This window comes from Thamnophis sirtalis, unplaced genomic scaffold, assembly GCF_051295495.1.
Source record: "Thamnophis sirtalis isolate CommonGarterSnake01/CBP01778 unplaced genomic scaffold, rThaSir2_p1.2 scaffold_5, whole genome shotgun sequence".
NCBI lineage: Eukaryota > Metazoa > Chordata > Lepidosauria > Squamata > Natricidae > Thamnophis > Thamnophis sirtalis.
In genome coordinates, this window is record NW_028261385.1 from 74,351,151 (window position 1) to 74,639,508 (window position 288,358).

The 288,358-nt window shown below is 38.8% G+C and overlaps 2 long non-coding RNA genes across 2 annotated transcripts; both read left to right on the top strand.

Annotated features, from left to right (window-relative positions):
* The first annotated feature begins 120,560 nt into the window (after positions 1-120,560).
* LOC106543301 (uncharacterized) lies at positions 120,561-229,288 on the top strand. Its single transcript, XR_015696577.1, has 4 exons — positions 120,561-120,720; positions 122,822-122,938; positions 209,660-209,736; positions 229,220-229,288. It is a non-coding gene; the product is annotated as an uncharacterized LOC106543301 (long non-coding RNA).
* A 10,170-nt stretch (positions 229,289-239,458) lies between these two features.
* On the top strand, positions 239,459-243,278 carry LOC148045430 (uncharacterized). Its single transcript, XR_015696578.1, has 3 exons — positions 239,459-239,625; positions 241,304-241,487; positions 242,648-243,278. It is a non-coding gene; the product is annotated as an uncharacterized LOC148045430 (long non-coding RNA).
* The last annotated feature ends 45,080 nt before the right edge of the window (positions 243,279-288,358 follow it).

Consider the following 288,358-nt stretch of genomic DNA (forward strand, 5'->3'; position numbering starts at 1 on the left):
GAGATGCATTTGTCTAAAATACACATACTGTATTTTGTAAGCAATTTTTAGAAATGCATTTTTTACATTATCTTCACTAATGCATGAATTTTTGTGAGCATTGTGTCCTAATCTGTTTTTACAAACATATTTTGACTAGAGGACTGCATTATAGAAGTAACTGAAGAATGGCTTTTGAATGATAATTGAGTCTCAGTACTGAAAAAAATGAAGTGAATTCACCAAGAAAACATATTTCCTCATTTCCTAATAATATCTAGAATTACCCCAAATCAACCTACTCTCATTAATGCATTATTTCAATGTGTAACACAAATATGCTAAATTCATACTCTTGAACAGACTCATAAGACCCCCCAATATTCCAGCAGATAAAAGTGCAGTTTTCCCATGGTTCTAATTTCATCACAAACAAATGATCTCCTCCAGATCATTTGGTGTTTAAGAAGAAAAATGGCAAAAAATAATAATAATAATTTTAAATGGAACTTGTCCTGGACCAAAAACTCAATTAAGAAGTATGAATTGAAAGCCTGTTGGTTTCTAAGGGATTTTAGACACAAATAATTAACTGAGCTAGGCAGATTGTCTAATCTGCAAATATCACTGAGACCCAAAATTGGTTTACCGTCACCTTAGCTGTCTAACCAAACCAATTGAGAGGTAATAATAAGCATGACATGGAACTGCTACAAGTTAAGATTTTGATTTTATTTAATTAGATTTTCTGGGAACCTCGAATTGAGCAGTAAATGATCATTAGGCCTAGAGGTGGGTTTCACATAATTTTACCACCGGTTCGTGGCACACCAAAATTGTGAGCACATGTGCACTTTCAGCGCATGCACTTTGCTTGCACACACAGCCTTCCACACATGAGTTTTGCTTGCATGCCCGGCCTTCCATGCATGAGCTTTGCTCACACGCATGGTTGCATGCATGCACTCAGCTTAGAAAATATGGGTAAATAGGATGGCATAGTGCCAGAACGGATGGGGTCACCACTACCAGTTTGCCTGAACTGGTCTGAACCAGCTGAATACCATCACTGATTAGATCCTTTGTGAGCATAACTCATAAACCAAGTGAAGATATTCTTCTGTGTTATTGTAATATTGCCATCTTTATTGTGGATAGGGTTTGTTTCCATTAGATTTTCCAGTATATTTGCCACCATATGGAAATATTCAGATCCTATGACATAACTGATTAGGAAACAATCAACTGTTTTGATTTGGGTTGTTCTTGGATTATCCAAGAAATTTAATGAAGCAATTTAAGATTTCATAGAGTGGCAGTTCTGATTTGTCGTATTTTAAAGAAAAATTCAGTTCCCCAAACCCCTGGACAACTTTACAAGAGAACCCACACCTAATATGAGCCTATTTCTTTGGATTCTTTTCTCCAACAGATGGGGTTTATCTGGAGTTTATCAGGTTGAATTTCCTTGGGGTTACTTACCATCTGTAACATTACTTTCACTGAACTTTCCCTACTTCAGGCTGAAATCAATTTCAATGGTCTCTTATGCCAGACAAATAAGATGAAGTTAAAGGTAAAGGAGTAAAGGTAAAAGGTAAGAGTAAAAGAGAGCCATGGTGGCACAGTGATTAGAATGCAGTATTGCAGGCGAATTCTGGTGACTGCTAGGAGTTTGATCCTCACTGCCTTAAGGTTGACTCAGGCTTCCAGTCAGTAAAATAAGGACCCAGATTGCTGGGACAATATGCTGACTGCTTGGTGAGGGTTGTATGACTGCACTATGAAGCGGTATATACGTATAAGTGCTATTGCTTTTTTATAACTGATTTCCAAATCGCTTTTAACCTATTGAAACAGTTTGCCTTCTCTGGTAATACAAGGTTGTAAAATCTCCCATTTTCTTTATTTGTAGGTGAATTTAGAATAATCTCAAACGTAGTCATTCTATGCTTCTAGCTGCTTGTGGCCTAAATGGTGCAACTGTGGTCAAGTGCAGAAATTGGTTATTTGAAACCATGAATGAACAGAATTTCCTAAAATTGTTTGTAATTGTTCTTCTATTTTAGGGAGGTCCATTTCCACATTTTTAAAATAATAAAGTCTTTCCTCAAACCTATAATATTTAATTTAAATTTTATCTTATCTAAAGAACATATAAAAGGATGAAAAATAATGTTTAACTGATACTTTGTTAAAATGTGAGAATGTGTACAATTCTACAAAATACTTTAAGAAAATTAATACAATCAGCACAATATCAGCAAAAATATTTTATAGTGTGCTTCACTAATTTCTAATCTTTGTACATCTAATTATTCTATTATTCCTTTCACACAGTTTATGACTAAAGATTCATTCTGATTTTAGTATGAGACAGCAATGGTCCCATTGTGCGTTTGTTCATGAGAGACCATGAGTTCAAGTCCTGCTTTAGCCATGAAAGCCAGCTGGTAACTTTGAGCCAGTCACTTTCTCTCAGCCCACCTCGTAGGGTTGTTGTGAAGAAAATAGAAAGAGAAAAGTGTGTTGGCTGAGTTTGCTTCCTTGAATTATTTATAAAAATAATAAAGGCATGTTGTGGCCTGGCAGGAGCCATTGGAGCTGCCACCAGACTCCGACAGCGAGGGGGCCCTATGAGTCGGCCCTGGAGGATGGGTTCCAGAGGGGCCCTGGACAGGGTTCCGACTCCGAGCAGGGCGCAGAGAGACTGGTTGGCCACCAAGTGGCGCCTGAGCCTTGGATCAGTGGGGAGGAGACAAGAGAGAGTGATCCAGAAACCAACTGTGAGTTGTTCCGGGATGCACGCCGTCGAAGGGCTACTCGGCATCAAGAACAACTACGTAATTACAGGAGGTAATTACACTCAGCTGATGGTCATTATGCTCCTCTCCCAGACTATAAAAGAGACTGCTTGTGCTACACCCTTCTTGCAGAAGTCAACGTTTGGGACTAAAGAGAAACAAACTTGGCAGGCTGGATTGCTGCCAGAGTTTGTTTGCATTGCTGCCAAGGTTTCTCGGACTTGCTGCCAAAGTCCTTATCAGTTTGTTTATTTGGCTTTCAGCCACCGAGAGTCTGGACTTGCTAATTAAAGGACATTCCATTTTATGCTTGTTTCGGCTTTTGTTACTGAACGAAGGAGGGGGTCAAAACAAGGCAGGATACCAATTTTAAAAAAAAATAACGTGAGAGCACATGGCTGAGGGGAGGGTGCCTGGCAGAAACCGGCTCTTGGGAAGTAACTTTGAATGGTCGCTAAGAGACTAGTGGCAAGTCCACGGCTATCTGTATGCCCTGTGCATTTTCTTCTTCTATGAAATATCCCAAATTGAGAAAAGATATTACTCATTCTCTCTTGCAACTGCCATACAAATCAGCTCTGGAACCCATTGTGCACTGGAGAATTCTTTCCATTATAATGTTTTTATGTAGGGAACATTGAGATCAAGCTGTTAACTATATCCCAAAGTTGTTTTTCATGGGACAATTCTTATAAGTCGGGTCATTATCTTATTTGCTTGGCATCATAAGAACAGAATATTCCTAGTTTCAGTAGGTAGTCAGATTATTTGAGATGTACAGGACAATCAATTATTTTCCAATGCTTCAGGGATGAGAGAAATTCCTTAACTAGGCATCTGACTTTTGTTCTAACCACAATTCATGCTTTACTCAGACAAAGAAGTACTGTTCAGCTTGTATGTAAAAACAATTATGAGAGCAGTTATCTTGAGATCAAAATGATTAGAACGGGCATTGACTGGAGAGCAAAGATTTCAACAGACCTTTTGATTAATTACCAATTTGCCTTCTCCAAAAGATCTGTAGAAAATTCTTGTTTGTTCCCAGAAATGAGATGCAAAATCTATAATGATAAAAATCAGCAGTGATGCCATTGTAACTCTTTTGGCTAGTTTTATTTATTACTAGCTAGCCTTGGTTAGGGTTTACCCAACTAGGATAATATGGTACAGCAGTTAAGATATTGGAGAAAGATTCGGAAGACCCAGATTTAAGTCTTCAATTGGCCATGAAAAAAATCCCTGAGTAATTCAGACCAATCATTATCATGTTGTCTTCATTCTTTTATTTCATCTTATTGTAAGTAGTCCTTGACTTACAACTGGGCCCAAAATTTCTATTAAGTGAAACATTTGTTAAGTGAGTTTATCCCCATTTTATGATCTTTCTTGCCACCGTTGTTAAGTGAATCACTGCAGGTAAGTTAGTAACATGGCTGTTGAGTGAATCTGGCTTCCCCATTGACTTTGCTTGTCAGAAGTTTGCAAAAGGTGATCACATGGCCCCAGGATTCTGCAAACGTCATAAATATGAATCAGTTGCCGAGCATCTGAATGATCATGGGGATGCCGCAACAGTCATAAATATGAAAAATGGTTATTAGTCACTTTTTTCAGGACTGTTGTAACTTCAAACTATCACTAAATGAATAGTTGTAAGTCAAGGACTACCTGTATTTCTTAACATACACCCCCAATCTTATTGGAAGCTAGAAGAAAAGATTGTCAGTCTTTCTTTGTAGGTCTTATATATTAAAATATGTATCTACTCATGTATTTTGTTAAAGCATATATTATATAAAATGCTTGTTTTCTCCCTCTATAGGTTTATGTCTTGTTTTCAGTAGTTCATATTCCACCATGAAAATATTTTGGTCTCCACTTTATCAGAGTTTGACTGATTTCCCTGTTATCGGTATTACAGCAAAGACTTAGAGCCTTGTGGAACCTCTCATCTTATTGAAAAAGTCCCCTGTTCTATTTTCATGGCATTACAAAGGATTGATTGATTTTGTTGTACCCGCTCTTCAAACAGAAAGAGGTTTTTCTGGGTTAATAAAAATAAAATAGCGCTCAGATTTATAATCCAGAAAGGCACAAAGATAATAAGAGAGCTGGAAATTTAATAAACAAAATAAACAAATAAATTTTAAAAAAATGGAAATCAAAAACAGTTCTTGATCAGGCTTCAAGGAGCCTCCAAAATAGCTATGATGCACCTTCCAGGAAGAGGTCTTGAACTTCTGAACCTTGTGGACCAATCGCAAGACAATAACTATACACAAAATGTTCTTCATATATTGCAGATCATCCATATGAGGTTAGAGCCAAGGTGGCGCAGTGGTTAAATGCAGCACTGCAGGCTACTGCTAGATCAGCAGGTCAGCGGTTCAAATCTCACAGGCTCAGGGTTGACTCAGCCTTCCATCCTTCCGAGGTGGGTAAAATGAGGACCCAGATTGTTGGGGGCAATATGCTGACTCTCTGTAAACCGCTTAGAGAGGCCTGAAAGGCCTATGAAGCGGTATATAAGTCTACTGCTATTGCTATTGCTATATAATGACTGCAGAGGAGCTGGTGGCAGACTCAGACAGTGAGGAGGTTGAGGGGGAACATGGGCCAGTCCTGGAGTCTGGGGAAGGCTCTGATGAGTGCTCTGCATCAGAGGCAGAGATGGGGCCAGGGCAATCTGACAGTTATCAGCTGCCTTTGGAGTTGGACATCAGTGGGGCAGAAGAACAGCTGGAGTCTGTTCCCAGTGTGCACATGCACAGAACTGCCAGGATAAGGGAACAGCTAAGGAATGGTTCACCAACCAAAGGGCGAACGACCATGCATGACTAAACCGCGGTGACAAAGCGCTCCAACGAATGAGCGCTGAATCGCGCCGACAACAGTGCGGCGACAGAAGCGCGCTGTAAAACTAAACCTAATCCTAAACCTAAACCTAACCCCTAACCCTAAACGTAACCCTAAACCTAATCCTAAACGTAACCCTAAACGTAACGTTAAACCTAACCCTAACCCTAACCCTAACCCTAATCCTAAAACTAACCCTAACCCTAACCCTAACCCTAACCCTAACCCTAACCCTAACCCTAACCCTAACCCTAACCCTAACCCTAAACCTAAACCTAATCCTAAACCTAACCCTTACCCTAACCCTTACCTTAAGTTAAATCAGCTTTCTGTCGACGCGCTGTTGTAAAGCGCCCTTCTGTCTCCGCACAGTTGTTGCCACGCTGTTGTTGCCGCGTTGATGACATCACAGTTTTAGCAACGCGGTTTAGTCGGGCGTGGTTTAGTCGTTCGCCCTTTTGTCGGGTCACGCTAAGGAACAAAGGTCAACTCAGGAGTAAAGCCACAGGAGGATGGTGAATGACCCTGCCATAGGGAATAAAGAGGAACGAAAGTGGAGTGGTGATGCAAGAGACAATTAGTTCAATTCATTAGGGTGAAGATCTGTTCCTGACTTCTTGCCAAGTATTTTCTTGTACAGCATTGCATTTGGAAGATATCAGCCTGGCAGCTCTCCAAGCCTGATAAAGGTCTATAGTTGTGAAATATCTTGAAAGACTGTTGGCCAGGACTTTCCTAGAAAGTAGTTCACTTTAAACTAAATAAAATGGGTTTTATGGGGATGAGCAATTGGCTTCATGATTTTGGGAAGCCTAAGTCAGAACAGTGACTGTGTCATAAGCATTGACCACAAATGGATATACATAGCTCAGCTCTAAGAGTCCTTGAAGTAGTATTTTACCATTCTGTTATTCTTCCCTGAGCCATATTGGAATACTGAAAATAAAACAAAATCCCCATTCATTTGAGATATCCAACCCAATATGTTTTGCATTTTCTAAATTTTGTCATGAGAAAGATGTTTTTGCTTGAAATATATCTATTTCATATTGAAAAGATGCTTGGATTCCCCCCCCCCTTCTGTTCATTTGTGTCTGATTTTTGGAGACGGTCTGGATTAGTCCCTGAAGTTGTCTGAGCAAGGTTTTTCAGAAGAAGTTTGCCATTGCTTCCTTTCTAGGGATGAGAGAAGGTGACTAACCCATCATTACCTGCTGGCTTCATCCCCAAATTGGGACTGGGACTTACAATATCCCAGTTTCTATCTTGATAGCTTAACTAGATTACAAATACCTTGCATCTTTTATTATTTTTGAAAGTTTAGGGTCAACTGTTTACAGCAAAGATTAGTAATCTGGTGCTACCCGTCCCATAAAGTTTAACCAAATAGCCAATATATCAGGAATTAAGAGAATTATATTGTTGAGTGGTGTGGTGGGCTAGAGGTGAAGATGCTTGCTTCCCACGTGGAAGTTTGAGAGTTCAATCCCAGCTAGCAGCAGATGTTTCTCTATCAGGGCACAAAGAGAAAATATCTGCTGCGAACTCTGCATAGGCATCAGAAAGGAAGAGCATCTGACCAATAAATGCTCAGTCCCTGAGTCCACCTCAATAAAAAGGATTATAGGGTCACAAAAAGAAGAAGAAAAAAGAGAATTATATTGCAAGCGAGCAATGAGCTATTGACTGTGAATCTAACTCAATCAAGGATTTAGTTGAGATATTCTAATGGGTAGATAAGTCCATGCTACTACATTAAGGTATTTATTGCATAGCTGTTTTGCCTAATCAATAAAAATTGAGTGGGAATTTTATGCTCACACTTAGGTTTCCAGTTACACTTTACTCTCAGATATTTAGGCCCTTTGTACTATCTCCCAAATGGATTACGTTATTTTTCAAACAATATTCCTTTAGTGAAACATGAAAGAGGTGTCATCGACTAAAGGTAGTAATGCACTACACACACACTTTTACTATTTTTCTACAATAGATTTTTCTTTCCAGTCTCTGAACTGCGCTTTGATTCTAACAACAAGGGAAATAGCCTACTTAATCAATAAGACATGGTAGGATAGGAGCTGCTTGCCCAAAACGTCTATCTTCTACTTAATAGTCTAATGTAATTTACACATTGAGCATGACTGGAATAAAGTTATTTTATTTTTAAATGCTACTTTTTGACAAAAAAATTAACAGGATGGTGAAAATGCTCAGATGATCCTTTGTGTTCTCCTACAGCATTTCTTAGGCTGTTTTAGCCAATCAGTTTATCATGCTTATTTTATCGTAGAGATTAAATGAATGTGTTACTACTATAAAAGCCGATTTCCTCTTAATAACATCCACTTAATCCCTTAGGAGTGACAATCATATCATTGCTAAAACCTCTAATGGGGTAACATTTAGCTTAATTAACATAGCAAGTGTCAAAACTTGGATGAAATAAAATGTATGTCAAAAATAATATTAAGAAGAGATAACTGAACTATTGCCATAACTGCAATTTAAGTAATTTACAGTTATTTGCAGAAATTGTCCACTGACAGTTATTTTCATGGCTTTTTCGTGCATCAGACACAAGTAAGCTTAGACCTACTGTCAAAATTAGCCATGTGACGTTCGTGAAAGATTCAAAACATGTGAGAAGACATTAAGAGGTAGATAGAGGTAGGGGCAGCTAGATAGCTCTGCTACTCTAACATCACTCAAGCCCTGCTCATTTTGTGTCTGGACTTCTTCAACATGCGCTATATGGGGCTACCTTTGAAGAGTATTTAGAAGCTGCAGCTGGCACAGAATGCAGCTATGTGCACAGTTCTCAGGGCCTCTACGGTGGCTGATGTAACACCTGTGTAGCCCGAGATGCACTCGTTGCCAATTTCTGGGTCCAATTCAAGGTGTTGGTTATTACCCTTTAAAACCCTTATGGCACAGGTCTAGGATACCTGAGGAACTGTCTCGCCCCAATTTCATTGTCCCACCCCACCCACACCAGTGGAAGGGGAATGTTGCAGACTCCTATCAGTCAAGGAATTTTGGCTGGTGGGATGCAGGAAAAAAGCCTTTTCTGCCATAGCTCCCACACTCTGGAACATTGTGTCCCTCGAGGTGAGATCTGCACCCACTCTCTTGGCCTTTCAGAAGGATGTTAAAACCTGGATCTACCGATTGGCTTGGGGCCCTGATAGGGGCGTTCCATATTGGAGGTAGTCAGTATGGATTATGAGAAAATGCTATCTCTACCCACTGTATGCTGTTTCCTTTCTTAGCCATCTTCATTCATTTTAATGTTAATATTTAATGTTTTAATGTTTTAAAACTTTATATTGCTGTCTTTATCTTGTTGTAAGCCCCCCAGAGTCGCTTGATGGCAAGACAGATGGCCTATAAATTTAATAAAGAAATAAAACATCACTGCAGGAAGATGGTTATTGACCCACACAAGGTATCCACACATCTTTGAATGTCTGTGGATATATACGTTGTAGTAGTTAACGTGTAGGATTATTATTGGGGGAGCCCATCAAAATTCTTTTGGACTTTCTCAGACCAATGTATTTCTGAGGATTATTGTGATTTGAGAAAAAAAATTGAAGAGTTGTATATTCAATTTTGAATTCCTGGACAAAGAGCATGATATAAATCTCCCCCCCCTCTCTCTCTCTCACACACACACAAACACACACACACACACACACATGACAAAGTGCCTCAAGCAATTTTAACGAAACTTGGTACACAGATGACTTACTCTCTGGAAAAAAAATACTCTGGGGTAAGACATCCCTAACACTCCTCGGGGTATGTGTTCTTTTACCACAGCCTGTTGTGCCTTAAAATGACTTCTTCCGTATAGCTGTAAAATGGATTCTACTGTACAGCGCAGTGGAGTTGCCATGGTAACAGCTTCACAGTACTCCGCAGGGGGGCTCCCTCTGGTAAGGGGGAAAATCCAACATTAGAAATTACGTTTGGTCCGGACATTTTCAACAAGGCTTTGATTATTGTTGAGGACAAATTTATGGCCATGATCAATAAAACATTACTGGGGCATGGGGAAAACATTTGTAACTAATTTAATTGTTGCCAAAATGAGGGCTTTTCCTGTCTAATACAGGAGTAGGATAAATAAATACCTGGGCAACACCGGGTTATCAGCTAGTTTCAAATAAATATGATGGACAATCCTATATTATCAGGATTGTAATTGTGTGGAGACTTTTTTTTAGAGCACAGTATACTTTCTTGATGTATATATTTGATTTCTCATGCATGAAGGGTAGCGTGGATGCCAATGAAAATGCAGTAGAGAGAGAAAAATAATACAGCCATGCTCTTCCATCAAACCAAAAAGACAAAAGGAACAATAAAAGGAAGAATTGTTTGATTAGGGGAATATATGTATGCTCAATACACTCCACTATAATCAGCATATAATTAAAATAGATGTGAGCAACCTGTACCTATAGATCCACCTGTACTGTTTCAAAGTCTTGGAATGCGGCCACAGAGCCCTTATAAAATTTATTAGCTGTAAAAAATTCATAGAACTAGTCCTTCGCTAGCACATTGCTTCATCTACGTCCTTGGAAATGTTTTATATTGTGCAAGCAGAGAAAAGGACATATAAAACAAAGAAAGAAATCAGTGTAAGGAAGAATATATTCACCGGATACATATCAGCTCTATTGAATCCAAAAGAGCATGATCCAGCCCACATTCTACTGCCAAACTGTGTGCAATTATACTGTAATTTTTGGTTGATTTGAGTCTACTGTGACCTTGACATTATATTGATTCAGCCAAGGGTTGCATTGTCTATGTTTATCTATTTGTTTGGCTCATGTTTAATGTGGGGGCACATTTGTTTGGCTCATTATTTAATGTGGGGGACGAATTAGAGGATACCTGATTTGTCTCACAAGTACTGTTATGAAACCAGACTTCCTATCTTTTACCTTTAAAAATGTTTTTTTTCCTAAGTGCAGAAATGCATTTCTTTCCATGGAATACCTTTTTGTTGGTGAGATACCAAAGTTCAAGTTTATCAACTTGGAAGCTGTTCTCTGAAGAACATATTAGCATTATGTCATTTGAAAACTTGTTGAGAATCCTTTCTATTCCACCAGCAAAAGTCAAAGTTTACTAAAATGCTGAAGAGCATTGGGCCTCACAAGAACCCAAAATACCTTACCTCGTTTGCACCTCGGTCCATGTTGACATTGATCTACTAAGGACCATGGGTTGGATACATTTGCTTAATCAACTAGTAGTGGACCTACATTGTTCAATTTTGTCAAGAAGGCGGCAATGGTCCACTTTATCAAATGTCCTCTTGATCACAGGTGTCAAACTCGCGGCGTTACATTGCTGTCACATGACATTGCAGCTTTCCCCCCTTCATGGAGCTGGGGTGGGCGTGGCCTGCACGTGACGCATCCGGTTCATGGCCACCAGTTTGACACCCCTGCTCTAGATATAGTACATCTGCAGTATTCCTTTACTAATCTACTCTTTTCAACAAGATTTGTCTGGCATGATCTATTTTAAGATCTAGTAATCATCTTGTTCTTTTCTAACCTGTTACTTGATAATCTTTCTCAGGATTTTCTCAGGTATTAAGGTCTAGCCACTGTTGTTAAAATTTACGCACAGCCTAACTTCAATGACTCTGGATGGTTGAGAGGTTGATTTATAGTTTCCTGACTCCTTCTCTTCCCCTTTTAAAAAAAAATAATAACGTTAGCTCTTCTTCAGTCCTCTGGCACTTCATCAGAACTCCAGGAGTTTTCAAAGATGAAGTCAGTGTTTCTGAGATATAATCCATATAATACTGGATACAGTTAACTTGATTTACAACATTTCATTTAGTGACTGTTCAATGTTACAATTGAAAAAAGTGACTCATTATCGTTTTTCACACTTATGATTGTTGCAGCATCCCCAGGGTCATGTAATCAAAATTCAGATGCTTGGCAACTGGTTCATATTTATGACGGTTGCCTAGGTGTCCTAGGGTCACATGATCAACCTTTGCGACCTTCTGACAATCAAAGTCAATGGGAAAGCCAGATTCAGTTAACAACCATGTTATTAACTTAACAACTGCAGTGATTCACTTAACAACTTTGGCAAGAAAAGTTGTAAAATGGGGCAACTTAATAAATGTCTCACTTGGCACATAGATTTTGGGCTCAATTGTGGTTGTAAATTGAGGACTACCTGTATTTGAATTTATTCAAAGAGGGATTGATGGATAAGTATGTATGTATGTATGTATGTATGTATGTATGTATGTATGTATGTATATAGGAATTTTGGAGTGCAAATTGCGTTAGGAGTTTTGATTTTACTACTTCACAAACCCTACCAAAACCTAGCCCTGGCCACATCCATTTTTTTGAATGCCACCCCTTGCATAGCAGAATGGTAGTGTTTGTTTGCCAGTCAAAACAATATTACCAACCCTTGCTGTAAACACAAGACAGTCCAGTGGAAATTTCAATCAATTAATATTGCTAGAACATTATTGACAAAGAGTTAATTGGCCTTTTTTTTTGTTGGCTACTGCTTTCCATGTAAAAAGGATCTGAAAGAAAGAAGGCATATTCTGCATTTCATCTTTAGGCATGAATTCTAATCTGTTAAATACTTAACTTAATGCCCATAAAAAGCATGTTCCAACAATTACATTTCTCTATAAAATATTTAGCTGGCTTGGATGTGTTTGCTTATGAATTATGCAGCGTAGTATCTGGCTTTCTCTTTTCCATTGCTTTTTGACCCACTGGCTTCTGGCACTTTCAACATGGCTATTCCTGGGGTAGCTATTCAATGAAGAGGCAAGGTCCCATTGTGTTTTTCAGTGTTCTGTGGTGTGAATCAGAGAAATTAATTCTTTAACTGGGACTGTGTCTTCAACAGGTGCTGCTTAAGTGGGCTCCAGTGTGCTGTAACACAATGTAATATAATTCAGCAAGCAGCCTGAAGCCACTGATTCTGGGAATCATTGTTTTACTAACAAGGTGTTTGATGCTTTCTGGCTTAGCATGCCTCCCACCTTTTACTTACATTAATTAAGTGGATGGGAAATGTGGATGAGAAGGGCACTCGGGGGACAGAAGAGGTACTGTAGTTAAGGGGTATCCTTTGGTGCATTCAAAAATCCTTTTTGAAAACAACAGTCCCCAAAGGTAAGGTTAAGATGTTTGGTTGGACATGGCCATTAATAGCAATAGCAATAGCACTTAGACTTATAACCACTTCATCGTGCTCTTATAGCCCTAAGTGATTTACAGAGTCAGCATATTGCCCCCAACAATCTGGGTCCACATTTTACCCACCTTGGAAGGATGGAAGGCTGAGTCAACCTTGAGCCGGTGAGATTTGAACTGTCGAACTGCAGCTAGCAGTCAGCTGAAGTAGCCTGCAGTTCTGCACTCTAACTACTGAACCACCTCTCCTCTGCTTACTACACCTCGGTTAATGTGTTGTTTGATATATACAGAGGTGTGATCATCGGCCCCCAAAATTCTGAGCAACGGCTATGTTGACTGGGAAATTCTGGAAGTTGGATTCTGAAAGCATCTGGGCTGGAAATGATGTCTGCTGAATTAATGATCAATGGGAGAATGGGAATTAGGGTAATCACTAGGAGAGATAAATATTTTAAAAAGCCTCATGAATGCCATTTTTTATGGGTGATTCCAACATAAATCTCTTTGTGTAGTAGGGAATGTTTGTATTCTAATAATATTGATAAAAACAACGATAAAAATCAAAATAAAGATAGCAACCTGTACCCAACTGCACAATTAACTCTCCCAATAAAATGGGCCGTGCTGATATTCCTTTTATTTTTTCCCCTCATGAGCAGATGTTGCCTGATAGGAGAAAAAAAAGCAGATGATTACAAAAGCAACCTTGTAAAAAACCTCACTAAAATGCTGTGTACAAGGTAAACAGATTATTCAATACAATGCAATGCAATGCAATACAATACAGTAGCAGAATTGGAAGGGACTTTGGAGGGCTGCTAGTCCAACCCCCTGCCTAGGCAGGAAACCCTATACCATTCCAGACAAATGGCTAGCCAACATCTTCTTAAAGACTTCCAGTGTTGGGGCATTCACAACTTCCACTGATTAGGAAGGAATATTAGGTAGGTTCAGAATCTTGGGTAATTTATACAAATAGTAAAGATTTTTTAAAATCTAATTCTAAAAATTGTTTTTAGAAGACAGAGGGGGCCAGAGTTGGAACTTTTAAAATATAGGTTTCAGGCTATTTTAGAGTGTTCACTATAGTTTTTAGAATTTTTCTATCTGAAAACATTGAGGAAAACATACCATTAATTTTCAGCCATTTAATCATAAAGAATGCTGAAAACCATTCAAGATAGAGAGCCATATTCCATTCTAAGCTTTATCTTACTTATCCCAGCTACAATACATCACCAGGATTTAGATTATGGGTAGGCAGCTATTATAGGTCCTAAAGGGGCCATAGCTGCCCACCTCTGGCTAATATCCTGAAAAGAGGGCTCTTTCACATCTGTAATGTATTGTATGATAATGTAGTCCGGTGTTTTTCAAACATGGCAGCTTTAAGGTGTATGACATCAATTCCCAGGATTCAATAGCCAGCATGGAATGTAGTCTCTTATGACCTTGGTTATCCTGAATATTTTTCAACATGAGCATGCACAGTATATAAAAGCAGGATTTGCAGGGATCAGAAGCTTGTGTTTATGCAGTGAGAGTGATTCTCCTCCTATTTCAGGACATGTGGATCAGGAGTGGAATCTGACTGGATTGGATGAACCGTTAGGGACTATTTGAATTACTTTACCAAACCAGTAAAAATCACCCGCTTGCCTGGTTGCCACTCACCTCTTCCGGCCACTCGACCTGCCTACCCATTCCAGATGTTTCTCCCTCCATTCACAGCAGAACTGCTGCAGCCTGTCCCTTTAAGGTAGTCCCTGGGAGGGAGGGGGCCAGCAGCTCCTCTGTGAATGGAGGGAGAAAAGTTTGGCTTCTCTCTGCCACAGCATTCACTGTGAGCCCTTCTCATGGTCATACATCTTTTCCTACCGGGTTCTGTGGGTGTGGCTTGGTGGAGGGGTCATGTGGCTCAGTGGGCATGGCCACAAGTAACATTGAGTTGATCACACCGTCTCAGTCACAAGAACCCCCACCAAGCCACACCCACAAAACTGGTAGGGAAAAAAATTGAATGTCACTCCTGATGTGGATCCAGCATCAAAGGAGACTTATACGAATTGCTTCTCAGGGATCACTGAATCATGGGTTCCTTTCAACTTGCAAGGACAGTATCTTTCCACCCTCTGCCTATTTCTTACTCATGATCAGAAATGGTCCTTTTCCCATTTTGCCTACGCATGTTCTTTTTTCCTTATACAAAAGGAGCTGTGAAGAAAGAATAAGGAAGAAGGCAGAGCACTAGCTGTTGGGTGAGTTTTTCTGCTCTCACCCCCCCCCCCTCACTAGCTAGGCAGATGGCCTCTTTATCCTCCCATTTCTTCCCTGTCACCAGTCCAGGCAGCAATAGAGAATGCTCTAGTTTGGAATGAGACGGTGGCTGCATGGATGTAGCCTCAGTCTGAGCAATGTATTCCTTTAAAATACATTTGATGTACTTTAAAAGCTCTTTTTTTGAGGCATTGTTCAGAGATTACTAGCTCTCCATCCGTTCTGCCATTCTTTCCAGAAGTGTTTATTCCCTTCAGCTATTTTTTGAAAGCCATATGAGGTTGGCTAGACAAGAAGCACAACTAGAATATCTTTATTCTACCCTCATCTCTCCTCTCCCCTGCCCTCCCTGCCCCTCCCCTCTCCCTTCCCTTCCCTTCTCCTCCCCACCCCTCTCCTCCAATCTAAAGAGGGTGCCTTCTGAAATATTTCCACACCCTTCTGCCTTCTGTGGGTTGAGATATCTTTTACACCTCAGCCCTCCCGTCAGCTGCTCTCCCTCCTGTCTCCCAAGGTCATTCCCACATACCATTACATCTTCTTTCAACACCTTTCCAGAGAGCTTTTTTTTAAAAACTGCAGCCACAAGCTCTCTTTTCAGTATTGAAATCATTTACAAATTAGTTTTTCCAAAGAATCAGAATGGCAATTAGAGCAGGTCAAAAAAGCAATTCTCACAGCTATTGTAAAACACTGTTAATATCTTCTATGCAGATTTAATGGGAAATTATAACAGTGGACTGAAAATGGTGATTATTGTTTGACTCGGGTTTCTTGGCCTTGCTTTTTGGATGAATTGATTATAGTGCAGCAAAATAGCAAATGCCTACCAAAATAGAGAGAAATAGATAGTTCCAGTGCTCCTCACCCCTACAGGTAATTGACAGGAGTCAAGGCTAGCCGACACAATTCACTTATGCTGAAAACAGTGGTTAAAACTGCTGATCTCGTGGAATAGGAGATTTCATCAAAGCATATATTTAATAGCTGTTTGGAAAGCTGCAAATTATCTTATCAATGTGTATGCTATATTTTTATTTTTTTACCCAACAAATAATGAAATCTATCTCAGGAAGAATTTGGCAGCAGATCACATCACTCAGTACAGCAGTCATTTGCCTGCAACAGGGCCCAAAAAAGAATCTTCTAAATACAGTATTGGATCTAGAGATTTCACAATCCAGGAAAGACTGAAAACCATCCATTTCAGCAGACCTATCTGGAGAACCCAGAAACCAGATCCATAAAACAATAAAATAGCAAAGTAATGATTTTGTCATACTGTCTCTTATATTATAAACCTATGGACAATGTGGTCAGGTTGGAAAAGAAGATATTAAAAGTCATTGTAGGAAGTAAAAGGTAAGTAAAAAAACAATTAGGTTATCTAGACTCTGTATATACAGTATGTAAGTACTTACCTACATATATATGCATATATGCCTTCAAGTCAGACTTGACTCCTGGTAACTGCCTGGACAAGTCCCTACAGTTTCCCCAGAAGTGCTTTTCAAAGAGGCAAATGGTATTTCTGGTTTTTCTTTGAAAACATTTGGCTTCTCTTCCAAGCAGCTTCTTCAGCTCTGGCTGGATGGTGGAAAATGGAATGGATTTATATTCCTTGCAGACAGCTGGTCATTTGGATTCTTTTAGAGATTTGTTGAGGCCACTTGGACATTTATCTGTGTTGTCAGGGTCATCTGAGTAGTGCAAATGGGTATGGAGCCTTCTTGTTGAAAGGACTGTTTTATAGACTGGAGATAGATGATGTCCTATCCCTCTCCCTCTGTTGAGAGAGAGCTGTTCAATTTTGACATAGATGGATCCTTTCACCCCTCTTTCAAACCAACAATTCTCTCTGGTCCAAAATTTAGACTTTGCTGTCTTCAAAACAGTGCCCTTTGTTATCTAAATGCAGATAGACCTCTGAATCTTGTCCTGATAGGTTTGCTCTTATGTTGTACCATGTGTTTATAAAGTGATTGTTTTGTTTCCCCAATGTACAGATCTGCACATGGCTCAGTGCATTGTACTACATATACCAAGTTGCTGGTATGGGTGTTTTATCCTTGATGTGGACAAGCTTCTTTCCTAAGTGTATTCTCGGGTTTGAAATGTGCACAGATGTTGTGTTGGCCTGATTCTCAAGATCCTTTTGAGCTTTACCAATATTCCTACAATGTAGGAATAACAGCGTTGCTTCATTTATTGTTCTCTTCATTGTCTGTTATGGAGGAACTCTTATTAAGGTCTCTCTCTCTTTTTTTTTTTTTGAGATTTGATCAGGTCCACTTGCACATTCTGCACATAACTGCACATTCTGAAGGCTTCCTTGATGTGTTTTAGTTCTTTTTCTTTTCCACCTTTGCTGGTAGGCAGGCCTTCAGCTCAGTGGTGTAGGGTTCTGATGATTCCCATTTTGTGCTCAGATGGGTGGTGAGAATCAAAACATAAATATTGATCTTTGTGTGTGGTTTTTTTTTTGTAAACTTCAATGTTCAGGCTTCTGTCTTTCTTAATGTGTACTGCACAGTTCAGGAAGGACTTTGATGTAGAAAGAAAAACCAGAAAGTCCAGTTGCGTCTTGAAAAAGCACCTTTGGAACAACCATGACCTGGATGACTGACAATCTTCATAGACATTCCCCTACAGTTTTCTTGACACAATTTTGGAAATAGTTTGCCATTGACTGATTCCTAGGGCTCCTAAATTGGCTTTATGCCTAAAGCAGGAACAATCTCTCAGTTTCTAGCCTGATGGCTTAACTACTACAGCAACCATATTCTCAGACAAAATATGAGTTCTTAAGAATGAATCACTGTTATGACTGCAGGCTTTTAGATAAGATAAAAAGTTTCATAAATATAAAAACAAAGGAAAATGTATCACAAATTAAAACCAAACATGAATATTATTATATTTATCATTTGGGAAATGGTATGTCTCAAAAAAATACAAACAAAGGGACAGACTGGATATGCCATACCCTGAAACATTTTTCTGCATGAAGCAATGAAAATGCATTTCTCTATGCTTTGTTGGACTTAGGCAGGTATACTTCATTAACTTATCTTTTAAGAAAGTTTTGTACTTCACATTTCAGGAACTCCTAACCATGTCAATATTTGCTGGCTTTTCAGAGACCCCCATCTGGAACCCAACCCTCTCAAAGTAACAGCTGAGTTTGTTATTAAACAGATTAACATCTGAAAACTTCAAGAATTGCTTTAACATTCTGGCAGATAGTAACACACAATAGTAAAGCAAGTCTATGGGACTTCAAATTGTCCTTTCAAAGGTGACAAAAGCCAAGACATCCTGGAAATTAGTGGGTGGGCAGTCACTGTGGGCAGATAGAAATAGTGGAAAATAGCATTCAGCATAAAAAAAGTGGAAAAAATACATGCTGCAGATTCCTGCATCCCTTGGCCGTTCATTCCAGTTTTTGTGCCCCGATTAAAATTGTCATATGCTGGATCTTAAAATTTAGCAGGCCTGCTATAAGTTACTAAAAAGGCCACAGCTGTGTAAACTTCTGTGATTCCCCTTCTTGCCCAGTTTTCAGTATTTGTCCTTTCTCCTCCAGCTGGACTTGTTGTCTGATTTTTTTTTTAATTTAGAAAAATTAAAATCCCCTGCAGTAGTTGCCATGGGCATTACAATATTATGTTTTCTTTATTAGTTGGCAAATGTGCAACTGGTACTGACAATAAAATGTGGAACTTAAATTGAGAGAAGACATTTTTCGTTCCAAACAGTTTGATGCTGTTTACAAAGGCCTAGTAAATCAGATGGGGCTTTAAAACCCAGGACATGGGATGGGAGCAGGCCAGAGTCAGTCAAAAGGAAAGGCTTAGAATAGCTGAAAAAAATTCTGGAATCAGTTCTCACAAGATTTGGTGATAGCCAATTGTTGCTATTGAAAATTCATACAAATAATGAGGCCGTTACTGGCTATCACTCATAAGTCCTTTTGCAAGATCAAAGGGAATATTCTGCTCTCCTGTAGATTTTTAAAATCCAGGTTTTCTGATTTTATGTCTATATGCGAACAGGTTTTGCTAAGCAATTGCTTTACGTTCTAACTTAGAAGAATATCTAGCTCAGATGTAAAAAGCTCTTTGTGCTCTCTGGGCTTGGTGGTTTTCTTGTAGATGTTTCATTATCAAACTAGGTAACATTATTAGTGATTCCAAACTTCACATTTCTTGGATCTATTTTGCTTTTCAGGTATTAAAATCACATTCTTCTGAGAATTATCCAGTTAGATGATCAAGAGGATTTCTCAAACTTTTAAAAATATTTATCAATATTTTTAATAACCATTTTTAATTCCAGAACTCCTGTCTGTCTGTCTGTCTGTCTGTCTGTCTGTCTGTCTGTCTGTCTGTCTGTCTGTCTGTCTGTCTGTCTGTCTATCTATCTATCTATCTATCTATCTATCTATCTATCTATCTTTATATCCTGCCTTTGTTTTGTTTTTTTAAAAAAATATAAAAATAGGATGGCTCTATGCCGTCCTATTTAGGCATGTTTTTGAGGCTGGGCACATGTGTGGAAGGGGAGGGCACACGCAGGGAAAACCAGTGGTAACAAAATATGAAATGCACTGCTGGTTGATAGTATGTCAACAACTGGGCCGCACAAACAAGCAAAGCTCCACAGGATACAGGTAGCATGCAAAACCATGCCGCCTCCAGTTTGTGGAAAAACCTTTCTCCATAGAACTGATCCCTGGTGTCCAAAAGATTGGGGGCCACTGCTCTAGACCAGGTAAAACTTTCTTCACCTCAACAGTTTCATTTAGATTATTTTTAACTTTTTAAAAACAATTTGGAACTGGAAATGCTTGCTGATCAGTCTCAAATTGCCAAATTCTGCTGTGTATCCTGAACACCATCATTAGGTTAGCAATGTCCCTGCCATAAGTTTCAGATGAATGAAAACCTGACTTGGTCATCTTATGAACCTTGTTCATTTCCATGGAAAATTTTGCCTGAAGCAAAATCGCCTTCTTCATAACGGTAGTGCTAACTTGAATATTGGGCAACGTATATGACAGTTACTTAAATAATTTTAGACAATCTGACAATCTGATATCACCATAGATTCATCTTGCAGGATCAGATTCATTTCAAATTGCAGAGGTTACCTCTCAGGGGCCTTGTCTCTACTTTGTGAGATTCAGACGAGGTTGGTTTTCCTATTATTTTACTTATGTTCCCATTTTGGATGCTTCTTAATGATTTCTTTTAATTTGGTTGCAACTGTTCTCAAGAGGAAATTCAGCTTAAATGCATATGTAACACATTGGTCTTATGAATGAAGGTGAATATATGTGTCTTTAGGATAAAGTTGCAGGATTGGTCTTCTTTATCAAAAGTGGCTGGTGAAAAATGATATAGAAGGAAGATAGAGAAGAAACTAGGACAAAAATCCTTCGGAAAAGTCATCCGTAAGAGATGAAATTGTGAGTGAAAACCTTGCAGAATCCTAGGATTCTCCTCAATTGTTGTGAGGACTTTAGTTCTCAGAATAGAACATAGAGATCTTTATTAAACAGTTTTATCACTCTGGCTTTGGTTTTATAATGAAACTGTATTATACTGGATACTAGTTCTTTCTTCTCCCATATGGTTGATGCAAATAGAACTGATAAATTTAGCTGGTCATTAATAAATCTAATCTTTGAGAATTACAGATCAGATGGATTCATTTTGCAACTCAAATGAAGGAGAAAGTCTTTTTTTTCTACAGTCTCTGTTCTTTCCACTCAAACACAGACTTCACTGAATTTAAAAAAAATATGTTAAGTATCAATAAAGAAAAGAGTATTATTCAATTTGGCCAGAAGATTCCTAAAAAGCTTTAGATCCCTTTGAGCCTTTAAACACAGAAAATACCTTAGACCAACATTCTCCACCTGGCAAAAGTCTTGGCCAACTTCCCCAGAAATGCTGGACTACAACTCCCATCACAAGTTTATGAGACCAGAAACCCTTGGCTTTGCAGACTTCTTCAAGTTTTGGAAGAACAACTGGTTTGGGAAGGGTGGGCTACCCTATTTGTAGCCGGTCCAGAAATAACAGATTAATCTGGGTCTGTGCAGTAAATGCTTAGGTGGTTCGTACAATTTTCCACATATTAATTATGAATAGGACAAAGCTAAATGTCTCCACCCATCACTAATGTATTTCAGAGATTGTATTTAATGTTCTGTTACGTTCCAGGACCACATCCTCCCAAATGAAACACAAGGGTATGTTCTCTGAAGGATAGATTTTTAGTTTTGTAGAGTTATTGCTTTTCAGTCACGGCCCTTAGAGTTTATGAGTACATAAAATCATCATACCTGGTAATTATAGCTTGAAAATAAAGCCCCTATGAGAGTTCAAAGCATTTGGCCTGTGCCTTTCATCTATGCTGTGACAATGCATTTTCAAATACATTTAGCAATTTAACTGCATCTCTTCATTATGCAGTCATACAGTTCATAACACAGCCATGGTTTAACAGAGATCTTATATTCCACCACTCTAAAAGGAGAACAAATTGTGCTGACCCACCTCTACAAATAGGACACCCCACAAAATTATTCTCTCAACTAACATAGGTTTTATTGACTGAGCTGGTTTAGTAAGTTTCGTTTTTCTATGTGAAGCTAGTCTATACATTTTGGATCCAGAATAGAATTGAAACATAACTTCTCATTGACAGGTTCCTATATTTCCTTTCAATATGGTCTGATATAACGAAGAGGCTTTTAGTTCTTCATCATGCAGGCCTAATGGAAAGCTATAAACCTGAAGGTATTTCATTGGGAAATACAGCATTGTCATGTTTCCATTTCCAGTATCTCCTAGTTTCGTGATGGTGAACCTATGGCATGCATTCCACAGGTGGCATGCAGCACCTTCTCTGTGGGCATTTGAGCCATCTCCCTAGTTCAGCTCCACCGTGCATGCGTGGTCTCCTCCTACCAGCCAACTGGTCATTGGGTTCCTGCTGCGCAAGCGTGGGAACTACATGTCAACTATACTTTCTTATGCTAGGTAGAAGTCAGGCTACGTTGGTTGAGATTGGACTAGAAGACCTCCAAGGTACCTTCTAAATTTATTATTCTGTTGAAGAAATTTATAAATTGTGTGCCTACTTTTGCAAGGGAGAGAAGAGTTATTATCTTTGAAATATATTTATCACTATTCAGTTATGAGGGATAATTCATGTATATCTCTGTTTTATTTTCTCTTTTTATGCACTTTGTGGTGTAATCTTGTTTGACTTTGTTTTGTTTTGTATTTTCCCCCTTTTTTGGCATTTGTATTTTGTACAAAATAAAAAATGTTTTGTTTTTTTTAAAAGGAGCTAATGTCTTACTGGAATAAGTTTTATTCATTCCTTTATTCAACTTCTCACTTGGATAGTTCCTCTGCCTTGGATACCTTCTTTGACATATTCTGTGTATATTTTCTATTTCTTTGTGGGTTTTTTGTTCCCTTTCTTTCCCTTTAACTCTTAAGGCTATAGGTGCATAACAAAGTGAAGCTACAGCCAAATCTTCACTTTTCATTTTTTTTGAAGAGGTCTCAGCTGAAGGGGAAAGAAGAGACTAAACAGGATTTCTGCATTTTAAAAAAATAATGATTAAATACCTTAGGTATTGAATATGGGGATCGTTAGACCAGAAGTATTAAATTCAAGGCCTGGGAGCCAAATCTGACCAACGGGGTGCTTAGATCTGGCCCTTGGGATCACCCTGAAAACAGCAAAGGACGAGTCCATGGTGCCTCTGCCAGCAAAAATGGAGCTCGGGAGGGCTGCGAGTGGACCTCTTGAGCTCCATTTTCCCTGGCAGAGAGTTGTAGGAGGCCATCACAGCCAAAACCAGAACTCATGAGGGCTGCAGGCAGCCCTCCTAAGCTCTATTTTCACTGGTAAAAGGTTGTAGGAGGCTGTCACAGCTGAAAATGGAGCTCGGGAGCCTGCTCAGGCCACCACAGGTGCCCCTGATACAAGTGACGTTGAGCTGGCCACACACCCCTGGCCCCCTGAGGTCAAACACAACCCTGATGCAGCCAATGAAATCGAGTTTGACACCCCTGCTTTAGACTATTTGTCTCAGAACTTCTACCCAGTGTTCCAGTTTTAACACCATCACTGGTCAGGATTAAGGATGGAAAAATAACAAGAAAAACAAAAATCCCAAAATGCATAAGTGCCTCATTAAAATTAGGTCATAAACATATGATTTTAAGCTCAATGAGTCAGCATCTCAGGCCTTTTTTTTTCATTAAAACAAAAGAACATTGATGCAATTTTTCTCCCTATAAGAACTAGAGAATAGGTCAGTGACAAAAGCATGAATCATATATACCTGAAACTCTCTTGTACGCACATATAAGTACCAGCAATAACCAAATAAACTGACTCTATGTCAACTAACTTTCTTCAGGGTACTTACAGTAAATTGCACTTTTAAATCTTCATGCTATCCTATCCCAAATTAGATTACTGTTCTATTTACAAAAGTGATACCCACAAACACACACACACACACACACACACACACACACACACACACACACACACACACACGTTGTATTTGTGCTGATAAATAAATAAAGAATGGAAGTAGTGATCTTCCTCCCATAATCTTTAATGGGTCACTGAGTTGAGAAAGAAGGGAAAAAAAATTACTGTACATCTAACAACCACCTTTGAAGAATGCTAATCTCATTCTAAGATATATAAGATCACACATATATTAGGATATTAGGATATTAACCTGTACAAGAAAAAAAACTCTCCTTCTCCTTTAGAATATGACTGCTGTATAGCTGCTATCAGATTATATACTTTAAAAAATGATCTATTCCAAAGATTTTGCTTCCCTCCTCTAAAAAAATGAAACATTCAGAACCTGTAATATTTCTGCTTCAGATTTTAGTCATGAGGGGCCATCAGTATACAGGCTAAATCTGCTTTAATTGGCTTCACTAAATGCCTTCTTTTGATTAAAATAATTTTATACAGTTTATAAATGCAAATATTAGGTACAATAATAGGCACAATTATGTTTTTTAGATACAATTACTAGGTACACTTATTTGCCCTGTTTAACTTTGAAAGATGTAACATTTTTTTCTTGAAACCAGGTTATTAATCTCAATTTCATAATATTCTAAAAACGGATTAAATTTCACAACTATGAAACCAGATTGTCAAGGGCCATTAGGGAGATGAATGGACTGGTTCATCCCTTTTTCAAATATTTTTAGGGTGACTGGATGTATGTGGAAATGACTGTCTTTGAATGTGTGTTTGTGTGTGTGTGTGTGAAAGTTTGTGAGTGTGATTTAACTTTACATGTAAAGGCAGAACTTGGAAAATAGATGGAGAAATTAGCGACAATTATATTTCCTTAACCATGTCTTTCTACATAATAATCAACAAAAGCAAAAAAACAAAACAAACACAGCCCACTTTAAAACATTAAATTTGAATGCAAATAAGATTTTAAAAGGCACACACACAAAAACAAAGCAAGGCAAACTAAAAGGCATGGAAAAACGGAAGAAAGCATAATACTTCAGCTAAAAATGGGGGGTGGGAAATGAAATTTTGCAAGTTTTTATTAGGGTATCTAACTTGGAAAAAGAGTGACTTCTACTGCCCAGGGATAATACCCATAGCGGGACAAAGGGAAATAATGCAAAGTGCCCTTGGGGCCCTAACAGGATAAATATTCTCTTTTATCTTTGAGAGTGTAGAATGTAATATAATCCACCTAGCTAATATGGTAAGAATCACAAAGTTTCTCCCATGGGAAAAACAAGTTAAATACTCTTGCTCTAAACCCAGAAATGTTTTTTTCTTTGTCAATAGATTATGTTTCATTCAAACTTGCTTTTCACTAGGAATAAAGAATAAATAAGTTTTTACTTGCATGGTAAATTTGGTTCAATCTCAAAACTACCACTCTTAGATTTATAAATAAAGAGCATGTAGGAATAGGTGTTCAATAATTTCACAACAGATTCAGCCATACGATCAACTGGGAAACTGACATCCTATATCAAGCCAAGTTTAAAAAATGCCAGAGAATTCCAAGAGGCCTGGCACTCAGACAAATTGGCCATCCATAAACACCTAAAGGTAAACCACTTCTACACACCACTTAAAAGAGACAATCAAAAAGTCCAAAAGGGAACAATAACAAAAAGAACCACAAACCCTTCTTCACCTCAACATCCATATTAGCAGAGGTTAACACCAAGATTAACACTAGCCAATAATCAAGTAACGACACCTCACCTGCATTGGAACTGCCAATGCAGAGAAATTAACAGTAAACAACAGCCTAACAAGGAAACATCAAGAAAATCCCATCAACACTGACAGGGCAAGCCACTAGTACATAAAAATAAGAGCAAACTCCCTCCCTTCTAGCAGTGATGATATTATCTGGTTTGGTAATGAAACGTCTTCAAGAAAACCACCAAGCTCAGAGAGTACCAAGGACCCCACAATTCAACTCAGATCTACAAATATTCTCTTCTCTTGGTACTATATTTTCCGCATTAGCTTCTTGAACTGCAAACTTTCATTACAGGGATTTCAATATATTCATTCCCATATGCCAGAAAACACAACACACTTAAATTTTGACCAAAAAGGTCAACCTTTAAACTGTATAATAAATTATAATCTGGAAACATTTAAGATCTAGTATGGAAATACCATTTAGATTAATAATGTGACTAATGGTAAAGAATGCAAATGGCAGAGATTGGTTGATGTTGCATATTTGTACTATATTTTGCTGCAAGTGTAGTATCAAGCACAAGAATTGTATAGTATAAGAGTCACAAGTGCCTTACACATTGGAGAAGCAACTAAAAAAACCTTCTGCTTTGATTGTTATTTCTTGGACAAATAGCTGAGTGAGGAGAAGCAGAGAGGAAAAAAGAAAGCAAATATACCTCACATTTTGGATGAAACTTATGTGAGTAGGTTTTAAAAGCTTGACTTGGAGATGTTCACCCCATTCCCTTGGGGTAGCAAAGGTCACAATGACCCCGAGGGTAGCATGACCAAACAAAACCTGGGAATTATGAGGTAAATCTGAGTCTCCTGATAGCTCTGTGCATTGTCGTTGTTTCACACCAGAATGAGAGTTCAGGACAAAATGTCACTTTCAGCTTTTGAATACATAGTAGAAATTGAAAGTAAGAGTCGTGGTGACATTTTAGCTAGGAGACCTTTTTCTTTCCCGCTTCCTGGCTATGGAAAAATAGAATGAACTGCAACAAAACCCTTTTCTCATTGTCATGAAGCAGGAAAGAAAGCCACAGAGCCAAAATGCCACTGTGAAGCTAGTTTTCTATTATAGTTGTATTGAATATTTTGTTATTTTTACACAGGTAAGATAAGGTTAGCCATTTCTGAAAAGACTCCCTGAGAAAAAAAGAAAGAAAAGACATGCAATAGTTCCATCCTTGATGTTATTTTTGAGCTATGAAGCTAAGATGATTAACTGGACAGCTCAATGACTTATTTATCTTGGATTAACAGGGTGGTCACTGGTTTTGTGTAAATCCAGACATGGGACAGAATTAGTTCAAGGTTAAGACTGCAATTAATATCCACCTGACATCCAGTAAAATAAGCTGAAGCACTCTGGAAAAAATATCTATCTGGTCAAGCTTTTGTTTGAATTTGAGAACTTTTTTGTAAGAATAATTTCTTTATTTCAATGGCAATGAAGCAGGGGTGAGCTTCAAAAATTTCAGCAATGGATTCTCTGCCTGGTTGCTGGGTAGTCGTGGCCATGGTGAGCGTGGCCTAGTTGGCCTTTTGCACCATGGCAGAGGGGGGGGGGCATTTTCTCCTTCCTGAGGTTCTGGAGGCTTTCCTTGAGCTTCTGGGAGGGTGAAAACTGCCTCCTATGGGCTGTGGAGGCCCCCCAGAGGCCAAAAATGCACCACTTCTGGCCTTCTGTAACTTCTAGGAGGCCTGTTTTTTCCCCCTCCCTGACCCTCCATATGGGCCCTGCACCTGCCTCCCATCCAAAAATGGGCTGCGTGGAGACTTCTGGGAAGGGCGGGGAGGGGTGGGCCTGGCCAGTCAGGGGTGGGATTTGGAGGTTCTCCAAACCCACCATAACGTTAGCTACGGGTTCTCCTGAACCCAGGAGAACCTGTAGCAGCCCACCCTGCAACCAAGCCATTCTAGCATTATTTTAAAATGTATAAACCCAGTGGCTTTTCAAAACCAACTAAGAACTCAGAGGCAAAATCTTCATTTGAAACTTCTTTGCCCACATTCTTCTCCCAACCACCTGTAAAATAGCAGTATATAACCATCTGTATTACTGCTACTTTTCTCTGAATAAAAGGTTCTAAACATATCATTTTTTTAAAAAAAGTGTGTTTTGGATTAGTGATATTTCAAGACATTATTACAGACAGGCAGGCAGGCAGATGGACAGACAGACACACACACTTTTAAAAATATTTGTAAACTGCCTGAACTTACAAGTCTCTGATAGATATATACCATCTGCAATTGATGAGTCTGTTTCTTTTTTTATATCCATGTGACGGATGCAATGCATATTTAAAAAGAGACCTTTAATCACACAGTTGCATCTTTTATTTTGATGCTATTCTTCCTCCACAGGGAGTTTGTAACCAAATATGCTTTCCACATCTTATTTTTAAAGATCTGACAATATTTTAATCATCTAGCATTTGTACATCTATTAAAAGTTGTATAGACAAACTTTGGACAGTTTCAAAGACATTACTCTATCGCTAATCTATATTGGTATCCAAATTACAGCAGTATGCTAAAATATTATTATTAAAGACAAAGATACTGGCAAATTTCACTTCATGCATGTACAAATGTAGGATTTTTTCTGTGTTGATAAATTGATGCAGATAAATACAAAGCAAAATACATTCTTAAATTGTTCTCTATCTTGGCAGATGCTAATACAAATATTTCACATTGACTATAAGTTCTTTCATCCACCACATCATATTTTTAAAAATGAGACTGATCAATTTATATTTTATTCATGGTTTATTCACAGAAAGGTGCAACATCATAACACAAACCTTTGACTTAGATTTGACTTCAGAACACCAGTGTAGGGCTTACCATACACATGTATCGTTCCTTTTTTATCCTAGTTACTTACAAATGCCTATGATATTTTTGAGGTTGTTATATAATCTAGACATTAATTCTTTGTGATCAATAAACACAAGAAAATGGGTTTGTATAAGCCTAAATAAATTATGATTATTTTCTTCTGCTTTCTCTTTAGAGGTAAGCAGTTTTTATGTCTGAGAGCTATGGGGAAAGTTAACTGTACTTCTAAAACATAAAGTTTAATTGGGGATAAATCTGCTCCAAGCACAACATTTTAAGAAAGACATTACATGACATCCTAGTATTCTTATCCCTAATAGAAGAGAGATTAATGAACTTTATGATAGTTTACGGGCATGATATTTTGAAATTTAAAAAGACCAGGAACACTGCCAAAGACAGGTTCTGTCTTTCAGAAATAGAGAAAAAGAAATCTCTGGAAAAAGAAAAAAAATGATTACTTATATTTTGTCTTAGAGCCAAAGAAGAGGACTCAGTTAATCTTCTGTTTCTAAATTTATTCTAATAGCAGGGAATTTATAGATCTGAGATTGGCAGGCTGTTACTCCCTAAAATTTCAAATTCTCCAGTTCCTACTCCAAGCTCCTAAGGGAAAAAGGCACAATTAGACCATGACAGAGAGGCAACATGAAAGTAGTTGGCAACATCTGTGGAAGATGTATTTCAGTAGCAGAATGTACTGGTTATTTTAAATCAATCCATTCTCTACTTTTCATGATCCAGCTTTTTGGATATGCAGTTAGTAAACTAACAAAGAATAGTAATCGTGTCTTCTTCTTTGCTTTCCCTTCTTGCTTTAGAATCTCTTTATGAATATTTTCAATTCACTTCCTGCCTACTGTTCCATTTAGGACAATTTTCTGTTCATGTCTTTCATTTCCATTAATCTCTTTTTCAGTATTTTTATGTGATTCAAAATCATGCCAACATTTTCATTTCTAACCAATATAGTTTCCATGACTTAAGTTATAAATCATGATCTAATCTTCTATGACCTAATCATAAATATTTGAATAATAAAAAATGCTTCAACAAACCTAGGCAAATCATTATATAGTATTTGTGTTTGATTCTATGTTATATATTGCTTTTTTTTTTAAAAAAATGAAAGCATCTGGCATGTGATCATCACCTTATCAAGCAACGAAGAAAATATTTATGAATTATTTAATGCCATTAGTGGCTAAATACTAAACATAATTGACAAATATTTGCTAATTGTTATTTGACCATCTGTGGAGCAGCTTGCCATGAAAATATTTGTTGGAGTATAAATGTTGATGTGAAAAATCAATCTGATACATGAGTTTTATACATGATTGCATCCATTTTATATTTTATTTTGAACCCCTGTGCTTATGTAATTCATTCCACCAAGTTCTTGAAAAACATTTTTCTAAAGCATTTGAGCATTCTAATCTAGTTCCAGCATTTTTTTTTGACATTTAATAATGCATATTTTTTAAAGTTGCTTTAACAAGATGTATGTCGTACTTTTGTTTTGTTATGCAAATATCTAGTTTCATGGAAAAGCTACCACGAGTGATGTACATATATAAGTAAAATAATGAAGAAGCATTTTAGGATTTTCAGCACACAGTTTTCTTGTCTGGATAGAAAAGGTAAAACTTCAGATTTTGAGATTGAATATCAAATGTTTGAAAGAAGTAGTATGGCTCCTCTGCCTATTCCAGTTTTATTGCATTACTCCTGGCTTGTGAGTGACAACATTCTGACAAGACAATGTGAAGAGCATATTCTAGACCAGTGGCTCTCAACCTTTTGATCACCGGGGACTGGTTCCTTGGAGAGAGGTTTTTCCGCAGACCAGAACTGATGTGGTTTCGTGTACTGCCTGTATCCTGTGGATGGGGTTTCGCTTGTTTGCGTGCCCCAGTTTCTGACATGCTGCAGTCTATGGACTGAGGGTTGGGAACCCCTGATCTAGAACTCAGTGACAGAACAGAGCAAATCTGGAATCTCATTGGTTCAAAAACTGATGGAAGTTAGGTCCTTAATTTTTTCCAGAGCTAATGCTTTATCTACTCATTTGTATTCAAACTTAGTTGAGTCTAATAGCAATTATACAGTTAATTTGCTGAGCATTACTGATCTCTTCGCTTGTTCATGGACTTGGTTGATATCAGAGCTTTCAAGGGTCAAGGCCCCAGAGATACTACTAAAATCCTTGCCTGTTACAGAACTGATAGCAAATTGGAAGAGGAACATGGTAGTTGTTCTACTCAACATCATAGATGAGTGGGTTTAAGTGGCACTGATAGTAATGCTACAGTGGGTCAAGTAACTAAGGTAGATCCTTGTCCCATTAATGGCTAGAGTAATTTAGATATTGCAAGACATTAGAAATTGTCCCATTCCATTGCTGTAAACATTGAAGATGTGTGTGCAATTACTAATAGAAAAAAAAAAAGGTCCAAAATGGCATAAAATGCAGAACTTCTCATGAATGGTGAAAATTATACCGAGTCTTCTTATATTAAACTATTTCTCTTTATAGTGTTCAACATTCCAGCCAAAGAGTGATGCAGGCTAGCAGACTGGAATTCGGGAGTCAAGGTATGTCTCCTTGGAATGACTAAGTTTCACCCCCTCCCACATTTTTTCACAATACAAGTTAAAACTAAACTGTGATTATTCAACATTGTCCACTGCTATCTGCAGATCCCAAACTGTTTTAACAGGATATTCTCTATATGCTTGAAAATCTAGTGTCCACTGAGGACACCTCAACTTTATTGTTACTCAGGTCAGAGTTAGACAATAGCTAAGTATAGAGAACACACATCAATCACCTCTGTTTTAAACTGCTCAACTGCTGAATGTACTGTGCTCTTCAGTGATCTGTGAAACAACAAATATCTCTTCACAAAAAAAGCAAATAAGTTCCTTGTTTTCTCCATTCCTATGTATATACAATCTTATATAAAAGAGACTGACAATCTCAGTCTCATTTCCCATCCTATACAAATGGTCCTCGAGTTACAACCACAACTGAGCACAAAATGTATGTCGCTAAGTGAGAAATTTGTTAAGTAAGTTTTGCTCCATTTTACAATTTTTCTTGCCACTGAATCACTGCAGTTGTTAAATTAGTAACATGGTTGTTAAGTGAATCTGGTTTCCTCATTGAGTTTGCTTGTCAAAAGATTGCAAAAGATGATCACCCGGGACATGGCAACCGTCATAAAGATCAGTCAGTTCTCAAGCATAAATCACGTGACCATGGGAATGCTGCAACGGTCATAAGTGTCAAAATGGTCATAAATAACTTTTTTCAGTGCTGTTGTAACTTTGAATGGTCACTAAGTGAACTGCTGTAAATTGAGGACTACTTATATTCTTTTCCTTCACTGCTCCGTTGTTCTCAATAAAATATAATAGACAAATCCAAATCCAAACCTTACAATAGTCATTTTTCTCCCCATGTACTGATCAACAAGAAGAGCAAATGTTGACCTTGTTTTGATATGATGCAACAGTCTTCTTGGGGACAAAGAAATATTGTGGCACCTTTTCTATTTCCATTCCAAATTTTGCACTACAGTGACATTAATCAACAGGGCTGTGCAAAGCATTTTCAAAAAGGTGCTTCACAAAGTGGGTTAGTGCAAGCTAAGCAGTGGTGGGATTCAAATAATTTAACAACCGGTTCTCTGCCCTAATGACTGGCTGGGTGGTCATATGACTGGGTGGGCATGGCCAACTTGATTGGTCTCACCCTTAGGAAATGTCTCCTTAGTCCAACTCACAATAAAATAGCACTGTTCCAATATTTAGAATAGAATAACGTAGCTGGAAGGGACCTTGGAGATCTTCTAGTCCAACCGCCTGTTCAGACAGGAAATCCTGTACCATTTTAGACAAATGGTTATCCAACCTCTTCTTTAAAACTTTAAAAGTTCCATTTACCACCTCTGAAGACAAGTTATTCCACTGATTAATTGTTCAGGAAACCTGAGGGGCTCCTACAAAAATGAGGAGGTCAATCTATTTTCCAAAGCACCAAAAGGCACAACAAGAAACAATGGATGGAAACTAACCAAAGAGAGAAGCAACCTAGGACTAAGAAGAAATTTCCCAAGGGTGAGAACAATCAACCAATGGAATAGCTTGCCTTCAGAAGCACAAGCAACACAGTTACAAGATAATTTGAAATCTTTACAGTCTAATACTGTAAGCTAATTATTAAATGCTGAAAAGGCAGGATCAAAATTTATAAACATAGAAACAGCATTGCAACCCTATTCCAAATTAATAAAACCAATTCTGCTAATTAGAAGTATATTTAAAAAAACATAAGAACTTGTGACAAGAAACTCCTGCTCTGTATCAACATTTTTAAAACTCCTTCCCTGGACTAATCCTGTCAAGAACAATGAGAGATTCAACCTGGAAAGAAGGATATTGTTTCTGACAGTGAGAACAATCAACCAATGGAACAGCTTGCCTTCGAAAATTGTGAGAGCTTCATCACTGGAGACTTTCACTAAGAGATTGGGTTGCCATTTGTCAGAAATGGTGTAGGGTCTCCTGCTTGGGTGGGGGTTGGACTAGATGATCTACAAGGTCCCTTCCAACTCTGTTAATCTGTATGACCTGTGAGTTTCTATTGTTTCTGTGCTGGCTGCATTCCTATTATCGCAAGTAAGTATTTGCCTGTTAAATGGCTGTCTGCCCGGTGCTATTAACTGAAGGGAGAGAGGAGGAGGAGGAGGAGGAGGAGGAGGAGGAGGAGGAGGAGGAGGAGGAGGAGGAGGAGGAGGAGGAGGAGGAGGAGGAGGAGGAGGAGAAGAAGAAGAAGAAGAAGAAGAAGAAGAAGAAGAAGAAGAAGAAGAAGAAGAAGAAGAAGAAGAAGAAGACCCTCTCTTGCATTTTATTTTCCCTGCCTGAGTTTGAAAGTGGCTAGAATTTTTCTGCTGAGGAAGTGGCTATGTGGTTATTTCTTCTTTTTCTTTTCCCTTCCTTTGGTTAATTACAAACAAGCAGGAACATCTGAGGTGTGTGTGAACTATACTGGAATTGGCAGGCAGGCAGGCAGGCTTGACTATTCAACTGGTTCGCAGAACCCCACAAAGAATTAACAAATGATTCTCTCGAACCTGGGGTGAACCGGTTGAATCCCACCACTGAAGCTGAGTATTCTTCCTAGAGGTACTGAGTTTGCCATATTATTTAGAAAGCTGCATCACTTGGGACAGAGAGATGAGCAGCATATAAATTTAATAAATACCGGTAAGTAAATAAAATGCATGCAAAGAAAATGGGAGAAGATTTTCCCAGCAGCCTACCATCTGGATGATGGAACTACCTCCAAGTTTCAAGGCAGGGGTGTCAAACTTGTGTCATGACAGTGTCATCACGTAACATATCGGGACTTTTTCTCCCTTCGCTAAACCGGGCAGGGGTGGGGCCAGCATGTGACACATCCAGCCCGTGGGTCGCGAGTTTGACACCCCTGTTTCAAGGAGATGTCCTTTGTTTATACCAAGTGATTTTTTTCAATGTTATGCAAGAGATAATTAACCTGCTTTACTAGTTTTATGAGGAAATTATACTCAGCTTTCTATGTATTTTGGCATCCAGCATGCTAATTTAGGAAATCTTTAACTTAATTTTCTATCATACAGGGTGTTTGTTGAAGTTCTATCAAAGCCTGTCTTTGGATTTTTAAATGTGTTTATTTTTACTTTAAACATTCTTCTAGGCAGTTTCTGGCTTGACAATTAGATACACCTCCCTTTGAAGGTCTCCAGGTAGTGACTTAAACTCCTGACACAGGAGACCCAGGTGTAAATCTTCTCAGAGGTCAGCTGAAATCATTTCCTCAGAGCAGTGCACTGGAGGCAGCTTCATTCATATTCCCTTGGAAAGAGATTTCGTTTCATTAAACTCTAGACTTGACTCTTTCTCAGAGAGGTCAGGGAAAATGCTACATGCAGCCCTTTCTCCTTCAGTAATGCCACCACTTGTTTGATTTATAGCAGCTGTTCCTTCATAAGCCACAAAAAGGCCCTGGAGAGGCTCTTGCTTCCTGTGAAAAGCAAATGAAGGCTGGATTCATGTGTTGTGAGTTGACTAGGTAAGAATACTCACGGAATTGAAGCAATTGGTCTTGGAAATCATGACACCATTAATATTTTACAGATGTAAACATTTTGTCAAATCATGGAAAGGCTGCATGGAATGGGTTTTTTTTGTCTATAAATTTAGAAGCAATTAAATACCTGATTTTGAGAAGATGGAAAGGTCACAGTAATGTTTAAGTATTTCTTGGAACAATCAACCATTTTTCACTTTCTCAAGTTATATTTGTAGGTAAACCAGTCTTATCTGATTGAATATCAACTGTTCAAAAATCAAAGGTAAAAAAGGATCAATAAACTAAAACAAGACAGACCTGCATTTACTGGTTAGAGCCTATAATGCTATTTTCCCAGCCCAGTAGGGTTGAGACATAAAAACAACCACACCAATATGTGTATTTAAGAATTTAGTCCATGGCAGAAAAAGAAAAACAAATCACATAACGTGAAACAACAATCAACAATATTCAGGAATACTGAAACATATAACCCAAAGAACATTAACATACATCATATAGTCATGCTAATATTCAAGACTATAATAAAACAAAGACCTACTCACCATGACTGTTTCACCAAGGAGAAGTGGCGAGAACAAGGAAGATGATCATGATAGAGATATATAGAGATATAACTGTTACCTAGGAAAAAGGGCTGGAATATTTTAGAGGTAGAGAGGGGTGTCTAACCAGTGGTGAGTTCCTACTGATTTGGCCTGGTTTGGCTGAACCGGTAGTTATATGGTGGCCTGGGTCTCTGGAACCGGCAGCGACCCAGGCCTGCCACACCCCTGAACTGGTTCCCTTGTCACTGCCATTGCCGTCATCATTTTGTTGTTTAGTTCTATGCATGTGCAGAAAAATTTTAATTGAACTGCGCATGCGCATGCAGCACGAGCATAAGCGAACCGGCAGGAAAGTCGGGCTGAACCCACCCCTGTGTAAAACCCATGGTGTCTCAGCAGCGTCACCTGATGTACCGTGAATTTTTTCCCCTTTGCTAAACTGGGCAAGTGTGTGGCCAAGCCCGTGATGCATCTGGACCACAAATTTGACACCCTAGTATAGAGCAATGAGATAACACTTGGAAGTGGGCTCAGGAAGATGGTTTCCTGATTTACCTGACTATTAGAAGGGGAAGGAGGTATAGTAGAATCAGATTTGCAAGATTCTGTTCTTATAGCTAATTTCAATAAGCTTTTTTAGCACTCCTGTGGGATTCATTTCCTGATCTGATCTACCTAGTCAGCAATGGTGAGATTCACTTACCTTTGCTACTGGTTTGCAAATGTGAGCTTGCATGCACAGAGGGTCGGCATTATGTTGGGGTGGGTGAGCGAAACCTCCAGCAGCTGCTGCTACCAGTTCGTGCGAACCAGTAAGAACCGGCTGGTCAGGCTGACACAGGACAGAACAAGTTATAACTGAAGCTTGACCTTTTAGCGACGAAGGTAAATGCTTGCTTTATGCCACGTAACAATACTAAACCATTACCTGATCAAATCATAGAGTTCTAGGTTACCACATACATAAGCAATACACTACACTACTTCATTTCTTTTTACAAATTTTCCAATGAATGTGCCAGTATTACGGAACTTAATTTTGAATTTGTACCAATAACATCTATGTTTTAGTTTTCTTGAAACATTTCCCTGAATGGTGGTTATAAGATGAAGCAGCTAGCTAGCAACTCCTTTTGTAGTTATATTTTTTTCCAATGTCACAAGTCTTAATTCCCTGCAGCCAAGGGTGGGATGCAGCCATTTGGGCAAACTGGATGCTAATTTTACATCTGGTTCACCGAACCAGTAGTTGCAAGGGCTGCCTGGCGATGCACATCTCACCCCAGCCCTCCCAGGAGTCTCCATGCAGCCCCTCAAGGTGTCACGAGGCCTCTGGAGCCAACAGGAGGCGTTTTTGCCTTCTTGGAGGCTTGAGGAAAGCCTCTGGAGTCTTGGGAGGTACAGGAGGCTGAGTAGGCCACACCCATCATGGCCACACCCACCCAGCAACTGGGCAGAGAACTGGTTGCTAAAATTTTTGAATCCCACCTCTGCCTGCAGCCCTTATTGTATTTTATCTATAAGTCATATCTTTTATGCATATAACTGACTAATTCTAAAACCATATCTTTGGTTATACATGGAGGAATTAAGTTTTATTCATCCTTGTTCATGAATAGCTGCTTCCTAAAAGCATTCCTTTACTAATCAGTATATGTGCTTCAGCTTGGAATCAAAGATTAGAACTATTTAAAAGTTAAAATAAAAAAAGCTTTGTGTAGCAAATATTTTTGCAAAAAACTTTGCTGTGCTGCCAGTTCCTTGGTTCCTCCATTGTGACCTGCTGTTTTGGTATAAAGGGGAAGCATCCTGACAAAAACAAAAAACATCTTTTAACTTTGTACCTTGTTAGCCTGTTTTCTCTTAACCTATGACAACTACAAGGATAGCTTTGAAAAGAGGATTTCTCTTTAAGCCCTGCTGATTTTTATCTCCTTCAGCTGAACCTCCTTAGAACCTCTTCTGTAGGTGTGGCCTGCTTTGTGGGAGTGGCTTGCCAACAATGTGATCGGGTGGGAGTGGCTTGGCAGTCATGTGACTGAGTGGTAGTGACTTGGCAGTCATGTGACTGGGTGGGCATGGCCAATTTGTAAAATGTGGTGAAACTCACTTAACAATGCTCTTGCTTAGCAACCAAAATGTTGGCTCAGAAACTCTCGCATTTGAAGCACACAAGTCTTAAAGCTGTCAAGTTACAAGATCCTTGAACCCCTAAGCCTTTAGAAAAAAAACCCAGGGGTGTTCAAACTTGACAGCTTTAAGACTTTAAGGTTTAGATAGGACTCTTAGAGGTAGGCAGGGCGATTGGTGAGCCAGTGAGTGGCAGGCGGGGCAAGCGTGGTTCGGACAGGTGGGGGGAGGGATCTGGAACTGGTTCTAAACGGCACGGTAGATTTGTGGAACCTCTTCTATAGAAGAGGTTAGAACTGGCAGGAACCCACCCCTGGATGCTACTCATTCTGAACATACTGGAACGCGTGTGATTTCAGGAGCCAAGGAGCAACCAGACCTTATCAAATCAAGTGATACTACTTCATAAGGCAAAAGTATCCAAAATTCCATCATCCAAAGGAGAAATACTTGATGTGTTAACATTCCAGGTTTTAGCAAAGAATAAATGATTGTTACAGTTTATATGATTTTGATAGTATTTCAATGATTGATATTATGAAGCCTGAAGTTTATTTTAAAGTGCCATGACCAGAATTGATTTTTTCATCAAAATGATGAAAAAAGTGTCATGCTATCATAAGAAAATCTCTGTCCCTTTTGAATGTTTGTATGATGTTACAACATACATCCCAAAGAAGAAGTGGAGTTTGCTTTGTAATGGCATATCACTCTGTTTGTTATTTATGCCCTCCCTCCTGAGGGACACCTCAAGTGCATATGCTACATCAGCTGGTATTTTCTATATTAGCATACATATTAGTTGTATGAAATGTGTTTGAATATTAGTAGCTCGGGTTGGTGGTTAGGCTGTTGGTTTGATCTCCGAGCTTCGTGATTTGGTTGCAAATGTTTTGTCACCATTTGACAGTGATGCAATTCAGCCGGTTCTATCCGGTTCAGGCAAACCGGTAGCAGTGGCGGTGGGAGGCTCTGCCCGCCCTCCCAGACATCATCACACCCCGGTTTTAATGCTCTGTGCATGCATGGAAGGTCCTGCGCATGAATGGAGGTGGTTCACAGTTGCGAACCGGTAGCGAAGGTAAGTTGATTTCCCTCCTGGCATTCGAAGAGACATTGTCAGTCTCTTTTTTATTCTCATAAAAAGGTATTTAAAGACCTGTGTCCTGGCCGCTGAGCACAGTTCAAAATGTACTGACAATGTCTCCTCGAATGGTGATGAAATTGCAACCAAATTGCCAAGCGTGGAGTTCAAGCCAACAGACTAAATATTAGTTGTATGTTATACTTTTCATTTTCACCATACAGTTTTGTTCTTAATGTCACTCACTTTATCTTTCTCACTCATTCATTCATTATCAGCTAAGCTATTATTCTGCATTTAAACTGAGTTGTTTCCTGTGACTTCTCTGAGGAAATGTTAACACGGCTTTATTCCTGAAAGTTATTAACTTAGCTCTATGTTATATTCACATTCTACTTCCAGAGATAAGACAGCTTGTTTATTTTGTTACTAAATTCTTCAACATCCTGGCGTCAATCTCTTTATTTATTTAGTAGATTTATGGGCCTCTCACCAAACGCCTCTGGGTAGCTTAACACCAAATCCCACAGTAAAAAGGCAAATATGCTGAGGAAGAAATTCAGTCCAAAGCCTCATACATAACTAATGGTTATTAGGGCCATATCTCATCCTAACCTAAGTGTACTGAAACGGTCAGGTCTTCCGTAGTTTCCTAAAAGCCAGCAAGGTTGGGGTTGTATTCAGAGATTGTGCAATACCATTCCCAAAGTGTAGCAACTGAAAGATCTTTTTGTTCTTTAGTTCAGCTGAGTTCTCAGATGTCTCCTCAAAAGTATGACCTCCTTGAATACATTCAGAATAACATTGAGAATGTCTTTGGGGTGGTTTTTATCTCCAATCGCATTTAAATAATAGAAGCATGAGCAAAGATCGTTTGCCAAGTGCTAAAGCTCATTGTGAGGATCCTGGAATTGAAGTTGAACTAAATGTAGAATTCTAGAAATCTAGAACTCTTCTTATACATTCTTTTTTTAATAGTTTATGTATGTATTAATAATTCTTCTACATTCTTGCAGCCTGCTCTGCAATTGGGTGAATGCTTAAAAGCTCACCCTCTTTCAGCAGGTTATGCTAACTAGAAAACAACGTTTGTGTTTCTAATTATTTTCTTCAGTGGGGAGAGAAGGGCAAAGCATTGTTTTTTTCAAACACATTTTATAGGCATTTAATGCAACTGCAATCAGGGGGTTGTTTTATTTTATTTTTTTAAAAATGAGCCATGAAACTTTGGAACCGATCAGGTTAAACATTTTAATAAATTAAAATAAGGTGTGAAAACTGCGTAAAACAGTACAAATGTCTTTTCTCCCTCTGTGCTATAGAAGTACTGAACGGCATTGAACAGTAAAAAGAGAAGGAAATTACAAAGGCAGAAATCTCTTTCAGTGACCTTCTCGCTATGATTCCAGCTGATGTTCTCTTTCAAGTTATTATAATTAAGAGAGTACACATTAAAAGGTTTTCATTTGTGAGATGGATGATGCGGTTTTACAACATGGCCAAATAATGTGCCCATTATGAATCTCGGATCCAGTGCCAACAAAAGTTTGCAACTTTTTCAGGTCCAGGAACTCAAACAGCAGAGCGAAGGACACTTAATGACAATTTGGAATAAAAGCAGTACTATCCTTTCTCGATTGAGGCTGTCTCATTTTAAAATCCTTAAATTGAGGGTTATACTAATCCTAGTTCTCTGTTCTGGAGGTCATTTTTCTGCCAGACAAAAGGCCTGTAGATTTGTCATAAGAAGAGGAGCTCAGCACTCACAGCAAAATACTGAAAGCAAATAGGCATCCAGAATATGGTTCTGCTTACGAAAAGATCATAAGGATTGATGCCATTCATTCAAGCCCTAGAATTTATCTGTTGATGTTTTTTTAAATGAGATTCCCCCTCACCCTGAAGTTTGGTTTCCTGAATTGGGATATTGATTTCAGTGAATTAGCACAGCCAGGAAACATAGGATAAAGACAGAAATGTTTGTATGTAGGGAGTCATGGAATAGAAATTAAATAAATAGTATGCCCCTGAACCCCCCAGAGTCTTAAAAAAGGCCTTAACTGTGAATAATGGGCAAAGGAATGGCATCACATTGTTGGAATAAATATTATAGTCTTATTATACTTCTTGCGTTTAATCATGTAACTATTTTTTATCTGGGTTCCTTGCAACATCTCTCTTTCTACAAAATTTAATTGTAGTTGCTTAATGCTACTTTAATAAAATTGTGACAATAGCAATTCAAGTTCTGAACCTCTGGAAAAGAAGGAATTTATACAGTACCATGGCCACTTTGTGAACTTGTTTATCTGGTAAAAAGACAAAAGCAAAGATCCTATAAAGCAGACATAAAACTTTCGTGCAACATCAGAAGAAAGAAACAGGAGCACTAAAATCTGAATCTAACAAGCTGCTTGGATGCAGGATGGAAAGTAAAACAGCAGCTGGTGTCAAGCTTATTGCTGTGAAGACATAATGCTCACCCACACTGGAAACTGAAAAAAAGGGTCCACTGGAACTTTAACGCGAAGACAAATTGTTCAGTAATTTTACAACATAAAGCCCTGTACAAGTCTATGGCCTCCAGCACTATTCCTGCAGTCTTTTTACAAGTACTGGGTACTGACTGTGAAGAGAGCCACACTGCTTGTTAAAATAAAAGGGTTATCCTAGTTTATTGGTTTGTGGTTCCTGAACATCTCTTACTTATATGATCTTTATAAAATTGGTTGTTACCAATAATCCTGACTGTATACATTTCAGTGAAGTAACTGGATGTCATATTTTTAAAAAAGCCCATCTCACTCACAAAAGGACTCTGCGTGGTGTACAATCAAGTATTAAAATATAAAAACAAGACACAAATGTTAAAAAAAAATTAAAAGAGGCAAAGGTACTTAAAACACTGGTAAAAATTAAATTGAAAGGCGAAGGGAGGGCTCCCCTGGTGCCAGCCCAGCTGGACCCATAGTTGTTTATTTATTTATTTATTTTATTTAGTTTGTCAAACATGTATGAGATAACAGGTATAAGTATAAACATGGACATAAACACAGGAAATGGGTACGAATAAATAGGGGCAGTAGGACAAGGACTGTAGGCACACTGGTGCGCTTATGCACGGCCCCTTACAGACCTCTTAGAAAAGGGGTGAGGACCACGCTAGACAGTTTAAGGTTAACGTTATGGGGGTTTGAGGATGTAACAACAGAGTTGGGTAGTGCATTCCAGGCATTGATCACTGTGCTGCTGAAGTCGTATTTTCTGCAATCGAGTTTGGAGCAGTTTACCTTGAGTTTGTATCTATTGTTTACCCGTGTATTATTGTGGTTGATGCTGAAGTAGTCATTGACAAATAGGACATTGTAGCAGACCATTTTGTGTACTACGATTAGGTCAGACATTAGTCGGAGTAATTCTAGGTTGTCCAAGTCCAAAATTTCAAGGTATCTATTGTGAGACAAGGAGTGGAGTACTGTTCTTGTGAAATACCACTGGGCTCGCTCAATTGTATTAATTGTTGCATAATAGTTGCATGCTCTTCAGGGCTTCCCACACAGGGGCAGTAGAGCCATGTTTTCACTTAGCCTAATGATCATTTGTTCAGTAATCTTTGGATCTTTTGACAGTAATGAACATATAGTAGTTCTGACTGTTTCCAAAGTTGTTGCAGTAGTCCCATAGACACATGATCAGCAGTTGGCAGCCAGTCTTCTCTCACCCATCTCTGCCCTTTTGGTTCCTTGCACTTCGCTCATACCTAACCCTACTATATCCTACCCTTGTTGTCTTCTTCTGTTGGGGAGAGGAGGGAGCTTGTTAGGCCTAGCCAGACCAAAGATTGTGGAATAGAGTCCATGATTCATGCAAGGCAGGAGAAGCATTAGGTCCTAGCCTAATGACCTCAACTGGGACTACCAGAAATTTTACCTTAGTATAATGTTTTGCCTAACAACTGCTTCACTTAGCAACATAAATTATGATTGCTGTTAGGGTCATTAAGCAAGGATTACCTGTAGCTGAAATCTCTCCAGTTTAATAAAGCAATAATTAAAACCACATCACACATCCTATACAAAAATCTCAATTGCACTCAAGCCAGTGAAGAATTTTGTGATTTGTTGCAGCAACCCTTTATAGCCAAATATTTAACTGTTGAATAATGCAAGACAGTCTTATTTAGTGATAAATAGACTGCTTCCCCCCTTTTTTTAAAGTACCTGAATTGAAACAAATTACTTCTCTATCATACCAAATTCAGAATTGCTGATAAAATGTAAGGGAAATTTTTTGTAAGCCAGATACTGGTGATATATTTAAGAATCAAATTCTTATTTATGCATCAAAAGCATCCTGTCTCAGACAGAAATAAATTTCCATTCAAAAATTTAAAAACCTGAAATAATTGCAGGGTTTTTCTTCTTAAAAAAAAATTAAAAACTTTTCCCCTTAACTCTTCCTGATTTGTGTGCAGCAATTTAATCTTTAAAGGAAAAGAATTTTGATGGACTAATACATTTATTTCTAACACAAGCTGAATGTATTATAGAGTTCCAAAAAAAGCATACGTTTCTGATTTTTGAATATTATTTTAACTTCTGAATATTACTAGAATTTCATGTGGATCCTGAGATATAACAGGCACCAATATGAACAAATACTTATACAGATTGATACAGGTTTCATTTATTTCACTAACAAAATTATCTGACATGCAGTTTATCTGTATAAAGTAGCAATTATCCCTATAATTACATCAATTTAATTAAAGTAATAATTAGGGCAAATTCTGTAAAATTTTATAAACAACTAGGCTGATTTGAGCAAGCTGTTCCCTATACAAATTAAATAAATTTTGGTTCCTTTCATCATATTCTTCATCACATAGATTCTAATAGTCAATTCAAAATAAATTTCCGAGGACTTCCATAAAAAAGAAATTGTTACTCATCAATCAGGAAATCCTTATAAAGCTATATTATTAAAGTTCTGAGACTTTCATGATCCAGAGTCAAAAACATAATCCTGAAACACTGGGCAAAACAATGGATCTTCTTAAGAATAGCCATCCGATCACTATTGCTTCATAGCAATAGCACTTAGACTTATATACCACTTTACAGTGGCTTACAGAGTCAGCATATTGCCCCCAACAATCTGGGTTTTACCAACCTCAGAAAGATGGAAGGCTGAATCAACCTTGAACTGTTCAGAATTGAACACCTGGCAGTCAGAAGCTAATTAGCCTGTAATACTGCATTCTAACCACTATGCCACCATGATTCTTCAGTCTTTTAAATTCTCCAGAAATTCATGAAGAACCCCAGGATCACATCAAGAGAGTTAAGGCCTCTGTTGTCTTGGCTTAAATGCCATGGGTAAAATGATATTCAAAGGAAAGTAACAAGAAGGAAGTCATCAGCCACTAAGGAAAATATTGATGTTCATCTCAAGTTTGCAAGAAACCACTTGGATGACCTTTCTAACTGGAAGAATATTCTATGGGGAGATGAGTCAAAAGTGGAAATTTTCAGTGTAATGTAAGCATCATTTTATCTGATGGAAATAAAACTCTACATACTTTAATAAAAAATAGATTTTTTTTGTCCCTGTCCTACTGTCCCCACTTATTCGTATCCATTTCCTGTATTCATAATCATGTTTATACTTATATATGTTATCTTATACATGCTTGACAAAATAAATACAATTAAAATTAAATTAAAATATCATAGCATTGTCAAACATGGAAATGGTGATATCATATTTTTGGTGGTGTTTGCTGCTCCAGAATCTAGATGACTTGCCAGTTCAATAAAGGAAACATGAATTGTGCTTTGCCAAAGAATTCTATAAGACGGTATCATGGCTCATGAATATCAAGAAAATCTAAAAAAACAAAGAACAATTTTAGTCTTCTTTAAGTCAGAGTCTGCTGTAAATCACATAAAAGTATTGTGGCAGAACTTGAAATGAACAGTTCGTGCAAGAGAACTCTCAAATGTTACTAGTGTAAAGTTCTGATATCATTTAGGAGCAAAGATCTGGGGAAAAAAATCCAGAAACTCTGGAAGAAGGTGAATCCTTTTTTTCACAGAACTCTACATGATGGATTGCATTCAATTTGTGCATCAGAATAACTTCTTCTCAAATTTGTATTGCGTAATTATGCAACAAATGTTAATATGTATCTATAGTGACACATATTATTATTACTTGGAGCTATTTTTGAAACTTTTTAGAGACACTGAGCCAGAATAGAACCAATAAGAATACTGTTAGCAGGATTGCAGGCTGGAACATGTTACAATAGCTGCCATAGTTACTGATGGTGCTATCTAAATAAGGCAAATAAATCAATGAAGACCCAGATCAAGACTATTTTAGAACTCTTATTTTTCTGTTTTGGCCTCTGAGATCTGATAGAGAGGACATTCTGGTGGAAGCACAACTGGGGAGAAGAGACAAAACTAACTATTCCATGCTATAGGTCTCCCTACTTTGTGAGACAGATTGATACTCTCCCTGATGGTATTATGTCATCTGGCAAGAACTTTCTGTTGATTAATATTTGTTATTGATATTAATTTTCCCCATCAGTGTCATTCAACTATGTTTACCTGCTATATCTCCCTGCTTCTCTGAGCTAGTCTACTGCTGGTAATGGTTTTTTTCTTTCTCTTTAGTTTTTGTTCTTCAGTTGATTTTAAGTCTACACTAATTTTTCAGACTCTTATTTATATAAATGCACAAGGCACTTGGGAAGTAAATGCAATATTTGTTCCTCTTTAGCAATGTGTAACTTATTCTATGATGCTTTTGAATTGTGGTGTTAGAGAAAACTCTTGAGAGTCCCTTGACTCTCAAGGAGATCAATTAAGTCAATCCTAAAAGATATCAACCCTGACTATTTTTTAGAAGACAGTCCAAAGACAACTTTAAGGTACTGAAGCCGAAGCTCAAATACTTTGGCTACGCACTGAGAAGAGAGGACTTGTTGGAAAAGACCCTGATGTTGAGAAAGATTAAAGGCAAAAGGAAAATGGGCAACAGAGGATGAGATGCTTAGAAAGTCTCTTTGATGTAATGAAGATTAATTTGGGAGATAGTAGAGAACAGGGGAACCTGTTTTACTAAGGTCCATGGGATTGTGAAGAGTCATAGAATGATTTAACAATTGAACAACAACTTTTTATAAGAAAAATATAGTGGTGAAGTTTGTTACTGCTGATTTCATGAAGCACAAGATGTCTGAGTGTCTCTCTATAAGAACACAGAAAGATCTGAGTCATCCATTGTTCTCTGTCCCTCTTGAGTAGAAGAGTTTTCATTATAAACCTTTGCAATTTTAAGCTTCACTCAATAGCTTTTATGGCTCACACCCCATTAGCATTATTTTAAAACAAGGAAGATTATAGACTGAGATTGTTTACAGACACCTGTATTGATATACACTAGTTAGCTTGGGGACATATCATCAGGGAGATATATATCCAAATGAATTGCCAATAGATCTTGTATTCTTAAGAATAAATCATAGCCCTTCCATTTGACAGTGAATCTGTCATCCTCAAGTGCCATCTTTTATGCTCCTGAGCCCTGTTAACTTTGCCTAATTAAAACAGCTGGAGATGTCTGTATACCGGTGAGCTGTCGTCTTTTGCTTGAGAGGAAATGACAGATTCTGAGAACACAAATATGATGCAGTGAAGTAAAATGAGATCAGATCTTATTGATAGATTTTTAACAACTAGAATCTGCTTATTGGTTTTAAAGAGTTACGGTCTTTCCATTCTGCTAAATTCAGTGAAGCATTCAGTTAGTTGAAGAATTTTACTCATGAGGCTTCTGACCAACCTGAGAAATGTTAATTTAAGGGCAAATTGCATACTATACCCTCGTTTCTAAAACTGAATTAGTCACTTTTGATTTAAACACAAAACAGCAAAGGATCTTAAATTTATATTAGACATCTATAGAATATAGCCCTACACCAATTTCCTGTTTCAAATTTCCCTTCCATTTCTAATAGCCTCGGAAGATGATATTTACAACAAAGAATCAAGGGACAGGAATTCCAACAGAGAACTGGTATTCTTTTGGGCAGCATGTTCTAGATCTAATCCATAGGTGAAGGTGTTTCAAAAAAGAAATGGATGGTTCTAGAACTCTTTCAGGGGTGGGTTCCTGAACCGGTTGGTACCAGTTTGATGTGCACACCCGTTGCTCGCGCATGTGCAGTTGACGGTCAATTGTTCTGTGCATGCACAGAAACATGCCAGCAATGGCAGAAGAGATCGGGAACTGGTTCAAGGACATGGCCAGCCTAGGTCACTGCCACTTCAGCAACCCAGGCCAAATCAAGACTACCGGTTTGGCCAAGCCAGGCCGAACTGGGAGCAATCCACATCTGAACCCTTTGTTAAGAAAATACGCATCTCTGATGTCACTCAATATAACTATTTATTTACATTAAATTTATACTCTGTCCATCTCAGTATCCAAAGGGAGTCTGGGTGGCTTAAAATGCAGTAGAAGCACAAATATAAAAGGAATTAAAATTAACAAGAGTTAATCCAATGACAACGGTTGTCTAGGGTGTTTACAGAATAAAAACTGTGCAATACAAGATGGAAAATGCAAGTAAAATAAGCAGATTAAACCATTGCTTACCACAAATTATTGCTTTGCTGTTGCTTTAATTCATATTCAAGCCACTGATTTTGTTACTTCAATTTATAAATCCACTATTTTATTCTTTAGAAATAGAGTAGGTTATATTATTACATTTTCATTATCTAACACTTAAATTTTTGCTTATCAACGGCTGTAAGAAACTGAAGTTGAATTGAATATTTAAATGTTTCAAAAGAAATACATTAAAACAGCAAGATGGGGTGAATATATATCTCCTTTCTCTTTTCTGCACCCATTTTTATTGATATTTTTCTTTAAGAAACCATATTTTTACAAACGTTATTGTAATGTTGCAATTTGTCCAAAAAACCGCCAGATAAAACTGCCAATTCCATTTAGTGTGGGCTCTCTTTTTCCCCGTTCTTGACCTGGGAACCGTTTGCTTGTTTTACAACCCACAATTAACACCCAATGAGTGATGAGTAATGTTTTTACAAAAGATGCATTGAAATGAATATGTCCATGGTTTCAATTATTTGAAATGTGTCTATGTTTGCAGACTTCTTGGTCCCCTTAAGGTAGCCTTGCTCAGCCTCCAGCCTATGACAGCAAGTCTTCATTGACAGAGACAAGACAGGGTGATGCTTTTAACATAATACTGCAGAGAAGGAGAGCTAAGCCATTGTTTTGTATAATAAAATATATCCTGCCATTCTCCTAATTTCATCAGTTTATACAAGTCAACACAGACATTAATGAAGAAAGGTTTCCAATTAGCCACAGTCTGAGACTCATCCAGCTTTTCAGTAACCTTCAACTGTCAGCAATAAAAAGGACAGTTCAGTATGATGTGGATCATTCATTCCAAATCGCCACAACTCATTTATGACAAACACAACTAGCGAACCACACAGAATTCACTGGATTGCTTGCATTAAGTGGGTACTTTGGCTTGAGAACTCCTCTGCTAATGATCTTTGTTTTTCTGCACTGAAAGCAGCCCTATGATGAAGCAGAGTGTGCTATTATATCATTCAATTGAATGGAAGCTAACTCTGATCAGACCTGCACAAAGAGCATGAAACAACACAGTAAATATTGCATGGTCCTATTCAGTGTTGCATTTCTAGGATGCTCAATTCCAGACAGTTTTCACTGGACTAGACTGGACTGTTTCTATTTCTGCAAATCCTGTTATTCTTCTGATTATTCCTGTATCATTTACTAGCTTTCCAGTTGTAGCTATTTATTCAGCAAGCTCAGCACTTGAACGCACTATGCATATACAAGAAAACCTATAAGTAACAAAAATTAGTAGCAGCGGTCACGGGATTCTCTCTCATTTTCTTCTACTTTCACATTTTTATTAAACAATATATTACTTACTATTTATAGAACAGAAGAAAGTTTAATTCTGCATGTGCCTAGAATACTCAGAAATAAATCTTGTTCATTGTAATGGGATTTCCTGCCAAATTACAGTTGACTTCCATCTTATGTGTTCTTACAAAAGTGTAATTAATTAGAACGGATTTGCATAAGGTGTATTGATTTCAATGGTATACCTAAATATTTGTACCAGTTTAAATCACTTTGCAATACAAATTCCTCTATTTCTGGCATGTATACCATACTTGTCATCAAGTGAGATTTATGCCATTACATTAGCCAGTACTATCAGGTAAAGTGGTGAAATTCAATTTTTTTTACTACCGGTTCTGTGGGCATGGCTTGGTAGGTGTGGTGTGGCTTGGTGGGGCATAGCTTGGTGAGCATGGCAGGGGAAGGATACTGCAAAATCTCCATTCCCACCCCTCTCTGAGGCCAGCCAGAGGTGGTATTTGCTGGTTCTCTTAACTACTCAAAATTTCCGCTACCAGTTCTCCAGAACCTGTCAGAACTTGCTGAATTTCACCCCTGATCTGGTACTGCTGTCAGAATCAGGGTTTTGCCTTTTCTTAGAAATACAGGTATGAGTTATCTGTGCTTTGTGCACTGTACAGCCATAGGATGACCACCTGTGCCGATTGTACATGTAGCTGCTACCTGGCTGACAGTGCAAGGTGATGGGCTTGTTGGCTTTAATGTCAGCATAAAGATATTGTATCTGCTAGATGTTTCCGATATGATAAGGTAGGCAAGATGTCATTCCAGTTGTGGTAAGGGCACTGAATAAGAGGCACTGACTGACATGCATTTGGGAAGATTAACACTTAATCTATCACCAAGAGATACTAGATTATGTCTTACGTTACACATACGTTTCATCAGAAAATCCTAAGAAACATCTTGGCACCACCTTGGAACTGATATCTTGATTCCATTTCTGCTCACATAAAATAAATATCAAGGATGAGAATGCTGGGAGAAGAGAGATACTGAAGGAAAACCTCTTGGGCTTGTCCAAATTGTAACTTTAAAACATTACATTACAGTTTCCTGCCCTGACTCACTACAGAGATACCAAATGTATTTGACACAAAGAAAGTCAGAAATATCAACATACATTTTTTTCTGCAACAAAGGTGATCAATATGTAAAAGAAAGTGGTGGTGGTGGGGAATCTCCTTGCCTAAATAATATGGAAATTTCTTAGGTACTTTTTCTAGTGTTAGTATCCATAATATTTTATTTCCATTTCATTCTATACAATCACATGTTTACTGTGCATAACCGGGGGATGTAACATTGAGTAATAAATACAGCCCTCACTTATATAGAAAATGCCCCCTACAATACAAACCCAATATACCACCTTGGCCCACCATATACCCTCTTTCAACCCCCTCCAACTTTCATTCTTCCTTCTTACATACCCCTCTACTACCTACTTCCCCTGGTACTTTTTCTAGTGTTGTTACTGCACTCTCTACCCTTACTTTTATTATGTCACATAGATGAACACATAACATTGATTTAAAAATACACAAATGTATTATTGTTCCATCTGGCTTTATTAGCTATGAAAGTAACAATGCTTTAAACTGCAATTCCTTTGAAAGTTAGTCTCACTAAATACATCTGATGTGTCTTTGTTTTTAATGAGGTTTTTTTAATTGATTGATTGATGATTGATAAAGTCACCCACCTCACAGCAGAGATTGTGGGTGGTGTATACAAAGATTAAAAGCAGATAAACCCATGATGTCCTGGTTGAACAGTAACCCCAAAGCCATCAACAGAGATCACCTAATTTCCTGGTCCAAATGTTGGAGAAATAGCCAGGTCTTTAGAGTCTTATAAAAGATTAACAGGCCAGCAGGATCTCAGGGATGGGGATATTGAACAATATAACTTTGTATTCATAGTATTACAAAAGATTATAAAGAGCCTTTACCAAAGGCAAAGAACTTTTTTGTGGGTATAACAGCATTTTTGTAATAAGCATTATATACATGCATAGACAAAGTAGAGGGTCCAAGCCAAACTAAGGGTACCAAGTCATGACAAATACACCCACATTAAAATGCAATATTGTAAAAGAGCACTTTTTACTCTTTTTTTCCTTAAAGCATTACATGTTGTAAAAAACACACATTGCAAATTTTGGAGATGGGATGCAATGACTGGTAAGTAGTATTTTAATATGTATATCTGACTTTTTATTTCTTTCTGCCCTACCTGATAGCATTAGAATGTTATCTAATATTATATTATTCAACACACATAGTTGAACCCATGGAGTAACAGATTAAGGGTCTTAAGTCCCCTCTCTCCAAAAGCTCTCTGACTCTTCACCCCTTTCCTCCTATTTTGGGAGAGCAGCTTGGGAGTTACATTAGAGCAGGGGTGTCAAACTCAAGGCCTGAGGGGGAGGAGGGAAATCACCCCACAGGGTGCTTAGTTCTGACCCATGAGGCCGCCCTGGAAACACCAAAGGACCGCCCCATGGTGCCTCTGTCAGGCATGTATTCCCTCCAAGATGTGTTTTCGCTGGCAGGGGGCTGCAGGAGGCTGTCACAACTGAAAATGGAGCCCAGGCGGGCCATGCAATACAAAATGTATTATTTTTATATATTGTAACTTCTTGTCCTCATGGTGTACAGTAAATGGATACATATATATTTATGTGTGACTGAAGGTTTCAACCTTCCCCTTCCCCTTTTAGAAAAGGTAGTTCAACCTCACAAGAGATAAACAAAAACAAATTTTATTTTTTTTAAAGAGATAAAATATATGAACTATTTACTTTTTAGAAATAACTACACAAAAATTTATGCAATATTCTAAGTAAGCCACTAAAGCTCAAAAATAGTAAGCTTGGACAGGATCTTAGAGAAGAGACTGCAGTTAGATTGTATTTCAAATCACAAGAAGCTGACTGAAAAACTTTTTAAAATTTCCTAAACAGAGCCTAAGCTAGGAATAAACTATTTTAAAAAAACCAAGATAGTATAAAATTTAAAAAAGAAACCAACATTATTAGTAACAGGGTGGATTGCTTGAAAGCATTTTCACCACTGGAGATAATTTAAAATACAGCTTTAAAATTATGTTGTTTTAAGAGTGAAAAAATATGGGACAATTCAACTGTATTTAAAATAATTTTGATAATTGGACATTTAAATTATTTCAGCTCCAAAAAGTGATAAAAATGTGATATTGACCTTTTCAGTGTTAGTGAGGTAAGCAGTAGAGCAGGACTGATTAAATTCAAAGAGGGAATTAAACTTCTGTAGACCTGGTCTGGACTGAAAGATCAAAATTATGTGGGCTTAAGGGAGTTGCTTTTTGTGAGCTTATTAATCAATGGTGGGTTTCAAAAAATGTTCGAACCTACTCTGTGGGTGTGGCCTCCTTTGTGGGAGTGGCTTGCCGGCCAGGTGACCTGGTGGGAGTGGCTTGCCAGCCATGTGTTTTCTTTCTTTCTTTCTCTCTCTCTCTCTCTCTCTCTCTCCTTCCTTTCGTCTCTCTGTCCCTTTTTCCTTTTTTTCTTTCATCTCTCTCACTTTTTCTTTCTTTTTTCTTTCTTTTTTCTTTCTTTTTTCTTTCTTTTTTCTTTCTTTTTTCTTTATTTCTTTCTTCCTTTCTTTCTCTTTCTCTTTCTGTGTGTCTGTGTGTGTGTGTGTGTGTGTGTGTGTGTCAGTGGTGGGTTTCAAAATTTTTTGGAACCTCTTCTGTAGGTGTGGCCTGCTTTCCGGGTCCACTGGTGGAACCTCTTCTAACCAGTTCGGTAGATTTGACGAACCAGTTCTACCGAACTGGTGCGAACTGGTAGGAACCCACCTCTGTTATTAATGATGTGAGAAGTAAACTTGCAAGGGATGTCAAATTCAAGGCCTCGGGGCCGGCTCCGGGCCCTGCAAACAGCAAAGGACTGGCCCACGGTGCCTCTGGCGGTGAAATTGAGTTTGGGTGGGCTGCAAGTTCCGTTTTCTCTGGCAGAAAGATGCAGGAGGCCATCAGGAGCCCATTTTGTCTGGCAGAGTGCTTGGGCCACCACAGGCCCCCCTGACACGAATGACAAGCTGGCTACACTCACCCTGGCTATGCCCACTCTACTACCCCCCAAAGTCAAACACAACCCTGATGCGGTCCTCAATGAAATCAAGTTTGACACCCCTGGTTTATACCATAAAAATGCATGTGGAGTTTTTAAGAACATTCCAGCAACAAGGGACCGGGAGGACTCGTTTTACCAGCATATAGATCTCGGTTCAAAGTCCAGTCAATGAATGGCAATTTAAGGATACACACATCTCTCTTTGCTGCATTTAGATTTTTTTTCAGCCTACTAATTGTACCTTTAGAGGAGGTTCAGTGCTGCAAGAGTAAAGATATATATGTACAATAGACTGGAGAGATGGAAAATCATTCAGTATTATTTGGCATAGGAGCCTAATAGGTCTATCCATGGTTATAAAAAGATCACTAAAATTCAATATTGTAGCAAATCTATCACTTCATTTCCTGATTTCTCACCTGCCAGTGAACATAATTTTTTTCTAACTTAAACTTTTGCAAGTTCTTTAAACTACCTTTTGGAAGTTTTGACATAGAATTATAACACCGAAAAGGGTGATTCAGGCCAAGCTTGTCATAGAGACTGGATGAATAATTGACAGCAAAAGAATGGAAAGCTTGGTGACAGAATTTAAGTTAAAGGGACCAATTGAGGTAGATAGAGGATTGAGAGACTGTGGAGTGTAACTAATTGTTGTATTCCTATTTCTCTTATAGAACAATTTAACTTTTAAGCATTTGTGCTATGGTCTAGCTCAGGGGTGTCAAACTCAAGGCCCATGGGTTGGATTCAGTCCGTGATATAGTTGGATCTGACCTGCAGGACCATCCTGGAAAATATATGGGGCCAGTCCACATCGCTTCGGTCCAGTCCACCTGCATCACTTCAGCCCGGTCTACCCACATCGCTTTGACCCGGTCTACCCAATCTGAAGAGGAAACATCAGAGGTGGGGGTCCTACCAGTTTGGACCTACTCACCTCCCCACACCCCCAAACCAGTTCTATCGGATGCTCCATACTGGTGCCATCTTCTTTTTTGTTTCTACACATGTGTAGAAGCAATATTTTCATTACTGCGCATGCGTATGTAGCATGAATCAAGCGCTTGTGTGCCTGAAGCACATCCCTGAGCAAACTAAAAGAATCTGGAACCCACCCCTGGGAAACATGCTAGCAGTTTGCGGAGTGGCGTCAAGCTGGCCATGCCCATGCACTTGGCCACCCACCCACACATGCTGAGGACAACCACCCTGATGTGGCCCTCATGAAATTGAGTTTAACACCCCTGGTCTAGCTATACTTTGTTATCATGCCACTGGGTTAGTTTGGCAACTTTACACAAATTTTAGATTTCTAGAAGCCTTAGCCTTGGAGAAAATTGCTAGATACATGTCAGTTTCCCTATGCTTGGAAACAATGGAAGAAAGGTTGGATGGCCTTGACATGGGCAGAATTTCCTCCAGATGTCCTTTCCTGATTTGACTGAAGCATGAGAAACTAGGGAGGCTGTTGAGTTGTTGTACATGAAAAAGAGAACACTCATATATACTTCTTGGCCTCATTGTAACCAAAATGCAACACTTCCTACCATGAAAACTTCATCAAGATTTTCTTCCTTGACAAAATTCAAAAGCAATTTGTTTTCATCAAAGTGAAGATTGGTTCAGAAAACCACAGAACAATTTTAAGAACAGCTCTACTTAAGATGTTGCATTTATATTCTGTTACAGAACTGAAAATGGTGCAGCTACTTAAGTACTTTGTACCAGAATTTCATGTTTTCTTTATTTCTATGAAACTAAGTTGGAAAAAAATGTCTTTTTTTAAAGGCAATAATTGCTTGTTTACTAGTAATATTTTTATTAGATTATTACATGAATTAAATATAAGAAAGAGATAAATTGATAGACAGATAATTGGGTGGCTTCATATTTTTTCAAGTTAGTGAAAAAGACTGCCTTGTGATTTGCTAATGAACCACATCTATGTGCTCAGAAGTAACTGAATTAACCTAGTGGTGGCTAAAAATCTATTTAACAATTTATGTTGTATTGGAAAGCAGCTAATCACAAAATGGCAAGTGGAGAGGTGAAGATGGGAAGCATAGGCAACATTAGAAATTGTATCTGTGATGAATACTTGGGAGACATTGCCCAGGAAAATTACAGTCATGATACTAGCAAAATCTATAGGAAGCAGTCTGTTTAGAAGACAGCAGTCACAGTGAAATAAGAAACAACTAGGCATGTCTTAAAAAGCAAGCATGTTTTTAATATATTAAATTCTATTGACAGTCATAAAAAAATAACACCCTGTAATTTATAGAACAAATTCTACTTCTAACCTGTATTGGTCACGTACAGAAACCTGCAAGGAAGTTCATTCACCTGAATCTGCAAAAGCACAATGTTGATAAACACTTGCTAAACATCAGACCTGACAGGTCTATGTAGCTTATTGGGCCAGAAGATATAGCCAGCAGTGATGTGCAGTCAGGGGAGGCAGGGCCTCACCATTGTCATCGTGAAAAGAAAAGAAAAATAAAAGGAAAAAGGCTGAGGTAGTTGCTGCCAGAATCACAGTGGATGAGTCTGCTTAGTGCTTAACTGTTTAAAAAAGCCTCTTAAAAAAGTGCCCTCTGCAGAAGGAGGCGAGAGAACCACGTGCCTCATTTAGTCTATCTTTATGATCACTTGAGCAGAGTTAAGCAAGGGTTAAAAGGTGAAAAATTCCTTATGTAGATGAGGCATGTGGTTCTCTCGCCTCCTCCTGTAGAGGGCACTTTTTTTTAGAGGCTTTTTTTAAACAGTTAAGCAGAATCATCCATTGGGGACTCTGGCAGCAACTAAACCAGCCTTACTTCAGCAGCTCTTGTCTTTTTCTTTTTACATTTTTTACATTTTCATCATGGCAGACAAGAGGTGAGTTGAAATGCTATGTGAAAGAGCTGGAAAAGGTTTGTAGGTTGGAAGGAGGGGGGAGGAATTCAAAATTATTGTAATTTGTAAGTAATTTTATTATTGTAAGTAATTTGTGTGTGTGTGTGTGTGTTTTACTGGTACTTTTTTATGTTGGACACAAAGGGGAGGCAGGAAGAGAAGAAATTTGCGAATTTACGATGAGTTAATTTGAGTAAAGCTTGCACCATCTCCTCTAAATGGTTGCAAAATGCGTCCCACTCTATGGCGGACGTGGCAGCAGGGCTTTAAAGTGGCGGCAGGCCCCCGGTCACAGGGTTTTAAAGTCCCGGTGCCGCATCTGCCATAGAGCGAGACGCATCCCGCTGTTTGGTGGACGTGGCAACAGGGCTTTAAAATGGTGGCAGGGGGCAGTGAGAAGACGGATTTTCAGGCTATTCCGGAAATTCCACTATTCCGAAGCACTTGGACGGTTCCTTTTTGGACCCAAGCTGTCCCGGAGAGACAGTGAAAGATAGGAGGAGATCCAGTGACCCCAGAGACATTCGCAAAGTCTCTGGGGGCTTGGAATTTAACCTCCTTTGCCAGTGACTTCCAGATTAGCCATAAGGCTAACTGAAACTGCAGATAGCTCCAAAGAATGGCGAAGTGTTTCCAGCTGGTAAGGTGATTTTATTACTCAGAGAAAGACAGTCCGCATAAAAATTCAAGCTAATCTAAATCAAAGAATAGAAGAATCTAGCGGCGATTTCGATCTCTTTATTGGTTTATGGACGGTGGTTACCCTATTTTTTAAATGTTTTAAATGCTATTTACACGGACAAAGGATAGATTACTCCAACATCTCCTCTGATCCTCTGCAAGTGGGCTGTAAACCAATTAACTATAATTTGGCTCCTTACAACTTGACACTTTTATTGCTTGGCTGGATTGGTCTAAGATCAGATAAGATTGTACAGTTCCCAGCTTGTTTTTACTTGCAAATACCTCAGAGTTTCCAAAGAAAAAATACTAACTGCGTACAAATATGGCGTCTATTCAAGCCTCTATTCAAATGATTTTTTTGGCACTACAAAAATTATCTGCCACACATGATAGAATTGAGAGGAAACTGGATTATCTGCTGTTTCTAGCAACAAAATATGAAGGAAAAATGAGAATGTTGAATGTTTGAATGTTCTTCAAATACAAACGAAGGATGTCAGAGATAAAGATTTTCAACTTGCTGATATTCGGGGCAACTGGTTTACCTCTGAGGGAGAAAAAGATGGAATGTCTGAAGGGGGGGCAGCCACACAGAAGATTTACTTCGAAAGACAGGGCGCAGGAGGAGTGAGAAGCATTAAAGAATTTATACTTTATGAAATACCATCTGCAAAACTTTTGATACCACCACTGAGAATTAAAGACAAGCTGATAAAGGAAATAAATGGAGGACGGCAGCATTATATGAGATGCACCATAAGCAAAAAGGTGCAAAGATTTTTTTGTATGGACTTTTTTTGTATGTACAGATGTTTGGAGAATTTGACCTACGAATGGCAACAGGATTAAGGAGGTTTTGTTACTGGAGAGACACAGGCTGATAGATGGAAGAATACAATTTAAAACTAGCTAAACCTAGTTAAATTCATTTGTAATAGATATAGTTGAATAATAATTGATAATGATAGTAATGTATATAATGTTGAGTTGCTATGATAAATAATAATTGGATATGAGAAGGGAAGGTTAGAAATATTCTTGGACTATATATAAAGGTTATTAATTACAATAATTATTACTATAAAAAAATAAAATAAAACTACAGTTAAATCTTAACTAATATGGGGAAAATGCTATGATATACGATATAATTACATAAAGAAAGGAGAATGATAATAAACTATATACATGGGGTATGGAATTTTTGGTATTAAATATTATGGATGTTTAGCTAAAACAGGATATGAGGATTTGATGTTAATGGAGGATTTTATAAACAAGTAAATGAAATGCTAGCATGTGGTTATGGATTAAATCTTTGGCATAGTTAAGGATGAAGGATGTTTAAACAACTGTAGTCAATTAAAAGTGGACGTATGATGATGTTAATATGGTAAACATTTGAGTTAAGATATTTGAATTAATATGAATTAATGGAAGAGATGCACAAAAACTTGTTGTAACCAGCTGATATACTTTTTTTATAACATATACTTGTGGTTTTTTTTTCTCTGTCTTGTTTTTTGTTCTTTTTTGTTTTATTCCCCCCCCCCCACTGTTATGGGCATGTGTTGTTTATGTAACAAAAAATAAAAAAAATTATTAATAAAAACAAAACAAAACAAAAAAAATGGTGGCAGGGCCCGGCGGCAGGGCTTTAAAGTCCTGGCTCTGCATCCGTCGTAGCGTCCCGCTCTATGGCAAACATGGCAGCAGGGATTTAAAGTGGCGGCAGAGCCCTGGCGGCAGGGCTTTAAAGTCCCAGTGCCGCGTCCGCCATAGACAGGGACGCATCCTGCTCTATGGCGGACACGGCAACAGGGCTTTAAAGTGGTGGCAGGGCCCTGGTGGCAGGGCTTTAAAGTCCTGGCGCCGCATCCGTCATAGCATCCCACTCTATGGTGGATGCAGTGCCAGGGCTTCAGTGGGGCTTTTGGAAAGCCGCGCTGGGGCTTTGATGCGGCTTTCTGAAGGCCCCGCTGAAGCCCCGGTGCTGGCGGACATAGGATGGCTTTTGCCCCCTTGCCTCACCGGCCATGAACCTCAGCGCAAGTCACTGATAGCCAGTGATAGAATTCAGCCAGTTTGCACCTTTCGGGAGAACTGGTTGTTAAATTTCTAAGCAGTTAGAAGAAATCTTATTTTGTTCCCCCCCCCCCACTTTACAGGGCTAATCCTGTAAGGAAGGCAGGAAGGAAACATTCTGGTGTTGTTTCTAGCCTAATCTTTATTGCCTGCTTACAGAAACTGCCTCTCTGTTTAACCCTTATTACATTATAACAGCTAAGGTGAAGTGTCCATCGACCTGAGTGACGTGGAGTTGGCCACACCCACATGATCACATGGGCACAGAGCCACGCCTACCCAGCTGGTCATTAGGGCAGAGAACTGGTTGTTAAATTATTTGAATCCCACCACTGTGTGGTGCCCTATAGCAGCTGGAGAAGGTGAACAGTTCACAACGTTTGACAGGATTCAGAGGGAAAACCTGACTTGAAGACCCTATATGCATTTGGCACATAGTTACGGGGAAAGCGGCACAATCTGGGATTGGCTAGTTAATAGCACAAGAATGGTAAGAAAAGAATGGTGTTAGAATGACATGTTCTGAAACAATCCCTCCATAGTTTCGGATGATTTTCTTCCCCCTGTCCCTTTTACTATTCCAAGCAGAATGCCACAAAAGAAAATAGGAGGGTAGGAAATAATGACAAAACCTTTGCCTTTTATCTCTGAGAAAGAGTGATGGAGAGAGAACAAGAGAGAGAAAAAAATGACTAAGACATTTTCTTTCCTGTCTTTCCTCCAGTTTGATTAGATAATGAGGCATGAAGAGGCAACCTACACATGCAAATATAAATCCTGATACACAGGAAGATTTTATGATGTCTGTCAAACAGAGGTGATTACTGACTAATTATTGTCTCAGGGAGTAAATCTATGCTGCATGGAAAGCAGAGAACAAGTGATAGTTTAGTGTAAAATCCAAGATGAAGTTTTATCTATACCTAGCAGCTAATTTACCTAAGCTTTTTTCTTTAACATTGTGCTCAAGACTATTATGTGTGGTTTTTTTTAAAAAACAAGCTTTAACTTCCCTGTGGTTACATTTACTTCTGAGAATACCAAGATTGGGAAATATGAATACAACCATCTGAAATCTTTCCATTGTGACTAAGTCTCTTTTTTTACTGTGTGGGAAGTACCCCTTGCCAGAATAAGTAACCAGGAAGAATTTTCCAGAGATGGTTCTCTTTTTGTAAATAAGAAAACCAAACCACACATGTACAGATAGATCCAGAGGGCAGTCACGAAGATGGGAAACGCATGTAAAATCCATGAAGGGACATTTAGACATTATAGCCTAAAGAAAAAATAATAATTAAGTACCCTGTTTCTCTGAAAATAAGACCTCCCAGATACTAAGCTTAATTGGGCATTTGAGTGCATGCACTAAAATAAGTCCTCCCCCGAAAATAAGCCCTCCCCGAAAATATTGCAACACAGCAGCAGCCGTGAAGTGACTACGCTTGCCGCCTCCTATACCTCAAGGCTTATTTCAGGGGTCAAAAGAAATAAGACCCTGTCTTATTTTTGGGAAAACATGATAGTGATACCATAGACATCCTCAAATATACCTAGACAGGATGTTTCACAGGTAACAAATACTGTTGGTACTTCAGAATGGAGAATCAAGGCAGCGAGTTCAAATGGAAGGAAAAGTTTTTCAAAGGAACAGAAAGTTGAATTATGTCAGCACATAATTGCTCTGGTTCTGTCCTCTGGTTCTAAGTTGCTGTTTTTGACTTTTAAAAATTTAATTTGCATAGTTTTAATATTTTAATTACTTTTCTATTTCTCTGTTATAATATGTAAGCTGCCCAGCATTGCCTTTATAGCAGGGGTCCCCAAACTTCGCACTTTAAGACTTTAGAAGGGAGAATCAAGGCAGTGAGTTAGGCAGCCATGCTGGCTGGAGAATTCTGAGAATCGAAGTCCACAAGTCTTAAAGTTGCCAAGTTTGAATACCTGTTGCTTCTGGAGTAGATGGGTGGCATAAAAATTAATAAGAATAATAAATAAAGGCTGTATGGCTTGAACTGGAGTACTTGTAGGATAGTCTTCTTCAGCCAATTTTATCCAACCTGATTTGGACATCCTGGAAGAACCTGTTTGTGGTTCCTCAGTTTCATGATGTGAGAATGGTGGAAACCTGCAGGCAGTAAGTGCCTGTGTGTGTATGTCTAGCTGCCATAAAGAGAGATTTCAAAGACACTTTGGCATGAATTGATGCCATCATTTACTGTTGGATTTATGTGTAATTAGGGATTGGTTAGTTTTTATTTCTGTAGTTTTTTCCTGTAGTTAATTTTTATTTTTGTAGACTATAAACATTTTATTGCAACTTATAGGCGTTATTATAACTAGCAAGCACTAATTCTTGTTGATATCACATTAGGCTGTTTTTGTAGCCACAGAAACCCAGAGATTGTGAATTGTAGTCCCGTCTTAGGCATGAAAGCTGGGCCAATCATTCTCTTTCAGCCCAACCAATCTCCTAAGGTTGTTGTTGTTGTGGGTAAAATGGAAGAAAGAACAAGTATTATGTGTGTTTGCAGCCTTGAGCTACTTCTAAATTAATAAGATCAGATAATAAACAAACAAATAAATAAATAAATAAATAAATAAATAAATAAATAAATAAATAAATAAATAAATAAATAAATAAATGCTTCTTCAACTTCAACAGCAAAGATTGTCATCTAGAGATAACTAAGGGTAATCTAATATAAGGTATAGAAAAATGGAGAGGGAATGTGAAATATACCTACAATGGGAAACTATTGTGATAAAAAGACAGAATCACAAATTGGGGACAAGTAAGGATGTATAACTATATAAAGATAATGATGAGAATAGCTGGGAACTGCATCATAGGTCTACATCTCGACCAAAATTAGGTGGGTGGTGGTGGTAGTTAAAAGTACAATAACTATGTATGTATACTTTTCTGTTATATTACTTTTTTTTTACTAAAAAAGGGGGGGATTAAATCTGCATATTGAAAAAGAATTATAAATACCATCAACATAAAAGGGAACTTGCTCAGAAGATGAAATACACCAAGTAAATGAGATGAAGAGTGTGAAGTAGAGGAGAGAGGTAAAGGAAGAAGAGAGGGACAGGTGACAGGGCAACGGGAGAGGGGGAAGAGGAGGAGAGAAATGAGGAGTGGTAAGGGGAGGGAGGAGAAGGAGAAAGGAAGGGGAAGTTGAGAAGAGAAGGACAGAGGGAAGAAAGGAGGTAGGGAGGGGGAGGAGAGAGGGAGACAGAGGGAGAAGAAAGTGATGGATAATATACAAATATATGGAGAGCAGAAGAGCCAATAAATGTTTTTTGGGAGTTGTTGGTAAGATGAATTGATGTAAACATTTAATAATACAATATGATGTTGGTTATGTACATGTGATTATATGTTATGAAAATGGAAAAATAAAAAAAAAATAATTAAAAAAAGACTGTATAATGCAGGGATGAAACAGCAATCTACTCTTGCTGTCCTGAGTTTAGGAGAAAGTATTTTTTTCTTCATTTTCAAAATAAAAGTATGCTTATTTAAGATTCATTTTTTAATATTTACACATTTAGTACTACAGAATGGTGGGAAACAATGCCACTGACTTTTCACATTTATAACCAGAAGGATTTTAAGGATTTTAAGTCTATAAGTAGGTTAATTTTCTCCTAACTTTATCCTTATATTATCTTAGAGCGAACAAGCTGCTAAACTATACAATGTTAGCTTCGTTTTGCCTTGGTTGATCGTTTTGCCTTGGTTGATAAGAGTTACAAAATAAGAATACTATCTTTTATTAGGAAAGAAAGAAATGCCACTTTTGTTGTATCTCAACACTGATAATAAATGATCAAGCCAAAGATAAAGCCTTTGAATTTTCAATGTTTTCAGTCAGACTGGAGCTGTTCCACTGGGGAAGTAATAACTTTTTACTGAGATCAATGGCACTTTAATATGCTTCATTTTGGTTTAATCGTTTTTTCGTCCCTTTCACGTTGAATGCAGTCCAACAGAAAGCCTTTGAGTATGATGAAAACCGAAAGCTTGCTTTCAGATCAGTCAAAACTGAGCAAACTCACATGGCTCACCAGAGTAGCTCAGAGTAACCTGGATACAAAATCACTATGGAAGCACTTATTTGGGGTTTGTTTGAACACTTATTTATTAATTTGCTTTCCAATTTTTGTACTCCGCTTCAATCACAAGAATTTGGGTAGTATACAAGGAAAATACAAGCCAATCAACCAATAAAAAAATATTCCATTCCCTAATGAAATAGTCATGATAATACAACTGAATGAATAGTTTATCACAATCATACTATGGATAAAAGTCCAGGTGAAATTAAAGCAAAAACCTCCAGAGTTTTCTAGAATAAAAGGGGCTTAGGAGCAAATGTAGCATGTTCCAAAATTAGGGGCTATTACAGAGAAGGCACAATGATATGATCTGAAATGTATATTTACCATTACGTGACAGGAAAACTTAGCACTCAGCCTCCCTCCCTTCTAATGAATAATTAGAAAAATAGTTTTTAAATAACATGTTGGCAAGACGTTATCTTTATCTTACCCTACCTCACTGCAGAAATAAAGTGGCATATAGGTGATCTCATTTTAAAGTAGAATTTTCTGAGTTTTTTTCTAATAGAAATTTGGCTATGAACATGATTATACTTCCTGGTGACCTGTTCATCTTTTCTTGGGTGGCTATAAGTATGCCCTTTCCTCTGATTTCTGGCTATTGCCCCAAATCACCATTTTACCTTAGGTTTTAGGAAAGGCTGGACACAGAGCATCCATGGAGGCATATGTTCCTGTAATGGGTGAATGGTGACTTGAAAAATAGTCAGGCATTAATGCACACTCCTTATTAGTCTTTTGAAAGAATGGTAGACCACGCTTTTGAAACAGTGTTAAATCTGCACATAAATCTGACAGGTCACAGTAACTGAGGAACAGTTAAGAGGAGTAGTGAGCTGCAGTTATCCTCCCTTTGTTTCCTCTCTCCCAACAAAGTGGCAGGCAGTTCTGTAGCTGACAAGGAGAGATTTCCCATGTTCTTTGCCAGTTGCCCACAAGCAACGTCAATGAGGAAGTTGGAAGTTGCTCATGCTTCTCCCTGTCCATGATGATTTTGTTTTTCTGTTTAGGTAAGGCAATATCTCTGAAAGGATAACCCAACGGGTCATAGTTTATCTAATTCTTCCTGTAAATTCTAGAGGTTTTCTATTCCGCAGTGTGGATAAACATGAAATATGAATAGTGCTTTGTCTAAATGGGTTGTAATAAACCAGCGCTAATAGGAAAATATTTCATATCCCCAAATTGTATTTAATAGCCAATTTATACTTTTAAAAAATCCTCTTTACATTTATCCATTGTGTGTAATACCTTCCAGTAAAGTCTATATCTCTAATAATGATCATACTACTATTTTTCTAGTCATATGAACTGGTTCTTTGGGATGAATGCTCCATTTGCTTTCCATTGGCTATTCATAAGCAGGATATACTGGACTAATATACATACTGTATGTACACATCTTATTAACATGATCTACTATCCTGCTAATTAAGTGATTGCCAGCTTTAACAAAAAACAAAAACAAAACACAATTGGGCAATTTGTTCAATTAAACGTAGTATTTCTTCCAGTTCACCTCTCCCTCTTTAATGCATCGGAATGGCCACATTATTTATTATTTTCAGCAATATAGTAGATGTACATCATAAGTGAAAGATAGTTATCTTGGCTTAAAGGAATTGAAGTCAAGTATTTTAAGACACTCAGAAAAGTTTAACTATAATGGGATGCTTTCTTTTGCTTTTGATCTGCTGGGAATAGACAGAAATAATAAATCAAAACTAGATCTCTGTTCTCCTAAGAAGTTAGTGTAATAAAACCTATATTGTTATATTCATTTGGTACATTGTGCTTTTACTTTTTTTAGAGGAAATATATTTGCAAAATTATTTGTCATGTTTTCATACACGTGTAGCGCCAGTAATGGCTGTTAAATAGTATAGTTACAGCAAAGGATGTAATTGCAGTTTTCTAAAGCTGAATAAAAAAATTGTCCATCTTAATAGAAATATGTAGCACTGATTACAACTATGGAGTAAATTATAGCAATTGGTGGTAATTAAATATAATTTTGTCTTCAATACCTACATATAGATATTATCTTTCATTTTCAATAGTGTTACTTCATTGACTTCACATTAGAAATACAGAAGATATGGCAATTCTCTGTGAATATTAACTACTGTTACGGTGCTATAATGTTAGATTTCAAGTTGTTTGTAAGATCTTATTGAGTGTGCTTCCATATTATAAGACACTAAAAATTGCTTTGATTCCCCCCTTTGATACTTAATCAAGTCATGAGTTTTAAATAAACAAATAAACTTAGAAGAACGGAACTTTAAAAAGTGGCAATTTACTTTGGATAGGAGTAGTCAATTTAGAAACTCTGGTTTCATTGAGTAGGCTTCTTATGCTTCTGCTTCTCTTTAATGAGATATGGATAAAACAATTTTATTTCATTAATACAGATCAAAATTTACCTTCAGCACAATGGTTGAACCCATTGACTGGAAGACCTGATGTCTTAATTCTTCTCTGCAAGAAGTCCTCTGGTTCTTTGTCCTTGCCATGCCACGTGCTTTGCTTTAGCTATTGAGTACTACCTCACTTCCTGGATCTGCTTTATTTGAAATTATCCCTGTAATCTAGAATGTAGTGTTGGAAGAAATGTCCATCTGGGTTCCAAGTGGGGAGAAAGACACTGGAAACAATGGTGGCTGTTTGGAAAGATGGCTTTAATGGTGGACAGGATCACATGGCTTGAGGTCCTGGGCAAAAAGGCACATGGGAGAGAAAGAGACAGAAAGAGAAATTTATACCTTCTGTTGGGCTTTCAATTTGAGCTTGTATTCTGATTAGTTGTCAGACTCACATGGGGCCATGCAGGGGCAACTCTATGAGCTGTGCTGAGTCCCAAGTTTGGTTGACTCTTGCTGGGTGATGATGTAATGAAAGGACTTTGGGATTCCTATTATGGCTCTGCCTGAAGAAGGTAGGTCTTTGTTACGTAGAATAGACTGGCCCAGGCTTAATGGCCCATTGACAAAGGGGTGTGTGTGTGAATTTCTGCCTGCCTTTTAGGGGAAATATTCTGCCCTTTTAATATTTCCTAAAATCTCTCATTTTCCTAAGAGAGGGTGGGGTAGTAAGCATGGGGTATGTGCACCTGGGTTGCCTTTATGATGATTTAAAATGAAACATGGGAAAAAGAAATTAATTTGAGAAATGCTAATGAGAAATGCTATGTAGGTATGTGGCTAGTGGCTTCAGATCTTCCTGACCTCCTCTGGACCTAGGCCAATCTTACCAGATATAAACAAAACAAAACAAAACAAAACAGTATTTTAAAAATTAGTAATGCCCTGAAAATTACAAGAGAAAATGCAGAGGTCTGCAAGATGGTGATGGTTTGCTCTAAATGAATATTTTCTCTGGGCTCGGTGATGAAATGTAATATACTACTGATAGAAATAAATATCTTCCAGTTTAGCTAGATTCACTTTTCTAATTTGTACAGAGAAAAAAGAACTTTCAATTTTACTTAGTAACAGGTATATGTGAGTCTGTAAAGTGGTACATTGTATATCCAAGGTTGCCACTATAATCAACATTTACAAATTTCAACAATTAAGAAAATTACTTACATCACCTATTTTCTCCAAAATGCTTTCATTTCCTCACCTGTGCCTGTAGAAATTGATATATTGAAATTATACATCTATAATTATATTTACTAATTCAAATTAAAATATAATTAAAATGAATTTCTGGATCATTTCTAGTTTAGTTTCTGGCCAGGTTTTGGAACCTTCAGTCAGCACGTGACTGAAGCTACACAGCTTCAAAGCTTTATAGCTAGGAGCTACAAAGGGGACTGCATCCCCAATGGCTCTACTTGACTTCATGCAACTACTGATATCATTATTCAGACTGTCCTTCAACTTTGCAAGCTAGAAGAGAGATTGAGAAACGGACTCTAAATCCTTTCTGAGGATTCCTATATCAATTTCAGTACTAAGGTTTTCCAAGATTTGAACGTCGCCATTTGCTGTTCATCAGTTAAAGATGAACATATTTTGTGAGCAATGCTGCATTTTAAAAAACTGTTGCTTAAAAGACTTTTAAAGGTCATAGCAATCTATGGTTTGTAATATTCTGACAGTACCAGAATAGAATAAGCCAAAATTTCAGTGCGCTTTCGAGAAAACGTCATTCTTTTTGAAAAACTCATATTCACAATTGGAAAATGCCACAAGTGCTTAAAAGAGCTGCCTCTTCCTGCTTCTCTTTGTGGTAATTTGGGAACTTCCTAAAAAAAGGAAAAAGGCAATGGCAAATCATGCCCATGATGCTATCAAGGAAACTGCATGTGTGCAGGTGCTAAGAGTTAAGCTTAACTTGGAGAACTCTTTAGTTTCATCATATGTCTCAAATCTTTTCTGAAGATCTCATTAGCAATGAGAACTTCTCCATAAGCAAGACTTAGTTGGGAAACGTGTTTAGATTAATTATCAATTACCTCCCTTGTCCTTTTTTGCACCGCCTTTTCCCTTCATGTACATTACTAAATTTGGTTAGTTGGTTGTGCTGGTTGTGTTGTTCATTTTCGACAGTTTATCTGCGATCTGACTGGTATTCTATTTTGATTGTATGACAGTTTCATACATGCCTGGTTTATTTTTGATTAGTTAAAAAACCCTTTTGTTAGCCACCATTGTAGGAATTTCCATTAGCCCAAATGGAAAACAGAAATCCTTTAAGCATAACTCCCTGCCTCATAAACAGATTTCTAAAACTATTCAGCAGAGTGCTTGATGCTTCCTTGCAATTGTTGCATTATCAGACTAGGTAACCTCTTAAGTGCTAGAAGGGACTGGAATTTGTTTTTTTGCTTATGTGAGCAACCCCCATCCCCATGCCCAGAAGAATAAAATATTTTGGGAAATATTTAAAAAGGCAGAATATTATATTTCCCTAAAGAAGAAACGGAGAAACATGTTTTCAGCAGACCCCAGGTCTTTCTTAATAGCCCCCAGCAGATGCCAGCACTTAAGAGATAAAGAGCTTATTGAAAGAGGAAGACAAGTATATAGATAGCTCTATTCATAAGCAAAGCAAACACCGCAGGCAGAAATCCATTCAAGACAGGATATTTCAAAACTCCTTGGTAGAATGGAAGGATTAGAAAGCAGCCCATCACTCAAGAGCCAACACCGGATGAAAGCCATTAGCCACAATAGGAATTTCCCAACACTCTTTCAAAACACAAGCTCCTTCATTGCACCACCCCCAGAACAGTCCAAACTTCAAAGTCCCAGAAACCTATAAAGATCCATCCACTCATTCAACCATTTGTTCAGATGACCCAGAATTGCACACTGTCTTTGTGGTTCTGTTCAATAAACCAACTTTCCAATCAGCCTCCATGTTGTTTCCAGCTTCTTTCTCTCAGCTTGGAACTGAACGCAGGGGTGGGTTGATACGGGTTTACCAGGGTTCAGGAGAACCCATAGCAGTGGTGGGTTGCCGGCAGTATACCCCAGTACGAGTGTACCACTGCCTGCCGGGAGCACTGGGTACTATTCCGGTACAGTGCTCCGGAGGGCCCACCTGCCCGCCCATTCTCCTTACCTGTATTTGAGCTCTTTGGTGTTTCCATGCACGCGGAGGCTCACAGAGGCTTGTGGCGGCGTTGCAAGAGGTAAGGACACAAGTTTTCACTGAACGCGTTCATGTGGTGGATGCTGGGCCCTGTTGCACTGGGATACGGAATCCATCACTGACCCATAGCTAACTTTATGGCCAGTTTGGAGAACCTCCTGTTGTGTATTGAAGAAAGTCCTCGCTGTTACGAATGACAGCTCGGAAGCAGCCAGGTGCGTCTTAGCCAATCAGACGTGCCTGTCAGTTGCCGAGCTGTCATCAGCGCGAGCTGTAACACGAGCCAGGTGCTTGCAGTTTAAAAGGCAAGCCGTTTAAACAGTTAACTGTCTTGTTAGAGCAACAACCTTGCCGATTGCTCTATTGTTTTCAGCTGTTCCTGCAGCCGCCCAGCCGGCTTCATCTAATACATTGTTGCGAGTTTTGTTACACTACTTCAGCTACTGAATAAAAGGTTACAGTGTTTTAAAGGACCTGCCTGGTTTTTTTTCAGTTATAATACCTCCAAATCCCTCCTCTGGCGGGCCCTGCCTACCCCTCCTCTCCCCTCCCAGGAGTCTCCACATGATCCATTTTGGGTGCGAGATAAATGCAGGGCCCACGCAGAGCGTCAAAACACCCCCCCCCCATCATGCAGGAGACCAACTAGGCCATGCCCACCATGGCCACACCCACCCAGCAACCAGGCAGAGAACCCGTTGCTGAAATTTTTGAAGCCACCCCTGACTGGACCAGATGGATTTTTTGTCCAACACTTATTTGCAATATTTTGTCCTGTTTGCTGTCTAAAATCTACAATTTTCAAAAGAAATGGGATCAGAAAATGCAGCTGGAAGGTTTTCAGAACTAATCTTTGTGTTATTGTATGTCTGAGCCTATTCAGGAGAAAGGTAGTGTTTCTCAACCTTAGCAACTTTAAGAAGCGTGGACTTTAATTCCCAGAATTCCCCAGCCAACAGTGCCGGCTGGGTTAAATACAGCTTCCTGGGTTATACACTTATATTGCTAAGCTTTGTGTTACCAATTGCTTTCTTTCTCTCCTCTCCTCTTTTACTCCTATGTAAGGTTGGCAATCCAACAGGAAGCCCCATCTAACCCTGTTAACACCAGATGAGCTTCATGTGTGATCTGAAAAGAGCTGTCTACAGCATGAGTCTGGAACCCCTGTGATGACACTGGGTATTTTAATAGTCTGGTTTCTATCTGAGATGAAGCAGCCTGGATAATTAACTTTACAGAGCACACAGCAAAAGTCCCTTTACTCTGCAGGATAAATAGTCACATTTCTTTTTTTCCCCAAGCAGATTTCAAGGTCATGAGTTTGCAGTGCACAGCAAGTTCATGCCTCAGTTCGCAGGGCACCAACCCCCCAAAGCTATCTGTCTATAAAGAAATCTATGCATCTTTTCTTTTCAATCTCTCTTTTTTTCCTCTCAGACCAGGTTTTATTTCAATTTGATTTGTATGTGGAAAATAAATAATCTATGTTTATTTTTTAAAAAAATAGGTAAAATATTGGGGAAAGTTTACATTTTCTTGAACACAGCTAGGATCTTTGAATCAAATGTTCTAATTCTTGATTTTCTTAAGTCTTTTAACATTACTATTATGGTACAAGAGCAGAATAAACATGTAAAATAAAAGCCTTGTTTATTTTAGAAATAAATTTTGCCATCCTCTGTCTATGAATGTTATTCACACCTCTGTTTCTACTTCTATTCTTTGGGTTATCCAAAGATATTGAAATATACAGTGGATAATTGTTCAGTTGGTGAAAGGAAGTCAAAAGTTCAAACTCATGGCTTTAAGCCAAATTATTTCCTTTTTTACTCTATACCAAGTCAACTATAATCAGACAACTTCCCATCATTTGCTACCTATGTCCTTCATTTAATAATTGAAAGGAAAAAAGGAAAGAGGGAAGGAAGGAAGGAAGGAAGGAAGAAAGGAAGGAAGGAAGGAAGGAAGGAAGAAAAATATGGAAGGGAAGGAAGGAAGGAAAAGAAAGAAGAAAAGAAAGGGAGGAAGGAAGGAAAAGAAAGAAGAAAAGTAAGTAAGGAAGGAAAATTTTATTAAATAAAGGATTTTGGGAGGGGGGTTTAGACAGATTATTATTGGCTTTAGAATTTTCACCAGAGTCATTATGGTTTAAAGCCAGCCTATCAAAATAAAGTAATAATGCAAACTTATTATTTGGAGTTTAGTGACAGAGCTCCAAAGAATTGGGAAAAGGAGAGCAAGAAGCATAAGAGCAGCTGCTTCTGGCTTATGAGGCTGATCTCTGGAGGCAGCCTGTATGGCAGTGAATTGCACATTGGAACAGATGCCTTCCATAGCAGGGGCATTACTAGTTATTACAATGAGGGCAGGGTTTGAAATTTTGCTGGGGCTCACTGTGCTGTATAACGATAGCTTCTCTGTCCCTAAAGCCCCAAGAAACTAAGACGCTTCTAATCTAAGAGAGGATTAGTGAACTCACTTCATTAACTTTCTGCAAATGTTGCCTTTCCCCTCCTCTCTTTCTTTGGTGACAATGTGCTTACTGTACATATGTCAATGGGCTGCAGTTTTACAGCCTGAAATTTTCACTGCTAACTATACACCATGGAGAAGCATAGTGAGGGATAAATTGAGTTTTTCCCCCCCCCTAAAGTCTAAATGGTCTTTTTACACTTATAGACTTCTCGGAATATTTTTCAATGGGTATTTTCCCCCCCATTATTTTCAATGAGTGATCTTCTCACAGCCTAATTACCCAGATACTCAATTTGGTACCATGAATCTGATTTTAAATGTTGCATATGGATCATGACAGGAATAATATAAATAAACTGTAAGATTGGGGGATATCCAGGTTCAGTTTAAGGAACCAGTAAAGTTAGGCCTGTGATGGCGAACTTATGGCACGCATGCCAGAGGTGGCATGCAGCACCCTCTCTGATGGCATGTGAGCCGTTGCCCCAGTTCAGCTCCGTCATGAATGCACGCATGCAGGGGGACCCGAGGTGGCTCAGTGGTTAAATTCAGCACTGCAGGCTACTTCAGCTGACTGCAGTTCAGCAGTTCGGCTGTTCAAATCCCACTAGGCTCAAGGTTGACTCAGCCTTCCATCCTTCCGAGGTGGGTAAAATGAGGACCCGGATTGTTGTTGGGGGCAATATGCTGACTCTGTAAACTGCTTAGAGAGGGCTGAAAGCCCTATGAAGCGGTATATAAGTCTAACTATTGCTATTGCTATTGACCCCTGACCAGCTAGTCTTAGGGTCTCTGCCATGCATGCGTGGGGGGCATGGTGCATGTGTGTGGGGTCATGCGTGCATGCATGAGGGCAAGGCATGTGTGTGGGGGGTTACATGCAGGGGGCACACGCATGCATGTTGCACACATGCACAGGATGGGGCACATGTGCGTGGGTTGCGCATGCATGTGCAGGGGGCATATGCGGGGCTGCACACATTGCATTTTGGGGATTCAGGTACGATCGCACGCTTTGAGCACTCCAACAGAAGGTTAGCCATCACTGAGTTATGACTACTTTAATATTCTGATCTATTTTATCATGACAATTAGGTTCAAAGACAGCACAATAATCATAGCTGAGACACATATGCAGATGCAATGAAGCCAACGTGAAGATTAAGTATTGGAAACAATCCTGAAAAACTTCCATTTGATTACTTAAGCACTAACCTTGATGAAAAACTGATGTAAGAGCCAAAATTACCGTATTTATCGGCGTATAACACGCAGTTTTAAAACTAAAATTGGAAGCTTAAACCCTGCCTGCGTGTTATACGCCGATCTCAGCCTGGCGGCAGCGTCACACAAACTGTGGAAGGAGGGGGAGGAGGAGGGAACCAAAGAGAGCTTTTACCGAGTCTGCGCCCCACAGCCAGGACCGTCCTGGCGCCTCCAGCCGCGTTTCTTCCTGCAAAGCCATTCGGGCAACCCGAGAGTTCCGCTTGACGCCAGAAGGGCTTTGCAGGAAGAAACGCGGCGTTTCTTGTGTGTGTGTGTGTTTGTGTCTGTCTGTCTGTCTGTCTCCGCCATCCCCAACCTCTACACCTTGCAGGACTGCTGCGCCTTTGAGAAGCCGGGGTGGGGGGGAGAGGGGGACGGGAACGACGCCTAACCCCCACCCACACAACCCGGTCCCCGGGAATGCCGCTCCCGCCGTTCAGAAACCGAGGGGGAGAAAAGTTCAAAAGCCGCCGGAGCCAGCTGGAAAAGGAGCGACTTTCCCCATTAGCCGGCGCCCTCCGCCAATCCGCAACGGCCTCGCAAATTAAAAACCGAAGGAAGGCGGCGAGCTCAGCCAAGCGCGGCCAGGCAGCCAGCGGCGCGCACCGGCTTCCCCGCGCAGGGAACTTCTCCGGCGGCTGGGGGGAGGCCGTCAAGCGGAACTCTCGGGTTGCCGAGAGTTCCGCTTGACGCCAGAAGGGCTTTGCAGGAAGAAACGCCGCGTTTCTTCCTGCAAAGCCCTTCGGGCAACCCGAGAGTTCCGCTTGACATTACAACAGTTCATTTAGTGATGGTTCAAGTTATAACCACACTGAAAAAGGTGAGTATTTTTCACACTTATCACCATTGCAGCATCCCCAGGGTCATGTGATCAAAATTCAGGCAACTGATTCATATTTATGACTGTTGCTGAGTCCCAAGATCATGTGATCCCCTTTTGCGACCGTCTGACAAGCAAAATCAATGGGGAAGCCAGACTCACTTAACAACCTTGTCGCTAACTTAATAACTGTAGTGATTCACTTAACAACTGTGGCAAGAAAGGTCATAAAGTGAGACAAACTTCACTTAACAAATGTCTCACTTAGCAACATACATTTTGGATTCAATTGTGGTCATAAGTCGAGTACTACCTATACACAATTTGACTGTTTTGCAGATACTGTTGTGAAGTTCCAAATGTACCCAAATGAACCCGAACTTCAATTTAAAAATAAAATAAAATAATCATTTTGAATTAATCTTATTATATTTTTTTATCATCTATGGCCAGGCAGAACCTTCTTCTCAATCACATGTATAAATTAGAGCAGGCATCGATCTTACATCTGACAGTGTGTGACAGAATACTTCCCTTTCTCAGTAGGGAACATTAATTTTATCATTTCCAAGCGCAAACAGATATTTCGAGCAGCCAATAAAATTTACCACCACTTTGTATTATTTTACTGTTTCTGATGCTAAAGTGGCAAAGCACAAAATTATGATCATAAAAATTGGCTACACTGTTTCAAATATCCTGCAATTTGATAGAAGTGTAAATCTGCAGGGAAGTAGCTGGAGGTAATAGTTTACAAAAAAATGTAGGGGGGGTTCCCCCTCCCGCAGCAGTTCCAGAAGGCTTGGTTTAAGTCTTCATGTAATTGGCATATTGGCAAAGCAATTCCTGTAAGGTAATGAAACCGGGGCTAATTTAAACCACTAAGCATTTCCTGACACAAACTGCTTCTGCATTATGAATAGAATTAATTACAAAGGTATTCTTTTTTTTTTTTTTTTAAAGGGAAACAAAGTGTTCGTGAAGCAGGCTTGATTTACTTAGAATAATTTATAGTATTTTGGATATTGGATTTGAAATCATTGGTAACATCTCTAAAATGGACCTGGCTTGCAACTTGAATGGCAAGCATTCTCTGGGGCCTAAATTCAGGTAGACCTTGAACTTACGACCACAACTGAGCCCACTATTTCGGTTGCTCAATAAGACATTTGTTAAATGAGTCTTGCCCCATGTTACAAGCTTTCTTGCCACAGTTGTTAAGGGAATTACTGCAGCTGTTCACAGCAATAGCACTTAGACTTATATGCCGCTTCATAGTGCTTTACAGCCCTCTCTAAGTGGTTTACAGAGTCAGCCTATTGCCCCCAACAATTTGGGTCCACATTTTACACACCCCGGAAGGATGAAAGACTGAGTCAACCTTGAGCTTGGTGAGATTCGAACTGCCAAACTGCTGGCAGGTGGCGATCAACAGCCTGCAGTACTGCATTCTGTACACTGCGCCACCGCGATTAAGTTAGTAATACTTCCCGACTGACTGCTTATCAGAAGGTTACAATAGGTGATCACATGACCTTGGGACACTGCAACTGTCATAAATATGAGTTGTCAAGTGTCTGAATTTTTGATCAAGTGTCCATGGGGATGCTGCAAAGGGCCTTAAGTGTGAAAAATGGTCATAAATCACTTTTTTCAGTGCCGGTGTACCTTTGGTCATTAAATGAACTGATGTAAGTTGACAACTCTCTGTAACATATCATCTACATACATTTTTAAGGGCAACCTAATGGTCTTTTGCAAAAAGAACATCCAAGTCCAATGGGGCAATAGGAAAATGGACTAAGCTCTTTTTCCATCCTAGATTTCCTATATGTATTTAAACATCCCTCTGATATAGCAATAGCTATAGCAGTTAGATTTATATACCACTTCATAGGGCTTTTAAAGCCTCTCTAAGCGGTTTGTAGAGTCACACATTGTCCGCAACAATCTGGATCCTCATTTTATCCACCTCGGAAGGATGGAAGGCTGAGTCAGCCTTGAGCCAGTGAGAATCAAACTCCTGGCAGTGAGCAGCGAGTTAGCCTGCAGTAGCGCATGCTAACCACTGTATCACCATGGGTCTTCACTCCCTTAAGTTCTCCTGAAATTCATGAAGAACCTCAGGACCACATCCAGAGATTTAAGGTCTCGGTTCTCTTGGCTTCAATGCCATGGGTAAAATGATATTCAAAGGAAAGTTACAAGAAGAAAACTATCAGCCACAGAATCGAACTGCTGGCAGTTGGCAGAATTAGGCTGCAATACTGCATTCTAACCACTGCGCCACCAAGGCTCTTAATAGGCCATACTTTTGAATTGTAAGGAGCTCCAAAGATTTTTTAAAAAATAGTTTACATGTAAAGATCGGTCAGGTTGGTAGTAAAGTTGGGGTGGACCTAGCATATGCAAAATGAGTTTTCTCATTAGCATTTTTTACAGCTGTTTTGGAATTTGTGACCATGCTGTTGTTTTCCTTTCTTTCTTGTCTTCGCTTTTCCCCTTTGTATTTGGTCATTTGCTTTGCTTTGAAAGGAATTTTCTCTTTCAAACCTTATGTGATTCTGTAGCGTAAACACAGCCACCTCTTTTTTTCTTATCATATTTCACAAGGTTTTATTGTTCTGGGTATTTTCTGAACTTTCAGCCAGTAAATTCAAAGCATCCTTATTTTAATCATTTTTTTTCTCCCTTGATGAAAAAGAACTTTTGGCTACAGGGTTTGGATCTTCTTATATAAGCTGGTGTCCAGAGAATGAGTCTGTAGTAGTAACCCATTGGCATTACTCTGGTGCTGGAGGGGACCCTTATGAAAATATTGCGTCTGCCAATAAAAAAGGTCACCCTTTCCCTTGCTAGATCCACCACAGGAATAAATATAACAACAGCTATTTTAGATTTTCAATAAAATCAGAAAAATTCTGTGGAGGAAGAAGCTTTTTTCTTTTTTGTTTTTTCATAAATGACCTTTTGAACTCATTATATGCTTGCTAAGAGAATCTAAAACCTATTTTTGAACCCTGTAACATTCATTTCTTTCAGTGAGTACTTCAGTTTTTGTTTTTTTAAAATTCAATTTCCATTTAAAAGATCGGCAAATTTACATGGTGAGAGGGAATGCTTTGGACAAATGAAGCCATCTGTATACTTGAACAGTCAAGAAAATGCTATATAAAAATATACCTTTAGATTAGAGCACTAATAGATTCAGGCATATTTTCTCACATTAACATCTTATTGATTCACTTGTCTATGGTAAGGTGATTTCTAATGTGGTAATTTTGGCTTTATGTTAGGTTTTGTGAAACCCATAAATCTGAATTATAGTTCTTTTTAGGACTTCATACTGACTTACACTGCTTATATTTGTTCTACTTGTAGATTGCTCTTAACCAGACTTCCTGAATCTAATGCACTCCGAATGCATTTGAACATGGGGTCCCACAGTTCAACCTGAGCTACAAATATTACTTCTATTGACATTTGAACAATCCAGAACTGCTTCAGGCTTCTGAGACCTGCAGTCCCTATAAATCTGGAGAGAGCCAACTTGTAAAAGGCTACCGTGTACCCATAAAAGTTACCGGAAGATGAAAGCAATTCTAAACCAACTTTAGTCTTGTTGAGGAATATGCTGGACTTGGAAGTTACAAAAAGTCAAAGACAAACTACCTCCATATTCTCATTAAGAAAACAAGACAGATGTATCGATAACTCACCAAGGGTAAAGCTTGATCCATTCAAAATAGATGAGTCGTGGTAACTCAGTGGTTATAATGCAGTATTGTAGGCTAATTCTTCCCACTGCCATAAATTCAATTCTGACCGGCTCAAGGTTGATGCAGCTTTTCTTTCTTCCAAGCAGTGGTGGGTTATGACCGGTATGCCCCGATACGGTACCAGTAAGGTATGCCCTGGTACCAGTACCATTGTGGTATGGTGCTCCGGAGGGCCCACCCACCCGTCCGCGTTCCTTACCAGTATTTGAGCTCTTCGGGGCGTCTGCGTATGCGCATGGAGTGTATGGCGCCTGTGCGACGCTACGCCGAGCAGCTGGAACATCGCAGAGCCGTCACAGAGAGTTGCAAGCGGTAAGTATGCAAGTGCACACTGCACATGTTTGTGCATGTGCTGCATAAGTTCATGTGGTGAATGCCCAGCCCTGTTGTACCGTACCGGTTGCAAAGGGATCCAGAACCCACCACTGCTTCTAAGGTTAGTAAAATGAGGAGCCAGATTGTTCGGGGCAATATGCTCTGTAAACTGCTTATAAAGGGCTGTAAAGCACTATGAAGTGGTAGATAAGCACTACTGCTATTGACTTGAACAAATCTACAGTTTTTGGAAAGCATTTTATTTCATGCAACCACTGGGTATCTTATGTTTTCTCCTCGACTACGTAGTTCAAATGATACTTACTCCAACTTAATTTTAATTGATTTATAGATTTCATTACATTTTAAATTAGATATTGCACATTTTCATCTTGTAAATGATCTGGAATGACACCTGATATATAGGTAGTTTTAAAAATTGTACAGGTAGTCCTTTAGTAAACAACCATTTGTTCTGCAACTGCTTTAGAATACAGTGGTGCTGAAAGAATAGTAGTTATACCTGATCTCCTAGTTACAGGGATTGTGGCCATGTTCTCCAAAGTTCTGTTCTCCCAATAGTGTTTACCAGTTTCATGATGCTTCAAAGGATCTCAGAAGCCTTCCAAAGCTTTCTGAAACATTGCAAGAACAGCCTATGCTATTTTGAGAATCGAATTTCCCATGAGGTTTTAGAAGGCCACAAAAACCATCCAAAGCATCATGAAAATGGTGTGCACTATTTGGAAAACAGTATTATTATTTGGAGAATGGTGTGTATTATTTGAGAGCATGCAAGTGACCAGCTGGTTCTGCTAGCCCTTCTGCTGTGTTGTCCTGTTCTCTCTCTTACACACACATACACAGACATACACACAAATCTGTGGTTTTGTGGGTTTATTAATATTCTCCCACAACCCCTTCACCAAACCCCCAGAACTATGCCAATTAAGTCCAGTCACAAGCTGACCAATGCCAGCCCACAGAGCAATGGCCAATGAGTCCACAAGGCACTTGAAAGTTTCCCAGTCAAAATAAACCCACCAGGCAAATTTAAACCCACAATATAAGAGGGTTCACAAGGCACAATCCAAGTCAAGGGATGGTGTCAGTCCAAAGCAAAGCAAGAAGCACAATGACCAGAAAAAATACAGTTAGGAAATGGACACGTTGTCCCACGTTGTCTGTCTGCTGTGCTAAATAGCCAGCTTCTGCTGCAAGTTGCAATCCATAAAGAAGGGCAAGGCTTTCTTCTTGCAAATAATCTGACCTTCTCTGCTCCTGCCTTTTCTCTGCCCAATGTGTTCTTGGATCAGGTGCAGAAGGCAGTTCCTCTTCCTCATCACTGACTGGCTGCAGCTGCATGCTTTTCCCACCTGAAGCCTAGGGCTCTCCTGCTGCAGCTGTGCTTCAGCCAAATCCCTCATAGATGGCTGCTTGGAGCCATTGGCCAACTCCCCTTTTGATGTTCCTGGAACTGGTTCATCTTCCTCCAAGCTTACATCTGGGGATGTGTCCTGGATAGGGGTGTCATCACAGCTATCCTACCAGCCCTGCCTGGCATGGCTGGTGGCTGACAGGTCAGGTACGCCATGTCAAGCAGCAGGAAAAAGGTGGCATAGGTCACCTGGGGAAATCAGGGCTGACAGGGTGGCAAGGATGGCAGAATCAGCCCACACAGTCAGTAGGGTAGCAAGGCTAGCAAGTACTGGGTGGCGTAACAAGTAGGAGGAGCAGAGTGCAGGTGGCAAGGACGCCAGGGTTGGCAGAACAAATGGAGCACAGAGAGAGTAGGGTGAAAGATGGAAAGTGGAACACAGGGTTACAGGACTGGCAGGGTGGCAGGGTAGCAGGGCAAATGAAGCACAAGGTAGCAAGTTCAACAGGATCAGCTGCAGAGGTGAAATTCAGCAGGTTCTGGAGAACCAGTAGTTGAAATTTTAAGTAGTTCTGGCTGGCCCCAGAGTGAGGTGGGAATGGGGATTTTGCAGTATCCTTCCCTTGCCATGCCCACCAAGCCACACCCACAGAACCGGTAGTAAACAAAAAATTGAATTTCACCACTGATCAGCAGGGTGAGTGGAGCATAGAGTGGCAAAGTCAGCAGGGCCAACTGAGGTGATGGAATGCAAGACAAGCCAAAGGGCAGATATGGGGGAAGATCAGCAGAGTGGAGTTGAAGAGAAGGCAGACCTTTCCTTACTTGGAAGTAAGAGGGACCAAGCTGGGAGTGGCTTGGATAAGGACGGTCCATGCCTAATGACCAGTGACATTCTGTTAACAGTGGCGAAAGAGCGTACAGGGTTTGCTATTATTAAGTGAGGCAGTCGCATGACATCATATCATATGACCGCATCACTAGTTATCCTAGTCCGTGGGTGTCAAACTCGCCACTTCACATTGCTGTCACGTGACATATTGCAGTGTTTTCCCCCATTTGCAGAGCTGGGGTGGGTGTGGCCTGCGTGTGATGCATCTGGCCCTCAGGCTGCCAGTTTGACACTGGTAATCGTCTCAATTACTGTTGTAATTTGAGGATTATCTGGTGAGGTACAGCATTGCCATGGTCAGGCAGGGAGTAGTTCTGCTGGGAAGGGGAAGTCATGAGCAATTTACTGGAGCAACTTGTGACCTTCCCTGCTGGCTTCCCACATTGTGTTTGCTTTGGCAGGCCAGCAGGGAAGATTACGAATAGCAATCACATGATCGTTGGATGCTACAACCATCATAAGTGAAAGCCACTTGCCAGATTGTGTTCATCGAGTGCTGAAAAGTCTGGTGGCTGGTTATAAGTAGCAGTCATTCAGCCTAGGGATGGTATTCTTCCAGTTCGGACCGGTTCAGGGGAACCAGTAGCTTCGACGATCAGCTGGGAGCAAACTGGTTCTCTCTGATGATCAGCTGGGTTCGCCCTCCTGCCCCATTCCATCCATTCCATCCTATAAGAGCCAAGGTGGCACAGTGGTTAAATGCAGCACTGCAGGCTACTGCTAGATCAGCAGGTCAGCGGTTCAAATCTCACCGGCTCAGGGTTGACTCAGCCTTCCATCCTTCCGAGGTGGGTAAAATGAGGACCCGGATTGTTGGGGGCAATATGCTGACTCTCTGTAAACCGCTTAGAGAGGCCTGAAAGGCCTATGAAGCGGTATATAAGTCTACTGCTATTGCTATTGCTATTGCTATTGCTATATTTCCTTTGTTTGAAGCCCAGCTGATTGGCACTGCAGAATGTGTCTCATCTGTTTTATTCCCCAGGAAAAGGTAAGATTTAGTGTTGATCTCAAATGCAATGTGTGCGCGCCCGAAGCAAACCAGTTGTTACACAGGTTGAATCCCACCACTGATTCAGCCCCATTGTAACTTTGAATAATTGCTGAGTCATTAAGCAAGTGCTATCTACATTTTTACCTATTTCATAGAATTATTCCATTATTCTAAAATGGATTAGTTCTTCTGCATATGAAACTTTGAATTTCATGAAGAAAAATTTGCTTACTAACTTGATAAAGTAATATAAACCACATCAATGGATGAGCTCAAAGTCTAATTAAGACAGGAATCAGTTCACTCTGTCCACTATTACCAGAAACATATTTCTTCTGGAAACATTTTAAAAGCTAAAAAAAGAATACTACAGAATTTAACACAACAAGCTAATCAAAAGAAAAGATAATTGTAGGAAGTAAACAAAAAACAGTATTTTGGTGTAATTAGTTTCCTACTGCACTTGCAGTTATGGGTAGGCATTGAGTTTACATTGTCCTGCTGGTAGACTCTCTGCATTAAGTGGTATTACCCTTGTATTTTATATTGAAAAAATATTTTCTAATGATTAGTTCTCAGTGCTCTCTCCTTCTGCTCCCCATTTCCCTTTATATTGAAAAAAATTAATACTGTTTAAGCACCATTTCCTCTTTTACTCTCAGCAGAATCTTTCTAAAGAAATTGCATTCTGTTTTTCAACACAAGGATTTCAAAGGGCAGAGAATGTAAGATGTTATTTCAGTGTGCTTCAAGCCTGGTATTGGAAGGATTATTAAATTGAGAGAAGCTTTATAAGGATTGAATGATTTTTTTTTTAGCATCCACTATCTGCCTTATTTCCACCATCTTACATCTGGTAAACAACACCGCTTTACAAAATCACAATACAGCACGCCAATGCAAGGATGTCTGTTATCATTCAATAGCTATTACGGGACTGCATATAAATACTAAATGAATTAACATTGTCTGTACTTTTTTCATTTATTTCACTGTGGTTCCCATTTTCAGCTACATGTATATATCTGTAACTCAGGATAATACTTCACGCGTCTGATGAAATAACTCTAGCTGATTAGCATTAATGTTTCCGACATGATAATCTTTAGAATTGTTGGAATACAATTCCCATTATCTCTCAGACAGCAAAAAGCATCAAATTGGTAAAAGGCTGGCATGTCATACTAAATTTATTAAAGATTCATCAAGACCCATGCTGATTTTGTTGCAACCAGCAAGCATAGCTCTGCAAACCTTTATATTCATAAAATGTCATAATATAAGGAGCCCTTCTAGCAACTATTAACATACAAGAATCTTTCAGAAATAAAATCACACTGCTTTCATTCTTTGTCGTGTAAATTGCCACGAGCCAAGCTTTTAAATTGCAAATACTCTCCATTTCTCTTTTAAAATCCAACCACCACTATTTCCACCCCCATTTTAATTAGCATACGGCAATTTTTTTTTCCTGATTGGAAAAAGTCAAATGATGACAGGCTTTATCTGATACCCAAACTAAGTGAAACGCCTGTGAAATTGATGAGAGAATCGTTTCACATCTGTACTAAAGGAGGGTGAAGTCACAGTGTGAGGAGAGGGGAGAGAAAAATAACACTGGTACCAGAGGTGGTATTCAGCTGGTTTGGACCGGTTCGGGTGAACTGGTAGGGGAAATTTTGAGTAGTTTGGAGAACCAGCAAATACCACCTCTGGTTGCCCCCCCCTGCCCCCATTGTTCCCTGTCCTATATTCCTTTGGTTTTTAGTTCAGTTGATTTGCCCGGCATAGCTCAGCTCACCAACACTGACACGGAGTGCGGTCTTTGAATGCTGCATACATGTGCGAAGCACTCTCTCATAGAACCAGTAGGAAGAGATTTGGAATCCCACCACTGACTAGTACATCTGTTGTTTTTGCTAGTGGACTGCATGCATACCGCTGGGGAGTGGGAAGGAACAGCAAGACTTCTAGGACAGAAGACTTAATTTACAGCTGATTCAATTCTGCCAGCTCTTATTTTACAAATTCAAGTATCTGCAGACACTGTCTAGGTAAATGAAGTCTCAACAGTCTCCTCCTAACTATACAGTCTGTTCGGTGCTCTCCACGCAGCCAGTAAATATCCATAGAAGCATCTTTGCCAGGAAGAAGTTAAAATACCCTGTCATCCTTTCCCCACAGGCCGTTGCCCTGCCGTTCTTTGGTTTGTTAAGCATCCTAATTTTCATTTTAAGATCTTCCGTGAAGCATCTGCTGATGGGCAGAAATTACTTTGTAATAAAGGTCTTATGGTAGAAATGATGTCGGCAGCAAGGGAGAAGAAGCGGTCCCGTTCTCAATTTCTGGAGTCTTTCTGCAAAAAAAAAAGGAAGGGAGCTCTCTCTCTGCCATTCGCTTCATACTGTCAAGGATACAATTAAGCAGTGTTTCTCAACCTTGGCGACTTTAAGTCCTGTAGACTTCAACTCCCAGAAACCCCCAGCCAGCTGGTTTCTGGGAGTTGAAGTCCACAGGACTTAAAGTCGCCAAGGTTGAGAAACACTGAATTACAGTCTCTCACAGGATGCTTTTTAGAGATTCTTTCTGGTTTGTCTACTACACTATGTTTTTTTTTGAATGAGAGCTCTCCTAAACTGAGCTAGTGTTCAGACTGCCAGACATACAAGCCAAGTTCAAGAAACTGGGGTTTGTTTCAGTAATGGTATTCCATTTTCTTCACTATTGGTTCGGTAGCAGGAGAAGGTCCTTGATGATGTCTGGGTGTGTGAGCGGAGCCTCATGTCGCTGCCACTACCAGTTCACCCGAACCGGTGCGAACCGGCAAAATCCCATCTCTGATTTGTTTGTTTGGGGTTTTTTTGCCACTGAAAGTTGTAACATTTCCTCAGTAATGCCTTTTTTATTGTGTTGCTTGTGTGAAAATAGTTTATTTTTAGATCCTTATGCCATTTCAATTTTGACTGAACATTTTGGTATTTCATGCGAATGGTTGTCAATCTCATAATAAATAGGTGCCATTGGTAGGAAAAAGCTTCCACCATTTGTTTCAGAGATTTCCCCATCTGGGTACACAGACACTTTTTTTAAAATATAGAATCGGCTTGGTTGATTTGTCTGCTATCACATTCTTTTTCTTCTTGTTTCAAAGGTATAAGACATTTGAAGTATTTCAGAAGACTTCTTCCACTGCTATACATTTTTGAGCCTGCTATCTATCTGTCTGCCTGCCTGCCTATCAATCAATCACCTAACCTTATCTTTTAAGTCACCCAGAATCATTGAGAATCAGGCAGCTTTGAAACTGATTTTTTTTAAAAAGAAGAACTAAAAAACACCAAAAACAATGAGCGAGAAGGCTCAAATTTATATATGCTTATTTGCCAACATAGTGTAGGAAGTTAGCACCCACCCCTTTCCTAGGAAAATGAGATATTTTAGGAAATATTAAAAGGGCAGATTATTTCCCATAAAAGGGAGGCATTAACCCTCCCCCCACCTTTGTGAATGGGCCCTTAAGGCCCGGGTCAGCTTATCTACAACACAATGCCTCCAGAACATAATAGGATCCATCTAGCAACAGAACTCCCCACATGGCACCTGGAAAGATTGCATCATCACCCAGCAAGGCTCAACCAAGCCTGGGACACAGACAAACCTACAAAGTTACACCTGCATGGCCCCATGGGAGTCTGACAACCAATCAGAATTCAAACTCAAATTCAAAAGCCCAGAGAGGGCATAAAACCCAGGCACTCTCAGCATCTCTTCCTCTTTTTGCCCAGGACCTCAAACCATGTGATCCTGTCCACCATTAAATCATCTTTCCAAGCAGTTTCCATGTGTCCAGTGTCTTCCATTTGGAATTGAACCCAGGTGGACATTTCGTCCAACAATTATAAACAAATTAGTGCTGGTCTCCCAAGGCTCTCTGGCACTGTGCCTCCTGATAGGTTCCTTGGTTAGCTAGATTTGATGCCTCCAATTGCCATTGTTATGCTCTGCCATTAGAGGACCAAAGTCACCTTCAGCCAAACTTAATTCCTGTTGCTCATAAATAAGTGTCTCTAGTTCTATTATGGTGGGCAGCTCCTCCAAGGTTTAAAAACTCATTCCAAATCACAGATTCATAATTCAACATTCTGTCTCCCAACTATGAATCTTCTTGGTGAGCTACAATATCGAGTGATTAACTAACAATGTAATAAAGGCTAGCATATTAAAATCCATAGGAATGCATTAAAGCTAAATGTACTTTGCATCTTTGACTCACACGAACCAATCTCTTTCTTCCCTGCTCTCTCACACAAAAGGAGTATAAAATAATAATTAGAAAAACATGCAAGTTACCCATGCTTGTATTTTGTCTGCATTACAGCCAATAACAATGTTAGCGGAGGAAAATAACCGGAAGGCACAGCTGTTTTATTCCACATCCTTGCTGATTTGTGCAATATTATGGAACACCAACAGTTGGTCTGCGCTCCTAAAGGACATTGAAATAAATGTTTTTAATTTCTACTGGCAATGTTTCATTGCATTCTGACCTTCTGAAAAGAAGCCTTTGTAGGGGAGAGAGAGGATGAACAGAATCTTTACGCTGCCCATTGATGATACATTTTGGCAAAGGGGTTTCTCCCTCTAATTATAGTGTTCCGCTGAAGGAAATGGCATTTTATTAACGCAGAGTGATATTCAGAATTATGAATATAAGATCAAGGTTCACTAAGTTTGATTTGTAACTACGCCAGGAAATAAAGAGATGGCGTGCAGAAGAATGGGTAGATTCTGGCCAGTGTTATTGGATTAACATGTCAAAATTGGTCGATAGGTTTTACTAAAATTAATTGGTAAGAATGAGTGTGATAGAGAAAGAGGGAGCTAATTGACTCTGTGCATTCTGCTTTCCTTTTAGCAGCTTGAATCTTTGGACTTCATGCATGAAATTTTCCTCAGATCACAAAATAATTTTCTCCAACTTTTATTTCTGGCAATTTTCCATAACTTAGTTATGAATATATGTGTGTATGTATATATATGTAGTCCTCGGTGGCACAGTGGTTAGAGTGCAGTACTAAAGGCCATTTCTGCTGACTGCCGGATGCCTGCAAATTGGCAGTTCATATCCCACCAGGCTCAAGGTTGACTAGCCTTCCATCCTTCTGAGGTGGGTAAAATCATGACCCAGATTGTTGGGGGAAATATGCTGATTCGGTAAAATCGCTTTGAGAGATTAAAGCATTATAAAGCAGCATATAAGTGCTATTGCTATTGCTATTGCTATATGTATATGTATGTATGTGTATGTACACACACACACACACACACACACACAAACACACACACACACCAGTGGTGGGTTTCAAAAAATTTTTACAACCTCTTCTGTAGGTGTGGCCTGCTTTGTGGGAGTGGCTTGCTGATCATGTGACCGGGTTGGAGTGGCTTACCAGCCATGTGACTGAGTGGGAGTGGCTTGGCAGTCATATGACTGGGTGGGAATGGCCAACTTGTAAAATGTGGTGAAACTCACTTAACAACGCTCTTGCTTAGCAACCAAAACGTTGGCTCAAAAACTCTGGCATTTGAAGCATTTGTAACTGTCAAGTTACAAGACCCTTGCACCCCTAACCCTTTAGAAAAAAAAACCCCAGGGGTGTTCAAATTTGACAGCTTTAGGACTTGTGGACTTCAGCTCCAAGCATTCCTCCTCTCGCTCTTCATCTTGATGATGTGCAGACGGGCAGGGGGAGGGAGCTGGAACCAGTTCTAAACAGCACAGTAGATTTGTGGAACCTCTTCTATAGAAGAGGTTAGAACTGGCAGGAACCCACCCCTGGCTGCTACTCATTCTGAACATACTGGAACACATGTGATTTCAGGAGCCAAGGAGCAACCAGGCCTTATCAAGTCAAGTGATACTACTTCATAAGGCAAAAGTATTCAAAATTCCATCATCCAAAGGAGAAATACTTGATGTGTTAACATTCCAGGTTTTAGCGAAGAATAAATGATTATTACAGTTTATATGATTATGGTAGTATTTCAATAATTGATATTCCGAAGCCTGAAGTTTATTTTAAAGTGCCATGACCAGAATTGATTTTTTTCATCAAAATGATGAAAAAAGTGTCATGTTATCATAAGGAAATCTCTGTCCCTTTTGAATGTTTATATGATGTTACACTTAAACTTGTAGTGGCTGGCATTATCCACAACTTTTAAGCTCCACCTACAAATGCTAATGTTATTATTGTTAGTCACTAAGTCGTATCGCGACCCCATGGACAATATTCCTCCAGGCCTTCCTATCCTCTACTATCCCTCAGAGTCCATTTAAGCTCACACCTATTGCTTTGGTGACTCGAGCCAGCCACCTGCCATCCCATTCTTCTTTTGCCCTCAATCGTTCCCAGGATTAGGCTCTTCTCCAGAGAGTCCTTCCTTCTCATTAGGTGGTCAAAGTGTAAATGCTAATACAAACCTTTAAATATGAGGTCAGTGAGCTTGCTTCCCTCTGACATCAATTGCAAAAGTGATAGACCTACTGTATATCATCATTTTGCATTGTTGTGAAGACATCAAATATCCATTCCAGTATCCTAAAGGAATAATGCTACTCAGAATCTTATGTGTTTTATCCCAGCCAGAAATATTGTACATATTTGAAAAATTACCTGAAGAAGATCCTGAAGTTTTTAAACACCTCCCAAAAATTTGTAACCCCATTCATCTTTACTTTTTCTTCTGAATGATTCAAACCAAACATAGGGAAGCACCCAGATTCCTAAAAGCTACTGTTGTGTATAGTCTATGGAGATTCTCAGTCATCCAGGTCATGGTTGTCCAGGCAAGAGGACTTTCTGTTTTTTCTTTGAAGACTTTTGCTTCTCATCCAAGAAGCTTCTTCAGCTCTGACTGGATGGTGGGGAATGGAAGGATTTATGCTCCCTGCAGACAGGTGGACATTTTCATTCTTTTAGCGGGTCATTAAGGTCCCCTGGAGGTTTATCTGGGTCATTAGGACACAAAGTGGTGCAAATTGATGTGGAGCCTTCTTGGAATGGTTGACAGGAGTGTGTTGTAGATTGGAGATAGATGATGTCATATCTCTGCCCCTCTGTTGAGAGAAGGCAGTTCAATTTTGACATAGATGGCTTCTTTGACTTCTCTTTCAAACCAGCTCTTCTCTCTGTCCAAAATTTGGAGTTTGTTGTCTTCAAAGGAGTGGCCTGGGTCTTTTAAATGCAGATGGACTGCTGGATGTGTTTGTTCTCCTATGTTATGCCATGTGTTATGTATAGCTTTTGTTTAATCATTTTTAGGTATTTGTCTATTTCTCAGGGGTATTTATGAATAATAAGCCTTTTTATTTCATCCTACAACCCTAATTATGTTTAAATATGACACAATTAACTGTATTTCTTAGGTCTTCATATAAAATTCATACCCAACTTAGGGCGATTCATTTAATGACCATTCAAATTTACACTGGCACTGAAAAAAAATGACTTAAACTTACAACTATAATAGCATCTCCATGTCAAGTGATCATGATTTAGTTGCTTGGCAACTGTCATGTATTTATGATGGCTATAGCCACTAGAATCACATGATCACCAATTGTGACCTTCCCAGCCGATAAGCAAAGTCAATGGGAGAAGCCAGATTCACTTAACAAGCATGGCAAAAAAGATGTAAAATTAGACTCAGTCATGTGATGACATACTTAATAACTACATCATTTAATGACAGAAACACTGGTCCCAATTGAGGTGGTAAGTTGAAGGCTATCTGTATTTCTGGTTACAAGATGTAATCCTTTGAGTGAAAGATGGATACAATTTCTTTTGCATTTCTTATTATCTCCAAAGATATACATTAAAATTCAACACTACATGGAAAGACCATTTATGATCTATTTTACATAGATAGTACAAACTCAATTATTCTATTAAAATTGCTCTAATAAAAAAATAGATTTCTAATGTTTGATATACTGGGAAGCCTTTGATCCTGGATGAGTTGTTAAAGCAATTTCCCATACCTTTAAATATCATGGAGCCAAAGAAAGATGCATTTTTATTTTCCCAGCAGCTAATATCAGAAATTGAATCACTTATGTTGCATCAATTTATACACCTCAGGAAATATGAAGAACAATATTTATTTATATTTATTTTATACATTCAATTTATATCTCACATCTAGAATTTATATCCTACTAAGAGCATGTACTCAAGGCAATTAATGACATTAAAAAAAAACAAAATAAAAATGTAGAAACAAACAATAAACCTGAATTAAGTAAACATTTAAAATATTGTGAAATAGATATGTGTTTGCACACTTTCTGAAGCTGAGAAAAGTAGGGGCAAAATTCAACTCCCAAGGCAATGCTCAGAAACAAAGTTACTTAATTAAACAAAGAAAACAAAACATTAAGCAAAATAAATAACTAATTGAGCATTTTAATCAAAGATGGTAACCATTCTGTTTACAAATAAAACAACAAAAACTAGAAACATATATAATGTAATTTTAATGAGGTAGCGTAGTTTATAAGGTCAATTCTTAATGATCTGCTAAAATGTATGCAATAAAATCTTTTCAGTGACATTCAAGTTCAAATCAGAAGTAATCATCTCAGAGTTTTCAAGACTTAAAAATTTGTCATATTCATATAGAAATTATGTATAACACTAGTTCCCTTGCTGTTAACGAATTGGTTATGGTTTTACTGATATTGTAAATTACTGATATTGTTAACAACTTTTAGAGATGGAATCCAGTAGTTTACAAATGCATGATTGAGCTTAATTCATTTGAAACCAATTTGGAACTTGTGAATAAATTTTATGTAAAGTATTTTAATCACAACATCATTTTTATCAATCATTAAGAATTTTCTGATATAAAATCCTCTTATCTTCTTGTTCCTCCTATTAAAGAAATCTATTCTTATGCTGAAAAAAGAGAGGACCGAGAAATGAAAGAATAGGTAAAAAGGGAAGGGAAAATTATATCCTTTCTAAACTTCTTAAATGTTATTTTTCATTTGAAATAATAGACTGTAATCTTCTAATATCAGCAAGAAATTATAGCTTCTTAATCAGTAGGGGTTCTGGCCCTGCATCAGTTAGCTTCAATTGAACATTATAAGAATTGTCTTACTTGAAAGGCATTTAAATTATATTTGACAACTGTTATGCCTGAACATCTATTGTGCTTTTGTTATTTTATATACATTTGCCTTTCTGAATTTTACCCAAGAATTTTCTCCACCTCTAAGCTTTTCTAGTGTTTATACTTCTGTGTGAGATCAAAAAGCTCCATACTTGATCTACGTTTAGGTCCCATGATGGTGCAAGTCAGAAGCATCGGCAATTAATTGGATTAAATGATGTTCATACACTGTAGAATGTGTGAGAGATCCACTGCCACTTAATTCAACTCAATTATTAGTGCTCTATTACTAAATTCATTTCATAAATCAATGGTTGGTAAATCATTTTCAAATTAAAATAAATGTTTCCTTTTAGGTGAGGGGAAAAGTTATGAATTTCTGGATGTTCCCATTATCACTCAAATTCAATTATATAAGTGGCCTTCACAGTTCATTTCAAATATATGACAAATCTAATAGAAATATATGCTAGGAGGAAATAAAAAAACCATTGGCATCTAAATGAAATATAAAGAAATTGATGTAGCAGAATTATATACTTATTACAGGGTTATTATTAGTTGTTATGCATTGTTAACAGGATTAAGAGTGCATATATTTTAGTTTCTATTTTCTAATTCTGAATTCCAGTGTCTTTATGAACATGGAGATTTTCAATCTATTAAAGCAAATGGGCAAATCTCTTTAGACTAACAATATCCTGCAATTGCTAGGAATCATTGGAACATTAGAGAATTTTACTGAAGAGTCTGTGCTTAGCACACAATCCATAGTCTCGTTTTGGTGGTTGTCTACTCTGATTATGTTACCAAAGCTTGGTGGCTAGACAATCCATTTTCAACAACATGATTCCTTTCCCTTTTTGGCCCAAAAATGTTTTAAGTCTCACTTCCTAGATCGGGGGGCCCTCACAACAGTCACTCGAGCCCTCGTGATCTCTAGACTGGAATACTGCAATGGGCTCTACATGGGGTTGCCCCTGAAGTGCATCCGGCGACTACAGCTAGTCCAAAATGCAGCCGCGCGAGTGATAGTGGGCGCACCTCGGTTCGCCCACGTTACACCTGTCCTCCGCGAGCTGCACTGGCTACCTGTTGGTCTCCGGGTGCGCTTCAGGATACTAATGACCACCTTTAAAGCACTCCATGGTAGTGGATCTGGGTACTTGAGAGACCGCCTTCTGCCGATTACCTCCCTAAACCGACCAATTAGATCGCACAGACTAGGCCTCCTCCGAATCCCATCAGCCAGTCAATGCCGACTGGCGACCACACGGAGGAGAGCCCTCTCTGTTGCTGCCCCGACCCTATGGAACGAGCTCCCCATGGAGATCCGCACCCTCACCACGACCCAGACCTTCCGCGCAGCCCTCAAGATCTGGCTCTCCCAGCAGGCCTGGGAATAGGTTTCCAATCACCCGCCCGAGTGTTTGATTGCTGAATGAAAGTTGTGTTTTATTAATTTTCTTTTGTTCACCAATTGTTTTGTTTTGACCTTGCACTTCCCCTCCCCTGTGGTTGTAAGCCGCCCTGAGTCCCCTCAGGGAAAAGGGCGGCATATAAATCCCAATAAAACCTCTAAAAACCTCTTCCCTGAAGTTCAAAAACTGGCCCAAAAGTTTTGCTTTCAACCCTTCATTGAACAACTTCTCTAAACTTCTCTAAATAACTTCTCTAAAGCCCAGATAGGGGGCTGGAGAAATCCATTTTTATATTTTTTTAATTCTAGAAATGACTTTTCACCTTTTAATAAAGACCTAGGGACCGGGGTGGGCTGCTGGGGGTTCACACAGGTTTGGGCGATCCTCTAGCTAGGATTCTGCCCAGTTTAGCGAATCACTAAATGCCACCCTTGGCTGGCCACGCCCAAGGGAGTGCAGGGGAACCAGTTTTCACCCTACCGGAGGCTCAAGGAAAGCCTTCAGAGCATGGGGAGGGTGAAAAACGAGCCTACTGTCATGGTGCAGAAGGCTGACTAGGCCATGTCCATCATGGCCACGCCCACCCAGCAACAGGGCAGCAAACTCTTTGAATCCCACCCCTGCCTAAGGATGATTCACCTAATTTTTGAAAGTTATGGAATTATAGCAACTATTATACAGCTATGAGAGAGATGAAAATATATGTTTATAACAAAATCTTAAATAAGTGCTTCTGAGAAACTTGGTTCAAACTCAGTGCTTAATAAACAGCATCACAGTCCAATCATTTTTTTGGCCTACATTAGACCTAACATTAGAGGTCCCTTTATCACCTAATTCAGATACTCTGCATTATTCCTGATTATTTTTCTTTTATCTTTTCCTTGGCAGGTAAGCATATTTCCAAAATGGCTGATTTTGTCAGTTATTATTTTTATTTTCCAAGAAATGTTGTGGGTCCATCTAGGGCTTAGAGGCTCAAATAATTTGGGAAGTTAGCAGTTTGTTTTGCATAATGCCAGCTTATATTTTTGAGCTAAAATATTTGTTTTAGCATGAAAACCAAAAAGGGGCAAGATGCTTGGGGATATAAAGGAAAATGTGTATTGACATATTGGTACTTCTGGGCATCGAGTTGGGAACTTTTGGCTAACATGAGATAGTTTAGCACACATTTTTAAAAACTCATGTGAAATGCATTACTAGATGCATTATGCATTAACACAAGGGTCCCCAACCTGTGGGCTGTGCCTAGTACTGAGCCTCTTGGCCACCATATTGCATAAGTGGCTGGCCAGTGCCCACATGTGTCAGGCATGCCTCCTTCAATATCCAAGAAAGGAAAACCTCAACTCCATTTTAACAGAGATAAACTACTTTTACTAGATATGAAGTGAAAACAGCAAAAGGAAAGCAAGATCTGAGCCATAAAGGCGGGAACATGTACATATCAAATGTTTACCCTGCACCCTCCCCCCAATTCCCCAACCCATTGTACAATCTGCAACTCCCTAAGGTGTCATGTGGGGTGCATCTTCAAACAGCCTCATAAGTTGGTATGCAAAACTGTTGTGACTCAGCAGAAGTTGCTGTGAGTTGAGTCGGGATGCAGGAATAACAATGCAGCTGCGGCTCGTTAGGGTGGTCTTCTGGAGATAAAAGGACTGATGGTGCCATGCCCTGGTTGCAGAAGTCAACGTTCATCATTCATCGGTCGTGGTTTGTTTGTGAGAGACATTTGGATAAGTGATTTGCTTTCTGTAACCCTGATTCAAGGAGACACTTGGAGAAGTGAATTGCTGTAAGAGATATTTGTTTTGCATTCTGTTATCTTCTTGCCAGAGACTTTATTTATGTTTATTTTGGGCTCGCAACCAGTCTGAGCCGAGGACTGATAAAGTTATTTCCTTTTAAGTCTGTCTGACTGTCGTCTGTTAACGAGCGGAGAAGGGGGGGTCAGAACACAAAACGGTTGGCCTTGACCAAGTCCCAACATCAGCCACCAGCATGCGCAGAAGATGGTAAGAACAAGACTCCTCCAGTACAATGTAATTCCCTTCCCCAATACCATTCCCCCCGTTCCTGTGGCAGCCAATAGCAAACAAGCGTAGCAAGCAAAACAGAGGCTGACAACATGTGCGCGCACATGCACACCCTTCTACTTGCAGTACCGTTACTGCAAGTGCTGCATGGATACTACTGTCACCGTGAGTATTGCAGCCCTGTTCATGCACACACATGCGCACAATGTGCCCCTCCTGGGCTCCCAACCCAAAAATATTGGGAAACTCTGCAATAACAGATATAATGCATGTCTGTATATGGGCTTATACTTCATAAAAGATCTATCTGGTCACAAAGTATCTCAATTCCCTGCTAACCTGCTGAAATAATAAATACAAACATGTTCTTTTTTTCTCATACAACAATTTTGACATAGGAATAACGTACAACAGTCAAAAAATGATATACCGTATTTTCACGACTATAAGCCGCACTGAAAATCCTAAAATTTGATCAAAAACCGTCAGTGCGGCTTATAACCCAGTGCGCTTTATATGTGAAAAAAGATCGAAAATCTCTCCCTCCCGACGCTCAAACTTGAAGCTCACAAGCATGCACACGTCCCTCGGGTCTCTCCCTTCAACCTCGCTACTTTCTCAGTCGGAGACCGGGGGGCGAGCAGAGAGCCACCCAGCTCCCAGCCCCTATAGACTGGGCTGTTCCGTCACCCCCGCCGCCGCAAGAAGGGACGGCAGACCGGCGCAGCCCTTCAGGATTTGCCGGCGCCGAGCACCCCATCCGCCCCGGCAGTCGCCCTGCCTAACTCCGCTGCGCGCCCCAGCCGGCTCTGCGCTGCCGGTCAAGGGCGCGTGGGAGGCGGAGAGGACAGAGCGACCGGAGCGCCGCCGCCGCCCGGTTCGGCTTCCCTGGCCGCGGCGCCCCAGGCCCCCGCGCTGGCGATCTCCCGAGGTGGCGAGGCTGCGCGGGGCCGCTCAGCGGAGGAAGGCGGCCACCTGGCGGGAGAGGCTCGGCAGAAAGGTGCCGGGGCTGGAGCCGCAGAGCCAGGCATGCCTTCCGCCCGGGAAGTCCTGCCCCTTCATCCCCAAAGGCCGGCGCGCGGTGAGGGGGGCCGGCGTGGGGGCGAAAGTACTTTGCACAGGTCGCCGCGCTCTCCGTCCCAGCCTTCGCCGAAGCCGGCGGGCTGCCTCCCGAAGAAGCCGCCGGAGCGTCCCAAGCCAGAAAATGCCCCAACTCGGGCAGACGGAGTTCCAGTTGCAACCTGCGCACGTGATTCGATGAGGAACCAAGGGGAGCCGGGTCTCTGAGCGCGGCTTATAACCCGGTGCGCTTTATATGTGGAAAAAGTTTAAAAAATTAACGTTAATTGATACTGCGGCTTTTAATCCGGTGCGGCTTTTGGTCGTGAAAATACGGTACTTCCACTCAAACTGTCCTGCATTTCTAAATGAAAGGGAAAAATACAAGGAAAAAATGATGCTCCATATCTCCGTAATGATTCTTGTGATATTGAAAGTTCTATATCTATTTTTACTTATTACAACCTTTAAGAATGGTGCTAAAATGGGAGGCATTCTAAAACTTGTACAAGGCTTTAAACCTATCAAATGTGAAACCAACACAGCCGACTTTGCTATTTTGTTACACGGAAGGCTAGAAGCCTGTAGCCTGGTGAAGATAATGGCCACACTAGTGGAAGTATTAAGGTATTGATCTCACAAAAATCCATTTTAATTTTATTGTGCTCCCCATAGCTAGTTTGGAAACGAAGGGAGGAAAAGATAGACAGCCTCATTTTCCTTCCCATTTTCTGTTGTATTGGTGGCTAACAAGACTTTAGAACAGAAATTAGCTAGATACCTTTTCAAACATTCCCAGTTTAGGAACGTCTTTGGAGGATTGGGAACTAGTGACCAGGTTAAGGCCTCCAGCTCATATATCTAACAACCTCAGGAAATGATTCATGGTTTCACTTAGGAAAACCTCTCAGGAAAGAACAGAAACCAAATGCATATTCTGCTTCGAAAACTGAAGTAATATATCATGTTCTCTGCTAGTCGATCTTCCCCGAAGGCCCCAGAAAGCATATTGGGTGGCCAGGGAGTTAAGGGAAGTTTTGTTCAATTGAGAACATGTTTTATTTAAACAAGAAATTCACCTGTCTGCTAAATCCCCCCTTTTAATTTAAAAAAAAAATGTTAAAAAGATTTGATACAGGTATATCCATATGTAAAAATTATTTACTTACACAATATGAATAAAACCATTCTGAAGCATTTCTTTTCAAACTCCAAACAAAAGGAACTTTGTATTCTTGACAATTTTGGACAAGTCTCAAAAGGAAGTTGAAGTTCAGAGACAAGACATTCGCATATTTGATGATCGTAACTGACTCTCCACATGTCACTTATAAAGTTTCCATTTTCTTTCCTTCTTTAAACATTAATTTCTTTTTATCTTAATAGAGCAGTAAAATCATTTCCATTCTTCTATTACTGAGATTTCAGATAGATGTACAATGAAAACCAATGCTCAGCTGTCCATTCTCTAGCAGAAAATTAATCATAACCTACCACTAGAAAATAACACACTGATTCTGAATACAATGGAGCAGTTTTCAACACTTTTTAAAATTAATACCTTTAAAACAAAAGGCAAAAGAGCAATAAACTCAAGCTGCTCTCTTGTAGCGTCTCCCTGATTTGCTTACATACCAGAGATGATATTCTGCTGGTTCAACCTGGTTTGGGTGAACCAGCAGCAGTGTGGTGAGAGGATCCGCCCACCTGCCCAGACATCATCATGGATGTTCTGTGCATGCGCAGAAGCACTGAATGTGAGTGAAGCAAGTGCGCACACACGTGCACTCCCAGTTCCAAACTGGTAGCAAAGATAGAAGAATTTCATGCCTGTTACAAACAGAAGCTCAGTGACAAACAGGAAGAACACAATAAAAATTGTCCCATTAGTTCACACATTTTTAAGAGCCTTGTTTCATGGTTGAGTTGAGGTGACTGAATGGACCTGAGCATTTACTGGCCAGATGCCCTTCCTGATGCCTATGCGGAGTTTGCAGTAGATATTTTCTCTTTGACTGGTAGAGAAATATCTATCACTGCCTAGAATTGAACTCTCAACCTTTTGAGTGGGAGGTGTGTTTTCACCTCTAGGCCACCACACTGCTCTGTCCTATTATTCACACTATTGTCAGTTAAAAAAAAAAATCCTTTCTGATACATTCTGCACCTGAGGCTTGCAAAGGACTAGGAAGGTTATGATGAAGTCGAATCAATGCAGATGAAGTTCAGGGGAGGTATCCAAATATAAATTCCTGTAACCCAGTAGGTAAGACCAGCATCCAGCATCCTTGACACACAATCCTCTCACACGTAAATTGAAATTTAGCAAACATGGTGTCCTCAAGAGTTTAAAAAGCAATTGAACACATAGCCACAAGCATCTTGCCTATTTCCTAGACCATGGGTGTCAAACTTGCCATGTTACATTGACATCACGTGATGTATCACAACATTTTTTGTCTTAGTGGAGCTAGAATGGGCGTGGCCTGCATGTGATGCATCTGGTTCATGGGCCGCCAGTTTGATACTCCTGTAGACTCATGAGGTGAAGTAGATTCTACAAAACCAGATTCGAAATGACATCAGATGTTTCATTTGGATGTCTGTCTGCTGAAGCAATTGAGCACAAAGATGTTGTTTTATCCCTAAAGGATAATGGTTCAGCAGTCAACAGACCTCAACTACAAGACAGCTCAAGTTTTCATGCCTGGCCATCTTTTTCAGGGAATCAGATTAAATTAAGGCTGTGTGTGTGAACAGAAGACCTCTGCAAAGGTCTATTGCTTCGGAGTATCATAAACCCTGTAAGTGTCCTCTGCTTCACCTTCCTTCCTTATAAATAGATCCAGTAACTACTGATCACAGAAAATTGTTAGAAGAGAACCAAGATAAACTTCAGCAAAAAGAGGTTTCTGGCCAATAAACAATGGCAGAATTGTACATGGCACATTTCAGTAGTCCACTAGATCTTAAAAGACAATGACAGATGGTGGTCATTTCCCCACTTTCCTCAAAGGGATGCAATTAGCAGACTGAACAAAGCTAAAAGAATGTCTGCTTGGCTATAGTTATCACCAGGAAATCTTGAAGCAGAATATATTGGCTTTAAAATGAGAGATATTATAGCTTTCAATCAGAATAATTTAAAATCAAGGTGAATTAAAATGCTGAGTGAAAGCCATCTCTCTCATTTTAATGCTGAATTCCTATACTCTACTCTTCATTCCAATATGTGACGATCATTTTAATAAATGCGCTGGGAAACATAGCAGATGAAATCCAACGTATCTGGAAAACACCCTGTTGGGAAAAAAGTTTCTTGCTTATGGCATTGCCTGCCTCCAGCATTTAAATAGAAAGGGGTGGGGCGGGGGAGAGGAACATACCCAATATCCTAATATTTGAAATTCATAAATATGGCTTTGAAAAATAATTGAGGATTTCCTGTGTTTTGGAGTCAGGATATTATGTTTTGGAGATTCTCCTATATCTTTGTATATAATTGACAGGATGTCAGTTATTGGCAGCATCTATCCTAAGCTTAGGGACTGAATACAATATAGGGTAAGTTAACAAATGATCATTTGTTGATCCAGATCCTAGATGTAATTCACATGAGTGAGCAGGCCCAGTCTGTCCCAGAGATAGAAATAAGAGGAAACACATAACAAAAGTCCTTTTTCTGAAGACCAAAGATACCATTCTTCAGATGACTTTGTTTTCAAACTCCTCACTGCCTTGATATCATCCTCTGAACCAGGGATGAAAGGCTATTGGTTCAGATGGGTTCACACAAACCAGTAGTAAAAAAATGCTACCGGTTCAGGCGAACTGATATTTCCAATGATCAGCTGTGATGTGCAATTTATATTAGCTAGAATGATCAGATTTCTTGCTTTCTAGCTAATCTAAATCGTGTGGCACAGTGGATTTCACCCCCTTCACTGTTTTACTTACCTTTGCAGGCATGCTTGGTAGCAGGCTCTGCTCACCCACCTGGACATAATCACATCCCGTTTTTGATGCACTGACCATACACACGCTCACACATGCGCACTCACATTTGCAAGCCATTAGCGAAAGTAAGTTGATTTCACTCCTGCTCTGAACACGCATCAATTTGCCTCTGTCCTTTTTGAACTTTGAGGCTCAGAATTAAGCATAGCCTTCAAAGTGCGATCTGACCAGGGTAGAGTAGAATGAAGCAATTACTTCACATAATCTGGACTTACTGTTCCTGTTAATGTACCCCAAGATAGCAATTATCTTCCAAGCAATTACCTTCCAAGCAACTGCATTTGTCAACCATAAATATGAGCAGTTGGCTCATGTTTGTGGTTGACAAGGACAACCAGATCCTTTGTATGTGTACTATTTCCAAGGCAGTTGTCAGTCATCCTATAATTGTGTCTTTCTATTTTTCCTAATCAGATGAAGGACTTTATTCTTACCAAATGCCCTCTATCCATTCTAGCCTTCTTCTCAACCTGTCTTGATTTTAAAAAACACACACACTTTCTCTCTGTCTTTTGAAGTATTAGCATACCTTCCAATTTCATGTAATCAGACTTGGTAAGTATCCCTTCAACTCCTTCACCCAAATGCAGGTAATCTTCAACTTACGACCACAATTGAGCCCAAAATTTCGATTGCTAAGTGAGAAATTTGTTAAGTGACTCTTGCCCTCATTTTACAACTTTTCTTGCCTTATTTGTTAAGCGAATCACTGCAGATGTTAAATTAGTAACATGGTTGTTAAATGAATCTGGATTCCCTATTGACTTTGCTTGTCAGAAGGTTGCAAAAGGTAATCAGGAGACCCCAGAACAATTGTAAATGCGAGTCAGTTGTTAAAGATCCAAATGTAAATCATGTTACCATGGGGATGTTGCAACGGTTATAAGTGTTGTAAATGGTCATATGTCAGTTTTTCACTGCCATTGTAACTTTGAATGATCACTAAGTGAACTGTTTTAAGTCAAGGACTACCTGTAATTGATACAGATATTAAATAACACAGAGGCACAGAAAATAATTATTAATAATTCCTTCAAGTTGAAATGGAAATATTAACTAGCACTTTTTGGGTTTGGTCATTCAGTCAACTATTAGTCTATTCAACAGTAATATTATCCAGCCCGTATTTTATCTTTTGTTAGGATGCTAAAACAAGAAACTTGGTGTAGTATACATACACAATGTCTGCAGCTTTTCCTGTAAGATTAATGTATATTGGCTTCATTGACAATATAAGAAACTGGTGAGTCTTAAGTTACTATCTTTGCTTTGGCAGTAGGGCTCTTGAAAAAGAACAAAGTACATAATTAATTGCCAGTTCATCTATAATTAACATTTTAGCTAAATTAAATCTGCCCATATACTGATGTTACTTAGCATTCCTTGGATTAATATAGGAACCAATAGAAGTGAATATAGGAACTCTTTCAAAGCTATGCAAAAGAATCTTCCTATGCTTTTATTTAGAGGGTTTTGTGCATGTTTAAAATCAATCTGCTGAAACACATGGAAAGTAATATAAAGGATCAATAACTGAATAGAAATGAAATTAGGATTACAGGTAGTCTGCAATTTATGACCACAATTGAGCCCCAAATTTATGTTGTTAAGTGAGAAATTTGTTAAATGACTTTGCTCCATTTTATGACTTTTCTCACCTCATTTGTTAAGTGAATCACTGCAGTTCTCAAATTAGTTATATGGTTGTTAAGTGAATCTGGCTTCCCCATTGACTTCGCTTGTCAGAAGATCACAAAAGGAGATCACATGACTCTGGGGCACTGCAACCATCATAAATGTGAGTTAGTTGCCCAAGCCTCTGAATGTAAATCATGTGATCATGGTCATGTGTGAAAAATGTCCATAAGTCATTTTTCAGTGCCATTTTATCTTTGAAGGGTCACAAAACAAACTGTTGTAAGTCGAGGACAAGATTCGTTAGCTAGAAAAGAAGTCTTTTCTTCATGTTTGTTTATTTTAATATCATGATTTTTGCCTGTGTGTAGAGTGGATTAGAATACATACCGTAAATAAATGATTCAAATTTATAACATGATAATAATACTGGTTTTAATCCAACGAGTATCTATGGAATATCCCTAATAAGAAGGCACTTTTATCTCTTTCCTATACTTTTATGTTTGTTTTTTTCAAGTATGAATATAATATAGGATTTATATTTGATCCTGAGAATTTTTTTAAAAAAATTTCGAAGGTATATTTTAATAGCTGAAGAAAGAACATAATTTTGCAGAGCGCTAATCTCTTCTTTGCTCCTGCCTGCAGAATTACAGTCAATGATAAGTACCCAAGTAATTCTGCCATCATTTACATAGCATTTTCTGGCTGGAAGAATTCCAACCTATTTAGAGAGATGGGATACATTACCAGAGGTTCCATTCTTCACTTTTATTTCCCTTGAATAATAATTACCACTTTACTGTATTCCAACAACATCAGGTAAGCTTTTTGCTTTGTAAACCTGGCAGGTCTTTTGCCTTACTGAAGAATTGCAACTCCATGATTCATTGCAATAAAAGGTTTGCTGACAGATGGCTCTTGCAAAGCAAGCAAGTGAAAACCTCTGGGAAAAGGCCTATCATTTTAACCAAACTGCCTAAACTGCAAGGTAATAGATTAGCCATCTCTCAAAATTCCAAAACAATAGTTAGGTTGTGTGTATGGGTCTCGCTGGAGCTCTTGGTGCTATAATGAAGCTATTTAAATACAACCACAATCACTCCATGCACACACTAGTTTTGTTTCTTTTTCTTTATTGTTTTTGTTTCTGTTATAATTTTGCACCAGTGAGGTTAAAACCAATTTTGTTGTATTTACGTACAATGACAATAAAGATTATACTTATACTTATTTTACCAAACTATTCAGGACCAAGTTTTATCTAGTGCTAAAAAAAACAAAGGCAATTTGAAATAATTTAGCTATTTATTGTCAGGCCTGCAAGTCTTTTTGGACTTTGGGCCTGCCACACTTTCTATTATTCTCCTATGCATTTTCTATTGTGGGAAAATAGGAGGAGGGATTATACGGAGTTGGGTGAGAGGTAGCCATAACAAAATTCTTCCTAGAAAGCCAAGGTCATCCTTTATCTTTGCACCTGGCTGGAACTGGACGGGTGGAAGCTGTCAGCGTGGCAGTGGAAGATTGGACCATGTGATGGACTTGTGGGTATGGGGGCAGGATCTTGAACTTTCAGTTGGGTGGGAAAACCTGGAAGCCTTCACTTTCAGGTTTTTCCAGATCTGCCAACATGGCTCTCTTAATAAATTGGAACTTTGAGGAATCTTTGGACTTCGACTCTGATGTACTTTTGGATGCTATTTGGAACCCTGACATTTATGTTGATATTGATATTATTTTAGCTTTCTACAACTAGTGCATTACAGATAGGGCAATCATCACCAACCTTAGAATTCTCCCATGATTTTCATTTTTAACGTTATTCTTTCAAGAGAGCTACATAAAAAAAAACATAAAAAGAAAGTTTAAAATACTCAAAGAACACTTAAAATACCTTCCTTCTCCTAACATCTTATTTCTTCAACTTTAAAGCATCTTCCCATTAACCCAGAGAGATCTTGAAAAGACCTGTTATTTTTGCTCTCAGCAATTATTACTTTTCTGATTTCAAAATTTGTTTTTCTGGGATTTTTTTATATGTATGAGGTAATGTGATTAGGTGAAGCATGGGGAAGATATGGAATAGCAGTCTTTTAGTCAAGGTTTAAACAAGAAATCAAATTAAGTTTTATTAAATAACTTAAAATGTTTTAGAGACAGGTCCCTCGATATTACACAGATCTGTAAGCTGTCAAGCCTTGCTGTTTCTGGCACTAAATATATATTCAAAAATCTGTCACTCTGACAGATGGAGGTTTTCCTAACACTAGCACTCTGAGCTTCCCTCAAATTTTTGAAAAATAAAGTGGAAGATGTGTTTTATGTTGCAATGCTTTAAGTGACGTTTCTAATATAGTAATAACAATAGCGCTTAGACTTATATATCGCTTCCTAGTGCTTTTACAACTCTCTCTAAGCAGTTTACATATTGCCCCCAACAATCTGGGTCCTCATTTTACCCACCTCGGAAGGATGGAAGAATGAGTCAACCTTGAGTCGGTGAGATTTGAACTGCTGAACTGCAGCTAGCAGTCAGCTGAAGTAGCCTGCAGTACTGTACTCTAACTATTGCGCCACCTTGGCTCTTTAATATCAAATTGGCATATATTCTACAACAGTTATAGATAGGTACAACTAAAAGTTAATTGGAAGGAAGGAAGGAAGGAAGGAAGGAAGGAAGTTGAACTTTGAACACATAGAACCATATTGTCTGCTCTGTCTTTAATTTAACCATAGGGTTCCAGGTGTCACAACTGGTATGATAGTGGGTCCTATATTGCAACCAAACCATATCTTTCACAAGTGTGACAGCATCACAGAGGATGCATCTGCCATACTGTAGATTTTGTAGATACTGTAGATACCCCTGTCATAACTTCCCATTATACTAATCAAGAACCAAGACCAAGGATGGAAATGTACATATTTTGTTTTTGTTATCTGATGCACAAGAGACGTTTCCAAAACACATAAATATCTTTTGTATAACAATCCAGGCCCAATAGATTCAAATTCTTCCATTTATAAATACATTTCAGAATTTTCTAATATAACTAAACAACACAGTAACATCTAACTAACTTAAGTCTCACTGTAATTCTTCCAACAGTGAAACATCTTATGCCAATTCTATGGATAATGTTCAAAGTAAATTCTATGGGGTTTTTTTGCACTGAACTCCCCGCTATTATATCTTTATGTTTGTTGTATGAGTTGTTGCACTATTAGTATATAATTGCAGCTTTGTTTGCTAAAATTAGTAATTATTTTCTTTAAAAAATGGGAAATAAGGACATTGGATCATTTTTTAAATATCTGGTGGCTTGTGTGAGTGCATTTTCTTAGTAAAGACTAATCGTGGTAAATGCATACATACATATTACCTCTGAATGTGCGCGCGCGAAGGTTCTGGCCACATATGCCTTCTCTGTTGCAGCCTTTACTCTTCAGAGCAACATCTCTCCTTCCCAAGATTTGTCTTGTCTCGGGCAGTTCCATTGGTAGCGTCTGAAAGAGCTGGATTCGAATGGCATACAGACTTAGGGGCACGAATGCACGACAGTGTCATTTTATGATATTCTGCTTTTGTACTGTGAGATCTCTAGAGTCACAAGATTGAGATATAGATTGCTCTATGCATTTTATAAGCAATAAACAAACAAATAAATATCTGCTTGTGCACATCTGTTCTGCTCATATAATGTCTCTGTGTTTGAGTGTATGTGTGCAATAGGAAGCACAGGGTGAGAGGCACATATCCTCCTAGGTCACATGACCAGCTGGGCCAATCAGCAATGGCCTCTGGGAGGATTTTCTTCTCTAGCCCCAAGCTGCAGCCCATTTTTTACTTCCACCGTTCTGTTTTCTGTTCCCTTCTTCTCAGTTTTTCTGAGTTATCCTACTAATGGGAGGACAGAGTTCTAAGGTCCTGTTTCATTATTTCTTCTCAATCTTTATTGGATTAAGCAATAGGATGAGGAAATAGTATGAGGTCTGTTTGCTGTCTTGAGTTACCTATAAAGTAAATAAAATAGTAAATAAATAAATAAATAAAACCACTGATTGGGATGTACAGTATCAGGATTAATGGACTGAGAGATGAAGGTACAAGGCCACAAGTGTGATAAGGACAAAAAAATCTGTGATCGGTCAGAAAGCTGTTAAGGATTTAAAATTTTATGGGATCAAGGCAGTGAGAAAGCAGAATATTTTCTTTAATCTTGAATTTTCAAGTATTGAAATAGATGCTTTATGCATGCTGAAAATTGACTGCAAAGGACTGTTTGCAGCAAAAATGTCATATAAAAATGAGTTTATTATTATGGGAGACATAATCTTCTCTGCCATCAGGCTTTTGCTTCATTCTGTTAAAATCAGATAAAAGATAGTATTATCTTTTTATGAAGAACAAAATATTACCCACCTAATTTGTAGAGTTACTATGTACGGTGCATAAGGGCATATTTTTTCTTTCCTTTTTCATTAGTTCACGTTGCTCTGTTCAGCAAATCTGTATGTGTCTGTGGAATATGTCCAATTAAACTGTTCACAGATATCAAGTAATTTCTTAACTATATTCAGGAAATAACAAATGTGAATTTGGGCCTACCCTTTTCTCTTTATTTTCTGCATCTGCTCCATTTACTGTTTTCACAATAACAATATATTTTCAAAAATTGTCAAAATATTTGTGATTATATTTAGAGAATGAAAAGTTAACAGTTACAGCAAACTGTCAAACTCGCATTGTCACAGCGGAGGTCACATGATGTATCAGGATTCCTCCCCCCCTTCGCTAAACCGGACATGGGTGTGGCTAGTGTGTGGTGTTTGACAGCCCTGATTTACAATGTTCTTAAATTCATTCTATTTTTTAATTGACTACTACATTTGTAAATCCTCATTTGTAACATTTTGGTTGAGTGGCCTGAAAGATTGCAGCTGGCTCAAAAATTGCCTACTGAACTTTGCTCAAGAGGGACTTAAAAAAAACAAACAAAAAAACAGACCTTTGACTCAGCCAAATCTGCAAATTTCCAAGAACTGAGATTAGCCTGTGGCTAATTGTGAGGATTTATTCTTCTTTTCCTATTGCATGCTACTTTGGAACATCTTAGCAAAACATTGTTATTAAAATTACTAGAATTGTAGTATTAAAATAAGCATATCTATATCTATATCTATATCTATATCTATATCTATATCTATATCTATATCTATATCTATATCTATATCTATATCTATATCTATATCTATATCTATATCTATATCTATATCTATATCTATATCTATATCTATATCTATATCTATATCTATATCTATATCTATATCTATATCTATATCTATATCTATATCTATATCTGTCTGCCTGTGTGTGTGTTTGTGTGTATGTTCCAGCATAACTCTGAAATGCCTTGAGCAATTTAAACCAAACTTGGTACACTTGACTTAAAATATTGTGGGGGTAAGCCACCCCTAAAACCCCCATGATGTGTGTTCTGTTAAGATACACCCTGTTGTGCCTTAAAATGGCTTCTACTGTACTGCCGTAAAATGCCTTCTATTGTGCAGCACAGTGGAGTTGCCATGGTAACAGTTTCACCGTACTCCACAAGGGGGCTCCCTCTGGTAAGGGAGAAAATCCAACATTAGAAATTACATTTGGTCTAGACATTTCCCCCTATAATGCCAGGTTATTGCCTAGTAAAGTATAATGCACAAGATGTCTTTCTTTTCACATGCTTGGTTTTATTTCTTAAGCTTGAATTTTAATCCTATAAAGATGCCTGAAGAAAAATATTAAATAAATAAAGAATTATTATGGCAACTATGAGGTTTTGTCAGGTCTCATTCAGACAAAATATTAACTCCGCTTTCCCTGAAATGACTGCACTTCTAAGCACTTGTAGATGATGTTATTTAAAAGACTGCCTGTCAATGAACATTCCTGCCTAGACTTTGGGAATAGCAGCTGAAGCTTTGCTAAGAGGTCTAACAGCCATCAAGATATATTAGAGAGGCACTAGAGAACAAGTCTGTCTTGCCAGTTTTTCACAGGCTTTGAATACTTGATTGTTCCAAGCTGCTTTTAACTAATACATTACTGTCTTTTATCAAAGTACTGCTATTCTAATCTCACATTGCTCACTGTCTAGCTTTCAGATTTACAACACCATATATTGTTTCATATCATTTTAATTACTGTTGACTTAATATATTTAGGTGTTTTGTTGGATAGATTCAGCCAGTTCGCACCTATTCGGGAGAACCAGTTGTTAACTTTCTAAGCAGTTTGTAGAACTGGTTGTTGGAAGAAATCTCCTTTTGTTTTTCCCCACTTTACAGGGCTAATCTTGTAAGGAAGGAAAAATTCTGGTGTTGTTCTAGCCTAAGCTTTATTGTCCTGCTTACAGAAACTGCCCCTCTGATTAACCCTTCTTATATTGTAATAGCTAAGGTGAAGCGCCCATCAATGTGAGTGACATTGAGTTGGTCACGCCCACCCAGTCACATGACCACCAAGCCACGCTTACACAGCTGGTCATTAGGGCAGAGAACTGGTCAGGGATGTGTAGTCAGGGGAGGCAGGAGAGACAGAGCCTCACCACGGTCATCATGAAAAGAAAAAAAATGTAAAAGGAAAAAGGCTGAGCTAGTTGCTGCCAGAATCACCATGGATGACTCTGCTTAGTGCTTAACTGTTTAAAAAAGCCTCTAAAAAAGTACCCTCCACAGGAGGCGGCAGAACAAGGTGCCTCATCTACTCTGGCTTTATGATCACTCGAGCAGAGCTAAGCAAGGGTTAAAAGCCTAAAAATTCCTGACGTAGATGAGGCAGGTTGTTCTCCTGCCTCCTATAGAGTGTGTTTTTTTAGAGGCTTTTTAGAGGCTCTGGCAGCCACTAGCTCAGCCTGGCCTCAGCTCATGCTTTTTTCCTTTTACATTTTCTTTTTTCATGATGGCAGGCAAGAGCAGAGTTGAAATCCTCTCTGAAACAGCTGGAAAAGGTACGTGTGGGTCGGAGGGAGGGGGACGAATTCAAAAAGTTTGATTGCATGCAGAGCCACAATGCCTTTTCAAACACCCACCCACCAAGCCCCCCCCACAGCTGGATAAAAGTATATAAGCCCTCACTGATTACAAGTTTGAAAAGGCAACATGGCTCCACCTGCAATCAAAGGCTCAGATCAGAAGGCAGCAGGGGAATATGTGTGTGTGTGTGTGTGTGTGTGTGTGTGTGTGTGTGTGTGGCAGAGGAGCTGCTTTCAAGCCATTGGAAAATATATCCAATCCAACTTCTGTGTTTGTGTTTGTTTGAGAGTGAGTGAGTGAGAGAGGGATCCAACTTCTCTGTGTGCGTGTGTCTGTTTGAGAGAGGGGGGAGAGAGGGAGGAAGGAGTGGGAGGGAGGAGAAAAAGAATGAAGTAAAACTTTTTCACAAAGGAGAAAAACAAATGCTGTCGCTTTAAATCGGAACTGAGCATGCCTGGCTATGGAATTCTGGGAGTTGAAGTCCACAAGTCTAAAAAAATTTGAAACCCCGGTGTCAGTGCCTCACCAGCCATAAATCCCACCGCACGTCACTGGAACTGATTGTTAATTTTTTTGAATCCCACCACTGGATAGATTGCAATTTATGCTTGTAAGGATGTTGTTTTATTTAATATTTTGTCAGCTGTTTTGAATGGACAAGCTCTAAAAAGTGGCAGACACATGAAGAAACCAAACCAAAACAAACATGGAACCAATTTTATCTTTGAAGGTTGCAATGGAAATTCAGTTCTATGTCCTCTTAAATACAAATGCTTAATCTTATAGATATCACTGTCAGCAAAGCATTTACCATTGTATACTGGAAATTTGTTAGGTTTTACAGGAGAAAGCTTTGCTAACTGTCTGAACGGTGTTAAATTAGTTGGCCTTTTGATTACTATGAATATTTTTTCCAACTTCAGAATGGCTCCTACCTTCAAGTCACATCTGGAATATAATCGGTATTCTATAGGGAATCTGAAAATTAAAAGCATAAAAAAGATGTTATTCAGAAGGCATGGGAATGTGCAGAATGCTTTTTCCCCCTACTGTATTTACAAAAGAAATAAAAAATGTAAGCACTAATCTGGAAACTGTGGAGAATTTCAAGAGGAAATGTTAATTTGATCATTTAAGTAGAACAACCTAATTTTGCAGACACCTGCTAATGTGCATGAATTAACAAAGTTAATTTGGTAAGGAAATATTGGCCCATCTTTTCATATGTATATATATTTCCTATTAAAACTCTGAACCAATATGAATTAAATTGGGCTGTGTCAATTACAGTTTATCTCCTTAATTAAATAGCTTAGTTTTTCTTTTCTTTCTTTTTTAAGCAAGAAAAGATTTGCAGCATTTTGTGTTGCAAATTGGACCATATTTATTCACCTATACATCTGAATAATATCTCTGGAGTTGAAATATATCCTACAAATACCCCTTTAAATAAATGAGAGCTGTACAAGATTAATATTTAGAGAGATATCCTGTTAATTTTCCATATTGGTACCACCTAACTAAAATCCATAAAAGAGAAGGAAATGGAATAGCATAAGAGAGAATTGAGAACTTGAATTAATTTTCAAAGTCTTTTAAAAATGAATAAAAACCCCTAGGGGCATTTGATAACCTAGTTTGGTTTTAATTAAAATATTTTATTAATTTTTATCTTAACTGGAAAGACAGCCTGAGAGAACTTTCTAGATCTTTGATAATATCACAATGATCTTTAGCCTTTGACCTTGATGCATACCCCAATGTTATTTATTTTATACACCCATGAAAATATCCTGAAGCACATTTATTACAATCTACAGTAATGATGTGCGGGATTTTAACCATAATAAATTCTGTCAAGCTCCAACTACAAGCCATTAATCTGTTTGTTCTAAAACATGTTATTGTCTTGAAACAATTTCTGCATTTTATAAACTGTACATAATTTTCATTGTATTGAGAGCACCTTTTCACTTTATTGGTAGGTTTACCTAGGCAAAGAATGTAGAAGTTTGGACGAAGTCACTCAGTCAGAGGTAGGCTTTCACACGCAGTTCGCTGGTTGTGAGTGCGTGCATGCTACCGTCGCTCGCACGTGTCCCTTTGGGAGTGAAACCAAGCTTCAAAAATGCAGATAATCAATTCAGGTAGTTCCAGTGAGTAAAGCAGGGGTGGCAGAAACTCAGCTAGGCAGCGAGGGCAGAGGGAACAAGCCAGAAAGTTAGTTATAAATGGATAGCTTAGCATAAGGGCGGGTGGGCGGGCTAATCAACGATCAAAGTTAAGAGTTTGCCTGAACCTGCATGACCATGCAGTAGCTCATCACTGCACTCAGTCCAATGTCTTCTGTTCCACTGGAACATAAGAAGAGGGGGCGGGGGAAAGTTGCAAGTTCTGTTATTATAGTTGACTCAATGAAGTATTGTTCTAGTCTGACTGCGTAGTTGAATTCCTGATCTGGTCTACTTAGTGGGACTGACATAATTACAATTATCATAAGCTCTTGTTCTCAGAAATGATTAATCATGATAATTCAGATATCAATCCCTTTAATGGAATCATGATGCTGGGACAGGAAAGGACTGAAGCATACCTTTTCAGATTTTTAAGTTCAAGTTTTTCCTTAGAAAGCTTATTTTTCTTCATATTAATGTAATCTGTATTAATATAAAGCTGAAAATTTATAGTTCAAATTTATATTCCAGGACAAATCACATTGCAGATATAATCTTAATTTATTACGGAAACGCTATAGCCTATCTGAAAATACAAATGACTAGATTAATTTATCAGGCTCAAAATACAACTCAACTGCCTTTATTTATTGTACCATGTACAATACAACTTTTATTGTACCAGAGGACACTAATAAAACTTTGCTGCAGGCAACTAACAGTATAGCTCTGCAAAATTCAGATCTAATCTCAATAAGATTCTGAATGTAAATAAAATGCAAATTGTAAGTTATTTAACTTGGAATTCTGTTGAGTAACTACTTTGTAGTTATGTTTGCTATGTATGTAGTTGACTCCGAGCTATGAGCCATCTAGAGGCATAAGTTATAAATATGTTTCTGATAAGGATGAATGTACGAATTCCACTGCCAACATCTCACACCTTCCTGTAGTCTTTTGGTCCCCAAGTACAAAGAACTGTAAGAAATGAAAATCATATCTAACTCAACCTATTTACAAAGTTCAGCACATCTAATGTGTTAATACATCTACCTAATATGTAAGTAGTCCAGGTTCAAATCTCTTAAGGGTATGGCTAGCTGATGAGAGCTAAATAGCTTGAAATAGATCTATACTAGTCTACCATTATTTCTTTGTCGGTAAATACAAATTTAACACAAAAATAGTTTCTTGTGAAAGAGGCTGCCAGTGAAGGTTCCTGGATTGGTGCTGAAAGGCGAAAGCGGAAGCAGTATGCCCCTTCCCATTTTTTGGTAGACCAGGTTGCCCTGCTAAAAAACACTTTCAACACTAATAAGCCCAATTAGGCTTTTGAGCACATGTGCTAAAATAAGCCTTCACCCAAAAATAAGCCCTCACTGAAAATATTGCAACACAGTGGCAGCCATGAAAGCGACCACCCTTGCCGCTTCCTGGACCTCAAAAATAATAAGACCTCCCCAAAAATACAGTAAGGCCAAGTGCTGTCTTATTTTCGGGGAAAACGGGTGCAGCATAACAACATACAATGATGTTAATACACATACATAAAGGGTGGAGCATGGCCCCTTGCTCCTCCTTGTAGGCACTTATGGTTTTATATTCCCTAGGTTTCAATGCTCAATGGCTGGAAGCCAATAAATATTTCTTGGGGCCAATACTTTATTTTTTTCCTTGTGCAGGCATGTATGCAGGCAGAAATTCTGTGGAAGCATCTGTGGGAAGGAAATTGTCCTCCTTCCACCCATTCTTCACAATCAGGACAAAAAGCTCAAAATCCCAAATTAGAATAGGCACTAGACAAAGAATAGTCTAGTGGGAATGGGAATGGGAAGAGCCAATATGATTGGGGGAACATTTCCTCCCTGCCCAAACTTAATCTGAGATATTTTTTGGATTAAATAAGAAGCAAGGCATCCTCCTTACTGTTTTCAATCTACAAATGCTAAATAAGCAAAAAACCACAACTCAGCAGGGTGCTGACTGCAAAGCGCTGGCTCTTAGAAAACCAGCTACGGGCATCATTTTTGGAATTCCTAGAGGGCGGCTTATGTGTGCTTTCTAGGAAAAAAAGCGCAAGATTTTCCCATATAAAGACCTTTTAAAAATGGCTTAGAGTGGCTGCCTCTGACAGCTGGTTTTGTATATTGCACCCTTGATAGAAACTTCATCTCTGATTCAAGCAACTGCCTGAATTCTTTGTTACTGGCTCAGAAACAAATTTCTTTCTAATATCTCAGTTCTCAAAAATAATCAAATGAAGAAATAAATCAAATAAAAAGATAAAACACATACATCCCTAGCATGGCTTCCAATAAGAGTTTCATTGGTTTTGAATAGGTAGTAAATGGGAACTCAGAGGATATACCCGTGATGGCGAACCTATGGCGCAGGTGCCACAGGTGGCACGCAGAGCCCTCTCTGCGGCAGATGAACTGGTGGCCCAGGTCAGCTCAACTGTGCATGCATTCATGCCTCCCGCCAGCCAGCTGATTTTCAGATCTCTGCCGCGCACGTGTGTGGGGCAAGGCACATATGGGAGACACAAGCAAATGTATGGGGGATGGGGGAGCATGGGGTGTGTGGCACCCCCCCCCCCACAGTGGCCCATTTTTTTGTATTCATGGTAGTTGTAGCATCCGGGATCAAGTGATTGCCATTTTCAACCCTCCAGCTGGCTTCCCACCCTGCAAAACCAATGTGGAAAGCTGAATTTGCTTAACAATAATCGGAGTTCACTTAACAACCATGGAAAAAAAGTCATAAAATTAGGCATGCCTCACTTATCAACAATTTGCTTAACAATTAAAATTGTGGTCCCAACTGTGTCATAAGCCAAGGAGTATCTCTACATCAGTGGTGGGATTCAAATAATTTAACAACTGGTTCTCTGCCCTAATGACCATCTGGGTAGGTGGGGCTCAGTGGTCATGTGACTGGGTGGGCGTGACCAACTCAAGGTCACTCAGGTCGATGGACGCTTTGCCTTAGCTGTTAAAATGTAATAAGAGTTAACTGGAGAGGCAGTTTCTGTAAGCAGGTCAATAAAGATTAGACTAGGAACAACACTAGAATGTTTCCTTCCTGCCTTCCTTACAGGATTAGCCCTGCAAAGTGGGAAATATTGCTATTGCTATTGCTAACTGCTAAAAAGCAAAAGGAGATTTCTTCCAACAATTGATTCTCTGAACTACTTAGAAAGTTACCAACCGGTTCTTCAGAATAGGTGCGAACTGGCTGAATCCCACCACTGCTCTACATGGTATGGTGAATTAGTATGTTAGATTTCTCCCTCAGTTGATATAACATTACTTGAAAGCTTGCTATTTGTATTCATTTTCTGTGTTCACTGAAGTCAGAGGAAGTTCCTGTTCTGCATATCGGCTTTGATTGAGAGAAATATGAAAATGGTTTTTGATTCTACCTTCTATCCATCGATAGCTTTAATATAAACTGATCACCAATAAGAAAACAGCAAACAATTGACATGAAATCAGCATGCCTCTTATTTTGAACATCCATAATTCAGGTGAACCTTTACTGGTTGCTGTAAAAGGGAAACATTTATCTGCAAAATGTTATTTTTTGAGATTTTTTTTTGAGATTTTATTAATATTTGTAGGCCGCCCTTTTCCCTGAGGGGACTCAGGGCGGCTCACATAAAACCAAGGGGGGGGGGAAATACAGACATTGACATAGAAACATATAATAAAATAGTAAGCAACATACATTCATCATTCGGGAGGGGCGGCTATCCTTGTCCCCAGGCCTGACGGGCTAGCCAGTTCTTAAGGGCTGTGCGGAAGGCCTGGACGGTGGAGAGGGTACGAATCTCCACGGGGAGCTCGTTCCAAAGGGTCGGGGCTACTACTGAGAAGGCCCTCCTCCTTGTAGTTGCCAGCCGGCATTGGCTGGCCGATGGAATACGGAGGAGGCCTAATCTATGTGATCTTATTGGTTGCAGGGAGGTAATTGGCAGAAGGCGGTCTCTCAAGTATCCAGATCCACTACCATGGAGGGCTTTATGGGTGACTAATAACACCTTGAAGCGCATCCGGAGCTCGACAGGTAGCCAGCGCAGCTCGCGGAGGATAGGTGTTATGTGGGTGAACCGAGGTGCACCCACAATCACTCGCGCGGCCGCGTTCTGTACTAGCTGAAGTCGCCGGATGCTCTTCAAGGGCAGCCCCATGTAGAGCACATTGCAGTATTCCAGCCTAGAGGTCACAAGGGCCCGGGTGACTGTTGTGAGAGCCTCCCGATTCAGGTAGGGTCGCAACTGGCGCACCAGGCGAACCTGGGCAAATGCCCCCCTGGTCACAGCCGTCAAGTGGTGGTCAAACGATAGCTGTGGATCCAGGAGGACTCCCAAGTTGCGAACCCTCTCTGAGGGGTATAGAATTTGACCCCCCAGCCTGAGAGATGGAATATTGGTGGAATCTTTGGGAGGGAAACACAACAGCCACTCGGTCTTTTCTGGGTTGAGCACAAGCTTGTTAACCCTCATCCAGTCCATAACGGCTTCAAGGCCTCGGTTCATCACGTCTGCCGCTTCATTGAGTTGGCACGGGGCGGACAGATACAGTTGAGTATCGTCCGCATATTGATGGTATCTGATCCCGTGCCTGCGGATGATCTCTCCCAGCGGTTTCATGTAGATGTTGAATAGTAGGGGGGATAGGACCGAGCCCTGAGGCACCCCATAAGTTAGGGGCCCTGTTATGAGGAGGAGACAACTAAAGTTGGCCTTATTTTCTGGCAATACAGAATGGTCTTTAAAAATATGATTAAGTTAATGTTCATTTTCTTACAGCAAAAAGTATCTTTATTGAGATTTTTTAAAATGTGTGTGTGTGTTTAAATATAACTAAACAGATGTCTTTTAGGTCTTTAACTAGTTAAAATTCCCAGACTGTAGATTATAGCCATCAGTCATTAACTCTAGTTAAAACACAAGCACACGACACATACACACACCTATTTTCTAATCATAGGATAGTTGTCTTTCCAACTTATTTCACTCTAGTGTTTTTGCAAGGCTGATCCCTGCTTTCACTAATTCCCAAGTAAGATTCTCTATTACTCGCTAGCTACTGAGAGTTTAAACACCATTTTTAAAGCTACAGTTGGAACTTAATAATTTCTCCTGGTGAGAGCAGATACCAGAAGTGAAGAATTTCTAATATGAATCACAATAGATTCTATGGTAATAACAGATACATTACTATGTATTTGAAAAGAGCCTCTCAAAATAATTGCCAGCAAAAGCAAAGTTCAAATATTACAGCAAAACTCCCCAAGCAGGCCAGATTGACAGGTAGGAATAGCCAAAGAAAGAAAATTATTAGAGCATACATTTCCGTTCATTTCCATAGTCATATCTAACAACCCTCACAGCAGGATGTTCTTGAGCTGTAGCCACCAACTTATTATAAGAAAGTATACATTGAAATAATTTAAATATCGTATTCCGCTAGTAATATTCTTCAGAATAAACAATGCACAGATCTAGTGAAGCATAAGAGTTTGGCTTCTTATGGCATTTTATTTGTAAAACAAATGAAATCTCCCGTATATCTGTTGCATGAAATTTCTCCAGAGGCTACTGACTTCTTTTAGAATAGAATAGAATAGAATAACAGAGTTGGAAGGGATCTTGGAGGTCTTCTAGTCCAACCCCCTGCTTAGGCAGGAAGCCCTACACCACTACAGACAAATGGTTATCCAACATCTTCTTAAAAACTTTCAGCATTGGAGCATTCACAACTTCTGGAGGCAAGTTGTTCCACTGGTTAATTGTTCTAACTGTCAGGAAGTTTCTCTCCTTGATTAGTTTCCATCAGAGGTGGGTTCCTGCCAGTTCTAACCTCTTCTATAGAAGAGGTTCCACAAATCTACAGTGCCATGTAGAACCGGTTCCAGCTTCCTCCCCCCACCCATCTGCACATCATCAAGATGAAGAGCGAGAGGAGGAATTCTGGGAGTTGAAGTCCACAAGCCTTAAAGCTGTCGAGTTTGAATCCCCCTGGTTTTTTTTTCTAAAGGGTTAGAGGTGCAAGGTTCTTGTAACTTGACAGCTTTAAGACTTACGTGCTTTAAATGCCAGAGTTTCTGAGCCAACATTTTGGTTGCTAAGCAAGAGCGTTGTTAAGTGAGTTTCAGCACATTTTACAAGTTGGCCACTCTCACCCGGTCACATGGCCAGAAAGCCACTCACACAAAGCAGGCCACACCTACAGAAGAGGTTCTAAATTTTTTTGAAACCCACCACTGGTTTCCACCCATTGCTTCTTGTCCTACCCTCAGGTCCTTTGGAGGCAGTCTTTGTGGCAGTCCCTGAGATACTGGAACACTGCTATCATGTCTCCCTTAGTCCTTCTTTTCATTAAACTAGACATACCCAGTTCCAGCAACCATTCTTCATATGTTTTAGCTTCCAATCCCCTCATCATCTTTGTTGCTCTTCTCTGCACTCTTTCTGGAGTCTCCACATCATTTTTTCATTGTGGCAACCAAAACTAAACACACTATTCCACATGTGGCCTTACCAAGGCATAATAAAGTGGTATTAACACTTCACATGATCTTGATTCTATGTCTCTGTTTATGCAGCCTAGAACTGTCTTGGCTTTTTTGGCAGCTGCTGCACACTGCTGGCTCATATTTAAATGGTTGTCCACTAGGACTCCAAGATCCCTCTCACAGTTACTACTATTGAGCAAGGTATCACATATACTGTACCTGTGCATTTCGTTTTTATTGCCTAAATATAGATCTTAGATCAGGGGTGTCAAATTCAAGACCCGGGGGCCAGATCCGGTCCATGAGGTGCTTAGATCTGGTCCGCGGGGCTCCTCTGGAAACAGCAAAGGAGCAACCCATAGTGCCTTTGCCAGTGAAAACGGAGCTAGTGAAGCTCTGTTTTTGTTGTAGCCGCCGATCTAACAGTTTTCACTGACAGAGGATTGCCGAAAGCTGTCACAGGTGAAAACGGAGCTCAGGATTCTGTTTTTGCTACCAGACCATTTGGGCCTCCACAGGTGCCCCCAACATGAGTGACATCGAGCTGGCCATGTCCACCCTGACCATGCCCACCCCAGCTCCCCAAGGTCAATCACAACTCTAATGCGTCCTTCAATGAAATCGAGTTTGACACCTCTGTCTTAGATTGATCTGCAAAATCAGTTAGTACCATCAATCTAAGAACAAGACAAGAATGAGAAACCAGCTCCCTACAGTAGGAATGCTACCCTTCTCACGATCCCCTCCCACTTCCTTTTGGTTCCTTTCTTTTTACTCTCTTGTCTTTCAAACATCTCACTATGATGCAGACATAAGCAGAACAAGAGAGAGCTCTGCAGAAGGCTGTATGCAAGATTTGAAGTTTGATTATCTCTCTTTTATAATATAAATTCATACATCCTGCTTACAGATAGGAATGAATCCACACTTCGCACCATTCACACTTACATAAAAACGTACATCCATACATCATACAATTCACACAACTCTAAAGAGTATTATATGAGTGAATGTGCAACCAACGAACTGTAAAATCTAGCAACTTGACATGTAAATACATAACACAAAGTTGGTATTCAGTTTTGATTCTGAATGAGAGACTTCATACCTCCATTTCCTACTGATACGTTCATTTCCATTTTCTACTAGAAGATAGACAGAAAATTCCTTGATGTATGTTATAGCATTTAAGTCAAACTATCGTTATCTGTCAAATGTTCCTGTTTATCTGACATCGATTTTCTTCAAACTTAAATTTAGAAGAAGAAAAATCATGTGATCCATTCTTGTCATCTTCTGGCTGTATAAAACTCTACACAGTTACTTTATTTTCTCAAGCGTGGCAGCATCTCTTGTCTATTGGTGAGAAGATACCATGGCAGGCTCTCATGTTAGCGTTTGATAGGATTCTCACAAACTGGCTCTTCCCCCAGGCATTGGGGCCAGGAGGTTAGATGAACTCTGGTGACAGGTAGGGGTTGCTGTTGTTTTTTGAGGATGTTTTAACCAGAGTATAATTCGTTATATACTGTTTTGGTGGTTTTAATCCAGTGATGCAATTCAGCCAGTTCTATCCAGTTCAGGCGAAGCTCTGCCCATCTGCCTGACAGAGGAGCCGAGGTGGTTAAATGCAGCTACTTCAGCTGACTGCAGTTCTCCAGTTCGGCTGTTCAAATCTCACTGGCTCAGGGTTGACTCAGCCTTCCATCCTTCCGAGGTGAGGACCCGGATTGTTGTTGGGGGCAATATGCTGTCTCTGTAAACCGCTTAGAGGGGGCTGAAAGCCCTATGAAGTGGTATATAAGTCTAACTGCTATTGCTATTGCTATTGCTAATCAAGTCCCGTTTTTAATGATCTGCACATGCATGGAAGGTCCTGTGCGTGCATGCTCACAATTGCGAACTGGTAGCGAAGGTAAGTTGATTTCCCCCCTCCCTGTTTTAATCTTCGTACTCAGAGCAGAGTCACTGCTGGGAAATGGCAGTTCTATACATCATATAATTAATTAATTGATTGATTGATTAATTAATTAATTAATTAATTAATTGATTACTGTTGCTGCATCTCAGCCATCATTTATAGATTTGGGCACTCAACATCCCCCCTCCTAATGAACTGGATAATAAGACCATAACTGGAAGTTAATCACAAATCTTTAAAGGCGATTTCAGAATATTGACAGCCATTTTTCAAAGGTGACATAGGGTACACTGCTACTTACAAATTTCAAATCAGGTTACAATAAATTTATCTTTCACCCCTTTTTAATTTCTTGTTTCAGATATTAATCTCTGACATCACCTCATGTTGGCAACTGATTATACAATTATTGCTCATGCTGGGTAACCTTTAAAGAGATCAATAAGCAAATTCAAGCCACAATTGCCTTTAATATATTGCCACACCACTTTGAAGCCTGTGCTAAAAATAAATGCCTAGCCCAATTTGTGGAACAAAATTCAAAGAGGTTGATTTTTAACAGCAACCCTTCAAACAGTTTTAATATATACATATATGGCTTGTTAACTAAATAAACAAATAGGGGAAGGAGTTACATTTCTATTTCTTTTTTTATCAGGATCTCCCTCCAGAGTTAAGCATTTGGAGCTCTAATGGTAGGAGCAATCTGTCACCATTTCAATGTCATCAGGAGCTGAGATTTTGGGCTTCTGACTGCAATGCTGCCAACATTGAAATTTCCGGTTGGATTTCAGCTATATACATTGCGATATGGCTGATAGGATACTTTTAGCATTTTTTTAAAAATGAAGTATTTAATACAGTTAGTCCTGGACTTACAACAGTTCATTTAGCGACCGTTCAAAGTTACAACAGCACTGAAAAAATTCACTTATGACCGTTTTCCACAGTTATGATTATTTTCCACACCAGCCCCATGATTATGTCATCAAAATTCAGATGCTTGGCAACTGGTTCACATCTATGACCTTCATGTGTCACAAGGTCACGTGATTTACATTCAGATGCTTGATAACTGACTCCTATTTATGATGGTTTCAGTGTCCTGGGGACATGTGATCCCATTTTGGGACCTTCTGACAAGCAAAGTCAATGGGGAAACCAGATTCACTTAACAGCCAGGTTACTAACTTAACAACTGCAGTGATTCACTTAATAACGGTGGCAAGAACTGCCATAAAATGGAGCAAAACTGACTTAACAAATGTCTCATTTAACAACAGCAATTTTGGTCTCAATTGTGGTCATACGTTGAGGAGTACTTGAGGATCAGAGACTGTTTGTTTGTTTATAACCCACCTTATTATTTAGATAAGTAACTCAAGCTAGTGAACATACTTAATATTTCCTCCTCCTATTTTCCCCACAACAACAATCTTGTGTGGAAGGTTGGGCTGAGAAAGAACAACTAGTCTGAAGTCTCCCAACCAGCATTCATGCCTAAGGAAGGACTAGAATTCAGAATCTCCTGGTTTCTAGATTGGAGTCTTAACCTCTAGTGATGGCTAACCTTTTCTGGACTGAACACCCAAAGCATCACAACTCCCAAAATGCAATGCACACGTAGTATCTGTGCATGCACCTAGCCTCTCACACATGCAAAGAAACCCCCATACTCCCATGCACATATGCACATGCCTCACATGTTCCATGCCCCCTGAGCATGCGCATGTGGTTCCCACACTTTCTCCCTGCACATGCATGTGTGGCATCCATGCATGCACCATGCACCCCATATAGATGTGCCCCACCCACGCACAACCCTCACTTCCATGCATGCGCACATGCTCCCCCCACATGCCCCTGTCCCCCGTGCATGCATGGCAGAGACCTGAAGACCAGCTGGCCAGCAGGTGGCATACACACATGCGCAGTGGACCTGAATTGGGGCAACGGCTCACGTTCCCACAGAGAGGGCGCTGCGTACTACCACTGGCACGTGTGACATAGGTTCGTCATCACAGCCCTAGACCAAAACAATTCAGTTTAATCATTTGACCCTACTTGTTTCCAAGTCCTCATCCAGCAGTTCCAGCTCCTAAAACAGAGTTCTCCCCAAAGGCTTCCATAGAATTCCAGTAATTTACTACGTGCACTGAACTCTCTTCTGATTCAAACTGCTAGACAGGGCCTCAAGTGATGCCAAGCAAAGCATTGTAGTATCTTTGTTTTTACTAGTGTTGAAAAAGTAGTGGAGTGTTTTATGTCAAACAAAGCACCCATTTGAAGCTTTGCATAATTCTGGTATTTGCTTACTAGCATTCCTAGTATTCTTCCCTTGTGTATCTACTCAGAAATAAATCCCTGTGAAGCAACTATGCATAGCCTAAAAATACTATATCTCCCAAGAGATCATGCACAGTAATTTCCTTTTTATATTATACCGGCTGTGTACAAATAGTTACATTTAATTGAAGCTAAGCTACATCAGAATAGATGCATTCAATGAAAACTCTGGTGTTCATCTCATCATTGTTAATCTTGTTACAACAGAACAAAATGTCTACTACTCTGGCAAGGGATTTATTCAAAACAAGTGTGGGGAACTAGTAACAGTGCTGGTTTTTTATGGTGAGGCATTAAGAGGCCCTTGGTTATTGTGTCTTTCATTTTTAAGACTTTGGGGTACTTGATCAAACTTCAAGTGCGAAGCAGCAAAAGTATTAAATCCCTTATCTAGTCCACTCAAATGAGAACGGAAAGATGAAATACTTGGGATTCCTTCTTTCACAGTTTGTTTTATATTTAATATGTATGGTCAAGAGATAATGAAATTCCTTGCATATATTTGTATAAGACATGAAGAAATATCTCTTTAATCAACTAAAGGGGAAATTGAAGGTTAATAATATGCACCTTGGGGGGGGGATGTGTGTATATTGCAGTTACTGTATTTGACCCAGAGAGTTACTTCAAGTTTGACTGAATGAGCAAAGCTGACCCATTAGTTATTCTGTTTTATCAGAGTTTTATAGCATAAAATTTTGAAAGAGGAGTGCACTGTTCCATTTTTAAATTAGGAAACTGTTTTTATTCCATTAAGATCCATGAAGATACACTATGTAAGAATTTTGAAAAATTGTAATTGACAAAATGAATTCCCATGGAACTGCACATAACATTATATCTACTAACATCAAGCCCACAGTATGTTGTGACTGCGGTTGCCGATAGATAGATAGATAGATAGATAGATAGATAGATAGATAGATAGATAGATAGATAGATAGATAGATAGATAGATAGACAGACAGACAGACAGACAGACAGACAGACATGATGGGTGGGTGGGTGGATAGATAGATAATGTCATTGGGACATATTCCTCATTCAAGCTTCCTAATGATATCAAGTTATATCATGCAGCAGGAGCCTTTTGAAATATATTTCATTTCATCCATCCATTTTCTTCTTTGGCCATCTGCAAACAGAGCATTTGCTTCAGGTGGCACTAAAGTAATACAGTTTTGAGGAAGCCTTGTGAATCAACAGGCTGGATTAGGCTTGTGGGACCTAAGGTTCTCTATGCTTGTTCTAAAGCCTTTGCCATATAATTGGGTATATTTTTTTAGACAGCTGTAAAAAAAAAGGCAGATGCAAACCTCTTCAAAACACATTCTGCCTCTTTCCTAACATTCACTTAAGCACAAAGATGCCCTAATGGCTTTCTAACAATTTACGAAGTGTTTCCTTAATGTGCCAAGTTATGCAAAAAAAAAAAAAAAGAAGTCTCACCAGATGTAAGCTGACTCACGACAAGTGCTTCTATCCCTATAAAATCTAGACTACCACAGGCCAGCCTTTCATTTCTGTTCTGGTTTCTCTCTGCCATCCGTGGGAAGTTGAAATTAAAGTGCAAAGTAAAAGTCGACAGCACTGCAGTGACCAAGGAAGCTGGCAGGGGACAGGACGGGGAGCTCCATAGGAAGACTTACTGCATGCTGAGAACATCAATTTGGCTTCTAATAAAGGTGAAAGCTTTTAAAAGCAACTAAGAAACAGATAACTGTGGGTGGTATGGGAAAAAGAGCATCTGATATACTTTTATGTCCTTACATAATGTTCTGGGCTTGGCTTTGATTGCTAATGTATTCCTCCAGCAAGAAAATTCTTTTTATCAAACAGCACATGTTGCTGACACTGGAAGGGGCTTTTTGCTACTATTATAGTAAAAAAAAAATTAAAATATTTCTTAATCAATATGCTGAAGCTTTCTTCTGTTTGTAAAGATATTTCATTGGATCCCCTAGAAAGAGGTTGCTGTTGTTTGAATAGACTGGAGGATAAAACATTGCAAAACCATTTCAGGAACTGGGAATTTGAGAGACCACCTACTGCCAATTACCTCCACTAGACCGATACAATCGCATCGATTAGGCCTCCTCCGAATTCCATCTACTAGCCAGTGCAAACTGGCAACTATCCGGAGGAGAGCCTTCTCGGTGGCTGCTCCGACCCTCTGGAACGAACTCCCCATGGAGATTCGGACCCTCACCACCCTCCAATCCTTCCGTGCCGCTTTGAAGATCTGGCTGTCCCGGCTGGCCTGGGGTTAAGATTCCAACCCCACCCGAATTGTGTGACTGTTGTGCTCTCTTTTAATATGCTGTATTGTTTCCATATTGGAATACTGTTTGTCTTTCCTCCCCTCCCTTTTTGAATTGTGAGCCGCCCTGAGTCCCCCCAGGGAAAAGGGCGGCATACAAATAAAGGAAATTCAATTCAAATTCAATTCAATGTGTTATGTAAAGAAGAGAAGAACTAGGGGTGACCTGGTAGCAGTCTTCCAATATTTAAGAGATGTCCCAAAGAAGAGGAGGTTAACCTATTCTCCATAGCACCTGAGGGCCATGGATAGAAGATCGTTAAACAGAGATCCAACCTATAACGAATAAAAAAACATTCTGACAGTAAATATTAATCTGTGGAAGAGCTTCACTCCAGAAGTTGTGGATGTACCATTATTGGAAGTTTTTAGGAAGAGATTGGACAGCCATTTGTCCAGAATGGACAACTTGCATTGTCACAGCGGCACCATGTGACATATCACAACTTTTTTCCCTTCGCTAAACCAGGCCATGGGCTGTGAGTTTGACAACCCTGGTATAGGGTCTCCTGCTTGAGCAAAGGATTGGACTAGAAAACCTCCAAGGTCCTTTCCAACTCTGTTATTCTGTATATTTGGTGCATAGTATAGAAGACATAGTGGTTAAGGTACTATACTATAGTACCTTGGTCGAGTACCTTATAGAAGACATAGTGGTTAAGGTACTAGACTAGAAACTGGGAAGCATGATTGGGAAGCCAATTGGGTAACCTTGGGCCAGTCACTCCCTCTCAGTCCTAGATCCCAGGAAACTTCAGAATCTTGCCAAGAACGTCACAGTCTAGAGTCTCTTATGAAGAATTTTTATATGTGTTTGTAGAATCCCGCATCTCAGGCAATCAATCCTTCTTCAACTTCCCTTTAAAACCAGGGGAACAACTCTTTTTATGTTAGCAGCTACTTGTATAATTTTTAAGTACCCTTTGACCTCTGAGAAGACCACAGAAAATTTGGATGGTGATGGTGATATGAAACTATTCCATCCAATTTAGGGACATGATGAATGTTAAAAATCAGATGAAGTTCCAAGAAATTAAAAGGCATCAATTTTACACCTTATTTTATTATTATTTTTTAAAAAAATATGTGGAAAAATCAGTGGCTTTGCCGCTGAGGTCTTTTACTATATGGAGATGCTACAAGAGTTGCAAAATTGCTAGGGATCCTCATGAAGTTTGCTAGTCATGAGTTGTCCATTCAGAAGGAAGCAGCATCTGAAATTCTACTGTTCATATATCACGTAAAGGCAGAATTATATTATACACTGTTTACTCTATAAGTCTCATGCTTGGTCTGTACCAAACCATAAACTGGTTTAATAATGTTTTAAGGAAAGCCCCTGGCTTCAAATGCAATCACCGTGCCTTGGGTGGACAAGAGAAATTAATCAAAATGTAAAAGAGCAATTATTTTTCTTTTCTGTGCCAAGCTTCCTGATGTTTCTTTTTCTTTGTTCTTTTCATCAGACAGATGTTCCAGAATGTCAACTGAAGGATCCTAATGATTCAACCTCCCCATCAAATGGAATGTTGATTCAGGGGTGTTAAGCACTTCAAAAACTGCACTGAAGCAGGTATCATCAGGTAAGCTGTCTTTTAGCAAAGGCTCTTTGATTTAATGATGTTCAGTTTGATAAATCCTTTGGACGCACAGTGGGAATGTCATGAAAGCTTTATCCCATTATTAAAGGTTAGAGATATTTAATCAGCACTTTTATCCTAGATGGAAATGAATGAAAGCAGTACCATGAATGCAAATGACCTATCTGGGTTTTTTTTAAAAAAAATTTACAATCCGGCCTTGGGCCAAGATAGGTAATTCTGTGTCTGCATTATGGAGGTTTTAGATTTTCTGTAGTTATGTATATATGTACTTCCTTTCTACAGTTTGCATGTCACCTCAGTCCTACACTCTAGGCCAGGGGTGTCAAAGGCCCATGGGCTGGATCCCACCAGTGGTGTGCTTAGATATGGCCTGTGGGCCCACCCTGGAAACAGCGAAGGACAGGCCTGCGATGCCTCTGCCAGCGCAGCCCTCCCGTGCTCTATTTTCAACAATGATGGCCTCCTGCAATCCTTGGCCAGTGAAAAAAGCTTGGTGAGGCTGAGCACAGCTTGCCCAGGCTCCATTTTTGGCTGTGATGGCAGAGGTGGGTTCCTACCAGTTCGCACCTATTCGGTATAACCGGTTCATCAAATCTACCGAACCGGTTAGAAGAGGTTCCACCAGTGGACCCGGAAAGCAGGCCACACCCACAGAAGAGGTTCCAAAATTTTTTGAAACCCACCACTGGTCCTTGGATATGATTATTCTACACTATCATGCTCATATTTATAAAACTCAGTGCCTCTGTGAAAGGTAAGGATGACTACTGCATTTGTGGTGCAATCAGACCATTGCGTGTGTTGAAGTTGTTTTAACGCAAACCAAAGATGCCTTTTAAAAAATACGTTTACATCATATTCTTATGCAAGCCAGTGCTGTGTGTGAGGTAATTTAAGGTGGTTCTGACAAGTGTAGTCAGCATCTTCATATCCTGTCACATGGGCAGCAAGCCACTCCCATCCGGTCATATGGGCATCAAGCCACTCCCACAAAGGAGGCCACACCCACAGAGTAGGTTCAAACAATTTTTGAAACCCTGTGTGATGGCCTCCCTGGGCTCCATTTTCACTTGCAGAGAGCTCCAGGAGGCCATAGCAGCCCAAAACAGAGCCTCAATGAGTAATGTTGAAATGAGTAAATTGGCATTTGAAATTAGAGAACAAGAAGATAAACAACTTTATAAGACATGGGATTTATTTTATCAATGGTTAGATTAAAAAAAGCATAGAAATGAAAGATACTAGAGAATGTTATCAATACAAGAATAATAGAATGATACGGAATATAACATAAAGATATATTATTATGGGTAGATTGGATCTATTATGGATAGATTGAAGATGATGTAATGAACTGTTATAATATAAATAACCCAATATTTAGTATATCTCATTTAAAATGAAGGGAATAATAGTGATAGTCAAACAAATGAGGTATAATGGTAATGATGTATGCAAACATATTCAATTTGATATTATGTGATTTATATAAAAGTGATGACTATGGAAAGGATGTACAAAAACCTTGTAACCAATTGACCCACTGTAGGTAATGGAAGATGGTTTTATGTTTTATATTTTGTCTGTCTAAAGATTAAAAAAAATATTTTAATTAAAGAAAGAGTAATGTTGAGCTGCCCATTCTCCCTAACCATGTCCCCCCGCCCCTCAAAGTCAAACACAATCTTGATGTGGTCCTCAATAAAATCGAGTTTGACACCTCTGCTCTAGGCAGTTACTGTACAAAATATAATATAGCTGTAACAATGACAAATCTGACAGTATATACATATACATAATAGATATTTAGCTAACTTTAAGCAAGAATGGTTTCTATATATACTGTATATCATACAGCAAGGAAAACAAAACAGTTAAGAGTATGTTACTAAAGTTATATTAAAATATTATAAATCTGTTGAGGGGAAAAGTTACTTACTAAAAATAGTTACTGTTTTTCTTCCTTTTCTTCCTTTATTATTTATTTATTACATTATATTATTTAATAATAATATTGTGGAGATTTCAGCACAAAGGTTTATACTTTTTATATAGTTAAAATAACTCAATATTCTTTATTTGGTATGGTTTATCTTTTATTACTGTTATATTGAATATTAACTATAACCAATTTCTGTATAATAGTACAACTGTATAACTTCAATAATTTTTCTTATCCACTTATTGATATCATCTCTTTGAAATTATCTTTCCATTTTAAGAGGCTACTTGAATTTGGGAGCTTGATAACCTTAAGTTCTTTTTCTACAATATAATATGTCAGTATTTAATCTCATATGTATGTTAGTTTGGCCTAAAACTACAGTATGGATATAATGCCTAGGATGTGAATTTTGTCAAGAAAGATATATATATTTCAGCAGTTTTGATAACCTACTTTTAACATATTTGCTACTTTAACATATTTCCTATTGTTATTTGCTTTTCTTTTGATAAGAAAAGGATCACTTTTTTTTCTTCCACAGCCCCAGTATGGATTAGGAAAGGCATGTCAAACTTTTGACAAGAGTAAAAACCACCCCGATATGGCCCACAACACCCCTGGATTGGGAGATCAAAATAAATGCATTCTGCTTTATTTACTTTAAAAAAAATTAAGCACTGTATTTTGATCTGACAAATTCCCAAACTTGATTGATTTTGTCTGTGTGTCTTATCATATTTTAGCATGGTATTCCATCCTCTAACCTTCTGGCCTAATGACCAGAGTGCTTATCTAATTTTATCTTCCAGCACTAGAGGTTCCTATAAATATTTCTCAAAGTCCTTTGGGTGTTCATTACTCTACTGTAAATTATTTCCAGCTTTGTTTGATCTTCTTTGACCTGGTTCATATCTGTCCATTGGTACCCTTCGTTATACCAATTTGAGGCCAGAGATTTCTTTGGGAACACTTACCTTGTTTTTCCATGCATGTTTCCATCTTCACTGTTGTTAGATGTTGTTCTAATACTGCTTTGATCTAGCCACATCATCAACCACCATTACTACTCGAAAAGATCCTCAGAACTTCTTGAGTAGCATTTTGAGTATCATCCACTCTGTGATGCCCATCATCTAGCACTATATATATTTTCTGTTCACGTACTGTTTTCTTGGGTTAATGGCAGAAGTACCAGATGGTAGTCGAACCCACAATCCCTGGCCTAGGAGCCCAGTGCCTTATACATATATTTGGGCATGTTTAAATCTTCCCATAGTTCTTTGTGTTCCAACATTCACTTGTACTCAAGACTTTTATTAAACAAAGCCCCCATTTTTGTCAAACCAATGATGTATTCTATGAAAAAACAGTTTATTTGAAATTGTTTATGTGGAAAGAAGTGAGAGTTTCATAGAGTAATGTTTACTTGATCCATTTCCATATATGTACCTTCAAAATTTTATTTTGGCTTCCATAGAGATTTAGCCTACAGCCTATATATCTATAGGAAGTAGAAGCTTCTGAAGTACATGAAACTGATTACCAAGTATATTACTAAAGTTTAAACATTGACGTCACTATTGGCAGTTAACGTGGTTTCAAAGGTATTTACTATCACTGCCACAAACTTACTACAATCAAAACCAGATGTATGATCTTTTCTGGACTTTCAAACTGCCAAACTATTTAAACATTCCGGTTTTACAGGGTTATTACTTGCAAAAAAAATGTGATATCAGTTGAGGATAATCTTTAATTTAATGCTGAAAGAGTTCATTTTTCCTGCCAAGATTTTACCCTGGAAAATATAAGTGGAACTTGGATACACAATTTGCTGTAGAGAACATCACAGCATCTTTGAAGTGCTGTTCTTTGTCAACAAGTAAGTAAAAGCAACACTGAAAAATAGGAATTTCATGTCTGAAGCAATGACTTATAATTTCAGTCCCACTCATTTATTAAATGAATTACATATTCCTGGCTCAAGAAAGATGTTCCTGATTCAAATATATTTTTTATAAAATTTCAGGAAGTAATCTCTCTCTCTATTTATAATAAGGGCAGCATCCCTTCCTCTCAGAGAAAGGATATCCAACCTTGGCAATTTTAAGATCGGTGAACTTCATGCTGGCTGTGGAATTCTGGGAGTTAAAGTCCACAAGTCTTCAAGTGGCCAAAGTTGGACATCACTATGCTCGTTGAAAGACAATGGTGCCCAAGTAATGGGAACCTGAACTTTCCAAACCTTCTATAATATTATGCATTATATTTCAACAATCTTAGGGAGAGTTCTGATGGGATCCTACAAATATGAATTCTCAGGCAAGTTCAGAAATTTTCAAAATGTATTTTATTATTATCTGTTCTGTGGATTTAGGAACCCAGCATAAAACATAACTCAAAACAATGTGTTTCTGGGCAACATACAGCAAAAATATATCAATAAAGGAAAATAAATAAATAACTACACAACATTAAAAAAAAACCCACTCAAAATTAAACTCCTGTAGTGAGCAGTATTGCATTTTAACCACTGTGCCACCATGGCTCTGGTGATACAGTCTTACATTATTCCAATGAGGGAGAAAAATACATGCAGGTTAAGAAACTATTGTGGATGCACAGGAACTTTTCATTGAGCTAAGATTTAGAAGAGACATATGAAATGGAAAATCGGTATAATCATTAGAATGTATACCAGCAAGAAGCCATTAACTGCAAGAAGAAAGTTAGAAAATGTAAGCAAAAAGAGGGACAGATGCTTACAAAGGAAAAGGAAATTATTGGTTATGCCAGTAGTAAGTGAAAGAAAAAGAAAGGGACAAGTCCACTAATAGAATATTAAGAGGTGATGGAAAGAAGGCAAAGTTTCTGTCTTCAAAATGTATAATAAGCTATGAACTTTCCATTGCTGGACGAAACCTGGGAACAAGTTATTAAGCAGCCATTTTGTGAATACTGAAGAAAGAATGCCCCACTTAGTACCAGTAGGAACAAGCATTAGGTTTATGTAGAATTTTGCTTTCTTCTGTTCTTTTGTTTCCGATTCTAGAGCCTGCTGGACCAGTCCTTGCAATTTCCTTGGCAAGAGTTTCAGAAGTAGTTTGCCACTGTCTTTTTTTTTTTTAGGGCTGAAAGTGACTGCCATAAGGGTCTCTCAGATGGCTTTGTGCCTAAAGCAGGACTAGAACTCATGGTCTTTTGTTTTCTAGCCCAGTGCATTATCCACAGCACCAAACTGGCTCTTTTATGAAGAATAAATCCACCTGATCTCTTTTTCTGATAGAATGACTAGTTTAGCTGGCTATGGGAATGTGGGAGACATTCCCACATTCCCATAGCCTTGACTTCAGTAAAGATTTGACAGACTCTCCTTTGAGGTTCTAGAACAAGGCTGTCAAACTCGCAGCCCATGAGCTGAATGCATCATGTGCTGGCCACACCCCCGCCCAGTTTAGCAAAGGAGGGGGGGAAATCCCAATATGTCACGTGACACCACTGTGACGATGCAAGTTGGACACCACTGTTCTAGAAGAACTGAGTAAGAACTGGGAGTATGCTATCACTGGATGTTATAAAGCTCAGTGAAGAGCTGTAAGCCACAAATATACCTTTGGGTCAAGGAGGACTATTGAATAGCATATTAGGATTCAGTTCTAAGCATTGTGCTGTTTAACGGATTTCACATATGCTTGGAGGATAGGTTAGGAAATGTGATTATCAAATTTGTAAATATAGATGCGGAATAGCAAACAATTTAGGAGACAGTATCAAAATTCAAGGAAATTCTGGCAAGTTGGAACAGCGGGCCGAAAACAGCAGATAAATTTTAATTGAAAAATTGGCAAAGGCTCACACTGGTGCGAGAAACAGGGCATGGATGAAGTGACTACACTGTGTAAAAGTGCAAAACAATCTGGGTGTTTTGGTACATCACAAACTAATAGCAAAAATGTGATACTGTTGTTGCTACAGGAAAAAAAAGGAAATGCAGTCTTCATTAATAAAAGCATATGGAGTCCAGTTCTGGACACCTCTTAAGGATGATATGGATAAACTGGAACATGTCCAGGGAAGACAATTAATAAGGGCCTGGAAGGAAAAACCTATGGGGAATGGTTGGAGATGATAGGTATGTTTAGCCTGGAGAAACTATGGAAAGACTGGATAGTTTGACTTCAAGTATCTGAAAAACTTTGTGGAGAAGACAAGGCAGAATTGTTCAGCATTTGCCCAGAAGACAGGACAAAGAACAAAGGGTAGGAATGACAGGGAAATTGATTTGGGTTGTTCAGCAAGAGGAATTCTCTAACAATATCAGCTGTTCAACAATGGAACAGATTGCTTTGGGTGGGGTGAATTCTTTACTGGGAGTGTTTAAACAGAGCCTGGAATGACAGGTCTCAGAGAGATGCATCGTAATCGATCCCAACTTTGAGCCAGGAACTGACCTAGATTACATTCTCTTATTTCAGGAGTGTCAAAGTTGCAGCCCACGCGCCAGATGTATCATGCACTGACCATGCCTACTAGCAGTTTAGTGATGGGGGGAAAGTTGCAATACGTCACATGATGGCAAGCAGAGGTGGGTTTCTGCTGGTTCACCTCAGATCGGGTGAACTGGTAGTGGTGGCGGCAAGAAGGCTCTTCCTACCCACCCGGACGCTTCTGCGCATGCACGCATGCACGCATGAGCGAACCGGTAGTAAAATAAATTGAAACCGACCACTGATGACAACGTGTTGTCACCAGTTTGAAATCCCTGTCTTATTCCAATAATTTATAGATTAATATTCTTTCTCGCTCTCTCTGTATCTATGTGTGTTTTTGTGTCTGCAACTGAGATCTTCAGTTCTCTCTACTCTACAACAGCCTCATGAGGTAGGCAATGTTGAAAGAGAGTGACTATTCCAAAGTCACATAGTGAGCTTTTAGAGTCAAGGGTGAATTTGAACATGGGACTCTCTGGTTCTAATCCAGCCCATTAACCACTACAGTGCACTTCCTTTAATAAAACTATGCAACTCCCTAATTATATGTATAATTATAATCATGCATAAGCTTTATCATAAACTTGCTTTATGAAACTTTTAATCTGCTAGAAGCTGCATGTTTACACATGAGCTATATATTATTCTTTATTAAACTTGTATGAATTTTTCTGACAAAACACAAAAATAAAAAAGTATAAACTAGAGACAGAGTTAAACAGTTCAACAAAACTGATGAATGATTAAGATAAAATATAAGAGTACAAATTAATGGAACTCTTTAGTCTATCCATATATATATGTACGTCAATAGTTAATGGTAATTGCATTACAGTTTGAGATGCAATTTCTAAATGAATTGTCCTTAGTTTTTTATAGATTGAAAAAAAATATGTAAATGATTAAGTGAGAAGTAAAGCAAATTTCCGAATATCATAGCCATTATAAAATGGCTGTAAAGTTTACAAGAATGAAGGAAGAAAAATGAGATCATAATAAATAATACTTTAATGAATACTTTAATAGAAATGGTCAGTAGAGGTGTATAATAATATCTATCTATCTATCTATCTATCTATCTATCTATCTATCTATCTATCTATCTATCTATCTATCTATCTATCTATCTATCTATCTAGAAACTCTTCTTTCAAGAAAAAAGTAAGGAAGGGAGATTTAAAAGGGGTTCCTTTACCTTGGGGTACAGTGGTGGGTTTCAAAAATTGTTCGAACCTACTCTGTAGCTGTGGCCTCCTTTGTGGGAGTGGTTTGCTGCCCATGTGACTGGATGGGAGTGGTTTGCCGCCCATGTGACCGGATATGAAGATGCCGATGACACTTGTCAGAACCCCCTTAAATTACCTCACACACAGCACTGGCATGCATAAGACTATGATTATGAATATGTTTTTTAAAAGGCATCAACACACACAATGTTCTGATTGTACACAAACGCAGTAGTCATCCTTATCTTTCATAGGGGCACTGAGTTTTATAAATATGAGCATGATAGTGTAGAATAATCATATCCAAGGACCAGTGGTGGGTTTCAAAATTTTTTGGAACCTCTTTTGTAGGTGTGGCCTGCTTTCCGGGTCCACTTGTGGAACCTCTTCTACCGGTTCCTCAAACTTCAGCTCATTTAACAATCTGGGTTGGTAATGAAAGGAAGGGAAGGAAAAAGGGAAGGAAGGAAGAAAATTAGCCGAAAGGAAATTAATCAGAAAAGCCAGAATTATGGCAAGATTGGTAGGTGTACTTGAGAAAGATGAAAACTGCAACCATTTTATTCTTTTTATAGTATCGTTTTATAATGGATCCTAGATCAAAGCTGGATAATTTTCAGGGACATTGAATCACTCTGCACATGTAGCTGGCTGTTTTCCAGCTCCATGTGCCATTTAGCACCATTTCTAGCCATCCCAGGCATCAACAGTTCCAAAACCAAGTAGCAAAAAGGGATTATCTCTCTTTTAATTCTGACTCTTGCTCCTACATTCCCATCACAATGGCACTGGAGGAAGTTTTCCGTGCTACCATGTCAATCGGCATTGTGGAGCTTGCAAGTATGGATTTTCCCAGTCCACAATATTGTTTTCATTATTTCCAAAGATATTGTGGGCTTCTTCCTCAGAGGCAAACAAGTTAACAAACAACTTGAAAGCAATGCACAGGAACCTAAAGTGATCAGAAGGGACACTCCGGTACAAAACCTTTCTGCATATGTATAACAATGAGAAATAAGGGACAATTATTAAGAATGAAAGAGGAATCTGACAAATGTGGTACAATATATTCAGTTGTGTTGTGGCACCGTGTTGCCAAAGCTACAACTATGTGGTAAAGTGTAGTGGTAATTACATTTGATTCAGGTGGGATTAATAGGATTTTCTAAACATTTGCAAATTTCTTTTTAAAAGTGGGGCGGTGTTTTTAAAAAATGACTGTGGGAAACATATGCAAATTTCTTTTTAAAAGGGAGGTGATGTTTTTAAAAAATGACTGTGGGAAAAAAGGAAATAGAAATATTGATCTACCATCGACTAAACAAAGATATGACTTAGACTGATGCCCTTCAATCTTAAATTCATAGAAATTACTCTCTTCCGTTCAAAAAAGAAGAAGCAGGGAAATCTTAAAACTAGATGCTTTTTCCTACTCAAGCTAACAAAGGCAGAAGAAGCTACTGGAAATTCTACTTCCACAACATTTCAGATGGGAAACAAGATCCTCGTTTCTTAACTTCAAGAATAATTATCAATTGGAACTATCCAATACAGGATGTGGTTAAGTTTTCCGTCACTGGAACTTTATGAGAATCAGTGACATTTTGAAAGATAGGCTGTGTTTTAACCACAAATTACTGGATTCAATGCTTGCGTAAATGGTTGGAATTCTATACTCTGCTATATTCCAAAGGACAGAATAAAATAATAACAATAGTCCTCACTGGCTTAATACACTTAAATTTTTGAGCATACGGTAATGTTCCATTAGAAGCAGAAGCCACAGTTCATTGGCTTCTGTAGCATATGAATCCAGAAATTTATATGTTTTGCTAGATTCACTGTATGTTGGCCAGAAGACAGGAAAACAGTAACTTTCCCAGCTATTGCAATCTACTAATATTCTGTAGTATTTTATCCCTGAACATGAGGGTTGAATTTCATCTGGTAGAATTGATGCCTGTAGACTCGGGGGTAGGCTGCTGGGAGTTTGCAGGGTTTCAGGAGAACTTCTAGCTAAGATACTGTGCTGTTTGCAGAACCTCCAAATCCCAGTCCTGGCTGCCCTCTCCCACCCCGCCCTACCCTCCCAGGAGTCCCCATGCGGCCTGTTTTCAATACAGGTAAGTGCAGGCCGCATGTGAAGGCTCAGGGAGGGCAAAAAACAGGCCTACCAGAAGTTCAGGAAGGTTGGAAACGGGCCAGTTTCTGGCCTCCAGAGGGCCTCCGGAGCCTTGGGAGCCTTTTTCGGCCTCCTGGAGGCTTGAGGAAACCCTCCAGAACGCAGGAAAGGCAAAAATGCTCCCCCCCTACCATGGTGCAGGAAGCCAACTAGACCATGCCCACCATTGCTACGCCCACTCAGCAACCGGGCACAGAACCCTTTGTTAAAATTTTTGAAGCCTACCCCTTCATGTAGTCCCAGGTTCAGTCCTTGCCATCTTCAAGAGAATAGAACAAGAGTATCATGACGAGGGCTGGGGAAAGTACCCAAAAGATTCGCTTTGCAGAATGCTTTAGAATGAATGAAGCCGTTTCCCTGAAACATTAAATTAATGGTATCTTTTGTAAGGCATACATAGCTGTTTCAGAGCTATCTCCTCTGGCATGTTCATCACTAGACATTTCCTTTTTGCTGGTGCTTCCAGTAAAAATAGAATCACTTTCCAAATAAACAAACGAACCTTGAAAAGGATGCAGTTGCTTTTAATGCTTTGCATTAATACATTTTGCAAAAAGCATAAACTTCAAAGGCTTCATGCAGACTAATGTGCACTCTGTTTTTAAAGCCATTGACTATGCTAAACATTGCCACATTCAGTTTCAGCTAATTAGGCATTAACCTATTATGCAATTAATTATTTTAATGAAGTTCATTTGATATACTGTACTGTATGTGGATGCTTCTGTTCTCTGTTGAGAGGAACTTTTCTGAAATCGTGCAAAAAATTATGTGCACATGCACAAACTATTTCTATTAATAGAACATTCATAATTCTCTTCATGCATGCCAATAGTATACGGAGTGTTTCACAACAAGGTTAAGAGCCATTCTTTTCCCTGAGAAAAGCATATCAATTGGATACAGGAAAAGTTGCCATTTGTAAGCGCAAGTTTCCATAATAAGTATGATTTTTGCCTACATGTCTTCAGACAGATCAAAATGCCTTATATGGTTCTTTTGATAGTCTTGTATCCCAAACTCCACCATGCATACCCAAAGTTAGCTTCAAATTAACATTTTTACTAAATCCATAAATCTGAGCCTTAACAGTACAATGGCTGTTCAAAAAAAATGTAGAATAGAGTTATCACAATAGAGTCTGTAATTATTGAGATTTAAAATAGGGAGCAGGGTTTTTTGCAAATTGCTTTATAGGACAGGAGTTTAGCACTTAAACATGATCCCATGCTTCCAAACTGCTGAAACAATTTTGAATTTGAAATGACAGCTTAAATAATGCAGAATGAGTACTGACAAACATACACATCCCAGAGTTCACATATTACAATAACTTTTGACCTTTGAAATAAAATGTTCTTTTAGTTAATTTCTAAGAGGAGACAATTGTTAAGATTTGAAGAAACTATGCTAATAGTATTTTTCTTTTGAATAACATCACTGGGTTTTGTGTTTCTTTGTTCTGATAGTATTCTGTAAGAGCACCATCTCATTCATAAAGACCTTAGCTATTGCCCTAGATTTGATAAATCTTATGTTCAAATGTTAATCTAGCAATTATGTCATAGTCTTTGCAGGCAGAAATGAGCATTGATAAATTAAATTGTATTTAGGATTCATATACCATCACTCTTTTACTCTTTGTAAAAACCATACTTTTTTAAAATCAGGGAAACAACCAAATCTTTTAAGCTGAAATCAAACAAAACACAAACAGTAAACAAGTTTTTGAATTATTTGTAAATATTGATTTGGCTACACAAAAGCATAGGTGCGTTAATATTAGATAGCATGTTCTGTTTAATACTCAGGTCAGGTATGTCGGAAAACACACTGTTGTGGGATACTTAGCATGTATTCCTGATTGTGGATTTGGGAATGATTTTCTCATTTCTCCCTGGCAGAGATATGAAAACTTGATGAATGAATACAAATGCGAGTTGGCTCATTGCATGCATATAAGCATGTGCCCAAAAAGCTCTTTTTTAAAAACATCATTTTTCAGTAATAATCTCTTAGTTCAAGAGATATGACTGGCATTGTTTGTATTAGCAATTAATCTAAGACAGCCAACTGAAAATCCTCCTTTGGATAAATCCTTGTAGGCTTGATGAACAAAAAACATATTTAAAAATAGTACAGATATTAATATGTAAAGATAGCGTACAAAATCACCATTCATTTGGACAAAGATCCAGCACAGCAATCCTATTAAATTACTCTCTGAGCTTGCTTATTTTCTTTCTAGATGTTTCATTTTACAACTGGGTACTTCATCAGTGCTAGAAAGTGGGTCTAGAAACGTCTTCAAGGAAGCAACCAAGTTCAGAGTGCACCAAGGACCCACAGTTTAACCCTGAGGTACAAATACAGTATTCTTTTCTATTGGTAAATTATTCCTACTTTATGTTGTGATTATGAGAAATTAGGAGAAAGATTATGGACACCATAAATTAACTGGAGCATTGCTGGAGATCCCAACCCATGGCACTGACTTCTCAGCACCTTATGGCCTACTGATCAAGAGGAGCAATGTTGGGCTTTTGGGCTGAGTTTGGAGCTTGGCAATTTGGTTCCAAACATTTCATCACCATTCGAGGAGACATCGTCAATATGCTTTGAATTGTGCTCATCTGTCTGAACACTTTAAATACCTTTTTATGTGATGTAAATTAGTGTGGGTATCATTTGTTCAGCTACTTCTGAGTCATTGTCTGATTTCAGACTGTTTGATTGGATGGCTGTTGTTACCAAGACATGGTATTTGGTTTTAAGTCTGTGTGATGTAAATCAGTGTTGTCTGTTCGGATACTTCTGAGTCATGGTCTGGTTTCGGGCTGTTTGACTAGCTGGTTGTTAATGAGACGTGGACCAATTTCTTGTGAGCTGATGGGTTATGATTTTTGTTGTTGCATAGTGAGGTGTCTGTTTGTTTGTTTTAAAATGCTACCTTTGAAATCGCGGTTGATGAAATTCTTACGTTCTCAGCGATTGGTAGACTGGATTGATGTCAATGTGTCTGTTTATTGACTTATTGGCAGAAAACCAGGCTTTGAGGAATTCTTTTTCTCTCCTTGATTTTGTTTGGGTTACAACAGTGATCCCGGGTAGGTCAAAAATGGCATTGATGGACAGTGAAGATTTACTTATTGCCCCCCATCTGTCTGCTCTTTGTCAATCTGAAAATCACTGCTAATCTGAAATAACTTTTTTTGCCTTTTTGTCCAAGCACATATGCATACAGGACAAGACTTTTTAAAAAACTTTTTTTCTGGTAGGGTACAGTTACTAGGTGCTAAGGTTGCTTGTCCTTCTAATGTATGTTTCATTTTGTTTTGTTCCTACTGTTGTTATAGTTATATCTGCTTCTTTAATCCTTGCGCAGACTGGATTCTAACTCTAAGGAAACTCACATCCCTGATAAAATCTTGCTGAATCATCAGAGGTGTGCATCCTTTACTTGTGTGTGTGTTATTGCTGGCATGTAACGTATGCATTGCAAATAAATGAAAGCTGGTTTCCTGGGTCCCTTCCTCAATCCGGAAGCTTGTCATTTACGGAATAATACTGATTTGAAAGCCTTTCTCTGATTTTTAGATGGAAGATTTGAAATGAGGTGCCATTAGCCCCTCTCCCAGCTTCCTCTTTTTATAGCATGCTGGATCAGTTTTGATTTGAGGCCTCCAAAGCTCGATGTCCCCAGTAGGACTTCGCATTCACGGGCTGCAGATAAACATAATGCAGGCGTAATCTTATTAAAAACAAATCGACAGGTTATTACGGCAAATGACTGCTGCTGCTTTAAACTGCAGAAGCATAGCAGAGCGAGGTCAAGATCAAGAGCACTACTGCTGATGGATAATTTTCTTGTAATATGGAGTGGAGGGAACATTCTCTGCCTAAGCGAGGGGAGTGAGAAAGCATCAGCAGAACAGCACACCAAATGAATCTTTGCAACCGATGTGGATTTTGAATTCAAAATTCCGTATTAAGCAAATTCTTTCCAAGGCTCCATCTGGAGTGGGGGGAAATAATAATCTTTGCCTACCTTGCAGATTCTGAAAAGGTGTATTGCTACAATGAATGGGAAATACCTGAACCATTTTATCTAAATAGTCATGACTGAAATCAACATTTCCCAGATTCAGAAGAATGCTTGCTTTTCTGTTCCCATCAGTTAGATATGACAGGTCTTGTCTTTCATGAATCCTTCTGCAGTAACATCTTAGCCTGGGTCGGTGAGACCTGTAATCTGGTATACATTCATACAGCTCTGCGTGCTTCGAGAATGATTGGCATCCCGCACGAGCACAGCATCTCTTTGTTGTTGTGAAAGCACCCCTCTGTTACCACCAGGACACCAAGGATTGAAACACTTCTGAATCATTTTTGAAGTGTGCATAGCCTCTAACATTTAGATGTGCCGTCTCCCATATATATGGCTATGTCAGGGGATTTTTGTTTGTTTGTTTGTTTCTGTGTGTGCTTTGGAGTTAGTGTTAAATCCTGACAATGGCCTGGACAAGCCCCTGCAAAACCTTCTTGGCATAGTTTACTGGAAGTGTTTTTCATTGTCTCCTTGCTAGGGCTGAGAGAGAGTGATCACCGAGTTAGCTTTTTGCTTTTAAGGTAGGACTAGAAGTCATGGCCTCTTTGCAGTGGCAGATTAAGGCTCACTGGTGCCCTAAGCATTGACAAATCTTGGTGCACCACCCTCCTTTGTACATACTGTACAAATCTTCATTGGCTTTTTTTTTCTTTCTCAACTTTGTGGTGCCCCCTTGGGCCTAGTTCCCTAAGCATGTGCTTAGTCTGCTTAATGGTTGATACAATGCCTCCTTGTTTCTAGATGGTGCCTTAACCATTATACCAAACATCAACTCCGAAAGAACAAATAGCGCCCAAACTAAGGCAGGGTATAATTTTCTTTTATCTTATTCTTGTTCTGAAAAATCTTTTTGGAATAATGTTTTGAAGGTTCCTTCTCAAAGAGCTAGCTAGATACTGGGATTTTACATTTAGAGAAGTTAAAACGGCTCTGAAAAAAGTGACTTATGACCATTTTTCACACTTACAACCATTGCAGTATCCCGTGGTTATGTGATTAAAATTCAGATACTTGGCAAATAATTCATATGCCAAGCACTTGGGAAATCAGTAGCTTAAGAGTTCAAATGAGTATAAAGATTTATTGCAAGCTTAAGCTTCCTACAGCAGTTAAGGGAAGTGCGGGAAAGATAAGAAAGGTATTCGAAGTGGGCTGGAGTTAGATCTCTTACATGCATGAAGGAACTCATGACTTATGACACGTTTGACCCTCCCTTGGCTCAGCCTAGTCATCTCCTGCACATATTTATGACAGTTGCAGTGCCCCAGGATCATGTGATCACCTTTTGCGACCTTCTGATAAACAAAGGCAATGGGGAAGTCAGATTCTCTTAACAACCGTGTTAATAACGTAACAACTGCAGTTATTCACTTAACAACTGTGGCAAGAAAGGTCATAAAATGGGGCAAAATTACTTAACAAGTGTCTCATTTTGGACTCAATTGTGGTCATAAGAAGGGGACTACCTCTATCTGTGAAATCTCCATTCTAAGTGAATAGAAGGACAGCAAATATGTACATTAAGTCCCTGCAGTGTTTTTGATAAGGTATTTTGGAGTGGTTTACCAGTCCTCCTTCTTAGGGCGGTAAGGGTGTGACTAGCCCAAGATCATCCAGCTGGATTTGTACCTAAGGCATGACTACCCTGTTTCCCCCAAAATAAGACCTCCCCAGATAGTAAGCCCAATCGGGATTTGGGCGTATGGGCTAAGATAAACCCTCCCCTGAAAATAAGCCCTCCCCAAAAATATTGAGGTGACCATGCTTGCTGCCTCCTGCACCTCAAAAATAATAAAACCTTCCTGAAAATAAGGCCAAGTGCTTATTTTGGGGATCAAAAGAAAATAAGGCTGTGTCTTATTTTCGGGGAAACACAGGTAGGACTTCTGGTCTCCAGTTTCTAACCTGATACCTTAACCACTATACCAGAACTACCAGCAAGCGATACCAATGGCTGAACTATTTGCAAGATGTTTACAATTGATAGACGGAAAAAAGTACCTTGTATTTGTATCAGCCTTCGTAGCTACTCAGAAAAGGCTTGAGCTAAACAAAGATGTCAGAGAGCTGTCTTTGAAATATTATAAATTCTTATTTCAAGAAACTCACAATAGCCATGTTGAATCCCTGATACAAACACTTTTGTTTCATGGAGGCTTTATATGGACCTTGATATACAGTGTAACACTGCCCAGTATTTATTTTGTTTCATGCAGTTGTCTTTTTTTAAATGCATTTGAGTATTGCATGGCTCAGGTGTTTAAATAATTTGATAAATAAATGCAGAAAAAAACAATTTGGAGCTAAAATGAGTGAGATGGCCTGAAGCAAAAGTTCAGAGTGTTAATAGAGGATAAACATTAGCTACCTCCTGCATTTTCAAACCATAGCAAAAAATATGAAATATAAAACTAAATATCCTTACAATGTCATATGGGTTGGGTTAGTGATTTTTTTTAAATTTTCTGATTGTAACGGTACTTTTAGAACAACATTTGAGAGATTTTCTTTTAAAAAATCAGTTGCATTAGTGCCTAATAACTTATTATAGCAAAAAACCTCACCAAGAATAGCATAAATATTTTTGTTCAAATGTTCAGTCAGTTTAACTGAACCAATCTGTTGGTCTCCAAGTAATTTTTCCCTAAAGAAGATTTGTGCTTGTGTATTGATAAAAAGCTGTAAAGACAGATATATATCTTCTTTTCTTCATTATGTGGGAGCAAAATGTGAATATTTTTGAAGGACAGTTCCAAAAAGAAAAATTCTAGCTTGTTTTCACAGATGAATATCATACTTATCTAGTTATTTTAAAGAATTTCACAGACAGCCTTCACAATACCAAAATGAATATATAAAAGACACAATTCATTTTATTAAAAAGTAACCACATCGTAAACCAATATCATTCCACTTTTAATTTGGAAAAATCTTTTTTTTTTCATTTTTGAAAGCGATTGCCAGAGACACCATAATAAACTTCAGATCTGCCATTTTTTTGGTGTTCAAATCATGTGCATATCCAAAGATCCACAGGCTAATGTCACAGCCTCAAATATTATGGATAAATGCCAAATGGTACATTTGAGTTGGTATAATTGAATATGCAGCCTTTTGCTATCCAAAGCTATCCCATTTCAAGTTTTTATACACAGCCTGACATTTCCTATCTACATTGGAGATGGAATACAAAACACCAGAAAAAAAAGAAAATTCTAATTGCAGGAGCCCAAGAGATCATTCGGCTTTCTGAGCCATTTGTAATTATGGCTACACATCTAAGATTTTTCTGTCTGTTCCACAAAACAAGTATGCCATTTTTAATCTCATTATAGAACCCTCATACCCATTTTCCAGACCCAATAGGCCCCTGATTTCTAAGCAATTATTGCAAAAATAAAAACTCTTGAGTATGGTAAAACTTCCAATCCAAGCATCACATTCATTTATTCAAAACCTACCATTTTCAACACTCAGTAACATTTGTTGGCAGTGTAGTGGATTTCGACTAGGACAATAACATATCAGCCAAAATAATTATTACTATAGGGGAAAGTGCTAGTCCTGTTTTAGATTTGCAGATCAGATCTGGTACAGTGATAACTATATCCCGTCCAAACTGATAATTGGTTACAAGTTGCAGAAAAGCATTTCATAAAAGCAGGTAAAGAATAGTCAGAGAAACAGAAAGTAATTATGATATCCCAAAAGCTATCAAGTAAAGAATCTTGCTAAACCTCACAGGGAAAAAAATGTATTTCCATTAAGTTCCCTTAACCTCTAATTGATTAAACAGAATAATCAGTGTTTCATTGCTGTGCATGCTTAGCATGTTGGAAATACATTGCCATGTGCTATCAGTAATGCCCTATATGCTTCCATCGGCCGTCCTGCACAGCAAATATAAAAAGATAGCATTGATTGAACCACATTGTCCCTGTGGCTCAAGAGAGATGAAGACCATTGGAAAAATACTCCTTCAATGCTCTTCTTATAGAGATATTCGAAAAAACATACCCTCCCAATAATCAATAGATATCCTAGATGTTCCAGCACTACTAATCTCCAGTGGCTGCCTAAGGATGAAGAGACTGTGATTACAGCATGTGGGGGCTAGATTCTGTGGAGCAGCAGTGGGTTTTTGTCGGAAACACGTAATTAATCCTTCATAGCTATTTTACCCAATTAATGCAGCAAATCCTTTTGCATTACTACTTGTTTGCATTTTAGTATTTAATGACTATGGGCCTCACAATTTAAGGCAGAGATGGTATTCAGCAGGTTCTGACCAGTTCTGGAGAACTGGTAGGTAGCGGAAATTTTGACTAACTCGGAAAACTGGTAAATACCACCCCTGACTGACCCTGTCCCCATCTATTCTCTGCCTCCTGAGTCAAAGCTGATCCAGAGGAAATGGGGATTTTGCAGTAGCCTTCCCCTGTAGTAGGCCGGGAATGGAGATTTTACAGTATCCTTTCCCTGCCACGCCAGCCAAGCCATGCCACGCCCACCAAGCCATGCCCACAGAACCAGTAGTAAAAAAAATTTGAATCCCACTACTGGTTTAAGGATTGATGTTATAGTATAAGTTGTGTGGGTAGTCCCACACTTTCTGGAAGAATGAGATATTTTGAGTGATATTAAAGGCAGAATATTATATTTCCCTAAATGAGAAATAGAGAAACATGTTTTTAGACGCAGGAAGCAACCCCCAAGTCTTTCTTGATAGCCTGCAGCAGATGCCAGCAATTAAGAGATAAACAGCTTATTGAAAGAAGAAGCCAACTATCTAGATGGATCTATTCATAAGCAAAGCAAATACTGCAGGTGGAAATCCATTCAAGACAGGATATTTCAAAACTGCTTGCAGCAAACTTTTAAAGCTAACAAAAGCAGAGTGATAGGATTAGAAGCATCCCCTCACCCAAGATCCAACATAGAATAAAACCCATTAGCCACAATAGGAATTGCTCAGCACTCTTTCAGAACACAAGCTCCTTCATTGCCACCCAAACTTCAAAGTCACAAAAACCTGGGAGCCAGGGGTGGGGTTCTATTAGTTCGGACAAACTGGTAGCTCCGATTATCAGCTGGGCCCACCTACCTACCCCTGCTCTATCCTGTCCTTTATCTCATGTAGCTCATCTCAATTGTGTGGCACAGCTGATTCCCCCCCCCCCAGTTGTTTTACTTACCATTGTTGACTTGGAAGGCAAGCAGGTAAGCTTCTAAATGCTCCATTGTCAGCACTGCACACAAGCCCAAAACACACATGTGCGCAAAGCACACACTCACTGAACTGGTTATTAAATCAGCAGCATCCCACCACTGCTGGGAGCTCAGATAAACAATAAGCCATACGTTGATCAGATTAGCTCAGACAAGCACCTAAGATTTGCATTTCCTCTTTTGCCCATAGAACCAGCTATGACCCCTACATAACCCCTACATGACCCCCTAGGAATCTGACAACAGCCAATAGAATATTAAAGAACATGTTCTTGCACAGGAACAGGAAGCTCAAATACAAAGCCGAAAGAAAGTATAAAAACCCACCCACACTCAACTCCATTTTGTCAGCTGCCCAGAATCACATGCGATTCTGCTTCATCAATAAACATTGCTTTCTAATCACCCTCCATGTTGTTTCCAGCGTTTTTCTTCCAGCTTGGAACTGAACCCAGATGGATATTTCTTCCAACAATTGTGTATTCAAAATGGAACTGAGGCAGAGCATGAATTCTTCTTTTAAAAAGAAAAGAGAAGAAAGAGAACGTATACAGGTAGAGTAAGCAAGTTAACTGCTATAGGCTTACAGCTCTTGATCTGAAGCTGGATCTGACTGAGATTAATCACTTAGAAGGATAACGTACTCTATACATGATTAATGGAAAACCTGGAAATTTCCTTATAGCAATACTTCAATTCTACAGCACCAATGGTTCTGGGTGATTTACATTGAACCATCTAAATACATTAAAACACAGTAAATAGATTTTTTTAAAAGAAAAACTCACTTGAAACTTGTTTTCCCTCCAGCTGGCCAATAGGAGGTCTTCAAAAATTTATTCAGTCACTGCTCTGTCTAGACTTCTGATGATCCTCGCATGACTATAACTTTGGGAAGATGACAAGAGATCCATCTCCCAGGATGCACCAGAGGGCCACCCAGGTCTCAGCCCTATTCTTTCCCAGCCAAATGGTGTCGTCAGATGCCTGCAATCATGAGTTGCAGAAGGAGAGAATGGTTGGAATAAATTAGACAGGTTTGCAGTGACTGCTGTAGCCTGGAGACAGACATGACAGGATGACACATAATCCTTAACATCAGAACTCATCTTTGATCACCAGAACTGAGTACCAGATGCAACTTTTTAAAGAGATAACAATTCCCTGCAATCACATTCTTATGGCAAAGTTGCACAATTTCTTCCATGATAGGAAACATGTACATATAAATGTCCCATTGGGAAACCATTCAGTCATAAAGAGTGGATTCTTTTTTTGGATCTTCCTGGAGGTTATCCATCAGTCCTAACATATTGGTCTCATTGCTGAAATTTTACTTGATCCAAGAGATCTACTGCTTACCACCCATCCTCCAGCCTTTTAGGGTTTTTTTTTCTGATGGAGGGAGCAAATGTATTTGGTTTTAAGACTGTATATCACATCCTGGCTCACAAGAGAGTTCATCAGGCAATTTGTCCTGTGAGCCAGAAATATGAGTGATATAGGACTTCAGAGGAAGCAGTGGAGGATGGAAGACTGATGGCTAAAACAATTAAGAGCAGATACAAAAACCACTACATAACTCTGGTCAAATAAAGTCACTTTATATTGGTCCCACTTTCTTTTTAAAAGCTTGATCTTTAATCCCGTTACATAATGTCCTGCAAGTTAGTTTCTTCTTCTTATTTTTTATATATCCTTTAGTATATTATTTAGTATATTATTATCCTTTGTATATCCTACAGAACAACTTCTGTAGTTTAACATATCCAGGGGTGGGGTTCAGCCACTTCAGACTGGTTCGGGCAAAACAGTAGCTCCGACGATCAGCTGGAGAGCGAACCGGTTTGCTCTGATGATCAGATGGGCCTGCCCACTCACCTCTGCACTTTACTTACCTGTATCCTCTAAGCTGATTCACATGGCAAAACAGATTGCCGCGCCTTAATTGTGTTACTCCCCAGAAGTAACGTGAAAGGTACGTTTTGTTGAAACTGTGCATGTGCGCAGAGAGTGTGTGTGTGCAAAGCACACAATCACCCAACCAGTTGTTAAACCAGCAGGATCCCACCACAGCATATCTCCTCTGTAAATCCAAGATAAGAACACTTTCCAGATCATTATTCTGATCTTTTATTTGTAAGTCCACTTTAGTTATTAAAACATCAGCCAGTTTCAAATGTAAAGTAATTGTGGCATCTTTTTCCATATCATTCTTGTAGTCCAACGTTTTAAAATCCATTTTCAAATCCGCAACTTTTTCCATATCACTCTTGTAAACTGGGATTTTTAAAACATTTTCAAATCTAAAATCAAATCAGGCTCAGTATTTATTTATCCAGTAAAATATATTCTTCTTCTATGTCCTCTGTTAATTCCATCTTTGGAGTATCAGACAATCTTTTAAGTAATTGTTTCCAAACAGCCTTAATTTCTTTCTATAGTCAAATAGCTTTGTTCCATTGTATTAATGGGTCTCTTCTTCAACTGAAATTATTAGTTCTCTCTAGTTCCCTTTGGTAAATGCCTCCTCTTATCATATGTTTATCTTCCAATCAATAACGTTTCTCATGGGAGGATTCAGTTAATTTCAGTCTTCAATATTCAGTAAATATTATTTCAAGCCCACCTAGCCCTTTAAATTTCCAAAATCAATATTCTAGTCTGCTTTTGCTGTTTTCCAAAAATAAACGTTTTTTGTTTAAGTCCTTAAACTTACATAAACTTCTGTCATGCAGAGTAGAAGGAAATTATCCTGGTATGAAGAAACTTGCTTTTCAAGAGGTTTGTAAGATGTAGAAAATAAAGAAGAATCCACTTCCTAAAGTATTTAAGAGAGGAAGTAAGTAAATCCAGTGTCTGTTTTTACCAGACTTAAGTAAAATCATTTTCCCCTCACTCCATTGGATAAGCACGAAACATTCAGAATCAGGTTCCAACATTTAAGCTGCATTATACTGGGAAGGATCGTCTATATTGTTTCGTTTCATTTCTAACTAAATTGTTTTCCCACTTGCTAGAACATGTATGTCTTTTCATGAAATGAAACACTTTCCCTCTCAGATTCTACATTTGTAATTTTAGCGGAGAACTTTGTGGCCCCAGTCCATTTGTTTGTTTGTTTATTTATTGTGCCACCAGACTCGAACTTTTGGGCTTGGACAACCTAGAACTACTCCGCCTACAGTCTGACCTAAGCATAGTACACAAAATTATTTGCTACGACATGCTACCTGTCAACAACTACTTCTGCACGAGCACACTACAGATACAAACTCAAGGTAAACTTCTCCAAACTCGATTGTAGAAAATATGACTGGAATGCATTATCTGACTCTGTTGTTACATCCTCAAACCCCCATAACTTTAACTTTAAAGTGTGTATTCTTGACCTCACCACATTCCTAAGAGGTCAGTAGGGGCATAAGTGGACCAACGTCCCTGTCCTAATGTCTCCATTTATTGGTGCCCATTTCCCATGTTTATGCCCATGTTTATTCTTATTCCTGATATCTTGTACATGAGTGACAAACTAAATAAATAAATATTAAGAGAAAATTATGGACACTCAGCTCACTCACAATGACTCCATGCTTATTGAAGTAAAACCCCAAACACAAAACTTTCCAACAACAACAATCAAACAAACCCCCTAATGGGTTCTGCATCACCAGGGCTCTCCTAGTCTGTGGGCAAAACCGTATCTTCAAAACAGCACCGAAGTGGGTCCAATCTTATCTCTGTGGGGATGATGTTCTACAGGGAGGGAGTCACCACAGAGAAGGCCTTCTTCTTGGTCCCACTAGAGATGAGACCATAACATACCCTGCCTCCCGCTCTGCTTTGCTATGTTGACTAGGCCTCAGTGGCTGATGGGAATATGACTCATACTTGGTTGTGTTGGATTTTCATTCAATGACTTCTTTCTCAAACAGGAATAATATTTCAAGGCAACTGTATAAACTTCTTGTATAGCATAAGTTGCAATTAAGATATTGGAAGGGTATAAATAAAGCACCCTTATTTAGAATGAAACTCAGAGTCACACAAAGCTATAGATAATGCAAAGAGGAGAAATCTCACTGAAGTTGAATGTGCAGATGCTCTTGTCCCTTGCTGTGAATCTCTCAAAAATATCTAGACAAAGAAGATGAACCGAAATTTTTTTCCAGCAAATGGCTGACCTTTCCATCACAAAACGAAATACCATATTACTAAAATAAGGACACTTAGTATGAAGAAATAACCACTAATCTATGCCTCCATTTGAAGCAGGAACAGTAGTTTTCACTTTCTAAAGCGATTGTTTGGACCCACTCCAAGGCCATAAAATAATACGTATAAGAACAAATACAGTAAATTGTCACTTTTCCCTCCCACTTATGTATAAATTTAAACCAAATAACAGCAATGAGAATGGGCAGCTGGCCTTTTAAGCTGCCAGCTCTGATAATGCCTCCACAAAATGAAACTTTACTCTCTTCCCTTCCTCCTCCTCCTTACCCAGCTATTTCTTCTTTGCCCTGGTTTATTTTGTTTCTTCCAAGTTCCATTTTCAAGTAAGTGAACCATTTAAAAATGAAACACTGCAATGATGAACGGAGTTGAGCAGAACACAGCAACAAGCCTAGAGCAACACAGAGACTTTTAATTTTTTTCCCCCCTGGCTCCCATCTCTCTTATGTCTGTCGGTGATGGATGAGATGGCCAAAAAAACCGAAAGGACTGGGGAAGAGGAAGGGAGGGGAAACATTTCTGAATGCTTAAGGAGCTTGTTGTCAGTGCAAAACAAAAACAAAAAAGCCCCCACCATAACGATCCGTATATGTATCGAAGGACTGAAATGTCAAAAGAGGCTCTCTGACTTCTAGCCTTCCATTTTTATTTTTGCCACCATCCTTTTGAAGAAGGAACAAATGGAAGCTGTTTAGTCTGAAATTTGAAAAACATAGCTCCTCATTTGTAAAGTCGACATGTGTACTGTGCTATTCCAATTATGTTCCATACCTAATGGTGTGTTTTCAGGATTTCAGTTTTTTTTTTACTTTTGGGAGTACTACATAGAAAACAAATCTAATGCATACCAGGAGGAGGGGGAAATAGATGTACTTATTGTATTAGTATAAGAATGTCAGGTTACATTTTTTAAAAAGGCAGGAACATCTTCCATTGTGATATACAGATGGTCCTCAGCTTACAACTGTTAATTAAGTGATGGTTTGAAGTTACAGCAGCACTGAATAGAAGTGACTTTAAACTGGTCCAGACACTTACAACCATCACAGCCTCTTCATGCTCATGTGATCAAAATTCAGGGTTTTGGCAACCAACATTTATTTACATTTACTGCAGGTTCCCATGTAATTTAGCTGCCATTTGTGACTTTCCCAAACTGCTTCTGAGAAGCAGAGTCTATGAGGGAAGCTGGATTCACTTAATGACAGCACAATTCACTTAAAAACTGCAGTGATTCACTTAATAACTATAGCAAAAAGTCATAAATTTGGGCATGATACCTTAGCAACCATCTTCCTTAACATCACAAATTCTGGTTCCAGTTCTGGTTGTAAGTCAAGAATTATCTGTGCTGTAATTCATCTATCACTACTATGTTGTTTGCTGTTCAAAGTTAATTCTAAAATACTTGGAGAATCATAGGTTATCACCCCAAATGCAAACTAAGGAGTCCAAGGGTGTAGCAGCAATAGGGAGCAGAATTAATTAACCATTCCATATAAATGTTACTTACAAAATTAAGGAAGTTAAGACTATTTGCTCTGCACTTTTCTTTTGCAGCAAAGATTAGGGGACTGGAGGCTAAAACATATGAAGAAGGTTACAGGAACTCGGTATGGCTAGCAGAGTCAAGAGAAGGGAAACATGAAAGCAGTGCTCCAATAGTTGAGGGGCTGTCACAAAGAGGAGTTGGTCAACCTACTTTCCAAAGCACCTGAAGCCAGACAAGGAATAATGGATGGAAACTGATCAACTAGAGATTCATCCTAGAAATAAGGAGGAATTTTCTGACAGTGAGAACAATTATCCAATGGAACAGCTTGCCTTTGGAAGTTGTGGGAGCTTCATCACTGGAGACTTTCAAAAAGAGACTGGACTGCCATCTGTCAGAAATGGTGAAAGATCTCCTGATTGGGCTGGGGGTTGGACTGGATGACCTACAAGGTCCCATCCAACTCTGCTAAGAACACACACACACACACACACACTAGTCTGAAGCTTACTCTGATCTATATTGATTTTTTTGCTACATATTTTAAATGTGTTTTCTTTCTAAACCAAGTAAGATTGGCAAACTTCTTAAATTAGTCTGCTTATTCAGAAATACCCTGTGGTCTGGTTATGATAATAGATGTACTGCTATCTATTGTTTTCAATTCTGTCTTGATCTGGTCTGCAATGTTATTCCAGTAGATGTGTGTTGAACTTACTCTCTTTTGAACCAACTAAAAAAACTCTACATTCTTTATTCATTACATATTCCATCTGTGTGAGAATAGGGGTGAAACCCCTCCAAATTGTTTGGGTAAATTGGATGAGGTTATATGAGGAACCTGATACACTCCATCTTGAATATCTAACCAGCAAGCAAGCTTTTCTGGAAAATCACAGCTTGGAGCATAATCAGAAGGTTACAGTGACCTGATAAGATATAGCCTGATCCCCCCCTTTGTAATAGGGAGTAACAGGACATGTTTTGTAGGAAGCCGGTAATGATCTTATTGTTTAGTTCTGAGAAAGCGAGGTCCTTTGGGGCTTCTGAACATGTATGTTTTTGGAACATTTGGGGAATTTCCATGTACTTTTCATATTGTATTTTGTGCACGCAACTGTATTTTTGTATCCAAGTTATGACGCACATAATACGTCATTTTGTGTATTTAAGGTGCGCCTATGTACCTTGTAGTTATTCTCATTTGCATGGGAATCCACTTGTGCAAGTGTTATAAAATAGATGTTTTCTGTTGACCATAATCTCCTTGACCATTTCTTTGATACGTAGAAAATATATCTGGGATATTTTTCTCACAATCTGTTTTTTTAGCAGCTCTCTCGCAACATAGCATAGGACCTTTGTGGCGGGTCATACATTGTTTGCAATTTTGTAGTGGATAGTGATGACGGATCACGTAGAAAACAAACCATAAACTTAAGCTCCATTTACCTGTTATTTTTCAGTAGAATCTGCACTGATTATAATTCTCTCCAATACTCAAATTGCAACCAGGCCAAAATGATTGCTCCCTTATTAAAGAAGGCAATAGAGGAGCACTGATTTGGATAAACTTGGAAAGAGCCAGTGGCTGGAGTTAAATTAAGTGCCTCTCATTATGTATCATTTGAAAATTGAGCACACCCTGTCAGGAAACTACTGTGTACAAGACATTGTTAATCCAACTGTGTTCTGCCTTCTTTATTTTTTCCTTAACATTCTGAAAGAGTTGGCAATCATATTCATGTCACCTGTATTTTGCTTCATTCTGCAGGATCTACATTGATTAGACAAACTAGCAAATAAGAGGAGAAATAAAAACGCATATTTATGGGCTTCTAGCCTTCTATATTCTCATTCATATTCTAAATCATGAAAATTTCAGCTGATCCTTTGATTTGGAGACTCCAGAGTATTCATATAGCTTTTAAAAGTACCGAAATATCACAGCTTCAACATAAACCAGGTTTTACTTTCACACTTCAGTTACTTTTTTGATCCTCACATCTTAAATAAAGGCTAGCAAAAGATAAACAGAACACCAGGTTTTTAGTTTGGATCCAAAAAGATGATATCTGGGAAAGAGAACATATGAAAAATTTAAATCTTCTAGCTTATTCATATCTAGAACTACTGTCTACCATACAGAAAAGTAATAGTGAGATTTGTTAGAATGCATGAAAATTGTTAGGTTAGAATGACACAAGTCGTGGCAATTGTTTCCAGACCTTTGTGTCATTGTTAATGCAAAATAGATTTCAGCTTAATTGTGCCAGTCTTGGAGATAATTAGTAGAATTTGAAAATAATATATATTCCAAATTTTACTAAGAGAGCCATATTGTGTCAGATAGCAATAGCACTTAGACTTAAATACCGCTTCACAGTGCTTTACAATTTAATAAATTTGGCAATTTAATAAATTTGTATGCCGCCCAATCCCGTAGGACTCTAGGCGGCTTACAGCCTTTTCTAAGCAGTTGACAAAGTCAGCATATTGCTCTGAACAATCTGTGTCATTTTATCAACCTTGGAAGGATGGAAGGCTGAGTCAACTTTCAGCCGGCGATATTTGATCTGCCAAACTGTTGGCAACCGGTGATCAGCAGAAGTAGCCTGCAGTACTGCACTCTAACCACTACGCCACCACGGTTCTTAGATATTAATAGGACTTTGGGCATTTTTGTAGTGGGCTACGTCATAGCATAAGTGACTTCCTTCCACATCTCTGTTTTCTTCTTTATATTACATGCTGAAGTAATTAATTTAAATGATAATATATATTGTATTTAAGTAGTGCAACTTTTTTTATAAATATATTTCAGAATAGAATGTTTGAGAAACTGGCTTCTCTCTCTCTCTCTCCCTTACTCCCTCCCACTCTCTCTCTCTCCCTCCCACCCTCCCTCCCTCCCTCTCCTCAGGTCAAAAGCACAGAATTCCTTCTTGGTTGATAGAATTAGCAGGTGACATTACTGTTACCAGTGGTGGGATTCAAATAATTTAACAACCAGTTCTCTGTCCTAATGATATCTTCAAATGACCAGTTCACCAAACTGCTCAGAAAGTTAACAACTAGTTCTCCCGAAGTGGTGAGAACTGGCTAAATCCCACCACTGAGTCTTGGGGACATCTAATTGGGAGCTCTTTTCATGCCTCTGGCAAGAGCTGAAGAACAAGAGCTCAATCCCCTCCATGGCAGGTCTCAGGTCTCGAACGTGAGCTTACTAACCTCCTGCCCAGCATCCCAACCACTCAAGCCATCATGCTCCCCTCCTGTACCTTGAATCAGACATTTAGAAAAATCAACATTAAAATATCAACATTGGTTTTATAATGGGAAGGGAGAGAATAAAAAGTAAATTCTCACTGTTTGGCTGAAAGGTAATTAAGGTCGTGCCATTTAAAAAGACTTGCAAAAGAAGTCTTAAAAAGACAAAATGGTTCAACCAGAAATGATGATATCTAGATTTATTAATTCTGTTTTAATAGTTGAAAGTCTATTATCTTGCTTCCTTATGATGTAGGTAGTCCTCAAGTTACAACCATAATTGAGCCCCACAATTATAGTCATAAATCTTGATCATCTTAAAGCAGGTCACCATGTGACTTGTGCCAATTTTATTAAATGTTTTTTAAGTGCTCATTACATGGCAGTCATAAAGCAAATGACACAATCATTAACCACCACTGCGGTCATTAAGTGAACCCATGTTCATTATAGGCCAGATTTTGTAAAAAAATCAGAAGTAAATATTGGTTTCTAACAAAACTGCCATAAATCATGGTCGCATGACCTCAGAGCACTGCAAATAAATATGGGCCAGTCACAGAGCGCGTAAAATGTGGTCATGTGACTGTAGGGCAGGGGTGAAATTCAACAGGTTCAGATGGGTTCTAGAAAACTGGAAGCGGAAATTTTGAGTAGTTTGGAGAACCGGCAAATACCACGTCTGGTTAGCCCCAGAGTGGGGTGTGAATTGAGATTTTGCATTATTCTTCCCTGCCACACACACCAAGCCACACCCACAGAACAGGTAGTAAAAAAAAATGAATTTCACCACTGCTTTAGCGAGGTTAGTTGGAGCATCAAAACCAAGTTGTAAATAGCTTCTAGTTGTAAGACAAGGATTACCTGTATGTGATGCACTTTTCTCTAATCACCAACATAATTTTACCCCATATTTTTTTATCAGCCATGTTTGTTTAATCAGGGAGAAAATCTATGTGGTCAGTAGGAATGTACAATGACTTGATGGTGCAAAATCAATCAATCAATGATCATTTTTGCTATCGTTTTCAGTATAAGCAAATCCCAAACAGAAACCAAAGCTGGTTTTCCTAAAAGTGGAATAATATGACGCTGAGAGTTGTGTGAACTCTCTACATACAAATTATAAGTACATCCAATAAAACAGCTTTGTCCCAAATTCCAAAGGCTTTTGGTATGACCTTACTGCAATCTTCTCCACTCCAGTCTAACAATCATTAGAAAATAATCAACACTAATTACAAGCAAAAAGTAGCATCTCTCCTGGCACAATAAAAATACTGTCGGCACTTTGGCCCTAACTATCTCTTAAGAGAAGCAGACTGAAATAGTTATTGGTCTCAAAATTCTCAACATATTTGAAAACGGTTGACTTGAATGACTGCTATGCCTAATCATCTTGCCTCATTTTATTATATGGTAGCAAAAGAACTGTCATTTGTGACCTGGATACAGAGAGCAATTTTGCTAGGAAACATTTGAGTGCACAACATGATCTACATAAACATATGCACCGTTTTTTTTAAAATGCTCATAGAAAAATGCTGGAGGATGTGTTTTGTCCTCAGTGCAAGCAATGAAAGCAGGTTGAGCACTTTATTTCTTTCTCACGCTGCGGGAGTGAATGACAACCATTAGTGGAGATGGATGAAATAAATGGATGCTCTCAGGGCTACCATTGGGATGCTAATGAAAGCTGTATCTTGCCCCTAGGAATTCCAGCCATTGGTAATCAAGCCTGATTCTACTTGTATAGCCATTTTTATTATTATTTTCATCATACTATTCCATTATTTATTTATTAGCTTGTGCTTACAATGTTTATCCACCAAAAGATCACAGCAGAGTAGAAGAAACAAAATATGAACATAAACTATATATATATATATATATATATATATATATGTGTGTGTGTGTGTGTGTGTGTGTGTGTGTGTGTGTGTGTGTGTGTGTGTGTGTGTGTATACACAGGGTCTTTTTTTTCAGGTCTTTTCCCATGTAAGATTGAGATTGTCTTGGCAACGTTTCAGCGAGGTCTCACTCGCCATCTTCAGGCTGAGTTTTGGGCTTAAAGTGTGATCGGAGCTGGTGGGGGTGCGTGGAGTGCTGGCTTTGTTTCAGTAAGTGGAATGATTGGTTGTGTGGTTGTATCATGATTGGTAGATTGGTGCTGATTGGTGATGGCTGTGTGTCCATTGTTGTTTCATGTTGTAATGGCCTCGGTGGTGGGTGGGGCTTGTTTGTTGACTAGGGCTGTTTTCCAGATGTCTGGTAGGCGGGAGGTATCGATATGTTTATTCATGTTGTGAGGGTGTTTCTCTATTTCAATAGCTTCCATAATTATTCTTTTGTTGAAATGTTCAGTTTTGGAGATTAACCTGGTTTCTTCAAAATTAATTTCATGTCCTGTAGCTTTAAGGTGCTGGAAAAGAGAGAAAGTTTTTTCTTTTTTTCTTACTGCGTTTTTGTGTCCTGCGATGCATGCATTTATTCTCCTGTTCATTTGTCCTATGTATGTTGCAGGGCAGATTTTGCATGGTATTTTGTAGACTACTTGGTTTTCTAGCTGGATTTTGTCTTTGGGGTTTCTTAAGATGTTGGCTATTTTTTGGTCAGTGTTGAAGCCTTCTTGATATTCTGTTTGTGGAGAATTTTGCTGATTTTTTCTGTGGTGTTTTTGATGTAAGGGAGGAGGGTGATGCCGTTGTCCTGTTCTGTGTCTCAGTTTTTTCGGGGAGTCTCCCTTTGGATTAGGTTGGTAATTATTTTTCTTTGGAATCCGTTGGAGATTATTATGTTTGTGAGAATGTGTAATTCAGTTTTCATGTGGTCTTTGTCAGCTAGACCACCTGAAAAGTTAAATCTACAAAAACATACACACTGTATACATGCACACATACACACACACTCACGTTATCTTAATTTGTTGCTCTGATTAGTAGCCTAGCTGCTGCAACCTTCCCAACTGAAGTTTCCAGGTGCTTTTCAAGACAAGCTCTACATAGAAACATTTCAATTTACTACTCTTATTAGTTTATTATTACCCTTGCCGGATTTAATGGTCTGATTTTTTTTATGTATCTGAAAGTAATATTCCTTTACAAAAGCATCTATACTTCTGCCTGACTACCAGAGCAAATAAAGACTATATCACACATGCTTTGTACTGCCCTTTTTATGGCAGACTAACCTAATAATGTCCCTTCTAAACAACAGGCCAGATAATTCAGAAAAGGAAAATATTGTCTTCCTTTTTTAGTTGATAGAGCCTCTGAAGATGAGTTGCTAAATACTGTTAAACCATTAGAGTTCATTATTTATTATAGTTACTCCATGGCTGTCTTAATTAGGGATATTTTTGAGTTATGCTTATAACCATTGTTTTATTTCTCTGAATTTACATTGTTCTAATTATCTGCAGTCTTTTATGGTACATGAAGAATAACCTCCGTAGCCTAAATCACATACAATCAAGTATCTATTCTCCAAACAGAACCGATCACTTCAGTAAATAAGTAACTGGCTTATTGATTAACCGACTGGCCACATCGGAATACATCATAATATCAAGTAACAAAACAATATCACTAGGTGGAAGAGTGAAGAACCTCTGGCAGAGTCCTTGATGTCTTTGAGGCTACGGCCACTTCAAAATGCTATCTTGCAGTCAGTAGAAAAGCAGATGAGCACAATGTATAGCTTGTGGCATCATCAATGCCTGATGCCATCCTGAAGAAAAAACTTTTTTTCTTGGCTACCCTCACATCACAGAATAATTTTTTACATTGAACCTTCTTCTGTGTTGGATTCCTTTCTTACTCAAATTCATTTTGATATATTTTCCTTTTAATGAGTGTTTGCAAAATAAATTCTCTGAATAAGGAACAATATTAGACAATAATCCATAAAGTCATAGCCTGGCTGTATTTACATTCAACTACCGTGCTCTATTATAAAATGATATTTCCAGTTGCACACACTTTTTATAAATACCTGGATGTTCTGCCTAAAAATATCCTATCCCTGAAGTCTGCCTCAAGCTGAATTATTTCTGAAACATTTCCACGAAAATAGTCCCATCGTTTTAAAAAAAAAAACATTAAAGACAAAATAAGTTGTTTTGCTTCTGATAATAAATTATTAACAACTTTTTGTCATGAATGCAAACATCATTACACTTGGAAGAGAAGGTTTTTGTGTCCAGAGGTTAGTTACTTAATGTTCTAAATTATATTTGCATGAGATGTTATGATCATCAAGTGATGGTCATACTCTACACAAACTGTCTAAATTGGTGTCAGTGGTGCAATGCTAATTACTCAAAATTGCCTGATTTAAATGCTTGATCTTATACCCTTAGTACATTAACCTTGGCTTATGGATTATAAACATTTCTTTCTTGGTTATAACATTTCTGCAGAATAGAAGGATAATGTCTGCATTGTTACTAATGGAAACATTAGGTGCAATAGCTCACTTCCAGTATCTGTGAAATTATAAACTCAACATTAGCTTATTCTTTAATCAACAAATAGACCCAAGAACACATTAATATCTGTTCAGATAAATTCATCCATTCTGAGGCATGCTAAAAAACAGTGGAGAGAAAGCAAACACATTTTGCTATTTTCATTTTTCTCTCTCCTTTTCGCCTTTCCTTTGAGTATTTCAAAGTGAGGTTACAGTAATGGTTACCACTGAGATTGATTCTGAATAAACAATTCCACATTTATCAGAATGCCACTGTCCCTCCTTACTAAATGTCTACACATTTCCATCTTCTACTGCTATGATGAAAAAATAAACAAACATCCACCTTTCATGTTTACACTATTTCCTTTATCAGATCAACAGTGAAATACAGTGTCATGATCAGAAAAAAAAAACCCACCAGCCTTCATTCTTCTGGTCTATTTTTAATCAAGGTACACTTCACGAAATGAAAGCATTGCAAATCTTTTCTGAAGATGGCTTTCACACAGTAATCATTCGATTGCTACTTAACTGCACAATTATCTAGCTATTTCCCAGTAAGACTATCTCCTCCGCTGGCAATTGTGGCCTGCTATTTAGCTGGTTTTGTTTTGTTTTTTATTTTTTACATTTTTAAAATGCTCTCCTCATTTCCATGGCAGCAGAGGCTTCAATACTTCTCAATTTATCAATCAAAATGCATTATTTCTCAACAAGGGTCTGCATGAACAAGAAACTTATTACGTCACAAGTGGCTGATGAACAGTGATTAACATAATGTATTAATGCTGTAGGTAACTCCAAAATACATAAGCAGAGCTGATGTTGGGTACCATTTGCTGAAATCTAATCTATACCTATTTAGATATATGCAATTTATTGAGGGTTGCATAAGGGATTTGAAGAATTGTCTATTTTTCTGGTCCAATGTATCAAGCCAGGCACAGCTTGGCATAATTAAAGTTGTGGCACAATTTTGGCTAACTAATAGATTAAAATGCATTTTAAAGCAAACATATTGAGGTATGCACACAAAAATGTGCAAATAATTAAATGTAGAGATAAAATATAGTCCCCATCAATATGAAAATTGTCATGCAGACTATTTTAAAAATACAGATTGCCATAATGGAATGAACTGGTCAAAGGGACTTGAGCTTCAAAAGTCAAAGTCCCATAAACACATTAACACTGAAAAGAAGACTCTTTTTGCTGGCCTGTGATGCTAATAAAGATAGATTGATTGGTTGATTGAGTGATTGACAAGACTCTGAAGGGGGAAACCTCCACAGAACAGACTGAATCTTTGGAAAGATGGGGGATATTCAAGTGGCAAGATTCAGCTTCAACTGCAATAATACATGAACACACAACAGATCAAACTCAAGGTAAACCGCTCCAAACTCGATTGCAGAAAATACGACTTCAGTAACAGAGTGGTCAGTGCCTGGAATGCACTACCCAACTATGTTGTTACCATAACTTTAACCTTAAACTGTCTACTCTTGACCTCACCCTATTCCTAAGAGGTCAGTAGGAATGTGCATAAGTGCCTAATGTCCCCTTCCTATTGTCCCCATTTATTTGTACTCATTTCCTGTGTTCTTATTCATGTTTATTCTTATTTCTGTTATCTTGTACACGAGTGACTAAATAAATAAATAAAAATAATTAAAAATGCAAACTTTGCCTATTTTGTTTCGGGATTGATCTTGCATCAATATTTAAAGGGGCAGGGATTTGATCAAAGTTCTTCAGCTACCATTTTCCTTGTTTTGACTCTGTCCTGCAACAACATTGATGACATCTTAAAATGGATGTAATCTATCCACCCACCTATTTGATCCCAAGTGTGCTATAGATTTGTGGCTATCACATTTATTTCTTTAATTTCAGACGTCAATGCAATATTTCCATCATATGGACTAAGTTCTCTTTCAGGGAGATAAATGGTTCAGAAATGTGAAAATGACATAAATAAAGATAAATACATCAGATTTTAAAAATCTGATTTACCAAAAGAGATTTGGTTTATAACCTGACTCCAGATAACTTTATTTAATGTCTTTATGAGGATAAGAGAAACACACCAAAGAAGTTGGAGAACAGATGATTTTCATGCCATTAAGCAGTGATATCCTTTTTAAATAAACCTTGCAGGAAGAATTGAACCCTATCCAAAAAAGAAATCCTTCATTGATGGTATTAGAGTATCCTGAGAAATTAAATGCAGTGAACAGCACAGCATTTTCCTTGTCCTTTTCTACTTAAAAAAAATAAATATCCACAATACAAATGTTTGCTGGTACCAAGGATCCAGATGTAGGTAACCCAAATGCTTTATTACTTCACTAACTCAAGCATCCCAAGAGAAAGAATATTAGCTGATAGTTAATAAAATATAGAAATCCAGGACAAATTTTCAGTTGTGCTGATATGGTTTATCTGCTTCTTTTGGCCTTAAAACTACAACCAACACGATTAAGCTGTGGCTATTATGTGATTGCCTGCATGTGAAGTCATTGCCAAGTGTCTGTATCATGCTTCCATAATGTGCTCCAGGTCGGCCATCTTTTATCGGGTGATGAGTTGACACAATAAGAAAATGCTAGCTATGGTAGTGAACACATACTACCATTGGCTTGCTACAGTTCTGTCATGTAGGAATGCCAAACCTAATCTCTTGATTGATTATGTGAATTGATGCTGTGTCTAAATGGGAAAAGGAGCACTAAATTGCACTAATTGAAGCTAAAGTCAGGTGCAGTTGGAAGGCCTGATTCCCTTCTGTTGCCTGTTGATTCATTGACTTTACCTGTGTTAACTTGCTGTTGCCAAGTTGACTCACAGAATGCTAATGTTTCCTCTCCTGCTGCTCTTTCCATCTGTTGGCTGGCCAGCTTTTTCCTCCAATTTCCCAGTCTTTTCTTAGGAAGTATTACCATCTCTGATCTTTGATCAAATCATAGCATGCTTCTGCTCATGGCAGCTTTTAATAATGCAGTAATTCTTGCAATAACGGAAATACGTAGAAAAAGAAATATCCTTCACACTGACACTTTTAGGTAGAAAAAACAGCATTGCACACACGTATTTATTGGTTCTGAACACCGATGCTGTGAATCTTGAGAAAAAGGTCTCATTCTTATTTATTAGACAGTCATCCTTAAAAGGAAAATTATTATTTATTTATCAAATTTTAAAAGTGCTCACAACTCTGGGCAGGGTACAAATAAAACGTTGAAAATGTGAAAACAGTGCATAGACTTTAAAAAGAGGCAAGCAATGTCAAAAATTAATTTAAAGACAATTAGAGTGTTTTCAAGGTGCCAACCAGCCCCCATGGCTGCGTGTTTCTCTGTACGCCCCAAGCAAGGCCATAGAGCCATGTTTTCGCAAAATGAAGATTGACGTTCTTTTGTCAACTCAAGGGACAGTGTCCATATTGTGGCTCTGCAAAATAGGGCAGATTTTGTTTATCACTCAGGTAATTCATAACCACTAAATTTCTACCTGTACACTCAAAAATCTAAACGTCAGAACTACATTTCTAAAGAAGTACTGATCCTTTTGCATACTGTACTACTTACTCTACACATTTTTGCAATAAACCCTTGATTTATTGGGAAAGGAGAGAGGAAATGGAGAGGAATGGGATGGTTAGATTAGCTGTTGTATTTTTTTTATGGGAAAAATCAAGCAGAGTTTGAAACTACAAAGAAGTTGCTGATTATTGATGATGTTATAATGAAAGTGTTAGAGTGTGCAGAGATTGACAAATTTACAAAAGAAATAAAAGAAAAGGAGGAAACATGGTATGGAATGAGTGGTACAAATGGCTAGAGGACAGGTGTAAAGTTTAAGGAAAGACTAAATGAAGAGGACACAGGAGTTAGAAATTAACAATGTATAGATAGAGATGAACAAACATGTATAAATAAGGATTATTTAAAGAAGGATTGTAAATTAAGGATGGTATATACTAGTATCATATGTATAGACAAAGAGAAACTGAAATAAGGGGAGGGAGTATATTTACAATGGATGTATATCAAGGTGGAAATGTTGTATAGAAAAAATTGCAAAAAATATTTTTTGTCTTTTAAAAAAAACTTTTCAATAAAATATTTTTAAAAAAAGAAAAAGAAATTGCTATTTAAAGTTGTCCATTTAAAAGAGAAAGCATCCTTCAAGCAGGAAAGGCAGGATGAGACGATGGTTCCTTCAAGGAGTAAAATAGCCTGGCCTCCAACCTCTGTGTAGTATCAGTTATTGCTGAGGTCTGCTGCTGCTGAGCTAGAAAAGGATTACCTTGACTGTCTACGAAAAATGACATCCTGGGAATGTAGTGGTGAAGAACCAATCAGTGGAAATGTTGCATGGGAAGAAAGAGCAGGGAGTTATGACTCTTCTTCTATTTAGACCTTGTCTGTTTATTGTAATGCATTACAATGTGATGATCAAGCGGTGACAACATAAAAGATTAGCCAAGTGAAAATCCACCAAGCATGTAAGTTGGTTCTGACTGAAATCATATACAGCATAGATTGACCAGACAGTCTGTCTAGATTTCCTCAGTGCATTTAGAACCGGAGTGTTAGCAATTTACTAACTGAACTACAAAACAGAGTTTGGTGTATGCCAAGATTCTAATTGAAACCAACAGAGAAATGCCTGAGCAAAATAATACTTACTTCAGTGAAGGTTTTCATGAAATTCCTCCCTCTTTGATAGAGTGTTACATGAGTAAGGTATGAAATCATATTTCATTTTTGAATGACCCATGCAGATGTTTGCAACAATCTAGCTGAAAAAGAATGCTAGAGACATGAGATCTATCTAGCTCTTTTTTCTTTTTTCCTTTGCTAAAGAACATTGAAAAGGTATGAGGGAAAATAGTTTGGAGCAATTTGCATTCCTATCTGTTTGGTTAAGCCAGACAGCATTCCTATAAACAAACAAGGCATTATGTAGAGAGTCTTCCATTTTTAAATATAATTGTTTTGATGACATTTTAGTAAGATAAAAATAGTACAAATATTAGAAAAGAAACAAAGAAAATAACAAAGAATAAAAATATGTGAATAAATAAGAAAGAAAATAGAACAAGAAAAAAACAGAAAAGAAAAAGAATATAAAGAGGTGGCTCCTGATCTTTTTGCTAGTTATATTTTACCCTCCAAGTTTATATCAAAATTTCCTTCTTTCCATAAACTACCTTTTCTGATCTTCAAAAATATAAATCACATTTCTCTTTTTTTCAGTAAAAAGCCCATAAGAGGTTTCCAGTCGATGATAAACATAATTGTTTGTCTTTCTCTAATCAAACTTGTTAATTTTGCTATCTCTCCTAGTTTTGTTATCTTTAGCAACCATTCCTCTGTTGTAGGTATTTTGGGTTTTTCTACTTTTGTGTGTATAAATAATATCACAGCAGTAATCATATATAAAAATAATCTTCCATGGCTCTTTTCTAACTGACTGTCAATTAATTTCAGCAAGAAAAAGTTTTAGTTTTAATATACCTATTCTGGTATAACATACAGTTCATACTAGTCATAGATACCCAAGTGTTTCATTTTTCTTTCAATCTTAAAACCATTTTTTCTATCAGTTCCATTTGCTTTCCATTTTTTCATTCTTTCTTAATATTTTTGTCTTTTATTTATTATTTTCAAAACAAGACAACTCTCCAGAATCCACATGGATTCATATTTTTGTTCCTTTCAGAGAGTCTTCCAAAACTATCATGAGGTCAACAACAAATGCCCTGGTCACACAGTGATTAAACTGCAGTATTGAAGGTAAATTCTACCCATAGCCTGGAGTTCAATCCTAACAGGGCTCAAAGTTGACTCAGCCTTCCATTCTTCTGAGGTTGGAAAATGAAGAACAATAAAGGAAACTATTCTAAAGTAACTTTATATGCTATTCTTGGTTCTTAGGACGTCATGGCTTATATCTCTGTTCAATATTTCCACAGCTAAAATAAATAGCAATGGGGACAAGGGACATCCTTGTCTATTACTACAGACTCTTTTAAAAAGAAAACTTGGTTGGTGAACTCAGATGAATGTCAAAATCCCAGGGAAACAGGCTACTTTGTCTTGACATCTTACTCCAAGGTGTTTTAATTTTGCAGAGACAATCTAGTCCAATTCATCTCAACCTGATTTCCATCAAATGCAATGGAATTCCCATTAAAAACAATGGCCAGGAGACTTGAGAATTCTTGTAAGTTTAAAGCAGCACATGTGAAGATGGGGGAAGGCTTCATGTTCTTTCTCTTTTCCAATGGCCAATCAAGTGTTGCTGCAAACTGCTGACCTAAAGTAGGCCAGAAATCAGGGGTGGGTTGCTCCCAGCATGACTGCTGGTTCAGTGTGCGCAAACGTCTTGCATGTGCGCTCTCTCTTTGCTCACGTGCACGCCAAACACGCATGTCATTGCATGCGCATTTGCACAAAAATATGTATATGCATGCGCAAAATATTTAAAAAAGGAAACAATTAAATTCGTGTAATTACAATGGTTCTGCGCATGCACAGAACCAAAAATCAAAATGGCAAAGAGAACCGGTTCAGGGGCGTGGCAGGCCTGGGTCGCTGCGGGTTCCAGCAACCCAGGTCGCCAAACCACTACCGGTTCAGCCGAACCGGTCCGAACTGGTAGGAACCCATCTCTGCCAGAAATCCATAACAAGCTATGCTAAAGAAATGTGAGCTCATTCTGATTCAGCTAGCTAACCCTTTATTCTCTAGTTAAATCACATGCATCAGGGGGGGTAGGGAAAAGAAAGAGATTATTCAGTCACTTTATAATCTTCGTTTGTAGCAAAGCAAAACTCAGGAAAGATAAATAGCAAAAAGAAGCTTGGCTGCTCTCTATTAGTCCAATATGTATATGGGAATGCAAATGCCCCAATCCCAGGATACAGAGAATTAAGAAGTTATTTTATGAGAAGTCAAGTCATTTATCAACCTAGCATTATTTTGCATAGCCTGTTTTGTTTTGTTTTAATCAGTACTTCTGGGTTTCAAATGGTTTCACTATAGCTGGAAATGTCAGCATGGGTAAATCTAGGAATTTCTGTTATTGAGAACCAAGAGCCAAGGTGGCGCAGTGGTTAAATGCAGCACTGCAGGCTACTGCTAGATCAGCAGGTCAGCGGTTCAAATCTCACCGGCTCAGGGTTGACTCAGCCTTCCATCCTTCCGAGGTGGGTAAAATGAGGACCCAGATTGTTGGGGGCAATATGCTGACTCTCTGTAAACCGCTTAGAGAGGCCTGAAAGGCCTATGAAGCGGTATATAAGTCCACTGCTATTGCTATTGCTATTGCTATTGCTATTGAGCCATAATTCTTTCTTTCTTCTTTCTATTGGATAGTCTCTATGAAGGAAAAAAATCCTGTCCTGACTAAATGCTAGGCTAATCTCTTCCTATGCATTTTATCCCCTCTATGCAAGAAGCAAAAGCTATCCTTATTCAACTGGAATCTCAAAGAGGTCCAAGCTCAAAGAATAACATTGAATTCAGACTCCTGCAATCAAAAGTTAAACATGGTCTTCCAGTTTCTGCAGTGAACAGGGATGATGGCAATTGTAGTCCAAAGATGTGGGGTCATTTCAGCTTGGAGGTGGTGTTCTTGAATGTCAACACATGCATTTTGTTTTGAAGCAATTGCTTACTTAGTCAAACTTCACCCTGTCACTTCTATTGCACCTAGCTTATGAGAAATAAGGGCACACAGTTGCCCCCAGTGGGACAATTCAGACAGATTGGCTTTTGGTCTACCTTTGCTAATGTTGCTTTTCCAATAAAATATTAGATATCAATTGAATATAAATCGTAGAATATGTGTGATTCATATAAGCAGCTGTTTAATTGCTGAATCGTTTGCCATAACGCAACACATTTTGGTTCAAATACACCAAAAAATTGTAAGTCTTGAGAGTCTCATGGAAACTCATGAACACATACTGATAATCACTTTGGAAAATATGGAGCTATACTGATTATATTCTACTAAAACTATGTTAAAAAAACCCTCATCACTCATTTTCTAGATTTTATATTGTGAAACATAATGTTAACTGTTTTTTAAAATTTAAATTATTAGCATGGCTGCCCATCTCTAGGCGTGTACAAAATTAAAGCAACAATCCAAACTACAGCATCCAACTTTCAAATAATAATAATCCCAATTGATAAAATTAAACTTTGTTCAATATAGCTCATATTTGTGATGGTGAACCTATGGCAAGCATGCCACAGGTGGCACGCAGCGCCCTCTCTGTGGGCATGCGAGCCGTCACCCCAGTTCAGCTCTGCTGCGCATGTGCAAACGCCTCCTGCCAGCTGGGCTTGGGGTCTCTGCCGCGCATGCACAGGGGGACGCACACACTTCTGCAGAGGGTGGGGTGTATGCAGGGGGATGCATGTGTGGGGGAGTGTGAAGGGGGAACATACATGGGAGCAGGGTGCATGCATGGGAGGCCCATGCACATTGCATTTTGGGGACTTGGACATGCAAGTGCTTTGGGCATTTGGTCCAGAAAAGGTTAGCCATCACTGGCTCATGTCATCCTCTGACCCAAACATCTGAAGGTCTAGCCAGGTGCTCAATGATTTATGAAAGGCTATCAGATTTTTGGATTTTCAGTGTTCTTCCATGGGGCAGGTGATCCCACAGAGAAGGTCCAACTGTTGGGTGCAACAGGATGGCATTGTTTAACAGAAGGAGCCCAGAGTGGGCCCCTCTGCAGGTTCTGATGGGACAGAAAGAAACAAGGAGAATCAGATGGACCTGGAAATGATATTATCAGTAAAATCCTTTATGATATGGGCATCCTACAGAAATTATACCACCTCTACTCTATTTAGGAATCCGCTAACTTTTATAGTTTAATAAGAAAATATTAAGAAATTCCTGCAAGTGTTGTCTAAATCTCCTCCCTCACCTGTCTGCCTCTCTAAAATAAGGCTGATAATTCTTTTAGTCTCAAGGCTATGTATCCAGGAGGAATTGGTATATTACCTTTACAAACTTACAAATGAAAAACCTTTGAAGATTCACCTACATAGCATTTTAGATATCCCACTAACAATTTATATATTAAGTATTGCTTATGGTTTTATTTTCCCTTTATCTTCTTGCCTTTTATTATATATAATATGCAATAAAAACTTCTAATACCAATCACTTTGATACTTCTAATGGAAAGTAGTAGATGACCAGAGAAATACATAACATCTTCAAATAATAATGTAAAAAAATTCCTGAAGGTTGTAATAGTCTTCCCCAAGGCAGTTTTCAGCTCTACCAAGGAGTGTTTTCATAATAATAAGAAAAAGAAACTTATTCTTCTCTATAGCTATCTTTCTTTCCTGATGCTTTTTATAGCATGAGTTTAGAACAAGATAAACTCCTCCTCTCCTCCTCTGATACTAAAGAAACATTTGTCAGAATAGAATGGAAAAGCATTTCATTCTTCAGTTATCATAGACAGAAAGATTCCCAATAAGACTTTTAAAAGCATCAATAGAGTCCAGTGTGGCACCCATACCCGCATTTTTCAGAATTTCTCTTTGTCTTTCGCATTTGGGGCTGACAGGGAGCCTTTAAGAATAAACAATTGGAAAAGACATTCCCTAAAGGTAGCTATCAAGGGCAATAAGGCTCAAGTGATACGGCCTGGCTGTCACCGTAAAATACAACAAATCTACTTTGTTCTTGTGGGAGAGGAAAAGTAGTGCTAACCAGTTTCTGGGAGCGGTTTTTCTAAATAGTATCAGCATTAAAACCAAATTAACAAAGAAAATGAGTTTACTACTATGGCTGGAATTCTTGATTTGGTTTTCATACTTTGATGCTGTCCCTGCATTCAAATGCTGAAAGACCAGTGAAATTTCACAAGGGGAAACTGTACCAATGCAGGTTAGGTCCAGTGGTGGGATGCTGCCGGTTTAACAACTGGTTGCAGTGTTAAAAATGGGGCATTTAGAAGCTCAGCTGATTACCTTCCAAGTAAGCAATGTTAATTAAAACAGATTGGGGGGTGGGAAGTCAGCTGTCCAACGTGATTGAGTTGAGCTAGAAAACAGGAAATAAAGGACAGGATAGAGGAGGGGCAGGTGGCAGTTCCAGCTGATCGTTGGAGCTATCAGTTCACCAGAACCGGTCCAAACTAGTAGAATCCCACCCCTGGCTTAGGTACCTAGGTTGTGGCAAACCTGACCTTCTCAGCTGTGAATTTAAATGTGTTCATCTCACAGTTCATATTATCAATAGCAATCACACTTATACTGCTTCACGGTGCTTTACAGCCTCTCTAAGCGGTTGACAGAGCCAGCATATTTTCCCCAACTATCTGGGTCCTCATTTTACCCACCTCAGAAGGATGGTAGGCTGAGACAATCTTGAACTGGTGAGATTTGAACTGCCAACTGCTGGTAGCTGACAGTCAGCAAAACTAGCCTGCAGTACTGCACCCTAACCACTGCTCTTAGAATCTGCTTTCATTTGTATACTGAGCAGCTCATTGAATATATAGTATTCATATTGCATCTAAGATGACAACTAAACAAGATCTTCTGAGAAAGCCCCAGAAATGTTTAAGGGAAGAGGAAGGAGCAGGATCAGCAAAAAATGTGGAAGAATGTCTCAAAGAACTTAGAATGTTAAATGTTCAGGGATATTCCCCAGTCTTGTCACATACATTGGACTTGATACATAAAGGCATATTCAGGTATGTATGCAGAAAGTCTACCTGTGTATAACCATAGCTGAGGAAAGCACAGCTATATAAATTGAGTGACTGTGCACCGTAATCCATAAATAACACTACACTAGGTTCACATATGGCTTCCAATGGCTTTCTTCCAAAATTTAATTACATTCAAATATAAATTTAAGTACATTTGTGATTTGCTTTTGCCCACCCAGTTACTTACTGGAATCCATTCCAAAAAATACCTGTTCAAAATTTCTGTGCAACCTACAACACACCCCTGTCATTAATATATATCCTAACTCCAAGAAAAATAAATGGATTCCTAGAACCATAAAGATGGAAAGGACCATGGAAGTATTCTAGTCCAATCCCCTGCCCAAGACAGGAGTTCTTATTCCATCCTGATGAATGGTTGTCCATTTTTTTCTTTAAAACCTTCAGTGCTAGAGTATCCACAACTTTGGGAAGCAAGCTGTCCCACTGATTAATCATTCTCACTGTCAGGAAATTCCTCCTTATTTCCAAGCTAGATTTCCCTCATTGCTTCTTGTCCTACCATCAGGAGATTTGGAGAATAAATTGATGCCCCCACCCCCACCCAGTGATAGCCTTTCAAGTATTGGAAGACTGCAATAATATCTCCGCTAAGCCTTCTCTTCATTAGGAAAACATACCTAGTTCCCGTAACCCTTTATCATGCAATTTAGCCGCCAGACCCTTTATTATCTTCATTGCTCTTTTATGCATTTTTTTTTAATCGTGGTGTCCAGAACTGGAAGCATTGTTCAAATGTGGACTCAATAGTGCAGTGGTTCCCAAACTTGGCAACTTTAAGACTTGTGGACTTCAACTCCCAGAGTTCTCCAGCCAGAAGAGCTAGCTGGAGAATTCTGGGACTTGAAGTCCACAAGTCTTAAAGTTGCCAAGTTTGGGAACCACTGCAATAGTGCAATAGTTTAGTATAGAGCAGGGGTGGATTCCGGCTGCTGCTAGTGCTGGTTCGCTCAGGGGTGCACTGTGCATGCATGCTTGATGCACACTGCGTGTGCTTGCACATAACTAAAAAAATGCTTCTGTGCATGCACAGAAGCCAAAAACAAGATGGCGGTGTGGCGCCACTGAGACAACCAGTTCAGGGGCGTGGCGGGCTTGGATCGCTGTCGGTTCCAGCAACCCAGGTTGCCAAGTTACTACCAGTTTGGCTGAACCAGTCTGAACTGAAGGAACCCAAATCTGGTATAGAGTGGTGCTATCATTTTCTGTGATCTTGATGCTATCCATTTGTTGATGGAATATAGGAATGCATTGGCTTTTTCAGAAACTGCAGTACACTGCTGATTCATACTTAAGTGGTGATCCACCAGGACACTTAAATTCTTTGCATAGGCATTGCTGTTAGTTTAGTTTAGTTTTGTTTTATTGGACTTGTATGCCACCCTATTCCCCGAGGGGACTCAGGGTGGCTAACAAACTAAATAGGGGAAAGGGGAAGTACAAAAAAATGAAAAGACAGACAAATACAAACAGATTAAAAACTCATCAACAGCCGCAACAATTCGAGTGGGGCTGGGAACTCATCAGCCCCAGGCCTGCCGGAACAGCCAGGTTTTAACGGCTTTGCGGAAAGCCTGAAGGGTGGCGAGGGTCCGAATCTCCACAGGGAGATCGTTCCAGAGGGCCAGAGCGGCCACAGAGAAGGCCCTCCCCCGGGGGGTTGACAATCGACACTGGCTAGTTGATGGAATCCAGAGGAGACCTAATCTGTGGGATCTAATCAGTCGTGAGGAGGTAATTGGCAGAAGGTGGTCTCTCAAGTACCCAGGTCCGATACCATGTAGGGCTTTAAAAGTAATGACTAGCACCTTGAAGCGCATCCGGAGTCCAATAGGCAGCCAGTGCAGCTCGCGGAGGATAGGTGTAACGTGGGTGTGCTGAGGTGCACCCAAAATCGCTCGTGCGGCTGCATTCTGGACAAGCTGCAGTCTCCGAATGCTCTTCAAGGGCTGCCCCATGTAGAGGGCATTACAGTAGTCCAGTCTTGAGGTCACAAGGGCGTGAGTGACTGTTCTAAGGACCTCCCGGTTCAGTAGGGATGCAATTGGTGCACCAGGCGAACCTGGGCAAATGTCCCCCGGTCACAGCTGACAAATGATGCTCTAAAGTCAGTTGTGGATCCAGGAGGATTCCCAATTTGTGAACCCTGTCTGAGGAGCGTATAATTTCACCCCCCAGCCTGAGAGTTGGAATACAAGGCCAATTATTGGGAGGGGAAAACCGCAGCCACTCGGTCTTGTCGGGATTGAGTGCAAGCTTGTTCACACCCATCCAGACCCTAACAGCCTCCAGGCACTGACACATCATGTCAACCGCTTCACTGAGTTGGCACGGGGCGGACAGATACAACTGTGTATCATCCGCATATTGCTGGTATTTTATCCCGTACCGCCGAATGATCTCACCCAGTGGCTTCATGTAGATGTTAAACAGGAGGGGGGACAGGACCGAACCCTGCGGCACCCCATACTTAAGGGGCCTAGGGCCCTCCAACCAACACTGACTGCGACCTGTCTGAGAGGTAGGAGGAGAACCACCGGAAGACGGTGCCTCCCACTCCCACCTCCCACAACCGCCGCAGAAGGATACCATGGTCGATGGTATCGAAGGCCGCTGAGAGGTCAAGGAGTACTAGGACAGAGGCATAACCCCTGTCCCTGGCTCTCCAGAGATCATCGATCAGCGCGACCAAAGCAGTTTCTGTGCTGTAGCCAGGCCTGAATCCAGACTGAAATGGGTTCTATACTGTGCACTTGATTTTTCCTACCTAAGTGCAGGACCTTACATTTCTCACTGCATCTTGTTAGTAGAGTCCAATGTTCAAGTCTGTCAAGTTCCTTCTGGATCCCGAGTCTATCTTCCAATAACTGCTTTAATATATAAAAACATACTATGTTTAGGCATAGACTGGCCCTTCCTACTGGCCCTTAAAAAATTGAGGACCAGTATGGAATAGGATAAGCAAATATTCTCAATCCTCCTTCTCAATATCTGAAGAGGATTACAGAAAAACATGTAGATGATTCTGTCCAAACTACATTTTTTTTCAAATAGTACCAAATAGTATTAATTGGAGACATTTAATTTATCTAAACTTTGTTTTAAAAAAATAACTTTTAGAAAATTCTAATCTGTCTTTGCTCTTCTAGAAAGTACAGAAAGACACAAAGAGATCAGCTATCTTTGATTTGATTATAATCAGTTGAGAAGACTTAATAATACGAATGGAAGCTTGAGGGAATATAGATGTGTGATATACAGTATGATGCTGAAATTCATGATATTGGGAATATCAAAGCCAAATAAAGTCAAATGCATGCTTTCTTGGCTTTCAGGAAAATAGATTTGAATAAAGAATAGAATTCCAAGGCAGAAAAAAAATATTAGGAAAGGAAAACTATGATGGTGGAAGTTCCCCAAAAAGGAGATAAATAAAACATAGTTGTAAATAACCAGAAAAAAAGCCAAATGTACCTGCACAAAAAGCTTAGCAAAAAACCCTGAAAATAAAAGATAGAAGAGGAAGTGCAAAGAGGAACAAGTCATCAAAGAAGGGTACATTAAGGAACACAGAATTGTGGATGATGACAAGATGTCAAAAGATCAGACTGAGATGAAGGATGTATAGACAGTAAATGAGCCTCTTCAAAATAAAATCAAAAGGAAGGAAAGATGATATCAGCTGATCAGCAAAGATGGCAAAAGGGTAACAATAACAAAAGCAAGAACTGTTCAGCTCCAATTTTGGCTCAATCTTCTCTGAGAAGACAGTGTATGTCTCACTGTGCAATTGTGAAGAGCTAACTGAAAGAGCCAAATTCCAGCTCAAGCTTGTAAGAAATATTATCTTGAATGTATTCATATTTTGAGTGCTACATAGATTGCATCTAGGTACTGAGAGGACGGAGCAATCCATTATCTTTGAAGTATGTTGGAGGATATGAGAAGTACAAGATGAGAGGAGGAAAGTATGAGTAGTCCCTAGCTTCAAGGAAAGGGGAAAAGAAGGACCCACGAAACAATAGTCAATCTGACATCAATACTTGCAAAGGTTCTAGGGCAGATTGTCCAACAACTGATAGGGAAGTTGTTCAATATAATTAATTGATCACCACTATAATTTAAAATGTATTTGTTAATGACAAGTCTTGTTAGCTGAACCTTATTGATCTTTTATGTTAAAAACAAGTTTTGCTTGCTTTTTAAATTGTGTATCTTCCATAAATTGTGGAAACGCTGTGAGCGTAATGTATTTTAATTTCATCAAGGCATTTAACAAAAACTCCAATGATTAACAAACAAATCATTTGTGGGCTGGATGCCAATACTATAAGTTTGGCCCACAACTGGGTTTTAAAAAATATATAGAGAGATATGAGATATAATTCTGGCACTTTGCAAGATTTTGGTAAATGGTTGAGAAGATGCTATATTGTTTTTCATCTGAACCATCAAAATTCTTTGGGATTGGATTAGTTTTAGTGAAGATCTGTTCCCACTAATTCTGAGAGCTATACAGTTTCCTTGGGAATTCAAAGCAAAATAGTTGATCCAAAGGAGTTATTTTAGAATAACCTATAGCAACAATTCTTCAGACTAATTAAGAAGTACATTTAACAAAATGGATTTGTACAGGGGGAAAACATCTGATCTTCTTCCTGTGATAACCAGCATTTAGTTGAAAGCTTGAATTTTTCACTGAAAAATTAAGTTATTTTATTGAAAGGGTCTTTCTACCATTTAATAATTCAACATTAGTGCTTCCATTTATGGTTTGCAAAAAGGATTAATATTTATATGAAAAGAAATTCCAAGTTTCTTAATTATGCTGTATACATTGTAGAAAGTTATCAAATACTGTACAATCAACAGATCCCATAATTAACACACATAGAAGCATGTTAAAACCAAAAAAGAAACACTCACCTGACTGGGAGGGAGATTTGACATACTGCATAACCTATGAGATTTGTAAATTGGACCCAGAATTTAAAGCCAAGATATCACTTTCCCAGAAGTTCTCATCAAGACATCTCAGCAATGTCTTCCAGCCATTGTAAGGAGAAAGATGGAATCAGGAAAAGAGCTGTCATTGGCAAACATACCTGAATGTATATTCAAACCAAAGATAGAAATTTACCTGTCAGGTATCACCCCATTAGCCTTCTCAGTATAGTGAGTAAATTATATGATAGACATTTGTACCACAAGCTTTTGGATTGGGTTGTAATTGAGAAATCTTGGTTGATGAGAGAGCAGGCTTCAGAGAAGACCATTCAATTATTGAACACATTTTAACTCTTCAACATCTACTCAAGAAATATTCCTCCAGAACGTGTTCATCACTCTATATAGTGTTTTTCGATCTTATAAGTGCTTTTGATTTCATCTCTGGATCCAAGCTATGGGAGAAACTGAACTCTTCCTCAATTGATAAAAGATTGCTTGGTCTTATATACAAGTTATATGAAAATTTCCAGAAGAAGGTGTGATGTAATGTGCAAGGAAATTTTTGTCAAGAGTTGTGTAAGACAAGAGTATATTTAGGTCTCTTTCTTTTTAATCTATACATTAATTCCCATCTAGTCAAATTGAATAGTCTGTCCCTTCATCTGCCAAAATTGGGAAATAGGCATATTTCTGTTCTTTTGTTTGAAGATGATGTTATATTATTTTTTTAGAGACAGATTGGATTGAAACAGGATCTTCATATATTTGCCTGGCATTGTCAAGAAAAATAACTAGAAATTAATTACTACTAAACCAAGATCATGGTTTTTGATAAGCACCCTAAGGCACATATCTGGAGGCTAAATAATTATTCAATACAGCAAGTCAAGACCTTTAAATGTCTAGGGGTTGTTTTCCATGCTATAGGCAATGGTAAATTTAAAGCTGATTGTGTTACTTTAAATGTACAGAACCCAATATCAGAATCCAGTTTCAACTGCTCCAAAGGATCCCAGCATATACTTACAGTATTTGAAGTTTCTTGGCTAAAATCTGATCCTAGCTCATTTTTTTGGAGTTTAGTTGGGCCCTACAAGTCATTCCTTTCTCTTCAAAAATTTAATATAAGTTTTGAGAATCATTTTCCAAATACCTTGCTACATTCCGAATGTGGTGCTTCACCTTGAAGCTGGCCTACTTAAAACAGAAACATCTGCCTGGATTTCATTTTTTTTACCTCTCCTCTTTTTTTTAGATGGCTTGGTATCTTTAATTATGACCAATAACTTCCAGTCATCCTGGTGCCAGGCAATACATGCCAAACTTGATAGCTTTTTATGGACAGCCATCACCTTGATGAGCTATGAACATGCACTAATTCAGGGGTCTCCAACTTTGGCAACTTTAAGACTTGTGGACTTCAACTTCCAGAGTTCTTCAGCCATTTTTGGAGTTGAAGTCTACAAATCTTACAGTTGTCGAGGTTAGAGAGACCTCTGCACTAATTGATCCCAAGCTGCAGGCCACTGTTTTAGAGTTGCAAGCATATTTTTATCAATTCTACCTAGAACATCTGTTTGAGTCACTCTGCACACCTTCTCCAACCAGCCACATACCTTAGTCACATAATAATTCCAAAATTTAGAAGGGCCAGATTCATTGCCCTCCCAACAGCTTATATTGTTCCCATTTGAAGAGAGACTGCATTCATGCAATGGAGTAGTAATTGAAATGGTGGAATATGTTATTTTGTATTGTCCCCTCTACGCAGATACTCACCAGGAATTATTATCTCTTTTCTTTACTAAACATTCTGGTTATCTCGATTTGTTTTATTTGAAATGATTATCAGATCAATTCGACTTTATGTCTTTTATTACAGTTTAAGTGCTGTTCCACAGTTTGTATAATTTGTTGTAGATTCTTTCCAAATCTTTCTTAGATATTTTAGAATATATAAATTTATTCTTTTTGTCGATATTAGTTGCAATTTTCATGTTTCATTTGCTAGTCTATGACCAAATAAAAATGAATGGGAATAATGCAAGTACATCAATTGAAGAAGAAAAGGCATTGGAAAATATATAAAGGACAGAAAATAAGATGTACTGAAGTTAGTAAAACATACTGTAATGAATTCACCATACTAAATATTAAAGAGACCAGGCTGGCCTGTAAGACAGACTAAATGAAGAACAAAAAAGGACATGGCAAGTCAAAGCATTTCATGGCCAGTACATAAAAGTAACTAGCAGGCAAGGTAGATAACAAAAAGACCTATCAACGGTTAAGATCAGGAAAGTTAAGAAAGAGACACAAGGACTAATTCTGGCGGCACAAGACCAAGCCTTATGAATAAATGTATATAAAGCCAGAATTGAGAAAACAGTGACAGACAGCATGTGCTGCCTACACAAAGAAAATAAATAGTGGACTATCTAGTTAGCTACAGTAAGCATATTTCACAGACTGGCCAGAAACGACATAGCAAGGTAGCAACAATGGTGCATTGGAAGATCAGTAAGACATACCAATTTCCTGCAGGCAAGAACTGGTAGGACTGCAAAATAGACAAAGTATTAGAAAATGAAGAAGCTAAATTGCTTTGGGACTTTAGAATTCAAAACAGACAAAATTCTTTCACATAACACCACAGCCTTAATAATATTGATAAGAAAGACAAAAAAGCTAGATAGTGGGCATTGCAAAATAGAAGAGAAAAAAAATGGAGAAAATCACAAAATATAAAGACTTTCAAATAGAAATAGAATGACTTGGCAAACAAAAGCAAAGATATTACCAAAAATAATAGGTGCCTTGAATGCAATCCCAAAACATCTGGATCACCACTGGACCACCATTGGAATTGATTAATTCCCCCTTTAGCCAATCACACAAGGGAGCTTTACTATAACAGCTTACATCCTGCGCCAATACCTTTAATATTATTAAACATTTGCTTACAACATAGGAAAGGACTCATAGATGGATAAAAAAGTCTGGTCTAAGTTTAAACATCTGATGACTGTATGACCAACCATAATAAATTCATGGGAAGAACTGGATGTGTATGATGGTACCCACCAATCAAAAAATTGGCAGCTATGGCTTAAAAATTGTTGTGAACATATTATAATAATCCACAAAGGGCGTCCTGAGACTGTCGTGGCTTGCCCTCACAACTAAAACTGATATTTTGAGATATTTTATGACATACATTTTAATTTAAGCTATTAATCCATCACCAAGCTCTGCAAAACAGATGTGGTGAACAGAGGAGGCTAAAATCAGAATATATGTTCAGTGACAATTCTCTAAACTTAATAAGGAAATTGCTGAATTTTAACTTATTTTTGGTGTGAACAGTCAGGGACTTGCACTTCAGCCAAACCTAGGCAAGTAAAGTATAAAATTATTTGAAAGGAAATAAAAGGATTAGAGCTTTTACTTTCTGGCAAGTGAATTTTTCCTTATTGTTGCTTTTTTGTTTTAGCTTGTGCAGTCGTGATGCACAATGCAAGAACAAAGATCACAGAAGCAAAATCATTATAAAATAACCCTGTTGTCACTGAGTCCTGTTTGATCCTACATCCAAAGTAGATCTGAGACTTGGCTCCGATCAATTGTAGTGTATTTCAATAGAAGAGATCAATTGTACTACATTTTTTCTCCCTGAACCTCCTCATATGTTATTTCCAAGCTAAGCTTTTAAATCAGCAATACATGAAACAGATGAGTCCACCAGAATAGATTTATAACACTTGTTATTTTTAACATTCCTTTGTTGCTAATTCTTACTATTGGAGGCTATTGTTTGATATTCTAGATTGCTATTCCATTTAATTTTTTGTAGAAAATCTGGTATCTGAAAACATGTTGGGATTTTATCTGATCAAATTATTAATCTCTGATTGCTGTTGGGATTAAAAACTACATCGCGCTAAGTTTTTGCATGAGCTCAATTTGATAATCTAATTCTAGATGGATGACAAAAGAGGGGTGACGATGTTCTGTGGATTATTTCCAAAATCAGTATTGGAACAATGATTTTATTTTCTTTCTTTCTTCCCTTATTTTCGTTCCCATGCATGTTTAAATTGCATATTGTTCGTATAGTTGTTTCAGTTGTTTTAGACAAGCAAGGCATCATAAGGTAAATATAAAGGTTCCCCTTGCACATATGTGTCATTCCTAACTCTAGGGGGTGGTGCTCAGGGCTGGGTTTCAACCGGTTCGCATCGGTCCCTGCGATCCAGTTGGTCGCCGAACCCGGAAGTAAGTAACTTCCGGGAACGGCGAAGCCCCCCCCCGCGCCCGCGCGCACCCGCACACCCGCGCCCGCTCCTTACCCGGTTTTTTTGAATTTCGCGCTTTCCACGCATGCGCAGAATGCCTGCGTGATCCTCCAGGAGCAGCTGGAGCATCGCGCAGACGCTAATACGCATGCGCGCGCCGCGTGCGTGCGCGAGGACGCCGCCGGCCTCGTTCCAACCGATCCGGTTGGAACGGGGCGAGAAACCCACCCCTGGTGGTGCTCATATCCATTTCAAAGCTGAAGAGCCAGCACTGTCCGAAGACGTCTTCATAGTCATGTGGCTGGCATGATTAAACACTGAAGGTGCATGGAACACTGTTACCTTCTCACCAAAGTAGTCCCTATTTTTCTACTTGCCTTTTTATGTCTTGTTTGTTTGTTTATTGGATTTATATGCCACCCTTCTCCCAAAGGACTCAGGGCAGCGTACATTTAAAAAAAACACATATTACAAAAGTTAGAAAGGAAATTAGATAGAGTATCCAAAAACAATCCCAATTAATATTAACAATAACATTTAAAAATGTCCTTTTGAACTGCTAGGTTGGCAGAAGTGGGACAAGTAACAGGAGCTCACTCAGTTACGCGGCACTAGGGATTTGAACCGCTGAACTGCCGATCTTTCTGATCGACAAGCTCAGCATCTTAGACACTGAGCCACTACGTTCCAACACTATACTGTGTCCCTTTTAAACCATTATTGTTGGTTTTGCATGACCTTATCAATATTCAAGTGAATAATACCATGTATCACATGTTTCCTACACTTTAACAGACAAATATTATATTTTCCTTCTCCCAAATACAGTTTCTTGGGCTACCATTTTCCCTTATTAACGTATCTCCCAGTTATAAATTCTGACTTTTTTCCAAATCTTTTTTTAATATTCATGTTTTATTTTCTGTACTGGATCTCATTGTTCCTACTAAAATTTTAAATAATCAGTCTTAGAACAGTCTTGGTCTATTCTAATGACAGACTTCTAGCACACTGATTATTACTGGATGGAATTAACTTGTGTTGAACCTGAAAATTTACAAATTCAGTGATTCTCCTTGGCTAGGAAAGGATGAATCTTCTAACAAGGAGGGCAGGGCTTAGGCTGAATCTGAAAGTTCGTCAGCCAAAATAGATAGAACATAACATTGTAAGTAAGTTAAACTAGCTAAGAGACTACCTCTGTGTTTTCTTTCCAGTATTGATGTAATGGAATCATTACATCACAGTTACAAAGCTTTGTGGTGTCTTTGTATGTCATCCTTCTGCAGTAATTAGTTTGTTTATTTTTGACAGGGTTAACCATTTAACTTAGATTACCCAGTTAATGTCCTGGAAAAACTAAAATGTTTTGGCCTGTATGCAAAAAGGCCTACTTATGCTTGTTTTATCTGTAGCTTATTTCTGCCATAAACATCAGTTCTGAAATGATAATGATATATAAAGGCACAATGGGCAATGGCATATTCTGCAGATTGCTGACTATCTGAATTAGGAAGGGTACTTTGCCACATCTCAAAGTGACAGCCTGACTGAAAATGACATATGACCTATGATCCAGAAACTAGAAATGAAATTGTGTTTGTTTGCAATGAATTTGATATTTACTTAAAGATAAACCCAGAATCCAGTGAAATATCATTCTGAACAAGTATTTCCTACAATCATACTATCAATATATGGCCATAAATACGCAAAGCAAACTTCCAGAATGCAATAAAAACATTCTCTTAAATGTTAGTATGTTTACTAACTTCTAAATCATTAGAATTCATTCATATTTGCTTATACATTCATATATTTTAACTTTCCTGGATGAACATGTTTTCACTTTTGCCAAGTACAAATGCCTTTCCCAACATTTTAAAAATATTGTGGGGTTTTTTATTATCAAGTAATATTATATGTTTATATGTCAAGACAATATTTTAGTTTTACATAGATATGTAGTTATCTTCCTATAAAATAAATTAAATAAGCACTCCAACACTTTCAATTTTTTGAATTCGCAAGCTGCAATGTGCTACTACTGATACATGGGATTACAGTGGGATCTTAATATACAGCTCAAGAGTTTCAATGTTAGTAGTATTAGTAAAATTCCAGGAGTAATTGTGTAAAATTATTTTAGGCCTAAAATCTAACTGCTATTTTGTTCAGACTAGCTGAAGGAAAAGGGATTTCCAAATTTTAATAGGTTGTATAGACAGTGAAGGCTTATCTGTGAATTTTCCCAGGAAAAAAAAAATCTCTATATTTTCTTCCTCCATTCCCCCTCCCACTATAGTTTAATACTATAAGCCACTCTTATTCATATTTCTTGGGACACATACAAATATCAAAATAAAAAATATAGCCAATATGTTTAAAGCCAACTGGAAAACCAATACATTCGGTAAGGTTATATGTGATCTTCAAAACAACATTTTAGAAAAGATCAGCACTGCAGATTGAGAGAAATCATCTGCATCTAAGGATTTACAATGAACATAAACCAAAAGAGAGGATGCTTCTGTCCAAACTCTGTCATTTTGGTTATCTTATGCAACTCCTTTTTTAAAACTTCCTAACTAAAAGAACATTCATTGCTTCTTGTCCTGCAGGTGCTTTGGAGAATAACTTGATTCCCACTTTTTTGTGGCAATTCCTGAAATATTGGAACACTGCTATCCTGTCCCCAGTCCATCTTTTCATTAAACTAGACATACCCAATAATCCCAGCAGCTGTTCTTTACATGTTTTAGCCTCCAGTCCCCTAATCATCTTTGTTGCTCTTGTCTGCACTCTTTCTAGAATCTCAACATGTTTTTTATATCGTAGGGACCAAAACTGGATGCAGTATTCCAAGTGTGATCTTACCAAGGCATTATAAAGTGGTATTAACACTGCACGTAATCATGGTACTGTAGAAAAAAACCCATCTGAAGTTTTATAAAACAAAATGGATATTCAACAAAAGTGAGAGGCAGAAAAAAATCAAATATGCTGAGATATTGTGGGCAGTTGTAAAACTTTATTACTTTTATCAGAGGCAAAGGTCTACCAGTAATTATTTCATTTACAATAAGTAAGTGGTCTGGTACCTATAAACACCTAATAGGACCAATTATACCATCTATATAAACAGTATACCAGTTTCTATTTTTCCTATGTCAATCATTTACTCATATAAAATGTTTACCAGTAACAAAAGTCAATTTTATCCCCAGCCTCCTCAGCTGCAGTAAGCTCTTATTTAGAAAAAAGACCTTTAAAATGTTCTCTTTTTCTTTATTCATGATCTCAGAGTAAAGAATGTTCTATGCTAAAAAAGAATCCAAATTGCATAGAAAAGAGGCCTTAATTTCTGTGCTAGGAACAAATTATGTAAATTACACTTTTTTGCAAATAAGATTTAATTTGAATCATTTGCTATTATTGTTATGTTGGATGTTCAGGCGTTTCTTGATATTTTGACAAGAGTGCTGATGACAACTGATGAGGAAGTAAAATGTGGGTGAGAGAAATGAAATGAGGAAAACATGAACTAACAACCACAGGAAGAAATAAACAACAAGGCCTGGCCTAGAAGATCCTAGGGCTTCTTTGGTTTTCTGAGATAACCAGTTCTTCCAAATACTGTTGAATTTATAGCAGGCCTAAAGTTGTGAAACTCTATAGCTTGTGGTGAAAGCTAGTGTTGGCTGTTGCTAGGCAGAAAATGAATAATGGCCCATGTTGGTTGCAGCAAGAAAAGTTTAATTTACAGATAGTTCTTGTAAATTACAATTTTAACAGTCACTAAATAACCATTAAAATGCATTTAGGTGACAAAATGACAATGGCACTGAAAAAGTGAATTATGACAAGACCATTGTAGTATCCCCATGGTCATGTGATCAAAATCTGGACGCTTGGCAAGTAGCATGTATTTATGACAGTTGAAGTATCTCTGGGTCACATGATCATCTTTTGCAACCCAAACTCTTTTTCAAGAGACAACTGGACTTCTTCTTCAGCTTCTTGGATGAGAAGCAAAACATCTTCAAAGAAAAATAAGAAAGTCCAGTTGCCTCTTGAAAAGCACCTTTGGGACAACTATGACCTGGATAACTGAGAATCTCCATAGACATCTTTTGCAACCTTCTGACAAGCAAAGATAATGGGGAATCCAGATTCACTTATCTACCATCTTACTAACTTAACTGTGACAAGAAAGGGCATAAAATGTGGCAAAATGCATGAATGACTGTTTTGTTTAGCAATGGAAATTTTGGCCTCATTTGTGGTTGCAAGTTGAGGACTACCTGTAGACCTTTATTACCCTGCATGCAGGGGTGGGCTGCTGGGGGTTCACAGGGGTTCAGGAGAACCTCTAGCTAAGATTCTGTGCACTTCGGAGAACCCCCAAATACCACTCCTGGCTGGCCCTGCCCATCCCAGCCCTCCCAGGAATCTCCATGTGGCATGTTTTGGATGCAGGTAAGTGCAATGTATGCACAGAGGCTCAGGGAAAGTGAAAATTGGGCCTATTGGAAGTTCAGGAAGAGTTTTTGCCTTCCTGAAGGCTCAAGGAAATCCTCTGGAGCCCAGGGAGAACAAAAACGCCCTCCCACCATGATGCAGGAGGCCGAGTAAGCCACACCCATCATGGCCACGCCCACCCAGCAACCGGGCAGAGAAGCCCTTGCTAAAATTTTTGATGCCCACCCCTGCCTGCATGGTATTTGGAGCCCATCATGCGAGATCCTTTAACCTTTCCAGACAGATTTTTCAGCTAGCTTGCAGGGAAGTACACAAGACACCTCAGTCTATTAAATTTATTGAAGCCATGGAAGACCTGATGTGTACACCGAGCTCTCCTGGACACATTTCTCCATTAATTTTCAAAGGAGAGGCAGCCCCATGCCAGGAAAAGAATTGGGGACAGGGAAAGAAGATTAATAACTTCCATGTGGTGTGTCCACATGGCTGTGTTCACATTATGTTAAATTGGCAGAGGGTAGCTCTTCCCTTTGTTGAGACTTTTTGTTGTCGCAAATGCAGTGCTTCAAGCTTTCTGTCACTTATCTGCTAAAACCAGCTTTTCCTCCACAACAAAATAATGGAGTGTCTGCTGCTGTTGCACTCGGACATTCCTTTTGTAAGCCACAGACTGGTTAGGATAATCATTATTACCAACATTGAGGGTTTAACACCCCTCCCCCAGCACATGTCATTTCCACAAGGAAAAGGCCAATGGGATGGCTGTGTCTTTTTTTCTTTCTTTTGCCCTTTCTTCAATTGTTATCTGGCAGAAGCTAACAGAAATCTATTTAATTTTCGAATTGTTTCATCCCCACCCCATTCCAGAGTTCATTAACAATCTGTCTCATCTGCTGCATAGATATTGTATGGGTATATCCCTTTCAGCTTTATCCATGACATTTCTTTCTGATGGTATATTATTACAGGGGTGGAATTGTCTTTCAGTTCTGAGTGGTAATTTATTTGGAACATGCTGGCGTCTTACTATTTTTCACACAGGAAAACTAATATCCTTTGCTAAATTGGGAGGAGGAAGGGATCTGCTTAAGAAGATGTATAATTATAATTTAATTGAAATATAGTGAATGAAAACGACTCAGACTGTGCTTATGAAAACAAATAATGCCGAAATGAAACATTGTTTCCTGCTCTTCATATATTAAATAGACTCCCCATGGCTTTCAGTAGAGTTCCAGAGCACACATATGAAAGTAAGCTTTATTTTGTTTTATTTAATTTATTTAGGATGGAATCCAAACTGTACTACCCTGATTTAGAAACTATCTGGTGCCCTCTAAATTCTGTAATCTCCCAGCCAACATATCAATTTGTCCAAGAGATTATATATTGCAAGCCATGTAACTCAATGTAGAATGCCAAACATAGTTGAAATGCCTATTCGAATTTTAAAAATCAATCCATCAATCAAAAGCATAACTGCTGTTTAAATCCCTAAGCTACTGCAGAATCTGAACTACCCTTTGATGAATCCCAGAATTGAAGTGTCGCTTATCACCTTTAAGCGCTACCCTTGAAGGGTATCCAGAAGCTACAGTTGGTACAAAATGCAGTCACCCAAGCATTCCCAGAGTTATGCATATAACACCTCTGCTACAATTAGTGCATTAATGTAATCAATACAAGACATGACCAAGGCATGTCTCAGATCTGCCCCAGGGGGGCAGGGTTTTCACCGGTATCATGTCATAAAAAGAAGAAGGGGGAGGAGAAGGATGAAAGAAGGAAAGATGAAAGGCAATCAAGTTTTGTGTATACGTGATAGGAAATTGGGAGGGAGGAATGATAGGTGATAAGGACCAGAGCAATGTGTTTGTACCACAGCATCCCATGGCCAGGCAATATGAGAAATATGCGGATTACCTCCAAACCAGAGGTGGTATTCTACAGGTTCAGATTAGTTCGCCTGAACCAGTAGCTCTGACTTCAAGCTGAGAGTGAACTGGTTCTCACTATAGTTCTCACTATTCTACACCTTATTCTAGTATCCAACAAGTGAGGTACTTTCAGAGATGGCTTGACAGAGTGACTGAAACCATTACTCTTAGTTAAAAGAGTGCTTTAACCAAATGGAGTAGAAGCCTTTTCTTTCCTAAGGGATCAAATTGGGGCAGGTCTGACAGCATGAGTAACTGAAAGAAGAGCCTCTTGATCCAGGAAGGGGCGTACCGTAGTTTTTGGAGTATAAGATGAACCTTTTTTCCTCAAAAAAGAGTTTGAAAATCTGGATGCATCTTACACACTGAATACTGCCTTTTTTGCCTCCTGAAACCCCATCCTCATCACCAAAATGGTCGTGCAGAGCATGAATAGCTTCTAGGAAGCTTTTAGAGAGCTCCTGGGGGCTGGTGAGAGCAGAAATGAACAAAAAAACAGCCTGTTGTTTGCTCAATTTTATCCCCCCAGGCCCCAGCAACACTCTATAAGCTTCCTAAAGGCTACCCATGCCTTTTTTTTGAAAAAAAAATGGGCCAGTTTTTGTGAAAAACGGGTCGATTTTGGGAGGTTTGCAAAGTGCAAAAATGTTTTTTTTTAATTGGCCTCTTGGTGTGTCGTATACTCCTGTGTGTCTTATACTCTGAAAAATATGGTAACTGGTATGCAACATGAAGTTGAGCAAAGACCCTCCTAGCCAAGACTGCCAGCTGCTCCTCAAACAGGAGTCATGTGTCCGGGACGACTCCCAAATTATACACTGTCTGAGACAGTACAATCCCATCTAGGACCGAAGATGGCAATAATAATACTGCTTTGAATGGCAGCATTGTAAAATGAAAGCAGATTTGAATATATTTTTGTTAGTTATTTGTCATTACATTTTATAATATTTGGTAGAAGAGACAAGTATATTAAAAAAAAGCCCATCACTCTCCCCAAGTTTATATGACTACAAACTTTTAGTAAGCTCAATCAGTCCTTGCTGATCAAAGCTCCCTTCCAGCTGTCAGACATGATGGAAATGCACATTCTGGAAATCAATAGGCCTTCGTTCAAAGAAACCTAGAGGCAGCCAGTCCTTTAAGAAGTTATAATACTATTGCTGCTGCTTGTTGTGGGCACATTCATTCTCTCTCTCCCCCCTCCACTATATCTATCTAGCCAAACAGCTTTTTTTCCATGAAGAATAATTTTTGGAGCAAGTCTTGAGAAATGAGATAGGGCAAAGGGGATGGGCCGAGATGTGGAAGCAACGAAAGCAGCAGAGATTAGTAGAGATTACATTCCCCGAGATCTCATTCTGAGAAAAGGGATTTCTCATATGAGGCATGGGTTGATCATTTGTTAGAAGTCCTATTAATGATTTTGAATGATCTAGAAATGAAATGATAGTTTGGAAAGTTTTGAGGAAGAAGACAGTCATTTATTCAATGAGGAACAGAAAATATCCTGCAGGAAATAATTTGAGGCAATCTACAAGTCACGGAACCAATGTTGGAAGGAAAATTCATCTGTTTCAGATCCAAGCTGAGAGAAAGTTGCTTGAAATAACATGGCTGATTGGAAAGAAATACTCAGTTTATTGAAGAGCAGAATCAACACACATACACACAGTGTGCAGTTCTGGGACAGCTGACAAAATGGAGTTGAGAATAGGGTGGGTTTTATACCTTTTTTTATTTCTATGGGGTCATGTGGGGGTCATGGCTGACTCTATAGGCAAAAGCAGAAATGTAAATCCTTGTCTGAGCTAATCTTGTCTTGCCTAATTGTGTTGCTTATCTGGAGTTTATGTCTAATCTTGTCTTTCTGAATGGATCACAGGTCTGCAAAAAAATTTTTTTGAGAGCTGTTTTGGTTATTCCACGTAATCTTTATGTTTTTTGGTGCGCTGAATCCGAAAATTACCTCCATTTTGTCATAGGACATCACGTTTCCTGACAATTTAGGTAACTATGTTAAATAAGGCAATACCTCAAAATAAAGGGAAATAGACTTATAAAATTAAAGTTTTATTACAATATTTTCATGAAAATCCTTTTTTGAACTGAAATGAGCTCACCTACACACACTAAACTCGATTCTTCTTCCTTGTGAGGCTCCTCTTGGTGCATTTACGCTTGTGAGTACTATCTGGAATGTCTCTCTGAAGCATCCAACAGTAGTCTGCCATCATTGTAATGCTCCATTTTCCCTGGTATCTCCTTTCCATCTCTTTAATGTCTTGGTGGAATCGTTCACCTTGTTCCTCACTCACAGCTCCCAAATTTTCATGAAAGTAGTCAACGTGGGACTGGAGAAATGCACTTTCAAGCTCATCAGGCAACCTAAAGCTTGAAATACTTTCAGCATTCTTCCAACGATCTTTTTGTAGTGAGGATCTTTGCTATTGCCTAAAAATTTCTGTACAACTTCTTTAGATGCAATCCACACTTCTTTTTGAGGATCCATCATGCTATTGACAAACTCTTGATCAACTATAAGCCTTCTAAAGTCTGGTCCAAGGACCTTCCTTCAATTTTGCCTCCGACAGGCATGGAAACTTGGTGACCAAGTATTTGAAGCATTCTTCATCTCTTGGAAGTGATTTTACGAATTGCTTCATCAATCCCAATTTTATGTGGAGAACTTTATGGGACAGTACCAAAGTTTCTTGGAGGACATTTTTTTCACTGACTGTTAGCACCCTCAGCTGCCAACTCTTCTTGGTCCAGTGATTTTGTCGGTCTTGACTGTCCCATAGACACAGAAAACAAGGGTATTTGGTATACCCAGCTTGTTGCCTGAACAGCATGCACAAGACCTTCAAGTCTCCACACACTTGCCATCCATGGTCTTCATATTTAAGTTTATGAAGAACCAATTCCAAGTTCTCGTAGGTTTCCTTCAAGTATATGGAATGACCTACAGGTATGGAAGCGTAAAAACCGTTGTGGAGTAAAACTGCTTTGAGACTTCTTTTTGAAGAATCTATAAAAAGACGCCATTACTCTGAATCATATTGGATTTTAAATTGACCCATCAGACCTTCGACATCGATGCAATAAACCAACTTGTCTTCCTGGGCGAAGTAAGGAACGAACTCCTTTTCATGATGTCTGAACCATGAAGATGACACTCCTGGCAACAATAAAGTCCTGCTTTTCAGCCTTGATCCGAGTAACTCAGCGGCATCTTTGGGAAGATTCAAGTCTCTTACCAAATCATTCATCTCCTCCTGAAAAAACAATTTTGGTCTTATATCATCTTCAAAGTCAGAACTTGATTCATCATCTGGTTCAGGTATGACTTCACCTTCATTGGAGCTAGGTATCTCTTCCAAGGTAGCAGGGGGCTTGGGTACTGGTATATCTGTGCCATGGGGGATGGGAAGAATTGCTGAGTGAAGATTGGGGTATGAAATGGAATGCTTCCATTTGGAATTAAACCCTTTCACATCGCATGAACAAAAGTAACAGTCATCACTATGGTTCTTTTGCTCTCACCATACCATAGTAATCCCATAACAGGAAGCCTTTTTCTTACCCTTGAACTAGTTTCAGAGGTCCTCAACACACCATTTACACACTTTATGAGGCGCCCAAACTTTATCTTGATCTCCAATTTTTAGTCCAAAGTATGCAAAGTATTATTTTTCACAAAGTCTGTAATATTCTGCCATTGCTTCAACACTGTATTTTCACCAGAGATGAAACAGAAACTGTCTGGTGAATTAATACACTTTTGCGAAGCCATAACATAACGGTTGAAGAATGACGAGCTAACATGATTTGCCATGAAAAAGTGTGAAGAGCCTAGAACCAAGAACCTGATGATGATTTTTGCACAAGTGTGGCATGCAGGAAAGAGCAGCTCTGTGTCTGTACATGAGACGTCACAGTGCTGGCCATGCCCCCTGCACTGACCGGAGATGCTGCTATCTACCCTGTGTCCCTCTCCCACTGGATTCTTCAGGAAAGATTAACCCCTTCTATTATTAGAAGCACAGACTTAAAACTTGCTTAGCTTATGTACATATTGCTGACCATCAGATTTACACTGCTATATTTTTTTTACATAACTCGGACAAACCCTTTAAGGTTTTTTTGGCATTTTATATCTTAAATGCACTTATGTGAATTAATAGTAATTTGGACATTAAATTTGGTTAAAAACCCATAATTTAAAAAAATACCAATTTTTTTTTTAAAAAATTGATAAATTTGAAGACAATTTTGCAATTTGAAGACAGTTTTGCATGGCAAATCATGACGTCTGGGAGTTTTTTCAATATTTTGTTTTCAGCACACTAAAATACATGGAAATTAGATGAAAATAATCAAACAGCTTTTTAGTCGCAGACCTGTGTTACCAAATCTGTATTTCTAAAATCTGGCCTCTTCAGTTTCTGCTTGGGGCAGGGAGACTGGAGCTGATTTCTGCCTACCTTAAGATTTCCCCCCATTTCTCCTTTAGGGGAAATATTCTATACTGCCTTTTTAATATTCCACAAAGTATTTCATTCTCTAGGATGGGTGGGTGCTGACTTTCTACGCCAACATGTGTGTACATATAACAAATATTAATGAAAAAATAAAATCAGTGGGTGATTTTTAGTCATAATAATATGAGCAAGCAAAAATGAATTAATTCTAGATCAGGTCTCCTATAAGTATGGCATAGCTTTCTGGAAATGAAACAGAAGAAAGAAATTTGTTTTCAAGGGTCTTATTTTCTTTTGACCACCAAAATAAGTGTTTGGTCTTATTTTTGGGGAGATTTTATTATTTTTGAGGTGCAGGAGGTGGCGAGCGTGGTCACCTCAGGGCTATTGCTGTGTTACAATATTTTTTTGGGAGGACTTATTTTCAGGGGAGAGCTTATTTTAAGCGCATGTGCTCAAAATTGGGCTTATTATCCAGGGAGGTCTTATATTTGGGGATACATACAGTGTGTGTATATATATATGTGTATGTATGTATGTATGTATGTATGTATGTATGTATGTATGTATTAAGTGTTACAACCCCTGGTATACCCAAATATGCTCCCTTTATTTATTTATCAGCACAAATACAACATATATATATATATATATATATATATATATATATATATATATATATATATATATATATATATATATATATATATATATATATATATATATATATATATATATATATATATATATATATATATATATATATATATATATATATATATATATATATATATATATATATATATATACATATACACACACACACACACACACACACCCCATACTTTAAGCAAGTTTATATATGATATACTATATATATAAAGTTCAGCAACTTTAAGCAAGTTACACTGTAACCAAAGAATTCCTAAGCAAATCAAGCCAGAGATCTATCAAAGGATTTGTAAATGTGGTTTGTGGTAGTTCAGATTTAATCCTGGGTTTAGAGATTCATTGTCCTGTAGCAATTCTAATGAAACGGATTAAACAATAGGACAAACCTGTAGTGGAACAGCCATTCGTATTTCTCACGAAGGGGGATAGTAAACATGTGAATTGTTGCAACAGGTAGTAAATCTTTTCTAAATCTGTGCTTTATTTTAATCACAATGAACCACTTATTGCATCATGGAAGACATTTCTCAAATGTCACAAAAGTTGTAGTGAGCTTTAAAATCTTTCATAATTTAGAAGTCATCATTCCAGAACATTGAATCTGAACAGATTTAAACCATTACAAAGAATTATAACAAAACCAGCAAAGAAACGAGGACAGGAAGAGTATTTTATGGATTTCATATACTCAAGTCTAAGCCTTAATTTTCTGGGCTCTTAATATGTGTGTGTGTGTGCTCTTGTGTGCATGTTTCATTTGCACACATCCCGTCCACGTATGCGTCTGGCCTTCAGTACAAGCGCTTTGTTAAAAAAAAATCCCTAAATAGGTCGAAATAGAGCCAGGGCAAGTGGGTTGGGCCATCCACGATTTCTGCTACCAGTTCAGGTGAACTGGTCTGAACTGGCAGAATATCACCTCTGGCTTGAATGATTTGTGGGAATAAGTACCTAAATAAAGATAACTTTAATTTGGGCAACTTAGGTACAATATGGAACACTTATTTTCATTTCACTGTTGCTCATTCAGTAGCAGGCAATTTTATCTTTGCTGCAATCCTCTACCTATATATCTATTTGATTCGTCAGACAGCTTAGAGTTGTACAGATTTAGAAAGATTACCCTGACGGAGGAATGCAAGGTCCACTACCAAAGGCAACAAAGGATCAAACATTTTTTTTAAAAAAAAATCTAAAATATCGAGATTACGTTTGAAAGAGGCTCAGACACCTGCCTAATTAATTGAACTATAAGAAGGGGGACAAAGTACAGTACAATAATATTGGAAGATTTGGTTATTATTGCTCCTCTAAATAAAAGTAGTTTTAACCTTTCAATGGAGTTCGTTTGTTATTTCAGTTTCTATTGCTCTCCCCCCCATTTCATTCAATATATTTGACTGGCTTATAATTCATACACACACACACACACACACATACACACACATATGTATGTATGTATGTATGTATGTATGTATGTATGTATGTATGTATGTATGTATGCATGCATGTATGTATTGTGTCACAACCCCTGGTATCCCCAAATATGGAAGGGAGCATACTGCTTCCCTTTTCTGTCTAGCAACTCACTCTGGGAGCCATCCAGGCAGAAAGCTATTTTTTATGTTGCCTTGTTACATTTGTGTTGCATTTGTGCTGATAAATAAATAAAGGGAAACTAGTATAGATATATTTCAAGCTATTTAGACCCATTAGATCTCACAGGGTTGGCCTCCTCCGGGTGCCATCTACCAGCCAATGCCACCTGGCTATTACCCGGGGGAGGGCCTTCTCTGTGGCAGCTCCGGCCCCCTGGAATGAACTCCCCGCAGGGATTCGGACCCTCACCTCTCTCCAGGCCTTCCGAAAAGCCGTCAAAACCTGGCTTTGCCGGCAGGCCTGGGGGTGATGAGTTCCCTCCCCTCTCGACATGTATGGTTGTGTGACTGTTGTCTACTTTTATTATTTGTATTTTGTCTTTTATGTTCCCCCTCTTTTTCCCCTTTGAATTGTTCACCGCCCTGAGTCCTCCTGGAGAAGGGCGGCATACAAATACAAGGGCGGCATACAAATAATAAAATACCAATACCAATACCAATATTTAGTTTTCAACAGCTAGCCATACCCTTAACTGGGAATAAAACCTGGGCTATATTACATATAAGGCAGTTATATTAGCCACTAAGCCACAGGCACTCCTCCTTTATTAGCTAAGCCAAGGAAATAGGTATGTATTGTGTCACATCCTCTGGTATGCCCAAATATGGGAGGGAGCATACTGCTTCCCTTTTCTGTCTATCGGATCACTCTGGGAGCCATTATTTATTTATCAGCACAAATGCAACACAAATGTAATAAGGCAACAAAAAGTAGCTTCAGAGATTGTTCTCCTGTGGCCTCTGCAATCTACTGAAAACTGCATATGAGCACGACCCGTCCTTGTGCAATTTTCAGAGAGCCTGATGGGTAGGTGAAAGCATATCCCATTCTCAGGTGGCATCAAAAATTGTGCAAAAACAGGATGTGCTTTTGAGAACTGCTTTTGTCAAGTATTGGTGAATGCTCATGTATCATCCAAGATATCACAGTGTGTCACCTTTGACACACATGTCTCAGGTTCACCAAAATTGACTTAGCAGTTCTGATGAGTTTAGTTTTAGCTTCGGTCATAAAGCTAATTACATTTTTTGTTTTGTTTTGGGGGTTATGGTCTATTTCTTGTTTTAAATGACTTTTGCATATCTTATGGTATATAAAAGATAATCAGCATACAGAATTGGCTTTTTCCAACTAGGACAATGTTGAATTCCCAGATAACAAAACTATTGACTGGAAATTATAGGGGATGTATGTCTAGAATGTTTGGTCTGTAACGTTAAGGGAAGGTTGCTACAGGATTTCACAGGAAGCATTAGCTAATTGGTATTTCTGATCTTCACATGAAATTGAAATTAAATAGTTTAGTATTGCTTTAATTTTCTTTGCCCTTTTTATTGTTGTTAGCTGTATTCATTAAAATATTAAAATTAATCAGTTGTTACCAACAGCCTCAGGAAAAATCCAATTAATTTCACAAACAAACATTCATGTTTTCAGTAACAAAGCAGCAATAGAAGCAGAACCCCGAGAAATTTAAAATGCCTATACCAGATGCTGAACCCCTCCAATATTGACAGAATCTGTATACTTGGCAGCTAAGCATTAATGGAGACACCTGACTGACTTTCTCAATAAATTATTAACTGAAAGGAGTTGGAAGAATTTGCTGTGTTTTCCCAGCATGCATCATCTTAAATATAATGAAGGAGCTAAGAAAAGTCCTTTAAGATCTGTGAACTTCAATTCCTATAAAATTCTGGGGCTTGAAGTCCACCCAAGTTGCCACACACACACACACACACACACACACACACACACACACACACACACGCATGTCAAGTAATGAGAATTGAAGAAGCATCTTGGATGAGAAACGAAATGTCTTCAAGGAAAAAACGAAGTTCAATTATCTTTTGAAATGATAATTTTCATAGACATACATCCAAAGTAATATTTTATTTCAACTAAGAAGATAAGCTAGAATGCTACCTTGAATTAGTGGATGCTTTGATAACATTTTTCGATGTCAATAAAACCAACAGAAAAGCCTAACTGGAAAAAAATAAGTCTTTGCTGTGTATTATTTTTGCAACCTAGGCAAAGTCAAGTGCATTTATTTTTTTGGTAAACTTCTACATGTGTTGGAAATTTTGAAAATATATGATGAACCCTGAAGTAGCTAGCTGAGAAATAGGTAGTGATGACAGGAATGATTTGAAAGGTAACTGTGATCAAAAGAGTAATAGAAATAGTGCCTATTTCAGCTCCGTAAACCGCAAGCATATAATATGTAGTACACATAGGATGAAACCTTGTTGACTCTGGAAACAGAGCCAACATTTGGAATTCCTTCTAGAAGCCTGATGAATTTGTATTCAAGACAAGATTATGCAGAATTCATAAACTTTGCCATTTGTTGCTACTTCAGCAGAGATATGCACAGCAGTTTGCTTTCTCTCACATAGTCAGGTTTACTGACACCTTGCTCCAGGCAGCATTAAAATGTCTAATTATCTCCCAAGTCAATGGTAGCAATTTTCTGTTTTACAATCTTCCTAAATTTCCCCTTTCAATTTTGACTAGTGCTGAATGCTGCTTTAACTCAGCTAGAAAAGTGGCTATGTCTGTTTACTTAATTGACTTGCTTACCCAATCCTCAATCTACACAGCTAGGCTGTTGTCCTAAGGATAGGACAAATTGGGTTTCCATAGCTTTACTGATTGCATTGAGGTTGGAACATATTATGAAATATCCCATGGCTTCTCTCATATCATATTTCCAAGATTCTTGGGTTTTTTCTTGTTTATGTGTTTTTGACAAAAATTCTTATTTTGTATACCTATAAATTGTCATTGATGAATATGTAAAAGAAAGTTGATCTGAGGAAAGATGGGGTTTTATTTCTTCTAAGCTAATAATCAGGTTGGCAATGTATCTATCTGTTTTCTTTCTTCACATTGAGCATAGATGCCTTCCTGCGAGGACTCCTACGAGTCCCTTGGACTGCACGGCGATCAAAACAGTCAGTCCTAGAGGAGATCTACCTGACTGCTCTTTAGAAGGCCAGATCCTGAAGATGAAACTCAAAGACTTTGGCCACCTAATGAGAAGGAAGGACTCACTGGAGAAGAGCCTAATGCTGGGAAGGATTGAAGGTAAAAGAACAAGGGGATGACAGAGAATGATGTGGCTGGATGGTGTCACCAAAGCAATAGGTGTGAGCTTAAATGGACTCCAAAGGATAGTAGAGGACAGGAAGGCCTGGAGGAAAGTTGTCCATGGGGTCGCGATGGGTCAGACATAACTTCGCAACTAACAACAACAACATACAGTATATGCCTTCAACACCTGGTTGTTGTGTTGTTAGGCCTTAGTGCAGTTTCGAAACTGAGCTGATTAATGGTTTAGATTCAGTTTTGCAGAACATAATTTATCTTCCCGTAGATGGGTGGGGCTCTCAGCCTAGCCCCAAAGTCCTTAGCAAACACATGAAAGCAATTCTATTCTACCCTATGGGGAAAGGGGAGAGAAAGAAGACAGCATTCAAAAAATGGATGGAAAAAAATTAGATGGGAAAAATTGGATTTTTAAAGACAGTTCACACACACACAAAAAAATCCCACCCCTAAACCATGTTCTCTTGATCTTGTTGTCCCTTAAAATATGCTTCAGAAACTGTGCCAATTGGTCTAAGCCCGCAGTTTCAAAAAAATACTAGAGAAGAATCACAAAGACATGATGCAGTTCAGAAGGTCCAAAAGAATGAGATGGTTCTAATACATATATACACATACTTTAATTTTGTCACAAATAATTGATTGTACTGCTACAAACACTTTCTGGAATTCAAAAGAAAAAAAAGACAGGATGCTGCTAACTCTGACTTTCTTGATGCAATTTTCAGATGCACGCTAATATCAAAGTGAACAATTTTTGGATAGTGCAGGTATTCAGAGAACTCTGGAGTCAAAATCATCCAGATGCAAATTATAAGCAATGAATTCTTTAGAATTCAGTGGTATTTACTTTTGAGTAACCATGCTTAGGACTCTGCTGAATGTAACCATATAAAATTGGATGCATCAGCCCTATCATTTGCTCTCAGATTGCACCTGAATCATACAAATAGCACAGACTGAAGCTAGTGAATTATATGAAAAAATATGCATGATATTTGATCCATTTATATCATGTTTTATCAAACAACCATCTATCAGGAATAAAATCACCTTATTTTTACCAGTAGGAAACATTCCCAATTGTAAACACTGGCAAAATGACCTATGAGGACAAAGAAATTAGCACTCAAAACTTTTCAAAGAACCATTTAATTTGCATTTAAAAGGCAGTTATTATAGTAATTATAAACTAATTAAATATTGATTATTACAAGAGCCACTTTATGATTTAGGTTGTATGAGTTATAGAAATAACTCCTATTATAACCTAATTTAAACTACACCAGTAATAAATTTGCAATTAAATATTATTATTAAAATTTGGTTTTTTATTTATTTGCAAAGAACATTAAATAAATTAAAGATAATTTTTGTGTTTTACATACTTATTATATGTTATCAGTTATCTAACTTAGCAGCTACAGTAAATGAGATAGCAGCTCCTTTATTTTATGTCTGATCTTTATTTTTAGCTGGTTTAATCCTACATAAAACAACTTATTTATGGCATAAATCTTTTAAATTTGAAAAAAAGTTTACACTTTTAAAGCATGACATACAATCTGGAGACACACCAGCAATTGGCTCTTATTATTTGGAAGTGCCATGCAAACTTCCTGATCACAGGCCAAATATTGCCAATTAGTGTCTCCTATTCATTTTACAAGCTTCTATTTCACTCTTGTCCTCCTTCCTCCAGTTTGTGAAGAGAAAGTTATTTCCAATCATCAGAGTTTTTCCTCAGTTTGTAAGGCCTTAAATAATGTCCACTGATTTCTGTGAAAACTACTTTAAATCTTAATTGCCATATAGCCATGATTGCAAACCTGTGGCACCTGTGCCAGAGGTGGCATGCAGCGCCCTCTCTGATGGCATGTGAGCTGTCGCCCCAGTTCAGCTCTACTGTGCATGCACACTCACCTCCCACAGGCCAGATGGTCTTTAGGTCACTGCCATGCATGCGCGTCAGGTGGCGTGTGTGCAGGGGCCGCACATGTATGTGCAGGGGGCAGAGCGTGTGCAGGGGTGGAGGCGGGGTGCATGCATGGGGGCCAGGCACATGCACAGGGGTGGGGTGCATGCAGAGGGTGCGCGTGCATGCAGGGAGCGGGGTGCATGCAGGGGGGCACACACATTGGATCTTAGGGGTTCAGGTATGTGTGCGTGCATTTGCACACACTTTGGCACTTGGTCTGGAAAATGTTAGCCATCACTGCCATATAAAGAGATTTTTTAAGAGGATTCACTGCAAGGAAAGGAAGGGCTATCTCACCCTAATGCTGTAAAATTCCCTTTTTAAACAAAAAAACATTCATTTTCCTGCAAAGAAGCCTTGAAATAACTTCATTAATGCCAATCAATTGACTTTTTTAATTTTTTGCTTAGTTCACTGCCCTGGAGGGAAACACCCATCTCCCCAACTCTGTGATCCTTTTCTTGAAAAACAGTCCTCATGACATATTCCTTGCAAATTGAGGCCTAATTCTAACATATGAGAGTTGAGGCAGGTTTAGGAGAGTACATGCATGTAAGTTTAGAAATCAAATCTATAGATGTATGGCAGAGGTGGATTTCAATTTTTTTTAGAACCTCTTCTGTAGATGTGCCCTGCTTTGTGGGAGTGGCTTGCCGGCATTGTGACTGGGTGGGAGTGGCTTGCTGGCCATGTGACTGAGTGAGTGTGGCCAATTTGTAAAATGTGGTGAAACTCACTTAACAACGCTCTTGCTTAGCAACCAAAATGTTGGCTCACAAACTCTGGCATTGAGAAAAAAAAACCAGGGGTGTTCAAACTTGACAGCTTTAAGACTTGTGGACTTTAACTCCCAGAATTCCTCCTCTCACTCTTCATCTTGATGATGTGCGGATGGGCAGCGGGGAGGGAGCTGGAACCAGTTCTAAACGGCACTGTAGATTTGTGGAACCTCTTCTATAGAAGAGGTTAGAACTGGCAGGAATCCAACCCGATGTATGGGGTGTATTTGTGATGGTGCACATGCACAATCATTTGGCTACTTGGTCAAACTCTGATGGTTCCATTTTGGAACCTATTTCACTCTTAATTTTAAGTTCCCAACAGAAAAACTAACTAGAAAAAAATCTTCACTTTGCATATATCATACCGCTCCCATCCCAACACTGACCAGATGAAACCACAGGAAGGAAAGGAGAACCACATCCGTAGAGTACTTGTCATCCATGCGGCTGATATAGAAGGTATTAAAACCTACTGAAAGATCATGAAGCATGTTAGATGATCGCACTGCTCTCAACCTACCCTTTTCCACAAGGTCATCTAGAAATGCAACCAATACCAAGTGGTATTAAATTCACCAAACCTGAATTCTTCAAGCATTTTAAACATGAACTCATTTACTTGGGCTTCCCCCACCACCCAAATTTCTTTGTGGTGTACTCAGACCACATCTGGGTTAGCAAGCAGCAACCAGCATTATCTATTTCATTCTGATATTTATTTTTATTCAAAGTCTGCAAGATACACTGACCATAACTAGTCCCCTGTTTACTAAAGACACTGTGAATGGAGGATGCTCACTCATCATTTGTTTGATCTCTTGACTGATGGAGTCGAAGCAACTCAATATATTTGTGTGTTGTATCCAGGTGAATGGCTCACACCTTTACAAAGCTGGCTGCCAGTCTTTAAAGTCTTTTATGTCCCCTGAAGAATGTGGAGTTAGGAGAATGAGGGATGACACACCATAAGTAGGAATTATCTCTGCTTGGATATGTCTGCAAGTTCAAATATAAGAAAGCACATACACACACAAACTCAGTACATGTTTTATTTAATACATTAGATAGACAGAGCAAGGATGTACATACCTGTCCCAATGTGAATGATATATACCAGTAACGGCTAACCTTTTTTGCGTCAAGTGCCAAAAGGGTGTATGTGTGTGCGCATCCATAATGCAATGCACATGCAAACCCCACACACACTCCCTGCCCTCCACACATGCACACACCCCAACCCGATACATGTGTGCATGACCCCCATGCATGCTCCCCACCCACCCATGCATGTGTGTCTCACACATGTGCCCCGCCTCCCATGCATGCACCCCAGAGACCCAAAAACCAGCTGGCCGGCGGGAGGTGCACACTCATGCATGGTGGAGCTAAGTTGGGGTGACAGCTTGTGTGCCCACAGAGAGAGCTTTGTGTGTCACCTATGGCATGCATGCCATAGGTTCGCCATCACAGATATATGCAAATGAGGGGAGACTAAACTCATGATAACAGACTGGACAGAAAAAGATCCAAGTACAGTAAGATTGCTCTTGGGTCATCTTGGGCACATCTATCAATGTAAAGATTCAGATAAAAATATAAAAGTTATTATTCTATTGTAGAAGAATTTCAGAGTCAATTCTAATTAAACATATGTATGAGTATGTGTATTTATTTTGTCTGTCATTTAGAGTAACTTGGATGCTCTAAGACAGGGCATCTACAAAGCACATTTCAAGTACAGACTTTTCAACTTGGCATGTTTAGTACTTCTTTTCAAAGTATATTAATCTCTGTAAGCTTCTTCCTTATTAATATGCAGGAAGCTCAAAAGTATTGTTTTCTCTTCACAGAGCTCAGCAGTAGGAAGGCACTTGCCCTTGTCTAATCACATCTGTAAATAAGCAAATATTGGCAAGAACTCATAAAACCTTATTATCCCTTCAGACAAATTATGTCCAATTCAGTGGCCACTGTTCCCATTTATAAATATGAATCACAAATCACACATGCACATTGCTTTGGGGTATAATAAACAAGACTTTCTCCTAAAATGTAAGTCAACTACTTAGCCTGCACAGAGAACTAACATAATCTAAAGGATTCAAGAAGAGACTGTTTAAAGAGTTTTCCAGAAAAAGCTTAATGTGTCCACAGAGATGTATCCCCAATGCTACAATATTGCAAGACAAGAAATATCGTTATAAATCTGGGATTGAAGATATTTGGTGGGGGGAGACAATTATGTGGCAACAGTGATTGAAATGGATCCAGCAGAAGAATGTGACAGACTTTCTGCCCAACCAGCACAAATAAATGCATATCTACAAGCCAGAGAATATCTGAAGATTATTATTTTTTAAGTTAGTGAGGACAAAGATTCACACACTGCGGAGCAATGTTCTCTCTAATTTTTTTTCAGTATGAGCAGAAAAGTATAGTGTTTGAGCAGCACATTTTCATGCCTGAGCACCTGAATTTTTTTTCACAGATGTCACGTAAGACAACAACGAAATCAGTATTATTTGAAACTCAAAGTTATGTTTATTCAAGGTACCCGCTTAATTAAAAATGTTATATAATATCAGTATCACTTAACAACACTCTTGCTTAGCAACCAAAATGTTGGCTCAGAAACTCTGGCATTTGAAGCACGCAAGTCTTAAAGCTATAAGTTACAAGACCCTTGCACCCCTAACCCTTTAGAAAAAAAAAACCCAGGGGTGTTCAAACCTGACAGCTTTAAGACTTGTGGACTTCAACTCCCACAATTCCTCCTCCATTCATGCTGCTCTTTCGCCTCGGCGCCACTCTGGCTACCTCCAGAGATTAAACTGCGGCAATGTCATCAGCATGGATTTGCTCCATCTTTGTTTTTTTCACCAGGGGCAGGGCCACCCCTGAAGATACCGACAAGCCCCTGCCACCACCAGAATAACTGCTGCCGCCTCCTCCTCCGCCAACAGCACCACCGCATTTGCCACGTGGTGCTGCGGCTAAGGTGAAGCCGCCAAAGCTCCCGCTAGCACCCCCACCTGTGGCGGCAGTGGTGACAGCGCCTTCCCCTCCACTCAGAGCACCTGAACTTGGCACCGTGTTACCCCTGCTGCTGCCGCCATGAGAAGCCATGAGGTCTTTTTTTCCTGCTTCTGCCCCCTCCGCCACCTTCCTACTGGCTCCCGTTATACCGCCGCCGTCAGGTTCCTCCTCACCACCTCACCTTTGTTAGCACTCTGGCACCTGCTGTCCAGCTCCTGCCCTGCAGGAAAAAAATGCATCATGGCTTCTCAAAAGCACGGTGGAGGAGGAGGTGGCAGGGGTAATGCAGGGCCCAGCTCAGGTGCTCCGAGCGGAAGGGGAGGCGCCTCTGCCATGGGCAGTGGCTCCAGCGGGAGCTTTGGCGGCTTCACCTCAGCTGCAGCGCCCGGCGGCAAATCCGGCAGTGCTGTTGGAGGAGAGGGAGGTGGCAGCAGTTATTCCAGTGGCAGCGGGGGTTTTGGGGCTTCACTTCAGCCGTAGTGCTGGGCACAAGCAGCTAGAATTGGCCACCCACAAAGGACCTCCCCGGGCTTGCTGTGCTGAACACGGGGTGACTGACAATAGTTTGAGCGGGTGCAGCCAACCGCAAACTACCATCAGTCGCCCCATGCTCATCAAAACAAGTCCAGGGAGGTCCTTTGCGGGTGGCCAGTTCTAGCCACCTGCAAAGGACTTCCCCACACTTGCTTTGCTGAACATGGGGCGACTGAGGGTAGTTTGAGTGGCGCAACTGGTGCCTAGGAGGTCCTAGGAGACCGGCCATACCATGTAAGCTCCTGCCGCTATCCCCACCCCCACGCCCATGCTAACCCTAACCAGGACAGAAAATCTGAGGCCCTCAGCTTCCGGGGCCTGTGACATTAGAAATCACTGCGCGGCAGTTGGAAACTGCTGCACAATGTTTTCTTGCCACGTGTGCGGCCACGCACCCACACACCTTAGAGGGAACATTGATGCGGAGAGAAGCTGGAAGTGTCACAGCGAGACCAGCTGGAAAAAAGTGGGCTCTGCCAAGCCTCACTGAAATCCAACTGGACAAACCACTGTCAGGAGGTCTTTGGGCCGAAACCTGTCCTGGAAGGACGGGGGAGAAGAAGGGACATCTCGGACGACCTAGAGGAACTGGGAGTTCCTTGGGAGGTTGGAGAAAAGCCCTTCAAACTGGCAGCAGGGGTGGCAGCCATAACAAAATGACTGCTACAAAGCTGGGGCATCTGGACTAAGTTATTGTGCTGCCGCAGTGTTGGAACGGAGTGTTGAAAATGGGTGAGTAATTGACCAATTCACAGAAAAAAACAAAAAAAAAACCCTGTTCTTAATCTTAAGGATCTTGGAGTGGAATTAGTGGCTAACTGGCTAACTGAATGTTATTGAAAAAAGGAGGCAGAGGAGGTTAATGCACCAAAGTCTCAGGGGATTTTGTCTTCTGCAGTTTGGAAGTGAAGAAAAATTAACAACCAAAAGGAAGATCCCAGGGAGAAGTCCCATTTCTCCTTATTTTATTCTATTATTTGTGGATTAAAAGTGCTTTTGACAGCTATTGACGGTTAGCTGTGGGATTGTATTGCCCTTTGGAGAGAGCCATTTACTGGCGAGCAGAAAATACTACCTCGGCTAGTGAAGAAAAATAATAATAATAATAATAAAAGTGACACTGCAACTGTGACCTTGGCTACCAGGAAAGGTACTTTGAAATCCTGAGAATTGTTAAGGAGTATCTGTTATTGTAACATTGTTTGGCAGCAACTGCTTATAGCTATGGAAGTGAAAAAACCTTCAGTTTGGACTGGACTGGATTGATGCTAAAACTGAATAATTGAATTTGGAAGAGCCTAAATTTGTAATTAAATGTTGCATAACCCTAAAATTTAAAAATCTGTAAAAATAGTTAAACTTGTAAAATGGAGATTTGGGTGTATGAGGAATTATTTGGGATGCTGAAAAGTGTGTGTGAAACCTTAATTGGTAAAAAAGATAGAAAATCAAAGGGAAAATACAGAGCAAGAAATAGGAGAAGAGGGGGTAAAAGAGGGCACAAATGAGCAAGAAGAATAAAGAAATAAAGAAAATAAAATTTGAAAATAAAATTTGAAAATAAAATGCAGAAAGATGATTTCACTGGAATTTATAATTACAAAGAAAAAGCAGACCAAGGGTTAGGGTTAGGGTTAGAGTTATTGTTAATGCTTTCCTGCCAAAACCCTGGAGAAAAGTACCAGGATAATAAAAATGAATACTCTGAAGAAAAGATACTACAACCATAAAAACAGGAAAAAGAAAAAGAAGTTAGGAGAAAGGGGGAGAAGAAGAAAAATGATTAAAAGTGGAATTTGTGTGAGCCCAAGAGAAAATGAATAAAAGAAAAAGAAGGGGAAAAAGAGTTGTATTAGTAGATTAAAGGGAATAGTGATGTGATTGGTACTGTTATGCAACTAATTAAGAAATAAAAGACAATATAGTATATTGTTAATTGTAGAAAAAAATTGAAAGAAATGCTCTCTATGTCAAAACGTAAATAAAGGATATATATATATATATATATATATATATATATATATATATATATATATATATATATATATATATATATATATATATATATATATATATATATATATATATATATATATATATATATTGTTTATAGTAAAATAGACCAGTAGAGAAATATGAAATTTGGAAATTAATTTGGTGCAATTTTTGAAGGGGCAATTGAAGATATTGTTTATGTACTAATAAAAATGAGTATTAAAAAAATGGAAAAAAATAATGTGGCTGAAAGGTGGAACCAAGCTATGATGTAAAATGGATTATGTAAATGAGAGGATGTAAAAGGAAAGATCCAGTCAACACTTTGTTACTATAATATGTGTAAAGTTGTATTAAAAATAAAAAAACTTTGAAAGAAAAAAACAAAACAAAACAAGATTCATATACTGCTCACCTTGCTATATTGGGAATATTAGTTTCTAATTTAGTTTTAAATTTACTTTAGTACAAAAATCGGGTGTTACAGATTATCTCTGTAAACATGTTCGCATTCACAAGCAACATAGATAAAATAGCTCGGAAATTATTAAAGATCAAACAATTTTTAGACATTCACAGATAAACATGAAAAGGGATCAACCATTAAGCAGTCATTAAGAGCATTTTGCAGCTTTGGCCAGGATCACCTTTGCATGTTTCCAACTACATCAGCTGCACTCATTTCTAAAACGAGAGGCTCTAACACAGGGGGGTCAAACTGGCAGCCCACCAGCTGGATGCGTCACCCACAGGCCACACCCACCCCAGCTCCGTGAAGGGGAAAAACATTGTAATACGTCATGTGACGGCAATGTCATGTGATGGTGTAACATATCAGGACTTTCCCCCCCTTCACTACACTGGCCATGGGAGTGGCCAGAACGTGACACATCTGACCAGCGGGCTGCGAGTTTGACAGCCCTGCAGTAGAGTGAGATTTTAGATAACAATTTCTTACCAGCTGATTGCAGGCAACAACATTTTACCTGATAGTGACTAAAACTTACTTAAAAAAATAATAAAATGCAAATAAAATAGAAATGTTTAATTGAGATATTCTTCAAAAATAAGGTACCAAAATACATGTAAACATCATCATCCATCATTATTGATCTGTTCTGCATCCAGAGATTGTGCTATTAGGAATGCAATTTACTTCCATTGTCCAAATATTATGTGAATGCTGTGACAGGAGGAAGACATCAGAGTTATACTACCAAACAAATGAAGTTGTTTAAGGGTTTGTAAATAGCATATTTCTTCATTGCAATGGTACCTTTCCTATTAACACTTAATTTAATAGGATTACTTTCAGTTGGAAAATTATAAATATAAAATGCTAATGGTTCTTCTTTTGCCTTCTTCCAATTGTTGCACTCAAATTCACCTCTGCTAAAAAGGTTATGGAAATATATCCACCCGCTTAGTTCTCAAAGATAAATTAATGGAGTGACAGATTGAAGCTGATACTATTTTGCAAAAAACAAAACAAAAACTGAATGCCTATCACTCAAATGTCAATACTACATGAGTTCAAATGTATAAACACTGGAACATCAAATTTCTTTCATTTTATATCCATTTTCCCCGATTGGTATCACTGAATTCAGTTATTAAAATCGGACTCTGTTCTGAATTTTTCTTCTAAAACAATTACATGTTTTTCTGTCCCTAAAATTCTGCCTATTATAATGATTGAGTTGACTCCCAAGGTAACTAGAAAACTTTCTATGAACTTGAGGTTTATACAATATGGGTTTGCCATTATGGATACAGGGAAGCATAGAGTCCCTAGATGATTTCTTGTTTTATGCTCTACTTATTAATTTTTGTCAGATCAAATCACAAAGGCAATAGATGGTAGGAGAGTACAGGAAAATGCAAGTCTCATATAATCAAATGTTTCCAATGGGAATCTGATCCATATCTGTCCCTATTAAAACTGTGCTAAGGAAAGTATGAAAGGATATACATACAAGAAGATCTGGAAACCATTCATTTTGCTTTTACTGACTCAAAGGGACTGTCAAAAAAAGGAAATGTATATCTATAAATTATATTTAAAACTAACATTTATATATAAAAGGCAAATGAAAACAATGAGCTAAATTAAAGCAAAAAAAAAAAATTCTGATATTTACTTTTGAAGTTTAATGGACAATGCTAAAAGAAGGCCCTTTAACCTGTAACATGTAGCATTTAGATGAAAATGTGTATTTGAGAAAGAGAGTACATGGCATATCATCTGTAACGATACAGCGAGGTGAATGACACACAGCATTCAGTGATTTTCCTGGCAGAATTTAGAAAATAGGTGTGCATAATTTTCATTTGGTGATATCAGAGTGATTTCAAAAGACTAACCTGAGGCAATTTAGAACTGCTTTCACATCAAAACAGAATGAAAGGATACAGTCATATTTCAAGTCTGCCAAATAGATTCATACAAAAGAGAGTCAAAATAACAGCAACTTGAAACTGCATCTTCAAGGATTATTTCCTTCTTGCCCTCTATGCAAATGATGACAAATTATTCTCTTTCAGTTCTATGGGAAGGAAGGAAGGAAGGAAGGAAGGAAGGAAGGAAGGAAGGAAGGAAGGAAGGAAGGCATAGAGTAATGGTAGAAATAATATGCCAGCAGCAATGCAAGCAACAAAGCAAAGTATCAAAAAGTTTGTGTATTGTAGATTATTTTTCAACACAAGTTCCATCTATGTTTGACAATGCACATTTTAAATAAAATGCATCAGGTCCAGAGGTGGGTTCCTACCAGTTCGCACTGATTCGGTAGAAACGGTTCGTCAAATCTACCGAAGAGGTTCCACCAATGGACCCAGAAAGCAGGCCACACCTACAGAAGAGGTTTTTTTTTAAACCCACCACTGGTCCTTGGATATGATTATTCTACACTATCATGCTCATATTTATAAAACTCAGGGCCTCTGTGAAAAATAAGGATGACTACTGCGTTTGTGGTACAATCAGAACATTGCATGTGTTGAAGTTGTTTTAACGCAAAACAAAGATGCCTTTTAAAAAACAAGTTTACATCATATTCTTATGCATGCCAGTGCTGTGTGTGAGGTAATTTAAGGTGGTTCTGACAAGTGTCGTTGGCATCTTCATATCCGGTCACATGGGCGGCAAGCCACTCCCACAAAGGAGGCCACACACACAGAGTAGGTTCGAACAATTTTTGAAACCCACCACTGATCAGATCCTATAATGTTCTAGTGCCTTTTCAGGAATCACTTGCAGTAAGGCACCTGCTTACTGCCCTGTACCCATATGGCATAGTGCACACCAAAGTGCATATAACAGATTTTTTTTTTTAAAAAAAAATTCCAAACAGAAAGTTAGAAAATAACAGAAATTTTCCTAAATTGAAACATATTCTTGCAATCTCTAATCTTTCCAGAACTGAGCGAGGAAGTTGTTGGTTACAATCAAAGATTATGTGGGCTTTGTCTGTGGGATGGTTTGTAGTGGTCTGTCTGTCTGCAGCTAGTTTGCTGGTTTTGAAAAAGTTTTTATAAGTGCTAGGCAGAAGCTACAGTATCTTTGCCTTCTATACTGGGCACATTTTCCTTCAAGTCCTAGTACTCATAGAGAGTACACCAAGTTAGACAAAGCATTTAATACTTTGGCATGGGCTTTTCCTGTAAGTTATAGCCTTGCAGGAAATGCTATAAAATCCAATGTGTAGGTTCCGTCCCAAGAGGACTGATGATTGTTCATGTTACACTTATAGAACCTTCCCAAAAAAAAAAAATCACCAATAGTTCCAGGAGATTTTAGCCTTCCATCCCTAGCTTCCAAGTTCATAGAATTTTTTGGGCATGTCAAGACTTCCAGGGAAGAAATGACAAACTGAAGAAGGGTTTCTGAAAAGCAGGGTACAACTATGGCAGAATGAAAAGCCTGTAAATAGACTGGCTCTTTGTAAATTCTTGCTCCAGAGGGCCCACCCACCTGCCCAAGCTCCTTACCTGTATTTTAAGTCTTTGGCACTTCTGTGCATGGCACATACAGTGCCTGCACAACACTCTGCTAAGCAGCTGGAGCATTGCAGAGGTTCACGGAGGCACTAAGATACATGCGTGCTGCACGTGGATGCCGCCGGGCCCATTCCAACCATACCGGTTGGAACAGGATCCGAAACCCACCACTGGTTTAGAGTTCTGGTTGATGGAGAAAGAGCAGTCTTGCTGAAACTGTGGTTGGTGCCTTTAAAAGGACATTAGATTCACATACAACCTTTTCTAATCATTTTCAGATATTGCTTGTTAACTGCTTTTCAGCTATGAGGAACTTTTGAATAAATATGAGTTACAGCAATGGTTGAGTTTCCTTAATTCTTAGCAATATCAGTTTTAAATACAAGTTTAAGGACTTTAAAAAATCTGAAATTAGTAAATATAACATGTAAATCTGGATGAGTAAAACCTTGATTTTAGAAAGTTACAAATGGACTAAGGTCCAGATAAATTTAAAATAAGATTTTGGAATTAATTATAAAGAAAGAATCCTTGCCATGGGAAAATGCTTTTGTTTCAAATTCTTAGGAAAAACATAATAAAATGAAGAATTTAAAAATCGACATTAGAGGGAGCTAGAACTAAAGACGGCAATTAAGGAAGAAGAGTACTCAAACTCAATTTGCGAATACAAAGTGAAGGAAAATGTTTTAACATTGGACATATTGAAGGACATTTTTGAACAATGGACCCAAAGATTAATTTTAAGAGTGTCTGCCTCTATGTTTAAACTATAATAAAGTATGGAAGAAGAACAAGTATTACCTGATACGATTGAGACATTTGGAACCAGATTAAAAATGATTGGCTATAAGAATGACATGGAAAAAGATGTTGTACATACAAAAGAAACCAGATGATGTCTTCATAATTAAAAGGATATACAAGAGACTGACCTGGATAGTTTTCCTATATTGGATTGGAAGAGACATATTAAAACTTTGAATAATTTTGTGAGAAAGGACAGAGGAAAAAATAAAAATAAATCAATTTCTAGGATTTTATTTGAAAGTATTAAAGATGGTTAAAAGTAAAAGGAAGGAATATAAAGGTGGCTTATTTGATCAAGTTTAAAATAGATGTTATCTTTTGAAATAAGGGACTTTTGCTGGCATTAGGACTGATGAGGTTTATGGATTATTTATAGATGAGATATGAAAAGAAGAGCTCTTTTTTATATTTAAAGACAAAGTGGTAAGTTGTTAAACATTTTATGATGAAGGGAGAAACCAATTCTTCATATATTTCTTATTTATTATATCTTGTTTTCTCTTTCTTTTCTAGTTTTCACTTTCTAGTTTTTTCTTTTCCGAATTTTCCATTTTTTCTTTTTCTCTTTTGTTTTTTTAATTTTTACTAGTTTTTTTATAAATTTTATTTTCCAATAAAATAACTAATCAAGAATTTTCTTGGATGAGAAGAGAAAATGCAAGAGCATATATGAGTTTGTGTGAACCCAAATCTCTACTCATCATTATATATTTGGTCATGTTCACTGCAAGAAACTACTGAATCAAACTGGGTTTATTTCATGTTCCTCAGTGCACCTATTTTTATTTTTTCCTATTTAACAACTGATTTGTACATTCAGTTGTTAAACTGAATACTTATTACAACCAATTAGTTACAATTTTTTAGAAACATGATTGGGTTTGTAATTGCTTAGCAGAATAAGGCTGAAACTTCCCATTTCCCTAACATTTCCCATTTGATGATCAAGTCTGCCAGCCCATTGAGTTTGATTCCAATTTCCAAACTGCCAAGCTGCACCTTAAAGTTATAAACATAAAATATTTAGTTTTGAGGGCAATGTTAAATTTATTCTGGTAACATTATACACAAATTATGTGGAATATGACATAACACAATCTTTCTCTTGTCTTCTGAATGAACTGAATTTTGCCAAGAAAATCAACCAAAATATTATTCATTTACAGTAACAAAATTTTTATCTATTTTAGTCCACTGGGTTGAAGTCATGAGGATTCATCCTGCTTTTTAAATTGACAAGCTGTAATTTCAGTGTTCATAACACTATTACACTATATTGCCAAAAGTATTTGCTCACAACTGCTTCTGATTATGTGGATGGGTGAGCGAATACTTTTGGCAATATAGTGTATCTGGGCCACTGAAGAAATTTTGGAAGCCATCCATTGGTTTTTCCCCCCTTTTAGAATAGAATAACAGAGCTGGAAGGGACCTTGGAGGTCTTCTAGTCCAAGCCCCTGCTTAGGCAGGAAATCCTACATCACTTCAGATTAATGATTATCCAACATCTTCTTAAAATCTTCCAGTGTTGGAGCATTCACAACTTCTGGAGGCAAGTTGTTCCACTGAGTAATTGTTCTAACTGTCAGGTAATTCCTCCTCAGTTCTAAGTTGCTTCTCTTCTTGATTAGTTTCTACCCATTGCTTCTTGTTCTACCTTCAGGTGCTTTGGAGGTGCTTTAAGTTCAAGGCCAATTCTTTTTTGTTTTTACATTTATATAAAATAAATATAAATATATTGTTTTTTTATTTTAAAATGTTTCCCATTGGTCTTAATGCATTGAAATGACTTCTGCAAGGCCAGTTGACATCTATGAAAACATTTGTTCCTGCTAACTTTTTTTTTTTAGATGGAGAGACTAAATAGCAATAAGACCTTGGAATAGCAAGTTTGTAGCCTATTTAATTATGGTAACTCCTTGTGCTGCTTGGCAGAAAAACAAGCTCTTTCATTAGGAATAAATAAATAAAAAACAAGGAAAAAAATCTCAGTCCTAATGAGAAGAACTTTCTTAACCATGTTTGCAAGGTTAGTGACCCCAATTCCAAACAAACCATAATGAGGGCAAAAGCTCAGAATCCTTATGGGATCAATTCAAATCAGGTCCATGCTCTCACATAACATTATAGGAAAACTATACTGATACAGTCACATTATGCTACCTACAAAAAGTAGCCAGTAGTTTACATTCAAGTTTAAATATCCTGAATGCTGTGCTGGTTTCTCACCGCAAAGACACTCAGAACAGACAGTGCAAGGCTATTATTGATACCATGTCTGATTTCATTTCAGAGGAGAGCATGAACTTCCTTGAATAAAATGGGACTTGAATTCCCATGAGCTGATATTTAAATCAGCATGAACCAATTTATTAGTTATAAGTAGAAATAATTTCTCCAATTTTCTAGCTTATTATTTGGACCTTCCTTCCTTCCTTCCTTCCTTCCTTCCTTCCTTCCTTCCTTCCTTCCTTCCTTCCTTACTTACTTACTTACTTACTTACTTACTTACTTACTTACTTCTTTTCCTTAGCTCAAATCTTCAGAAGAATCTTACAAGCCAATTTTATGACTCTAGAGCTTAGGGAAAGTGGATAAACTTTACAAGAGTCGAGTCAAGCAGCCAAAAGAGTTTAATTTGAGAGCCCTGCACATTCCTTGTCCAGCATAATAAATGGAAGCAATGGAAGCATTGATCCCTGGGATTAGTTTCCCCCATTTAAATCAGTTAAATACATGCAAAGTAGAGTGTTTTATAGTACCAGTGCTAATAAACTTAACAACAAACAAAACTGTCTAGGAGAGGAAAATATAATTTAGTTAATATGTGAAGTTAAATAGATACTGCACTTGCTAAACCAAGGAAAATGATTTTAATTAAGAGATTTGACAACCATTTGTCTGAAATGGTATAGGATTTCCTGCCAAAGCAGGGAGCTGGACTAGAAGATCTCCAATATCCCTTCCAGCTCCTATTCTATTCTATTCTATTCTATTCTATTCTATTCTATTCTATTCTATTCTATTCTATTCTACTCTACTCTACTCTACTCTACTCTACTCTACTCTACCCTACCCTACCCTACCCTACCCTACCCTACCCTACCCTATCCTATCCTAAAATCTGTTTTTGTGATTTCTTGTTTCTGAGATGCTTTGAGTATAATCCATGCATAAGTCACTGCCTAGGCACAAGTGTGATTTGTTGCTAACTCACCCTTCCACAATTAATAAAACCAAGCCTTGTTGTTAAGCCAAGATAAATTTGTATATTTACTTGAGGACAGAATTTGGCCTTTTTAGTATGGAAAATTACCAGCTTTATCAAAGAGTGCATTTTCTATAATATATGTTGACTGACAGAGATTCTCTTTGCTTGTGTGGATTTATTCTTGAGCCCGAATGTTATTTGAATGCATTTAATTAACTAGAGTAGCTGCATGGGATCTTTGCCATTATCATTTTTTATAGCACCACTCTCTAACAGACCTGATGGTCATTATAGCTACTTCCTGAGATCACTGCAATTTATTTCTGGGCTCCAAGTTAATCACATGGAAAATCCAATCAGTAAATTGATTAGGTATTAAATTATGTTCTTTGTTAATATTCTATATTCCTTCACTTACAGTTCAAAGATGCTATTAACTTTCTCCTTTCCCCTTTTAACCCTGCTTGATTTTTGTTATTGCAGCAGTTTTTCAATTCACAGATTTAGCTGAGGCACCTCTAAACAGGATGGTTAGTGTCCTGACACAGTTTAGTCACTAGGTGGCAATGGACTTAATTGCATCTACAAAAGAACAATCTCAAGCTATCTTGTTAGAAAAGGCACGAAGGAGAAAGAAAGGGATTTCCATCCTGCTTTGCTTTGAGCTGTTGCGTTGTATGTGTGCATAGAGATAGATGATAGATAGATGATAGATGATAGATGATAGATGATATCATCTATCTGCCAATTACCTCCCTACGACCTATAAGCTCTCACAGACTAGGCCTCCTCCGTATTCCATCGGCCAGCCAGTGTCGGCTGGCAACTACAAGGAGGAGGGCCTTCTCAGCAGTAGCCCCGACCCTTTGGAACGAGCTCCCCGTGGAGATTCGTACCCTCTCCACCGTCCCAGCCTTCCGCATAGCCTTGAAGAACTGGCTCGCCCGTCAGGCCTGGGGATAAGGACTGCTACCCCGCCCGAATGATGAATGTATGTTGTTTACTATTTTATTATATGTTGTTATCTTAATGTTGTATTCCCCCCCCCCCCTGGTTTCTGTGAGCCGCCCTGAGTCCCCTCAGGGAAAAGGGCGGCCTACAAATGCTAATAAAACCAAACTAAAAAAACCAAAAAAGATGGATAGATGGATAGATAGATAGATAGATAGATAGATAGATAGATGGATGGATGGAGATAGAGAGATAGATGGATGAAGAGACAGAGAAATAGATATGCACATTTATTTTGAGGATGTATCCCACTTTTCTGATAATAGAGCTTGACTATGTATGTTTCTAAGTGAATTTTCTTTATCTAGGACCAGAGGCCTTCTGAAGATAACCACCCTGCCAGAAGCTGAGCTGATACCTTTTCCTGCATGGTTTTTACTCTATGGTATGCTTCGGACTCACTTTTCCAGAGCTAAACTCATCAATTGTTCTAGTTTGGACATTACATGTGTTAATGAGGAATATTATAAAGTTTTAGTCTGGCCTGTCTTTACTGCTTTGTTCTTGAAATTCTTTCATGATATAACATCTGAATCTGTATGTATTTTCTTCTTTCTTTTAGAATACTCTGCGATGGAGTGATATTCTGTTGATTTGTTAACACTAAAAATTTCATAATTTACCTGGGAAGGTAAATTATGTGTGTCTGTGTACAATTTTGAACCCTGGAAAAATCAGTTTTAAATTATATGAGAAGCTGTCAGAAGCAGACAAAAGCTGTTTACAGACATCTTCTGGCTTGGGAAAGGCAATAGAGATTGGGTCAGAGATCGACAAAGTGAAGAATCACTAGAGCTATTATGACAAAAAACCCAGAACCATATAATGTGAATATAATATCATTCATAATATCAAATCCATCTAATATGAATATACCTGATTTAAAATTCCTTCAAAAAGAAATCAGAGGGATGGATTATTGTCAAAGTAGGTTTGCATTCTGTTTAATTTCTTCTCGCCAAGGTAGCAGCTACAACATACTTCTTAATTATTTAGTTCACTGCATGCCACTCAGCTCTAATAACTAATCATTGTCAATATTAGCCTACAACACATCAATGGGGGCAGGAAAAGGAGAAAGTTAGCAGCATATTGATTGGCTTCAACCTGGATGCCACTGATAACACCAGCCAGTAGCTCAGTTGTTTCAGCTTGATTTATCTAGAATGCTGAATTTGAAATTGGAAGTAATGATGTGTAGCATTGTAATGCAACAATGCAAAACAATAACTTTTTCCATTTTTTTTTGTTGCTGATAAGATTTTACTACTGTGCATCAGATTTCTACACATTACATTCTAATGTTGGGATTAATGTTAAGAGTGGACAATACAAATATTTCCAAATTAGCAGCTGCTAATTCGTTGGCCAATTTTAATTTGGATGCTATGAATTGTATTATTCCATAAGTTAATTTTTGCCTGGGATTATGCAGGGTTACAAGAAAAAGGATTTCCAGGCTTGAAAAGAAGTTCGGTTTTTGTTGTTTATCTCCTTACTGCCTCTATTATATTATTTACAGATCTTGAATGAAAGATATTATTTTCATTTTCTTTTTAAACAGCACTCTAAATCATTATGTTTGTTGCTTACTTTCACTTCAGTGTCATAGCTTTCACAAATAATAGGATGTTATGAATACTGTAGTATTGTACCTGGGTTATTCTCAACTGAGTTTCGTAATTAGAAACTTGAAATGGTCTACTTTCCTATTGTGCATGGCATTTCTTTTCAATACAATCCAGCATGCTTTTCAAAAACTATTTTCCTTTTTACTCAAACACAGCTCCATACACACACACACGTGTGTGTGTACGTGCGCATATGTACATATGTACATACATAAATACATACATACATACATACACTAATGTTGGATTTCCCCCTTAACCAGAGGGAGGCCCCTTGTGGAGTACTATGAAGCCATTACCATGGCAATTCCACTACACTGTACAGTAGAAGCCATTTTAAAGCACAACAGGCTATAGCTTAACAGAACACACAGCCCAAGGGTGTTATGGGTGTCTTATCCCCACAGTACCTTTCTCCAGAGAATAAGTCCATCTGGGCACCAAGTTTGGTTGAAATTGCTCAAGGAGTTCCAGAATTATGCTGGAACACACACACACACACACACACACACACACACACACACACACACACACACACACACGAAGAGAGTGAGGTTACATACTATAAAACAAAGTGTTGATTGAGACTGAATCCATATTTCCCTTTTGATAATAATTGAGGATGCCTTTCAGTTAGTAGGGCCAAACTATCTATCTATCTATCTATCTATCTATCTATCTATCTATCTATCTATCTATCTATCTATCTATCTATCTATCTATCTATCTATCTATCTATCTATCTATCTATAATATAAATATATAAATATTTATAAAATGTTATATATGATGCCATTACTTCCTTTATATTGCAAACTTTCCCCTTCCTATGTCTTACCTGTTTGCAAAGGTTTTTGAATTCTATAGAACAGACCTTTTCTCTTCATTGACATACTGTCATAACTGAATGTCTGCACCAAACGGATTATTAAGTCCATCAGGCACAGAAAAAAAAAGTTAAATCCAGTCAATGTAAGGTCTTTTGCTCACAGAATTCCTTGCTAAACGGGACACTGGAGATAAATTCAGCAACCATTTATCTCTTGGGTTGAACATTACATTTGCCTCTATTTAACGTCAGCACAGCGAGCTCTTATCTGTGGGTTTGCTACAGCTAGCACATTTCCACCAACTTGGTGTCAAAATGCAAAATTAGCAATTAATATAACAAAGCCAGCAAAAAAGAGAGAACTGTAAGTGAGTGAAAGTGATGGGCATGATATATGAATATCATTAGGGCTTTCTCAAAGAAAGTGGATGTGGTTCTCTACATGCCACAAGGCAATGCAGTATTTCAGTATTTCACTCGTCACTGGAACGCTCTGAAGCAGATGGACTGTGTGACTGATGATTCAATAATTGCTCTCATTAAAAATGTTCACGCTTTTAATTTTTTCCCCCTCACATTCTGTGACGAGCCAGGGAATGAAATGGTTCTGTCATTGTCAGCAGATAGATAATTGAGTTTGCTTTGATTTCCTGGGGTGCCCAATCCCTACCCCGCATTGACGGTTGACAACTACTGACATGCAGTGCAACATTTAAATAGGCTCTGCCTATCTGAAAGAAGAGAAATATCATAGAAAAATATCCTCACATTTTCACCTTCTTTGCTTCAGTGTGCATAGCCAGTAATCCACCTGGCCCAGGAGACGGAAATAAATTGGCTTTTTCCCCCTGCAAAATTCAAGAAGGGGAAAATGGGCAGAGATTTGAACGTAGACTGAATACTGAATACTGATTATTGCTACATGTACATCATTTGAAAGGCAGAAGTTTTGGATTTTAGGAACTATTATCCGGTTCTGCCAAATAATGCATTCATCTTATCCTTTTTTTTAAAGAATATTGATTATTATGATTGATTGATTAGTGTCAACTTCTAGTGGCTGCATAGACAGATTTTCCGCATGATGACCTGTCCTAACCTGTTTTTTTCAGCTTTTCCAAGGGTGCATCTATTGTCTCTAGGATCAAATCTATTTACTTTTCTGCTGATCATTCTCCTCTTCTCCTTCCTTCCATCTTTCCTAGCATCATAGCCTACTCCAGAAGCCTAACCTTCTCTTTGTGTATTTCTCCAAACCAGGATAATTCGAGCCTGGTGTTGGGTGCATTAGTGTCTCAATTGTAAATCCTGGGTTGATTTGTTCAATGATTCATCCATATCTTGGCTATCGATAGTAATTTCAGGAGTTTCCTTCAACACCGTAGCTCAGAAGAGTCAATACTCTTTCCATCCTGTATCTTCAAAGTTCTCATGTATCAGATATATAAAATGGTTGACAGTTATGATATTCCCTGTAGTATATGTTCCTTGGATCCCTAATTCTACCTGTTTTTTTTTAATCCTAAGCAGTGGTGGGTTGTAGTGGTACGCCCTGGTATGGATGTACCGGTGCCTGCCCAGAGCACCAGATACCGTTCCGTTACGGTGCAATGGAGGGCCCACCCATCCCAGATCCTTACCTGTATTCGAGCTCTTTGGCACTTCCGGACTGGAGTGTCGCAGAGGCTCACAGAGGCGTTGGAAGAGGTAAGGATGCATTCCCGTGCTGCGTGTGTGTGCGCGCGGGCTGCACTTGTTTATGAGGTGGACGCAGGTCCCCATTGCAATCATACCAATTGCAACAGGATCTGGAACCCACCACTGATCCTTAGGTTCTAAGATTGGATTATTTAGTTTTGCTATATAAAATGTGAGTTACATTTATGGGGAATTTCTATGGATGTAGCTTTAAAAATAAACAAATATGAATGGCCCAGCCCTTCCATTTTGTATTTGATAGATTAGGGTTAAACTAAATAATGATAATAGTTATAATATATGCTGATAAAATTATGGTGAGTGTTAGCGATTAAGGCTTTACTTTAGAGTACTTGTAAATATGATCTAATTGCATTTAGAATTCAGATCTAAAAGGAAAATATTTCTATCTGGATCAGCATTGTTTCATAGAAGGAAATCATTGCAACTTCCATCCAGGATGAAGCTGGATTGTAATGAGTAGTTGTCGTGATTATTGGGCACCATGGATAAGTGATGTAACAGACACTATGCTGATTATGGTACCTAGTAAGCTTTGCTTTTTATTCACTTTAATGTATGAGATATTTAATGCCCTTACAGAGAAAAAGTCATGAGATTTAAATTCCCTAGACAGCAAGAAAGAAATATTTACTTTTTAGCAAGAGATTGACAAAAAAATCATGAATACTCCAACAAAGTAACAAAATTGTGTACAATATAGTAACTATTAAACTTTGATGGTGTTGTTAATTACGAAGTCATGTCCAACCCATCGCGAAGGGTCCATAACACATGGATAACATAACTCCAGGCCTTCTTGTCCTCTACCACCCTCTGGAATCCATTTAAACTCATGTCTACTGCTTCAGTGACTCCATATAGCCACCTCATTCTCTGTCGTCCCCTTCTTCTTTTGCCCTAAATCATTCCCAGCATTAGGCTCTTCTCCAGTGAGTCCTTCCTTCTCATTAGGTGGCCAAAGTATTTGAGTTTCATCTTCAGGATCTGGTCTTCTAAAGAGCAGTCAGGGTTGATCTCCTCTAGGACTGACTGTTTTGATCGCCTTGCAGTCCAAGGGACTCGCAGGAGTCTTCTCCAGCACCATAGTTCAATCCCTTGACACTCAGCCTTTTTTATGATGCAACTTTCACCCCCGTACATTGCAACTGGGAAAACCTGTTTCCAGGGACATAGTGGCTTGTGCTGTGCTGCTAGGAGAAGCTGGGAGCTACTGTGGCTTCCAAGGGTGGTCTCAGCTTCATGCTGCACTACAACTTAGGAGTTTCCTGTAGTTCCAGAATAGTAGCATGCCAAGAAGCTCCTTGCAATAGTATGGCAAGTACCCCAGGGCAGAGGTGGTATTCTACAGACCAGTTCTGGAGAACCAGTAGCAGAAATTTTGAGTAGTTCGAAGAACCAGTAAATACCACCTCTGACTGGCCCCACCCCCATTAATTCTCTGTCCCAGCTGATCAGGAGGAAATGGGGATTTTTCAGTAACCTTCCCCTGGAGTGGGGAAGGAATGGAGATTTTATAGTATCCTTCCCTTGCCATGCTCACCATGCCACGCCCATCAAGCCATGCCCACAAAACCGGTAGTAAAAAAATTGGAATCCCACCATTGTCCAAAAACGGTGTTTGCCCACAAGACAGAGAGAAGGATAGCCACAAGGGCAGAGATTGAGGGAGCTAGGCGGATGGGGGGAATCGGAGGCAGTCCAGTGGTGGGATTCACTTACCTTCCCTACCTGTTTGCAAATGTGAGCAATGCAGCCACATCTGTGCATGTGCAGTTCTTACTCTTTGTAAGGATCGGTGGGCAGAGCCTCCCACAGCTGCCCTAATGGTTTCCCCGAACTGGACAGAATCAGCTGAATACCACCTCTGATGCAATCCCTTACTTACCTGAGGCTCAGAGTTGGGAGGGACCAATCCCAGAATGACGTCTATTGGAATGGATCCTTGGCTAATGAGCATGGAATTCACTTATTGACAGTTACAAGGAGTGACAGTAACAAAGGACAAATTAAACAATCATATTGCTCTAGATCAGGGCAGTTAAACTTGCATCGTCACCTTGTTATCACTTGACGTATTGCTACTTCCCCTCTTTGCTAAGACAGGGTAGGCATGTGACACATCCAGCCCATAGGCCGTGACTTTGACACCCCTGATCTAGATCCAGCATATGATTATATAAGAAACCAGACCATTCAAATGACCAATCAACAAGAGAAACAATCAGCTGATCAGAATTTAAATATAGCTCCAAATGAACAACCAGTCCAACTGACCACACTGGCACACAAGGCATTTATAAGCTAAGGAGAACAGGACAAGAAAATCCTGCTGATGTTGCTACTTAGTCTGGTAATGAAATGTCCAGAAACTAAATTGAAACAAGCTTGGAGAGCGAACCACTGCCAAAAAGTAACAAGGAGTATTGGGATTGCTGCTGTTAAGTGATACAATCACATGTCAACCTGCTCCATCACTAGTGATGGAAATTCCGGTCTCAACTGCGGTCATAAGCCAAGGACTACCTATACCACTATATGCTAATATTGTTTATGAATGGCTCAATTTAGGCACTTTGTATTTGACAGATTGGATAATATGGTGAGGTCAGCTTCCTCGAGATAGGGACTGAAAGATCATATTGTGTTTAGCTTGTCAGTCAAGCACTTATGAACGTTCAGCAAATGATTGCTTTTACTCTGACAGATTCTCAATTCAGTCTTTGCAACTTTTGTTCAGCAGTTTTCCCACATCGAAGTACATGATAACAAAAACTCTGCAGTAAGGCTTGTGTACATTTTTGTTGCAATTCTTCCAGTACATATATTTTTTTTAAGTTCTTTTAATAGGAAGTTTGATAAGTAGTTAACATTTCTAAAAAGGGTCAAGCTTTGAACCTTGGCTCGATCACTTCACCTTTATCTCAACTTCTCAGCTATATGTGATCAGAGCCTCACTTTAGAATATAACAACAACAATTCATTAAATGTGTTTGTTACCAGAGTGCCAGAGACTCTAGATGACTGACAACGATCAAGCAGATTGGAAAAAAAAGGGTAGATACCCATAAAGTCTCTCTCTCTCTCTCTCTCTCTCTCTCTCTCTCTCTCTCTCTCTCTCTCTCTCTCTCTCTCTCTCCCTCTCCCTCCCTCCCTCCCTCCCTCCCTCCCTCTCTCTCTCTCTCTCTCTCTCTCTCTCTCTCTCACACACACACACACACACACCATTGATTGTTTACTGCAGTGAAAAGTTGTCAGAGCTTTTATACTATCTCAAGAGTTTAAATGCTTTAACTTTTTTACTTCCTGTTTTTTCAAATAAATGAATTCTTGAAATCATGTTTAGAAGCCTTCAGGTTGGGCATTTATTTAAAGTTTATAGAAACGCCATTTCCAACCGAGTAAATGCTGGTTCCTGCCTCATTAATCCTCAACTCCTTCATTACCCTTTCTCTCTTTTCCCTTTCCATTTCCTCTGAGTCTGGAAGTGCCCTGAGCTTGTAGTCAGCTGGAGGATATTTTCCCTTCCTTCTTTCTCTCGAGCAATAAAAACACAGAAGGCATTCCCATTTCTACTAAATCCTCAGGAAAAAGCCTCTCCCTCTAATTTTTAATGGAGTGAAAGAAGAATTTGATTTGGAGCATATTTTTGGAATTTCAGTGCATGAGAGGCATTGCATACATCAGGACAGTTTTTCATATATTCAGGGATGGGCTGCTACAGGTTTGCCCGGGTTCAGAAGAAACTGTAGCTATGTTATAGCTGGTTCAGACAACCCCCAAATCCCACTCCTGGCTAGCCCCATCCATCCCACCCTTCCCAGGAGTCTCCATGCAGCCCATTTTGGATGCGAGGTAAGTGCAGGGCCCATGTGGAGGCTTAGGGAAGGGGGGAAATGTGCTTCCTGGAAGTTCCGGAAGGCCAGAAAAGGGCCTGGGGTAAGCAGTTTTCACTCTCCCAGGAGCTCGAGGAAAGCCTCCGGAGCCTGGGGAAGGAGAAAACACCCCCCTGGCTGTGGTATAGGAGGCCGACTAGGCGATGCCCACCATGGCCACGCCCACCCAGCAACCGGGCAGAGAACCCATTGCTAACATTTTTGAAGCCTACACCTGCATTTATCTATCTATTGTGTAACTGTTTCTCTCTGTCTCTTTTCCAAATCAAAACCCTCTCTCCAATACCTTTCCTTATTCATTAGAATAAGCAAATTCAGTATTCTTATTGCAGGTCATTCATGCAGTCATGGCTTAAAAAATGAACTCAACCATAGGTAAAATGTCTTACTGGTAGTTTACCAAGTCATGAAAATACAGCTGGTCTTTGCTTAATGATAGCTCGATTTAGCAACCATTCAAAATTACAATAGTGCTAAAAAAACTTTTTCTGGTCTTCGTACTTATGACCAGGGCAACACCCCTGCTTTCATGAACAAAATTCAGTTGCTTCACAGCCAGTCAATGGGAATTTCTGACTGTCTCAGTATCCTTCAGTCACATGATTGCCATTTGTGAGCCTTACAGCCACTTTCTGAGAAGTAGAGGAGAAGCCAATAGTAAAATTTCAAGTCATTATCATGTGATGTCTTGTTTAACAACCGTGTCATTTAGCCACAAAGATGCTGGTCCCAGTCTTGATTATTAACCTGTATTGGTAAGAAATAATATTTGTTTTCTCCATTTGCCATTTACCTTTGGATAATAGGCAAACTACAGGTGGGGCTTTATACCCAATAACTGAAATAGAGTTTTCTAAATTCTAAATGCTTTGAATTAGAGGGCTCCCTTGCTATGTCCATGCCCCGAGGATGTGGCCATGCATACTCCAGCCAAGTGGGAGTGTCGCTGGCCAGGGCAGGACATTAGGGGACCGTTGATTGGCTGTCCAGCTTGACAGCATGCATATAAATAGCTGTCAAGCAGGGAACTGTCATTTTGCCTTGGTTCTGAAGTTGTTGTCAGTTGGAAATAAACGGTTGGTTTAAACTGCTGCCTTGCCTCAGTCAATAGTCATGTCATGTAGTCATGTCATCCTCTGAAGATTTAATATTGGCAATGAGGATAGGATTGACTGAGGAATAGGAAGATCGAAACACAGTAAAACTGAATTTTATCTTTCCCTCTCCTCGCTGGCTGACTACTCCTGAGACAATCTCCTCAGACACGTCCACATCAGAATGGCAACTTTAAATAACTTCAAGGTTTTGTCATCGGCATCAGAGTCCTGGGATGCATACATAGAATGGTTTGAGTGCTTCCTTGAAGCAAATAGCCTCACTGATCTACCAAGCAGTACGAAGAGGGCTCAGTTCCTGAGTGTCTGTGGGCACGAAATGTTTGGAACGGCCTGGGCTTTAGCTGCCCCACAGTCGGTTCAATCCCTATCCTGGGAAGTGCTACTGCAGAGGTTACAGAACCATTATGCTCCAGCTCTGTCACACATTGCAAGGTGCTATGCTTTCAGGCAAAGACTGCAGAAGAAAGGCAAGTCTATAAATCATTACAAGACTGCCCTCCTCTCTGCCGCATTGCATTGCAATTTCCCTAACCTAGATGACTCCTTGATAGAGCAACTTGTATGCAGAGCGAATGATGTGAGACTCCGGTGCCGGTTGCTAACCCATCAGGACATCAGCCTCCAGTCAGCGTTAAATGAGGCTCAGGCTTCTGAAATGTCAAATGAATCCTCTGCTGAGATTCAGAGGTTCCAAACAGCAAAGCCACCTCCTAAGTCTGTGCAAGTACATAAGGAGGAGGTGGCTGAAGACCTTTTATCTGATCCTGACAAGGCTGGCATCAGCTGCCTTAAAGCCACTGGGGTTAGAGCAGGATGCCGAAGAAGGAGTCACCTTAGAACTATTGCGCAGGCTGTGGCGGAAACCATCCCCGTGCTTGGTGCCATTTTAAAAATGCTGTGTGCCGGAATTGCGGAAAGAAAGGACATCTGGCGAAGGTGTGCCGCTCGACTTCCCTCTCCATAACCAAGCCAATGATCATCCAGCCTATCATACGCCAGACGCCAAAGCACATCAGACTGCTGAAGATTGTTTTGCAATCATTCGTGACCAGTGGCATTCACCTGATGCTAGTTGTCAAGCGAACGTGATGTCAGGCAGCAAAATCTACTTCGACGTCCACATTGAAGGCAACCCCTGTCGCATGGAAGTGGACACTGGATCATCCATATCCATACTGTCCTGGTGTACCTTGAAGCATCTTATGCCATCCCTTTCAAAGAAGCTCCTATTCCCTTGCTCCCTCAATTGCGGGACTACCAAGGGAATAATATCCCAATTGTGGGCAGTGGTAAATTTAAAGTGGCCACCACGACTCCAGTTTGGTGTAAGTGTTGCCCCGGGCATCTTTCAGGGTCATTTGGAGCGATTGCTCCATGGTATCCCTGGAGTCGTCCTTTATTTCGACAATGTGTTCATCTCTGCCAGGGGTGAGCAGTTTTGTCAAAGTTTCAGGAAGTGGGGTTAAAACTCATACCTTCCAAATGCCAAATTGGGGTTCCTGAAGTTGAATTTTTAGGGTACTTGATTGATGCCAAAGGCATCCATCCAACCCTCTCAAAGTTGGCAACCATTAAACAGGTGCCAGTGCCTACTAGTAAGGCTCAGTTACAAGCTTTCCTGGCGCTTTTAAATTTTTATGCTGTGTTTTTGCCCCATAAGGCATCAGTGCCAGAGCCACTGCATAGGCTCCTAGATGCCAAAGCTGTATGGAAGTGAGGGTCACAAGGAGGCAGCAGCATTCACAGCTATGAAAGATCTTTTGACTTCCAATGCTGTTCTTATCCAATACAGTGAACACCTTCCCCTGACTCTAACTTGTGATGCTTCCTCTTATGGGGTGGGCGCTGTACTTAGTCATAGGTTACCTAATGGGTCTGAAGGACCTTTGGCCTATTTCTCTAGAACTCTCTCCTTTACGGAGAGAAATTATAGTCAATTAGACTAAGAGGCCCTAGCCGCAGTAGCTGGTATCAAGCGTTTTCATAATTACCTCTATGGCCTTTTTTTGAATTGATAACTGACCATAAGCCATTACTCGGTCTTTTGGCAGGAGATAAACAGTCCCCATCCATCTTGTCACCACGCATGTCCCGCTGGACAGTGTTCTTGGCTACTTATAATTATAAAATGGTCCACCGCTCTGGGAAACAGATAGGGCATGCAGATGCATTGAGCCGCTGCCCTCTCCCTGGTGTAGGGTCTGATCCTGTCCCTGACTTTAATGCCCTGTTGATAGAAGAACTTACAGTTCCTCTTTCAGCCACCGATGTTGCCCTCTGTTCTGCCAAAGATCCTACCATACCTCAAGTTATCGACTAGATCAAGAGGGGCTGGCCACAGGTGCAAGTTTCCTCCCAATTTCTTCCATTCAAGCACAGACAGCATGAACTGTCTCTGCAAGGAAGGTGTTTATTGTGGGACCATAGAGTGGTAGTGCCCCTGCAGATAAGGAAACCCATTCTCCATTGTTTGCATGAAGGCCATCCTGGCATAGTCCGGATGAAGGCTTTAGGGAGAAGTTATGTGCCGGGGTTAGATCACGACATTACCTGTTGGGTAGAGGGCTGTCAGGAGTGCCAGCAAACCAGGCCTGCCCCCCTGTCACACTCCGCAAAAGTGGGAAGTGCCAAAGGGCCGATGGTTGTGGATCCATTTGGATTTTGCAGGCCCTATTCATGGACAGATGTTCTTGGTAGTGGTCAATGCATATTCTAAGTGGGTGGAAGTCATTCTAATGCCAATTGACCACTACCAAGGCTCTCATATGGGCATTGCAACGACTGTTCGCAACCCACGGGTGTCCAGACATTGTGGTGTCCGATAATGGGGCCCAACTAACGGCTACCCCTTTCCAGGTGTTCTTGGCTGGACATGGCATACATCATGCCTTGGTGGCTCCTTACCACCCCATGAGTAATGGTATGGCAGAGCTAATGGTACGATTCATTAAGGAATCCCTAGCGAGATTAGGCCCAGGGGATTGGCAAGCCCGGGTGAATAAGTATCTTTTAGTACAGCACACTGTACCCTGCCCAATGACTAACAGTACCCCCACAGAGTTGTTAATGGGTCACTGCCTCCGAACCAAACTTGATCGGCTTCACCCAAGTTACTGCACGGATAAATCACTGGACATTGCCAGCCACACCCAATCATTTCAAGTGGGAGACCTAATATTCACGCACAACTACGGGGGTGAGCTGAAATGGTTACCGGGACATATTTTGCAACTAACTGGCCCCTGCTCTTACAGGGCAGATGTAAGCTGATCTACCACCAGTTGACCCCATTGAATCCCTGGGTGTTCCGGTTGGCCCTGCAGCCATGTCACATCCTCCTTCCAGTCAAACTGCCGTTCCGGTGCCGGGTTTACCTGTCAGAGTAGGTTCTGCATTGGGTTTGTCAAATGGGTCGGCACAGTCTCCAGTAGTTCCTTAGGAGAATCAGCTTCCAGCAACTGCCACGGAAGTAAGAAGATCTGGCCAGGTGCACAGGCGGCCCACATACTTGCAGGATTATGCATGTGCCAGGCTGGCGGAAAGGAGTGTTATGTCTGTGCCCTGAGGATGTGGCCATGCACGCTCCAGCTAAGTGAGAGTGGTGCTGGCCAGGACAGGACATTAGGTGGCTGTTGATTGGCTGCCCTGTTTGACAGCATGCATATAAATAGCTGTCAAGGAGGGAACTGTCGTTTTGCCTTGGTTCTGAAGTTGTTGTCAGTTGGAAATAAATGGTTGGTTTAAACTGCTGCCTCGCCTCATTCAATACCCCCTCTGAAGATTTAATATCCCTATTCCCAAGAGAAGGTGAAGAGACAAGACATTTTGCCGATCCCACAAAGTAATCTCATAGATAGTTTGTGCTATTGCACAGAGTATCAACTTTAGCATTTAGGAAAATATTCTCAGAGAAACTGACACAGCAGAAAAACCATAGGAGGAAAGCTAAATTTTCTGGGTGCACAATGGTGGGTAGACAACAGAGGTGCTATTCAGCTGGTTCGGACCGGTTTGAGGGAACCAGTAGTGGTGACCCGCCCTGGCTCTATGCCGTCCTATTTAGCCACATTTTCTAAGCCGCGTGCATGCATGCAAGCTGCACGTGTGAGCAAAGTGAATGCACGGAAAGCACACATGCTTATGAAGCGAGCGGGTAGGTGTGGGGTGACCCAGTGGTAAACTTATGTGAAACTCACCTCTGGTAGACAAGAATAATAAAATATTACTTTTATGCTTTCTGGCTCCTGCCTTGTTTGGGTCATTCTGAACACCTTTTGAAGAAACAGAACATCCCAAATACTCCAATTCTGGAAATCAAAAGAAAATTTCATGTACAAATTGCAGTCATGAATGCATTAAAGGACTGCTTGAACAGCATGGCACGCAGGATGCTTCAGAATAAGTCAGCAAATGGCCTAAATAAACAATCAAGAACCTGTTCAGAAAAACAAGGAAAATATGAATCATAATGAAAGACCAGTGGGCTACTTGCTAATTTTTACGACATTCACTTTATATTCAATCTTCCCATAGTGAGAATCAAAGACAGGTAAAAATATTCATGACCTTCTCTTTTGTCAATCAAGGTGTGTAGGTTTTTGAAGTGCAATTGGTAAAAAATGCTAACCTGTAGTTAGGACAGTTCTTAAAAGTGCATCTCTAAATTGTTCACAATTTCCGGTTGCTAAGTCCCTGAATCCTTGGCAGCTGGGACAGCCTTATTTGTCAAAAAAATCAAAACAGAAAAACAAATATTAAGTATTTATGAAAACTGTTCATAAAATGTCCCTTTTTCTTCCATTCATGGCAGCATATTTTTGTCAGGCAATGAGGGATAGCTGATATCAGAAAGCTTTAGCCTTAAAAAGCTAGGATTTATTCCCAGGACTGAGGTTGTTAGGTAAGCTAGATCTATACAGTTTAATGGGATACATTGTTTGTGTGATTTTCAACTATATAAAGGTAAAGGTTCCCCTTGCACATATGTGCTAGTAGTTCCTGACTCTAGGGGGCGGTGCTCATCTCCGTTTCAAAGCTGAAGAGCCAGCGCTGTCCGAAGACATCTCTATGGTCATGCATGACTAAAAGTCGAAGGCGCACGGAATGCTGTTATCTTCCCACCAAAGATTGTTCCTATTTTTCTACTTACATTTTTACATGCTTTCGAACTGCTAGTTGACAGAACCTGGACAAGTAACAGGAGCTCACTCCATTACGTGGTTCTAGGGATTCGAACCGCCGAACTGCTGACCTTTCTGATCGACAAACTCAGCGTCTTAGCCACTGTGTCCCTTCTTCAACTATATATAACAGTGCTATAACAGTGTTTAGAGTGCTTTGCTTCATTTAAAGGTGGGGGGATTTATATTTTCAATGTACTCTTATCTGTACAATTGTGTGATTTGGGCAGTCCTATAAAGAAAAAAAATATTTGCCACTTGAACTTGTTGAGTAGAAACTCCTATAATGAATTTAACACTCATAATTTTTCAGATTTAAGTCTGATATCATAGAGAAAACAAGCTACCTCACACTGTAGATAATTTTAGAAAATGGTCTCCAATACTCAATTTTGCCTTCACAGTCTACTAAATCTGCAGCAAAGGGTTTCAGGACAAAGGGAGCATTTATTCCATGGGATATGATAAAAGATCAGTTGGTTTTGACTCCTTTTCAAATTATTTAACCTTTGTGGGGTTAATTTTTTATCAGGCTACTGAAATGTCTCACAGGTTCACAGCTTTAAGATACTTTCTTACTTCCTATCTTTTCCCCATTTGAATTGGTTATTTTAAATTAAAAACTGAAGATAAACTGACTTTTACAAATCAATCCATCAGCTGAAGCTGAGGTAAAAGTTATTTAAATAAAATTTATTTATTTTAGCTATCTTGCCACTCTTTCAACAAGATAAACCTATTTATGTTTGACTTCCATTGCCATTGTTTCCAAGCAGTCCAAAATCATCCAAAACTTTAACTTCAGTTTTCCTGATGTTAGTCCAGCACTGGGTGGCTAAGTAATGTCTAATAATAATAATGTCTAACACACAAAAAATATTATTGTGCAGACTGCAGAAGTGTGCTGCTCCAGCCTATCCACTCTGAATCACTTGATTGTTTCACTTCAGAATAAATGATGAAACGCATCAGATTTACTCATACTAGAAACTGCCCTAAAGTGCTATAGGCCTAAGGGGAAAATATTATTTTAAAATTGGAACAGCTAAAAGTAAATTAAATTTATCTCATACACAGTTTGGAGATACGGCAAAATGAAGAGTTGACACAATATGTTCATACTGTGGGAAGATCTAAGTGAAAGAGAGATTCTTCAACACTACAAATTTCTGCTTATGTGGCAGCAACAATTTTCATAGAACCAGCCTGTAAGATGATTTTGGGAAAGAAATGCTCTCAAGTTTCTTTTTGATGCCTGTTTGTGTGTATGCCTGTTTTTCATGGCATTTTCTCCTTTTGTGATGCAGGAATGTGTCTTCCTCTTTCTTTCCATAGTGTTGTTTAGTAGATTTTTCTTTAGGATGATAATATACTTGCAGTATAACCTTGCCTCAGGATACTATGGTAGTTTAAAAAGGAAAGGCAAAAAGAGAAAGTTCTATATTTGTTGCCAATTTTGAGAAGACAACAATTTCTTTAGGGCTGGTCTATGATGCAGATAGCTTCTTTTTTAATCACTTTGACTGAAACAATTTTTGGTTGCTGTAACAGACAGCAAATAGAGAGAGTCTAATTTGTATATAGATGTTGAAATTGGCAACTCTATGCTTCTTTAAGGGAATTTATGTTGTTTATACTGTATGTGTATACAATCTGGTACAGTGTTGCCCACCTTATAATAAAACCAAAATTAAAACTTTGGGAAAACTCTGCTTCAAAGGTAACAATCCCTTCTTTAAATATTAATTTAAAAATGAAAATAAATAAAAGGGTAGAAGCAAAATAAATGAAACATTTCCAAAGAGTGAAGGAACAGGAGAGCAATATAAAAAAAGCTTTGGGCAAATGCCGATATACCCACCTTGGCATTTATTATTTAAGTTAACTCCCTTAGTGAAAATGTTGGGATAGATCCATTACAGAATAAATGTTTGGATATTGATGTAAAGATGCGAATCAGATGTTGTTAGGAAGAGTCTTTAAAATGATAAGGCAGCATTAAGTCAATGTCAACTCTTAGATAATCCTAGAGGAGTCTCTCAATGTGGTTCTATCTCAAATCTAGCACTTCAGATCTTCCAATGGGGCATCCATAACCACTAGTTAAATCAAATCCATCTATCTTGTTATTGATCATGTTCTTCCTTTTTCATCTATCCTAACTTTAAGCTTCACACAAGAGCCAGCACCAGAGGTGGGATTCTACCAGTTCGCCCAAATCAGTCTGAGCCGGTACCTCTAATGATCAGCTGGGAGCAAACCGGTTCACTCTGATGATCAAGTGGGCCTGCCCACCCCTTTTATCTTCTCCGTTGAATCCCATGGCAAAGAGGATTGCTGTGCCTCAGCTGTTTTCCACCCCAGCAGTAATGTGCAGCACCGAACTGGTTGTTAAACCGGTAGGATCCACCACTAGCCAGGCCTTGGCATTACATGACCAAAATATGATAACTTTATCCTGGTCATGTATGTGTCAAGTTAGAGCTTAGGAGCAATTTATTTGTCTAAAATGAAACCTACCAAATTTATAAAAATTAAGGCTGCATTGGACACAGGTGAAAAGAAATTGATCTGGCATAACGAAGAGAAGACAAGAAAGTATTCAGAAAATGAAAACCATATTTCTCATAGTATTCTTTCTCACTTATTCAGATCTTTTAAATGGGAAATTATTAAAAATTAATTGGCATTGATTGGATTTAACAAATAATGTTAGTTGTTCCTAACATGGCAGCCTCTATATAAGTTTGGATTTTTATTTCTAGAATTCTAAGTGGAAATTCTCTCTAAGTGGAGAGTTCTACTGGAGGAAAGGTGGATTTCATTACTCATATTATTGGTCAATTTTATTCCTAGCCCTTCCTAGCAGGAACCTTAAGTTATCCCAATAGCTAGCATCAATAATGGAATTGGATGCAAGATACTGGGGTAATTTAAGATTCCTGGTAGAAATATTGAAAAAATTCAAACTATGACTGTTGTAAAGTATAATGGGAGCAGGGAGGATTTACAATTTCAGATACATACTTTGTACCAAAACTGAATTGGAAGGACAAAATTCTTAACTTGAATATTTTGCACTGACAAATTTATCATTAGCTTTGTGATTAGCACAACAGCAGCTTTCAATTATAAAGCATCATGCAGATTTTAAAAGTGATGTTTTTGTCAAAAAGAAATTCATAGTTACCACGTTCTGTCTGCTCTAAAACACTGTAAGCTTGCAAAAGGTTTGCAAAAGTTTTCATGGAGGACCTGTTTCTATTTTTAAAAGAGATGATGAAATGGATTGCATACATAAATTAAGAAACACCATCAAATATAATGTTTCTAACTGGTTCCTTGTTGTCCAGTCTCCAAATTAGTTTAGTGCTTAACTTCAATGTATTCTTCAAATTTTAAAACCTTCAGGCTTGTGTATTAATCTGAAAAAAATAATCCCTTTTCCCTACCCAGACTGTTCGATTTATAGAGATTAAGCCTGATGAGAACTCAGCAGTTCTTTTCTTCTGAAGGACAAATTCATTACTACCATTTTGCTTACAGACTGACTGATGTTTGCTGACTGTTCAAGGGTTTTGTGGGTATATAGCAACAATATATTCATATGGTGACAAGCACCCTGGTGGTGTCTTATCTCATCTCGGAATGTAAGAACTTCAAGCTGTGTACAGATATGATTTTCATTTTCCCTGAACTTATCCACATCTATAGCATGGCATACACATCAGAGTGAAGGAATCACTGCAGTGGTGAGTCTAGAATTTGATCAGGGAACCTGTTTCTTTCTGGAATTACCTACAGTTCTTCAACTGTACACAATATGAGAAAATAAACCCACCAGGACAAGATTCAGCAATTCATCTGCATCTGAAAGGCAAGGGTCACTCTATTGAAGACAGCAAAGTTCCAAGTGAACTGAGAGGACCACTGGTTTGAAAGGGAAGCCACAGAGGCTGTCTATATTAAAATTGAACAGCCCCTCTCAACAGAGGGGACGGGATACAACACCACCTATTTCCAGTTTATAGCGCAATACTTTCAGCAGTCCCAAGAAAGTTCCACACCCATTTGCACTCTGATTCAGGTGACTCTAAGGCTATAGATAAACCCCCAACTGGCCTTAATAACACTCAGTGCTAATAACCTGCTGACTGCAAAGAATATAAATCCTTCCATTCCTCACCAGTCAGTTACAACCAAAAATGTTCAAAGAAATAAACCCAAGCCAGAAAGTTCAGTTGCCTTTTGAAAAAGCACCTTTGGGAGACAAAATGAGAAAGTTCTTTCCACTTAAAAGTGGAAAAATTAGCAAAAAGTAGGCAACATTCCACTGGTCACTTTTGCTATTAGGTCAAAATATATGCAACCCACAAATAACTAACATTATATCCAGAAGTGGGTTCCTAGTGGTTCGGACCAGTTTGGCCAAATAGGTAGTAACTCAGCCGCCCACGCACCTGAACCGGTTCTATTCTTGGTGGCGCCATCTTGATTTTTGGTTTTGCACATGCGCAGAACAATCTCCATTGCGGAAATGTACATTTTTTCTCTTTTCTAATGTTCTCCGCATGCACAGATCTTTTTAGGTCTAATTGCACATGCATGCAGAGTGCAAAAATGTTTTGCACACCGAACCGGCAGTAATGCTGGTATTAACCCACCCCCGATTATATTTGAAATGGTATATCTGCATCATTGTCTAAAATCTGATATCTCTTCCACACACAGGAGCATAGCTGAAGTTGATGGCTGGGGTGGGGGTGGGGAACCAATATTTACTGCTGTTTAGAAAAAAGACAAATACTGTGAATTTTGCCACTTTTAGTCACATTATGGGAGGCAAAAATGATGAAATTGTCGTTCTCTCCCTCTATGGTAAAATTATGACTAGTTTTTTTTTTTTTTAAGCAGAGCTGGAACAAGCATCAGGCTTGTATTTCAAGCCTGAAATTTGGCACAGATACACATAGCCTTGATGAAAAGGCTTTGTTAAATTTAGAGGGGAAATTATAAGCAATACATTGTAATCTATTGAGAAAACCCACTTTGAGGATTCACTTAGATTCCATGCCAAAAAAATAAAATGAAATCCGTAAATGCAGATAGCTTGGGCATCTGCTTAGAATTAAAAGGGCTTAATGATACCCAGCCTCGTTTCTCCCACTCTGCTCAACCTCGGGTGGGTTCCTTCTTCTCTTCTGAAGAGATGCCTCCCCTTTCTCTTTGTGTGGTGATGAGGCAAAGGCTACAGCAGACCATGTTATAAATGAATATGTCATTTGAATGATCATCATTGCCACAAAGCAAAACAAACCGTGGTGGTGGTGGAGGAGGAGGAGGTGGTGGTGGTGGTGGAGGAGAAGGAGGGGGAGGAGGAGGAATTGAAACAAAAATTGGCAGAAATTCTAGCTTATAAAATATATACAATAGCATACATTATAATGTTGCAAAGTGGCTTTTTTGTTTGTTTTTTTCCCCTTCCCCATTTTTAGCGTTTTTAATTTCCCGTAGGCTGCCAAGACAATCTGAAATGCTGCAGCAAAGAAATCTTTCATACATGTAAGTAAGTATGTAAATAAATAAATATACTGTTTATTTATTTATTTATTTGTGCTATAATAACCATCTATCTATGGCCAAATTAAAGCCTTAAAAATCTTCTTTTGGTGCATTTCCTACAGACAATTGCTTTCTCTGAAGGGGGAAATCAGCCTTTGCTGCATTTACCTTAATGAAGTGTGAACTTCCAAGTTGAACTGAGACTATTTAAATACCATCAGCACAAAAGTTCAGTTCCCTGAAGCAACATTAACTTGACCAATTTGCATTGAACAGCTCCTTTCATTTTCTGGTTAAATGGTATGATTCCAAAATGTGAGCACCTAGCTTTTGTTTTCTAGCCACAAAAGTGAATTGTCCATGGAAATTGGAATCTTTCCATGTTAATGCATAGCACAGTCAGTGTAACCTCATCCTGTGTCTCCCAATTTCTCGATCTTGAGCCTTAGCAATAAACAGATATCCATGTAAGGATTGTATGTATTCTAATATGTACGATATTTAGAAAAATATCTGAATGATGTTCAATACATCTGTTGTCCGTTGTCTGAATCAAAGAGGTGTCAACAGCAGAAGCAATGCTCTGAATAACCTTTTCAGCCTCAGACCAGAAGTGCTGCACACCACTATTAATGTCTAGTTTATGATCTGGCCTATCTCAATTGCTGACAACAGCATAATTTCCTGCAGAACAGGTATTCCTTGAATTAGGACAGTTCACTTAGCAACTGTTCAAAAGTGTGACCTCCCTCCTTCCCTCCCCCAAAAAGTACTTATGACCCAGTGGTGGGTTCCGGATCCCGTTCCAACCGGTATGGTTGGAACATGCCTGGCATCACCCACATGGATGCATGCGGTGTGAGCGCACATGCACACATGCATCGTACCTGCCTGCAATGCCTCCGAAAGCCTCCGCGATGCTCCAGCTGCTCAGCAGAGCTTTGTGCAGCCGCCCTACATGCCATGTGCATGCGCGGAAGTGCCAAAGGCTTAAAGGACAGGTAAGAAGCTTGGGCGGGTGGGTGGGCCCTCCGGAGCAACATACTGGAACAGTACCTGGTGCTCTGGGCAGGCTCCGGTATGCCCATACTGGGGCGTACTGCCAGCAACCGACCACTGTTATGACCTGGCCTCAAAGTTACATAACACAGCACCACAGCGGTAATTCACTCTTATGACCCCAGAGTTGCTGCAACATGTCCCATTCCTATTCCCCCCCTTCCATCCTGCGCTGCTGGGTCTCCACAAGCACTGGACTGCTTTGCTAGCCTCCCAGATTCGACGTACTTCTCCCCAGTCCATTTCCGGTTGCTCACTTATCTTTTGAAGATCTTCAGAGTTCCAGAACAGGCTGACCCATGTGGCAGAAAAGTGGCTATCTTTTAATTTACTGTTTTCCTTAGAGCCCACATCTTCACCAGCATCTAAGTAAAAGACTGCTGCTACTAGGTCAGCATCCCTGCAGGTTTTGTTTGGTCCTGGCCTAGGCGGCACCGCAGCAGCCTCCTGCTTACTGCTTGGTGGCTGATTTGAATGAGCAACTTCAGGGATTGGAGCGTGAAGGCAGCAGCGGCAGCCAATCAACATTGAGCTTGCAATTCTGCCCAATGAGACAAAGGAAACAAGCTCCAGGTTGATTGGCTGCTGCCGCATGAGATATGGATTGAGGGAAGCCTCTGGTGGTCATAAGCAGCTGGCCTGTTCCAGCACTAGATCCTCCATGGTCTTCCCCACTTTGAGATATCTCATATGCACTCAACAACCTGTGCATTTGATTAACAAATGCATTGGGGGAAGCAGGGAGGGATCACGTTCATTTAATGTGACCCAGTTAACGAATCCTCAGGTTATGAATGTAATTGGCAGGCTCTATTACATTCATAACTTGAGGATTTCCTGTATAGTAATGTAAAATACATGACATAGTAGTATATATATAAACTCTTATTAAGAATCAAGAGCTGAAGTGGTGCAGTGGTTAGAATGCAGTACTGCAGACTACTTCAGCTGACTGCCAGCTGCAGTTCAGCAGTTCAAATCTCACCGGCTTAAGGTTGACTCAGCCTTCCATCCTTCCGAGGTGGATAAAATGGGAACTCAGATTGTTGAGGGCAATAAGCTGACTCTGTAAACTGCTTAGAGAAAGCACAATGAAGCAGTATATAAGTCTAAGTGCTATTACTACCAAGGATAACTGTACTTTCTCTCCCAAACTCAACTCTACCAACATATCTGAAGCTGCGTCTCCTACATAGGGATCCTTGGTTCCTCCAAAATTAAATTATCATCCCATATTATTGAAATTCTTTTTGCTTATTTTGGTGAAAATTTACTAATTTGCAATTGAGGCAACTTTGGTATTTAATATTTCCTCAATTGTAGTTACAACTCTGGATGGGTGTAAAATATAACAGTTAGAGCTAAAGTGGCCATTAAAAGTGATGAAAAACTAGGTGACGTGGCAATAAAATCTCAAAGTGCTTATATTAGGAAGATCAACACAACCAGTTAGAAAAAGAGTGAGCAACATATACGGTATTAAGGAGCTGGATCACAAACCACTCTTGCCACTACAGAGTCAGAGCCATACAGATTTCAAAGGGAATGCTGTTTCTTTCAAAAGGCAGATACAGAAAAGACCTGACTCCAAAGTTCAGCAAGTTGTCACTGTTTTACCACTGAGACCTGAAGCAAGCCAACTGTTAGTTAGGCAGAAGCAATCAGAGAGAGACAGTCCTGTAGATGTCTAACCCATAAGCCACAAAGAAGTTGATACTGTGTATGTGACAACCAGTACCTTGAATGGCATCCAGGAGACAGTTGGTAACTAGTGCAGCTTGTGAAGTGGTGTTACTGTGCATAGATGAAACAAAATGCATACACAACTGTTTGTGTTTCTGCATTATCAAATAGCTACAGCTTATGTCTTCTTCTTCTTCTTCTTCTTCTTCTTCTTTTTCTCCTTCTTCTTCTTCTTCTTCTTCTTCTTCTTCTTCTTCTTCTTCTTCCTCCTCCTCCTCCTCCTCCTCCTCCTCCTCCTCCTCCACCGAATCTTCCTCTTCTCCCTTCCTCCTTGACCTCCTTGTCCTTGTCCTTCTTCCTTCTCCGCTTTGGGTGCCCTAGTTCTTGCTCTTCTGGTAGCCTCAACCCTGTTATTTGATGCTGTTATAGTGTGTCTTTGATGTTGTCTCTCCATCTTCTCCTGGGTCTGCCTCGTGTTCTTTGACCTCCTCTTTATGTATATGCCATGTACACTATGAAATCCCAAGACATCCCCATATAAAAGATGTCATTATAGTCTAAATGGGAGATGACTAATGTATGAGTAAAAATGAGATGAGGCTTCTGTTCCATGAAAGGTTATAACTATTACCACTAATCAATCTGGTTCCTAGTCCTGAGCATACAAACGGAAGTACAAGTAGTTACAGTGGAATTCTGGCACCTGAGCCATCATTATTTTCCTTTTCACCATCTCCATCATCAACTTGGCTATTTTACTTTCCAATAATAGAACACATATAAAAGCCAAGTTATTCAGAAAGATACAGATGGTTGGAGGTCAGTAGAAGAAGCATTCAATAGACACCAGCCTTTGACTAAAAGCAATGTGCTGGAATGACTGAGTTACATTCATACACACATAGTTTAGGACTAGTTGGAAAGAGAAGGGTAAGCAATACAGACCTCTACTGAAGTTATGTTATCATTTGAAAGCAACTTAACAAAAGGCAGGGAGAACTTCTCCCAAGTTTCAGTTTTGTATGAAAAGGAAGGAAGAAGGGAGGGAGATGTTTGAGAAGTTAAGAACCTCTATTTATGATTATTCTATCATAATGATTCACTAAAGGTAAAAGTAGGAATCTTATTATTTTCATGAAATACAGAAGAGACACTACAGAGAGTGATTAATTCGGCACGAAAAAACCATTGGTTGCCCTCTGACATTACTGGATGACATCGCCAGATCTCTGAGTAAGGGAGATACTCAGAGATGATTTACACCCTGGTCAGTGTCTCTTAGCACTTCTACCATTGGGCAGAAGACATCAAAGTATAGCCAGCCGAACAAATAGGTTTAAAGAGTTTCTATCCTTGGGTTGTCAGACTTATAAATACAACCACAATCACTCCGTGCACACGCTACTTTTTTTCTTTTTCTTTCTTTTTTTGTTTCTGCTATAATTTTGCACCAGTGAGGTTAAAACCAATTTCATTCTATTTAAGTACAATGACAATAAAGATTATACTTATACTTAAATGTCTGCCCTTGCTGGATGGCTCAGGCCATAAACCATAGAACAGTAGGTTCTCAATCACAGGAGTAGACACTATGCACCTTCTCAGTTATTCCAGTGCAAAGATGCTCAGATGGTAGATCTCATAAGGACTAACTATGCAAAAAAACAGAAACCAAGAGACTTCTTTGCTCCTACAGTATAGTGTTCAATTATAGTTTATGTGTGGTAAAAAAGAAATAAAACAACCTTATTAATTATCTAATAGAGTTTTTAATGCATTTTAAGTTGCATGGCAGTTTGCATTTTTATATTTGACAATCCTCCATGCATATAAGAATGAATGAATGAATAGATAGATATAGATATAGATATAGATATAGATATAGATATAGATATAGATATAGATATAGATATAGATATAGATATAGATATAGATATAGATATAGATATAGATATAGATATAGATATAGATATAGATATAGATATAGATATAGATATAGATATAGATATAGATATAGATATAGATATAGATATAGATATAGATATAGATATAGATATAGATATAGATATATAGATATATAGATATATAGAGAGATAGAGAGATAGAGAGATAGAGAGATAGAGAGATAGAGATAGAGATAGAGATAGAGATAGAGATAGAGATAGAGATAGAGATAGAGATAGAGATAGAGATAGAGATAGATATAGATATAGATATAGATATAGATATAGATATAGATATAGATATAGATATAGATTATATATATATATATATATATATATATATATATATATATATATATATATATATATATATATATATATATATATATATTAAGGTGACCAGACGTCCCGCTTTTGGCGGGACACACCCGCCTTCCAACGCATTTTCCCGCGTCCCGCCCGCCTTTTTTAAAGGCATGCTTTTTTTGGTGCTCGCAGCTCCCGCCCATCAGCTGCTAGCTTGCTGGGCTGGCTCATCGTTTTGTTCTCTATCCTACCGATGAGCCAGCCCAGCAAGCTAGCAGCTGATGGGCGGGAGCTGCGAGCGCCAAAAAAAGTGTGCTTTTACCTACCTACAAATTTAAGCCAGCCCAGCCTGCCCGCTCACTGATTGGATTGGCCTGGACTCCAGCCAATCAGTGAGCTGGCTGGGATTGGAAATTTTCAGCACGTCTGCGCGAGTCTCCATTTCCTTTCACCAAAAGACGAAAGAGGTTGCAGCTGCGCTGACTGGTGAGTATTAAGAGCCGCGAGCGGATGGTGTGAGATCGCCGCCCGGTAGCCGCCAGAAGCCGCTCCCGGCCGTGGGCCCCTGCCCTGCCGCGTCCAGCGTGTCAGCAAGTGGGTTGCCCGCCCGCCTAGCTGCGTTGCCCACATGCACGTGGATTCAAGAAATCCGGCTGGATACTTTGAATCCCCGCGCGTGTGGGCAATGCAGTTTGCAGGGGAGGGGAGCTTCGCTTGAGATGACCATGCTATGCCCTCCATAGCCTGGTCCTCCCAAGCAGAGCCTGCCTAGCTACCTTGCGCACACACGCGGGGATTCAAGAAATCCGGCTGGATACTTTGAATCCCCGCGCGTGTGGGCAATGCAGTTTGCGGGGGAGGGGAGCTTCACTTGAGATGACCATGCTATGCCCTCCATAGCCTGGTCCTCCCAAGCAGAGCCTGCCTAGCTGCCTTGCGCACACACGCGGGGATTCAAGAAATCCGGCTGGATACTTTGAATCCCCGTGCGTGTGGGCAATGCAGTTTGCGGGGGAGGGGAGCTTCGCTTGAGATGACCATGCTATGCCCTCCATAGCCTGGTCCTCCCAAGCAGAGCCTGCCTAGCTGCCTTGCGCACACACGCGGGGGATTCAAGAAATCCGGCTGGATACTTTGAATCCCCGCACGTGTGGGCAATGCAGTTTGCGGGGGAGGGGAGCTTCGCTTGAGATGACCATGCTATGCCCTCCATAGCCTGGTCCTCCCAAGCAGAGCCTGCCTAGCTGCCTTGCGCACACACGCGGGGATTCAAGAAATCCGGCTGGATACTAGTCTCCGTGGAGAGCTTGGCAGGCAGCTGGCTGGACTTCTAAGAGGTGGGGGGGGGAGGAGCGGCAGCTCCTTGAAATGGAAAAAGGCTTGCTTCCTCCCCCTCCCCCAAATGAGACCGGGCTCCCAGCAGCGATTTGCCATTTGAGAGAGAGAGAGAGAGAGGAAGGGGGAGAACACGAGTGTGTGTATCCCTCCTTCCTTCAGCCCAACACTCTAGCCCGGCTTGGCTCCCGCTTCGTCTGTCCTGCCTCTTCACTTCTCTGTTTGATTGTTGAAAGTGGGAGCCAAACCGGGTCATTCCTTCCAAGAGGCAAGTTTCCCATTGATTGAATGGCTCGCTGCCCTAGACCCTCTGCAGTCCCTCTCGTCTGGCCAGAATGCCAGCAAGAGTGTTGGGCTGAAGGAAGGAGGGATACACACACTCATGTTCTCCCCCTCCCTCCCTCCCTCCCTCCTTCCCCAGCCAGTCCCATGCCTTCTCCCAACCCCCGCCCCGTTCTCTTAGCTGCCCCATTCTCTTAGCTACGTTCTGCCTTGTGATTGCTGTCTCCAGGATCTCCTCTCCTATTATCGTGGAAGGTATCTCATTTGGGGGAGGGGGGGGCAGGCCTTTCTCCATTCAACAGATCCAATATACAGAGTTTTATTTTTTGGCCCTAAAAATATTGTCACTGAGGATGAGAGAAATTTCTTCATCATTGCTATTGGCCTCAAGTAGCAAATAATTAAACATGGTTTTTAGTGTACTTAGTTAGTGATCTGCTTTTTAACATTACATGGTATCAGTTTCAAGAATGCATGCAATCCTGAAAATTTGTAACAAACTTGTTGAAGGGCCTATGAAATATTTTCTAGTTTAGTGTAGAATAAGTATTCTTAATAAAAGAAAAAGTCATTTTTATTTAATCAATTGCATTCCTGTTTATAATGGCATTAATTAACTAAACTGGAAATAAATCTATGTTTTGCTAGAGTTTTAAAATTAAAAAACCTTACATTTTGTTGCTATTATTTTAATCAGAGTTTTGCCAAGTGAAATTATATAATGGTTCCTCATGTCTCTGTAATTTTCTAAATCTCATCCAGAAGTACCACAGAATCTGGCATTTTCAGCAGAATGATGCTGATGCTAATAAAACATCCTGATTTTTGGTGAAAGGATGGAAAGAGGAAGGAAGGAGGAAGAGAGATCTAAAGTGCAGAAAGACAGAAGGCAGATAGGCAACAGGAAGGAAGGAAGGAGAAAGAATGGAAAGGAAGGAAGGCTAGAAGGAAGAAAGAGGGAGGGAGGGAGGGAAGGAAGGTGAAAGAAGGAAGGAAGGAAGGGTACGTCCACTTGTAGGCCTGGGACTGAATGCAGGAGGAGTCTCTCCATAGGATCAGCTGCTCCTCTGATCATGGTCTATGAAAATGTTACTGCCTGCCTGATGCAAATTTAGACAGATGGTGCTTTGGGCTGCCCCTCAAATCCCCCCTTTACTCCTCCCCCTGTAGAATTCAGCCCCCTGAGTTTTGCCTTTGAGGGGCATGTGTGGTTATGGCGGATGGCAGAGTCAGCTGGAGGTTGAGAGGGGATTGGGGCTTTTGTCCGCCTGTGGAGTTCTCCCCATGGACAGGATGGGATGTTGGCATGAAAGGGATCCGGGCACAATCTCACCTGTTCCAAGTAAAGTTGCCTTTTGCAATTGGCTACCGGTAATCCTCGACTTACGACCAGGATTGATCCCCCAATTTCTGTTGCTAAGGGAGACGTTTGTTAAATGATTTTTGCCTCATTTTGCGACCTTTTATTGCCACGTTAAGTGAATCATGGTGGTTGTTAAGTCAGGAACATGGCTGTTTAGTGACCAAAATTACAATGGCATTGAAAAAAGTGACTGATGACCATTTTTCACACTTAGCGACCATTTTCACACTTAGCGACCGTTGTGGCATCCTCATGGTTACGCGATCAAAATGTTGATGTTTGGCAACAGATTCGTATTTCTGATGATAGTTTGAAATGGTGACAGTATAAATTATTGCTGGTGTAATACTTAACAATGGTTTTTAAGGATTTCTTTTATTTATAGAATACCTTTTTTATTATTTTGGGGGGATTTTTACTTTTAAATTGTTTATAAAATGTATTTACTACAAGAAATGTTCCTTTTTGCAAATGTGATCTTTGCAAATCTTTGTGATGCAATATGTTCAGACCAGGTTTATGTGTCTCAAAGTGGCTGCTATTCTATGGGCAGGCCAGGTTGGTGCAAGGCAGCTTTGCCAGATTTGGTGTGTTTCACCCTCATTGAATTTTATATCGTATAAAGAATGGAAGGAGGAAGGAAGAGAAAAAAGGAGGAAGGGAGTGAGTGAGGAAAGAAGAGGATGGAAGGAGGGAGGAAGGAAGGAAGAGAGGGAAAGAGCAGAAGACAGATAAGGTGAAGGTAGATAAGCAAGAGGAATGAAGGAAGAAGTGAGGAGTCTCGAGGAGGGGGAAAACATTTAGTGACCAAAGTTACAATGGCATTGAAAAAAGTGACTGATGACCATTTTTCACACTTAGCGACCGTTGCGACCATTTTTCACACTTAGCGACCGTTGCAACCATTTTTCACACTTAGCGACCGTTGCAGCATCCTCATGATCACGTGATCAAAATTTTGTTTGGCAACAGATTCGTATTTATGCTGGTTTCAGTGTCCTGGGGTGACCTTTTGACAAAAAAATTTTTTTTAATCAAGCCCCCCCCCCCCCCCCCCCCGTCAAGGGTGTCCCTCTTTTCCAATCTGAAAATCTGGTCACCTTAATATATATATATATATATATATATATATATATATATATATATATATATATATATATATATATATATATATATATATATATATATATATATATATATATATATATATATATATATATATATATAATTCTGTTTATACACAATAATCTTTAAGAATATGGAATTCTTCATATTTCTCTTTCATATCTGTAGTTTTTGGATATAAGTTTTAAGCAAACTGCTATGAAAGTGCATTCCATAAGTTTTATTTTACTAATACTGCACATCAAAAAAAGTGTGACCTAGAAATATCAATCTGTTTTATCTAATTGGCTTCAATGTGGATTGATTCTTTATTTTATTTTATTTTTAGGTCATCCACAGTGAAATCCTATGCTGTGCACGTAACTTTCAAGAAGGTGAGTGGAATTTATTCCTGGATAGATAGATAGATAGATATATTGGACCTGAAACCTTAATATATTTTTATGTAAAAAATTAATCCTGATTGTGAAGCTAACTTCATTCCATCTGTTGTGGTTCATCAACCTGTCTATGGACAGAAAAGCCTTATATAGCATTTCTCATATAAATCATAATAGCAATCCTTATAATCAGGAATGGACTTCAAATTTTTTAGCATCAGGTTCTCTGCCCAGTTGCTGGGTGGGCATGGCTATGGTGGGTGTGGCCTAGTCGGCCTCCTGCACCATGCAGGGTGGGGGCCTTTTCTCCTTCCCCAGGCTCTGGAAGCTTTCCTCAAGCCTCTGGGAAGGTGAAAACCATCTCCCCCAGGCTCCAGAGGCCGGAAACAGGTGTTCCTGGCCTTCCATAACTTCCAGGAGGCCTGTTTCTTCCCCCTCCCTGAGCCTCCAAGCGGACCTTGCACTTACCTTGCATCCAAAATAGGCTATGTGGAGACTCCTGGTAGGGGAGGGGAGGGGGTGTCCAGGGAGGGGCAGGGAAGTGGGAGAGGGGGGTAGGAGGAGATGGGCCAGCCAGGGGTGGGAATTGGAGGTTCTCTGAACTCGCCATAACATTAGCTATGGTTTCTTCCGAACATGGGCAAACCCGTAGCAGCCTACCCCTTCTTATAATAGTCATATTTGTTTCCGCAACAAACGTAGGTAATTAACAGGCCCAACAATACTTTAATGTGCTATAATGTGATCTGAAATGTTAGAATCTTGAATGTTTAATGCCTGAATTGTTTCACAGCCACAGTTTTCCCATGATTTCCCATGATGAGCAAACTTTTCCCATGATGAGCAAACTTTGACAGCAACAGGTACACGTTACAATAGCTGTGGCTCCACACTCCTGCAACAGAGTGCAGTGAACCACTTCTAATGTCTTCTAATTCCTCCAGATTACTTATCTGCTTCCTTCGCTGTTTCAAGTCTGTCTTTCTTTCCCAATCACTTGAGACTGGATTTTATCAGGAAAATTCATGGCAGGTGTGCCTGACACACAAATGAACGAATGACTTCTTTATTACCACACGGCCAAAGGCTAGCTGCATAAAATAACCTATAAGCACTAAAATGTCTAGACAGTAATAAAATACTTAAGTCAAACAAACAGTAACCTAAATGCAATGAGAAATTATATGCTACAGCTGCTGAGAAAGGATTACCAGTTTTACTGGTGATGCCAAGTTATCTGTTGCTGCGTTCTATATGATACGGCACAAAATTAATATTGCCTGACAAATGAGGAGCGGAATGCTACCAAAATGTTATGCCTTACAGGAAAATCCAGCTTGGTAAAAGGCTGTCTTCATTTACTCTGTTCCTAATATATCTTATTTATGTTCTTTTTAAAGCTGTCTAACTGCCTATATATCTCAGCTTAAGGCAACTGCTATTTTTTAAAACCATGTTCATGATCCTGAAAAACTTGAATGGAGTCCCTGTAGTTTTTCCAATTCAGAGAAGGAATATTAATATCTCCTTTGACCCAAAACAGACAGTAAAAATAGTATTCCTCTTAATATTAAGTCTCTAAATGCTTCGAAACTGCCCAGAAAACATGGTTTGGCATCACATTACATGGATGAGTTAAAGAAAGAGACTCTGATGACAGGATGCTAACACTGAACTGTATTTTTATATCTAAGACCTACGTTTTTACCTATGTTTCCTTGCCCACCTCTTTCACCATTTTGAGTGTAAAGGGATTCCTTTCTAGTATAATACATACTTTATATCTTGATTTTTGAAACTGATTTTAGAGATTCCTAAAACAGATTATATAATAAAAACAATAGTTCATAGCTATGACATTACAAAAAATATTTCTCTTATTTTTCTGTCTGGAAGTTCATTTCCAGATTATATAAAGTCTATATTTTGAGACTCTGAGAAAGACCATACAGTGTATAGGTAGAGGATTGCAGCAAAGATAAAATCGCCTGCTACTGAATGAACCAAAGTGAATTGAAAATAAGTTTTCCTTGTGCAACTAAGGTTAAATCGTCTTAGTTGCTCTTCTTTGCATTTTTTCTAAAATCTCAACATTTTTTTTGTAATGTAGTGACCAAAACTGGATGCAGTATTCCAGGTGTGGTCTTACCAAGGGTTTATAAAGCAATGCTAATACTTCACATGGTTTTGATTCTATGCCTCTGTTTATACAAACAATGCTAATACTTCACATGGTTTTTATTGAATTGTATTAGCTTTTTGGTTGCTCTTGCACAGTGCTGGCTCATGCTTAAGTGATCATCCACTAGGGCTCTCACCATTACAGTTTTTGAGCCAGGTTTTGTCTAAACAGTACTTGTTCCTTTGGTTTTTCCTGCCTAGGTATAAAAGCTTGTTTTTATCCACATTAAATTTCATGTTGTTGGATTGTTCAAGTCTGTCAAGATCTTTTTGGATCCTGAACTTGTCTTCTAGGCTATTCTTGCCAGCTTAGTGCTATCTGAAAATTTGATGAGTTCCCTTTCTATTCCTTCATCTAAGACATTTATGAAGATATTGAAGAGTACTGGGCTTAAGACGGAACCTTGTGGTACCCCACTACTTACTTCTCGCCATGTAGATGTAGTATCATTAAGGACTATTCGTTGAGTATGATTTGTCAGCCATTTACAAATCCATCTAGTGATGATGCTGTCTATCCCGCATTTTTCTAGTTTACCAAGAAGTAAGTTGTGATCTGTTTTGTCAAATGTCTTGCTGAAGTCTAAGTATACTATGTCTACAGCATTTTACTTATCTACTAACTAAGTCATTTTGTCAAAGAATGAAATAAGATTGGTTTGGCATGATCTGTTTTTAACAAACCCATGCTGGCTATTAGTTATCACCAATCCAGGCTTCTCAGTTTCCCAAATCATCTCATTGGCTACAGAGGATGGATTAGATGGACTTATGATCTGGTCCAATAGACTCCAATGTTTTAAGAGTAATGCATTGACATTTGAATAATACAGGATGGGGTGGCCATGAGAATTCTTATATACTGGTATTTATGTGCAGATAAATTAATATAAAGTTGATGATATGGAGGGACTATAGCAATTGCAGTCACAGAAGGCTCTTGAATTTGATTACTATTTTTACTCAAAATGCCTATTTTTGGATTCTCTTTTTCTTTCACATCCCAAGGAGTTTACAGTAGGAAATAATAATAATATTACAGAAAGCTAAAGAGGAGAGTGGAAAGAAGAGGAAATAGAATGAAATGTTATTTTAGTTACATAAAGGTGGGACCTGTTGCATCACAACATAGGATATCAGGGCCTGAGCCAAAGGATTCATGGAATAGGAGGATTAAAGTCTTTGCATGCAAAATCCCCTACTAACTTCCGAAGTGAGCAGGTGGATGGTACTTTTGTAAATTGACTCTACCCTACATTTTTATCAACAACACTTCATTAATGATACTTGAGATATGATAAATTGATGTTACATAGTATACAGGTCATTGGATAATTAGAAGAACATTTTGAAAAATGCAGTCTGAATAACAGCAAGGGATTATGTAAGGATTTATTTTAATCTTCAAAGGATCAAATAAAAAAAATAATCTATGGACTGCCTGCAGTTACATAAAATATTAAAGTAGGGATGGGAGGGGGAGGTTGTTCTACTCTTGCTTTTGCTAAAAATAGAGAGGAGCCAAGTAAAGTGAATGTTTCCAAATACATTGTGACCCACATTTTCACAACAATTAAAAAAAATAAAAGCTTGAAAATGTTGCATCTGACTAGCTAAGTCTGCAGTTTTCTACTAGCATAGTTAGATCCCTCCCTGCAGGAACACTATCTAATACAGATTAAAATGTCATTGGTTTCCCCACAGGATCTCATGAAATCTGCAAAGATTCTTCCTTCAGGGAATTTCACTCATCACTGGTCACCATGGTACATCAAACTGAAGCTTTCCTTCTGTGCTCTTTAATTAAACCTAATTTCACAAGTTAAGAAACAAATGGTTCTCCCCCCCAATCAACCCTCTGATGTCCTTTTTAACCCTTATTAAACTCAATGTCCTTCTACTGAAAGTAACCAGAGATGGCACCGAAGTTTCTTTAAAAGGATAGTGGAAAGCAAAACATATTACTCGCAAGCTGGAAGGAAAATTCCAGGCCAGGCTTAAAATGGCACAAGATAGGATCACATCTCTTAACAGAGAGATTATCATAATGTTAATTATTAATCTATCTATATAAAAATGGAGATGTGCTTGTGTGCGTGCATGTATATTCCAGCACAACTCTGGAATGCCTCATGCAACTTCAACAAAACTTGGTACACAGATGACATACTGTCTGGGGAAAAAAATACTATGGGGGTAAGACACCCCTCTGGGGGGGTGTTCTGTTAAGATATAGCCTGTTGTGCCTTAAAATAGCTTCTACTCTACTGCCATAAAATGGATTCTATTATACAGCGCAATGGAGTTGCATGGTAATGGCTTCACAATACTCCCCAAGGGGCTTCCCTCTGCTAAGGGAGAAAATCCAACATTAGAAATTATGTTTGGTCCGGACATTTTCCCCCTATAAATAAATACCATGGCAACAGCAGGTTATCAGCTAGTATATAAATAAACGCCTGTTTTCAATTGCTCCTCCTCCTGATTTTTTTGATTATCCTAGAGGTTCCTGAAAATAAATTATTTTGGGAATTCCTATACACATTGTCTTAAATCATTCTCACAGCCAGGTCAAACTAGAGTTCCTCAATATTTCTGCCAAATAGGAATAATCTGATGATATTGCAACTATTTAGACTAGGGAATCACACCTTCCTCTACATTTAAATTTCTCTGCTACCTTCTCATTTTTGTTCATTCTCAGTACAATTTTTCGGGCTGAATTATAAACAATACCATTTACATTTTAGTTAATTCTAAATATAATTAACATAATATAATGTGTTCTTCCAAATGTTTCATTGCTTAAATGATTTTAAGCGAAGAGGGAGGAATTCTTGGGCTAATGCATCTGCTGCTACCAGAAATCAGGTGATACTAATATAATTTGGGATATAACTGCAGTCCCAAGTTAGATAAATTCCTGTCCATTTTAGTATGTACAATAAGTTAAGTAGCATTCTAATCTTTGGGGAATTTTGGCGCAAGGTGGCGCAGTGGTTAAATGCAGCACTGCAGGCTACTGCTAGATCAGCAGGTCAGCGGTTCAAATCTCACCGGCTCAGGGTTGACTCAGCCTTCCATCCTTCCGAGGTGGGTAAAATGAGGACCCAGATTGTTGGGGGCAATATGCTGACTCTCTGTAAACCGCTTAGAGAGGCCTGAAAGGCCTATGAAGCGGTATATAAGTCTACTGCTATTGCTATTATTGTTTCATTTTTCAGATTTTCTTCTTAAAGATCTGCAAATAATTTTTTTTCTCCACCATATTCAGCCTTCTCTGTTGTATATAATACAATTTTTTACACAAATCTCTGACATATCTTTTTAACATAAAACATTAATGAAGTTTTAATATAAACATAAACCCAATGTAGGGTTTAACATAAATTGAAATGTGTTTGAATATTAGTAGCTCAGGTTGGTAGTTTGGCTGTTGGTTTGAGCTCCGAGCTTGGTTGCAAATATTTTGTCATCATTGGAGGAGATTCAATTCAATTCACTTCAAAACACACTGACAATATCTCCTTGAATGGTGACAAAACATTTGCAACCAAATTGCCAAGCCTGGAGCTCAAACCAACAGCCTAATTTAACATAAATTTTCCAAATGTAAGCTCTTTTTTCAAACACACTCATTCTATTTCTTATGAGAGGTTCAGAAACCCATTGCTCTTTTCAAACACATATTATACATTTTTGTGGGCAGGAAAATACTATGTTGAATTTTGACTGGACAAAGACAGATTCTAGCAGAGTTCATTTTAAGCATCATTAAAACATGGAGACAACTTCTTAGTAGTTTGAAATGCTACGTTTTTTCCTTCAGTCACTTGATTATCCTACATTTCTTACAATCTGGCATTTGTCCCTTTAGAATCTTGCAAATTTAAAGGTTTTCCAAACAGATATACCTATATTTAAATTTTCAGCAGTGGATTTCAATTATTTTTACTACCGGTTCGCTTGTGCGTGCACACATGGAATGCTTTCCAAAACTATCGTCCAGTCTCCAACCTCCCTTTCTTAGGGAAGGTTGTTGAGAAGGTGGTGACCTTCCAACTTCGGCGGATCTTGGATGAAGCGGATTATCTAGATCCCTTTCAGTCTGGTTTCAGGCCTGGTTACTGCATCGAAACCGCTTTGGTCGCGCTGACCGATGATCTCTGGCGGGCCAGGGATAGAGGACACTCCTCTATCCTGGTGCTCCTTGACCTCTCAGTGGCCTTCGATACCATCGGCAATGGTATCCTTCTGCGATGGCTGGAAGAGGTGGGAGTGGGAGGCACCATTTTATGGTGGTTCTCCTCTTACCTCTCTGGCAGGTTGCAGTCAGTGTTGGTTGGAGGACAGAGATCGACCCCTAGGCCCCTTAATATGGGGTGCCGCAGGGCTCGGTCTTGTCCCCCCTCCTATTTAATATCTACATGAAGCCGCTGGGTGAGATCATTCGCCGGCACAGAATTAAATACCATCAATATGTGGATGATACCCAGCTGTATCTCTCCGTCCCGTGCCAACTCAGTGAAGCGGTGGAAGTGATGTGCCAGTGCCTGGAAGCTGTCAGGGTCTGGATGGGAGTGAACAAGCTTGCACTCAACCCTGACAAGACCGAGTGGCTATGGATGTTGCCCCCCAAGGATAGTCCAGATATTCCATCTTTAAGCCTGGGGGGTAAAATCTTACACCCCTCGAAAGGGCCCGCAACTTGGGTGTCCTCCTGGACCCACAGCTGACACTAGAACACCATTTGTCAGCTGTGACCAGGAGAGCTTTTGCCCAGGTTCACCTGGTGCACCAGTTGCGGCCCTACCTGGACCGGGAGGCACTTCAAATGGTCGCTCACACCCTCGTCACCTCAAGACTTGACTACTGTAACACGCTCTACATGGGTCTGCCCCTGAAAAGTGTTCGGAGACTACAATTGGTCCAGAATGCAGCCACGCGAGTGATACTGGGTGTACCGAGATAACCCATGTTACACCCATCCTCCGCGAGCTGCACTGGCTCCCTATTGGTCTCCGAACATGCTTCAAGGTGCTGGTTATCACCTTTAAAGCCCTACATGGCTTAGGACCCGGATATCCAAGGCTGTCTTCTGCCACATACCCCCAGCGTCCGAAAAGATCACACAGGATGGGCCTTCTCCAGGTGCTGTCGACTAGACAATGTCATCTGGCGGCTCCTCGGGGGAGGGCCTTCTCTGTAGCTGCCCCTGCCCTATGGAACGATCTACCCCCAGAGATCCGGACACTCCCCACTCTCTCGGACTTCCGAAAGTCTACTAAGACCTGGCTATTCCGGCAGGCCTGGGGCTGTTGACCTCATGAATGAGGTCCAACCCCACTAAGATTGAGTGCATGATGTGTCTTTTTAACTTGCTTTCCCTTTCTATTTTAAATTTTTTCTTATTATTCTTTTTTAGAGCTGTTTTTATGAAAGCCACCCGGAGTCCTTCGGGAGTGGGCGGCATATAAATTCATTAAACTTTGAACTTTGCTTCTGTGCAAGTGCAGAAAAGTCCAGGTGGGTGGGTGGAGCCTCTTGCCACCTCCACTATCAGTTCACTCGATCTGGCCCAAACTGGGAGCAACCAACCTCTGATCTTTTTTATTATGATCCATTCTATTTATCCAAAATCATTTTTGGAAAACAAGCAACACAAACCATCTCATCCAACTGACCTCAAGCTTCCTTCAGTGACAGAAGCAATCAGATCTCTGTCTATTACCCTGACACTATTCTATTGTTCTATTGTGAACCTTCCCCAGTTCTTAAGTGTGTCATCATAGGTTAAAGACAAGGCTTTGTGACTTCCAAATAATTTTACAATAAGACTAACAAAAAAAAATATTTTTTTTCAGACAAACACAAACACACAACACATATAAGATAAAAGCCTCTTCAATTACACACAGTGTGTCAATTGGTTACAAAGTCTTTCTATGCCCTTTCCGTAGTCCTCACTTGAATTTTATCAAAATTCACACATTGACAATCAAGATATCTTTGTATACATTGTTATTATGCTTCCTCCTAGTCTAAGTCATTTAATCATTTTAGCATTGATAACATTCTCTAATAATTTCCAATTCCATGTTTTTTTCCCATTATTAGTATCATCAATCTAATATACATGTATACAAATTGTTATAATTATTAAACATCCATTAAGCCCAGCTATTATTACATCCTTTCAACAAAGGGCATGTTAAATTTGAAGTAAATTATATATTATAATATTTTATTACATTATCCTGAAATCATCCAATGATATTACATCTTTATAATCTATTCTATATAGAATTGTTTAGCTTTTATAAAAAGGCTTTTCTTTTTTTTTTTTTTTTTTTTTTTTTTTTTTTTAAAGCTTAAACATTTCTTTATTAAGAAACAAACATTCAAGTAAAATAGTGACACAAATGTGGAAAAGGCAACCCATTCAAATGGGAATAATGAAAGAGGTAAGCTGCCTTCAGCTCTGTATTCAGCAACGTTTCCCTGTGATAGCGGAAGCAAATGGTAAAACAATTTTCATCAATTGCAAATTCTCTTTGTAAAGTTGCTCAGGACGGTTAAGAGATCTTCTCGTGTAGCATCAGAAGAAAAAGGCTTTTCAACATCATCTCCATGATCCTCACAGTTTGCATAGGATTTCATATTATCAATCTAGTATATATATATAAATGCTTTGTTATCGTTATTAATCATTTATTTGACTATAGCTGTTATTACATTGTACATTGCACTCAAAATGTAACTATATTTAACTAAATTTATTGTGACATCATTCTATTATTTTAGCATTGACAACATTCTCTAATAATTTTCAATTCCATGTTTTCCTCCCATTTTAGTATTATCAATCTAATACACTTGTATACAAATTGATATAATTATTAAACATCCATTAAGCCAAGCTAACAAAAAATGATATTATAGAGAATATAAAGCAAATTGCTACGAAGATATTGGGGAAGGTGAAAAGAAAGAGAAAAACTCCAACCCATCATATTTATGATCCTGTAGGTTGGAAATTTGCAAAGCACTGAAGCTGTAAGAAAGAAGACTGCTCATCAGCATCTGTGTTTCCAATTTGCATAAGTAATTGGTAAGTGATTAGGAGCACACACTGACAAAAACAAGCCCAGCATGCAGCAGAAAATGGATAATTTTCATGGTTCAAATTATCTGAAACTCAAAAATATTCAAGAAAAAATAGAATATGTATATTATGGCAAACAAAAATCTTACCCCTCCTTAGCGATAAATACTCTTAATCTGGCTAGATTATAATGGCTATCATCCAGTGTATGAAATGCTACCCTAAAGATGTCCTTGAGTTCAGCTCCATTCCTGCCAGCTGTCTCCGTGCATTTTCTTGTAACATAATTTACATTATATATATATATATATATATATATATATATATATATATATATATATATATATATATATATATATATATATATATATATTTGTGTGTGTGTGTGTGTGTGTGTGTGTGTGTGTGTAGTATTTGTGCTGATAAATAAATAAAGGGAGACTAGTATAGATCTATTTCAAGCTATTTAGCTCTCATCAGCTAGCCATACCCTTACTGGGATTCGAACCTGGGCTATATTACATATTAGGCAGATGTGTTAACCACTATCCCAGTAAGGGTATGGCTAGCTGATGAGAGCTAAATAGCTTGAAATAGATCTATACTAGTCTCCCTTTATTTATTTATCAACACAAATACTACACAAATGTAACAAAGGCAACAGTAAAATATTGGGCTTTCTGTCTGGATGGTCTCTTGTGACGAGCCGATGGACAGAGAATGGAAGCAGTTAGCTTCCTCCCATAATTGGGGCATACCAGGGGTTGTGACTTTATATATATTGTTATCTTCTATTTGTTAATGATACCATCAAGTACAAGATTTTGGAACAAAAATTCAGGGCATGCGCAGCAAATAGGTAGGTCAAACATAATAGAATTGGTAACCGCCCATTGAAGCAAAGACTGCAATATGCATTACAATTGAAACCAGGTAGAATAATTTACAGAATAGTTCTTGATCTCGGTTTAAAAATGGAATGGATCAGCTGCTATTTTTGATTTAATAGGCTTGGAATGGTTTTACAATTTTTCTCCTTTCTTTCTGTAAACCAGGGGTGTCAAACTGGCAATGACGCGTTGTCAACACATGACGGATCACAACTTTTTCCCCCTTCACTAAACCAGGGGTGGGCATGGCCAGCACATGACACATTAACACCCCTGCTGTAAACTATGGAGTTTAATAATATTTGTTTATTTCATTAAGTTAGAGCTGTATTTTGCCAGAACTAAGAGCCGACTCTCACAAATGGAAGCCTGGAGTCAGTACTAAAATGCAGAACTTTGAATGTTCCCAAATATCTGAACCACAGTCAGTTAATACTGATTGGCAATTTATGCAGGACAAATCTACTATCTTAAATTTCAAGACAAGTTTGTTTTCTCCTCTCTCCTCTCTGGTTTCTCTTCAGATCGTATAAATCTTTCACCTTTTTCTCCTCTCTCAAACTAAAGCAATATAGATTCTATATAGCTTATAGATTCTCCCATTTCTGTTTTCTCCCACAGAGCTACGCCCACAGAGCAGCACTTAACATCAGAAATAATAATACAATTATACAACAATACAATAGCAGTGTTGGAAGGGGCCTTGGAGATCTTCTAGTCCAACCCCCTGCCTAGGCAGGAAACCCTATACCATTTCAGACAAATGGCTATCCAACATCTTCTTAAAGACTACCAGTGTTGGGGAATTTACAACTTCTGGAGCCAAGCTGTTCCACTGATTAATTGTTTTAACTGTCAGGAATTTCTCCTCAGTTCTAAGTTGCTTCTCTCCTTAATTAGTTTCCACCCATTGCTTCTTGTTCTACCCTACGGTGCCTTGGAAATAATTTGACTCCCTCTTCTTTGTGGTAACCCCTGAGATATTGGAACACTGCTATCATGTCTCCCCTAGTCCTTCTTTTCATTAAACTAGACGTACCCAGTTCCTGCAACTGTTCTTCATATGTTTTAGTCTCCAGTCCCCTAATCATCTTTGTTGCTCTTCTCTGCATTCTTTCTAGAATCTCCACATCTCTTCTACATCGTGGAGACCAAAACTGAATGCAGTATTGCAAGTGTGGCCTTACCAAGGCATTATAAAGTGGCATTAACACTTCACGTAATCTTGATTCTATTCCTCTGTTTATGTAGCCTAGAACTGTGTTGGATTTTTGGCAGCTGCTGCACAGTGCTGGCTCATATTTAAATGGTTGTCCACTAGGACTCCAAGATCCCTCTCACAGTTACTGCTATTGAACAAGGTACCACCTATACTGTACCTGTGCATTTCATTTTTGTTGCCTAAATGTAAAACCTTATTCTTTTCACCATTGAATTTCATTTTATTAGATAGTGCCCAATGTTCAAGTTTGTCAAGATCCTTCTGTATCTTAAGCCTATCTTCTGGAGTGTTGGCTATTCCTGCCAGCTTGGTGTTATCTGCAAATTTGATAAGTTTCCCGTTTATTCCCTCATCCAAATCATTGTTGAATATGTTGAAGAGTACTGGGCCTAAAACAGAGGCTCTAAAACAGAGCCTTGTGGTACTCCACTGCATACTTCCCTCCTTTTAAATCCAGTTCCATTGAGGACTACATGTTGAGTGCAGTTGGTCAGCCAATAGATCAAAGTTGGTCAGCCAATAGATCAAAGAGTCTTGTTTAGGTAGATACAAAGTTTAGGCAATCATGTCATTTTCCATAATGGCATTCTATCTTTTTGCTGTGTTCAGTCAAGATTCAGAAGTGCCTGCTCATAAGGTATGAAAGAGCTACTTTTCTTTTATAATCCATGTAATCAAAATTAACAATCTCTCTAATGTCTCTAGCCTACTGCACATAATTAGCAATTACCAGAACTGTGCAAGATGCAGTGATTTCATTTCGGAAGCAGGAAGAAGATGAAGGAATTAACTCTTTATTTTGAACTGATCACATGCACTTGGACATGAATTTGGCCCAGTAATCCTCTATGAAAGTGCATAAGAATAGTCTGTTTGGATTTAGAAAACTGTACTTAAATTCCCTTTTAATCCAAGATCAAACTGAAGTTGCAGCGCACTTCACAATCTTGCCAATAGTTTGTTTGCTTTAAAAGGACCCCATTGAGAGGGTCAATCAGTGGTGCAGCTAATTAATTTAGAATTTAGAATTTAGAATTTAGAATTTATTAGAATTTGTAGGCCGCCCTTTTCCCTGAGGGGACTCAGGGCGGCTCACACAAAAACTGGGAAAGGGGAATACAGACAGTAGGACAAAACATGTAATAAAATAGCAAGCAACAAACACTCATCATTCGGGCGGGTAACTATCCTATCCCCAGGCCTGACGGGCGAGCCAGTTCTTCAAGGCTATGCGGAAGGCCTGGACGGTGGAGAGGGTACGAATCTCCACGGGGAGCTCGTTCCAAAGGGTCGGGGCTACTGCTGAGAAGGCCCTCCTCCTTGTAGTTGCCAGCCGACACTGGCTGGCCGATGGAATACGGAGGAGGCCTAATCTATGAGATCTTATCGGTCGTAGGGATGTAATTGGCAGAATTTAAACTCTAGACTGAGTGGTTGTATAGTGCTCAAGTACCTGGGGAAACAGCCTGGCATCAAATCCCTTACTAAAGGCTAACAGATTCAGGGCCAGCCAGATTTCAAGAGAGATGCTGTTCCATAGAGCAACCTTTGCCACACACAAAAAAGATATACTCCTGGGTTCAACAAGATGACATTATTTAATGGCAGAAACCCACAGGATAGGAGTCAAGTCCACAACGCTCCTGAGGGTGGCCTGAACCGGATTCAAATGCAATTGGGTAATACTTAAGAAAATAAATTCAAAATGTAGCATAGATAATATTACACTTAACAATAAATAATAACACATTTAGTCACCAATCATGCTGAGCAGGAGTACCATGTGACAGAAACTCCATCCAAATCTGTGCTGCTGCAGTGAAGCTAGCAATAGCAATAGCAGTTAGACTTATATACCGCTTCATAGGGCTTTCAGCCCTCTCTAAGTGGTTTACAGAGTCAGCAAATTGCCCCCACAGTCTGGGTTCTCATTTTACCCACCTCAGAAGGATGGAAGGCTGAGTCAACCCTGAGCCAGTGAGATTTGAACCGCCGAACTGCAGATAACAGTCAGCTGAAGTGGCTGCAGTACAGCACTCTAACCACTGCACCACCTCGGCTCATAAGCTCAGTGTCGGAAGACAAATTTCATCCAGTTCCAATCCGAGAGAAAGACTTTTAAATAAGGTTGATTGGAATGAAGGACTATGTTTTTGTTGAGCAGAACCAACAACAGTATGTAGTTCTGGGACAGCTGACAAACTGGTTTGATAAGTACATGGGTTTTTATAGGGTTCTGAGATGCTGCAGGGGGTTGTGCAATGTAGTGAGCCTTATGCCTTTTGCTATTCTAATGGTGGTGGGTTAATCCTATTGTATCTTAAAGGCCATATCATGTCTTTTTAAACTACTACTCCCACACACAGAGAAACATTCACCATTGCAGGGAACCAGTCACATGTCCACCTCCTGGAAGACCTTAATCAGCCAGGAAATACAGGGAGAGTACTTTGTGATTGCCAGATGTTTTTACCATAGAGAAATTTTCAACTATTCAGTCAGAAGAGGGGCAAGGGATAAAGGAACAGTGATGGTCATATTTAACGATATCAACAACTCAGAATTTCCCTAAGTTTAGACTTAATCACTTTTTAAAGGCAACATTGCAAACATTATTTCCCCGAGTACTACTGAGCAAAGAATGCAATTCCTTTTACAGTATGGTCAGATTTTGCACCTTTGGGATATGTGCAAGTAGCAGCTTAGTCTGTTATCTAAAGTGAAATAAGGAAAAGTAAGCCTGCTTGTTGGTTTTATGATTATGATGACTGTAATAGCAGATGAAAGGTGCAATTTTTTTTAGTGAACTTCTAGGATGCAAACTGAAAGGAATAACAAGAGCAGGGACTGAAAATCAGGAATTAACGTGTTTGGGGAAAGTATAGGAATGGTTTACCATTGCCTTTTGCCCCACATGTGAAATGATATCTTTGTCATTGTTGTGAAGGTTTTTTTTTTGTCTCCAAGGACAGGACACACCACAGCATATCAAATCTATACTAAATAATTTAGTATAACACATACCTCCCTCCAAAACCAGTTATTGCTCCAGGTCACCTCCATCCTTCAAAGTTTTGTGTTTATATCGTCACATAAATAATCAATACTCAGTTCTTTCATACTTATTCTTTTACTTCTCTGTTCAAACACAAGCCTTAAAGTCTTTAAAGCAAGGATGTCCAAACTTGGGAACTTTAGGACTTGTGGACTTCAACTCCCATAATTCTCCAGCTGGGGAATTCTGGGAGTTGAAGTCCACAATTCTTAAAGTGCCCGCTTTACATACTACTATTGGCTTTCTCCAAATATTCCTGCACTAGTGAGGATGAGGTGCTATTTCTGTGTGGTTGGACTTTTTCTAGTTGCTGCTGAGCTCCAAGCCCCAAGTAAAGCATACATCAGTATTCACCATCACTTTGGTTCTCCTGCAATTGAATGAAACTTTCCTATAGTAGCTGCCAATCTACATAGGCCGTTGCCCCTTCCTCATCTGTACGCTATTTGCTTTTATCTTTCCTGTTAAACATCACCCTTTCCCACTCATAGCCATGGTGGCACAGTGGTTAGAATGCAGTACTGCAAGCTACTTCTGCTGACTGCCAGCAGTTTGGCAGTTCGATTATCATCGGCTCAAGGTTGACTCAGCCTTCCATTCTTCCGAGCTGGCTAAAATGAGGATCCAGATTATTGGGGACAATAGGCTGACTCTGTAAACTGCTTTGAGGAGGGCTGTAAAGCACTGTGAAGTGGTATGTAAATCTAAGTGCTATTTCTATTTGCTTTGTAAGCTCAAAAGATTGGGTGGGTGAGGCTATCTCTGGATTACACCATATCCTTGAAAACACCAGAGTGTGGCTATATTAGTCAAGCAACTTGGACCTGGGCTTGAATGCCTGTGAATGTAGTTGTCAGGGAATGGATGGATGGATGCATGAGGGAGTGAGAGTGGAGGGAACCTGTATATCTGACTGCAGCATCTTTTTAAATGAACAGATAACAGCTCTACCCTTACTTGTTCACAATTGTCACCATTGCTGCTGCCTGTTACAGGTGCCTGCTTGTCTTACCTAAGTAGCTGGAGTGACCTTCACTGTTTGGGTTACGCTGAGGGCATACAATCTTGGTATCCATTCCCAGTGTCCTTTGCTCATCCTTTCTTTGAAAGCACTTCTGCTGCCACATTGAAGCAACTTAGCAGGATTTGGTGGGAGGGGGCTATCCCAAGTACCGGTGAAAAATTGTTTTGCCAAGGACACAATTAAAGCATTTCAGTCGGAAATCACTGTTCAAACTGCTTTACCGATGCTGACAAAGAAATATCCAGCATGTGATAGGCATTTACACGCAAAACACATTGTGTTATCACTGAAGTGCACACCATGTTTTTAACTTGCTGAATGCTACAAAACAGGCTTTTCTATATCCAGAATGCAATCGTTCCTGTACCTTATGTGCTTTAAAAAACACACAGAGTGAAAGAGCAGATAGAAGTCAGCAGGAAATGGCTTTGGAGAACATCTGCTTATAAGCTGTCTATAGAGTACTAGATGAATGTGAACTTGTGAAATTAATCAACCAGGCCGTGACCTTCCTGAAGCATTTATGGAAAACAGTTATAAACCATGGCAACATCACTTTGCAGACTTACTCTCAGTTGCAAAGTTCACTCTTCACCAGTTTCAATGCCCACACTCTTCAGAGATGCAGAAGGCCCAAGCAGCACTAGGGATACAATTAATAAGGTGAACTCTGCAAAAGGTCATCCTTTAGATTAAATTTGGCAGAAGTGTGAAGCTTTTATCAATTATCATCAAACAGTGTTGTATCTCACAGGATTTTCTCACTACAAAATGTCAGACAATTCTATGTTCTCCATGTCTCTCAAGGCTTTTTGGCACACACCTATCCCATTCAGACATGATTTTCATGCAGGTGACAGCATAGCTATCATGTGTGAAGAATGGTGTAAGTTCTGCTTTTTGCCAATAGGCTCCTCAGACCAAAATAAAAAGAATGCTGTACTTCTCACAGGCTAGACTTTTCACAAATATGCAGTCCATGCTTCCAACAAACAATTGCAAGAAAGTTATTATAATGATAATTGTTGGAAGAATCGTGGCACGACAAAACCGCGGTCCACTAAAGCGCGCCCGATTAAAGCACGTACCTGATGTCATCAGCAGCGCGACAAATACGACCGCAGAGAAAAAAGAGTGCTTTAAAAAGCGCTTTGAAAGCAAACCGATTCACGTTAAGGTAAGGGTTAGGTTTAGGGTTAGGGTGAGGGTTAGGTTAAGGGTTAGGTTTAGGGTGAGGTTTAGGGTTAGGTTAAGGGTTAGGTTTAGGGTTAGGTTTAGGGTTAGGTTTCGGGGTGTTAGGTTTAGGTTTAGGGGTTAGTTTTAGCTTTAGCGCTCACAGGGTGCTTTTTTCGTCGCGCTGTGATGATGTCAGGTACACAGTTTCGTCGAGCGCGCGTTAGTCGACCGCGGTTTTGTAGTGGAACTGGAAGAATAAGGACAGTTTTTCATAACTGTTTTTACACACACACACACACACACACACACACACACCATTCTATCTCACTTTTTAAGTGGCATACAAGAAAAGCAAGATCTTTGTGCTTAACAAATTTCAATCTATTTTCAGTTCTAGCCAACAAGCCTATGAAAACATTACAGGTCAACAAAGCAGACAGCTGTCATCTTTAATGCTCTTGTACGCACACATGCACAAATATACACATACACACATGCTGGTAATATGAAGTAGTGGACCTTACTGCTGAAAGAAATGTCACAGCTTGTTGCAGAACATTGGTTTCTAATTTGTGACCAAAAGTAATACAGGAGTTGGATCCAATTAAAATGAAGAAAAATAAATCAAAGGATGGGTTTGTTGTGAGAATACATGTGCACCAGTGGTGAAATTTAATTTTTTTTACTACCGGTTCTGTGGCATGGCAGGGGAAGGATATTGCAAAGTTTCCATTCCTACCCCACTCTGGGGCCAGCCAGAGGTGATATTTGCCGGTTCTCCAAACTACTCAAAATTTCTGCTACCAGTTCTCCAGAACCTGCTGAATTTCTCCCCTGATGTGCACCTACACTATATTTCTATTTTTCCTAAATTGTGAGCCTCCCAGAGTCATTTGGGAGATGGACAGAATAGAAATGTAATAAATAAATTGAATAATAAAATAAAAAGTTTTGTTAAAGGCATGTATAAAAGGTTTGATGTGTAAAGCAGCAGGAAATAGATTAAAGAATCAAAAATGCAAAAGTTTTGTCCTCTGTTCTCATCAGGAATTTGTTTTTTTTATTTGTCTCACAAGTGGAAAGTTAAACAGAATCTTTAAGGAACATTTTATTTAGGCATTGTTAAAACCAAACATCGCTGTAATTATGACTTGATTCAAGCTACAATGCAACACATTTAGAAGACAACTACGTCTTCTGCTGTAAACGCTTTCATTTTCCCCATCCCAAAATACTGTTTTTCCAGTAATTTTTGCACCTTGGTTCCTGCATATGTACATATTGCCTTTTCAACCAGATTTGTCATCACATATGATGTGAACAGCATATTCAGGTCTAAGACCATAATAAACAAGTAACAGTCCTACTATTACAAGTGCATAGGATTAAGGAGTGCAGTCTTTACAGACTCAGATTCTTGTTTATAATTGAAGTAGGTTCTGGGCTCAGGAGGCTAACTTAATTGCTTTATATATTCAACAAGATTTATAGGTCTGGTGTTGCATAATGAGAACCTGTATCTGCCTTGTTCCATTCTTTAAAAGAAAAAAAAAAGAATCCGGAAGTCTCAAAAGACACAAAGGAGAAACTAAAAGATGATGAACTGATGTCTCATACAATGGCTCAGTGTGATAATTTTACACTACTTTTGAAAGGGGTATGAAAGACATTCTTTAAAAAAAAAAAAAACCAAACCCGAGGGAGTTCTCTTGTAATATTATAATATTTGGAATGTATGCTAAAAGGTTTGCGTAATTTTAGAGCACATTAAATTTCATAAATGATTCTTTTATGAGGATGTTTAGACAGGAAGGGTGCCCAGATCCAACTTTGTGCTAAGAAAGAGAAGATAATTGCTCCATGGTGAAGAAATGGCCTTGTGCACATGTTTTTCTTTATATTTCATGAATGAGCCCAGCAAGAGAAGACCAGGAGCTATAAGACCAAGGGTGACAGATATTTCTAATTACACCACAAAGCTTGTACAAAACACTTTAGGGTGGGGCCTCAAAACCATGCTCCTTTTCCTAAAAGGTCCCTCAGTCATAAATGTAGGTAAACAAAAGAATGGTAAAATGGCTTCTCCTCAGCTCAGGTTTCCTGCCTTGTTCCTCCCAAATGGCATCACTTTTAAGCAACAGGCTTCTGCTTGTGTCATAATCCTCAAATGTCTCAGCAGTGACACTTACACAGCTGTGCCCACCTGCCACACAGCACTTTCAGTTGCTACCTTCCTCTGTATGTTTATAAAGATGCTTTCAGACGAGAATGTGAGGGGGAAGAAAGAAAAACGTTAAAGACAATGGAAACTCAGCACATTCAGCGAGTCACGACCAATACATTAGCCTTTTCTCACTGACCCTTCTCAACATTTTGAGCATGAAGGAATTCCTGAAATATTTTTCAAGCCCGCTCATTCAGGGTCAAATATAGACCAAACATTACAAAATTATTATAATTGTTTCATGTGTAGGCACGCACGCACACACACACATGCTGTTAATGCATAGATGGATGGATGGATGGATGGATGGATGGATGGATGGATGGATGGATATACATTAACAAATATATCATCATCATTTTAGCCATTGTCTATCCATTGCAGGATGAAGGCCTCTTCCTCCTGTTTCCTCCTGTTTCCAACCAATATGGTCTTGAACTTTCTTTTGCCAGTTAGGCCTGCAATACTTACTGATGTTGTCCATCCATCTTGTTTTAGGTCTCTTTTGTGGATGCTTTTAATCAAGTGGGATGCATTTTGTGTGTGTGTATGTGTGTGTACATATGTATGTGTACATACACACACACACACACTATATATATATGTGTTTATATATATATATATATATATATATATATATATATATATATATATATATATATATGTGTGTGTGTGTGTGTGTGTGTGTGTGTGTGTGTATGTATGTATACACACACACAAACACACACACACAGATATATATATATATATATATATATATATATATATATATATATATATATATATATATATATATATATATATATATATATATATATATATATATATATATATATATATATATCAGTGATGGCTTACGACTGGTACACCCAGGTACAGGCATACTGGTGCCTGCTGGAAGCACCAGTACCATTCTGGTATGGTGCTCCGGAGGGCCCACTCGCCCGCCTATGCTCCTTACTGGTATTTGAGGTTTTCAGGGCTTCCACACATGGTCATGGAGCGTATGGTGCCTGCGCGACTCTCCGCCAAGCAGCTGGAGCATCATGGAGGTGTTGTGGAGCGTTGTGGGCTGTAAGTATGTGTGTGCGTGCATGCTGCATGTGTTCATATGGTGGATACCCGGCCCTGTTGCACCATACCAGTTGCAATGGGATCCGGAACTCACCACTGCTATATCTATATCTATATTTATATATTTAAGTATATCTTTTGAAGTTCAAGTGACCAGTATGAGAGAATGAGAGCGATTACACCAAATTTAACACATCTGCTCCCCCTTCACACCTGAGACTTTGTAACAATAAATAGTTACATCACACCAGAGAGGGAAACTGGCTACTTGGGCCCAGGGGCGGGTTGTTCCTGGCATTTATTTCGGTTTGGTGTGCGCAAAAATTTTGTGAAACTTCCAAATTTTCCCAGCCCTCCTGCTGCCAGGAGACATTTGGAAATCGAAATTGTGTTTGTTCCCTAACCCAAAGCAATGTCTTATTTATTTTTTTCCTCCAGGAGCTCACTTGCAGCTTCCATGCCTGTTTAGACTGTCACTTTAGCTGAAAAAAATACTTATATGCAAAAGAAATAAATACATTATTGAACAAAAAGCAGGAATCTAACCATCGAAATTGCATGAAGCAATGTTGACAAAACTTAAGACATAGCCTGAATTTCAGAAGCAAGTGCTTAAAAGGCAGACCCCCACCTAGTTAGGAAATGGTCCCTACTTCACATTGTGAATATATGTGAATATTTTATCAATGTTTTTGATCATGTCGCTTTGGGTGGCTTTGAAGAACAGAATGCTTGTGATAATTCCCTTGCTGTAGCATTGATATGTCTGTGTCATTATGGCTTCTCTGAAAATGGCAAAAATAATTAAAGAAAGGAGAGCACCAGACATCAGAAGATGAGTTCTGTATAAATCTCGTATGTCACCTTCTGGAAAATGGTTCCACAGCCATGAAAAGTTATTCTAACAAAGAGAATAAAATATGCTACCAGCATTGAAGATGCTTGTTTGGAGATTAGTCATATTGAGTTCACTTAAAGCTTACTCCCTAATAGGCCTGTGCAAAGCTTCAAAACTGCACTGCAAAGTTACACTGTGCCCCCCTCCACACACACACTTTAAAAAAGCAAAGCAAAGTTGCCATGTTGGGTTGCTTTGTTTTGCTTTTCTTCATCTCACCTCTGACATCTCCGCCAGCAGTTGCAATAGTTGAAAGTATTTTCTGATTATGTATAGAACCTTCTTCTAGCTAATGGAGCTGCTATGGGATAAAGTACCTTCTCTCAATGAGACGAATCACGGCTTGCTAACTCATTCTACATACTAGTAAGGAAAGTGGGGGACACAGTTTCATTCCTGACTAGCTGCGATACTGTAACCGACTGGAAACCACAAAGCAAACAGGAGGGTAGTTTGACCTGTCGGACATAAACATTTGCATTCATTCCCATAAACTGCAGAGACACCGCCCTCTGATATGAAAGTGCATATAAGGCATCATCCTAAGACAAACTCAAGTTAATGGCCCAACGAAGAATTTATTACAGTTATTGAAGAACTGAAATATAGCCCATGCATTTCAGAAAGAAAGAAAAAAAGGAAGGAAAGGAAGAGAAGAGATAGAAAGAGAGAGGGAGGAGGGGGAGAAGAAGAAGAAGAGAGAGAAAGAAAAAAGAAAGAGAGAAAGAAAGAAAAAAGAGAGAAAGAAAGAAAGAAAGAAAGAAAGAAAGAAAGAAAGAAAGAAAGAAAGAAAGAAAGAAGAGCACTCCAAGAAATCACTTATATCTGGTAACTAACCATAGACAGATATTTGAGATTTCCACTGAGAGATCAGTGCCTGTTTGTTGACCTCTGTTTGTTAGCAAAGTCTCGTTTGGATTTTGTTTTTGCTGATCAAGTATAGCTTCATACCAAAAAGGCCCATAGTCCTATTATGGAGCACAAGCTTTCCACCAAGAGCAGAGGTGTCCAACCCTGGAAACTTTAAGACTTAGGGACTTCAACTCCCGGAATTCCACAGCAAACATGTATAAAATAATATATTCATTATGAATGCTAATTTGTTAAAAATATAATTTAACAAGAGCCGAGGTGGCGCAGTGGTTAGAGTGCAGTACTGCAGGCCACTTCAGCTGACTGTTAGCTGCAGTTCGGCGGTTCAAATCTCACCAGCTCAAGGTTGACTCAGCCTTCCATCCTTCTGAGGTGGGTGAAATGGGGACCCAGACTGTGGGGGCAATATGCTGACTCTGTAAACCGCTTAGAGAGGGCCGAAAGCCCTATGAAGCGATATATAAGTCTAACTGCTATTTACTATTTACTATTAAAACTTCTGTGAAAATTTCCAAAGGCTTTTCAAAGAGTCCCCACCCCCCATGTGCCTAAACCCCAGCACTCTAGAAATATATGTTGGGTGTTAATACTTAAAAGTCTCAGAGACACTTTAGGAAGCTGATAGAAAAGAAAGGGTTACAGGTAGTTTGTTTAAACTACCCAAACATGTATCTGAAACCTTTCTTTTGTTCCTCACCCCAATTATTTCCAAATAAAATAAATTAAAACAGGGATGCAAATTAGTATAATAACTTTCCTATGATTTATATAATCCTCAAAAAGACTTCAGGCTTCCCACAAAGTTGGCAAGAATAATAAACTTTGCACTAAACTTTGTTAAAACTGTGATCATAAGCCCCATGAAACTGTCACTTGAATTCCCCCATAGAATGCTCTCCTTTATTGTTGTTGTTGTTGTTGTTAGTTGTGAACTCATGTCTGACCCATCCCAACCCCATGGACAAAGTTCCTTCAGGCCTTCCTGTCCTCTACCATTCCCCAGAGTCCATTTAAGCTTACTGCTTCAGTGACTCCATCCAGCCACCTCATTCTCTGTCATCCCCTTCTTCTTTTGCCCTCAATCATTCCCAGGATTAGGCTCTTCTCCAGTGAGTCCTTCCTTCTCATTAGGCGGACAAAGTAGTTTCATCTTCAGGATCTGATCTTCTAAAGAGCAATCGGGGTTGATCTCCTCTAGGACTGATCGCTTTGATTGCCTTGCAGTCCAAAGGACTTGCAGGAGTCTTCTCAAGCACCATAGTTCAAAGGCCTCAATTATTTGGCACTTAATCTTTCTTATGGTCCATAAAGCCATACATTGCAACTAGGAAAACCGTAGCCTTGACTATATGCACTTTTGTTGGCAGGGTGATATCTCTGCTTTTTAGTATGCTGTCTAGATTTGCCATAGCTTTCCTCCCCAGGAGAAAGCATCTTTTAATTTCTTGGCTGCAGTCCCATCTGCGGTGATCTTGGAGCCCATGCTCTCCTTTAGAAGTTAAATTTCCTGTTCCCATTGTTAAGACAAGTAAGACTTTATTCTTGAGTCTGGTTTACTTATTTCAGTTTTGTAAATACTTTAATTGTTTATATTGTACTTGAGAAAGCTGCCTTAAATACTCCAAATTAAAAAAGTGAGATATAAATTGAAGCAATAAATTGAGCATGAATATTAATAAATCAGATGCATGCCATTGCACAGCATGTGAAAGCCTGCACAAAGAGAAGCCAAGAATAGGTTGCTGCAGAAATGGGAAAGAGAGAGTGAGTTTAAAATATTTTAAGATAATTTTGATTTGGATTGTGGTAGGAATGTCCTACTCCTTCCTGAACTAACTAGAGCAAAAAGTCACATAAAGTAAGTACCTACTACTGAAAGGCTAATGAAGATATCTTAGAAATAACTTGAACTTTTTTTATTATGTGTTTCTCCCTTTTTTATCCTTTATCTTTCTCTTGACACTGTACACTGCACAAGTCAGAAAGAGGGCCATGAAAATATTTACAGAACCCTCACATCCTAGACATAAATTCTTTCAACTCCTACCCTCAAAATGATTCTATAGAGCCCTGCACACCAAGACATCTAGACACAAGAACAGTTTTTCCCCGAATGCCATCACTCTTCTAAACAAATAATTCTCTCATCACTGTCAAGCTATTCACTAAGGCTGCATTACTATTACTATCAGTCTTCTCATCGTTCCTATCACCCATCTTCTCCCACTTATGATTGCATGACTGTAACTTTGTTGCTTGTATCCTTACGATTTATAATGATATTGATTGTTTCCTGATTGCTTAGTTGTACCCTATGACTATCATTAAGTGTTGTACCGTATGATTTTTGATGAATGTATCTTGTCTTTTTATGTAAACTGAGAGCATATTCACCAAAGACAAATTCCTTGTGTGTCCAATCACACTTGGCTAATAAAGAATTCTATCCTATTGTATTCTATTCATATATATATATATATATATATATATATATATATATATATATATATATATATATATATATATATATATATATATATATATATATATATACACACATCATACACACACACACACACACACACACACACACACACATATGAACAAATACAACAACATATATATATGTTGTTGTATTTGTGCTGATAAATAAATATATATATATATCCTGGCCGAACCAGAAGTAACCTACCTCTGATTCCATTCCATTCCATTTTATTCTACTCTAGTCTATTCTATTCTATTGACACTGAATATTACAATCATTTATGAAACACTTAAATACTTTATAATTATTCTTAAACTTTAAGTTATCCTAACTGTTCCTACCATTGCGCTCTTCTAGGCAGAGAGCTTTGTTGTTGTTCCTGGAGTCTGTTGGAGGCACTCACAGTTCCCAATGCTCCTCCTGCCAGTGGCTTTTACTTTCTCTCTAGTTCCTCCTCCAGTTCTTGATATTTCTCCACCTTCCCAGACTCCTCCTTTCTGAGATTGCTGTCATTTGGCACCACTGCTGTCACCACCACTGTCTTCTGTCTTCTGGTCCTTATCTACTACCACAATTTCTTGTTGATTGACCAGTACCTGAGTAACCTATCTGGATCCGGAAGTTCCACAGGATCTCAGCCCTGTTATTTTCCATGACCTTCTGTGGGATTTTGCACCCTCGTCTAGGAGGGTTTACCCCCCCCCACACTATGCAGATGTCCCTATACAGTGTCAGCTTCTTGGTTGCGCTGCTCCCGCCTGCATCTTACATCCTGCCATTATGTGATGAAGTGTCTCTGAGGCGTCTTTATATACCTCTGCACTTCAGGTTCTATCTAGTGTGGTTAGAATCCTACTTCTTTGGATCTGGTGCTCATGCCTGTTCTTGTGCTACTATGATCCATGGCTCATTGCTGTCTGTAGTTCAGACCTTTTCAGGCACTGCCTGGTTTTCCCAATGTCTGCTACTTATTTTACCATGGCATTTCCTCTGCTTGATCTTCCTCTCATATCTGCTGCTGCCTCAGCATTCTCTCAACACTCATCTTTGGGTGTGTCTTACTGATGCACTCCTAGATGTTTCTCAGTTTTATCCAGGACAGCAGCTTTGATACTTACCAAGTCCTACCTATCCTCTTTACAACTGGTGTACAGTCTTTGGGTATTGGACTTGGGATGGAGTTTATTGGACCTGGGATGGAAACTCCATACATTGTGAAGAACTTTTGGGTCTTCACAACAGCAGTCTCTATGTCTGTTCACTATGCCAGCAGGTTTCTGATAACTGGCAGGACATATATGTTGATGGCATGGAACTTATTCTTCGCATTGAGTTGGCCTTTCAGCACTTGTCTTATTCTTTGGGAATATTTAGATGTTGCTGCCATCCTTACCTCCTCCTTATGGTTCTTGTGTGATTGGGGGACACCAAGGGTTAAGGTTAGGGTTGTCTGGATATCTACTTTATAGCCCACTGGTACTTCCACTCCATCTGTCTTTACTAACTTCTCTCTGTTTACTACCATATGCCAACACATCTCTAGTCCAAATGACATCCCAATCTCATCATCATCTATGTCAGGTGGATCAGTGGCTCAATGTCTTGTTCGCTCTTAGCATACATCTAGATATCATCCATAAACAGGAGGTAGTTCCACTCTGTCAGTTTTCTTGGCAAGATTTCAGAAATGTTTTATCATTACCCGCTGGGGCTGAGAGAGAGTGACTGGACCAAGGTCACCCAGTTAGCTTTCTGCCTAAGATGGGACTACAACACTTCACTCTTGGCTAGATCTCTGCACAATAACTTTTTTTAAAAAGAAATGAAGTGAACAGTAATTATATTTTCCTAGCAGCCATACGAGAGGGATTTTTTAGAAATGGTATAATCCTCTTTTCTTTTCAGAACACTTAAAAATACATCACTGAATATGCCAGCACATGTTTAATCTCTGCTTTCAACATTTCAGTATTTGGATCTATTAAGCACATTCTTGTTCAAGATCACATTATAGTATTTATCCTTCAAGGAACACAAAGGGATCCTTCATATCTAATATTTTCTTGTTATGTTTTTGGTTTAAGCTCTAGTATGCTTTATAATGTTTACAAAATGTTGTGAGACACTTTATGTGTTGAAAGGCAGAATACGTGCCTTTAGATATCAATAAAATGCCATATTTTATACATAATGATTTTTGAAAATTACATTATCTGTCTTGTTTTCAATATCATCTACAACTAACAAAATAACTGAAATTGAGTCATTGTGTACTCAATGCTTTGTGTACATGCGATTATATTTTTCAATCCATGCTCATTTACAGCCAGATAAAGATTTCCTCTGTGAAACACAGACTGTAGGATTTTGGCTTTTTCTTTGTAAAACAGAAGATTATACTGCAGCCTCCTACAGGGGCATAGAACAATAGCAACAATAGTAAAGATGTTACTATCTCCAAGTAAAGCCATGGTTTGTTTTTGGCATTAAGTTTGCAAGGTTGTTGGGGACTAACAAAATCTCTTTTGCTGTTTAATTTTGAGCTCTGATTGGAAAGACTGTTTATTTAACTATTACTACTAACTAGCAAGAAGAGCTAAGAAAAAAAATCAGGGATTTTTTTAATGCTAGTTTTTACATTGCAATTTTAGAAGCCATCTTGGAAAACATTTGCTTTGAAAGACATTACATGGTTTTAAAATAAATAAAAAAGAAAATTAATACAAAAACAGGCAGCATTCTTCCTTGAATTCCATAAAGCCTAATTGATTCTGAAGTTTAAATCAATCACTGAGTTAAAGCAGAAAAACAATTATTATAAAATGTATTATAAGTTACTATCTGTATTGGAAGAGCTCACAGTGAATATTTTAAGTACTATAACCAGTTGAAATCAGGCACTTGCATTGTGTAATGTAGGTGGCAGCAGAGATATGCAAATCCTCTAGGTACTTCCTGTCACTTAGTGGTTGTCAATATTTTTGCAGCTTATATATGGCATCCTTACTTTGAATATAGTAATTATTAGGTACCACCCTTTTGTTTATTTCATTGTTTTTCAAATAATTTTATTAAAATTACAATTGGAAAAGTATAGCTAAAATAAATGACAAAAAATCAAGGAAAATAGAAAGTGAAGGGTGGGGGAGTAAAAAATACAAATTAAAAAAGAATGAAGTAACTTCCTCCTTCATAAAAAAAATACAATTATACAAAAATACAATCTTAGTCAGTAAAGTTAATTAATGACTACCAAAAATAACTACATACCTATTTTAATCTTGATCACATAAACCAATCCTATATTCCATCACACATTTTTAACAATATTAGGTTTTAATCACTTATAATAATGTACTTGAATTTGATTTATTTTCTTAGAAATCCTTCAAAGTCTTAACAAATCCTTTTTGTAAATCCAGTAAAAAAAATCAAATCATTCTTCTGATCTAGTACTTACCAGTAAATCTTTTTCAAATATCAAAACATCAATCAGTTTCATTCATATCATTCTTATAGTGTCATATTTAAAATAATATTTAATTGAGTTGCAGTCTTATCTGGTATAGTTTGTTTGTCTTCTGTAACAGTAACTATATTTCAAAAACAATACAAATAATTCCAAAGGTGATGAAAGAGATGAGGTTTGATAGACTTTTTTCCATAAAAAAACTGCATTATGATTGTGACCTAGGATGGAATCCTTAACTCCAAGTCACTCAACTCAGAAGCCAATCTCAAAAAACATGTTCCTGCAGTCTAATCAAAAGGAATTGTTTATGGAATATACATGAGTTATTTGATGGTCTCTCCTTGTTCCAGGGAGATTCTATTGGTTCAGCTCTTGTGTTCAGTTTTGATTTCCACTGTACACAATCACTGTACACTACCCTGTTCAAAGGGTGACATCTAGCTCACCATGAATACTCTTTGGAAATTCCTATCATTTATTTTAGGGTTAAATTAGAAATAGTGGTTCAGGCTGCTAACCTCACACCTTCCCAAATCTTTACTTGCAGTGGCCAATTGTCTCAATATCTCATTTTATAGGCTCTCAAGATGTTTTACAGCTCCAAAAAACCACACCAATCCATTGAGACTATCTCTCTTTTCAAGTGAGAAGTAAACAGGTGGATGGAAACGGTCTATGCCTTAAAAATAATGGTGTAGGCAGATTCTACCTGCTTCAATGCATGAATTGTAAGGAAGCAAGGGTCACACCTCTACTTTTCTGACATTTTTAAGGACCATTTTAGCTATTGAAAGCACTTTTTACAGTCTCCCATTTTCTCCATTTACTCTGCACTGGCTTTGCTTATTCAACTCTATACAAGATGTACTTAAGCACAATGGGATGAATTACAGACATCCTTTTCCCTCAGTTAGTTTAAGATTTGTAATAGGCTCAGCATGATATAGCTAAATTTGGGAAGTATCACCAATATGTCCTGTAGCGTACGCTACATATTTGCATGTCTTTTCAGAAAAAGTAAAAAGAAAAAAGAAAAGAAAAGTTCTACTTGCTATGCATGAAATCTAGCTGCAGATGGTCTAAATTTTGTGTAGGAGTAAAGAAAAGAAAATCAACTAATATCTACAAAATAACTTTAAATAATAGAAAAATGTTTCATAGCTTTAACTTTTTTATTAAATGCATCTTTTAGTGTCCATAAATAATATTATATTGAATTTTTAAAAGACATGTTTTTTTAGTCTACACTGCATTCCTTCTTGGTCTTGATCCACCACATAGAAAGAATCCACTTAGATCAGACCAAGGATCTAAATAATCAATATCCTATTTGCACATCAAACAATGAGATGCCCCAAGGAAGTCTCAGGTAGATATTAAATAGGACAAGGTTTTGGGTTAGATTCTCCCACCATATCAATAGTAATAGAAATTAGCTTGGAGAAAAGATGGAAAAACTAGAATTAAAAAAAAAAGAAATATAACATATCAGTTGATCAATTGAAAGAGGGCTTAAATTTATGCCATGTTTTAAATTAAAAGAAAATTTCTACAAAATTATGTATAGATCAAGAGTCCCCAATCTCTGGGCCATGGCCCACTAGTGCTCTGTGAGCTGTTTGCAACTGGCTGCCGAATCAGCAGACGAGCGCATGGATGTGCATCCTCACATGCAGGAGCAGCAGGCGAGTGTGTGCATGTATGCTCCATTTGTATGAGTGGCAGGCACACATGCATGCTTTCCATGCAAATGGAGCTGTGGTGCGCGTGCTTGTTGCCCACTTGCACAGAACGATACCCTCTCCCCACTCCTGCCGTTCTGCAAAGACAGAAAGGTTGGGGTACTCTGGTATATATGCCCAGATAATATGGATCCCCCCAAAGAGCTGCTGGAAATGTAAAACTCAGATAAGAACCATTTTCCATCTTTTGGTGGACTTGCAAAAGAGCTAAGCAATATTGGATGAAAATTAATAATATAGTTCAAAATATTTTGAAAATTAATGTCCAATATTGTCTGGAAACTTTTTTATTAGGGTTCCTGGATAAAACATTGGGAAAACTACATGGGGATTTATTGTTATATATGATAACAGCAGCATGACATTTATACTGTATACTCAGTGTTGGAAAGATCCTGTGATATCCACAAAAGAGGAATGGTTAATAAACATGAGAGAAGTGGCAATGAGGATGAGTTAAGTTAAAAGATAACTAAAGAAATTCATCTATAATTGGGAGACCTTTGTGGACTTTTTGCAGGAGATGCAGAAAAATCAAATTGTGACATGTGGATTTGATGATAGTTAAAATTTAAAAAAGAAAAAGTAGTAGTAAGTAGAAGAATTGGTGGTGGTGGTGGTGGTGGTGGTGGTGGTGGTGGTGGTGGTAGTAGTAGTAGTAGTAGTAGTAGTAGTAAGCAATATTCAAACATAATAGTGCAAAAATAAGTAGATTTGTTCCAACAGTGAGTGAGAGAGGGAGGAAGGGAGAGAGAGAGAGAAGAGAGAGAGAGAGAGAGAGAGAGAGAGAGAGAGAGAGAGATCACAAAATGAATCTGGGCTAATACTCTCATAGGTTCAGAATCCATGCCCAATTCATGGATTGAGCTGTTGATATGAGGTAATATTTGCAGTTACTTTCTAACCCATTTCTAGTAGTTGCACACTAGGTTTATGCAGATCAGTTTTAAAACAAACCAAAAAATGACTGTATTTTAGTGTCTGCTTTAGCTTGTGACCTAGATATTTCAAAGATTTACCTCTCCCGACCGCATTCTACGTGCCCTTTTTGGTCAATTTACTGTTCATTTCAGAATATAAGGCACACTCTCCTCCTAAAGGTGGGTGAAAATTGTGGTGTGTTTTATACACCAAATGTTGCTGAACCCCTGGCCAACTGTCAGCCCCACCCTTCAGACATTTTCAGTCTCTGCATGTCATGTTGTATACCTGTTCCAAGGTCTAAAACAGACCTGCCACAGCACATCGCTACCAATCGCTGCCTCTGCCCATTGCATTTTCAGCCTCCACGTGTTGCATTTTTGGCCTCTGCACACCCCGTCTTTGGCCTCCATGCATCACATTTTTGGCTGGTTCCAGGTAGCAGGGAGTGGTGATGGCAGCAGCAATCCCGCTGTCTGGAATCGGCCGAAAATGTGATGCACGGAACCAAAACCAGGGCATATGTAGGCCAAAAACGTGACGTGTGTAGGCCAAAAATACAAAGCATGGAGGTGGCGATTGGTGGCGATGTGCTGGGGCAATCCCCACAACCTGGTATTCCGGGAGGATGATCCAACTGCCAGTCAACTGCTCATGCTGAAACAAGCTGCAATAACGTGCTGAAGCTGACCAGCCTGTTTGCTGTTTGCTGCAAGGATGCTAGCTAGATGAATACCAATGGATGCTGGTAGGCAGAGGCAAAAAACAGTTTCTTGTTTTCCTCCCAAAAACTAATGTGTGTCTTATACTCCAAAGTGTCTTATACTCCAAAAAATACGGTACTGTGCCCAAGGTCCCACCAGTAAATTAAGCCCACATTGGGATGATCACAAATAATACGTTCTCAGTGGCAGTTCTCTTTCATGGGACCTTTTTCTAGGAAATATTTAGCTGGATAATGTATAAGACATTTAAGATTAACAATTACTCAGGATCAGATTATCTAGAAATTTTTCTAGGGTCAGATTATCAGCCTATGGCCATGCCTCCTCCTCCTCCTCCTCCTCCTCCTCCTCCTCCTCCTCCTCCTCCTCATTTTGAAGTATACTTCACATGATTTGATTTTAAGCAAAGTTGGTTCACTGTGATGGCTTTATATAAGGCTTTTAAAAAAATTACTAACTTTATCTTAAATCCTAACATTTATTACTACAGATTTCTAATTTTTAAATCCACAGAATAATTGCAGATCATTAGGTACTTTATTAGACTATGTGATGACCAAGGGTTCATTTGTCTACCATTATCTTCTTAAACTCTTATCTTCTTATAGCAATGTATAACTTTTTTAAATAGCATGTCTCCTCTACAACATTCCCTGAGTTGTCTATATGGCCAGGTAATGTTACATGATGAACCCACAATCAATTTCCAGGAAACATATTTGGAAAAGCAACTTTTGCGCTAAGTGCCCCCATTTCTTACAAGGACACATCACTTTTGAAGGTTAAAAATATACAGAAGGATCCATTATATGAACTCTTTGCCTTCCTATTGATTTTTTTTCTGGGGAAATAAAACACTAAACCAAAGTTTTTTAGTGTTAGGATTCATACAGACAGATTCATACAGACAGATTCTGTTGGAGGTGAAATTAGCCCTACTGGATCTGAGCTACAAATTCCAACCAACTTCTAGATAGCAGTGAGGAGATCTAACTCTAATCCTAGTAATATATCAAAAGATGTTTCCACCACAAACCGGGATAGAATTTTTTTTTACTCTAAGCTCCTAGCAGGATACATTTCTCTGCATTAAAATGTTCCATCTCTTTTTAAAAGCAATGAACATCAAACAGAAAAAGAATACCTGATGTTCGGCTATAATGCCAGCATGATTAGAATATTCATTTTAGCAAGTATTCTTAAACATATATGCTAAGATGTAGAGACTTTGTTGTTAAAGAGTGGAGCTTATTTTTGTGTAAACATGCACAGAATTTCATTGTTAATCTCTCCAACTGGATAGTGGCCAAGTACTTAACATTCTCCCAAACAGACTTGTAGGCTGTTTTAACAGGTTGATGTATGCATGCATCAAGAGTAATAGTGCCATGTGTTCGAAACAACAACTGTCATCTTTATATACGAGATTCCTTAATGAATAAATTCCTTTTCAAAGCACTTACTTCAGCTGTGTTTCAAAAGCATTGATACTTTTTTCTTGTAGCTTTTGTAAGCATATGGTTAATTACAATATTCTATTGTATTTGCATATTTTCTTTTTCCCTCCCCATCCCATTTTCCTTCTGCATTGTGGCTTTTTATATTGGAAGCCTGAGGACAAGGACTGTGCAAAACGTTTGCACAGCCCTACTGTTTGGCTTTAATTATCAAATAGGTTGCCCTGAGTCACTTTCTGGCTCAAGGATTTTAATAAGAGCACATTAAATAAGGAAAATAAAAATAAATACTGTTCACATAATTACTATTCCAGAGCAAACCCTTAGAACAACACATTACTGTAATTTTCAAATTCCAAAAATTAGTCTGCCTGCTCAGTACTGTATTTGTAGCCATTTGACACACAAAGAGTTAACGTATCGCACTGAGCCATAAAGTAATTGGCTTAATTTTGGCTTAGCATTTTGTTTACATTCAAGGTAAAGATAAAGGTAAAGGTTCCCCTCGCACATATGTGCTAGTCATTCCCGAGTCTAGGGGGCGGTGCTCATCTCCATTTCAAAGCCGAGGAGCCAGCGCTGACCAAAGACATCACCATGGTCATGTGACCAGCATGACTAAATGCTGAAGGCGCATGGAACGCTGTTACCTTCCCACCAAAGGCGGTCCCTATTTTTCTATTTGAATTTTTATGTGTTTTGAACTGCTAGGTTGGCAGAAGCTAGTACAAGTAATGGGAGCTCACTCCGTTATGCAGTGCTAGGGATTCGAACCACTGAACCTTCTGATCGACAAGCTCAGCATCTTAGCCACTGAGCCACTGTGTCCCCTAAATTCAAGAATAGTTCTGGTTTATTCAATAAACTATGGTTAAGCAGCTGATGACTTACTGCTATATTTGAATACAGTTCAATGAAAATAGTGTTGTACATGGTTGCCAGAATGCCATTCTTAATTTTTAACAAATGAGCAGTGCATCTACTAATGGTCCACAAAGGTACTGCGCAGTGGTGGGTTCCTACTGGTTCTGATCGGTTCAGCCAAACCAGTGACCCAGGCCTGCCACACGACTGAACAGGTTCTCTTGTTTTTTGCTTCTGCCCTGCACAGAACATTTTTATTGCACTGCGCATGTGTGCACAGCACACATAAAACGTTAGCAGCACACCCATGAGTGAACTGGTAGTAGTGATTGCCAGGACCCACCCCTAGTACTGCAGTAGATTTCAGTGCAAGGTTTGAAATAAAAATATATTTTCTAAAAATCATCTTTTCCCCAAAAAATCCCACAATATTTTGCCATTCCTATTCAAATATTACTACAATATCATAGGATTTGGTCCCATTGCAAGTTGTTAACTATTTCAATTATAAAAAAAATAGATTTTATTTAATTTTGAAGTCCTCTGAGCCCCATCAGAGGGGAAGAGATCTACTTACGCAGCATCTTCAAAAACTTACAGATATAAAGAAAAGGCTTATAAAAAAGATGTAGATGGTTTTCTAGATTACCATCACAATACTCAACAGCTTGTATATGTATGTGTAATGCAAAATAAAACAGCTGCTTTTCCCAGAGGTGATGATTTTATGAAAAGTGACACTATTATTAGAAGAACAGTCAGTAAACAGAACTGCAAACATAGGGAATAAGTATAAAAGAAATATTTTCACACTAAGAGAATTCTGAAATGGTATTACTAAAAGGGAGTGGGGAAGTATCCTTAAAAATGTAGCATCATGTTTGGCTATATCTCAGATGCCACTTTTCTGAAAGCTCTTTCTTAAAAGCTCTGGATATTTTTTTTCCCCGTCATTCTGCACAAACTCTGCCTTACTTCATTATTAAGTAAACAGAATTCACTACAGAGAATATATGATTGAGAAAACCCCAAGCTGACACCATTATCTGCTCATCTGCTTTCAGAACAGACATTTCAGTTATAATATATACATTTTTATGTTGGTAGGAGTGGACACTTAATAACCACTAGTTCAGCAGCCATTTAAGTTACAAAAGCACTGAACAAATGGTGATTATGAGCCAGTCCTTGAAGTTCTAACCATTCCAACATGTCCTCAGTCACCTGATTGCGATCTGGGCCCTTGGCAAACAGCTTGCATTTTATAGTCGTGCTGCTGTCAACATATATAGTAACAAAGTTCCAATTTTTTTCTTCAGTTCTTTTTCCATTAGACCCAAAAGAAAACCTTTTGGGTCTAGTGGTAGACTCTTTCAAACCAATCATACATATGGCATCTTCATAGTTAGGTCGGTATCAAATTTCCAATCCCATGAGAATTTTGACTAGCTTATAAAGCTTATAAAACTAGCTTATATGACCAGAGGTGGGTTTCACATAACTTTACCACCGGTTCACTCTCCACGCTCATCCTCACTTTGGGAACGCATGCATCTTCTGTGCACGTGGCTTAGAAAATGTGACTAAATAGGACGGCATAGAGCCGGGACAGGCACACCCACAGGTTGTCACTACTGGTTCACCCAAACTGGTCCAAACTGGCTGAATACCACCTCTGGCTCTGACCCATAATTACACACACTTGCTTTTCAATGGTCTCATCTCACTGGGTTTTATCAGGACAAGGAAAATAAGTCTATCTTATCTTGGAATGCTTTGCCTTGCTGCCAAGAATGAGTCCATCAAGATTCATGATGGAGGATTCCTGCCAAGAATTGACTATCCAAGTGAAGGAGTCATTTTTTATACCAGCTGGCGATAAGAACACCTCAAAATTAAGGAGTATCTTTTCTCAAGATTAATTGGATTGAAGATGAGAAAGGTCACTCTACACTGATGTCCCATTAAGAACAGGGCAAAATAACAACCCTAGAATGACCCGTTAGTGACTAAAATAAATGCCTGTTTAATTTTGTATTACAATACTGAACGTTACATAAAATTATAAAATCATATAGGATTCTGTATAACATGCATGTAAGGCAAAGATATGTACTGCAGTCCAATTTCTCCTCACCAGTTCTTCATAGGAACTAACCACCTCTTTGTACAGGGCCTCTTTTTATTCATTTCTTATACTCTGAGAATCAGTCAATAATGACACTTGTACGAATGATGGACAAATCAATTTAAAACACAAGAATGGACATGAAAAAATGGAAAAACATCAAGATAAGACCAACAAAAGTGATGATCGTAGCAGGGGTTTTCTTTTAAGCATCTCAGAAAATTGGTAGCATTTACGGTAGTAAATGCTTTACACACCTATAAGAAATACTATTAGCTGATGATGGACCAGATTTATATATTAAAAAATCCTCTTTGCAATAGCATTTTCTATGGGAATGAGGAAGAATTTCCATTTTATTTTTCATTGCTCTTAAAAAAACACCACCCTATTATTCTTTACTAGGCTGGGCAGTGCTTGAGATTTGATGACCAAAAACTGTTTTGGATTGTTACATAGGCAGTACCTATCTACAACTCCTTAAACTAAACCATTGTTTTTCTAGGATAGCACAGCAGCTGTATAATTCTGGAAGTTGGTACAGTTGCTGACAAGTGCAATATAAGTACTCCTTTATACTCCAAAGCATCTTTTCAGCTCTAATCTGAAGCACTGCATAGTTCTAGTCTTTATCACTGCCATGAAACTATGCTTGATTTTGCCAGGTTTTGAGAAAAAGTCATCTGGGATTTCAGTCTGATCTAACATTGAGTAATATATAACCATGATAGCAAAAGACAAGCTTCAAAGGGACTATCAAATCACAACATAGACACACAATTTCTTTTATTCCTACCTTAACAAAACTCCATAAGTTCAAGTGATAAATCCATGAAACAACACCACTTTCCACACCCTTTGAATGTGTAGGGAGGACGCAGTAGTGGGATTCAAATAATTTAACAACCAGTTCTCTGCCCTAATGACCAGCTGGGTAGGCATGGCTCGGTGGTCATGTGGCTGGGTGGGCATGGCCAACTCAATGTCACTCATGTCGATGGGCGCCTCGCCTTAGCTGTTGCAATGTAATAAGGGTTAACGGGAGATGCAGTTTCTGCAAGCAGGGCAATAAAGATTAGGCTAGAAACAATGCCAGAATGTTTCCTTCCTGCCTTCCTTACAGGATTAACCCTATAAAGTGCAAAAAAACCAAAAAGATATTTCCTCCAACAATCGGTTCTCCGAACTGCTTAGAAAGTTAACAACTGGTTCTCCCGAATAGGTGTAAACTAGCTGAATCCCACCACTGGGAGGATGTTACTTGAGGCTTTCAGGGAAAGACCAGCATAGCAATTGAGAAGAGAAAAAAAACTAAAATTGATATATTTCAAAAATTAAAAGTACAAGTTAAAAATACAAAGAAGGAAAAGAAAAATAAAAAAAATCTAATATTTTAAACTCACTGGTTTACTAATGAATTCAGCACCATAATATTAACAATACAAGATATTAGTATAAAGTACTTTATTACATATTGATGCATAATTTGATTATTAGAAAATATTGCCTTTTTGAAAATAAATAGATTTATACATTTCCAATATCCATTCCTTGACATCTGGAATAATATCACTTTTTCAATTTCTTAATATAATTCTTTTAGCTGCCTCCTGAATAAACCATAACTCCTGATAAATAGTCTATAACCATAACTCCTGATAAACAGTCTAATTCCAAAGCTTTAACCTATAATTGAACATTACATTAACACTTTAATTTGAAATACTTTTCTATAAATCTGATCTAATATAGTTAATACACTATCCACAAAACATACTAAATGATCTCAGGGCATATCATATAATTCAGCAAGACTTCAACTTTTTTACAACACAATAATACAACATCTGATGTCCATCCTTTCAAATACATTCATTTGGAATCCAAATCCATTTTTAATAAAGCCAACATTTTTAAATCTGTAGATATCATTTTAACATTTTTAAAGACATGACACTATTGTAAGTAGCTGATGCTGGTTGGGGATTGCAAGGGATTGCAATGTATGTATGCAATGTATGTATGTATGTATGTATGTATGTATGTATATATTTGCAACCTAGTGGCTGGGAAACAGTAATGGAATTTTAAAAATTAAGATCACCTGACCATTGCAGAAGCTCAGCAATGCAGCAACAACTGTCAGCACTAAAGCAGCTACAAGTTTTCCAAATTTCATTTCTGTGGGAGCCATGGGTCCCAGATTTTGCACACATTCTGTAAGGTAGTCCATTTGAGGTACCTTGGTTCAAAAATTGTTGTCCAGTGATTTTGCCCAGTTAAAGGTCATGATTACAAGTGTTTTAGTAGTATACAGTTTTTAACTACAGTGGAATCTACAATTCCATTATTTCCTGATTTGATAATTTACAGTGGTACCTTGATACTCAGATGCTTTGAAACTCATCAAATTTGGTATTGAATGTATTTTGATGCAAATATTTTGTCCCGGTACTCATCTTTATTTCATACTCAATTCACAAGCTAGAACTTGTCCATCCTCACATGGGTTCCGTGAATGCTTGAAGGAATGTTATGATTTAAATCCTGAGTTAAGTCTTGGTGATCCATGGACATGGTTTGTGATCATAAAAGTTAATTAAAGGGGGTCTGTAGTGAAAAAAAGGTTGAGAAACACTGCCTTATGGGAAAAATTTGTTTGGCACTCGTTGCAAGTCATGTCACATGATGCCTCACTTAATAATTGTGGGTGATTCACTTAAAAGCCATTCATAGTCTCCTCATGGTGAGATAGGTAACAAATATATTAAACATACCTTATTTTTTGGACTATAAGATACACTGGAGTATAAGACGTATCATGATTTTGAAGAGGTAAATTTTTTAAAAACGTTTTTGCACTCTGCATGTTTCCCAAACCCTCTGCATGCCTCGGTTTTGGCACAAAAGGGGGGGGCATGCAGAGGCTTTGGGAGTCTTGTAGAGTGCTCCTGGGGGCCAAGGGGGCAAAACGGCCCAATTTTTGCCCTCCCTAGCCCTCAGGAGCACTTTGCAAGCCTCTCAAACCCTCTGCACATCCGTTTTTGCAAAGGGGGTAGGGTTTCGGTAGGCCAAAAATGCTGTATTCAGTGTATAAGACACACCCAGATTTTCACCCTCTTTTTTAAGGGAAAAAGTTGTGTCTTATACTATGAAAAATACAGTACATACATACATACATACATACATACATACATACATACATACATACATATTTTGTGGAAGTATAATCGTAAGCTGTCATGATCACATGATGTCTTGCTTAATTACTGCCTCATTTAGTGATGGAATTGCCAGGCTCAATTGTGGATGTTAAACAAGGACTTACTCTATATGCCATTGTAATCGCCTTTACACTTTATAAGTCACCATTCATGAAGCAAAACATATGGAAGTTACCATGGTATTTATTTCATTCATTTTCAGTACAGGTAACAATCTAATCTAAAAGTTAAAAAAAATATGCCAATCCATTGAAACTAAGGTTCTGCATTAGTAAATTGCCCCAAACAGCTGGATGTTGAAATGAACAAGATCACAAGAATGAAAAAGAATTTCACCACTACTATCCAATCTGTGATGCCTCATTGATAAACTGATTTTAAATTATCCCCTATGCTCTTCTCATTTGCATCATTCCCTGAAGCAATGGGCAATACTAAAATGCAAATATGGGGGGAGGTAAGACATAAGCTAGACTGTTTCTAAGTCAGGGACAATAACACCTTTTCTTAAAGGGAGGCAGGGGTAATTGGACAGAGGTTATTTTCAATTCTTCTTATTGTACTATTTGCAACATTTTATCATGATCTGGAGAGGGACGCAGTGGCTCAGTGGCTAAGATGCTGAGCTTGTTGATCAGAAAGATCGGCAGTTAGGTGGATCGGATCCCTAGCACCGCATAATGGAGTGAGCTCCCTTTACTTGTCCCAGCTTCTGCCAACTTAGCAGTTCGAAAGCATATAAAAATACAAGTAGAAAAATAAGGACCATCTTTGGTGGGAAGGTAACAGCATTCCATGCGCCTTCAGCATTTAGTCTTGCCGGCCACTGACCATGGAGATTTCTTCAGACAGCGCTGGCTCTTCGGCTTTGAAATGGAGATGAGTACCACCCCTAGAGTTGGGTTGACTCAGCCTTCCATCCTTCCGAGGTGGGTAAAATGAGGACCCAGATTGTTGGGGGCAATATGCTGACTCTCTGTAAACCGCTTAGAGAGGCCTGAAAGGCCTATGAAGCGGTATATAAGTCTACTGCTATTGCTATTGCTATTGCTATTGGAAACAACTAGCACATATGTGCGAGGAGAACCTTTACCTATTTACTGTGATCTGGATCTTTGGCCATTGAATTAAGGTGCTAAAACATGCTGTTGTGCATAATAATTGAGGGAAATTTGTAGCATGTAGGACTAAAGTTAGGGCACTGCAATTTTTGGAAATATATTTTGAGACAGAGAAAAGGGTTTCCTTGACCCTGGTCCTTTGTAACAACAGTCTTCTAATTCTACCCTTTCCCCTCCAAAGGATTTTGCAAATGAGGAGCTGAGGCAGAACGGATTTAAGAGCCAAGACGTCTTAGGTGGACAATTCTCTGTTCCAAATAACTTCCTGCAGGGGACAGGCCATAGGTCAATAGCACAATACTTGTTTTGTATGCAGATAATTCTGCATTTTATTCTCTCCTTCGTTAATTAAAATAGCTTCAGATAACGGATGATAGAATGACCTAGAATTCACGAGATCTTCATCTAGTCAACAGAAAAACACTGAACTGAAAGGATGGATAGTGAATGTTAGTTTAATTAAACTTCCTATATTCTTCTTGGGAGGCACTTTTCCTGGAATAGAGGGTTTTTTTGTTGTTGTTTTTTCTCTGTTGCACCGCTTTAGATGGTACAACATGAACCAAGTGGATCATGTACATGTTTTTCCCCTCTGCTTTTTGGGTAAGGAGTATTGGGGAATTTACTTATTTATTCACAAATGCTTATCTGTGCATAACTCGGGGACTCTGAATAAAGAAAACATAAACAAAATAAGATAAAGGACAGGACAAAGCAGTCTGTCTTTCTCAGTAATGGTTTTCTCTTATCTTCGCTATTGGTTCGGAACTGGGAGCGTGTGCAAATGCTCAATCACTTTGGTTGTGTGTGGCACTTCTGTGCATGCGCAGAGCATCCATGATGACATGTGGGCAGGTGGGCAAACTGGGGCGAATCAGCAGAATACCACCTCTGGTCGGTCTGTCTATTTGTCCCTCAGTCCTTCCATCCATCCATCCATCATGTATGTATGTATGTATGTATGTATGTATGTATGTATGTATGTATGTATGTATGTATCTATCTATCTATCTATCTATCTATCTATCTATCTATCTATCTATCTATCTATCTATCTATCTATCATCTATCTATCTATGCTAAAACATGCTACAAAGTCCTTTTTAAGCACAATCTTAATAATCTGACGATTCCTTAATGTGGAGATTTAGAAGTCTATTTTTTTATGTTCTTAGCATTTCAAGATTTATCCAACTCTTTGTTTCCTACATTAAAAATGAGGAAAATATGGAATGCTGGTGGCACAGTTAGAAATGGCTTCAGGGGGACATAGTAAAATGGCTTGTAGCTCATATCCCTGCTGTAGGAAAAGTGATTCCTAAAACTGCCTTGCCAACAACTACCTGAGAACCCTGGCCTTTTAATTTCTGCCAAGGCTTGGATTCAGGGTCTCCTTCCAGGGTGAAGAACATAAGAGGCAGACTCGTTAGTTTGCTTTCCAGCTGTAATTGGTGCTTATGCTAAGAGGTAGTCAGTGATTTCTTCCTAAGTGTACAGTGACAGTTTTCTGTTATGTTGCCTCAAATACTGCAATATTTTCATCCCCCAAAAGCTTTTATACAGAAGGCAGCAGATGGCAAAGGCTGTTAGAGAGCTCTCTGCAAATTGATTGGCCCTGCCTCAATTTCTTTGTTATACAAAGGGCACTTTGTATATTGTCATTGCAAAGTCATATCCCGATTTGATGGGAAAATGATTGTGCAACAAAATATTATTTCAGTTATCAATTATTATGTTTAGCTTTTCTTCCTTTTATTCTTAAATCAGGGTAGAATGACACATTGTAGGTTACCATAACAGCATGATTGCACCGGTAGCAGCACACCCATTAGGCCTCTGGAGTGCTTCAAATGCTAAAGCAAAACAGGGCATATTTGTCAGCCATACAGCACACGCATGCAAATTCTTAAACACGTATCTTCCTGGATCATGCTGCAATTGCAGATAACAGCAATGCCTTCCCTAGAAAAGATGTAGTTGCTTTAAAGCATTGTAAACAGATATTATGTAAGCACCTCCATGCACCTCAATGTATGTTTCCATCTTCGAATCCAAAGCACTATAGAACTCTAATATCAACTTTTTAGATTTGGTTCCCCCCCCCACACCATTAATTTCAGCTCTGTATACCAGTTCCCTGCATATAATATAGTCTCAATGGGAATGTGTAGGCTATATGAGGAGTCTCTGTATTCTGATTGAGAAGTGTATTTATTTCAAGTCACTTCATGTTTAATATTTAAGCCTTACCCTTAACATTCTGCTTTTTAGTTTTCTTCTTATTCTTCACCTTTTGTAGCACATACTAGAGCCCATGGACCTTATGTAATCCATAATCCACTTCTTTTTTTGTAATTTCTAGAGTCACCAAAATTTAGGACTAATTTTCCATACCTGGAGAAATGATTTCCCCATTGATTTTAAGAGGAAAACAAAAATGGCTAGGTAGAATATTAGTTGGACTGAATACATATTTATATAGCCTTTTTAAAAAAATCCCTGCCCTCTTTATATCCAGCCCCACATGCTTTTATTCATTATATTTCTATTATATTTAATTGACTTCATTATTACTGCTGCATTATGTCATTATCTTGTTTCTGTGGGTTTCTTTTACACTTTGATTACTACATTGGTTATTTGTGTTCTATTTTATACTTTACTACGTCTGTCTCACTTTTGATACTGTTGTGTGGCAGTTTTTATTACTGATTATTATTGCAAACCATTATGAATTTGTAGCTGAATCATTGGCATAGAGGAAGAATAAAAATAAATGAATAAATTTGCAGTATTTCTATACCACCCACATCAACAGTTTCTGGGCAGTTTACATAAACATAAATTCAACCCCTACAATAAAAGATCTTAACCTTCCCCACATGAAGTGAATTTAGCTCCTGAAAGCATATAAAAGACAAGCAGCAGTAGCTCAATTACCATTAACCTTTGAAGGTTTGCTCAAATGAAATTGTTTTTAAGCCTTGAAAAATCTAAATAATGGGGGCCTAGCTAACCTTCTGAGGTATCAAGACATCCACAGCATTACTCGCCTGCCATTGAAAGCTGAATATTTGATATAGTGAAGGTACCTTACCAAGATCTTTCCCACAGTTTCACATTGATGATAAATAGCCTGGCTATAGCTAGTCCAAATTCTGTAGTAACCCACACTACAACAACTATGAATTCAGGCTTTTCTCTGCCTAGAATCCAGTCACCCATTCAGGTAGGAATGGAAGCAATGTTCCTATTTAAAAACTGCCAGCTTTACTGGAAAGAGGAGTCAAGCAGGGACCCAGTTTGGAATTATTATACAGCTCCGAGCGGCATAAGTTGATCTTCCCCAAGATCCATGACTCCTTTTCTGGTTGTTCACAGGGGAGGCAAGCAGTCTGGGGAGATTCTTATAATATAGGTGGAACACAATAAAATCATTTTCTTAAGCTATTTATAAGTGTCTCTGGTTGCTTGCACCTCACATTTCCCACCATTTGTTTTATTATTCTGCCTTTATAACTTTTTATAACTAACCAAGATGAGGAACAAGATAAGGAACCTTCCTCTTCCAATTTTCCTCACAACTCCTTGAGGTAGTTTGGGCTGAGAGAGAGTGCTTCATGGTATTGGATCTGGGTACTTGAGAGACCGCCTACTGCCAATTACCTCCACTAGACCGATAAGATCGCATAGATTAGGCCTCCTCCGAATTCCATCAGCCAGCCAGTGTAGACTGGCAACTACCCGGAGGAGAGCCTTCTCGGTGGCTGCTCCGACCCTCTGGAACGAACTCCCCATGGAGATCCGGACCCTCACCACCCCCCAGACCTTCCGCGCCGCACTTAAAATCTGGCTATCCCGGCTGGCCTGGGGTTAAAGACTCTAACCCCTACTCGAATTGTATGACTGTTGAGTTCTTAAATGATGTAGTGCTTTTATGTTGTAAATTGTTTGTCCTTCCCCCCCCCCCCTTTTGAACTGTGAGCCGCCCTGAGTCCCCCCAGGGAAAATGGCGGCATACAAATAAAGTGAAACGAAACGAAACGAAATGAAACGACTGGCCCAAGGTTACCCAGCCAGCTTTCATGCCTAAGGCATAGAACTCACAGTTCCTTGTTTTCTGGACTAGCACCTTAACCACTATACCAAATTGGTTCTCTCCACTGAAAGTGGTTGAGGAAGATGCTATGTTTGATGGTACAAAATTTTGCTAAATGGCTAGAAGAGGTAGAAGAAGGACTTTGTACCCATTCAGGTCCTAACAAAGGTAGCACAGAGAATCAGATAATATATTTGACCTTTTCTGTACAGAAGTGATTCCTCACCACTTTCTTCTGAATCTTCCCTCACAAAGTGACTTTCTCCATTGTTCTACTCACACCTTTCTCAGTAATTTATTTACTCTCTGTGTTTGTGTTGTCAAAGTTATTGACAGAACTTTGCATATTCGTTCAAAATATGAACTACAGCAGTACTTTATTATCGAAACACATTTTTTTGACAGCCAAAAATGTAGTCTCTTAATTATTACCATTAAGCACTAGTCATTCTGGAAAGAAAAGATCCTGGCAGACTATAGAAAATCAAATAAAAAATAAAATGGGCCTCTGATTCTATTTCCAAGTTTCAATTGCTCAGTTCACTTTAGTTTCCTCTTTCGTTAGGTCAACTAATTTTTTCTGCCCCTTTTCTCATTTGAGACAAACTGATTGATCTGACATTTTGAGTGAACTCAGTCTTAATAATTTTCATCTCTGGGAGCTTAAATTTAAAGAATCTAAAAGAATCAACCCAGGAGAAGAAAAAAGGGGCAACATATTGCTTTGGTTGAACTATAATATCTTGGCTTTTCTCCAACTTTTTTGTTGATAAAAATATGAGCATAATCCAGGTATAACTGTGCTCTTGGAGCGAAGAAAGGCAGAGTAAAGGACTGGTCTCTTGACATGACATTCAGAATTAATTTGTTGTTGTCTAATGAAGGAGTTAAAAATCATAGGTTTCAAAAGGTTTCTCAACTTGCACCATAGAAAACTTTCCCTCAGTGATATCAACTCTGCTGGCTGGGAATTCTGGGAGTTGAAGTTCACACATTTTAAGTTGCCAAGGTTGAACAAATCCCACATTCTTTGGTGAAAGGTGAAGGATGAGGAGATGCCTTGTCAAGATGCTTCAAATAATCGCTCCCACATAACAATGACTGCATACACTAAGAAAGAAGTGGTATGTATGTGCATGAATGCTGAGTACATATGGATGTGTGACATCCAGTGGTGTGCTGCGCACAAATAGAATGCATGTGCAACTTGTATGTAATTGGAACACACATGTATACATGAAGGATAAGGGAAAGTATGCATTAAATATGTCTGGGTAGATTTGGCACATTTATTTTAACTGAGAGGAAAGAGTGATTTAAAAACTCCTGCAATACCCTCTCCTCCAATTGTTCCTCAATACAAAACATTTTCTATAAAATGAACCTCCTGAGATGTCCTAATTTACCTGGATGATGAGTTATCTATCCTACAGAAAAGAGAAAGAAAATGCTTAGGATTTTTCTCAAAGCCTATAAATAGAATTATTAAAGTGTTTTTTAAGGAATTGTGTTTTGCAGATTTGTGCTATTCCGGAAATTGTAATTGTACCTGTAGATACTGTATATGTGGAAAACCCTTTTAAATATATTTTTCCCACTTATCAGGGAAAGTGAAATGTAGGAATGATGTCATGCACAGATTTATAAATTATATATATATATACATACATACATACATACATACATACATACATACATACATACATACATACATACATACATACATACATACATACATACATATATATATATATATATATATATATATATATATATATATATATACTATATACCTATCCTAAACTGACCTGTAATAATTTGAAGTCATCAACTACTATCCTGTTACTGCAGCAACACCTCACCTTAATACAGAGGTTGCATGTCTGACAGTGCACAGGAAAGCTCTCTTAAAAACTTCAGAGTAAAAGTAATAGGTTCCTGTTGGGTGAGAGTCTGTCAATTGCATGCAACTACATAAAGTGTTCAAAAATATATTAAAATCGATATTCAATGTGTTATTTTTAATGGTTGAACAGTGACACTTAAAGAAATCCTATTGGCATTGTGCTAATTTTACTGGGAAATGTCCAACCATTTTCCTCTATCATTAATTGAATTTTTGAAATCAGCTATTTAATTAGGATTTTTTTTTAAAAAAAATAACCCTGTAAGATTCCAACCTCACTCCTGAGTTAGCACAGCTGACCCTGCTTCTTTCCTTGGCTGCCTGCATACTAACTAGGATTGTCTTTTTAAAAAAAAATGTTGAAAGTTGCTGTTCATTTTTCTTTGGGTAATTACGAGAGAAAGAATACATTTGCGCATGCAAGGGTAAAGGTTTTTTTCTTCTTCTTCTTTTCATTTTTAAGGAGCAACATCCCAAATCTCATTAATCAACACCAATAGGCTGTGAAACCTCCATGGATGCTGTTATCCTGCATAGCCACTCTCTGACAGCTTCCTAATGGCTACCTGCTGAATGTGACTGGCTGGGCTGATAGTGGCACTCTGCTGAAGCTGCTCATTTTCTTCTAGTGCCCTCCAATTTCATTCATGGAACAGAGACAAACACACTCCAATTCTCTTCTCTGGAATTTTAGGTGCCAAGACCTGCAGAAAAGACAGCGCTACTTGCACAGCATTTTTATATGTTTTGAATGCACTATAAAGATTAACTAATTGATCTACAGGATACCATGGTGAGAGAGGAAATGAAGAATGGCACACACACTGTGTATAATGAAGTAATTTGAGTATGCCTGAAGGTATCAATGTAAGTCTTATTCATTAAACCAATTCCCTAAATTAGTTTGTTCAGATTCACTCCAAGTTTTCATTGCAGGTTCTTTTTTGGTATATTGGTTGGTTGACTTAGATAATCCCCATCTGGATGTTTCCTTACTGTTTATGACAGAGGGACACACAGGCAACATTTTATTGTTTCATTGCATTTATTTTTAGAACTTCAAAAATTCCTGTTTTAAAATCCGTACAGCATAAACAAAAGGAGTAGCTTTAAAAAGTGTTAATTCACCTATCTAATTAATCATCAAGATAGAAAATAGATAGCTTTAGCTAATGATGGATTGAGGTTTAGTGATTTACATCCGTACCAGTCCTGAAGCTTCATTTTTTAAAGAAACATTGCCTTTTTCAAAGGTATAAAATGAGATAGTATCCAAATATTCCCTTCTCATTAGAATTAACGTCAGGTACAAATGTTGTATTTTCTGTTTTTAATGACAAAACCTTGAAGAGACTCCAATATAAATTAAATTTGTTTTACTCATGTTCATCATATTAATTTATGGACATTCCTGAATTTTCCTTGGAGGAACAAGTACTTTAACAGTTATGTTTAGTTGGAACCTTTTCTTTTCAAAGCTAGAAACAAACTAGATACAATTTAAATACATAATAAAGAATACACGATAAAAAATAATAAAATGTGATAGGAAAACAAAACCTGTTTTCTAATGCTTGGCAGTGAGTCAATTTTCCACTGGCAGCAGCTTCTGTCTATCCCTACTTCTTAGCTCCTTGGTATTTCCCATCTTATTCCAGAAACCACCATGTCACATTTTAATATCTCCAGGGATGGAAATTTCAAGCTGCGCACTGGAAATCAATTTTAGTCATTCCACATTAGTCAGTATTGATTGGCCCTTCCTTAGTTTCTGTATCACTGTTTTGTTGATGACCACCAACATTGGGTGTGAGCTAGAGCTCTTAGAATAAACTACTAGTATAAAGTGATGTGCCTGAATGTCTCTTTTCATTTTATCTTTTGGAAGGTAAGTTGGGTTAAGAAGAGCCACTTAGTAAATTTCCATGACTAAGGATGGAGTTGAATCAAAATCTCCTAGTTCAGCACCTTAACTATCACTCCATGGTTTGATTTTCAGCTTCTCAAATGCATTGATCAAGTGATACAATTGCACAAGATTAATAAAGTTAGCTTTCCAAATCTGGGAAAATTTAACAAAGATGGGTTTATTTTTATGGAAAAGCTTCTGCTACATTTCTGTGGGAAATATGGAACAGCTATCTGGTACTTTGCTGTATAATTTTCCCCTGATGCAAGCTGACCATAAATCTTCAAAAGCAGAACACTTTGACCTTTATGTACACAAGCTAAACCTCAAATAAAATTCTAATAATTATTTTTTAAAAAGAGATGACTGTGAATTTTTGGGAATCTTTATAATATTTCTCTGATTTTATTTGTATATAAGAGTAAAAATGGAAAGTAGTAGTATGTGGAATACTTCACGAAGAGCAATTTAACAGCATTGGACCATAATTCACATTATTTCTAAAACCTCTAAGCTAAACTTATAAAAAGTATAAGGGGGGATTGGAATCTTCTTAGTAACTTGCTAGTCCCCTGGCTTGTCCTGAGACACAAAGCTTGAAATGTTGTTGCTGTAATGCAAGGAAGCTGGAGGCCATGCAGGCTGTGGGCATTCTGGGCTGCAGAGGCTGTGGTAGTTACAGAGGGCTACAGCCAGTGGTGGGATTCCAAATCTTTTCCTACCGGTTCTTGTTTTTTAGCTCATCTGATTTGTGCAGCGGAGCGAATTGCCGTGCCTCAGCTGAGCTAAAAAGCAGCTCAGCTCACCAACGCTGACACAGAACGTGGTCTTTGAATGCTGTGCGAATACATGCAGCATTCAAAGACCACTTTCGGTGTCAGTGCTGGTGAGCTGAGCTGCTTTTTAGCTCAGCTGAGGCACGGCAATTCGCTCCACTGTGCAAATCAGATCAGCTAAAAAAAACAAGGGAATATAGGACAGGAAACGACAATAGTGGGAGGGCGGGACCAACCAGAGGTGGCATTTGCTGGTTCTCTGAAGTATTCAAAATTTCCACTGCCGGTTCGAACCGGCTGAATACCATCTCTGGCTACAGCTGTCAAGGCCTGCAGAGGCCACCAAGAGTGGGATCTGAGGTGGCTGTGGAGGCTACAAAGGCTATACTACAGGGATTCAGGTTGGTGGAGACTATGGAGGCTGAAGAGACTGGAGACTACAATGACTGCAGAGGTGCATAGGTCACAAAGAACACATTAGTAATCTTGGAAGCCCAGAAGATCATAGTAGTGGCCTGGTTGCGTGGGAAAGTTGCAGAGGCCACATGAAAGCTTGACCCAGCAAAAAATGTTAACCCCCAATATCTGACCTATGGAATCATGGTTAACCTGGAAATTGTTGGGTGGAGTGGAGGTCCTTGGTTACTGACCCCTTAGGAGTGATAGTCCCATCACTGGGATGAGGTGAGTAGTACTGGGGTACTTTCTCATTTTTCCCCTGCAGGAACTTTTCCCACACACCCACCCCGAGTACATTGGCAGTGTAGCTAGAGGGGATTGAGTCCCATATGGGCTGGTGGAGGTAGGCTGCCAGGATTCTTTGTTTAATTTATGTATAAGTTCAAAACAATTAGTCCCTATTATGTGTAAGCATTTGTGTGTGTTTCTGTGTGGTGAGAAGGTGAGTATGAATCCATTCCTGACCTGTTGTGGCCCGCCAGCTGCCTGTGGAGATGGCAGCAGATTTGGATAGTGAGGAAGTTGGGGAGGAACATGGGCCAGTCCTGGAGTCTGGGGAAGGCTCTGATGAGGGCTCTGTGTT